This window comes from Dromiciops gliroides, chromosome 2 (assembly GCF_019393635.1).
Source record: "Dromiciops gliroides isolate mDroGli1 chromosome 2, mDroGli1.pri, whole genome shotgun sequence".
In the NCBI taxonomy this organism is placed as follows: Eukaryota; Metazoa; Chordata; class Mammalia; order Microbiotheria; family Microbiotheriidae; genus Dromiciops; species Dromiciops gliroides.
The window spans coordinates 354,683,731-354,926,183 of record NC_057862.1 but is presented as its reverse complement, the minus strand read 5'-3'; the positions used below and the strand labels follow the sequence as shown (position 1 = coordinate 354,926,183).

At 46.3% G+C, this 242,453-nt stretch overlaps 3 protein-coding genes across 4 annotated transcripts; 1 reads left to right on the top strand and 2 right to left on the bottom strand.

The window, feature by feature from the left end:
* Nucleotides 1-1,883: 1,883 nt before the first annotated feature.
* On the top strand, nucleotides 1,884-50,723 carry HK3 (hexokinase 3). The gene is made up of 19 exons (XM_043981648.1): nucleotides 1,884-1,973; nucleotides 9,422-9,487; nucleotides 18,301-18,463; nucleotides 18,819-18,973; nucleotides 19,342-19,461; nucleotides 19,622-19,717; nucleotides 25,087-25,186; nucleotides 25,290-25,473; nucleotides 25,748-25,903; nucleotides 26,154-26,387; nucleotides 29,581-29,876; nucleotides 30,146-30,294; nucleotides 30,473-30,592; nucleotides 31,770-31,865; nucleotides 32,228-32,327; nucleotides 49,443-49,626; nucleotides 49,780-49,935; nucleotides 50,079-50,312; nucleotides 50,399-50,723. Exons 2-19 carry the CDS (start codon nucleotides 9,464-9,466, stop codon nucleotides 50,541-50,543), a joined length of 2,712 nt encoding a protein of 903 aa, XP_043837583.1. The 5' UTR covers nucleotides 1,884-1,973; nucleotides 9,422-9,463; the 3' UTR covers nucleotides 50,544-50,723.
* Nucleotides 50,724-50,792: 69 nt separating this feature from the next.
* On the bottom strand, nucleotides 50,793-155,463 carry UNC5A (unc-5 netrin receptor A). 2 transcript variants are annotated; one of them, XM_043981646.1, is made up of 16 exons: nucleotides 155,174-155,463; nucleotides 83,366-83,587; nucleotides 75,679-75,822; nucleotides 74,973-75,076; nucleotides 73,617-73,797; nucleotides 72,727-72,894; nucleotides 67,597-67,761; nucleotides 65,719-65,907; nucleotides 63,759-64,061; nucleotides 58,416-58,503; nucleotides 57,914-58,082; nucleotides 57,511-57,744; nucleotides 57,093-57,242; nucleotides 53,001-53,168; nucleotides 52,493-52,671; nucleotides 50,793-52,209 (listed from the first exon to the last, which is right to left on the bottom strand). In XM_043981646.1, the coding sequence occupies exons 1-16, from the start codon at nucleotides 155,331-155,333 to the stop codon at nucleotides 52,044-52,046; spliced, it is 2,790 nt and encodes a 929-aa protein (XP_043837581.1). In that variant the 5' UTR covers nucleotides 155,334-155,463; the 3' UTR covers nucleotides 50,793-52,043. The 2 variants fall into 2 exon arrangements, with proteins under 2 accessions (XP_043837581.1, XP_043837582.1); XM_043981647.1 differs by lacking the exon at nucleotides 72,727-72,894 and having other exon boundaries at nucleotides 50,794-52,209.
* A 49,350-nt stretch (nucleotides 155,464-204,813) lies between these two features.
* Nucleotides 204,814-205,689, bottom strand: LOC122744193 (40S ribosomal protein S2-like). The gene has a single exon (XM_043989615.1). It carries the CDS (start codon nucleotides 205,687-205,689, stop codon nucleotides 204,814-204,816), a length of 876 nt encoding a protein of 291 aa, XP_043845550.1.
* Between the last annotated feature and the right edge of the window lie 36,764 nt (nucleotides 205,690-242,453).

Sequence of the window (242,453 nt, the reverse complement as noted above, 5' to 3'; positions counted from 1 at the left end):
ACTCCATAAATCTAGCTATTATAAGCTAGAAATAGACATCACATGTTTCTCATATACAGTAGTCAGTTTTTATTTTCTTATCTATTCTGTTACTCTCTGATTTTATTAGATGGTTTAATCCATCCAAATTTAAAGTTAGGATTATTGGATTTGTGTTTTTCTCCTTTTGTGTTTTTTTTAATTGATTTTGTCCCCTCCTTTTAAGTCAGTATTTCATCCCTATAATTATTATTATTATTTTTTCCTGGTAATGGGGGTTAAGTGACTTTCCCAGGGTCACACAGCTAGTAAGTGTCAAGTGTCTGAGGCTGGATTTGAACTCAGGTACTCCTGAATCCAGGGCCAGTGCTTTATCCATTGTGCCACCTAGCCGCCCCCCCCATGATTAATTTTAACTCTATTTACACTATTTTGATGCTTGTCTATTCCTACATTTTCTTCTCCATTCCTATATGCCAGCCCTTCCCCAAATTCCTCAAATTTATTAACTTTGTAAATTTTTCTTTCTTTTAAAAAATGAACTATTTCATTACCTGACTCTTTGACCTGACTCTCCAATCAAGCCTATGGGCTTATTTCAAAATCTTCCCTCCATACTCCCTTTCAATCTCATTCTATGTAACATTCATTTGCCACACCCCTTTCCCAAGAAGTTTTCCTTTGTTTTGTCCTCTTGATTATTTCTTTTCCATTCTAGTCTATTCTGAATCCTATTTGCCAATTTGAGGGCCATACCCTTTTTCTTCTGTTATTCTCTTTGTATCCCTCATTAAGGTCAAGAGCTTCTGAAATACTGAATTTGAACTCCTTCCTCTATTCCATTTATATGTTATTGTACTTTTAGATTTTATTTCGTGCACTCTTCATTCTGCTCTGCCTCATGCTTAGAAACATCAGTTCATGAAAACAGAGTCCAATGGAAGCAGTTATGTGGTGGATGTCTCTAGTTTAATTCCTCATCCTCCCACTTTCCCTTAGCTTGATCATCTAACTCTCCCAATTTACTTAAATCGTTCATTTCTCCTCCTCTAGTCATCCTCTCTCTGGTTCTCTATCCTCATAGGACTCTGGATTTTGGCTACCCTTGGGCAGGGGAGGGGAGGCCATGTGGTATAATGGAAAGGATCGAAGTGTCTGGATTCAAATCCTGATTTTGCCACTTCCTATGGGATCTTGAATAAGTCACAACTTCTGGGCCTCTGTTTCCTCACCTTTAACATGAGAAGGTTGCAGTGGGTGATCTTCAATGTCTCTTCCTGTTCTATATCATGTAAAATTTGAGCTCTTATGAAATTTCTAAGGCTGGTCACTAGGATGTTAACAGCAAAGCTAGTTTGGGGCCTGTAACTGCAGAAAGGACCTTCAGGGCCCATAAAGCAAACAAAACACACCCAGAGGGGTCTCCCCACCCTTAAGGACCTTGAAGCCTTCCATTCAAAAAATATTTATCATTTAAGGCTTCCTTGTACAGTAGAAAGAGTGCTGGTCTGGGAAGCTGGAGAGACCTTAGTTTGAATTCCACTTTACCAGGTATTGTGACCAGGGTTAAATCACGTAGCCTCTCTCCGCCTCAGTTTCCACATGTGTAAAATGGAGACCTGCAATATCTACTTCACAGTGTTACTGTGAGGATCCAATGATAAAAACGTATGTAAAGTCCTTTGAGAACCTATTAGTTACAGTTATCAGTACAACTTCTCTGTCCTCTTCCTGACCCTCCCAGAGTCCTAGCTCTGCATCTCCTTGAGCTCCTTTCCGGGCAGATCTGTGACCCAACCCAGAAGGTCATCAAACCATGGGCTATGGGGCAAGTGCTTTTGGAGGAAGAAGGCGGGGCTGGAGGCCTTATAACTCAGTGTCTCACAGCTTAGTTTCACTCTCTGGAGCAGAACGGGGTCAGAAGGATTCAGAAAGAATCCTTCTGAGAAGGCTCAAGGGAAGTATTCAAGGAGCATCACGGTCCTTATCCCAAGGTAAGAGGTAGAGCAGTGAGTGATTAACTCAGCCTCAGCCTCCTGTATACCCTTCCTCATCCTCCTGCTTCATCCCCAACCCCACCACATCCCAGCCGATGGCTTCTGCTTGGTCCTACCAGAGGGAAAGAGGTAGGAGGCAAGGGGGCTCCAACTTCCAGATCCTGAGCCTGACCCTGGCGAGTACATCTCTCGACAGCATTGGAGGAAGAGAGGTGCTGGAGCTGGATTTCTGTGACTCCTATCATAGAGCTTCCCCATTATCTGATTTAGAGAAGAGAATGAGGAACTATTAGGATTTGGCAATCTAGGGGTTAGGAGAGGGTGTGGTGGAAAGGGGTGAAGGTGTTGCAGTGTCTGACTCTAGGCCCTCCCAACTTGGACATCTCCTCAGCTGGGGTCTGCCTGGATGGACTCCTGAGGTGATGGGCATTGGCCTGAAAGCCAGAATGCAATCATACTAAGTACTTCTATGGAGGGGAGGAAGACGGTGTGAATACATAGGAGACTATATTAAGTGTGTGTGATAATCCTTCTGATCTGTTTCAGGGGCTATACTATGAAAAAGAATTCATGAAACAACTTTATTATTATTATTATTATTACAAATGCCATAAGAAAAATAGGCCTGTTTTGCATAAGAGGTAGGATTTTAGTAGGTGAAATAGTGAACCTGCCACCATGCAAAAAAAATCTAACATACCAACCCATGGAGAAGGTTCCAGAAGCCAAATGATCTTCTCCCAAACTTTCCCTATGCTGTTTTCTATGAATTGGTCAGTATTGTTGGGTTCAACTTACTGCTCCTTATGACTAGACTTCATACAAAATTGAAACAAAACATTAAATTAAAACTCTTCTTCTCACATACATACATGGTCTACTCTTCACCCCTTTCACAGACACTCAATGAAAGGCCAGTTTCCACTTTGAATAGGTAAAAAGGCAGCACAACTGTCATCTGAGAATTGGATTTTAACCACCCTTCCCAGCTTCCTAAGAGAGGGATTACATTTTACAAAGTGTTTTTAGATCCATTCTTTTATCTTTGATCATCAGAATAACCCTGTGAGATAGGCAAGGCAGAAGGGAAACCCTTTGTAAAGAGAAAGTAACTAAGTCTTCATCTCTGTGTGTCTCTAGGGAGGTAGGAAGCTCCCTTTGTATGTATATCTAGATCTACACATGTAAATGTATATATCGTGTAGTTTGTGTCGTATATGCTTTGTACATGAAGGGGTTTATACACACATATATAGTATAATGTATGTATATATAAATATAGGTATATGTGTACATATAGAAACATCCATATGTGGTAAAAGAGTGTGTGTGTGTGTGTGTGTGTGTATGGAAAGAGGACACCCACATCTTTCCTGTCTAGAGTCACATAGAGACAAAGACTTACAAACATACTTAATTTCTTTCTCTGAAAGACAGCTGCTGGCTCAGTGGATAGACTGCCAGGCCTGGAGTCAGGAAGACCTAAGTTTAAATCTGTCCAGAGACACTACCCATGTGATCCTAGGCAGTTTCCTCAGCTGTAAAATGGTGATGATAATAGTGTTCTTCTTGTTGTTGTCCATTTTCAGTTGTGTAGGACTCTTTGTGACCCCATTTAGGGGTTTTCTTGGCAAAGTATTGGTGTGGTTTTACCATTTGCTTCTCCAGCTCATTTTACAGATGAGGAAACTGAGGGAAACAGTTAAATGACTTGCCCAGGGCCACACAGCTAGTAAGTAACTGAGATCAGATTTGAACTCAGGTTTTCAGGCCCTGTGCGCTATTCACTGTGCCACCTAGCTACCCAATAATAATAGTATCCACTGACAATTGAATTGTCATGAGGATCACTTGTAAAAAGCACTTAGTATAGTGATTGACACATAGAAGGCACTCTACAAATGCCTATTCCACTCCTCTTACTTCCCCTACAATAGGGATAACCCTTGTCTGCTTACCTCACAGAGTTCTGATAATCAAATAAGAACACAGATTTGAAAATGCTTTATAAAGCATAGCCTTTTAAACAGGTCAGAAGGACTGACCTCTTACAGACTTTACCTTCCCTCTTCTTTCTATGTAGGTACTTTATATAATCATGTATGTGCACACACACACACACACACACACACAGAGTATCTCCAAAGTCAGTACAGTTTTAAGTTTTTAATAACTATTAAAAGTTATTAAAGTTATTAAAGCTGCACTAAGATGTTGGGGATGGGGGCAGCTAGATGGTGCAGTGGTAAAGCACTGGCCCTGGATTCAGGAGTACCTGAGTTCAAATCCGGCCTCAGACACTTGACACTCACTAGCTGTGTGACCCTGGGCAAGTCACTTAACCCTCATCGTCCTGCCCCCCCCCCAAAAAGATGTTGGGGACACCCTATGTATAGCTGTGTGTGATGTGTAAATTGGTCTTTTGTGTGTGTGTGTATTGTGAGAGGGAAGGGTGTGCATGTGTCTGTCTTAGTGGTGTATCCATGCCTCTGTCTCCCTCTATGTCTCTCCTACATGTAGCTGTTAGGAGAAGAGTGTTTACCTGGAGTGTGAGGAGGAAGGATGTGTGTGTTTCCATATTCATGTTGTTTCCTTTCAGGGCGGGTATCTGACTTTATGTGTATATTGTGTTATTACTCATAAATCTGTCTTTGGTTTGCAATGTCAGCTTCAGCACCCCCTATCCCTCCCTATCTTCCCAGGCCATCATTCCTGCTCTGGCCTCACTTCCCTTGAATCCCTTGCCCCCTTGCTACTAGCACTTGGCACAATCTGCCCAATACTTAACCCTTGGCTGTACTCACCATCCGCCTTCTCTCCGGCTTTCAAGCAGCTGAATGCTGTCAGAAGTCACATGACACTGCTGGCGAGGTGCTCTACACATTTATGTTCTCTAATCAATTGGGCTTTCCCTGTTGCATGGCAATCCTTTTATTCTCTTAATGACTCTCACTCCCTGTAATGGTTGCTTCAAAACTTTTCTTTTCTCGATGCTATTACCCTTCCTCTCTCCTACTTTTGTGAAAAGAATATATCATGAGGGTCCTCATCTCCCCTCCTGGCCTTTCTTGCCAAAGCCAATCCTCTACTTAGGTCTTTGATGGTTAAGTGGCATAATGGAGAGAGGCTGGACTTCGAGTCAGGAAGACTTGGTTCAAATCCTGCCTCAGACTGGTACTAACTATATTAGCCTCAGCAAGTCAGTTAACTTCTGCCTCAGTTTCCTCATCTGTAAAATGGAAATAATAGCACCTATTTCACAACTTCTTGTGAAGCTCAAATGAAATAATACATTTAATGCACTTTGCAAACAAAGAATTCTATAAATGTTAGCTGCTGTTATTATAATCATTGTTGTGGTTATTAAATCTTATCCCTTCCTATCTCCTCCTGGAGCTTTTCTCATCCTATTTTAATTTCATTCATCTTTAGTCTTTCCTCATATACTAATTCCTTACCAGGGGGCAGCTAGGTGGCGCAGTGGATAAAGCACTGGCCCTGGATTCAGGAGGACCTGAGTTCAAATGCGGCCTCAGACACTTGACACTTACTAGCTGTGTGACCCTGGGCAAAAAAGAAACAACCAAAAACAAAACAAAAAGATATAAACCAGGATACAAGATTAGGTAATCTGATTTCTAATTGGAGGAGAGATTAGGGGGTTTTTTGAGTTGGAGGAGCGAAGATGAGTGAGTTTTGAGAGTTGGAAGCAAGCAGGAAGAGGTGGATTTTTCCACATGTGAAACAGGATGTCACTCAATTCCCATAATTAGCAATCAGGTGAAATTTACTAGAAAATGAAACTTAGGTCTCAAAATGGAGTCAGTTTTACAAGATGAGTCAGTTTGATTCCCACCATTTTCTCAGTTTCCTGTCAACATCCCAAATTCAACATTCCTCAAACTCGTTATCTTTGTCCTTAAAACCCTTAAAGACACCCAGGTTCACAACTGCATGGTCAATATTGATGCTTTACTATGTCACACACACCCATATCCAGAATAGTTCCTAGTCTCCTTTTCTTATTGACTCTACCTTCATACTATTTTTTTTTTTGCATGGCAATGAGGGTTAAGTGACTTGCACAGGGCCACACAGCTAGTAAGTGTCAAGTGTCTGAGGCTGGACTTGAACTCAGGTCCTCCTGAATCCAAGGCCGGTGCTTTATCCACTGCATCACTTAGCTGCCGCTCTACCTCCATACTATTTCTCACCTCTGTCCCTTTTTCGATGTTCACATTACCACCACCCTACTTTAAACTTTCATTATCTCTCAACTCCTACAGTAGCTTCCTCAATGATCCCTGTTCCTTTAGTCTCTTCCTTCTCCATTTAATCCTCCTCATAGCCAGCAAAATAGAACAGGAGTCTGATGATATCATTCTACTACTCAAAAAACTTCAGTAACTTTTTCCTACCCCTAAGGTAAAGTGTACATTTCTCAACCTGGTCTTCAGGGCTTTTTGCAATCTGGCTCCAACCTGACTACAAATTTATTTCACGTGGTTCCCCTTCATGCACTGTATGTTCCTGCTAAATCAGTCGTCTGTTTGTTCTGGGAACTTGGCATTCCATCTTCTAATCAATAAGCAAGAATTTGTTGAGCACTTAGTATGTGCCAGGCATTGGAGACACATAGACAAAAATGAAGCACTCCTTGTCCTCAGGGAGCTTACATTCTATCAGAGGGAGAAATACATATAAATAGATATTTACACATAGTAAATTCATATGAAGTAAATGCAAGGTAATTGGTGGGGTAAAGGGGTTCCCCTAGTAGCTGGAGGGGATCTAGACAGTCTTTGCATAGGAGATGGCACTTACACTGAGCTTTGAAGGAAACTAGGGCTATTAAGAGGTAGAGATGAGAAAGTACATTTGAGGTATGAGACAGCCTGTGGTAAGGCATGGAGCTGGTCGATGAATGTTATAGATGGAGAACAGTAAGAAGGTCCCTTCGATTGGATCATTGAATGCACAAAGGGAATTAATAGGTAATAAGTTTAGAAAGGTAAGTTGGAGCCAGGTTGTATGTCATGAAGGGCTTTAAAAGTCAAATAAAAGTAGTTTATATTTGATTCTAGAGTCAATAGGGAGTCACTGGAGTTTATTGAGCAAGGGAATAACATGGGCAGAACTGGAACTTTAAGGAATACCCTTTAGGTAGCTTGTGTGACTCATGGATTAGGAAAGAGAGAGACTGGGGAGGAAGAACTCATTAGGAGGCTATCTCAATAGTCCAGGCTTGAATGAGGGCATGAACCCTAGGGTCATGGTTGGATGAGTGGAGAGAAGAGGATAGATTCAAGACGTATTGCATAGATAGAATCTACAAGATGGCAACTGACTGAATATGAGGGGTGAGGGAGGGTGAGGAGTCAGGAATATAGTGGTAATGGTGAAGTTAGTGAAGTTAGAAAGAAGTTAGAAAGCTAGAAAGAAAGTACTTTGCAGGCTTAGTAGGGGAGAAGAACAAGTCTGTTTAGGACATGCTGAGTTTGAGATGCCAATGAGAAGTGCAGCTGGAGGCTCAGAAGGGAGACTGAGGCACAGATATATGGGAGTCATCTTTCTAGAGACAATAATTAAACCCGGAGGAGCTTTTGAAGTCACTGAGAGAGAATGTAAAGACAGAAAAGGGCCCAGGACAGAGCCACACAAGTCCATATTTAGAGGACAGGGACATGGATGATGATCCAACAAAGGAGGCTGAGAAAGGAGCAGTCTGCTTGTAAGGAGTAAAAGCGAAATAGAGCAGTGTCACCAAAACCCAGAAGAGCAAATCCCCAGGAGGAGATGGTGGTCAGCAGTGCCAGATGTTTCAGAAAGATCCAGAAGGATGAGGATTTAGAAAAGGGCATCTGTTCCGACTAATAAGAAATCAATGGAAACTGTGGAGAGGGCAATTTGAGTTGGATGTTAGGTCAGAAACCAGATTAAAGGGTTTGAGAAGAGAATGATAGAAGAGGAAGTAGAGAGGGAGATTACAGGCAGCTTTTTTTAGGAATTTGGCTGTAAAAGAGAGGCGAGGTCTAAGAGAATGGCTTGGGGCAGTGGTATCAAATTGAAATAGAAATGAGAGCTACTAAAGTGTACATAAGGATATGTGTGTGTGTGTGTGTGTGTGTTATGCTATAATGTGAAGAATTATTCTTTGCTCAACAATTTGGTTGTTACCTGTAATCCAGTTCTCTAAAGAAAGGCATTTTGTTCTGCTTACTTTCCGAAAGGAAAACGTCTGGAAAGGTCTTTTAAGCTAGGGAAAGTATTATTTCTTAAAATATTAAGTTTTAAACCAAAGAGGAGGTTTTTAAATATGCTTTTGTTTTTTTTAAGATTGAATCTCTCTATCTTGTCCTGGTTAGACTATAGCAATCACTACTGAATAACATGGGGGTTTTGACCTACTCCTTTTCCAACTGGAGCCATTTTGCCCTCATCCCCCCCCCTTTTTTTTTTCAGGACAATCAGGGTTAAGTGACTTGCCCACGGTCACACAGCTAGTAAGTGTCAAGTGTCTGAGGCTGGATTTGAACTCAGGTCCTCCTGAATCCAGGGCCAGTGCTTTATCCACTGTGCCACCTAGCTACCCCTATTTTGCCCCTTCTTAGATACTTTCGTGATCTCTTCTCCCACCCCTGTCCCTGGAAGGGGGACGGGGCCTCACCATTTTGGTGCCTGACTTAGTGAGGTTACTTGATCAGCTTTAGACCTACTCCAGCTCTAGACTCACCAGCTTTTCCTCCAAGGTAGCAAGGGTCATGGCCACCACTGCCATCAGCTCTCTAGGCTATCTCTCACGCCCTAACGTACTCCCTCCTGGTCTCCACCTCTCAGAATCCTATTTTGAAGGTTCAGCCCAGGTGCTACCTCCCATACCTCCCATTCCCTTATCTGTGTGCCTGCTGTAGACTGTGAACTTCTTCTTTTTTTTTTTTTTCGGTGAGGTAATGAGGATTAAGTGACTTGCCCAGGGTCACACAGCTACTAAGTGTCAAGTGTCTGAGGTCGGATTTGAACTCAGGTCCTCCTGAATCCAGGGCTGGTGCTCTATCCACTGCGCCACCTAGCTGCCCCAGAATGTGAACTTCTTGAGGTTCGATACTATCTAGCTTCTGTTTTTATGCATCCAGTGTCCAGTGTTTTCCTATACAGTAGGGGCTTATTAAATGTTTATCGAATTGAAAATGTGCTTCTATGTCTGGGGAAGAATGCCTTTCAAGGTCACTGATGGACGTGTATGTTTAGGATGTACATATTCAGTCATTCAAGGACTGAATGACTCCTTGGGAAGGAGCAGAAGCGGGGAGGGGCTCCTAGGACAGGCTGGAGCCAGTTCTGCCCACAACTCCTTTCCTGGTTTTTTGGAAGAGGAGGAAGCCAGAGGCTGAGGGCCATGACATAACTTGGGCATCCCCTTATTATTTCTGGCCTTCCTCCCACAGGTGACTTCAGTGGACTCTGCTTTGCCTGAGAACTCAAGAACCATGAATGAGAAGAACCTGCAGTTGGTAAGCTTGGTGGACCAGCCCTGAACATGCCACACAGCTGCCTTCTCCTCCATCAAACCCAGGCAGTCCACCCCTGTGAAAAGCGGCATCACACAGGAGGGAGAGCACTAGCCCAAGCTGGGACAGCTGGGATCAAGGCCCTGGCTCCCGCCCCTCCTGGCTATGTTACCCTGGCCAAGTCTGAGTCATAGTGAAGAAAGTACTTTGCAAACAGCTTAAGCACTATGGAAATGATACTCCTTAGCCCTAAGATAGTTTGGTACTACGGGGCAACTCCCCTAGACAGCCAGCTGCCATAACTGAATGGTGGAAAGAGCCCTGGATTCTCTCCCACTTGTTAGCTGAGTGACCTTGGGCAAATCACTTAATGCCTGTTTTCTCATCTGTCAGTGAGGTGGGTGGAGGGATGGGGATTAGCTAAATGGCCTCTAAATCTTTGCTCCTGTGACCAGCTGGGCAATTGTTGCTCTTTCATCTATCCCAGAGGCCTTCAGGAGACTAGACAAAGAGGATGATTTCAGGGAGGTGTCTGTTTCAATCCCAGCCTTTGATAATTCTGAAGTTTTATTAAATATGTAAACTCATAAACTCAAACAACTTTTAGTCATCATTTAGTCCAACCCTCTTTACTTGAGGGAGAAAGAAACTAAGGCCCAGAAAAAGAAAAATAGCTTGAATAATGACATCCTGAGAGTCATTGGAAGAACCAGCACTAGATTCTGGGGTCTCCACAGAGCTTCTTTGTCTACACCCCTCTCCTTTGTCTACACCACCCTCCTTGTCCTCTTTGTGTCACTGAGTTGGGGCTATGTATTAGTTACATTTCAGTGACACATGAGGGTTTATAAAGTCTTTTCCTTATTACAACCTACTGTGGTAAGTAGTACAAGGGTTATAACTCCCATTTTAGAGGTGAGATGCCTGAGGCCCAGAGAGGTGAGCTTTTTTGGCCAAGACCACACAGCTTATTAAGTGGAGGAATGAGGATGTGGATCTGTGACTCCTGGCTCCCTTGCCTTTGTACCACACTGCCCTTTCCAAAGCTTCTCCAGCCGCAGACCTCCAACATCCATCCTGAGCTAAGACACACAGGATGAGATGAGTGTTAGGAACTGCAATTCAAGTAGCAGAGTGTTAGCATGGGCTTTGGTCTGGTGGGAAACCGAGCCTATGGCCTCTCAAAGATTTTTTTGTACCACTGTTTTCTTCCGCCCCAGTACCCGGCATAGGCAGGTAACTGCAATATTAGAGAACTTTAATCACATCAAATGAGATTAAATCCACATTAGTCCCCTTAGGTGGGTACAGTAGGTATTGTTATTTCCATTTTACAGATGAGGGAACAAAGTACCTATGGTCACACAGTGGTTAAACACCAGAGGTAGTTGAACCCAGCTCCCTCCTGACTTCAGGGCCAGCACTTTCCACTATATGACTTATACACTTATGGTGATTGCCAGCTTCGCTACACTCCAGTATCAAGGAGAGAGTCATTGTTGTCATTTAGGATGTGCAGGAGCTGAGGAATGGGGAAATTTATTGTGCCTGGGCCTTTATATGTGGCAACCCACACCATCCTCTCCTTGATCCAAATCTACCTTACCTACTCATTCATTTGATTTTCTTGGATCCCATTCTCTTCCACTTTTCAAGATGTCCCCACACCTATCAGAAGAGCTTTTTGCTATAGGCAAGATCCTCCTCCGTGAAAACATCTGGTTTTTATGTACCAGATGACTAGATTTGAGAATAGGTGGATATGGGAATGAGAGAAATCACAAGATTAGAAAGCCCTCTTGGTCCTGCTCAATGAGGTTGAGGGTGATGTGGTGTGAGATGCCCTGCCTGTGGCAGGATGCATTAATAAACTCATTATTCTGGAAGAGCTCTTAGTGGTCATTGAGTTCTACCTTCCTCATTTTATAGAGGAGGAGATAGTTCCAGAGAAGTGATGTGTCTTAGCCAAGATCATACCCTATCCATTGAGTGGCTGCCTCTGGTCTGGGAGGAGATATTTCTCCTATGCTCAGAGAGGAGGTAAGGATGCTCTAGCCTGGGTCATGCATGGGAAGAGGGGGAATTAGACAACATTCCTTGGGGTTCCAAGTGAGAAGAACTAGAACCAGAGCTCTGATGAAGGGATGGAGGCCTCTAAGCCCAATACATCTGTGTGAGTTGTGGACACATATAGACTTGGTTTCCCTCTGGCTTCAGACACCAGCCTAGACAGAGTGGTGCCTTTCTTGGGCCATAAAATAACAGAATCTTAAAGCTAAAAGAAATTTCATAAGCTAACCCAACTGGTACCTGAATGTTGATCTCATCTACAATGTCCCTAACAAAATGGTCATTGAGCACATTTAATGTGACAAATGTTTATTAAGCACCTACTGTGTATGAGAGAGGCAGCATCTTCCATTTCAGTTGGAAGGATATGACATGTACAAAGATAAAAAAAAGCAAAGTACATCAATGTAAATACACAATTTAAAAATATAAAATAATGCTAACAACTGAGTAGAGGGAGGGGAAAGATCAGGAGAAGTCACCTGTAGGAAGTGGCCTCTGAGTTAAGCTTTGAAGGAGGCTAAGGATTTGAATTCAACTGAACAAACATGCATTAAGCAGTAACTGTGTGCTGGGCACTGTGCTTAGAGCTGGAGATACAGAAACAAAAATGAAACATTTACTGCCTGAAAGGTGCTTGCATTCTTATATAGAGGGAGGGAGAAGGATCAACAGATACACAGATAAGTAAAGACAGAATACAATGCAAAAATCAATTTCCAGGAATGAAGGAAAGGAATAAGCATTTTTTTCTTTGCAGGACAATGAGGGTTGAGTGACTTGCCCAGGGTCACACAGCTAATAAGTGTTAAGTGTCTGAGGTTGGATTTGAACTCAGGTCCTCCCAAATCCAGGGCTGATGCTTTATCCACTGTGCCACCTAGCTGCCCCCAGGAATAAACATTTATATAGCACTTACTATGTGCCAGGTACTTGCTAAGCATTTTTACAAATAGTATCTCTTTTGATCCTTACAACAACCCTGGGACATAGATGCTATTAATATTACTATTTTACAATTGAGGAAAGTGAATCAAACAAGGTTAAGTGACTTGCCCAGGGTCACACAGCTAGTAAGTGTCTAAGACCAATTTTTTTTGGTGAGGCAATTGGAGTTAAGTGACTTGCCCAGGGTCACACAGCTAATAAGTGTTAAGTGTCTGAGGCTGGATTTGAACTCAGGTCCTCCTGAATACAGGGCCGGTGCTCTATCCACTGTGCCACCTAGCTGCTCCCGTCTAAGACCATATTTGAGCTCATGTCTTCCCAATTCCTAGCCCAGCGCTCTATCCACTGCACCGTCCATCACTTCTTTGCCAGAGGAGAGCAAAGACCTAGTACAAAGAGTAGTTTCTTTAACAATAAGACTGGTATTTGAGAGGGCACAATGGAAAGGTAGGGAAGAATGGGATAGGGGCAAGTACAAGGCTACCTGCCATGGAGAAGTTTGAGGGAGTAGGGAGCAGTGGTCTGGGAAGGGAGCTTGTAGCCTGGATTGTCATGACTTTTATAGCAACACAGTCATGTTGATTTGATCATCAGTATCTGAGAAAGAGGTAAGAAATGTGGATTTGGGGGGGGGGGACTTGAGAAATGACATAGCAGAGGGCTAGTCCCTGGTCTTGCCTATCAAGGCAGGAGTCCTGAGGTCAGACTGGTCATAGTGAGATGAGGAATGTACTCACCTTCATATATAGGATAAGTAGGAAATAATTAATGGAAGGAAGGCACTGGAATTAAGAGAGGCCAGGTCAGTTGGGCTTTAAAGGAGGCTAGGGAGATCAGTAGGTAGAGTTGAGGAGCTTAGCACAGTGCCTGGCAATAGGAGACACTTAATAAATGTGTATTGATTGATTGAAAAGGGAGAACATTCCAGGCATGGGGGCCAGTCAAAGAAAATATTGGAATGGAAAAGATGTGTCTTGTTTGTGAAACAGCCTGGAGACCGGTGTCACTGGATCAGAGTATGTAGGGGGGAGTATGGCATCAGAAGACTGGAAGGTAGAAAGGGGCCAGGTTATGAAGGGCTTTGAATGTCAAACAGAACATTTTGTATTTGATCCTGGAGGCAACAGGGAGCCGGTGGAGTTTATTGAGTAGGGGTGGGTGGGGGAGAGTGTGTGTAATATAGTAGGACCCACATTTTAGGAAAACCACTTTAGTGGCTGAATGGAGGACAGATTGGAGGGGTCACAAAGGTGAAATTGACAGGGCGTAGCAAGAGATCGGAAATGGGGGCGTGAGAGGTAGTGAAGAGTCAGGGAGGATTCCTACGTTGTGAGTCTGAGGGACTGGGAAGATGGTGATGTCCTTAACAAAAGAGAGAAGGTGCAGTGGGATGGGATTTAGGGGACAGATAATGAGTTCCATTTTGGATATGTTGAGTTGAAGGTGTCTACATCCAGTTTAAGATGTCTGGAAGGCAGTTGGATGTGAAAATGGAGGTCAGCAGAGAGATTGGGGCAGGAGAGGAGATTTAAGAATAGACGGTAATTAAATTCATGGAAGGTGATGAGGTCACCAAGTGTATTAACTTAGAGGGCAAAGACAAGACGGCTGAGGACAGAACCCTTTGAGATGCCTGTGGTCAGAGGATGGGATCAGATCAGTGGGAGGAGAGCCAGGAGAGAGTTGTGTCCTGAAAACCTAGAGAGAAGAGAATATCAAGGAGAGGGTGATCAACTGCAGAGAGGTTTGTGGAGAATGAGGATGGAGAAAAGGCCGTTGGATTTGACAGCTAAGTGATCGTTGGTAACTTTGGAGAGACCAGTTTTGGTGGAATGATGAAGTTGGAAGCCAGATTGTAAGGGTTAGAAAAAGAGAGGGAGAGGATAGGGATTGGAGGCACCAACTATAGAGGTATGGATTGGTCAATCATAAGCACTATTAAGCACCTGCTGTGTGCCAGGTATCGTACTAGGTGCTAGGGATACAAACACAAAGAATGAAACAATCCCTACTGGCCCAAAGCTTATGTTTTCCTAGGGGAGACAATGACTTCATAAGTACAAACAACATACATGTAATGATGATGATGATGAAACACATTACAGGTATGTAGGACAGACATAGGTGGGAGCCACATTCTGAAGGGCCTACATACCAAACAGAGGAATTTATGCTTGATCCTTGAGACAACAGGGAGCCACTGAAGATTCTTGAGCAGAGGAGTGATAAGGGCCTCTCGATGCTTTAGGAAGCCATAACTCCCTATTAATTCTAGGATCAAATATAAACTTCTTTGTTTGATATTTAAAGTTCTCCATAACCTGTCTCCCTGTGGAATAGGAGATGGGACACTGGACTTGGAGTTAGGTTTGTGGAATCAATCTTTCCTCACCTCCATCTCTTAGGATCCCTGGTTTCCTTCCAAGATTTCACTCAAGTGCCCCCTTCTGCACGAGGCCTTTACCATCCTTCCCCACCCCATCACCACTAGCCACTAGTACCTCGTGTATGTTTTGTATGTGTTTTATACATGTACCTTCGTCTGTGCATGTTGTCTCTCCCTTAGAAGGAAAGCCCCTTGAGGCTAAGGGCCATCTTGCTTTTTGTGCTTGCGTCTCCTGGTGTTTGGCACATTGTAGGCACTTAGTTGGCATAGTAGGGCTAGTTGGCAGTGGTGTGAAAGATGGGTTGGAAAGGGAAGAGACCAGAAGCCAGCAGAACAATTTAGAGGCTATTACAATTGTTCATGTGACACATAATGAGATCCTGAAATGGAGTAGTGTATATGTGCTTGGAGTGGAGGAGATGGATACAAGAGATGTTTTTGGAATAGAATATATAAGACACAAAAACTAATTGGATATGAAAAGAGGGGAGGCAAATGGTGAGGATGGTCTGAGTTTTAGAACCTGAAGGAATGGAAGGGTGGTGGGGCTCTCAACAGAAAAAAGAGAGGGAGAAAATGAATTCTTTTCTGGACACGTTGAGTTTGAGATGCTTCCAAGACCTCCATTAGCAATGCACGGCAGGCAGTTTGTGATGTAGGCCTGGAGTTCAGAGAGATTTAGGATAGATGTGTAGATCTGGTAGTAGTTTATATAACTGAACTCATTGATGAGATCACTAAAGGAGAGGATATAGAGAGATCAGAGGGCCCAGAGTTGCATCTTGGCTGTCCATATTTAAGGAGTGGAACACGGATGATGATCCAGCAAAGGAGATTGAGAGAGAATAGCTAGCTAAGTAGCAGGAGAATCAGGAGTGATTGATCAGCATGATGGAAGCTGGGGAGGAGACAGTATACAGAAGGGACATGGGTTTAGCTGGGTCAGAAGAAGGAAGGAGGGAAAGACTTACATGAACTGATGCTGAGTGAAATGAGCAGAACCAGGAGAATACTGTACACAGTATCAGTAACACTGTGTGATGATCAAGTGTGATTGACTTAACTCGTCTCAGCAATATAATGATCCAAGACAATGCCAAAAGACTTGGTGTGGAAAATGCTCTCCACATTCAGAAAAAGAACTATGGAGTCTGAATGCAGATTGAAGTAAACTATCTTCACTTTTGTTGTTGCTTTTTTATTATTGTTCTTCTTTATTCTTTCTCGTGTTTTTTTTTCCTTTTGTTCTGATTCTTCTCTTACAACATGACTAATGAGGAAATATGTTTCACATGATTGTAATGTGTAACTTATATCAGATTGCTTGATAGCCTCAGGAGGGTGGAGGGAAGGGAGAGTGGGAGAAAAATTTGGAACTAAAAAAAATCTTTACATGTAATTGTAAAAAATAAAAAATAAAATAAAATTTAATAAAATAAAAATTTAAAAAAGCAGGAAGGAGATGAAGAAGCATGAGGATTGAGAAAATGTCACTGGATTTATTAGTTGAGATCACTGACACAGCTATAACTAGGGCTAGGTGGCAAGGGTATTTTCCCTAGGTATTGATATTGTTGCAGGGGGAAGGTCAGAACCACAAAAACTTCTACCACATATGGTTCACAGACTGCTGTTGACCCAGCAGGAGATAGCAGGTCCTTAGAGAGGGTAAGAAGCAGGGATGCTCATCAGTGGAGCTGGGGGCAGAGCAAGAGGATATTTAACCATGGGTGGATTGTCTCTCCAGTTTCCAACCTCACATGAATTTGTTCCAGGTTCTAGAATCCCTAATTATGGCTCTGATTATTGATATTCATGGTGAGAGTGGTTTCAGTAAAGTGGAAGGACTGAAAGCCAGATAAAAAGAAGTGAGAAAGGAGGTGGGGAAATAGAAGTGTAGACAGCTTTTATAAGAGTTTGGTTGGGAAAGGGAGGAGAGGTTACAGGATGATAGCTTGAGGGGATGGCAGAGTTTAGTGAAGGACTTTTTTTAAGCATGGAGAAGACTTGAGCTTGTTTGAAGACAGGAGGGGAAGGAACCAGAAATTGAAAGAGTTTGAAAATGGCACAAAGAGAGGATGGTCAAAGGAGTCCATTTCTAGAGGAGATGGGAAAGTGTGGAGGTCAGGGGCACAAGCCAAAGCACTGGCCTTTGCAAGAAAAAAGGCCACTTCTTCCATAGAGACTGGAGCAAAGGAGAGGAGAATGGGGGGGTGATGTTGAAGGGTTTTAAGATAGAGAAGAGTGGAGAAGAAGCTCATGATGGAGGATTGCTGTTTTCTCATTAAAGTAGGAAGTCAGGAAATTTGCCAAGAGGGAGACTGAGGAAAGCAAAGGTTTCCAATAGCCACTGTGGGGAGGGAGAGAGAAAGTGAATCAGCGAAGACAGAAGAGGTTAATCTATGCTTGAAAGTTCTAGTTGGGTGAAGAGGAACAGGAGGAACCTGTCTTTCTTTCTAGACCCTGCCTCTGAGGGTTTGCGGCTATGTGGGGGTGTGTATGTGTGTGTGTCTGGTGTCACGTAAAGAGCACTGGACTTGGAGAGAGAAATCCATTCAAACCCTGGTTCTGCTAAAGCTGTTTTGCTTTGGGCTAACCAGTTCCTTCCTCTGTGTTTCAGTACTCTCATCTGTCAAATGAAAGGGTTAGATGATCTTTCCAGTCCTTTCCAGCTCTAAATCTCTGATACCAACTGTGTGCCCTTGGGCACACAGACTTTACCAAGACTCAGTTTTTCCTTCTATGAGAAGGAAACAGTAATAGCTGTTGTACCTACCTCACAGATTTCTTTCTTTTTTTTGAGGGGCAATGAGGGTTAAGTGACTTGTCCAGGATCACACAGCTAGTAAGTGTCAAGTGTCTGAGGCCGGATTTGAACTCAGGTCCTACTGAATCCTGGGCTGGTGATCTATCCACTGCACCACCTAGCTGTCCCCCTCACAGACTTCTTTGGAAGGAAAGAAGCATTTATTAAGTACCTACTGTGTACCAGACACTATGCTAAGCACTTTATAAATATGATCTCATTTGATCCTCTCAATAACCCTGGGAGGTAGGTGCCATTATTATCCCAATGTGAGGAAACTGAGGAAAACAGAGATTAAGTGACTTGTCCAGGGTCTCATAGCTAAGTAAGTGTCAGAGGCAGGATTTGAACGCAGATTGTCCTGAACCCAGTCTCAGAACTCTATCTACAATACCACCTCTTTTGAGGAAGTGCTTTGTAAACCTTTGCAGACCCTAGGCATGAGTTACAGTAGTTGTTACTTCAAAGTGAAAGGGGAGCAGGTATATTCTCTGAGGCTGGAAGCCACTCATCCTAAACCTTTGGGAGAGGTAGCTGACACGTGAATGGAAGATGCTGGCCTAAGGCCAGCATGCATGACCCCTCCTTGACCATCATATTCTCCAGGTGCAGCAGTGCCTAAAACAGTTCAATGTGACAGAGAAGCAGCTGCGACAGATCCAGGAAGGCATTCTGCAGGACATGGAGCAGGCTTTGAGCAGGCAGACGGACCCCTCCCCCACTGTCCGGATGCTGCCCACCTATGTTCGATCCACCCCACATGGCACTGGTGGGTTTCAGGGCAATGGTAGGGTCAGGCCCCAGAAACAGATGCATCCCGAGAGGGAAGTCACTCCTGACAAATCCCTGAGCCAGGCCCCAGGGCCAGAGTTCAGGGCCTCAGGTCCTGCTTACCTCAGAGAGGGGCAAGTGGGCGGCCTTTCTCTCTTCTTTCTTCTCTAGCAATTATGACTTCAGATTACTATGCTATACTCAGATTGGGGTAGGGGGGTCTTAGGAGGTTCAGTGGGCATGGCAGGGAGGTGAGGGGCTAAAGATAAGGAGGACTCACAGGGCAGGGTAGGAGCAGCGGACAACCTTCCTCTCCCTATTCCTTCCATTCATTCTTCCACCCCCAATCCCAGAGCAGGGTGATTTCCTGGTGTTGGAGCTAGGGGCCTCAGGAGCCACTTTGCGGGTGCTATGGGTGACGCTCACAGGCATCACTGGCCCAAGAAAAGAACCAATGAGCCGGGAGTTCACCATCCCCACAGAAATCACGCTTGGCCCTGGTCAACAGGTAAGCTGTTGGGTCTGCAGTGGTCATACACTCAATGACCAATGTGTTCAAGGGGTACACTAAAGGCCCTGGCAAGCCCTTGGAGGGAGGGGACAACTTGATGTCCAGTGTCCCCCAGAGGCGTGCTATATGTGGGGCATTTCCAGAGGTCTGCTCTCTGACTGTTAGCCCAGGTTTGGGCAGAATGGACCAGTGTGCAATATTCATGCTCCTAGAACCTGGACCTTGTCAAATGGCAGAGGGGTCTGAGGACTACCCCCCTGGAGGTCAGAGCCTCCCGCTGTGGCCTGGCCCCTCCTCTTCCCCACTTGTCCCCAGCTTTCCTGATCTCCCCCCTCCCCCAGCAGCCTCACTTTCTGTTCCTACAGCTCTTTGACTTTGCTGCTGGCTGCTTGGTGGAATTCCTGGACCAGCTGAAGGTGGGGTCCCAGCCCATCCAGCTGGGCTTCAACTTCTCCTTCCCCTGTCACCAGACGGGCCTCGACCAGGTGATTTGGGGGAGCACTGGGGGCTTTCAGTCTATAGTGAGTTTGGAACTGGTTGCCAGCTGCCTCGATGAGTATCTCCATGGGGAAGAGCTGGATCTGGGAGGGAAACAGAGGAAAAATGGCAGCAGAGAGGATTAATTGCCTTTTTCTCCCTCCCCAGAGCACCCTTATTTCCTGGACCAAGGGTTTCAGGTGCAGTGGCGTGGAAGGCCAGGATGTGGTACAGCTGCTGAGAGAGGCCATCCAGAGGCAGGGGGTGAGAAGGGGGCAAGGGAGGGGGAATTTGGGTAAAGAAGATCCCCTGGGCTGGGGGTGCCAGGGATTCTATGAGTAAGGATCCTCAGCAGGACCTCGGGGCTGCCTATGTGTACGTGCCCTGCTGATCTGCTAATCATGACTTGTGTGACCCTGGGTGAGTGAATTCTGTCTCTGGGTCATGGTTTCTTCTGAAAAATGAGGGAATTGGACTGATCATTTTGAAGGTTCCTTCTAGCTCTAAACCCTTTGAACTATGAGCTTGTGGTTAATTAGAAAGAAGAGGTATGGTGCAATGGAAAGAACTGTGGGTTTAGAATGATGAGATTTGTTTCTGAGTCACCTATGTAACCACTATGTGACTTAAGCTAACGATCCCTGTCTCTGAGCCTTAATTTCCTCTTCTGTAAAATAAGGAGATTAGAATAGATAATGTCTAAGATCTCTATAGAAGGTCGATATTTAAATAAATTAATTCAGGCTGTTTACTGGAAGGTCAAATATTGAAGCTTAAAGACTTTGGCCACATAAGGAGAAGACGGGACTCATTGGAAAAGGCAGAGGGAATGGCAGAGGGTGAGATGGAGAGATGTGGAAACAGCAAACGAGCTTGGACAGACTTTGAGAGATAGCAGAGGCCAGAAGGGCTGGAGTCAGGAAGATTCAGACATGACTGAACAACAACAGTAACAAGGTCTCTCAGCTCTGCTGTTGTATTGATTACCTAAGTACTTATCAGAAGCCTCCTATGAGCCTAGTCCTCTAAGGGGAGACAAAAATGATTAAATCCTGCCCTGCAGGAGCTCCCCTATAGGGGAGGTAATAGGCATACGACGTCTTTCTAACACCAAGCAGGCTTTGCCGCAGGCCCAGGGAGTAACAGTCAGTGCTCTAGGGGTTCAGAGAAGAAAGAGATGAGGTGGTCCTGGGCCAGCCAGAACCCTTCAACCCCCCAGCTCTAAAATTCTCCGGTTGTGTAGAACTGAGTCTCAGATGACAGGTAGGGTTTAGATGGGCTTGGCAGAGGGGATGACAGTAATGGAGGCACAGATGTGATGTGCAGGGGAATGGAGAAGAGAGGATGGAGTATCTTTGAGCATGGAGACCCCCTGACTGTAGCTTGGATAGGCAGTGGCATGAGATGAAGGCCTAAAAGTAAGGTGGGGTTGGACTTTGTGTTGCTTCAAATGTCAGCCTGAGTAGTCTGGATATTACTCTGAGGGAGGTAGGGAGCCATGGAAGGTGTATGACAAACATGGCATTTTAGAGAGGCTGGAGATAGGAAGAATGCCTAGGAGGCAATGATAGAAGTCTGGGCAAAAAGCTGTGAGGGCTTGGCCGAGGGCAGTGGCTGTAAATCTGAAGGGTTGGGCAGATGGAAAAGAAAAGACTGTCTAAGGCTTGGCAACTGCTGATCTGATTTTGTGAGTGGGTGGAAGAGAGAAAAGTCAGAAGTGACACTTGGAATTTTTAGCCTGCGTGACTAGGGGAGTGGTCGTGCCATTGATAGAAATAAGGAAGTTCAGGGCCAGGGCAAGTTCTGGGGAAAAGCTGAGCTCACTTTTGGACCTGTTGAATTTGAGGTGCCAATGGGACGGACATCCAGGTTGAGATTTCTGTGCTCAGATAAAGGACTGGAGAAAGAGATGAGGAAGTTGGCTGGAGATCAGAGAGAGACAAGAAAGAAACCATTGGAGTGGATGTCTTGGCATCAAGGGATGGGATCAGAAGGGAGAAGTACCATTGACTTTATAGTACCACAAGCTACTATATAATGGCTCTTTACAAGAGGAAATTAGTTTGATGATCCAAGAAGCTGGTGTGTTTGACAGATGACATTGTGTTTACTCTCTCTCTCTCTTTTTTTTTTTTGGTGAGGCAAATGGGGTTAAGTCACACAGCTAGTAAATGTTAAGTGTCTGAGGCCGGATTTGAACTCAGGTATTCCTGACTCCAGGGCCAATGCTCTATCCACTGTGCCACCTAGCTGCCCAACAGATGACATTGTGAAAGAAAGGATGGGAGAGGCCTTGGGGAGAGGCCACAGTAAGGGGACCAAGAAGAGTACATAGGGTGGGAGGAAATCCAGGAGAGATCATCATGGAAAGCAAGGCAGCAGAGGGTGGTTGGCGGTATCAACTGATGCAGGAATATCAAAGAGAATGCAGGCTGAGAAAAGATCATGAGATCTGATGATCAGGAGGGGTCCACAAGGGACCATAGAGACAGGGGTTTCAATGGGATGATGGGGACCAGAGCCAAGGAGCTATGGTTTGAGGCAGGAATGATGCCTCATGGGAACTCAGGCTCACAAGCTGGGAAAGATCTTAGAGTGTATTTAAGGAGGTAGAGAAAAGTGTGACAGTGAAAGAAAGTATAGAAATAGAGTGGTTGCTCAAGGGCGGGGAGGTACCATTTAGAGATTTTTTTCCCCCAGTATTAACAATATCTGAGTGTGTTAGAAAGCAAAGGAGATTTAAAAAAAGAAAGCAAAGGAGATGGTTCTGGTGCATCTTCACACTGGTTAGGGACAGTTGTTATGGCTTCTAGGATGTATATGAAAGAACATTAATCTGATAATTGGTAAAACTGATGTTTGTCTATTAAGACAGCTAGGTAGAGAGGGTCTCCTTAGCTTCCCTCACTGTCCTAAAGAAACAGTGTGACTTGGGTGACTCATAATCTCTCCTACTCTTACCCATCATATCCTTTCCATTCAAGAAACATTTAATAATGTGCAAGCACTGTTAGGCTCTGTGAATGCAAAGACCCAACTAATAGCAAAGACTCCTGCCCTTAAGGATTTTATAAGCTTCAGGGGGAATAGAATATGTGTACAGATAAATAAATGGAAAGTAATTTAAGGATCAAGAACAGCCTACCGTAGAAGGAAGCACCTGAACTGGGCTTTGAAGGAAGGTATGGATTTGAAGAGACTGACATGAGGAGGGAATATTTTCCAGACATGGGGAACATGCCTGTGCAAAAGCGCGGAGATGGGAAATGGATACTGTTGGCAGGCTAGCCAGCTGTTTAGTAGGCTGGAATGTAGAGTTTATAAAGAAGAGTGTTATGAAATAATTCTTGAAAGGTAGGTCCGAGCTGGATTCAAAGAACTTTAAATGCCAGACCGAGGTCTCTGTATTTTATCCTTAGAGGTCATAGGGTAATCAGAGGAAGAACATTTTTGAGCAGGTAGTAATGTGGACAGGCCTGCATTTTAGGAATATTAATTTGGCTGTTATGTGAAGGATGGATTATCCTTAGAGGTCATAGGGGAACCAGAGGAAGAACGCTTTTGCGCAGGTAGTAATGTGGGCAGACCTGCATCTTAGGAATAGTAATTTGGCTGTTATGTGAAGGATGGATGGGAGAAGTGAGAAACTGGAAGCAGGGAGACCAATTAGGAGCAACCCAGGTAATAAGCCCTGAACTACAGTGGTCTGTGTGAGTGGAGCGGAGTGGGGAGGGGACAGGGTATGAGAAATGTGGAGGGGAGGGAATAGAAATGACAACACCTGGCAACTGATTAGCTTTGGGTTTGAGGGAAAGTGAGTTTTATTCCGGAGTACAGAACTAGGACCCGTGGATGAAAATGGCAAAGAGACAAAATTTAGGCTTGACATCAGGAAAAGCATATGGCCAACAAAAGCCATCTCAAAGTGAATCAGGCTGCCTCAGATGTTGACTATGTTACTTCTCCACTGAGTGGACAGAAGGGGATGAATGTGAAAGATGCTATGGAGATATGACCCACAGGATTTGATTGGATATGGAAGGTGAGGGAGGGGGAGTGCCAGGCACTGCACTAAACACTTTACAAGTATTTAATTTGATCCTCACCACAACTCCAGAAGGTAGGTGCTGTTTTCATTCCTATTTCACAGTTAAGGAAACTGAGGCAAATAAAAGTTAAGTGACTTGCCTAGGATCAACACAGCTGGCAAGTGTCTGAGGGAGAGGGAAGAATAGAGGATGATGCTGAAATTGTGAAACTGAATGTCTGGAAGAAAGATGCTGCCCTAATCAGAATTAGGGGGAGTATGGAGAAAGGGATGGGTTTTGAACAAATATAATGAGTTCAGGAGCAGCTAGGTAGCACAGTGGATACAGCACCAGCCCTGGATTCAGGAGGACCTGAGTTCAAATCCAGGCTCAGACACTTGACACTTACTAGCGGTGTGACCCTGGGCAAGTCACTTAACCCCCATTGCCCCGCCCCCCCCCCCAAATTAGAAAATATAATGAGTTCAGTTTGGATAGGTTGAATTTGGATCCAGCAAGCAGTTGTCAATGGACTGGAGTTCAGGAAAGATTTTAGGGTCGGATCAATCTCTCTCTCTCTCTCTCTCTCTCTCTCATGATACACACACACACATAAACATATATATTTATATACATATATATTTTTGAGAGGCATCTGCATAGATATAATAAATGAATCCTTGGGAGTAGATGAGATCACCACAAGAGCATGAGAGCAGGACATGGATATTAATCCAGCCAAGGAGATTAGGTCAGGTAGGCATGACAAACACCAAGATAAGAGAGGTGTCATGGAAACCAAGGGGCTTATACCTGGCTCTTGTCAGAGCTGGTTTCATGCGGCCATCTCTGTTCTAGCACCTCATGGTTTTTTTTTTTGTTTTTTTTTTAGTGAGGCAATGGGGGTTAAGTGACTTGCCCAGGGTCACACAGCTAGTAAGTGTTAAGTGTCTGAGGCCAGATTTGAACTCAGGCACTCCTGACTCCAGGGCCGGTGCTCCATCCACTGCTCCATCTAGCTGCCCCCCTAGCACCTCATTTTTTAAGGAGCTCCAATGCTCCCAATCTCCTCCTCCAATCAGCTTTCTGCCAAAGGGCACTCAGTTCTTCACTTGTGAATTTGGATTCATACGCTGTAATGTGGGTTTATGTTTGTTCCAAAGACAGAACTAGTAGCGCTGGGTAGAAGTTGGAGAGACAAGCTTTGGTTTGGTTTCCCAATCTTGGAGCTTTTTGGGCCTCTGCTTGAGGACAGTTTTGTTGACAGTATTGACAGTATTGCCTATTCATGCATGAGTTGGACTAGGTGAATAACAGGGTCTCTTCCAATTCAGATTCTGAGATACCCCCCTACTAGACTTAGTCTTATCTAAACTTTGTTGCTCTCCTAGTACTTAACACAGTGCTCTGCAAACAATAGGTGCTAAATAAATGTTGAATGAATGGTGAATTAAATTTCATTGATTCCAAGAATGTGCAACAAAATTAGATTCCGTGATGTAGCATCAAGTGCCCAGAAACGTATCTGATGTGTGGTGGTGATGGCATCATGTCTCTCATTCCCCCCAGTGAGTGACCACCCTTTACTGACCTCTCCTTCTCCAGGCCTACAGCATTGATGTGGTTGCTGTAGTGAATGACACGGTGGGCACCATGATGAGCTGTGACCCCAGGTCTCAGGCATGTGAGATCGGGCTTGTTGTAGGTGAGGATGTTTCTACTTGGTGGGCACTGGGGCTCAGGCACCTTGGGGGTGGCTCACTGCCCACTCACTCGCAGAGCCTGTAACCAGTCCCCTCTGGCCACAGACACAGGTACCAATGCCTGTTACATGGAGGAGGTCCGGCATGTAGTGGAGCTGGGGGAAGACCAGGGACGCGTCTGTGTCAACGTCCAGTGGGGTTCCTTTGGAGATAGGGGGGCCCTGGAACCTGTGCAGACACCCTTTGACCTCCAATTGGACCAAGAATCCTTGAACCCTAGGACTCAGAGGTGATGCTGGAGTTTGGGGAGGGCTGAGATGCTTTGTTTTCTGTGTCCTGATCTATCTGCTCCTCCCTAATACCCATGCACCCTTTTGAAGAAGGTAAGCAAATGAATGTTAGTGCCATTAGGTCTCTTTGGGGGCAGAGCCCAGGTTTATTGGATCTGTTTTCCTCCCCTTGAATCCCTTCCCCAGGGCTTGAATCCCCTGTGCCCATTCTGCTTCCCTGCTCTGGGGATTATTTGGGGTGTCAGCGGTCCCCTTTCTGCTCTGGACCCCCAGGTTTGAGAAGATGGTTGGGGGTCTGTACCTGGGAGAACTTGTACGCTTGGTGATGATACATTTGGCTGGCCAGAGAGCCCTCTTTGGTGGTGTCACCTCCCCTGCTCTGCTAACCCGTGGGTCTGTGCACATAGAACATGTGATGGAAATAGAGGAGTGAGTAGGGGGAACGTTGGAGTCCTTGATTTGTGAAGGAGAAAGATTTGGATCAATTAGCCTGGGGTGGGAGGCCTATTGGGAATCCCTGGCCTGGAGGGAATGTGTATGTCATTGGGAGGGGGAAGGGTCCATGGGGCATCCCTTATATGTGCTACTGGCATGGCCCCTCAGCACACCCTAGCTGCAGACCCCTGCACATTCAGACCTGGATGCCCCCAGTCACAGCTCAGTCCCCTTCCTTCCTTAGCCCCTCCCATGGCAGAGTTAGGGCCCAAGCGGTGCTGCAGCGGCTGGGCCTGAACCCCAGCACCCAGGATTGTGAGCTGGTACAACAGATATGTGCAGCTGTGTCTGCCCGAGCTGCCCACCTCTGTGCTGCTGCCCTCGCTGCCATCCTTGCCCGAGTGAAGAGCAACCGGGAGAGAGTCCAGCCGGGCACAGCTGTGGCTACAGGGGGTCATGTTTATGAGCAGCATCCCAGGTACGGGAACTGGGGGGTGAGGAATGGGGGAGGCACGAATCCTAGAATCACACACCCTAGAGTTGGGAGTGCCCTTAGTGGAGATCCATTCCACCCTTTCATTTTACAGAGGAGAAATCTGAGACCTAAAGAGGGCAAGGGATTTGTTCAAGGTCATGTAGCTGATAAGCAGGGCCAGGAGTTGAACTCAGGTCTGCTACCTCTCTTCCTCAGTTTCCCCACCCCTGAAGTCTTGACTGAAGCTTTGCTTTGGTGGGTAAGGAAGAGGAGGATTGCTTCAGGACCCCTCACCCTAGTGGCACGTAGGGTGTGTAGTTTTAACTCTGAAGCAAGGATAGGGGTAGCTAGGTGGCACCTGAATTCAAACCCAGCCTCATATACTTCTTAGCTGTGTGACCCTGGGTAAGTCACTTAACTGTGTTTGCCTCAGTTTCCTCATCTGTAAAATGAGATGGTAAAGGAAATGGCAAATCTCTCTGGTATCTTTGCCCCAAAAACCCCAAATGGGGTCACAAGAGTTGGATGCTACTGAAAAATGACTCAGTGACAAGCAATGAGAGTAGAGGTTGTTATATGGTAGAGGAGACTCTGTTCCCAAACCCTCCATCTCCTACCATGATCCCTTTCCCCACTGCTTCCTACCCAGGCCAGCTCAGCCTTTCCACGGTCCCAACTAAACAGAGAAGGAATCAATTAACAATCGTTTATTAGGCACCGACTGTGTGTCGGGTGATGTGCCAGGCTCTGGGGATACCAAAAAAACAAACCAGTGCATGCTCTTCAGGAGCTTATATTTGATCAGAGGAAACCACATGTATACATATAATCAAATACAACAACTTTACAAAGTCACTGCACAGTAACTTGGGAGGGGGCAGGGGCAGGTTCAGGGGATGGCAGTTGAGCTGAGCTTGGAAAGGAGCTAGGGATTCTGGGAGGTTTAGGTGAGGACGGGGTTCACTGCAGCAAGGTGGAAAGAGGCAGAGACAGGAGAGAGCATGTCCTGTAGCAGCAGCGGCTAATGGGCCAGTTTGGCTGGGATGAAGAGTGCCTGGAGGGTAGTAATGCATAATAAGCCTGGAAAAGCAGGCCAGAGCCAAATTGTGCTGGGCTTTGAATGACAGAGGGGGCTGTCTTTTATTCTAGAGGCAGCTGGAAAACACTGGAGGTGTGAGTGTGAGTGTGTGTGTGTGTGTGGGGGGACAGGATTGTAGCCAGGCCTGTCCTTTACGAGGATCACTTGGGAAGCTGGGTGGTTTGGAGAAGGAAGAGATTGGAGGCAGAGAGACCCGTTAGGAGGCCATTGTCTGGAAGTGATAAGGGTCTGAATTAGTGACGGGGCTGGGTGAATGGAGAGCAGGGGCAAAGGTGACCCTTGTTGTGGAAATAGGATTAACAGCCACTGACTGGATCTTGCAGTGGGGAAGAGGGAAGAGTGGAGGATGACTCTGCTTGAGAACTTGGGACACTAGAACAATGATGGAAATAAAGCCGGTAGGAAGAGGTACAGGTTTAAGGGAAAGTAATGGGTTCTCTTTTTGCTATATTAAGTTGGGTGTTTCTCCTGGGACTCCCTGACAGGTGATGGTCTCAAGATGAACGGGACATCTATTCTTGTATACAGCCAGTGTGGGAATTTGTTTGCTTGATGTGTGTATGTATGTATATATCACATACATACATAGTGAAGCAAACAAATTCCTACATATATATATATATATATATATATATATATATGTGTGTGTGTGTGTGTGTGTGTGTGTGTGTGTGTATGTGTATGTATGTGGATATATATATATATACACACACAAATCTCCATATACATATATATGTATATACGTAACAAGGGTTTTGTTGTTGGTGTTGGTGTTGGTGTCGTTTCTCCTAGGGAAGAGGGGGGATGGAAGAAAATAAAATGGTTGTTAATTGAAAAAATGTTTTAGAAGGAGATTCCCTGTGAAAAAGGCCAGTAGGTAGTTGGTGACACTGGACCAACTCAGGAGACTACAGGGATGGATGTGTACATCTGGGACTCATTGGCATAGAGACGATCATTAAACCCATGGCAGCTGATGAAGTCAGCAAGGGAAAAGTAAAGAAGGCAGAGCCTTGTGGGGATATTCACCGTTGGGGGGCCTGACATGGATAATGCCATCAAAGGAAAACTGAGACGGATCAGGCACAGAGGTGGGAGGAGAAGCAGAGAGAAGTGTCACAAAGTGTCACAGCAGAGAGAGTATCCAGGAGGGGATGCCGGTCAGCAGTGCCCAATGACTAGAAAGGTCAAGAAGCTTAAGGAACAAGGAGGGACCTTGGGGGTGGGGTGGGGAGAGGGAAGTAGGAAGGAAGGATTTATCTACTAAGTACATCCTGTGTTAAGTGCTCTACAAATATGACCTCATTTAATACTCACAGTAACCCTAGGAGGTGGGTCCTAGTGTTATCCCCATCTGGTAGAAAGAACTGAGGCAGACAGAGATTAAGTGATTTATCTAGGGTCAAATAGCAGATAATTATCTGAGGTCAAATTTGAACCTCGGTCTTCCTGACTGCACCCCAGCACTCAGTCCATTGCACCTAAATATAGAAAGCAGGGTCATACTGGGCTGAGGGCACAGCAAATTTTGGGCACAACTGAGGCCCAGTTTTCTCCTCAGCTTTCCTATGGGCTGAGGAAAGGGCACCCCACCCCAAGAGACTACCTGATAGTTGACACGACACTGAATATAAAGACAGGGGACCTGGGTTCAAAGATAGGCAGTGGATAGAGCACTGAGACTAGTCAGGTAGACCTGGGTTCAAATTCAGCCTCAGATACTAGCTGTGTGAGCCTGGACAAGACACTTGACCTCTACCTCAGTTTTCTTATCTGTAAAATAGGAATAATAATAGCACTTGCCTCTGAGGGTATGAGGATTAAATGAGATAAAATGTGTTAAAAGTGCTCAGCATGGTGCCTGGTACATAGGCACTATATGATGCATTTTTCCCTTTCCTTCCCTACTGCTTCCTGTGTTTCCTTGGACAAGTCACTTAACTTGTCGGGTCCTGGTTTCCTTAGCTTTAAAATGGGCAGTTTGGATCTGCAAGGTCTCTAGGCTCCCTTTCATCTCTAGCTCCAGTGAGGAAGAAGTTCTAGGAGGTGTAGGGAGAGGCAATGCCAAGCTGAGAACTTCCTCCTCTCCCCTGCCAGGTTCAGCAGCATCCTGCAGCAGACAGTGAGGCTCCTGGCTCCAGATTCTGACATCACCTTTGTCCCCTCAGAAGATGGTGGGGGCCGGGGGGTGGCTGTGGTGACAGCTGTGGCCTCTCGCCTGGCATTACATCGACAGCAGCTGGAGGAGACCCTGGCACCCTTCCGACTCAACAGTGAGCAGCTAAAGGCTGTGCAGGCCCAAATGCGGGAGGCCATGGTACGGGGGCTCCGGGGGGAGCAGTCCTCCCTGCCTATGCTGCCCACCTATGTCTGTGCAACACCTGATGGCACTGGTGAGTGCACTTGATGGCAATGGGGAGACACAGGGCATAGGGGCTCAGAAAGGAGCAGTGGGGATTTCATGTCTGATCCCTCCTGCTGAGGCCCCTGAAATCCCATGGGGATGACAGGAGATTCTGATGTGGTTTTTTTTGGGGGGAGCATCTAGACTTCTGGTTGGGGGTCCAGAGTTTCTTTTAGACTCCATTGCCTGTGGCCTAAAGTTCCCCTCCCTGGGAACAGAGGACAGGCTCATGAGGATGTGGCTTCATTTGCTTTGCAGAAAGGGGAGACTTCCTGGCTCTGGACCTTGGGGGCACTAACTTCCGGGTGCTCTGGGTGAAAGTGGGCAGTAGGAGCGAGGGAGGTGTCAAGATCACCAACCAGGTCTTCTCCATTCCTGAGAGTGTGACCCAGGGGACTGGACAGCAGGTACCAGCCCCAGCCCCTAGCTGTCACCTTTACTGGTGGTTTAGGGCATTCCTTTCCTCAGGATGGAGGCTGGGGCTGCAGGGGTGGAGTGGGGGGAGAAAAGGCAGGGCTGGGAGGGGGAGAAAAAACCTCTGTGGCCCAGTCCTCTGAACCTTGCCTTCTACTCTTACCCTTGAAGCTCTTTGACCACATCGTAGCCTGCATAGTGGACTTCCAGAAGAGGCATGGTCTGAGTGGGCAGACTCTGCCCTTGGGTTTCACCTTCTCCTTCCCCTGCAGACAGCTTGGCCTGGATCAGGTGAAGGGACTTGGGAATGTGGAGGGAGGTGATTAGGGGGAGACAAAAACGGCAGGAACAGGAGCAAGGACAGACTGGGAAAGGGCAAGGTGAGTAGGACTGCATGGGGAGGGATTATGGGGCGGAGAAGATTAGGCTTCTGGGATTGTTTTGTAACACCGGGAAGCTGGGGTTATGGGCTGCCTTCTTACTACTTTGTCACTAATTGAATCATTTAAGCTTAGCTTCTCTAAATAGTCTCTTGGATTGTTATACTACCTATGTGACTTTTTTGTAAAATAATGAGATTGGACTTAATGGTCTCTGAGCTTCCTTCTAGTTATAAATCCTGTGAACTCACAGATTTTTCCTCCCCTCTTTCCCATTTCTCCCAAAAGCTTTTGAGGGGCAGGTTGGTGGTGCAGGGGATTCAGGAGGACCTGAGTTCAAATCTGGCCTCAGACACTTGACACTTACTAGTTGTGTGACCCTGGGCAAAGTCACTTAACCCTCACTGCCCTGCAAAAAACCAAAACCAACAACAAAAAAAACCCCACAAAAAAACCCCCAACCCAAAACAGGGCAGCTAGGTGGCTCAGTGGATAGAGCAACGGCCCTGGATTCAGGAGAACCTGGGTTCAAATCTGGCCTCAGACCCGTGACACTTTATAGCTGTGTGACCATGGACAAGTCACTTAACCCCAATTGCCTCACCAAAAAGGAAAAAAAAAGGAAAAAAAGAAATAGTGAAAGAAGCTTTTGAACTCTTTTGGGGGAAAATGCCTGCTAATAGGTGTTTACCTCACTTTGTTTTTAATTCACTCATTCTGGACCATATCATCTGGGCTTGGCTTCTAAAAGGGTCAAGTTGTTATCTTTTCTCAATATTTTGAAACCTTTCAGCTAATGAAATTTTGGGGGTTGGCCCTTAACTATATTGTGAAATAGGAGAAGGATATAAATGTAGTTTGGAGGAGAGAGGAGGTTTTAGAGGTGCTGACACTGACCTTTCTTGGACAGGCATGGAGGGTCTTGGGATTGTAGAAAGAAGTAGTCTTTGCTATATCTGTGGTCCATTCTGAGTCCTGCCCCACCCCGTCATATATATATATATATATATATATATATATATATATATATATATATATATATATATATATATATATATATATATATATATATGTGCACTGACTTGCAGGGTGTCCTCTTGAACTGGACCAAGGGCTTTAAGGCATCGGACTGTGAGGGCCAGGACGTTGTGTCCTTGCTTCGAGCTGCTATCAGACGCAGACAGGTAGGGCCTCTTTGGAACAGGGGGACTTGAGTAGGGGACCCAGGAGTCTTCATCTGGGAAAGATATGTTGGGGACTCTCATTTGGGGGATACAAGGGGACATTTCTTCTGGTTGGTTAGAGAACCTTTTCTGGGGAGTGATTCAGAGCTTCACATGAGATTGTTGAAGGGGTGGGTTTGGGGAGGAAATATAATCTACCATCCTGGGAGCCCTTAAGTCTCCTTAGCCAGGATACAGATTTCACTGAAGGCAAAGACATTGCTCCCTGCTTCTAGGGAGGGTCCTCTTTGCCAGAGGCTGTAGGCCCAGGAATGGTTGCCATGATGACTGTTGCCTGGCAACTGGTGGCCTTTTGTGCACAGGGAGTGGAGTTGAATGTGGTGGCCATTGTCAATGACACAGTGGGAACCATGATGTCCTGTGGGTATGAGGACCCCCAATGTGAGGTCGGTCTCATTGTAGGTAAGTGCAGCAGAGCCTCTGTGGTAAGCATCCTTTCCTTACCGCCACTGATATGTCCCTGATGTGCAGCCCACACTGGTCCTCAAGACTGGAAGACCACTTGTCAGTTATTCAGTCTGCAAGTCCTCTCTGAACCCCTTCTGGGTACCCCTCTAAGGAGTGTCAAACACTGTTCCTGCCCTCAGGGAAGCTCATGCTTGCTGGGGTGGGGAAAGGGAGACAAGATTCATACTTGTAAAAATGGCGGAAGAGCTGGCTGGGAAACGACTATCATGGTCCTGGCAATGAAAGTTCAGAGAAGAGAGGGATCTGTGTGGGTCAGACTGGTCAAGGAAGGCTTCATGGAGGAGGGCTCTTGTTGGATAAATCATAAAATCTTAGAGTGTGAGCATTGCAAGTGGGCCTAGGAGTTACCGAGTTCAGTCTCTCCTCCAGTGCAGAAATCTCTTGCATAGTGTGTGTGTGTGTGTGTGTGTGAGAGAGACAGAGACAGAGACAGAGACAGAGGGAGAGAGAGACAGAGACAGACAGAGAGACAGAGACAGAGACAGAGACAGAGAGAAAGGGAGGGAGGGAGGGAGAAAGACAGAGAGATTGATTCAGGCCCTGCTCAAGCACTTCTGGTGATAGAAAACTCACTCCTCCTTGGAGCAGCTGTTCCATTTTGGACAGTTCTCATGGATATAAAGTCCTTCATTATGTTGAGCTGGGTGAAGTCACATTTGCTTTGGTTGTCTCTGCTTGTGCCCCTTCCTCCTGGTTCTACCCGCTGTGGCCACACAGAAGCAGCTCACTCCAGCTTTCCCATGACAACCCTCGGGCTATGTGGGCCTAAATCTTCCCCTTGCTGGGCTGACCAGCACTGAACCTTCAACCACTTCTCCTGGGGCATGGTTCCTTCTTGCTCCCCACCCTTCCATCCTATGTATGCTTTAGCTTGTCAATCTCCCAAAATGTGATGTCCAGCATCAAATAAGACACTCCATCTCTCAGCTCTGGGCATTTTCTCTAGCTTTCCTCCGTGCCTGTAACACACTCCTTCCTCCTCTTCACTTATGGCTTCCTTCAAGTTCCAGCTAAAATCCTCCCTTGGACAAGGAAACCTTTCCCAATCCCTCTTTTTTTTTTTTTGCGGGGCAATGGGGGTTAAGTGACTTGCCCAGGGTCACACAGCTAGTAAGTGTCAAGTGTCTGAGGCCGGATTTGAACTCAGGTACTCCTGAATCCAGGGCCGGTGCTCTATCCACTGCGCCACCTAGCCGCCCCCTCCCAATCCCTCTTAATTCCAGTGCTGGCCGTTAATTATTTCCCATTTGTTCGGCATGTAGCTTGTTTGTACAAATTTGCTTGCTTTTTGTCTCCCCCATTAGATAGTAAGATCCTTGAGGGCAGGGACTGCCTTTTGTCCTTTGCCTCGTGTGTCACTAGCAGTTGGCCCAGCATACGGCAGGTGCTAGTGCTCAGCACTCCCTCCAGGTAGGGCAGAGGACAACATAACGGATACTTCTCTTTTTACCCATCAGGTCTTTCTTTCTTTCTTTTTTTTTTGGTGAGGCAATTGGGGTTAAGTGACTTGTCCAGGGTCACACAGCTAGTAAGTGTTAAGTGTCTGAGGCCGGACTTGAACTCAGGCCCTCCTGAATCCAGGGCCGGTGCTCTATCCACTGTGCCACCTAGCTGCCCCCCAGATCTTTCTTAATATATCCTGAAGTCAGCTGAGCTTCCCCCCCCCCCCCTTTCCATGTCTCACAGCTGATTCATCTTGCATTTGTAGTCCACTAAAACCCCGGGGTCTTTTTTCACACAAACTTTTATCAAGCTACATCCTATACTTTTTTTTTGGTGAGGCAATTGGGGTTAAGTGACTTGCCCAGGGTCACACAGCTAGTAAGTGTTAAGTGTCTGAGGCTGGATTTGAACTCAGGTCCTCCTGACTCCAGGGCCAGTGCTCTATACAGTGCGCCACCTAGCTGCCCCACATCCTATATTTTTGCAGTAGATTGTTTTTAACTTCAATGCAGGCCTTTACACGGTCCCTTATTAAATGTTATTTTTATTAGATTTGGTCCATCATTCTAGTTTAAGATGAAAAAAAATACTGATTCTGTCATTAAACATGGCGGCTATTCCTTCCATCTGCAATCTTCATAAACATGCTATCTTTACCTTCATCCAAGTGTTTTAATAAGATAGAAATGGTGATGAAGACAAGGCTAAGAACAGAGATCCCCATGGCACCCACACAAGAGACTTGCCCCATCAGAGGCTGACACCAATTTCCTCATTAACTCTTGGGTCCAGTTGTTCGGTCATCTCTGGCACCACCTAATCGTCCTATCATTTAGGGCTCTCTCTCTTTCTCTCTCTCTCTCTCTCTCTCTCTCTCTCTCTCTCTCTCTCTCTCTCTCTCTCTCTCTCTCTCTCCTCCTTCTCCTCCTCCTCCTCAGAGATGACTTGCCAGGCCCTCTCAGATACCTAGCTGAATTACAGACTCACCAGATTTGAGGAGACGTTCTCCTGATCGCTCAAAGTCTAGTAACTGTTCAAAAAAGGGAAACGAATTGAATCAGGCATTAATTGTTTTCAATGAGCCCAACCTGGCCCCTGGCGATGGCTGTTTGCCATTTCTGAGCGCTGACCCTTTATCCACTGACTGAATAATCTATTCTAGAATTCTGACAGGGGCTGACTTTCAAGGTCAATGGCCTGTAGTCTCTAGAACCCATCTTTTTGAGGGAAAAAAAGGTACATTATTTATCCATTTTCAGTCCAGTTTTTTCATTATTCCTGAAAGATAACTGACAACTGTTCAGCAATTACATTTTCAAGCTCTTTCAGGACTCTGGGGTGTCATTCATTGTCAATCCAGGAGACAAACCCATTTAGAGTAACTGGGTGTTCCCTTACGTTTATTTTACCTCTTAAGCATATTTGTTCTATATTTCTCAGTCTGAAGGTCATTCTTCTTGACAGACAAAACAGATACCAAATGGTAGTTAATTAGTTTTACTTTCTGGCTGTTATCTGTTATCACCTGCCCATCCACTGGCCCCCATCCTGGCCCTGTTCTTCTCGCCCCCAGCCTAGCTTTTTAAATCACCTTTGTTATCACCACCTTTCATCGCAGGCCTCAGCTTGCTCTAGTCCAGGACACGGCTTTCCGTGGACCCCTCTGGCAGTCTGGTGAAGCTTATGTATTTTTTCTCACAATGATGTTTTTAAATAATTGAAGGGAACTCTAAATTTCAGCTCGAGGTCCCCATTCAAAGACACAGACCTCCTGAAATCTATCTACCTGCCCCCCCCCTTCCCTGGCCTGGTTCATGATCCTGAGGTTAAGAATCCCTTTTGTAGTCTTTAGCCTTTCTGACTGTTTCTACAAGTCCTTGCTGCACTTCTGTATTTGTCCTCAGTTATATGCCCTTGCTTCCTCTTTTTTTCCCTTTAATATATTTGAGCTCATAAGATAGCTTCCCCATGTAGCCATAAAGAAGCCTCCAAAGCCTTTTTAGAAGCTTCCTTCTTTCTTTTCTCTTTGGGATAATAGAAAGTTGCGCTGTCAGAATTTCATCCTTGAACCTCCCATTCCTCTTCAACTAGCTTCCTTTTAGGATCTAAGTCCAAGGAGTCATGTTTTTCCTTTTTTCTGAACTCTTTTAAAATTCATTCCCCTAAAGTCTAAATAATAGGTTTAGAGCTAGAAAATATCTTGGAAATCACCTATACCAGAGGTGATGTCTTTTTTTTGAGGCAACTGGGGTTAAGTAACTTGCCCAGGGTTGCACAGCTAGTAAATGTCTGAGGCTGAATTTGAACTCTGGTCTTCCTGACTCCAGGGCCAGTGTTCTATCCACTTGCCCACCTAGCTGACCCATAGAGGTGGTGTCAAGCATGCATTGCAGGGAGCACCACTCCCCAGTGAGGCCCAAACCAGATGAAAATGCAATTGGGAAATATTTAATAAAATAAATAAAAATACAATAGAATGCAGACAATGTTAATATGTGGTTTTCTAAGTCATTATGTGGCCCACAGAGTTCCTTATATACAGTTTAGTGGCCCCCTTTTTTATTTGAGCTTGACACCACTGATCTAGTCCAACCCTCTCATTTTGCAGAAGAAGAAACTGAGTCCCATCAAGGACTTTGCCCAAAGTCACATAGCACACCAATAGCAGAGCAAGGAGTGAAGCGGACCTAGAGTTTAGAAGATATAGGTTCAAATCTCATCCCTGAGACTTATTAGCTGTGTGATCCTGTATGCCATTTAATAGATCTGATGTCCTATTGATTGCCTTGCATTAATATGTCAAATTAGCTTTACTGTCAGCAAACTACCACTCAGGTCTGAGGGCTAAATCTTACCGTCACCTGTTTTCACCAGGCCCAAGCCTAAGCTGGCAGGTTGGACTTGGCCCATGGGTGTGGTTTGCTAGAATCTGTTCTATGCATAAGCATATAGATGTCTTGCAGCCATAAATATTTTCCCTCACCCTTTGCCAAGGTATTTCATCTGTCTTGAATAGTTTTGCCAGAGTCATTCTTTTTTTTTTTTTTTTTTAGTGAGGCAATTGGGGTTAAGTGACTTGCCCAGGGTCACACAGCTAGTAAGTGTTAAGTGTCTGAGGCCGGATTTGAACTCAGGTACTCCTGATTCCAGGGCCGGTGCTCTATCCACTGCGCCACCTAGCTGCCCCTTGAATAGTTTTAATAAAGGTAGACTGAGGTACAGACTCTGAGCAAGGTCAGTTTATTAACAGTGCCATGTATAATTGGCAACGCAGGCAGATGGGCAACCTCAGGAAAGCCAACAACCCCGCAGAGAAGGAAGAGACACTCTTTACTAACACACAATGAATAAGGGGTCGAATGGGTCTTGGTAGGCATGGAGGAAAGGTCATTGGCTTGGGGTAGGAATGCTACCATTGGCTATACTGAGAAAGGTGGACTGGCATTTGGGTGAGGCTAATCATGCCACCCTCTAACAATTAAGGAATATTAATTATTTTATAGGACCCATTTGTGTCTGGTAGTCTTTGCTAGGGCATCAGAACTAACAGACTTGCTGTCTCCTTGGAATAGATAAAAAACTTCCTTAGCTACAGAAAGAGAGGAAAGGACAGATGACGTATCTTTTGGGATGGCAATTTTATAGGGCTAAATAAACATATCCATGAAGTTTCCTAGGGGAGACCAGCATGAGAGATAACAACCTTTCTTTTAAACTAACTTTAAGGTAGCTCAGAGAGAGAGCTGGATTCCTGAGCTCAGATCAAGGATATAGCAATGTGGCTTGCGCAGTCATACAAAATGGGGCATAATACAGAACAGGATCAATTACAGAGTAGTAGAATCAATTATCAAGTGAGATAGAATCAATTTAACTTTTGCACATCTAGGGAATTATTTGATGCCTCCTCCACTGTTGTGCATCTTCCTGAGTCATCCCTGATGTCCTTCAGTGTCCAACTCAATAGGGTAGGTGGTATGGTGGGTAGAATATTGGACTTAAAGTCAGGAAGACCTGAGTTCAAATCCTGCCTTAGACAGTTATTAGCTATTTCGTCTGGGCAAGTCATTTAGCTGCTGTCTGCCTCAGTTTCTTCATCTGTAAAATGGGGATAATAATAGTACCTCCTTCCCAGGATCATTATGAGGAAGTATGGAAGTAGTAGTAGTTGGAAGGAAGTGTAGTGTAGGGCAGGACTGACTTGTGGAGGGCCTTGAATGCCAGGCTAATGGGTTTGGATTTGATCATGTTGGAGTTTGGTGGCCATTGGAGGTTTCTGAGGAAGGGAGATGTTGGTTTGACATGGTCACACCTGTACATTAGGTCACACTTGTATATTAGGAAGATGATTTGGTCAATTTATGTAGGAGGAATTGGAGAGAGGCAGTATTTTAGACTGGTTCAGATGAGGACAGATGAGGACCTGAATTAAGCTGGGGCTATGAGGGTGTGGCAGAAGGAACAAATCAGGTAGACATTAAAAAAGGATGAGTCGGGGGCAGCTAGATGGCGCAGTGGTTAAAGCACCGGCCCTGGATTCAGGAGTACTTGAGTTCAAATCTGGCCTCAGACACTTGACACTAGCTGTGTGACCCTGGGCAAGTTGCCTGCAAAAACAAAACAAAACAAAACAAAAAAACCAAAAAGGATGAGTCTTCTAGTTCCTTGACCTTGAAGTTGTTTTCCTCCTCTTTCAATCTTAGCTCCCTCTCTTCTTCTATGTAGATCCCAGCCTCTAGAGCCAAACCAGAATCTCTTTGTTGTTCTCTGAGCATACTCTCTGGTCTCCCATTTCCATGCAATGAATTGGAAAAGCATTTAAGCCCTTATTACACATAAAGCACCACGTGACTCTGGGAGCACAAAACAGAAAAGTGAGATGATCCTTGCTTTCAGAGACCTTACATTATAATTAGGGAAGATAACACACATCAGAGAATTCGGCAGCAGACTTAGATGGAAAGCATTAGCTCTTCTTGGGGTCCAGCACTGGGGCAGATGGTAAGGCCTAGGAGTCTCCTATCTTACTGGGAGGAGTGTTATCAGAGCAGGGTTGATGAGTCAGCTCAAACTAGCTCGTGGAAACTGTTAAATTTTCAGTGTGAACAGTTTATATCTTGGAAATTGGTAAATGCCACAAATCAGGACTTTGTTTTGTTATTTGTCTAGACTTAAGAAACTAATGGAGAAAATGTGAATAATGTGGGTTAAATTTTAAACTGTGTCTGGTATCCCTCCCATTTCCCATCCATCTGCCCAGCTGGTTGTTAAACATTTACCAGCATACTCCTGTTTGTGAGTGACCACGTTTGCCCTTCAGTCAGTGGCTTGGTCTCACAACCATTGGGCAAGGGAGATCTTGGTGGGAGTGAGTGAAGGAAGGGATTCCTGCCTGTTTTGGTTGGCTCCATCCCTTAGTACCTTAGTTGGTAGGACTTCCATGTCTTTGATAGGCTGTTTTAATTTTTTCTTTCTTTTCAAAAATAGTATTTTTTTCCAATTACATGTAAAGATATTTTTCAACATTAATTTTTATAATTCTGAATAATTCTGAATTCCAAATTTTCTCCATCCCTTCCCTCCCCTCAACCCTTTCCAAGAGAGCAATCTGATATAGCTTATACATGTATAATCATGTTAAACATATTTCCACAATAGTCAAGTTGTGAAAGAAAAAAGAGAACAAAAGGGAAAAACTACCAAAAACCCCAAACAAAAAAAAGTGAACATAGTATGCTTCAATCTGTATTCAGACTCCATAGTTCTTTCTTTAGATATAGAGAGCATTTTCTATCATGAGTCCTTTGGAATTGTCTTGGATCATTGTATTGCTGAGAAGAGCTAAATCTTCCTGGGACTTTTCCTTTTGGGATCTCTTTCAGGGGGTGATCGGTGGATTTTACCTTTACAGCACAATAATATTCCATTACATTCATATACCACAACTTGTTCAGCCATTCCCCAATTGATGGGCATTCCCTCAATTTCCAATTCCTTGACATCACAAAGAGAGCAGCTATAAATATTTTTGTACATGCTTTTTTATGTACATGTTTCTTTTCCCTTTTTTATGAGCTCTTTGGGAAAAAGACCTAATAGTGGTATTGCTGGGTCAAAGGGTATGCACAGCTTTACAGCCCTTTGGGCATAGTTCCAAATTGCTCTCTAGAATGGTTGGATGGGTTCACAACTCCACCAACAATGCATTAGTGTCCCAGTTTTCCCACATCTTCTCCAACATTTATCATTTTCCTTTTCTGTCATATTAGCCAATCTGACAGGTATGAGGTGGTACATCAAAGTTATTTTAATTTGCCTTTCTGTAACCAATAGTGATTTAGAACATTTTTTTTATATGACTATAGATAGCTTTGATTTCTTTGTCTGAAAACTGCCTGTTCTGATATGCTGTTTTCTTTACCCGAATAACCCTGATCCTTCCATAGAATCACAAAATTATTGAATCTCCGAATTGAAAGGGACCTCCAAGTCTATCTAGTATGGTAACCTACATGTGTACCAGATTTTCTTTCTGCCATCCTGCCTTTCCTTAAAGACTTTTAAGTGACTACCTTCCAGGCAGTTCATTTACAATTATGAGCAGCTCTGATTACTGGGAAATTTCCCTTATATCTAGCCTCAGAAGCCCTCTCTGCAGCTTCTAAACCTTGTTCCTAGTTTGGTTTCTGAGGTCAAGCAGAGAAAGTCTGATCTCTCTTTCACATTGACAGTGCCTTAAATTCTGGAAGACAGACATGATGTCCCCCTAAGACTTCTCTTTTCCACTAAACATCCAAAATGACTCAAAATGATCCAGAAGGATGATCTCATGACACTTTACCATCCTGGCTGTCATCCTCTGGATATTTACCAGCTTGTCAATTTTCTTCCTAAAATGTGGTACTATGCTATATGTGGTCTAACCAAAGTGGAGTAACTGAAAATGACCTGAGGTTTTAATGGCTTATAAACTCAATAAAAGTCAACATGGCAGCCAAGAAAGCTAATACAGTCATGCCAGCTAGTTGGCACAGTGGATAGAGTGCTGGACCTGGAGTCAGACATGAGTTCCAATCCAGCCTCAGACATTTACTAGCGGTGGGATACTGGGCAAATCACTTAACTGCCATCTGCCTCAGTTTCCTCAACTGTAAAGTGGGGATAATAATTGCATCTACTTCCTAGAATTGCTGTGAGGATAAAATATTCAATACTCAAATGGATCTATAATAGTCATCAGTTTGGAAGTTCCTTCCAAAGATGCAGATTGAAATCCATCCATGCCTACGTATCCTATGTGACTCTTGTCTATGAACTTTTGTAAGTTCCTCATATGGGGGCCACTTTACATGTTGGAATTGTCCTTAATTTCTTTACTTAAATTTTTTTTATCCTAAATTTGACAGACTTCCAAACCTCACAGATGACAATCATTTCCATATACAAATCAGAACACAAAAAGAGGATTGTGGGGCAGCTAGGTGGTGCAGTGGATAGAGCACCGGCCCTGGATTCAGGAGGACCTGAGTTCAAATCCGACCTCAGGCACTTAACACTTAGTAGCTGTGTGACCCTGAGCAAGTCACTTAACCCCAATCGCCTCACCAAAAAAAAAAAAAAAAAAGATTGTACAGCTGCTTGCCTTTTCTCCCTTCCTCCCCTTCCTCCTCCTCCTTTTTCTTCTTCAATTCTGGCCTCAAGATCAGGAATTTTGTTTGTTTATTTTTTACTTGAGATTATTCCTTTTCTGGTATCATCCTCTCTTTTAACACTGCTACCAATCTCCACCTGTTTCCCAGTTAAATTTGATGGATTTCTATTTTTGTGTGCATAGGTGTATGTTCCAACCCTCCTTTGTTTATAATGAGAATGAGGTTCATCTGATGCCCACTCCCTCCAATCTCTTCCTCTATGTTTATATGCTCTTCTTATATACCATAATTGTGAGAACCAGTAAGTTCCACTTTCTTATTCTTCCTTCCTACATTAGTGTGTTCTTCCTTTAACCTTTCCTTTTCTTTCTCCTCTTCAAACCCTCAAAAAAGACCCAATACACCTCCAGGATTTTTGTTTTTCTTTTCTTTTCTTTTTTTAAACTCCATTACTACCTTTTAAAGACATTAAGTTTCTGAAGGGACCTTTGTTTTTCCTCCCCTTACTAAGATGTTAGCCTTTCATCATCATCTTATAGCACTTTCAGATTGCTCAAAGAAATTTACCTTTCTAGATTTCTCTTAAGTCTTGTGTTTGTATTTCAAAATTCCTAATCACCTTTGGTCCTTTCATCAGGAATACTTGAAGGTTCTCTAGGTCTATCCCTATCACTACCCCCCCTCCCCATTCCCTCAGATTAAACTCAACATTGTAGGATAAGGTATTCTTGGTTGTAAGCCTATATCTTTTGCCTTTTGGAATATTGTATCTTTTTTATCATAAAAGTATTTTATTATTTTCCAATTACATGTAAAGATAGTTTTCAACATCTGTCTTCATAAGATTTTTAGTTCCAAATCTTTCTCCCTCCCTCCCTTCCCTCCCCAAGACAGAAAGCAATATGATATAAGTTATATATGTATAATCAGATTAAACATATCTCTGCATTAGTCATGCTGTGAAAGAAGAATCAGAACACAAGGGAAAAACCTCAAAAAAGAAAAAAACAGTCAAAAAGTAGAAACAGTATGGTTCAATTTGCATCTAGATTCCACAGTTCTTTTTTTCTGGATTTGGAGAGCATTTTCCATCATGAGTTCTTTGGAATTATCTTGGACTACTGTATTGTATTGCTGAGAAGAGTTAAGTCTTTCACAGTTGATCATCACACAATGTTGTTGATAACTGTATACAATGTTCTCCTGGTTCTGCTCATCTCACTCAGCATCAGTTCATGTAAGTCCTTCCAGGTTTCTCTGAAATCTTGCCTGTTCATCATTTCTTACAGCGCAATAGTATTCCATTACATTCATATACCACAACTTGTTCAGCCATTCCCCAATTGATGGGCATTCCCTCAATTTCCAATTCTTTGTCACCACAAAGAAAGTGGAGTATTGTATCTTAAGGTCTCCTCTTGCTTATAAATAGAAGTTGCTATGGTGATCTTTACTGTGGTCCTTGGTATTTGAACTCTTTATTTCTGGATGATTATAATAATTTTTCTTTGATGTGGAAGCTTTGGGTTTGGGCTATGATATTTCTGGAACTTTTATATTTAGGGTGTCTTTCGGGAGGTGATTGGCAGATTTTAGATTCTTTCTATTTTCACTTTGCCCTTAGGATTTAATAGATCTGGGTAGTTTTCATTTATGATTTCTTAAAATATAGTATACAGGCTTTTCAAAATCATGGTTTTCAGGGAATATGTTTTCACCCCTGATGATTTTTAAATCATTTCTACTTGACTTGTTTTCCAGATCAGTTGTTTTTTTTATCACAGATAACTAACATTTTCTTCTATTTTTTCAATCTTTTTATTTTGTTCCATTTCTTGCTGTTTTATAGAGTCACTGATTTCTGTTTGAAATATTATAATTTTCAGGGATTCCATTACTCGGTAAAAGGTTTTCATTTTCTGTTCTAAGGTATTTATTCTCCTCCCAATTTTTTCCACCAGAACTTTTATTTTATTTTTTTATCTCTTGCTTTATTTCTTCTAGATTCATGTAATTCTTGGGGAATGTTTTTCCCCCCTTTTGAGTCTTTGCTTGCAGTTTTTATGTGATTCCTCTCTCCTTCTAGATTGGATTTTTGGGTATCTCTGCATCTATTATAATTCTTCATAGAGGTCTGTACCTTTATGTGTTTACTCATATCTCCAGCCTTAGTTCCTGAATTTGGACCTTGTGCCAGGATCAGTCTCTGCCTTCTGTGGCACTTTGAGGTAGGGTGGTTAGCCTTCTTGCTCTTTACTTGGATTTCTTCACTGACTTCTACCTCCCAAGGTTAGACCCTCCTGGATCTTTGAGATTCAGAGTGCTGGATCTTAAGGTCCTCTGGCCCCTTAGGTCACAATGCTGGGGACCTTGGAGCCTCTGGATTTTGGAAGTCCTGTTGTGAGCACTGATATGCCCAGGATACTGGATAATGCTCCCAATAACTTCCAAGCTCTCCACCGTGGGTTTCCATCCATTCTGGGGCTTTTCCCAGGGAGCCTTTGTTTCTGCTGCCTTGCAGGCTTCAGGGGTCTCGGATTATACTGGGTGGCTGGCTTGTTTGCCTAAGCAGAGGGTGCTTTCATGGCAAACACCCATTCCTGTTTCCCTGTGGACTCTGGTTGACTTTTTGTGCAGTTCAGGGATGGAAGAAATTACTTACTGTAGTTTCTCATTGGATTTCTTGATCATTATTCAGTCTGATGTGACTTTTAGGTTTTGCTAGAGTAGGTGCAGAGCAGCTGGGCTATCTCTGCTCAGGAAGCAGAGATAGCCTCCCCTTCCTTTCCTTGATTTCTCCTGATATCATGAGGATAGCTTAGTAGAGGACTCTGGTTGTCCACTTCTGTTATCCCATCACATCCATATGCCATAGTTTTTTCAGCCAGTTCCCAAATAATGAGCGTGCACTTTGTTTTCAGTTCTTTTAACCACAAAGAGGGCTGCTATGAGTATTTTGGTCTATTAGACCTTTGTTTCTGTCTTTTCGAACAGAAAACTTCTCAGTTTTCCTGGGGTAGATTTCTCTTCTAGGATTTTAGGTCATGGGATGCTACCAATTCTTTTTCTAGAACCCTTTAAATCTGCTTTCCCCAAGTCTAGAGTGCATGCTGGACTGTGCCCCGTCTTCCTCTCCTCTAACATGAATTCTGCAATGGGTCACTTTGCCCCAAGAGTCCTACCATTTTTACTTCAGTAACCAGTTCTTCCTTGTTGATCATCAGGTCCAGAGGAGCAGTTCTTTTTATCACTTCCTCCTCCTTTGGAAGGATGGGATTATCATTAGGACAAGTCAAAAAAATCTATTAGCTGCACAGCATTGGTGGGGGGTGGGGAAAGAGAGAGGAAGGGGAGGAAGGAGGGAGAAAGAGACAGAGAGAGATTGAGAGAGAGAGAGAGAGAGAGATTGAGAGAGAGAGAGAGAGAGAGAGAGAGAGAGAGAGAGAGGAAGACAGAGAGGTTGAGAGAGAGGGAGACAGATTGAGAGAGGGGAATACTGAGAGAGAGATTGAGAGAGGCGGGGGTGGGGGGGAGACAGAGAGACAGAGATAGAGATAAAGACAAAGAAAAAGAAATAGAGACAGAGAAAAGAGATCCAAAATACGTCTGTATCCTGTGTCTGACGTTTACTACCTGTGTAACTACTGGCACATCATCTCACCTCCCTTGCCTTACTTTCTTGTTACAGATTTAGGGGACTGGATTAGATGGTGTTTGAGCCCCTGTCCAGTTCTAGCCTCCTGTTCAGCAGATCTGCAGTATAATCCCTGACCCTATGGCTTCTGTTTCTTGTTCTTTTTCTTCTCTTCCTTTATCCTTACTCGAATGCTTTCACCCCTGTGTCCCTCTCATCATGTTCTGAGTTTCTCACAGAGCATCATCTTAATATAAAATGCTTCTGTCCTTCCTTTAGCTGTTCTGTTCATTTTGTTCCTAATAAAGTATATCCTTCCAGACCCGTGTTCTATGTGGATCTCACTCTGCTTCAAGTCTCAGTGACACCTATGAGATAAAAATGCTTTGGGGTGTTGGGATCTCTAATTTTTCTTGCATTGTTACCTGCGCTTTGCCTTTTTTTTTTACCTTTCTAGAAGACAGCAAGATGGTGCAGTGGATAGAGCACTGGGCCTGGTGCCAGGAAGATTTTTCAACTTCAGCCTCAGACACTAGCTGTATGACCCTGGGCAAGACACTGTCTGCCTCAGTTTCCTCAACTGCAAAATCGGGATAATATTAGCACTTGCCTTCCAGGGTTGTTGCAAGCACCAAAATGAGATAATGAGCTTAGCATAGGGCTTACTGGCACATACCAGGCACATCATATGTGTGTGTGTATATATATATATATATATATATATATATATATTTAAAATTTATTCATTTATTTATTTAGCTATTATTTATTTGATTTTTTTTTTTGGTGAGGCATTTGGGGTTAAGTGACTTGCCCAGGGTCACACAGCTAATAAGTGTCATGTCTGAGGCCGGGTTTGAACTCAGGTCCTCCTGAATCTAGGGTCGGTGGTTCATTTACTGCGCCACCTAGCTTCCCCCAGGCACTTCATATTTAATAAATTCTTCTTCCCTCCCTCTTTTCCTCTTTCTTGTCCTCTCTTCCTTCCTTTCTACATATAGGTATAGACGTGGATTTTATTTCTGGCCCCTTTTATGAATTTCTCTGCTGTGTCTGCTGTTTTTCTTCTTCCTTCACTGGCACTTCTCTACAGTATCTAGCCTGACAGACATATGTAGCCACTTTCTCCCCCTCTTTCCTCCCTTTTCAGTTTAAAGCTCTTTTAATTAAATTTGAAAGACTTTACAAATACATGTTTTTGCCAGCCTTTATTAACTGTACTGCATCCCTAGCCAAGAGCCCATCATTCCGGTATTTTAAGCTGTTGTTAAGAAACCCAAATTCTGTTCTTCAACGCTGACTAAAGTATTAGCAACCACTTTTCACCCCGCTTTCCCTCACTGCTTACTGGACAATCTATCTCCTAATGACATCTGTAGATGCATGTCATCATTCCTCGAAGTGCAAGTCGCTGCTTCCCTCTGCAAGGCTCAAGCTTCTGACTAGATGGGAAGGAGCTTGGATGATTATTTCCCTCTAAGTGTTCAGTGCTCTTTTTTCCTTTCCCTTGTGTGTCATGTTTTTCTATCTCCATCCTTCCCCTGCTCCCTAACCTCCTGACCCAGGTCAAGGTCAAGATTAACCCCTGACTTTCGATCCTCCTCCTTTGTTTTGTTTTTTGTCTTGAGCCCTTCTTTTGCCTTTTCTTTTTCGGAACATTTCTCCCAGAAACCCTGGAGAGTGGAGAGAAATTCTTGGGGGCCCTCTATCTTTTCTTACCTGAGGGAGACCAGCCTGCCCTTTGTACCAGCTATGACTCGGCTTGGCAGAAAAGCAAATGTTATGTATTCTGTGTAGGTCAATGTGATATTCTCTGTGCTCTCTATACTAGCTGGAAGTGAGATCCTTAGTCCTTGGGCTTTACTGGTACCTTTCTGAGTCAACTCCTGTTTTTCACTTATGGGAATCTTCCCCATCTTTTAAGGTCCCATTGGAGAGCCATATCTTATACTAGACGTCCTGTAGACATATCAAACAACACATCCCAAACTCGACTCATTATCTCACACCCCCCCACCCCCGCCACCCCCTTTGCAACTTATTTTGGTCTTGGGCATCACTTCCCAGTCCTTGTGGCTCAAAACCTAGGACTCATCATCAATTCCTTGCTCTCTCTCACTGTAACCCCCTCCCCACCCCCCCACCCAATATCCAACCTGTTGCCAAGGCCTGTCAATGTCACCTTTGTAGTAGCTGTCAAACAGGACTCTTTTGCTGACACTGCCCCACTCTGGAGCAGGCCCTCATCACCTCCCACTTGGACTATTGCAATAGCCTGCTGGGGCCTCCCTGCCTCTAGTCTCTCCCGATTCCAGTCCACCCTGCCTCAGATTCCAAAGTGATCTTCCTAAGATGCAAGCCTGACTACGTTCCCTCCCAGCCTGCTCAGCACCCGCAGGAGCTTCTTGTTACCACCAGGATCAAACGTAAAATCCTCTATTTTGCTTTTAAAACCCTTCACAACCTGGCCCCCTCCTATCTTTCCAGCCTTTGCTCCCCTCCCCATACTCTATGGTCCTGTGACACTGGTCTCCTGGCTATTCCCATGCTTAGACTGCTGTCCCTCTTCATCTCTGCCTCTTGGTTTCCCTCAAGACTCAGCTCACATCTTCCCTTCTGCAGGAGGTCTTTCCTGGTCCCCCTCCCCTTTTCCTCTGAGATTCTCTCTGATTTATCCTCTATATATCTTATATGTACATAGTACTTTGCATATTGCCTTCTTCACTAAAATGTGAGCTCCTAGGAAGACAAGGACTGTTTTCTTTGTATCCCCAGTACTTTTTTTGGGGGGGGCAGGGCAATGAGGTCTAAGTGACTTGCCCAGGGTCACACAGCTAGTGTCAAGTGTCTGAGGCCGGATTTGAACTCAGGTCCTCGTGAATCCAGGGCTGGTGCTTTATCCACTGCCACCTAGCTGCCCCTCCCCAGTACTTTCAATAGACATTTATTCAATCCCTACTACGAGCCAGGCACTGTGCTAAGTGCTGTGAATACAAAGAAAAGCTAAAGACCATTGCTGCCTCTGAGCTCAAAATCTAACGGGAGATACAACAGGGAAACAGCTATAAGCAAACAAACTATGGATAGGATCCATCAGAAATAATCAACAGAACAAGGATTGGGGGAGGCTTCCTGGAGAAGGTGGGATTTTAGCTGGGATGGGGCCTCTCCCATGAAATCTTCCATGCTCAGCTTTGCATTTCCATAGCTTAGCAGTGTCCCTTCCTCAGGCCCTCTGTGTCATCATCATGTGTTCATGTCTTATCCCCATTTTTTCACTCTAAACCATGACCTTCCTAAGGGTAGGGACTGTCGGTTAAGCAGCACTTACTGTTTCCTAAGTTGCAGGCACTGTGCTAAGCCCTGGGGATACAAATTAAGGCCAAAACCAGAACCTGTCCTCAAGGGTTTACATTCTAAAGGAGATAACATGCAGATCACTTGGTGTGGAGAAGATACATAGGGACCTGATGAGGTTAACTTGAGTGGGAAAGATATGAACAGCTGAAAGATGGGAAAAGCTCTTCTGAGTTTGGTTTTGATGGAAGCCAGGGAACTTAAGAGACAGTGATTTTGTGTGTGTGTATGTGTGCACATGCCTGCATGTGTGTGAGGCAGTGGGGTGTGTGTATGCATGTGTGTGCGTATGCGTGTGCATGTCCAGATATGGAGACAGAGGATGCAAAGGTGTAGACAAGGAAGGATTGTTGTGGTGAAGCACTTGCAAACAGGCCACTTTAGGGGGGTTACTGAATGCCTGGAGAAGGAGGTCTAAGGCTAGAAAGGCAGGAGGGGTCCAGGTTGTGAAAAGCTTTAAGTGCCAAACAGAGTTTACTATTTGATCCTGGAGGGAGGTGAGAGGGAGCCCCTGGGAGCTCACTACGGGGTGAGGGGGTGATGTGGTCAGATCCCTGCTTTAGAAGGATCCTGTTGGCAGCTGGGTTGAAGCTGGATTGGAGTGGGGAGAGACCTTTGAGATCATCCAGTGCAACCCTCTTATTTTACAGGTGAGGAAGCTAAGCCACCTGTAAAGGTCATACTAGAAGGGCCCATACATAGCTAGTAAATTGCAGAGTCTGGATTCAAACCTAAGACCTCTGACTCCAGATGTTGTGCTCTCTGAATTTCATGTGATGCCCTCAGAGCCTGGCCCGGGGCCTTGTGCACGGTAGTGATCCAGAAATGGTTTTTTAAGTGAATTTTTAAAACGGACAAAACAATTGGTGACTGCTTTCCAGCTTGGGAAAAGGAGACAGGGGGGTCTAGAGGGATGAGGATCTTGGCTGTGGATGTATGGTGGCCCACCCCCACCTCTCCTAGGGACTGGGACCAATGCTTGTTACATGGAGGAGCTGTGCAATGTGTCTGCTGTACCTGGGGACAGAGGCCGCATGTGCATCAACATGGAGTGGGGTGCCTTTGGGGATGAAGGCTTGCTCAAAGAACTCTGCACACCCTTTGACATCAGTGTGGACAAATCCTCCATCAACCCCTGCAAGCAGAGGTGCAGGGCCCAGGGAGGTGGGGAGGTGCCAGGAGGCCACGCTTGGGGGAGGCCGGGAGGCCGGGTTGGGGGTTGATGAGGAAAGGGGAGGGCCAAGGCTTTGTGGCTAACCTCTCTTTACTGACCCTCCAATTCCATGCCATCGTGGGCCAGGTTTGAAAAGTTGATAAGCGGCATGTATCTGGGGGAGATTGTCCGCCAGATCCTCTTGCACCTGACCCGCCTTGGGGTCCTGTTCCGTGGCCAGGTGTTCCAGTGTCTTCAGACTAAGGATATTTTCAAGACCAAGTTCCTGTCTGAGATCGAAAGGTATCTGAACTGCCTCCTCCGAGCCCCGTACTTCTGGGGGGCACACTGATGGCTCTGCAGATGATGTCTTTTCCCTGGGGTGGTCTGGGGGCGCTGGGGGAGGGAGGGAGGACATCCTGCTGAAACAAGGATCTTTCTCCTAGCAATGACCTAGAGAGGCGGCAGGTCCGGGCTATCCTAGAAGAGCTGGGCCTTCCAGTGAGCTACGATGATGCCCTGATGGTCCGGGAAGTGTGCCAGGCAGTGTCCCAGCGGGCAGCTAAGCTCTGTGGGGCGGGAGTGGCCGCCGTGGTGGAGAAGATCAGAGAGAACCGTGGACTGGAGGAGCTGAGTGTGGCCGTGGGTGTGGACGGCACCCTCTACAAGCTACACCCCCAGTAAGTGAAGGTCCAAGGGAAGGGGGAGAAGGGGGGAGATGCCTGGCCTCTACTCAAGACCACCTTCCCACCCCTTATCCCCCCAGCTTCTCAGATCAGGTGAAAGACACGGTGCGACACCTGGCCCCACGATGCTCCGTCAGATTCCTGCAGTCAGAGGATGGGTCCGGTAAAGGTGCTGCCCTGGTCACCGCAGTCGCCTGCCGTCTGGCCGAATCCCCTCAGGCTTGACAGAGCTGCCCTCTGAGGCTGTGTGGGGTGGGACTGGGGCCAAAACCTTCTACTCGGGCCCCAGTACTCCTGCTCTCCCTCTGTCCCAAGGGCCACCCGCGGGTGGCCTATGATGGATGGAGCTCACGGCAGCTTCCTTGTTGCTCCCCATCCTTCCCCACAGTCCCTGGGCCATGCCTGCTGGCCTCCTGCGCCCATAGAAGAGAGACCATTTAGCAATATATATATCATTTATTTACATTATTCACGTCCGCTAAAATCCCTACGTGCCCGGCCGGGCAAGGCTGTATGTACATAAGGCCAAGTGTAAGTACTTGAATGCACTTTGAATACAGAATTAGAAAAAGAAACGGTCTTTACACAACACGCCCTGTGTGTGGGACCCGGGGACAGGGGAGGGCTGGGCCTGCCCCGGCTCCAGGGACCAGGGACGGACACACTACAGCACAGACACTCGCCAATGTACAACGCACGACTCCCTTTGCATATACACCCGCCCCGCAGGGCCTGAGGAGGGGGATGGAGGGAAGGGGCCTAAAGCAGCCCTTAGCCAAGCTGGACCTGGCCCTCCCTGGAGCTCAGGGGGGGGACAGGAGGGAGGGATCAGCTAGGGAGGGTGGGGAGGGGAGGAGAGGAGCAAGTCTGTGTCCCTGTGGGGATGGGAGTAGCAGCACAGCTGCCTGTGTGTGAGAGGCACGTGTGTGGCACGTGTGTGACATGTGACACATGTATGTGAGACATGGGTGAGGTACATGTATACTGTGAGTGGGGTGAGTACGTGAGACGTGTGTCTATAATGTGTGACACGTGGGGGGAGTGATGAACGTGTGGGAGAGCACAGACATAAGTCAGCCATTAGCCGCCGTGCGTGGCTCAGTGCCCTGAGCTTCCACAACACCGGCCGGGGCCCCCTCTCCCTGGTCGGGGGAAGAGGGCCCCCCTCAGATCTGCTCTCCCACCCCCACAGGCACAGAAATGTTTGCATAAGGCCCAGCTCTGGGTGGGCGAGGTGACCCCATTCCCTGACCCCCGTGTTTGTGTCCATGTGTATGTGTAACCCCAAGGGAGGGGTGGAGGGAGAGGTAGCATGACACACACACACGCAGACACACGTGCCATCTGCCTCCGGACCTGCCGAGATCCCTCTCCTGGCCCTGTGGGCAAGATCTCTTCCCTCCCTTCCTTCCTGCTGGACGCAGCCCCCCAGCTCCGGGCAATGCTGTGTCAGACAAGTCCCCATCCCCAACACGCCCAAGGCCCAACCCGGGGCAGCAGGATGCCAGGGGAAGGAGCCCTTGGACAAGGGCTGGGGGGAGTGAACTTGGCCCAGGCATGGCTGTGAGAAGGGGCTCCCTGGGCACAAAGCAAGAAAGGAGAGACACCAGAGGTGGGCATCTTTCCAGGGGTGCTGCCCCCGGGCCCCACCTTGCCTCTGGCCTATGCCCAAGTCGTATCCACTGATGCTGGTGCACGTGCAGGGAGCCAGTCCTGGCCTCGGGCTCAGCACTCAGCCTCAGACACCATGAAGAGGGCAGTGTCCTGTTTGCCCAAGTCGGCCACAGCGGCGGCCAGCTGGCTGAGGTTGCCGTGGGGGAAGTGCCGGGCCTCCCACAGGTTGAGGATCATGGCGGTGGGGCTGGCCTTGGAGGCGAAGAAGCCGAGGTGGCTGCAGAGGGAGGAGGGGGTCACCCATCAGTAGGTCCTGTCCTCCCCAGGCTTAGGTCAGGAGAGGCCCAGCCCCATTCTGCAGGGCAGGGGGTCCTGCCCCATTGAATCCCCATGATCTGCCATCTCCCAGCTCCCCAGAGAAGGGAAGCCCTTTACCGCCTAAAGGGGGGGGGGAAGAAATGGGAAAGGGACCCAGGCAGATCTTATGGACCCCGGTCTAAGAAGGTACATAACGCTGTCCACTCACACTCCCGGCTCCTGGACCGCCCAGCTCCGCCTACCTGTCCAGGTGCAGCTTCTGGGCCAGAGTCCGCCAGTCAGCTCCCCGGCCGCAGGGCGGGTCGAGGCTGCTGATGATCTTCTGACGGATGAGGAAGGGTATCTTAAAGGCACTGGGGCCCACCAGGGCTGGGACCCCCCCTTCATTGTCTGGAGCCAACAGCTCAGCAAACCTTGTGTCCTGTGACAGGGAGGGAGCCAGTTAGCTGCAGGGCCTGGCACATGTGCCACACCAGACATTCACCAGCTAGATGAGGGACCATCTGACAGCCTGAGAGGCTGTAGGAGCTCAGAGGCGGCAGAGGTCACTGTGGGAAAGGGTGGTCAAAGCGGGCTTCCTGGAGGGAGGAGCCATCCGGGTGGGCCTTAGAGGATTATCCTGGACCCCTGACAAATGAGAGGGCTGGACCAGGAGGGTGTCCCTCCAGCGCTCAGCCTGGTACTAGGTAAGGGGGAGGGAGAGGTGGGGGGTTGACAATGAGTGGTCCTCGCCCGCCTTCCTGCTCCCACCTTGTTGATGTTGAAGTTGACATTGAAGCTCTGCCCGTCTCCCTCCACTTGCCAGACCCAGATCTTACAGGCCAGGTCGGTGGTGCTGGGGCTGAAGCGCTCCAGGGCAAAGGTGCAGTGAAGGAACTGCTGGGCACCGCCGTTCCAGATGTGGTAGAACGGGATCTCCTGGGGGGAGGGAGGGGTGAGAGAGCGGTCAGGACTGGGGAGACGCCGGGCTGGAGGACAGAAGGGACTCTCACTGGGCCAGGATGAGGCCTTCATCCACACTCAAGGGGTGGCAAGTCTGGAGCTGGTGCTTTTCAGAGGGATCTCTCAGCCTGGACAGGGCACAGGGCCTGAGGGCCCATCTCTGGACACTTTAAAGTCGACAAAGTGCTTTTCTAACAACCCTGTGAGGTGGGTAGTGAACGTACCAACGTCCTTTATTTCACAGAGGAGGAAAATGCAGAAATAGAGGGGCAAGATCACTCCAGCTTTGAATTTGGAAGTTGAGTTGGTGGTTTTGGTTTTTACAGCTACCTGTAAGCCTTGACATTTACCCCTATTAAATTTCACCAATTTAGTTTCAAACCTGTGTTCTAGCCTATCAGGATCTCTCTGAAAACCAGCTGTGTCAGCTCTAATGCTGGCTTTCCCAGACTGCTTTGTGTCGCCCGTAGATTTGATAAGCAGGGGATCTACGCCTTTATCCAAGTAATGAATAAAAGTGTTAAATGGCACAGGACCAACAATAGATCCCTGGGGCACTCTACTGGAGACCTCTTGCCAGGCTTACATCTCATCATTAACGATCACCCTGAGTCACAGAGACAGATGTAGCCGTGAACGGAGCTCATCGACTAGCTGAGATTGGTAAAAGGCATTTTTTTTTTTTTTTTTTTTTAGGCAACGGAGGTAAAGTGACTTGCCCAGGGTCACACAGCTAGTAAGTGTCAAGTGTCTGAGGCTGGATTTGAACTCAGGTCCTCCTGAATCCAGGGCCGGTGCTTAACCACTGCGCCATCTAGCTGCCCCTGGTAAAAGGCATTTTTTAAAGATTGAAGCAAGAGGAACATAACCAGTGAGTGCAAGGAACACTGAAGTTCAGAAGGAGCTGAAGCTGGGGATCAATACTAAGGAGAAAAGGGGTGCGGCTGTTCTCAAATATATGTTGGTGGCCAATTCTTCCCATGACAGATGATGGCGAGCTATGGAATACTGTAGCTTCTGCGGACGTAGAGTTGAGGATTACTCAATGGGCAATGGAAAGGAATATGCTGGGTGCTGGTGTGCTGCAACACATTACAAATGAGAGATTATAAAGGAAATGTAGGGTAAGTAAGGGATGTCACTGGAGAAGCTTGACGGGAAAAAAATGGTCAGGTAAAGGATAATGAATGGGCAGCTTATGTGCTCTACCACTTAATGTCAGCAGCACAAGAGAAATAAACAAATGAATGAAGAAGCATTTATTAAGTGCTCACTATGTACCAAGTATTGTACTAGGGATACAAATACAAAAGTGAGACAGTCCTTGCCTTCAAGGAACTTACATTCTAATAGGAAGGGATGGAGGCTCCCAACCCAATGGATGAACCACCTGTGTTGGATTTGTGGTAGGACACGGACAAGAGCTACAGTGGATGGAGAGGCAAAGATGGATTGCTATCTGAATCACTAGAGATCAGTGAGATCACGGATCCCCTGGAGCATGCATGTTGGGAGCAAGAGGAAGACCAAGGAAGGAGCAGAACCAGTGCTTGTGCTGAATAGAATACTGGTGATGGACTGTACAAGGCAGAACTGCTGAGTTCTTATGTTAGTTCTATAGTATCTCCTAAGGAATGTGATCTTTAGAAGGATTTCATAAAACTTGTTGAAGGCGAATTAAAACTGAAGATAAGGGGCAGCTAGATGGCACAGTGGTTAAAGCACCGGCCCTGGATTCAGGAGTACCTGAGTTCAAATGCGGCCTCAGACACTTGACACTTACTAGCTGTGTGACCGTGGGCAAGTCACTTAACCCCAATTGCCTCACTAAAAAAAAAAAAACAACCCCCCCCCCCAAAAAAAAAACTGAAGATAATCCAGGCAACAGAAAGAGTAACAAAAAAAGCTGTAGTTCAACTAACCAGTGCCTTGATCATCCAAAGAAGGGGATGTGATTGCTGGGGTTGTTAGTGATCTCTGAAAGACTGGGAGATTCGAAAGGATGCTAAAGGTCTGGAGAAGCACAACTGTTATGATTAAAAAAAAACAATAGAAGAACGAACGAAGGAAGGAGGGAAGGAAGGGAGGGAGGGAGGGAGGAAGGAAGGGGGTAGAGTTTAATTATGAGTTGGTAAAATGGACATCTATTCCTGGAAAACATCTTGAGCAGGCTATATTAAAAAATATGGGGGGCAGCTAGATGGCGCAGTGGATAGAGCACCGGCCCTGGAGTCAGGAGGACCTGAGTTCAAATCCGACCTCAGACACTTAACACTTACTAGCTGTGTGACCCTAGGCAAGTCACTTAACCCCAATTGCCTCACTAAAAAAAACAAAAACAAAAACAAATTAAAAAAAATATGGTCTGAGTTTTTAGAAAAGGAGATAGTGGGCACTTTGTGTAGTTATCAAAGAACCAGAAACAAAGCAGATGCCCATTGATTAGGGAGTGGTTAAAGAGCATGTGGTTATATAAATGTTATGGACCATCACTGGGCCATAAGAAATGAAGAATGTGAAGAATTCTGAAAAGCATGAGAAGCTTCATATAAACTGATCAAAAGTAAAGTAAGCAGAACCAAGAAAAGAATAGACTGCAACAAATAATGGGAGCAGCTGGGTGGCGCCATGGTGCACAGCAGCACCAGACCTGGAGTCAGGAAGACTCATCTTCCTGATTTCAAATCTGGCCTCAGATACTAATTGTGTGACCCTGGGCAAATCACTTAATGCTACTGGTCTCAGTTAAAGAGCTGGAGAAGGAAATGGCAAACCATTCCAATATCTCTGCCAAGAAAATTCCAAATAGGGTCACGAAGAGTTGGACATGACCGAACAACAAATAGTCACTAAAACTCAGCATGGTTTCATTAGAACAGGTCCATTAAGACAGAACAACTGGACTGATGGGCCAGGGTAACGCTGCAAGGAGACAATGCCTGGATTTTGGCGTAGCATTTGACAGTCTATCATTGCTGTCTTGGTGGATGAAATGGAGAGATGTAGGCTAGATAATAGTACAATTAAATAAGTTCCAAACTAGTAAAGGGCCAGGCCCAAAGGGTAGTCATTGAAAAACCAGTAACTAGAACAATTAATGAATAGTTCCACTGCCCCCCAGGCCCTGGTCAGGTCACATCTAGAATACAATGTTTAGTCCCACATCACACCTGACATTGACAAGTTAGGGCCTACACAGAATAGGGTAATTAGGATAAGAGGGAGAGTACTGAAGACCAAGTCAAATGAGGATCCGTGGAAGGACTAAGGGTGTTTAACGTGAAGAAGGGAGAAGTAAGGCTTTTCAGGGGGAGACACAGAGGACTCCAGTACAGAAATCATGAAAATTGGAAGAAAATCCCTAGTAGGATCTCAGTCAGAAAGCTGGATGGGGTGACAGAGCCCACCTAGTCCAATCTCTCTGCCCTTCCCAGCCCTACAAAGATCCCACCTGTGGCATGTGTCAGGGTCCATCTAACTTCTGTTTAAAGCCCTCCTGTGAGTGGGGGCTCATCTCTCAAGGCAGCCCGTTCCCCTTTAGAACTGCTCCATTTGTTAGGAAGCTTTGCCTTAGATCAAGTCTAAATCAGCCCCTCTACCTTCTCCTGCTTGGCTACACAGTCCAGGAGCCCAGTGAGGGGAAGAGCCCAGGATCTAGAACAGATGTTCTGTCCTGAAGGAAATACTAGCTGGGTAGTCTTGGGGCAGGATTTTTTGGAACCTGAATTAGAGGATGGGGGACCAGATAAAGAGCCCACTTCCTGCAGATGGCCCAAGAGATTTCCTTAGGGGGCAGTGTTGTGATTGGGCGTGGGATGCTCCCCGGAGGAGCAGACTAACAGACGCCCCAAGGAGGTGGGCCCCAGGGGTCCCCAGCGGGGTCGCATCCCCACCCCTTACCTGGTAGCTGACAAGCAGCTTGCTCTTCCACAGGGAGCTGGGCACGTCATGGATAGAGAGGCGCAGGTTGTGGTAACTGTCCTTGAAGTGGAGGACCCGGGGCTCCTCGATCAGCTGTCCCCCCATTTGCTTCTCCAGCTGGATCACCTCCTGCCCCACAGACAAGCCAGGCCAAATGTCAATTCCCAGGGCCCAAGCCCCCAAGAGCTAGAAGGTCCTCAGAGGTCTCAGACTCTCCTTCCCCCAGTCATGAATCTTCTCCCTCCATACCCCCAACTCCCACCTGCACAAGGATTCCCCCCAGGGCTCAGGTTGCCAGAAACAGGAGAGATGTCTGATTATCCCTAGGGATGGGAGATTTGGGGACCCCCTTGGGCAAGGAGAGCTCGGGAGGCATTGACGGGGCTGGGCCTGGCACCTTCAGCGCGTCATGGGTGTCATGGAGACAGTAGACGCGGATGGTGTATTCCAAGGAAGTGCAGGCCGTCGGGGCGAAGAGCAGAAGCTTGAGGCGCTTGGCAGCAGCCGAGCTGAGGGCCTCTCCAACTAGAGCAAAGCGGCCCAACTGCTCTGTGAAGACGTGGCAGGCTCGGGCCTCCAGCTGGCAGTAGTACAGGTGGGCAGGGGACTCCTCACCCAGGTGCAGCACGTCCTGGGAGGAGGGAGAGGTGAGGGATGCTGCCCTGGGGGATGAAGCTGCTACAGGGTCTCTGTGGGGCTCTTATATCAGGTTTACTAGGACCCAGGGTCCCCTCCCACCCTTGGACGGCCTCTGCTCCTGCTCCTCCTCCACAGGGGCCCGATACCTCAGAGCCACTCACCTCCCAGGTGCCCTCACAAGACTGCTTCTTGAGCCTCAGACTCCAGTTCTCGGGGCTGGGCTCCCCACAGTGGTCCATGGAAAGGATGACCGGCCGGGTGAGGAGGACTCCAGGAGGCCCGCAGCTAATGATGGGGCTCAGCAGGGTCTGGCAGCCAGCTAGGGGCAGCCTCAAGTAGGAAAATGTGGGACAGGGGAGGGGAAGAAAGGCATCAATGGGAGAAGGCGAGGTCCTGAGTAGCAATGATGTCATAACAGGGGGATGAGGAGTGCTGCCCCTCCCACAGCTCCCTGGGCAGGCTAAGAGCCCCTGGCAGATGGGCTGGGCCAGACCAGTGAGTCAGGCCAGGCTTGGAGTTGGGTGGGGGTTGAGGAGGACTCGGCTGCAAGTGAGGTGGGTTGGGGGACCAAGCTGAGCCTCCTCTCCTCCCTTGATGGCTGCAGGGCTGGGGACACACCTCCCGCCCTCCCCCTCCCCAGGAGGGCCCGGGGCATGTCCACACCTCACATCTTCCTGCTTGTGCAGTGTGAGGTAGATCTCGTAGATCTTTCCCCGGGGAATGGCATCCGGAGGGATAAGGAGGCTGATTCCTGGAAGGAATGAAGTAGCCTGTGGTTACCTTCTCAATACAGACACTCTTTACCCCAGCATCCTTGTCTCCCTTCCCCAACCTGTCCCCTTCAAACGTCCCTGTGCCATAATCCATAAGGAAATATTTTCTCTTCTCATGGGTGGAAATCATCTGTTTCTCTCATAGACCCAAAGTAAAAGTGCTAAATTATAGATTTAGAGGTGGCTGGGACCTTGGAGGTCAGAGTCCAACTCCCTTACTTTACAGAAGAGGAAACTGAGGCACAGAGAGGTTAAGTGACTTGAGGCAGGATTCTGATTCCAAGTCTGAGGTTCTGTCTACTATATCCATGCTGCCTCTCTGAGGACTTCTCTTCAAATATCAGCTCTGCTATTTCCTACCTATGTGGTTTTGGATGAGTCACTTCCCTTTTTCCAAACCTCAGTTATTTTCTCTGTAAAATAAAGGGGCTGGACTATCTGATCTCTTATGTTCCCTTCTCACTTTAAATCCCTTTAGCCTGTGATTCTGGGAGGTCACACTCTTGAGGGGGTGGGGTGAGGGGCAGGGAGGGAGAAGAGAACATGAATCGAGTGTTCAAATAAAACCTGGGCAAGTGGGTGGAATATCTGCTGGCCTCCACTCAAGCTCCTGTTCCATGCCTCTCCTCTCGTTCACTGCCAAACTCCTAGAAAGAGCTGTCTCCACTCCTAGCCTCCACTTCTTCACCACCCACTGGCTGCCTGACTCTGTGCAGTCTGGCTTCTGACCCCACCAAGCAGCTGAAGCTGCTCTCTGGGTCTCTTCACCGCTAACTCTTGACGGCCCCTTCTCGGCCCATGGGTTCTGGAGCCCAGGACTTTCTAACTTCTTAATTTCACTGTAGTTTTTGACCGTTGATCTTTCCCCCTCCTCCTGGATGTGCTCTGCACGCCCTAGGATTCTGTGACAATTGTTTTTTTTTTCCTTTTTGATAATTCACAGCAACCTGTTGGCCTTCCTTCTCAGTCTCCTTCACTGGGTCACATCCATCTCCTGATTCCTAAGGGTGGGTGCTGCCCAAGGCTTGACCCTGAGTCTCTCCTCTCTCTATACATTAAGGTTTCTTTCTCTGCTTGGTGATTTCATCAGCTGCTCCAGGGTTTTATATCATCTTGATGCTGACAGCTCCCCAGAACTAAATATTCAGCTTGTCTCATTCTTGAACTTTGGTTTCACATCACCAGACCCCTATAGGACATCTCCAGATAGATTTCCCATTGGCCTTTCAAACTCAACATGTCCCAGCTTATTACACACCCCCACCCCTACCAACCTACAGCTTTCCCAAGTTTTGCTGGTTCCATAGAGGGCACTACCAGCCTTCCAGTCACCCATGGCAGCAATCTCAGAGTTATCCATGATTTTTCCCTCTTTTCATCTTTCACTCGGACCATTATAATAGTCTCTCAACTGGACTCCCTGTCCCCAATCTCTCTTTTTCTCCAATCCATCCTTCAAATAGCCACCAATAATCTTCCTTAGGCACATGTCTGCCCACATCATCCTCCTTCTCAAAAACCTTCGGGGACTCCATACTGACTTTAAAATATACAATGGCTTTATGAACCCTCCATAATCTGACACCAATCTACCATTCAATGCTTATTTCACGTTACTTGTTCAGTTGTGTCCAACTCTTTGTGACACAACTCTTGGTTTTCTTGGCAAAAGATATTGGATGGGGTTTGCCATTTCCTTCTTCAGCTTGTTTTACAGATGAAGAAACCGAGGTAAGGAGAATTAAGTGACTTGCCCAGGGTTATACAGCCAGTAAGAGTCTGAGGATTCGAACTCAGGACTTACAGACTCCAGGGCTGGAGCTCTATCCACTGTGCCCCCTGGAGGCCCTAATGAATATGCTTCAGAAGACTGATGAGGCCAGAGGGAAAGACACAGAACAGCCAAGATGGAGCACTGGATCTGGAGTCAGGGGTTATGGATTCCAATCCTGCCCAGCCACTTCCTACCTGCACGGCTTAGGGACAGTCAACCTCCCAGTTTCCTCACTGGTAAAAATAAGAAGGGTGACCTATATGATTTTTAAGATTCCTCCCAACTCTAAAATTGTGTTATTTCCATGAGTTTGGAAAGACTCCCAGGAACCGTTCCATGGAGAATGCCCGGAAAGAGGAAAAGGGGGCAACTAGCCATTCAGGGAAGGCCAGCCTAAGGTGCTCCTGAGGCTCAGCTATGGAAGCACCTTCCTTATTCGGGGGGCCAGGAGCTACAGGCAAGAGCTGGCAATAGGATCCTGACGTGCCAAGGTTAGCAGAAGAGATAAAGTAATCTACGTAGAGCATTTTGTAAATCTTGCAGCATTGCATCGATGAACAGTGCATATTATTATCAGGGCAAGAAATATCATCTGGGACCAGAGATGAAGGCCCAAGGGGCTGCGTGTGTGGAGAGAAAATCAGTAGCCGTAGCTCTTGGGAGAGGAGGAGGACCCCATGAGATGTAGCAGTGGTGAAAGCCTGGTGTAGCAGGGAGTAGAACAGTAAGTAGCAGAGCTAGGCTTCTAAGCCAGGTTGGCTACATGCAAATCCAATGCTGCTTCCCACTGTCTTCCTGGATCCTTGGAAGCTATGGTTAGGAGGCTGGCCTGCTTTATGAATGGTGCCCACCCCTTCCAGCTCTTTTAAATCTGTGATCCCGTGTGAGCTGGGCCTACTACAGCTAGGTGGCATAGTGGATAGAGCCCCGAGTCTGGAGTCAGGAAGACCTAAGTTCAAATCCAGCTTCAGACTCTTACCTGCCGTGTGACCCTGGGCAAGTCACTTCAACCTGTCTGCCTCAGTTTCCTCACCTGTAAAATGGGGATAATAATAGCACCTACTTCATAGGGTTATTGCGAGGATCAGCTGAGGTAATAATTGTAAAGCACTCAGCAGTGCCCAGCACATTAGTAGTAGTATTGGTGGTGGAGGTGGTGGTAGTAGTAGTAGTAGTTGTTGTTGTTGAGCATGATCCCCAATATGGTATAGGTCATCACTGAATCCTGTCTAATAAGGTGCTGACTTTGCAGTACACATGTGCATGGGACAGTAACTCCCGATCCTATCTAGAATGCTTTTGAATTCACAAAATACCTTCCTCAGGACAGCCCTGTGAGTACAGAGTACAAGGATTATTATCTCCATCTTACAGATGAGGAACCTCAGAGAAGTTAAGAGATTTGGCCAAAGACACACAGCTGCTAAGTGTTTAAGGCAGGATTTAAATCCAGGACAATGGCCTCTTGTCACTATATTATGCCAAGAACAGAACAATGGGAAAGTCAAACAGTCCCGTGCAGCAGAACTGGAAATTTTTAAGATGTTTTATAATCTAGTGACCTGGAACTTGTTAATACCACAAATTCCTGTCTGACATACCTTAAGAAAACAGGAGAGGCTGTATGTCTCAGAGAAGGCACAGAGGCCTTTGCCCCAATCCACAGGGCAGAGGGAAACCTAGACGGAAGTGGCTCCAAGGGTGGGAAAGTCAAGCTTGGGGTTTTCCCCTGCTCTCATCTGTGAAAAAGGGAACATATCTGACCTCCCTGGGGTGGATATGAAGGTCAAAGGAAATGATGTCTCTAAAGGATTTTGAGAACACGACGGGGATATATGTCAGTTGCATGACAGAAAGGTGCCTGGTACAGCATCAGACCACACTGAGCTTGCAGTGCACTGAGACCTCCAGCTTCTTTTCACATGGACTACTGTTTAGCCACATTTCCACCACTGCTCTGTACTTGGGGAATGGATTATTCAAACTCAAGTGCAGGACTTTCTGTTGATCCCTGTTAAACCTGTCCCATATTTCATCTTTTGGGATCCAGATTCTGTCATCTGTGGGTTAGTTATTCCAGTTTCATGTCATCTGCATATTTGATAAGGATGTGATTTATGCCTTTAGAGGCCACTAGGTGGCGCATAGGATAGAGCGAAGGGCCTGGAGACCTCCCTTCAAATCTGTTTTTAGATACTAGTTCTGTGTCTCTGGGGAAGTCAATTAACCTCTGCCTCAGTTTCCTCAACTGTAAAATGGGGATAATCATAGCACCTAGCCCCTATAGTTGTGAGGATTAAATGTCCAATATTTAGCACACTACCTGGCACATGGTAGATGTTTAATAATTCCTTCCTCCCTTTCATCCTTCCCTCCCTCCTTTCCATCATCCCCTTCCTTCCCTCTTTCTTTCCCTCTCCCATCCTCTTCCTCCATCTTTCCCTCCCTCCTTCTTTTCTTCCTTCCTTCCCTCCCTCCCTTCCATTCTCTCCCCGTCCCTTGTAAAAATGTTGAACAGGAGAAAGCCCTGCTTCTTATAGACCTACCTCCCTCCAGACTGAAATCCATCAAGGGAACAAGTATGGCACGACATTCTTAGTGAACCCATGCTAGCTCTTAGTGATCACTGCTTTGCTTTCTAAATGCTCACAAGTGCTTCTGTGGCCCCCAGCACTGAGCACAGGCTCAGGCGCTGCCTCGGGAACTGACAGCCCAGTTTGGGTTCCCATCAAAGCCAGGAGAGGCAGCCGATCATGCAGGCACGCAGGTCGGTGGCTGTGAGTTCCCTCTCCCCTGAAGAGATCCCTTAGTGCTATTGCTCAGCCTGCTCCGAGAGGCCCCAGCATCCGACTCAGTCTCACAAAACCACAACCTTCTGCCCCATGTTGCTCTGTATAATTCCAACCTCATTCTGCTCCCCCATCCCTAGTCTCCCCAACCTTTCTGCTACACTTATGAAATTCCTTTACTAGAGATGAGAAAGGGATTGGGCTAGGATGGCTTTAAAGACCATTGGCAGTCACTTGCTGATCCACTTCAAATTTTAAATGCTGCTCATAACAGAGATGCAGGCCCTATTGGTCCCTCTGTCTCCCCTGAGGTCCCCATCACCCCCAAACCACTTAGACCCATTAATCTAATTAGCTATGGTGTTAATAACTCACTTATAGCACTTTAAGGTTTATGAAGCATGTTCCACACAACGGCCCTGGGAGGGCCCATTTTACAGATGACCAAGCTGAGGCCCCGAAGGGGAAGCGACTTGAACAGGGTTACACAGACAGTAAAGTCGAGGTCAGTATTTGAGCTCAGGTATTCTGACGCCAGGTCTAGGACTCCTTCCGTAACAGTACCTCTTACTTTCCCATATCTAGTCCCTTCTCTCTCGTTCCTCCCCTTGCTGGAGGATGCTGTCTGTGGCCTGCTGAGAGAGTCTCCCCGTCGCACAACAAGGCCTACCTGTATTGGGAATCATTAGCCGTCCCCCCAGGAAGTTAAAGGTCCCATAAGCCATGTTGCTGGCCCCCCGGGGCAGGGAACGGAAGTAGTTCTGGGTAGAGAGACGGGCGACGAAGTCCTCGGCCTCAGAGGCAGGTGAGCTGTGGTGCAAGGTGTGCCGGCCGCTGCCCAGGGGGCTAAGGAGATGCCCATTGGTGAGCTGGAACTTGGGGCCGGAACTTTCCTGCCGAGGGCACAGGGTGCCCTGATATGTAGTGGTTGTGGTGCTGAGGTCCGGCTGGATGGTCAGCAGGTGAGAGTTATCTATTAGGGAAGGAAAAGAGAAAAGGGAGTTAGAATTACAGAATGAGAGTGAAAAGTTACCTTACAGGTCTTCTAGTCCAGTGGGAATTCCCCTCCCATATCCCTAACATCAGCCTATCTCTTGAATACTTCCAGGGATGGGGAACTCACTATCTACCAAAGTGGCCCATGTCACTCTTGGACAGCTGGAACTGTTGGGAAGTTTTTTCTCATATTGAGCCACCATCTGCTTCTCTGCAAATCCCCTACTGTTCTTAGTGCTTCCTTCTGGGGATTGAACTGAACCTCCTGCCCTGTGACAGCTCTTTAAATGCCTGGAGGCAGTTATCACATTCCCCCTTCTCTAAAGAAGAACCTTCTCTCCTTCAGACAAATATCGCTGCTGCCTTCCATACCACAGGGTTTCCAGTGTCCTCCCCATTCTGGCCATCATTCTTGAGACAAACTCCAGCTTAATAGTCAATCATCAGTCAACTTACCAAGGCCCTGAGCCAAGTCCCGGTGATACCAAGAACCGACCCCTTCTTCCACCAAAAGACACCAGAGAACAATAAACACCCCTGAAACGACAGCCCCTGCCCTCAAGGAGCCCACACTCTACCCCAGGAGGCGACCTCCAACCCCCAAAGTGCATCCAACATAGAGAGAGAGAGGACTGAGAAGGCGGCATCAGTCAAATAGGATTCCACATGAAGCCTGCCAGGGTCTGAGGCAGGGGACGATCCCCTTCTCTTAATGCTTTCTAAGACACAATGAACTCTTCTGGTAGCCACGCCACATTACTTACTCAAACTAAGCTCCTGCATGTGGAAACCCAGCTGTCCTGCTGGCTCCAGCACCCCACTGACAATCCCCACTCTGCCCTTAAAGGCAGCCACCAGACTGAATATTGTTCCCTGTGCTCTGCTAACTGGCACAGAGAGAAATGAGTTCTGCTGCTGAACTCAATTTACTAGGTAACTAACTGAGGGTTGCAGGGGCAGCAAGATGGCACAGAGGATAGAGCGCCGGGCTTGGAGAAAGGAAGACTCATCTTCCCGAGTTCAAATTTGGTCTTAGACACTTACTATCTGTGTGACCCTGGGCAAGTCACTTAACCCACAGTTTCCTCATCTGTAAAATGAGATGGAGAAGGAAATGGCAAAGCACTCCAGCAACTCTGCCAAGAAAACCCCAGATGGGATCACGAGGAGTCGGACACAATTGAAACGACTCAATAACAACAACCACCTGAGGGCTAGGCCTCAAAGCCTTCTGGGAAGATGGAAGAGGCTATGGCAGGGTGTGGAAAGGCGGTAGAGGTGCCAGCATTAATTTATCAGGGGTAACTGTTATAGCACTTTAACATCTATAAAATGATTTCCTCACAACACCAGTGAGCCAGACACTAAATTAAGGCCCAGAGAAATGAAATGACTTTCCCAGGGTCACAAAGCTACCGTAGGAGCAGGTGACCTGATTCCAAATCCAAGTCTTTCCCAAAATCACCTGGGCTAGCAAAGCCAATGGGAGACTCCAAGGTCCAATTTCAGGCCCAGGTCATTGACACATTGACACAAGTGCTCCCGCCCACGGGGCCATCTTGTCTGAGCAGCCCCAAGGAGAAGCCTAGGCCAGGATACACCTGGCAGGTCTGGCCAGAGCTGGGTGACCTCACCTGCCTTGGTGGGTTTGATGCTGACGGGCTGGAAGCCTGAAGTCAGGATGGATGAGTCAGCCACATCTGAGTCCAGTCCCTCCTTTTTCCGGCAATAAACCAGGATGAGGACAAGCAGGAGAAGGACCAGGCACACAGCCACAGCAATGAGTCCCACATACAGGGCCACGTCTTCCGGGCCTGAGGCAGCTGTGAGAAGGAGCATGGTAAAAGGTGAAGAGGCTGCCCAGCCCCCACAGAGCAAACATTTGAAGACTTCACACTCTACGGGGCATCTATACAGATGTGTGTGTGTGTCTATGTTAGCTGCAGGGAGTCAGTCTGCACTCACCAGGGGGTGTTGACTCTGGCTGAGAATAGCAACACGGTTCTAGGGGAGTGTGGAGCCTTGGTCTCAGATAAGTTACTAACTTGCATGACCTTGGGTAAGTCACTTCCCTGCTCTAATTATCTAAGCTGGGTTAGAGAATTTCTATGATGATTCCTTCCAGTTCTATGTTCTAGGGTCCTTTGAGCTCTGATATTCTGTGCTCGTTGAAGATGATTTCCAGTTCTCACTGTGATTCTATGACTTGAAAGAGTCTCATTAGTCAAGGAGGGGATAGGAGGGGATAGAGGGAGGCAAACCCACATCTTCCCTGGGCCTGAGACCAGCCTCTGTTTACCTGTTTACTATTGCTTGTGGTAGAGTCCAATGGAAGCCCATAACCCTTATGAAGGGCTGGGCCTGACACCAGGGTGGGGGGACCCTCCGGGGGGCTCAGAGGAAAACAGCCTCTGTCCTTTCCTCCTGCTTCTTACATTTTCTTTCTCCCAGGTGCTGCATGACTAGCCCTCCCTCCTTGACCCTGGGGCTGCTGGGTATGAGTGTGGAAATAGCCCATGGAAGGGGTGTGTGTGTGTGTGTGTGTGTGTGTAGGGGGGGCTAAGATGGGATTTAGATTGGGGGTGGGGGGCAGAGCAGAATAGAAAGGACAAGGGCCCTGGTGGGGAGAGGGAGGATTAGCTGTCTGGAGGAATCAATATTGATTTTAGTGGGAATCTGCATAATGGAAGGAAGGTCCATCAGGAAGGAATTGACACAGATAATTAGGTTTTTAATTGAAAGCGAAGGTGGGGGTGGGGAGAGGAGGTTGTTTCAGGGAAACATCACATTGGAACCTTTGTGTTAGTGACATTGGCCCAGAGCTCCCCTCCTTTACTGCCCCTCCCCTCCCCAACTGCTCCGACAGGATGGGAGGTCGTGCTGGGGATCTAGAAAGGACACAAGGAGTCATCTAGTCCAAACCCATCAATCTCCAGGTGAGGAAACTGAGGCCCGTGAAGGTTATGTGAGTTTCCCAAGGTCACACTGCAGTAAAGCCAGGACTCAAGTCTAGCTTCTCTGACTCAGAATGCAGTTCCCTTTCTGTCACACCAGCTGGGCCAGGTGCTGGGGGTGCTGCAGGGGAGGAAGGGCCATTGTCTGGTTCGTGGGTGAGGGCTGAGAAACGAGGGACCCTCCTAAACCCAGGCACCTGCCATGGAGGAGGGGCTTTAAGCACATAGCCTAGGGGTGGGCTGGGAGTTGGGGAGCTGTCCCAGAGGAGCCGGGCCAGGTGACCGAAGACACATGGAGACCCTTCTCAGGTTGGGGGCAGGGTTGAGGGGGGTGGGAGCAAAGGCTGGGTGGCACTCAAGGCAAGGTTGGGGTGGAGGGAGAGATTAGTCACCGAGGGAAAGAAGTGATCCGCGTGTCTGGGATTTACAGTGGAGGAAGGGATGGAGGAGAAGTCTCTGTACTGTACAGGGAGGTGAAATGTCATAGTATGGGAGTTGCTCATCGTAAGGGAATAGGGTGAATGGGTGGGGTGAGGTGACATCACGGGGGAAACTCACTGTGGATGCAGAGGTCACTGGTACAGTTGCGAGTGTCCAGGTCGGCTCCTTGACACTCTTCCCCCCCATTACGGGGTGGGGGCTCAGAGCATTCCCGGCTCCTCCAGCGAGTACAGTCCAGTGCGCAGGCTGACCATTTGCTCCACTCGGTCCACCCTCCGTCTACTGCACACGTGAGACGGGGACACCAGACAGAGGCAAAGAAGAAACTGTCAATTCCCTACCCTCAGGGACAGGACAAACTCCCCTTCCCCTATTCCACCTCTCGCCTGAGGAGGCCTCAAAGGGGCTGGAAACATCAGACCTGGGCTCGTCCATCTGAACCATAGGGAGTGGAGCAGGGTGGGGGGAGAAGGGTGGTCGGCGGGTATGATGGTGGCGGCGGCTGCAGGCGAGGGTTAATGGAAGTGGGAGGTGGTATGATGCCAGGGCCGGTGGGCAGAGCCTGGGCCAGGTGTGATGCTAAGGACAAGAGGGAATGCCAAGGAACATCCACTGAATGAAGAGGCAGGGCCTAGCTGGACACCCTGCTGCCGGGGGCCAGCAGTTAGGACGAACGGCTGAGCCTGCATCCTGAACTTAGTCCTCATTCAGGTCTGGGACTTTCTCTGTATTCCAAGGCAGGAGCCAGACTTTGACCCCCCACTAATCCCTGATCCTGGAATCATGAATTAAGCCTTGAGCTCCAAGCCCTGCCCCAGGAGGACCCTGCCAAGATATGGTCTCCTACTGGCTGAAATCGCCTCATTTTCCAGTCCGAGACTGCAACAGCTGAGCCTTCAAGGAGCCGGAGCTTCCTTGTCTTAGCAACCCTTTATCTCCTAAATGATGCAACAGAGGCTATCTGCTTTTATAAGGTCGGCAATGAACATTTATTCCCCAAGGAGCAGTGCCGTCCTCGGCCTTCTCCTCTTTCCCTTAACCATCTCATCAGCTCCTTTGGCTTTAAATCCCAAACCCATGACTCCAACCTTAACCTTTTCCCCAGGGTCCAGTCTTGGATTTCTGAATGGATGGCAAACGTCTCCACCTGGTATATATAATATTATCATATAATAATATAATTATATCTAGGTGCTTCCAGTATCATTAGCCCCATTTTGTAGAAGAGGAAGTGGAGGCTGAGAGGTCTGCTGGGGTCCCAGAGCTAATAGATGTCAATCGTCGAATTCGAACCCAAGTCTTCCTGGCTGCGAGTCTAACACCATTCATCATACCATGCTACCCCTCAAATGACAACTGCACCTTAGACTGAACTCTTCTCCCCAGAAGCTCCGCCTTTCTCTGTAACATCTCATCCTGCAGATGGTACCATCATCCTTCTAGTCACTGAAGCTTGAAACCACCCAATCACTGATTCTCCCCTCTCCTTCACTAGCTGCCCCCTCCACTACCCCCCCCAACCCCCAATCCAGCATGTTGCTAAGTCAGGTCGATTCTCTCCCTGCACTCTCTCCTGCATTTGTCTTCTTTCAATTCTTACCACAACCACCCCCGGTTCTTCAGGCCCTTATCTCTCCTTCCTCAGCCAAGAGGATGAAATACAAACTTCTTGGTCTTGCATTCGAGGCCCTCCATAACCTAGCTCCAGCCTACCTGTCCAGCCTTATCTTATGTCTGCTTCTGGGGGAAACTCCAGCCTCCGTCCCCATTTCCCGACACCATGTGGAAGGTGGAGCCACTGGTGTCAATTCATAGGAGCCCAGATTTAGAGCTGGTGGCATCCTCAGAGGCACATACTGTTTCTGCCAAATACGATGGGTCTGGGGCCTCATTCTTGGCCAGCTCTCTGGTCTTGGGCTCACACCGTCCTTATGCTTGGAGCTGGCCTGCCGGCCTCTTCTCCAGCTCTAGGCCTGGCTCAGGTGCATCTGGGCTTTTCTCACCCAGAGGGGAAAGAGATTTTCCCTCCTGACCCTCTCCAAGGTTCATGGTGCTGAGCTCTGCATTGCCCTGATCCCGTGGGCTGTTGCGGCATCACTGCCCTAGTCCTTCCCCTCCTTGCCTCCCCCGTGAGACTGTAAGCACTGATTACCAAGGCCTGCTTCATTATCATCCTTAAACCTCCACTGCTCGGTACAGTGACTTAGACACTTAATAAATGTCTGCTCTGCTGAATTGTGACCCAGCCTGCCCAGGGCCCCAGGTGGCTGGGAGGGACCGGGAAAGAAGAAGCCGGAGGTACCTGCTCTGGTGGAAATAACAGCCCCCATCCTGCTGCACGCTACGGCCTACCGGGTCAGTGCTGCAAATGGTACTGTGTCAGTTTTCCTCATGAGGAAATTGAGGTTCCTGGGGAGGAGGTAGGCTTTTCCAGGTTCCCAGGGAGTTGGATCGTTTCTTCATTGCTATTTGTATTGTCCAGCACCTAGCTCAGCGTTGGGCACACAACAGATGTCTGAGAGATGCTTGTTGACTGAGAGACTGAGAGTAAATGGCACGGTCAGGATCTGAACCCAGGCCCTGTGCCCTGTGTTCTACCTTGTCCTGCACCGTTCCTATTTCTGGCAACACCAAGTGTCTCTGGCAGTGGTTTCTGGCCCTCCCAGACCAGCAAGATGCTGGGGGTCAGGGACAAAGTTCATACCTCCCCCCAGCCCCTGTGAGCTAAGGGTGGCCACTGTCCTCTCACTTTTGTCTTTCTCCAGTGCCCAGCAGGAGACCCCTCCCATGGGGGTCCCTTAACTGATGGGTGCTAAATTGGGGAAGTAGGTGTCGATCCACTCTCTACAGCTGCTCTAGGTCACACCTAGGGTCACTCATGTTCCCCCCTTATTCAATCAGCCCTCATGGTTCCCTATTGCCTCTGAATTAAATAGAACTTCCTCTGTTTGGCACATTAAGCCTCCTGTGGCTTGGCCCCAAACCCACCTTTCCACCCTCCTTACGCAGGATTCCCCTTCATGTATCTATGGCCCAGCCAAACCTGCCTTCCTACTCTTCCTCATCCTTTCCTTCCTCCGGACCTTCTTTGTTCTAGCTGTTCCCCATGCCAGGAATGCACCCCACCCCCAATCTTTTATTTCCATCAAAACTCTGCTCAAGCGTCACCTTCTGCAAAAAGGTGGTTCCCTCCCCCCCATCCCATGGCCTTGTACTGAGTGTGTATAGACTGTATGCTCCTTGAGGGCAGGGGCTGGCTCATTTCCTTCTTTGTGTTCCCAAGCCCAGGGCAGCAGTCCCTGCTGCCTAACTGAAGGCTGCTGAGAACTGAGGAAGAGACTGGCTGGCTGTGTGCACTCTCCCTATCATCAGATGATGGGCTGTACCCAAGAACTCTGCCTGGGGTAGACACGACATCCCTGCGCTGGCAGAGCCAGACGTCAGCCTGACTCTTGTGTGCAGGCCCATCCGACCATCAGCCTCCCCGCAGCCCAACTGTGCCAGCATAAGGGATGCTTCTCCTCCCCTTGCCCGTCGTGGGTACCTCTTCCTTCCCCTCATCCTTCTCCCCGACCTCCTGCTTCATTTCACAACCACAGCCTAACTCCCCAGCCTGTGGCAGCCCACCAAAGAGCTGGAGGAGTGGGCCGAGGCCCCGGGAACACAGAGGGAATGGGCCAGTGGGGCTCTGGGATCAATGTTCTATGCAGAGAAATCAATTCACAGAAGACAGGCCAGAGCCCAAGGGCACTGGGCCCAGAGCCCAGCCCTGGGGCGCAAACACTTGTCTCCTTATGGAATCAAAGAACATAGAATGTCACAGATGGAAGGAAACCAAGAACAGAGAATGTCAGGGATTGAAAGGGCCTTAGGATACAGAATTGTCAGAGCCAGGGGTGGGGAGGGGGGGTGGAGCTTAGAACACAAAAGATCAGAGTTGTACAGGATCTTAAAGAATGTCAGAGGCAGAGAGGAATCTTAGAACACAGGATGTTCAAGCTGGAAAGTACCATAGAGCTTAGAACACGCAGAACGCCAGAGAAGACTGACCCATCATTTGACAGGTGAGAAGAAGGAGGCCTACAGAAGACCGTCAAGCCAAGACTAGAACCCAAGTTTCTAGCACTTTTCTCCACTGACTTCCTATCATAACGCCTCACAGACTCGTCTTCTTCCTGCTGTTTCCTCCCCTTCCATCTCTTTGGTCTGAAGATACGACTCCTCTGGTCTCACTGCCCGGGAAACCTCCAAAGGGCCCCCTTCTCATGGAAGAGGTACAGAGCCCAGTCTTGGGAGAAACGGATGTGGCGCTGAGGGCCAGCCAAGTGTCTGTCTCAGAAGTCAATGCCCCCACCTCACCTCACACCTTCCTTCACGCCTGGTGCTATGGAGCAATGTCCTTCCTTCAGGGGAGGTGTGGAGAGAGGAACAAAGGGGAACCCGGGAGAGGGAAGAAATAACGGATTTTAGACATTGGATGTTTTTCGTGGAATCTAAGGATGCCAGAAGGGAAGGTAGCCAACGTCATCTAGTGCAGCAAATGTCACCTCCGCACTATCACCGATACTTAACCTCCGCTCAGAGGCTCCCAATGATGGGAAACTCACCACCTTCTCAGGCAGAGTCCATTCTGACGTCAGCAGACCACTAATGGCTAAGGAATTTTCCCACAGGTTCAGCCTAAGCCTATTTCTCAACAATTTCTCCCCACAGTTTCTAGTTGTGCCCTCTGCTGCCAGGCAGAACACACAAAGACCCCAGAAAGTAGGTGCTAGAATTATTCTCCTTTTACAAATGAGGAAACAGAGGCAAGCAGAAGTCAAGTGACTTGCCCAGGGTCACACAGCTAGTTTAGTGTATGAGGCGAGATTTGCACTGGAGTCTCTTTGACTCCAGTTGTGGTACTCTCTCTGCTGCCTTGAAGGCAATCATCATGTACCCCACATCCCCAAGTCTTCTCTTTTCTAAGCTAAACAAGCCTAGCTCCTTCAATCAGTCTTTGTGTGGCATGTTTTCCAGGCCCCTCACTACTGGATGTGCTCCAGTCTGTCAATGTCCTTTTAAATGTACTGTGCCCAGAACTGGACACGGTCCTCCTTGACCAGAGGGGAGGACAGCTGCCCCATCACCCCGAGCTAAGATGGCCTCTGGCCCACCTGGCTGGCCCTAATGGTGGGACTAGTGCAATGGAGGCGGCGGAGTGACCGATGCGGGGTGGCCATGGTGGTGGAGGCGAGGGGCCGGTACCTGGGCACAGGGTGGCACAGGCGGTTTTCTGGCCGCTCTGTCCCTCACAGAAGGAGCCCCCGTTGAGAGGTGCCGGGTTGGTACAGCTCCGGCTGCGTTTCTGCCAGCCTCGCCCACAGGTGGCACTGCAGGCTGACCACTCCGTCCAGGTCGACCACCCACCGTTCACTGGTGTGGGACAGAGAAGGGACCAAGGTCAGCGAGGCCCGAGGCTCGGCATGGAGCCCCTCCCCAGGGTGGGCCTGGGGGCGCGAGTGTCGGGGCCAAGAACTCTGCAGAGGCAATGTCCGTAACTGTGACCAGCCCCTGTGCACTGCTGGCCACGAGTGGAGGTGCCCGAGGCAGAGAGGGAGGAGGAGGCGAGGGCAGGGGGTGGGGGATCCAGACTCTGGCCAGCTCCCACATGGGACCCCATCTCCTAGGCTTTACTACTTGTAATGACACCCCAACGGAGGAAGTATTATGCTCCATCCCAGAGATCAGCACATATCTGGTGTCCTCTCACCCTAGCCCATTCTAGGAGAAACACCACCTCCCACCTCATGCTGTTTGCCAAGGAGTAAGGTCACAGGCTATCAGCACCCCCAGCCCTGGGCTCTCCCCTTCCTGTGCCCATGCTTCCTTGTAATAGCCTTCTGTAGACGTGTTTTCTCCCACATCCATGCCACCACCTGGCTGTTCCACAGCACCACCAGGCAATGTGCCACCCACTCCCATGGCGCACCAAGCCATACCCCACCCCCCTCCCCATTCTCCTGAGGCCACTGCATCTGTGGTCCCGTGTCTCTTGGAACAAAGCATGTATGGCCCTTCCCAGATCACACAGGTCCATGTCCTCACGGCCAAGGCTGCTGAGAGATGATGAAGGAAGGGGGAAGGTGGTGGCTCACCATAGACAGTGACAGACGCAGAGGAGCTGCGCCGACGGGCCACGATGTTCTTGGCCACACAGGTGTAGTTGGCTGTGTCCGCCAGGCGGGCCTGTCGTACCACCAGGCTGTGTTCCCGGGTCACGTAGACATTGGGATCCAGGGACGGGTCAACTAGGTCCTCGTTTCGGAGCCACTCCACCTGGGAGGACAGGTTGGTGCTTGCGGATGTGTCTGCCCCAGCTCTGCCCAGAAGGGCTTGGGCAGGGAGGTCTGTCTACCTTGTGACTCTAGGGCTTGTCTACTAGGGGATACTTCCCAGAGGGGCACTGCCCACCTGAAGAGAGGTAGAGGGGCATGAGCTCTGCCTCCATGGGCCTGCCCACGCTGACCCTGTAAAGGTCTTAGTCTGAACAGAAGGAGGGAGTAGGTAGAGCGGAAGGGACACTAAGAGAACCTCCCAGGCTCTGATGAGCAGCAAGCCTGTTCTGGGAGGGGAATGCCTGGCTACTGCCCGAGCCAGGCCCCGGGGCACAAGAGGGAAGGGGTGGATGGGGTAGAGGCTAGTATCAGGATACCCTGTGGGCTCAGGTCTAGGCTGACCTTGGCTCAGCCCAGGATGCCCAGAGCAGACTGCACTTTGTAGCATCACTGACGGGCAGGCTCATCTTAGTACACCTCCTTTATTGTACAGTGAGCAAACTGAGATCAAGAGAGGCTAACTCTCTTGTGACTTGTCCAGGGTCACAAAAATAGTAAATAGCATAGCCAGAATCCCAACCTTGGTCCTTTTATTACAAGCATCAGGCTCTTTCAGGCTCACTGCTGTGGACACTGCCAATGTGCTGTCCAGGGGACAGTGGCAGGGAACATTGGACACCCCCCCCAAACCAACCCAACCAAAAACCAAACCCCAAACTAGCACCATTCTGTTGAGGGGAAGAAACCCATGTTGGATGTTCCTGAGCTTAGCCCCTTCCCACATGGCCCCACAGGCTGAGGCTAGGGTGGGCTCCCCAGAGGCAGACGGGCTGGGCTATACTGACTTCACTATCATTCAAGGCCTTTACTTTGTTTGATTATAGGCTCAGAGGAGCTTGCAGGGGCCTCAGAGACTGTCTGATCCAACTGGGTCGTTTTTACAGGAAAGGAGGCCCAGGGACAACAAGGGCCTTGCTTGCCCAGAGTGATGCCCTGAGCTGACTAAACACCCTGCTGCTCCGAGGGATCCGGCTGGTGTCTGGGGGTGGGGGCCCAGAGGAATAGGAAGGAGGCTGCACACAGGGACGGCACAGGCTCCACAGGGCTAGAGACAGTGGGATGGGAGTGGGGCTTTGCTTCCCTGTGCCGCCCCCTAGACCCCAGCCTGCTTCTTACCTCGGCAGGAGGGATGCCCTCAGGCGGCCGGCAGGGCAGGATGATGCCCTGCTCCAGGGATACTTCCTTGGCCAGAGGCTCCTGTTCAAAGTTCTTGCGCAAATCTGGGAGGAGAAATGAGAGGGTTGAGGGCTTCCTGGCTCTGGCACACTGTGCTGGGCCCCAAGAAGGAGGAGGACTCTTTCCTGGGCACTGGTTTGGAACCCAGAATATGTGATCAGGGACAGCTGGGGACTCTGCAAGGTGGCTAGCCTTCCTGAGGTGGTGGTGGGGAACAGGGTCTGGGCTTCGAGGGGAGCAGGCAAGAGGGATTCCATAATCAAGGACAGGCTTGTTCCAGAGACTGGAAATGTGGTTAGCCAGTGGTCTTCTTTGGCTAGATTCAGGGCTGGAAAGGGTACTCTAACCTTGGCTGCCCCAGAGATGTTCTCTTTCCTGGGGCTGGGGGCGGGGGAGTCTGAACTGGACCTATCGTCCGCTCCCCTCCCCAAGTTCAGGCCAGAATGGGGGCTCAGCAAAGGGAGGCCCTGGGGGCGCCTCCCCAGCCCCTGAGCACAGGAGGCTCACGTGCATTCTGGCCCTAAGTTCTCCTCCAGGGGAGGGCTTTCCAATCCTGGCCCATCCCTCTGCAGAAGGTCCTCCACCCCTATATCCCCAGCTAGGACAGGCTCATGACCCCACTTCCCGGTTACCCCCTGGTGCTCACAGGCAATGCGGACATAGGCCTTCTGGCTCTTGGTGGTGCCAGAGGAGCTCCAGGCCACACACTGGCACCAGTACTCCTCCAGACCGAAGACTTTCTCCACCTGTTGCCTGGAGATATTGATGCGGACCTCCATCATCGGCAGCCCTGCAGGTGGGAACAAAGGACCGTGAGGGGTATGGGATGGGGTTAGCATGATCCAGGGGACTGCTGGGGTTACCACTGACTTGGGGGGGTGGCTGGGGCCCCAAGGAGTCACAAACACGTGGGAGGGCTGAGTGGGGAACCCAGGAATTCCCATCTGGCAAAGAGGTTTGTGGGGGAGGGGAGGGCCATCGCTGCAGGCCGGATTGGAGTGGGGGGGGGTCATGTTAAAGACCGAAGGACAAAGAACAACACTGCCCCACGAAACAGTAGAACACTGAAGTGAGATTTTCAGAGTGGCAAAGGCTCTTAAGGGATCAGGTAGTCCAGCATTCCTACCTCCACCCAGATCTATTTTACAGATCAGCAAACTGAGGCTCAGAAAGGTTAAATGGCAGGGCCTGAAATGCATGCACATCCTGAGGATGGGGTCAAATGAGTATACCCTGACATGACTGCCCAGTCATGAGCGGTTGGCAGACACCGTGGGGCCCTGCAGGGCCATATTGGAACCCTATATGCAGAAAGGGGAAAAGTGTGTGTGTGTGTGTGTGTGTGTGTGCGCGCGCACGCACACGTGCACACATCTACACATCTCTTCATCTGCCTGAGGGGTAGAGGCACTTCATTCACTGAGGTCAGAGGCAGCACCACCTGAGTCTCACGTTTAATTCTACTGCATGACAAGACACTGTATGAGGAACTAGTGATAGGTAGAAGTGAGCCCAGTGGCTCACGTGGATGCCAAGGCTTCATCTCTAATCTCCAGGCAACCATCTCCCCCCATATAGTGCTCTGAGGTTAGGGGAAGAGAGGCCCAGCTTTTCCAACTTCCTTTTCTGGCCATCCATCTATCCCTCTGGCCACCAGAGGGACAGGGAAAAACAGAATGATATGTGAGGTGGGTGGGGGAAGTCTTTCTGACAAGACATCAGGGAAGGCTTCCTGGAGGAAGGGGTATTTCGGCTGGACTTCAAAGGACAAGCAGGAATTCAGGCAGTGAATATCCCTGCCAGACACTGGACTGTCTCTTTGGCCATGTATCTGTCCTGCTCGATGGCTACCATCCTGTCCCTTTGGCCACCTTGATATCCCTCCAGGCACCAGTTTCTTCTCCCATCTGTCTGTCCCTCCTAACACCTGTGTGTCTGGCCACCAAAAGCACGGTGCCCAGGAGAGCAAAAACTGTTTGTTTCCAATTTCTCCTCCTCCTGACCCCAATTTCCCTCGGGTCACTGGCTTATCAGAAAGAGAGAGAGAAGCAGGGATGGGAATGTGTTTCTATTGTTAACAGAGAAATTCAATTAGGGCTGCAGTGCAGGGAGTCAGGTCTGAGACGGGCGGAAGGAGCCAAACTTAGCTCAGTTGGTTTGAATAGGGGTGGTTGGAGGTGTGTGGGGGCTGTCCCTTAATTTGCTAACCTGACCTTCCAATGTCACCTGTCTTTGCTTCCTGGCCCCCCAAACTACTAATGGTTAGCCCCTCTCTGCCTCTGCTCCTGGATCTTGTTTTTACAACTAGCAAGGCACAGTAAAAACAACCTCAGATGAGGAATTAGGAGGCCAAGTTTGAGTCCTGAGTGCAAGTCCCTGGTCCAGTTTGCTGCTCTGAGACTCCCTAGCTGTGTGACTTTGGACAAGTAAATCTCTGCTGTTCCATTATAAGATGGAGGGGTTGGATTAGGGCCTCTCGGCTCTGATGTTTCATGTTCTCAGGTCCCTGCTACCTCTGACATTTAGGCATCTAGCTCAGTGGTCCTCTCTGGGCCCTGGCTGTCTCATCAGTCAAATGGGGAGGCTGGCCCGGATCCCTTCTGAGGTCCCTTCTAGGGAGGAGACATGAATCCTGTGATTTTCACTAAACTGCTGTTTTTCACTGGTCCAGGGAAGAAACTCTTTTCTACCCAGGAAGATCTGTAATGTCCGTTCCTGTAGCGTTTCCCAGGGCCCTGAAAGGCTGCCCAAGGTCACTCCACTGTATGTGTCAAGAGACCTAAAGGCCACCTCTCTGCTGGCCTGGCCAAGTTAACTCTGCTAAGAAGCTGACTAATAATAAAGGCATGGACCTTCCCTGGGGCACTTATTATCCTGGCTGCCTAATTTACTCTTCCTTCTAACTTCATCTTTCTGCTTATGCAACATCTTTTGTATCCATTCCTCTTTGACACTTCTATCACCTCTCAAAAGGGCTTCACACCTTCACTCCCTACAATTCGTCCTTTATACCACCGATAGATCCAGATTTGGTTATGTCACTCCTTTGCTCAAAAGTCTTCAATGACTCCCTATTACTCACTGAGTCAGAGTAAAACCCCCAATTGGTATTCGAGGTCCACCGCAACTTGGCACTGCCCCACCTTTCCTGCCTTATCTCATTTTCCTCTTATCTATAAATTCTATATCAGCCAAATCTATCCTGTGTTCTCCTTGACTTTCAAAACTTTTTCTCACACTATTCCCAATGTCTGGAATGTCCACCCTCCTCCCCCTTCTCCCTGCTTTAATTCCTACTCGTTATTTAAAGTCCAGCTCAAATACCACTTCCCTGACTCCTCCACCCCCAAACCTCACTTGGCTTCTTTCTGACAACACAGTTCTCATGTAACATTGTGCACTGGGGTTACCTGTTCTGATGCCTTATCCTCTGACTAGACAGGGCCATGTACCGTCTAAGCTTTGAGTTGAACTAAACAGGCAGTAACCACATGGAAGACCTAGTGATCATCACCCTAAGAGCCCTAACACTGCTACCAGCTGTGGTCTGACTCCCTTAGTCCCCCCCTTTTTTTTGCAGGGCAATGAGGGTTAAATGACTTGCCCAGAGTCACACAGCTCGTGTCAAGTGTCTGAGGCTGGATTTGAACTCAGGTCTTTATCCACAGCACCACCTAGCTGCTCCTCCCTTAGTCTCCCTTAATCTCAACCTCTCTTGAGGTTGAGTCTGAAAAGGGAAACATAGACTGCTATCTGCACCATCTAGTGAGAAATAACTCCTCCTTTCCTACCCTCGGTTTACTTCCCCTCTCCCCTTCTCCCTTCTTCCTCCTCTCTTCTCTGACCCTGTATTCACTTTCCTTCTCTTCTCCTCTTGAGCTGTGGTCTCAGTGTGGCCTGTTCAGTTCTCCAGCCCAGACCGGTCCTTCACCTGGTACCACAGAATACAAATAGATGTCCTTACTACAAAGACTGGCTAAAGAGAGCAGTGTGGGTGATTGGGGTAGCTCAGATCTGGACTCACTGTGCAGGGCTGGGCTAAGCTGAGCTCTACCCACAGCACCAGGCCTCCCCCTCCTCTGCTTTCTTTTCCCCTTCAAAGCCTGGGTTCTGTCCCTCCAAGTTCCAAAGGCCTACTGCAGAAATCAGAGACAACTCGGGGCAGTGGCAGCTGCCGCAGAGGAGGACAGGTGTGCGTATGTGAGCAGATGTAACCTTGGCTGGCCCCAGCCTTTCTGGGGATGCAGCAATTAAGATGTTCTCTGTGTAGGGGAGGGGAAGAGGATGAGAGAAGGAAAGGGGGAGGGAGATGGATAGGGGGAGAAAGGGAGGGAGGGGGAGAGAGAGACAGAGATGGGGGGAGATGGATGGGGGAGAAAGGGAGGGAGGGAGAGATAGAGATGGGGAGAGAGAGAGAGAAGGAGAGGGAGGGAGATAGATGGGGAGAAAGGGGAGGAGAGGGAGGGAGGGAGGGAGAGAGAGAGGGAGGAGGGAGGGGAAAAGGAGACTATAGAGGGGGGAAGGAGAAAGAAAGGGGGAGAGTTGAGTGAAGAGGAGGAGAAAGAGAGAAGAGAGGGAGGAGAGCACAGGGCAGAGAGGGAGGGAGGGGCCTGACTCAGGCCTAGTGGAGATGAGTACGTGCAGGTTTGTGTTTGTTGACTAAAGCCCCAGGATGACCTTAGTGGCTCTATTTTCACCCTCTCATAAATCTGCTTCTAATAACCAATCAGTTTGTTTAACAAACAATAAATTACACTTTCCAAGACTGTGCTTAAATGCTTAGGTCAGCAAATTTGGGTCTTTTATGGAGTCAGAGTTTCTGCTCTAATGTTTATCCCATTTATCCTTTTTTCCCCCTCAGACCCAGTAAAAGCATTCCACCAGCCTCACCCTCTCCCAGTCCTGGGGTAGGAGGAGAAGGGTGAGAGCCAAAGGAGCCTCCTCCCACCTCCTAGTTGCCAAGGGGTGGCTGCTGGGGGGAGGGGGGGTCGGTGTGGGAAGGTGTTGCTCCCAAGCAAACATCCCTCCCATCTCCCCAACACAACTCTCTAATGGGCCCTGGACCCTTTAGTGTGTAGGCCTAAGGAGAAGCAGGAGACTGATGGTGTCATCCCGGTCCTGCGACCTTCCCGGAGGCAGCCATCTCCCCTTTCTGGCCTCCGGTTTGGCCATCTGTAAGATGGGGCTAAGCCCTGTGCTGGCTGCCTCACCAGACTGCTGAGGGAAAGTACTGTGCAAACCTCGTGCACCACAGCAAGAGTAATTCTGTTATTATAATTAAATACATAACAAGAACATAAATACATATTATTAGTAATAATAAGCAAGGGCTGCTCTGTCTCTCTAGCTTCCCCCACCCCAATTAAATTCTGGTTAGCTTTGAGGAGAAAGAACAATTTAAGAACTAGAGCTACAAGGAAGGACCCTTAGAGGTCACTGGGTCCAAGCCCAGCCCCTTTTTTGCTCCTGTATGCTCAGCAGCCAGCACAGTGCGGGGCACTTCAGCCAGGGCTCCTGAGAGGGTCCATTACAACAAATGCCACCAGAGACAAAGAGATAGAGAGAAATGGAGGGGGGGAGACAGAGAAGAGATAGAAAAGAAAAGCAGAGAGGGAGAGGCAGGGATGGAGAGACAAAAAGACGGAGAGAGAAAAGAGAGATGGGAGAGATGGAAGGGAGGGAGGGAGAGAAAGAGAGAGAACGAGAACAAATACATGCAGGCTGCCTCCAAGGCCAAGCTTGGATAATGCTGGGATATTAATTCCTAGGCCTTGCTGTGGTCCCAATGGTATGAAACGTGATGGAGGACAGGTTCCCTGCTGGGGACAGAGTCACAGCATCTTGGGAGTTGACAGAATGGACAGGACACTGAATACAAGAGCTGATCAGGAGCCAGCGAACACAACACTGACACAGATTATGTAAGTGGGATGGGAGTTTAGATCTTAGAACATGGAATGTCAAGCCTGGGAGAGACCTAAAAGATTAACGGGTCCAAGTCCCTCATTTCACAGTGCGGGTGGAGATGGGGAGTACATCACCTAAGGCCACTTGGCAAGTTAACTAAAACCATTTGGGATGGCAACCAGAGGAATTAGGGGCTGCACCAGAACATTCTCTCACACAAAGGGCTGGGGCCAGGAGTGTGGGGGAGGGGCAGAGAGGAGGGTTGGGGTCTGTGGTGACTGGGCCCATTTTCTACCCTTGAAGGTCATCCTTTCCATGAGTATGCTACTGACTGGAGCAGGCAAATGATATGTAGGATCCTAAATAAGGTGTATGTGGGGGGCTCTTCCCCAACTCCCTGAGGTAAAGTCTATGAGAGGCCCCCCTGGAACTCATAATAGCTTAGATTTAAACTTGGACTGGAACTCAGAGATCATTTAGGCCAACCCTCTCATTTTAAAGATGGGGAAACTGAGGCCCTGGCAGGTGTGTGTGTGTGTGTGTGTGTGTGTGTGTGTGTGTGAAGGATTTTGCCCAAGGTCACCTCGCTAATACATGTCAGAGGCAGGATTTGACCCCAGAGCTAATGCTGTTTCCGTCCCACTGTTTTCAATGGATTCTGGTCCCATTGTGTGCTCAGCTCCCCCTGCAGCTGTGAGGTTCCTTCCAGCTCTGGATTGGCAATCTAATGTTCCTCTCCCATCCAAGTTCCTGAGCTCTTCACCCCAGCACCCCAGTGGGCCAGCTGGCTCACTATGAGGAGATATAAGAGGCTACCTGCCCCTGAAAGGCCTGGGACTGAGGGAGTGGATCCCAAAGTGGATCTAGCCCCTGGATCCCAAATCTAACTGTGTCTCCACCCTAGCACACCTAGGCTTATTCTCCTTCCCCTCCACTTGGGACCCCTGCTTTTACCCTCCCCAAAGGCCTGAGCCCCTGCCTTCCCTCCCTCCTTTCCTCAATGTTGAATGTAAAGGGAGAAGGAGCAGGAATTAGCTTAATTTATGTAAACTCTGATAGAGGAGACCCTCAGGGTCAGAGGTTATACCATCCTCTCCACTTCTTTCCCTATAATACCAACCATAGTCTTCAAGGGGGGGAGGTCAGGAGCAGCTAGACTGAGATGGGTGAGGGTAGAGCTTTGGAACAGCTGCACGGGGAACTAAAATAACCTGTCTGAATAGAAGCCCTCGCTTATTTTTATTACTAATAGTAGATATTCTTTGTCTTTCTATCTCTAGCCCCTAGCACAACTCCAGGCACATTTGTTGCAAGGGAGTCCTTTTTCAGTCATGTTCAACTCTTCGTGACTCCATTTGGGGTTTTCTTGGCAGGGATGCTAGAATAGTTTGCCATTTCCTTCTCCAGCTCATTTTACAGATGAGGAAACTGAAGCAAACAGGGAGAAGTGACTTGCCCAGGGTCACACAGCTAGTAAGTGTCTGAGGTCAGATTTGAACTCAGGTCTCCCTGACTCCAGGCCTGGAGCTCTATCCACTCTCTGGCACATAGTTGGTGTTTAATAAATGCTCATTGATTGATGGATGGGTGGATGGATGGGAGTGGTAGGCAGCCTCCCGACTTTGGCTTGCCCTATAACACCCAGATCTGCCCACTCTCCCAGACACCTCACAAAGCCCTCTGTATGTCTGTTCTAACATACCTGGCAGAGATTGTGGTGTGTGGTAGTTATTTGTGTGGCTGTCTTATCCCCTGAGGAGACTGTGTAAGCTCCACAAGGTAGGGCGGGCCCCCCATCAGGAGCCATAAGCTCTGCAAGAAAGGGCCGAGTGGGAAAGGGCTGCTGAAATAAAGCTAAGTTGTCCAGACCTCTGAGTTGCCTCTGAGGGTCCTGGCCTGAGAGAGAAGGACTTGCAGTTGAATCCTGACTCTACTTTCCAAAGGGGTGTCATGGGGCCAAACTCTTCTTTTCTTTAGCCTCAGTTTCCTGATCTGTAAAATGAGGGGAGTAGACCAAGTGACCTGCGATGGTTCAGGTCAGAGGGGCAGAAAGAAAGAAGCACAGACTGGTAGCCAAGGAGGCCTCAATCCAATTCTGGGCTCTACAATGAATGTCCCATGTGGCCTGAGACAAGTTAAGTCTCCTCTCTGGGCCTGTTTTCTCATCAGTAAATAAAGGGAGTCAGACACCTTCTACTCATTGGCTACCAGTTCAGTTTTTAGGAAAAGCTGCTTGTACCAGAGCCCCATTCTGCTCAGACACTACCAGAGTCTAATATCCCTGCTTCCTCATCCCTTCCCATTCTTGTTCTCTGCCCATCTCTGCCTCCTGACTCCTCTTCCCCCTCCCCCTCCCTGCCCTATTCTCCTCTCCCATCTGTTCTCCCTTTCCCCCTCCCTGCTCCCCATCCCTGGCCCAGACTCACCACTGCCCTTCTCGGTGCTGTGCTCTGTTATGTGGTCCCCCTGGTGAACCCACTCCCCGTTGCACTTGAAGTAGATCTGGGTGGCAGGGCTGGCCTTGCACGTGAGTGTCACTGGCTTGTTCTTGACAATGTAGACATCCTCGGGCTCCACCAGGAAATGGGGCAAGAGGTCAGGGTTGGCGCCAGGCACTGGGTTGGCCACAGTGGCACTCTGCTGGGCACCTGGGATGGCAAAGGGAAGAGATGAAAGGCCTAGAAACAAGCAGAGAAACAACAAGACATCTTGGGCCTCTGGAGGGGGGACCCCAGACAGCCTGTCCCAGGGTCTGCTCCCTTAGACCGACCCCACTCCAGTCAGAGTCATGCTGATAGGATTCAGAGCTCTATGAGACCAAATGAGGAAACTGAGGAACAGAGAGAAATGACTCGCCCTGGGTTACAGGACAAGTAAGTCACAGAGATGGGAGACCAACCTAGGTCTTCTAACTCCAAGTACAGAGCTCTCTCCATTTTACCACATGGCCTTGGCCAAGAAGGAGCTTCCTCCTCTCTCAAAATTTCAGTCAAGAATGAAATGAGCAGAACCAAGAGAACATTGTACACAGTTAACAACAGCACTGTGTGATGATCAACTGTGATAGACTTAGCTCTTCTCAGCAATACAATGATCCAAGACAATGCCAAAAGACTCATGATAGAAAATGCTCTCTACATCCAGAAAAAGAGCTATGGAGTCTGAATGCAGATTGAAGCATACGATTTTCACTTCTTTGGTTGTTTCTTCTTTCTTGGGGTTTTTTCCTTCTGTTCTGATTCTTCTCTCACAACATGACTAATGTGAAAATGTGTTTAACATGAATGTAATGTATAACCTATATTAGATTGCTTGCTGGCTTTGGGAGGGAGAGGGGAGGGAGGGAGAACAATTCAGAACTCAAAATCTTACAAAAATGAATATTGAAAACTCTATATGTAATTGGGAAAAAATAAAATAAAATACTATTACAATTTTTTCAGTCAATCTCACAAAGGTTATTGTCTTGCTTAACCCTCTCTTACTCTGCTTGCTGGTGGGAGCAGACAGGGTGCTCCCCTCCCTATTTCCCTTTAACATCTACTAGTCTTCACAAGCCCCTCCCACACAAAAGGTAAGTCACAGTCAGGAAGTAGCATGAGACCCTCGAAGTCATTTGGTCTTCTCTGTGATATCCCTAAAAACAGTCACCCAGTTTCTGCTTGAATACCCAGGGATGGGGAACGGTGGTCCCCACCCCACTGCCTACAAAGACAGCACATTCTCTTTTCAGCCAGTTCTGATTCAGAGAGAACTCCTATTTCTATTTTTTTTAAAGTGAGGCAATTTGGATTAAGCAACTTGCCCGGGGTCACACAGCTAGTAAGTGTTAAGCGTCTGAGGCCGGATTTGAACTCAGGTCCTCCTGAATCCAGGGCCGGTGCTCTATCCACTGAACCATCTAGCTGCCCGAATTCCTATTTCTATTAGGGCAGTTTTTCTTCTATTGAGCTGCAATCCGCTTCTCCCCCCACCCCTCCCTGCTCCTCCGACACAGAAACTGCTGCCCCCAGTCCCGTCCTCTGAGGCTGAGCAGAACAGATTTAATCTCTCTTCCACTTGAGACATTTATCATGTCCCCCCCAAGTCTCCTCCTGTGCAGGGAATAGACTCTTTATTCCTCCAAATCATCCTCCTGTGTCACCATCCTAGTTACCCTTCTCTCACTGTGCTCGTTTGTCAGTATCCTCTAAAGGGTGTGGCCCACAACTGAACACTGTCCTCCAGGCTGACACAGCTTGGTCACAGCAGAGGCCCGCGGAGAGAAGCACAGAGGGATCCATTGGCTATCAGTGGTGACAAAGGACACAGTAGGGTCAGGCACCAGATATTACTGAGCCTGAAGGACAAAGTGAGGAAGAAAAGAAACACCAGAGAAAGCAGGGCCCTGACCCTTGGGGTTCTAGGCTGGCCCTTCTGCTTTCTCTAAAAACTCAAGCTGAAAATCCCTTCCAATACTGGGGAGCATGTATTGTAACTAGGTGGCAGTGTGGTGTAATGGGAAGAGCACTGAATCTGGAGTCAGAGGTGGTTGTTGCTTAGTCGATTAGTCATGTCTGACTCTCTGTGACCGTTTGGGGTTTTCTTGGCAAAGATACTGGAGTCATTTGCCATTTCCTTCTCTAGCTCATGTTACAGATGAGGAAACTGAGGTAGACAATGAATAAGTAACTTGCCCAGGGTCACACAGCTTCAGGGCCACCTAGCTGCCCCTTGGAGTCAGAGGACCCAGGTTCGAGTCTTGCCCTTGCCAATTACTGCTTGTATGAGATTGGGTGTCACTCAATCTCTACAGGTTCTATTTCCCTCATCTGTAAAATGAAAGGCTGGAACCCAATGGCTCTACAATCCCTTCTGGTTCACACATCTATGGTCCCAGGAGCTCTTGAAGCCTCAGTATGTTATCTGTAAAATTCTCTATTTACCTCTGAGGGCTGCCGCTGCTCTGAGCCAAGGTCAGAGGAACTTGAAGTCAAGGAGAGCTAAGGGTGAGCGGGAAGAGATGGTCCAGGACATCCCACCTATAAGGCTTACAAAGCCCCTTCTTCACCAGAGTACAAGTATTGTTAGCCCAAGACTCAGAGAACTCCCCTAGCATTACACAGCCAGAAAGTCTGGGCTGGGGCTCCAACCTAGGTTGGCTGACTCTGAAGACCAATCATTTCTCTCTCCATCATGGTGTGGAAGGGGCCTTAGAGTATTCTGTACAACCTATCTTTTTCCCATGGTCCCCATTACAGATCTCTCAAGAGGCAGACCACCAGATTTTTCTTAAATGCTGCCAATGGCTGGGAGGCTCACTCCTCTGCGAGGCCATGCCTGGCTGACAGGGATGGCGGCATACATTTGTGACATCATCACTTTCCCTACCCCCTTCTTTCCTTTCTGGTCTCCTTCCCCTTTTCTCTGAATCTTACAAAAACCACTAAATTTGAGGGAGGAAGAAAGCAGGGTTTGGCTACCAGGTATCTCTCCCAGAACTCTCTAGGAACAATCCCAGAAGCCTTTGCACATGACCCTCCCGGGAGTCCCTGTTCCATAGCATTTAGGGGAAGCTGGGATGGTTGTATATGGCAGGGCAGGACAGGGCTACAAGTGAGAATTGGGTGGGACCTCCTAAGGCATCTCATTCAAACTGTAGCTGAATGGGACTCTCTTCTAAAGTCATTCCTGACAAGGGGTCATCTGGCTTCTACTTGAACTCTTCTGATGAGAGGGAACCTAGAACCTCTGGGGCCAAGCATGGCAGATCTAATCTCTTTTCTGCACTTCAAATACTTGAAGACTGCTTCTGTGTCCCTCCCTCCAGTGTCCTTTCTTCTCCACGCCAAACAGCTTCTCTCTCATCTCATCCCCCTTTTCTCTTATCTCTCTCTTCTCTGGGTCTCTCTCCCCTTCATTTGACCTCCCTTTGGCAGTTGGGATCATTCATGCAAATTCCTGAGCATACGGACAGCCAGAGACTAGGGAAAAGGCAGCAACTCTGCCTCTTAACCAGGCTAGACACTAGGACAAATCTAGAGAGGGATTTTTAACCCTGACTCAACCCTGTCCTCTAATCTTGGTCCAATTTCAGCCTTGACCCATCCATTAAATTGAGCCTCCCAACCCATCTCACCCACTTCTAGTCCTGAAACTACTCTCCAAATTCAACATCAATCTAACCTTCCACCCCACCTGCTAATTCTAGTCTAACATCTTCCCCATCCTTCAAATTCCAACCTAACCTCCAATCCTTACCTGCCCACTAACCTGCCCAATCCACTCTCAACTTTTCAACCCTGGCCCAACTTCGTGTTCAATCTCAGCCCTGTCCCAATAGCATTTGTGCCCCAATCTTGCTCTCCCTGCCCCCGCTTCTCCTGACCATGTCCTTTTCTAGTCCACTGCTTCTGGGGAATGGGAGGTGAGGAGGGGAGAGAGAAGGAAAGCAAAAGAATTGGGAGGTAGCATCGGGTACCTCTAAGAGCCTTAGGGACTGGGACTTAGGCGGCTTGAATGCTAGCCTGACCCGACAGGAATTCACTGCCTGACTCTGGGCACATCTCTACATCTTGTAAAACCAGTGGGTGGGGCTTCATGATTTCTGCAGATTGCTACAGTCCCAGAAGCCTGTGATTCTAAGGCAGAGAGGAGAGGGACTTTGAAAAGGTCCTGAGGGCCTGGAAGTGGGGAACAAAACTCGACCTCAGGAGAATCAAGGGCATGCTTTTGGCCTGGGTCCATCCACTGTTCCCCCTCATTTCCTTTCTCTTCCTCGGCCAGGGAATGTGAGTGAAGGAAAATGCTTAGCGCTCATTTCCTCTTCCCTTTCTCCTCCCCAAACAGGTAGCTCTGCTTTGGCTGGTGGATGCTCCAGAGGTCAGCTTGGCTTAGCTCAGCTCCGTCCCTTTCCCCAACTTCTCGGTCTCCCTTGCGGGGACCCCCTGACTCTCCCCTGCATCTCCAATGCTCTGTACACCCCAGGATCCTCAAGAACCCAATTCCTGGGGACATACTGAGACCCAAACCTCCTACTCCTATGGTTGCTTTGGTGTGGGGGGACTTCTAGCCAGAAGTCCCAATACCCCAGCTAGTCATGAGATTCAGGGAGGGAGGAGAAAAGGCCCCATGGGACTCAGAGCAGATTTGCTTGCATAACTGGAGGTTTGTCATGGCCACTGGACATCCCTGTGCCTGCTCAGAGCCAGGAGGCTGGAGCTGTGTCCACCAGGCACCAGGGAGAGGGGGGTGGGGTAGGCACAAGGGTTTCCTAAGCTTTCCTCCCCGGCATCCCTGCCGGCCCATCCATTACCGCACCAAGCATTGCTAGCGTCAGGCGCCCGCTGAACCCGCCACAATCCCTCATGTCTGCATTTAACTGCTAATGAAAAATAAATGTTCCGTGACCAATGAGGGGCACAGCTCACTTCTCTGGGGGCTGCATCACGCCAAGCCACGCCATGCTCTCACCCGCCTCCTCCTCCTGCTCTCGCTGGGAGACCCAGGGGATGTCTATACTCTCCCTCCTGGGCAGCCCACACGGTCAAGGGCACCCAGAGAAGCCCCAAGACCAGGGGGAGGGGGACTGCCCCCATGACGGGCACCAGTGCCCCTTCTGGGTTCTCTCTGCTCTCATCTGTAAAATGGGGGCAATAGCACCTCCCCCCACCCCCAAGGTCTGGTTTGAGGAGCGATATCAGAATAATCCTCCTCACACACGGATCCGGTCAGGTCACTCGGCAGCTCAGAAATCTTTAGTGATTCCTCGTAGTCTGCTGAGTAAAGTCCAAACTCTCCGGTTTGGCATTCAAGGCCCTTCACAGTCGGATGCTCCTTGCCTCTCCAGCTCTATTTCATATGACTGCCATGCATTCTGTGCTCCAATTAAAATGGACAGTTCTCTGAGCTCGGAACACGCCCTGGGATTTCTTGCCTTTTCTCCTTCTGTCCCCTTCTACCTGGTGTGTCCTTCATCCTTCCCTCTGGCCCGTGAATTCATAACCATCTGTTAAAAGCCCTGCTCAGACCGACATCTAGGGAACCTTCTCCCCTCCGATCTTCTGGGTGTGTCCGCCGAGGGTGGGGGGCGGTCTCCAGATCAAAGGGGATGGACATTTTAGTTGCTTAGGATAATTCCAAACTATTTTCCAGAATGTTTGGACCGAGTCACAGTGCCTCCAACAGAGCTCCTGTCTTTCTACAACACCGACTACTATGATTTGGGGGGGGGTCGTCATCTTCACCAGTTTTCTGAGTGTGAAGTGAAACCTCTGAGTTATTTGGGTTTGAGTTTCTCTTTTTTTTTAAATAAATTTTTATTGAGGTCCTTTTAATTTTTTTAACATCACTAAAATTTCTACCAGTATTTCTCCTCACCCCTTTCTGAAGAGATATCTCACATAATAGAATTTCTCTTATGATTAGAGATTTGAACAAAAAAATTATTAAGTACTTACCACCTGCCAGGTATTATACTAAGTGCTAGGAATATGAATGCAAGCAAGTAAGATATCCCTGCTCTCAAGGGAGCTTAAATTCCAATGGAAGAGGAGAATAGGGGTAGATGTGAGAAACCCACTGTGGGACACGGTTTAGAAATGTCTGGGAAATAACACAGAGGCCTCCTAATCAGAGCCAGGATCCTAGGGATGCAGAGGCCAGGTTCTGGCAAGGAAGAAGGGGATAAAGAGGACCGCTAGAGAGTGGTCAGGATGGTCTGAGAAGTGAGGAGACCTGCTTTCAGGCCCGAGTCCCAGAGGACAGGCAGCAGGCCCTGGAAATGGGGACTGAACAAGGAGGACTGGCTCTGGGCCAGAAAACGCCGAAGATCATCTCTCAGGTACCAGGTTTGGGGTGTCTTTGCTGAAATTTTACATACTATTTCACGTGCATTTCTACAATGCACTAGTCAGGCAATGGTGTGTTTGGGCCTTATCTTCCTTGCCTGTGAGATCCAGGAGGTATAGGATCACTTCTTACCTAAACCCCTAATCTACAGCACAATTCTCTCTCAAGAGAGGCTTCTCTCCCAACTGCCAAAGAGGTCCTCACACACAAAAAAGTTAAGAACCCCGGGCCTGGGCCCCTCTCCTTATTTTACAGAGGAAAACCAATGCCCAGAGAAGACTAAGGTCATACAGCATTTACAGGTTAGGCCAGGAATTGAAACCAGGTGACAGGATTGTAGATTTAGAGTCCAGAGGGATCTTAGAAAGTATTGAGGGGCAGCTAGGTGGCATAGTGGATAAAGCACTGGCCCTGGATTCAGCAGGACCTGAGTTCAAATCCAGCCTCAGACACTTAACACTCACTAGCTGTGTGACCCTGGGCAAGTCACTTAACCTTCATTGTCCTGCCAAAAATTTAAAAAAGAAAAGAAAAGAAAGTACTGAATGCAAACCCATTTTAAAAATGAGAAAACTGAGGATCAGGGGGTTAAATGACTTGGCTGAGGTTATATAGGCAGTAAATGAAATGACAACGTAGGATATATGCCCATGTCCCCAACTCCAAATCCATCGCTTTTCCCATCACCAGTGATGTTGCCCAAACATAGGACTAGAGTTCAGAGAGAGATCAGGGCTGAATATATAATATGGACTTGGGAATTCTCTGCAGAAAGGTAAACTTAGAAGTCATGTAAAGTGGATGAGATCTCTATGAATGAGATAAAAGTGTAGAGAGGGAAGAGAGTTGAGGGGTAAGCTCAGAACTGAGATCTGCCTAGAGCAAGTCAAATCTACCAACAAGGGACAGTCAGTCTCCCTCTTCTGACTCCTGACCCATGCAGCAGACATGGGTACACACACTGGGTGTACCTGCAGGTAGTGAGTCCTCACCTACTCGTCCATCTCCTGGATGTACCTGCGGCACACTAATGGACCAGTGAGTGGCTGCAGCTCTAGGTGTGTGGAAACAAAAGCCAGAGGTGAGCCCTCAGCTTCATGCTGTCCCCCTGCCTCAGTTGTGTGCAAAGGAGGTAAGTCATGGAGGGTACTGGGGAGACATGGGGGATGAGAGTGAATGACTCCCCTCTCCCAACTGTTGGGGCCAGATGAGGAGCCCTGAAATAGCACCGTGTGATTTTTCTTATTGTTCTGGTCCTGTGATTTCATCAGCATAAAGAACCACTAGCAAGCAGACACTCTCTACGAATGCAGATCTACAACTGTTATGAAGTGGATCATTACAGAGTTGCCTGCGGGAGCTGATTTGCCCAGTATGTTTTAGAGGCAGAATTTGAATCTAGATCTTCCCGACTTCAAAGTCATCTCTGTGAGCATATAGACATTCTCATTCTGCAGTTTAAGAATTTTTTTTGTGTTATTCATTCATTGATTAGAGGCAATTGGGGTTAAGTGACTTGCTCAGGGTCACACAGCCAGTAATTATCTGAGGCTGCATTTGAACTCATGTCCTCCTGACTCCAAGGCAGGTGTTCTATCCAATGCACCACCTAGCTGCCCCTAAGAATCTTTTTCAAAAGCATGACTGGCTTCCTTATAAAGCAATTTCAGTTACACGAGACACAGGGGCTCAAAGGAGATGGATAATAGCTGGAGTGTTCAGGGAGACTTCTTGGAGGAGGCAGAGCATGAACTGGTCTCTGAAGGACGGGTAGGATTTGGATGCAGAAAGAGGTCAGGTTCCCTCTAGACTGTGATCTCTGTGAAGGCGGAGATTGTTTCTTATTTATTTGTTTCTCCCTCAGGAGTGAGTGAAGTTCTGTGCATGCAGTAGGTGTTTAATAACTCTGTTGAAATTGCAGAGAGCAGGGTTCCTGCCTTAAAAAGTCAAGCAGGGGCAAGGAGTATAAGGAAGGTCAGGTCAGAAGACCACTGTGGGAAAGAGACTTGACAGAGTGAATAGGGTAGAATCCTGGGGGTGGGGTGGGATCGCTGACCTGGGGGTTGGGGGGCTAGGGCCAGAGCAGTCTGCACTTGTGGCATTGGGGATAGATCTAGGGCCAAGTAAAGAGGGACTGAATGACTCAATGCTCAGAGGCTAAAGGACTAATCAGGGGAAGCCCAGGGAGGAACCTGGAGCTTCTGAGAGCCAGACTTACATCCCAAATTAAGTCAAATTTGAGTCAGTCACCTAACTGCCCGATTAGCTTTGAGATCATCATACGTAACAATTTGGAACTGTTGCACAAAAGTCCCTCAACTATACAGGTGGCCTCTGACTCAGCCAGAGAGCTACCAGTTATATACCCCAAGGAGGTCAGAGGCAAAAGGAAAGGCTTCAGAAATGCAAAGATATTTATAGCAGCACTTTCTTTAGCAGAAAAACAATGGAAGCAAAGTGGGTGACTATTGATTGGGGGATAGGGAAAAGGAGAGAGGGAGGGGAAGAGGGAGAGGGGGAGAGAAGGAGGGGGAGAGAGGGAGAGTGTGAGCGATAATGCACACTAGAATGTATATGGTGCCTAAGGTTTGCAAAGTGCTTTACATGTATTATCTCATTTGGTCCTCAAAACCATCTTGTGAGATAGGTACCTTTATTATCCCCATTTTACTGATGAATAAACTGAGGCTGAGAGAGGTTAGATTACTTGCTCAGGGTTTCACAGCTGCTAAGTATCTGAAGTAGGATTTAAACTTGGGTCTTCAAGTCCAGCACTCAATCCAATAATAGCTGATGCAGAGTAAAGAAAACAACCAGGAGAACCATTTAACCTGGGGATTCTTTTTTTGTTTGTTTTATGTTTTGTTGAGGCAATTGGGGTTAAGTGACTTGCTCAGGGTCACACAGCTAGTAAGTGTCAAGTGTCTGAGGCTGGATTTAAACTCAGGTCCTCCTGAATCCAGGGCTGGTGCTCTATCCACTGTACCACCTAGCTGCCCCATATCCTGGGGATTCTTAACCTTTTTCTGTATCTTAGACTCCTGTGGAAGTCTAGTGAAATCTATGCACCCCCTTCTCAGCATAATGCTTTCAAACAGGATTTAAATGCACAAATACATGGGATTTCAAAGGAAACCTATTCTATTGAAATACAGTTATCAAAATGTTGGGGAAAAAAACCAACCAGAACAAAACATGGACCCCACGAAGGCCTGATTTATACAATGGCCACAGTAATGTCAAAGAAAACTATTGAATATTACTTCAGAACTCTGATCAGAAGAGCCACCAATCATGACTTCAGGACCCTTGGTAAAGTGGGCCTCTAGTCTTGACAGAGAGGTGGTGTGCTACAGGCAAGGAGTGTGGCATACATTTTTAGGCACGGCCAATGTGTTGATATGTTTGGCTTGACTATACATATTTGTGATAAGGGATCATTATATGGGGAAGAGGGAAGCACTGGGCGATGTTTTTAAGAAGTGGCATAGGGGATAGGCCACTGGAGGTGGAATCGAGAAGATCTGGGTTCAAATCTTGTTTCAGATTCTTATTGGCTATGTGACTCTAGGCAGGTCACTTAGCTCTCCTCTATGGCTGTTTTCCTCATCTGTAAAATGAAGGGGTTGGATTCAGTGATCTCTCAGGCCTTTCACACCTCAGTGATTCTATGATCCCATAATCCATGCAATCTTTCTAGTGAACTAAGTGTGAATTATGTTCAGGACTGCATGGATGAGGGATGTAGGAAGAGAAAGGAAGGGAGAGGAAGCAGCAGGGGAAGGATTACCGTGAAGGTCCCTCCAGCACCTGAAGCTCTAGAGTTGCTTTTTGACTGTGGGGGTGTCTGAGAGGAGGAAAGAGGGGCTGGCTCTGGGCCTGCTTCATCCTGGCTCCCTCCCTCTCAGATGCCCTCCAGCCTGCGGCCCGTTTGCTTAGGCTCCTGGAGTTGTGTCCACCCCCTTCCCCAACTGCTCAGTTTCCATGGTTACTCGCCTGTGACAGTGTCACAGGCCCCAGTAACATCTCCAAGAGCAGGGGAAAGTCATTCTCTCTCCTGGAGTGTGACTGTCTTTGTACTCACCCTGACAAGACACCAGATCATGGTAATGAACACACACACACACACACACACACACACACACACACACACACACACACACACACACACACACACACTGACATCCACACCCACACCCACTTCATCTGACACATGCTAACTTACTCTGATGCCAACAGACCTTAACACACACACACAGTGATCCCGACCCACACCCTCACAGTTGCTCCTAATACACACATGCAGACAATACATATGTAGGGCCCCACAAGCCACCATACTCACAGAGTGACACTCGGACACACATCCGCCCCACATGCAGGCACCGACATATCCACGTATACAGATGCGCAGACAAGCACCCAGGAAATAACTGTAGTTCAAAAGGCAATGGGGTCAGAGACGGAGACACCAAGATCTAGAGGGGGCCTAACACAGAGACACATCAAGTGGTCCACACCCAGATCCGTGGACCGGCCCACAAAGAGGGGTGGTTCTCCTTGTCCCACAGCCCTTCCTCACCAGGGCCTGCCGGCTCTCCTTCAGCAAGGGGGAAAGTCATGGGGCTCAGGGCGGGGGAGACACTGGGCAGAGGGGACAAGTGGAGGAGGGAAGGGCCCCGGCCCACAGGGGGCTGGCCTCTCTTCAGGCCGGAGAAACAGTTAATAAAGCGAAGCCCTAAATAAGCATTTGATTAGCAAACGATAAAATAGCTATTGTGTCCCTGGATTAAGCTGTAATTGTTGCTGATAATTGGCTGGTTAGAATTTAATAAGCTGCAATTAAGTGGAATGGAATCCGGAGTAATTATGGTTCCTCACAACCCACAGTGAGCAGGGGAGAAGAGCCTCCTTCCTTCCTGCTCTGGCGTCTTGGTTTGCTAAACACCCTGTTTCCCGGCTCTTCAGACTGGATGGAGAGCCTGTTTGGGTTGGGGGGGAGGGATGGGAGGGCTCAGTCTGTGTGTAGCTCCTACTGGCAGCTGGGAGCCCACAGGGACCAAGGGACTCCCAGGCCCCAGGTCCCAGGCCAACTCTGGGAGGCGGAGGACCCTGGCTGGATTCCCCCTGGACCAATGCCAGGTCCCAGATCCGAAGGATGTGATGCCGTGCACCGGGATGGAGGAGACCCAGAAAGCTGACTCCACGTGGCTTCCCCTGGAGCACCCTGGAAGCGGGAGACAAAGTAGGGGGGGATATTCAGGAAGGCTGGGGGTGGGGTGTTGGTGGCCAAGGGCTGATACAATGAGAGGAGAGCAGTGCTAGCCATCATTGGGAGGGAAGCCTAGCTGAACCAGGAGGAGGAGGCAGCAGGGCCTGAGTCCAAGGGCCCATCCACATGCTTTACACACACACACAGACACACACACAGGCTCTGACACATGCAAACATATTCCTGTGCACAAATACCCTTACCCACTGACAGATTCAGGTCGGGGTGGGGGAGACACAGGGCAGTCTGAGGGGAATTCTCGAAGACCTCCATCATCCCTGTGCTAGGAGCACGGGCCCCCTGCATGGCTGGTGTCTGGCCCAGTCCTCACACTTCATACCTTGTCCCTGACTATTCTGCAGACCCCCATCCTCTGTACCCTGGTCACGTCCTAGCCCACCGGCCTCAGGTGCTGCCGCAGCCTCTGACTGGGGATAATAAACGGCCTCCAGGACGCTGCGTTTATAGTCCCATCAGCATTTTTACAACGTAGCTGGCAATTAATTTAATTAAAAGCCCTGTCCTGGACACAGAGACATTTCATATCCCACTGGCTCAACAACAAGCCCCTAGTCACAGCTGCCATAGGCCCATCCCTGCACTCTGGGCACAGCCTGGATCTTCCAGGGGGCCAGAGGCTTGGGAGCTGTCCCTGAGAGGGTCCCAGGGCCTCGTGGGAGGGGCCAGGGAAGCCACAAAAATAGACCCTGCCACCTTGCAGGCACTCCCCCGAATAAGAGACCTAGGATTTATAGCTGGAACAAGCAGCCCTCTGGGACATAAAGCCTTAAAGCACTTTCATACTCACGATCTCATTTGAGCTTCACAACATGGAGGGGGGAGAGCAAAGGGCAGGGCTATTCAGCCCCATTTTACAGAGGAGAACACTGAGTTGTGATATAATTGCCAAGTGAGTGTATAGAGAGAATAAATGACTTTACAGACATGAGTTGGGGATGTTCCTCAGTTCATGACTCAGCTGTCCAAAAGTGGACGGTACCTCAGGGCTGGGGTCTTCCAGCAGAGGCCGGATGACCACTTGTCAGGAGTTCTGTGGAAAGTCTCCTTGTTCAGCTTTGAGTTGGACTGTATGCCCTCTGAGAGCCTCTGATTTTACACAGGAAGAAACTAAGGCCTGGGGAGGGGAGGAATTTGTACAAGGTCACAGCAGCAAGTCAGTGTTGGAGCCAAGATGATAAACTAACACTGTCCACACTCTGAGTGTGGTACGTACACACACACACACACACACACACACACACACACCCCTACTCCTCACCATTCACATGGAAACAATCTTGTCTCTGTGGCTAACACCCAAGCTATCTGTGTGACCTTGTTCAGCGAATGTCATTGTTCCCTGTAGGAAACACAAGTCCCTGAAATGCCCAGGCTCAGGAAAACTGAGAAACACATACACACCCTTACATCACACGTGAGTATTAGGTCACACCCACAGACACTGACATAGCCACATTCATTCACAGATCATCACACCCCCACACGATCCTCACATAGTCACGGGCATATTGTCCCACACGTATAGGATATGTCCCACACGTACAGGAACCATGGGCACACAAAGCCACATGTACACACCACACTATAAACTGTTACACAGAGAGAAACAGACACACAGTGACTTATTAAGTCACACAGATGCAGGTTGCATACACACAATCAAAGACAAATACCTGTGCTCATGCGGTCACACCCAGCTATGAACAGACTCCTACACGTACATACTATTATAACAGACACAGAGAAGATAGAGCTCATGTGTATAAGTCATTCAACAAGCATTATCTAAGCCAGGCAGACACAGAACATTCTGAAACAGGGCCTGCCCTCAAAAAGCTTCTATCTTATTACGACAAAACAATACACAGAGAAATAAGTAACTACAACATATACACAAAGTCAATACAAAAGAATAAGAGGGAGAGAGGGAGAGAGGGAGAGAGGGAAGCCCCCCCCTCCCTTCCCCCCGCCCATGACTCCAGGGATCAGAAAGGCCTTGTCTAGGTGGTGGTACCTGAGCTGAGCCTCGGAGGAAGCCAGGAATTACTGCCATACAAAGACACAAAGGGTCACTGTCACGCACACTCACATACATAGACATTCCTATATAGGTAGAGTTATTGCCGGTCCATCAACGAACATTTATTATACATGGACTGCGTGTCAAGGGCTGGGCTAGGAGCTGGGGATACACAGACAAAAATGAAATTAATCCTGACCTCAAGAAGCTCTTATTCTACCCACTCCAATACGCATAACTGTAGATGGGCTCTCCCTGTTCTACTGGTTTGGGTGGAGGGCTCAAGAACAGAGTGCTCTGTGCGCAATAAACATCTAGACTCTACCTCTGGCCCCCAGGAGAAGAGGAAAATGCCCTCCTAGCCTATGCCTTTCGGGAGCTGAGAAAGCACTTAAGAACTTGGGCTTCCCTGGTTTGGTGCCAGGATCCTTCTTTTTCTCAGCTGATTCATTTGGGAGAGTCTCTTGTCCCCAGCTGGAAAGACCAGCCCAGTGTTGGAGTGCGCCCTAGGCCGGTTAGCTTGAAGCTCTGGGTTCTGTTACTACTGATGGGACGTCAGGCAAGTTGCTTCCTGCTGCTGGAATGATTTCCTCATTTGTAAAGCAAGAAGAATGAAGAAAAGGGAGGGAGAAAGAAGAAAGTGTTGCTGTGCTAACTAAGAATAAACAATTCACTCTGGGCTTGAGTTGGGGGATTGTGCAAGATGATCTCCTAGGGCTTCCCAACTTTTAAATCAGTTAACTCTACCTCAACAAGCAGCAATTAAGCAATGATCATGTTGAGGACACTGAGGCAATGCAGATACAGAGACAATTTCTGTGCTCAAGAGGCTTACCTTCTCATGGTGGGGGGGGGGAGCATATCACAGATACAAATAAACTCAGCACAAGAAAAATGGAGACGGTAAAAGTAGTAACTGGCGTCAATGATGAGGGAAGCTTTCATGGAGGAGATGGTACCTGGGCTGAGCTGTGAAGGCTTCATAAGGAGTCTGAGATGGAGAGATGAGAAAGTGGTGAACTTCAGGAATGAAGTATGGCTTGTTTCAATGGATGGAGATGAGAGAAAGAGTGCTAGGTTATTACTATTTATGGCTGGCACACAGAGTGTCTGAAAGGGGAGTGAAATAAGACTGGAAAGGTAGGTAGGAGCCAAACTGTGAAGGGCTTTAGAAGCCAGACTATGAAGCCTCTGTTTTACTCTACCGGCAATGGGAAGTGGAGGGTGGTCCTGGAGCAGGGGAGGAAGACTATTGTGGCAGTGGCACGGTGAAGAGACCGGAGAGGGGAGGGGATGGAAGCAGGGAGACTAATAAAGAGGTTTCTATAGGTAAGAGGTGATGAAGGCCTGAACTAGGTGGTTACCTAGTGCATAGAAAGAAGGAGATGGAGTTGAGAAATGGGAAGAGCAGTTGATGAGACTTGGCAACTGATTGGCTATGGGTTTGGGGGTGGTGAGGGAGAGGGAAGAGTCAAAGAAGGCTCCAAGATGCCTGGGTGTGGTAGTAGGGTACTGAACAGAAGGAGGGAAATCTGGAAGAAGGACAGGTTTAGGGGAGAATGATACTTTGCACTTTAAGGTTTGCAAAGCACTTTCCATGTTATCTCATTCAATCCTCACAAACAGCTCTGGGAGGCTGGTGCTATCACTATAACTATTCTACAGATAAGGAAACTGAAGCTGAGAAAGATTAAGAATCTTTCTTAAGAGAGCAAGACACTTGTCCAGGTGTCTAAGGCAGGATTCAAACTCAAGTCTTCCTCACTTCAAGTCCAACATTCTGTCCACTGACTCAGTAGCTGCCCTGTGTGAATATGGCGAGTTCCACTTTGGACCATTTTGGGGTTGTTGTTGGGTCTGAGAACATCTGGGGAAGAGATGCCCAGCAGGCAGTGGATGGTGCATTTGGTGTTGAGGAGAGAGATTGGGGCTGAATGTATAGTGGGGGAGAGAGCATGTCAGAAGACCTGGGTTTTTGTCTCAGTCCTTTGACACTGGACAAGTCAATTCCACTTCCTGGGGAGGTGAATTCTCATCTGTATAATTAGAAGGTTAAGCCTACGTGTTGGCTGGATCCTTAGACCTTCCAGATCCTCCCTCTGAAATCCTGTTCCTTAAGACCCAGTTCAGATGCTATCACCTTCAAGAACCACTCCTGATATTGTGATGCTGCCAGGGTTGGGGTTGATAGTGAATGTGAGAACTGCTCTTCTGCCGTCTTCCCTGGGGCCATTCTGAAGGGAGAGAAACTCTTTCCCCTACACCTGAGGAAGTGGAGAAGGGGGCTAGATGTGTGTCTGGGTCACTGGAGAGGCACTGTATAGACCATGGGCACTTTCTCTTCAGTAGCCAGACATGTAGAGTGCTCAGGGCTAAGGAGCCTAGATTTGGACTAGAAGACTTGGGTTGAAATTCTGGATAGGCCATTTGGTAGCTGTGAATATTCAAGAAAGTCACTCCTACCTCTCTAAGCCTCAGTTTTCTTATCTTTTACATAGTCACAAAAAAGTCATAAAAGACTTGAAAAAACAATCTCTAGTTGGTGCCTCTGCTTCCTCCCTTCTCATTCTCTTTGGCAATCTGGTTTCTGATCTCATTATTCAAAGGAAACTGCCCTCCCCAAAGTTATCAATGATCTCTTGTCAAATCTAATGGCTTTTCCCCCAGTCCACATCCTTCTCAACCTCTCTGTCGCAGGAGACACTGTTAATCACCTTCTGCTGGATAGCTTCTCCTCTCTGGGCTTTTATGATGCTCATGCTTCTTGGTTCTACTACCTGCCTGACCCACTCCTCAGTTTCATTTGCTAGACCCTTAGCCCTTGTCTCACCTTCTTTGGGTCTGCTCCAAGGTTTACTTACTACCTGTAAAATGCAGGACAAATCACTTAACCTCTCTCCACCTCAGGTTCTTACCTGTAAAATGGGGATACTTACAGAATCTATCTCACAGGTTGTTGTGAAGATCACATTTCTTTGTAAATCTTGAAGCAGTCATACTTCTTGCCTTCTCAGTGGGTGAGGAAAGGGAATTTGGAACTCAACATTTTAAAAAAAATGAATGTTAAAGGGGCAGCTAGGTGGCGCAGTGCATAGAGCACCGGCCCTGGAGTCAAGAGGACCTGAGTTCAAATCCAGTCTCAGACATTTGATGCTTACTAGCTGTGTGACCCTGGGCAAGTTACTTAACCCCAATTGCCTCACACATACAAAAAAGTTAAAAATAAATTTTTAAAAATTGAAAACACTATACAAATGCTAGCTATTATTATCTATATGAATGATTACCAGATACACATGTACATATATATACATATATATATATATATACACACACATACATACACACACACACACATATATATACATCCTGAGTCTCCCAGCATCTGCAACACCCACTAGTAGTGTTGAACTGGATGTCCCATAGGCGTCTCAAACTCAATATGTTCAAAGCTGAACTCATTATCCTGCCCAACCCCTCCCCCCAAGCAACCAAACTTTCTATTACTGTTGAAGGTACCATCATCCTCCTGATTTCCCAAATGTCTTCAACTCCTCACTCTTCATTTCACTTATTCAATCAGTTGTCAAATCTTGTCATTTCTACCTTCATAACATCTCTCACATCTGATCTCTCCTCTCCACCCACACAACCACCGCCCAAATTCAAGCCCTCATTCCCTTGCTCCTTTGAAGAGAGTGCTCTATAAATCGTAAAGCCTTTGAGCTATGACTATTATTCTTGGGCTCAAGACAGCCCAGTGGGAAAGGCAGGCAGGGATTATGATTCCCATTCTGCAGATGAGGAACTTGAGGCCCAAGAGCTGAAGTGGGCCAAAGTTCAAAAGCATAGGCAGAACGGTGTAATGAAATGGGCACTAGACTCAGGGTCAGAAGATCTAATTTTGAATACCAATTCTGATGCTTTCAGGTTGTGAGACCTTGGTAAGGTCACTTAACCCGAGACTTAGTTTCCTGAAACTGTTTCCTCATTTGTTAAATGAAGATAATATTTGCGTTCCCTTCACTGCTCCCTTCTTGTGAGTGAAATGTTCTGAAAATCTTAAAGCCTATGTGAATGTGAGTGATTAACATCATGACTTTAATCAAAGTCTCTTTGAGGGGCAGATAGGTGGTGCAGTGGATAGAGTACTAGCCCTGGATTCAGGAGGACCTGAGTTCAAATCCAGTCTCAGACACTTGACACTTACTAGCTGTGTGACCCTGGGCAAGTCACTTAACCCTCATTGCCCCATTCCCCCCCCCAAAAGTCTCTTTGAGCCTCAGTTTCCTCCTCAGTAAAAAAGGAGTCATAATGCTTAAGCCATACCCCTTGAAGGGTGGTTGTGAGAATCATAAAAGATAAAGGACAGAGAGGGCTTAGTCAACCTTAAAGAGGTGAAGAAAGCCCAGAGCTGGTGGCTAAGTCTCCTGATCTCAAGGCTTTCAGTGTACAGATTGCCCCCCTCCACAGGCCCTTCCCTCTTGCTGATGCACCCCTCCCCTCATCTCCAGAGCTCCCCAAACAAACTGGCTAGAGGCTCAAGGGGACCCTACATTATGTTAAGTGGCCATAATTAAATTGCCGGCCCACGGTCCTTGTCCCTGGGTAGCATTAATGCCTCTTCTAGTCATTACTCCCAACAAGTTGCTGCCTCTGAATTAAGGGGTAGATAGATCCCATGGGGAGATTGGAGGGCTGGGATGCATATATATACGTATATGTATACGTATATGTATATGTATGCGTGTATGGATACGTATAGAGGGGAGTCCTCTTTATCACACAGACAGGAGGATCTATGTCTATTTTCTCTGATAACCTGTCTGCACCTGCACCAGAAGAGAGCCCTTGTTAAGTGAAGTATCCATGGGATATTACTTCCAGGTATCAGCACTGGACAGCGCCAGGTCAGCTAGAAGGCAGGACAGAATGAGTGAGCTGGCTCTCCCCTCCATCCCCTGTGCTCTTCCATCAGGGCAGGGGATTGGGCCCCTCTAACATAGCTGCAGCTCTGAAGCCTCCCTCATGGCCCAGCCCCCGACGAGGCATTAATTAGCCCTCACCCCATTTTAATTACCCGCTGTCCAAATAATTACTAGTTTGTTTATTTCCCTCAATGGCAGGGGCACTTTTTCGCTTGTATTGATTTCATGTTTTCTTGGTTTGTTCATTATCTCTCCTGCCCCCATTTAATGGGCCCCAAAGTGGAGGGGGGGAGAAGGAGAGTAGGAAGGGAGAGGAGGACAGAAGAAAAGGAAGAAGAGGAAGAAGGGGAAAGAGGAAGGATGAAGAGTACAGAGAAAGGGCTCATCAAGTGTCTCACTCATTTACTACTGCGTGACCTTTGGCAAATAATTTCCCTTCTCTGAAACTCAGTTTCCTTTTCTGCACAATTAAGAATGGCTTGGATTAGAATCCAGCTTCTACGCTCTAAGGTCTAAAGCCCCTTTGACTATAATATTCTGTACTCTAAGGTCCCTTTCAGCTCCATTCTGTGATTCTAAGACAATTAATCTACTCTGTGCCTCAACTGTCCTCATCTATAAAATAGAGTCTCTAAGGTTCCCTCCTTCCAATTCTGATGTATTTATATAAGAAGAGAGGAGGCAAGAGGGTATTGTGTGACCTGAGGTTTCTGTAACCAGAAGTTCTAGAAGGGTGAGGCCTGCTTGGATTCCTCTCCCATGGTCATAGACTATGGGATGCCGTGGGCCTTTGGCTTGGGGGACAGGAAGACTCAGGAGGTGTGGTAGGAAGCACAATGTCCAGGGAAGAGGCTCCTGGATGATGCCGTCACAGGGCAGGCCTTCTCTGGGGCTCATCTCTGGTACTTTTAGCCATCATGACCCACCGGCCATGAGCACTCTTCCATACTGGGTTCAGGATAGGTGGTTCAGATGGTATATGTATGTATGTATGTATGTATGTATCTCTCTATCTATATGTGGGTAGAATGTGTGTCAATGTGTGTGTGTGTGTGTGTGTGTGTGTGTGTGTGTGTGTGTGTGTGTGTAGGGTATAAATGGAGTGATCTCCCACCTCCCAACCTGAGGGACTGACAGAATCCCTCAGCCTGACCTCCCATCTTGGTCCGTTCAGCCTCCTTCTCACCTGCCTCCAGGTCGTCATGGAGATGTCTCTGTTGCCAGCTATAGAAGGCTGGCAACAGAACTCAGCAACTCTCCCCTGCTGTGTGGGGGGAAGGGAAGACAAAAGTTGGGGACGGCTCTTGGTGGAAGGTAGATAGGCTGCAGAGGGAGAGGGCTGGGGCATCTTTGGGGGAAGATTTAGGGCCCCTGGAAGGGGTCATTAGTGTCTAATAAATCACTAATAATTGCATGAATATTTAAATCTTTTAAAAAAAACTTCACTGGGCATGGAGAGTTCCCCTGTATCGGTATTTATTGCTATCGAGCAGGAAGATATAAAAGTTGGTATCGGGCTGATTGAACTGGCTGTTATCTCGGCCGCTAAATGGGTAATTGGGAGCGAGAGACGCTATCAGCAGATATAAATTACCTACAGTAAACCCAGGGCATTAACCAAGGGTTTATTATCAATTATCCCCTAGTTCGTTCTCCTTAAAACGAACTTTAAGTATATTAATGAGAAAATTTACGGGTCTTAATGAATTGAGGAAGAAGGATGCTGGGGCCTCCCTCCCCCACACTTGCTGGTTGGTGGGCTAGGAGCACGGGTTCTAAAGCCAGGACCGTGGCTGTTTCTCACCTGGGGCCTATCTCACAAAGAAGACTCATCTCCTGGGGATCAGGCGGAAAGTCCCTGGGTGAGGCCAAGGAAGGATATAGAGATGTCTTTGTGTCAGCAATGGTGGCCCCTCACCCCCAAATCCTTACTATGTCACTAGGAAGCTCTATTCTGACAGCAACCTCACCTTCATCAGCACCAAGAGATCCCACATTCTCAAGGCAAACCCATCCTCATGAGCATCTGGAAATCCGAAATTGCTTGGCTAACCCAGAGGGAGGCCTGGGTCCAGTCCGGGTTATAGAGAGCTGTGGGGCAGTGGAAGGAGCTCTTCAATTGGATTCGGGAGACCCAAGTTTGAATTCTCACTGACGCCTTATAACACAAGTGAATCTGGGCAAGTCGTTCAAGTGCTCTGTGCCACAGTTTCCTCATCTGTTAATTAGGGATAACATACTTCTGGGCAGCTAGGTGGCGCAGTGGATAGAGTCAGGAGGACCTGAGTTCAAATCCAACCTCAGACACTTGACACTAGCTGTGTGATCTTGGGCAAGTAACTTAACCCTCACTGACCAACCAAAAAAAAAGTGTAATTGGGAAATGTTTAATAAAATAAATAAACATATAATACAACCCAGATGTTTGAATTGTTTGAGTTCTTGGATGGGAAGGGAGGGAGGACGAGAAGTTGGAACACAAAGTTTTTAAAAATTGATGTCAAAATTTGCTTTTACATGTAATTTGGGAGAACATACTTCCTACCTCAAGGAACTGTTATACAGATGAAATGAATGATGTACAGAAGATGCTGTAGAAATATAAACTGTCTCCATAAGCAAACCTACCCAGGCTCAGCCTAGCTCCACTGGCTGGGCCTGGAAACCCACAGGCACACAGGCCAACCTGGCCAGGCTCCAAGCAAAGATTAGTCTTGCCCTCTTCTTGGAACCAGGGCTCCTGTATCCAATTAACGCCCCCCCCCTCCCGCCCTGCAACCCCATACCCTCATCCTAGAGGGGCTTCAGGCCCTTCCCTTCTAATTCCCCCTGGATACTCAAATTAATTGTTTGAAGGAACCAGAGAGTTCATCTAGCTCAACTCTCTCATTGTACAGAGGAAAAAAAAAGATGCCCAAAGAGCAGAAAGGACTTGCCCACAGTCACACAGCAGAGCCAATAATTGAACCCAAGTTATAAGACAACTTCCCCATTTCACAGATAATGAAACTGAGGCCCAGAAAGGTTATCTCGAGGCAGCTGGGTGGTACAAATGTCTGACAGAGCTCTGCACCTGGAGTTTGGAAGTTTGTTTTTGTTGTTCAGTTGTGTCTGACTCTTCATGATCCCATGGACCATAGCACACCAGGCCCTTCCCTTCTCCACTATCTCCTGACATCTAAGCTCACGTTCATTGTTTCCATGACGCTATTCATCTCCTCCTCTGCCATCCCCTTTTCCTTTTGCCTTCAATCTTTCCCAAAGCTGGGGCCTTTCCAGTGAATCCCATCTTTTCATTACATGGCCAAAAGTACTTAAGCTTCTGCTTCAGTGACCCCAGTACAAATTCGGCCTTAGACACTAACTAGCCAGGTGACCCTGGGCAGGTCACTTCACTGCTGTCTGCCTCAGTTTCCTCAACTGTAAAATGGGGATAATAATAGCACCAACCTCCCTAGACTGCTGTGAGGAGCAAATGAGATAATATCTGTAAAATGCTAGGGCTCTTTCCTTTATGTCATGCTGTCTTCCATTCATCCAATACACATTTGGTTTGTTGTGGAGGCCCGAACATCAAAAGAGGGTCAAAAAGCCCCACGCTTTTTTGTCAAGGGCAAGAAGAAACAGGCCTGCTGTTCAGGGTGGAGGAGATGATGGCAAAATACGTTAGAAATGAATAAAAAAAAATGGCAGCTATTTATACGCCACTTTTATGTTTGCCAAGAGCTGGGTACACACGATCTCATTTCATTCTCATGATTCTGTGAGGAAAATGCTAACATGATCCCTTGTTTATAGGCAGGAACACTGAGGCTCAGAGAAGTTAGTGACTTGCTCAGGGAAAGAAAAAAGAACTACTCAACTCTCATTTTGCTTCTGTTTCCTCTGCCAAGGAAAAGGTTCTTCTGACTGGAAAGGACAGAACAAAAATGATTAATAGGGAATTAAAATCCCAGATAAGTCAGGAAAGGGTATAAGAGAGCACCCAGCTGCCTTTAATGAGTTCATGTCACCAGTCCTGGACAAACCGTATCTGAGAGTACTGGAAACAACTGGCAGATGAGATTGGCTGAGCCACTCACACTATCCGTGGTTCTCAAATAACGAAGGGCAGTGGGAGCAATAGGATCAGAGAGAAGGCTCAATACTTGTCCTAATTTTCAGAAAGAGTAGAGAGAGCATAAAGTCTCTTAACTAGACGCTAGAAAGCTTGGGATCTATTTTTGACAAAATTCTAGAGCGTATTAAAGGGATGGCTTGTGAACATTCAGAAAGGGAAGTGGTGGGCACTAAGGGTTTCCCTAAGAATGGGTTAGACCAGGCTAACCTCATTTTCTTTTTGGTGGTTTCAACACTGGTAGATCAGGGGAAAGCTGATGCCTCCCTAGATTTCAGCAATGCATTGGACAGAGCCTTTCAAGTTCTTCTTGCAGACAGCATGGTGGGTTATGTAGGAGTATAGTTAGGTGGAGGTGGTACAACATGAGTGAACAGACCCAGAGTGGTAGTTAGTGGAAGGAGTCAACTCTCTAATGACCAGCCAGTCATCTGTCCTCTTCTATGCTTTTTTTTTTGGTGAGGCAATTGGGGTTAAGTGACTTGTCCAGGGTCACACAGCTAGTAAGTGTTAATTGTCTGAGGCCGGATTTGAACTCAGGTCCTGCTGAATCCAGGGTCGGTGCTCTATCCACCGCACCACCTAGCTGCCCCCTCTTCTGTGTTTTTAAGAATTGTATCAATGACTTGAGTAAGGACACTGATGACATGCTAATTAAATCTGCAGATAACAGAAAATGGGGAGAGATGGCTAACATAATGGATGACAGATCCGGCCTCAGACACTTGACACTTACTAGCTGTGTGACCATGGGCAGGTCACTTAACCCTTATTGTCCCCCGGGAAAACAACAACAACAACATAATGGATGACAGATTCAGGGTCCAAGAACATCCTGAGATGCTAGAACAATCAGCCAAATCAAATAGGATGAAATGGAATAGGGCCTCCACTTGGATTTTTAAGAATCAACTTCCCAGGTACTGGGCTAGACAAGAGTTTGTATGAAAAAGAACTGGGGTCCATAAATGTTAACATAAAACAACAACATGATAAAATAGCCAGAAAACATTCATTTCATCTTGGGCTGCATTAAGATGATATTATTTAGTGCAGTGGATAAAGCACAGGCCCTGGATTCAGGAAGACTTGAGTTCAAATCCAGCCTCACACACTTGACACTTACTAGCTGTGTGACCCTGGGCAAGTCACTTAACCCTCATTGCCCCACCCCCACCCCCCCAAAAAAGAAAAAAAGAGATGAGATTATTCCTGGTGGTTCACAAAATGTCCAAAAGGAGGCATATTGGTTAGACCACATTTGGAATACTGGCCTTCTTGAGTGACACAATTTCACCACCTGTCACTCAAGAGTCGGATGAACAAACAGGAGATATTTGGCCTGAAGAAAAGAAGGCCAGGTGGGCAGAAAGAGAGCTGTGCTCAAGTACTCAAAGGTTTATCTTGCGGAAGAAGCACTGGCCATGTTTTGCTTGGCCCCCGAGGGAAGAAAGAGGAGGAAACAGAAGTTACTGAGGCAGGTCTGGGGGCATACAAGGAAAAGCTTCCCAACCATTTGTTTCTTTGATGTGGAATGTTGGGTCTCCCTATCGCTGGAGATCTTCAGGTAGAGGCTAGAAGACAACTTCTTGGGGATTTTGGAGATTCCTGTTTAGGAGTGTACTGGACAGAAGACTGGTCCCGTCCAGCTCTGAGACTCTGAGATTGATAAGTAATCTGCTCAAGGGGTTAATTCATAGATCATTAGAATAGGAACGAGCTCTTAAGAGATCACGTGGTTGAGCCCCCTTGTTTTACAGATGGGGAAACTGAGGCCCAGAGAAAGGAAGGGACTTAAAATCGTCCTAGAGCATGGCTGGGATGGACTGTTAAAAATACAGTACTTAGAGTGTCAAAACTAAAAGCAACCTTAGAGATCGTCTACTCTGCCTCCATCATATTTTGGATGGAGAAACCAAGGATCAGAAATGGGAAGTGAATGGTTCGAAATCACCCACTGAGTTAGCATGATGCCTCTCTCCTTCCTCTCACTGCCAAACTTCTTTCTTTCTTTTTTGTTTTTTTGAGGGGCAGTGAGGGTTAAGTGACTTGCCCAGGGTCACACAGCTAGTAAGTGTCAGGTGTCTGAGGTCGGATTTGAACTCAGGTCCTCCTGAATCCAGGGCCAGTACTTTATCCACTGTGCCACCTAGCTGCCCCCACATTGCCAAACTTCTCAAAAGAGCCACCCAGGTACATGGACTCGCTCCCTGCCTTGCCGTCCATTCCTCTGTAGTCTGGCCTCTGCCCTCACCATCCTCCTCAAAACTGCTCACTCCACAATCACCAACTCCCAGTTCTCAATCTCTTGCTACTGACTCCTCATCTCTCTACAGAGCTTGACATCATTGCTCATCCTCTCCTCCCCCCAAATCAATAACAGTAATGATTTATTTCTCTAATGCTTTAAGGATTACAAAGGGCTTTCCTCCTAGCATCTCTGTGTGGTGCTGTCCTTCACAAAGGAGAAAACTCTGTGTGGTTTAGATGCCACCTCCAACAAGGAGCTTTCTTGGCCCTCCTGGTGGCCAGTGCTCTCTCCCTCTTCAAACTAGCATCAATACGTGTTTGTCTGTTCCCATGTTGTGCCTCTCCAGTAGAATATAAGCTCTCTGAGGACAGGAACTCTTTCTTGTCTTACCCTCATAGCCCCAGAGCCTAGCAGGGTGACTTGCTCATAGTAGTCACTTTAATAAATTTATGTCACATTGGATTGGACGAGATCACTGGATCCTGGCCAATGCTATCCTCCCAGGATACCTAGACTAACTGCTTTCCCCTCCCTTGGCTTCCATGATCCATTTCCCATTGGGTTCTCCTCCTGTCTCTCTCCCCCTTTTCTACTTCACCATTTCTTCTTTCGTTCCCAAAGATTCAATCATCATGGCTCTGCAGATGGAGAGTTAGGGTATTATTCCATGATCTCACACAGGATCCATAGTCTCGACTCTGGCACATTAGTTGATTCTCAAATCTACATATTCAACCTTGATCTCTCTTCTTCTTTTTTTTTTTTTTTTAGTGAGGCAATGAGGGTTAAGTGACTTGCCCAGGGTCACACAGCTAGTAACTGTTAAGTGTCTGAGGCTGGATTTGAACTCAGGTACTCCTGACTCCAGGGCTGGTGCTCTATCCACTGCGCCACCTAGCTGCCCCTCCTGATCTCTCTTCTGATCTCTAGACCCACATCTCCAGGGAGCCTGCTGGGCATCTCTACCTGATGTCACACCAGAATCTCCAACGCAGTGTGTCCAAAACAGCACTCTTCACCCTTCTCCCCAAACCTGATTCATCCCCCAGTGGTGCTCTCTCTCCATGACGAGAAGGCACGTCTGCTACTGTGGGAAAAGCACTCACTCAAGACTTGAGACAATGACTCTCTGTGTGACAACAGGCAGGTCACTAACCCTCGCTGGGCCTCAGTTTCCTCATCTATAAACTAAAGGGAGTTGGGCCAGACAGCCTCTAAGGCTACTTCTAGCCCCAAATCTCACACTTCATGATATCACAAGCAGCCTCTTGGGCTGGAAAGCCAAGAACAGGCTTCCTTCTCCTTCATCCCTGATCAACATTCTGTGACCAAGCCCTGCCAGTTCTTCCTCTGAAATGGTACTTAGGCTTGCTCTTCTGTCTCTCTCCCACTGCTACCACCCCAGTCCTGGCCCTCATTACTTCACTGAACTATTTCAAAAGCCTCTTAATGGCCTTTTCTGCTTCCCTTTCCAAGCTAGTCTTCCATCCCACTGCTCCTAGTTCTAGTCCTGCCCTCTGAAGCCAAGGAGAAGAAGTCCAAACCCTTCTCAGTATTTTAAACTTCCAAATGTCTGAAGACAACTATCCCAGATTCCTCTTCCTCCTCCCCCACCCTATCCTGAGTCTTCTCTTCTCTGGGCCAAACGTTTCAGTTCCTCTGGTTTATCCTCATGACATCGTTTCTGAGCAAGGTCTAACTAAAAAATGTTGTACCTGGGCCAAGAGGCAGGAGAGCCATCTTCCATAGGGGATCAGGGAGGGGAGAAGGAAGGGAGGCATGGAAAAGGGTGAGATGGAGCTCCTGGGCCACTGGCTCAAAGGGTGAGCTCACTCCTGTGCTTCATCTGCTAGTTCCAACCCCAAAACCATTTGCCAAATGCCTTCTATATAAAAGGTACTGTGTTCTAGGTGCCAGGGATACAAAGACAGAAAGAAAAAACACAGTCTTGGTCCTCAAGGAGCTTACGTGCTGTTAAGGAGATGTCACCCAAAGAATGAGAAACTGGGAGGATGCCTGTCAATTGGGGGATGGCTAAACAAGTTGTGGTATATGACTGTGATGGAAAAATGTTGTGATATATGAGCTAGATGTTCTCAGAAAAACCTGGAAAAGCTTACATGAACTGATGCAAAGTGAAATGAGCAGAACCAGGTGAAAAGTATACATAGTAAGAGCAATAATGTATGATGATCAACTGTGAATGACTTAGCTACTCTCAGCAAAACAACGAGCCAAGACAACTCTGAAGGACTCATGATGAAAAATGCTATCCATCCCCAAAGTAAGAACTGATGGTGTCTGGATGCAGATTGAAGCATAATTTTTACTTTCCTGGTTTTTCTTGTTTTTTTTTTTTATCTTTCGTTTACAACACAACTAATATAGAAATATGTTTTGTGTGACTAAGCCTATACAACCTAGATCATCAAATTGCTTGCTTTCTTAATGGGGGGGGAGGTGGAAAGGGAGGGAAGGAAAGAATTTGGAAATCAATATTTTAAAAACAAATGTTAAAAATTATTTGAATATATGATTGGGGGAAAATAAAATGGTAATAAATTCTAAATTTAAAAAAGGAGATGCCACTGGGTAAAGAGTTAAGAACATGTATACATATATGTGTAGGCAGATACACATATGTAGGTATAAAATTTGCTGAGGAGAGAAAGTGCTCTAAGCAGATTTCTCAAAGTAAGTGGTACACGACCTGAGCACAGAAGGGAGTTAGGGAATCTAAGATAGAGAGGGAAAGAGCGAAAGTATTTCAGGCATGGAGAGAGCCTGTGCAAATTCATGGCAGCAGGAGATGGAATGCCAACTTGGCTAGAATGGAGAGCACATAAAGGGGAGTCATGTGAAATGATACTTAAAGGGGAGGCTCAAGATAGACTTTGACAGACTGTACATGCCAAACAAACTATGGAATTTTTGCTTTCTCCCAGAGGCAATAGGGAGCCACTGAAGGTTTTTGAAAAGTGATGTGATACGGTCAGAACTGTGCTTCAGGAAGATAATTGGTAACTGTGTGGACAGTAGAAGTGGATAGTGGACAGACAGAAAAAAGGGGAGAATAGAAGCCAGGAGTCGTCACAATAGTAATCTTGGGCATGAAGTCATGGTGGCCTCAACCGGGATGGTGGCTATGTGAAAAGAGAAGAGAATAGACACAATCATAGTGGAGGGGGGTGAGAGGAGGGAGGGCAGGGAAGCCAGGGGGTCAGGGGTAGAGGAAATAACCAGTTCTGTTTTGGACATGTTGAGTGACCACAGAACATCTAGTTGGAAATGTCTAACCAATCAGTGACAAGGGACTGAAATTCAGAAGAGAGACTAGGGCTGGATAGAGATCTTACTTACAGACTGTAATGTATTAAGAGGAAAGCTGATGGGGGGCAGCTAGGTAGTGCAGTGGATAAAGCACTAGCCCTAGATTCAGGAGTACCTGAGTTCAAATCCAGCCTCAGACACTTGACACTAGCTGTGTGACCGTGGGCAAGTCACTTAACCCCCATTGCCCCGCAAAAAAAAAAAAAAAAAAGAGGAAAGCTGATCTCATCAAGGAAGGAAAAAAGGAAGGAAAGATGGAAGGGAGGTAGGAAGGAAGAAAACAAGTATTAAGTACCTACTATGTGCCAGGCACTGTGCTAAGTACTTTACAAACATTATCTAATTTTATCCTCACAACACCCCTTAGATGGTAGATGCTATTACTGTCTCCATTTTACCATTGAAGAAACAGGAGCAGACAGAGGTTAAGTGACTTGCCCAGGGTCACACAACTGGCAAATGTCCAAAGCCGAATTTGAAGTCAGGTCATTCTGACTCCAGGTCCAAGACACTATCTATTGGGCTACCTAGCTGCTTCTAAACAAGAGAGTGCACAGAGAAGAGGGCCCAGGATGAAGTCTTAGGTGGCATCCATGATTAGAGGGCTGGACACGTATGCTGATCCAACAAAGGAGGTTGAGAAATCAGGAGGAGAACCAGGAGAGAGCATCGTCAGGAAAGCTTTGGGAGAATATCCAGGAGGAAGGAGCAGTCAATGGGGCCTAAAGCTGCAGAAGCCAAGGATAGGGACTGAGAAAAGGCCGAGATATGGTCATTAAGAAGTTCTCGGGGCAGCTAGTTGGTGCAGTGGATAGAGCACCGGCCCTGGAGTCAGGAGGACCTGAGTTCAAATCCGGCCTCAGACACTTAACACTTACTAGCTGTGTGACCCTGGGCAAGTCACTTAACCCCAATTGCCTCACTTAAAAAAAAAAAAAAGTTCTCGGCAGCCCTGAAGACGACTGTTTCAGTTGAGTGGTGAGGTCAGAAGCCAGAAAGAAAAGGGTTAAGAAGCAACTTAGAGGAGAGAAAGTAGAGGCAACAACCAGAGAAGGCTTTTGTCTAGGAGTCTGGGGGGTCAAAGGAAGGAGAGAGAAAACAGGGCCTCTTCATGTTTTAGTTATTCTCATTAACTAGGCGCTAGACAGGTCGGGCACTTCGGGGATGGTAGACCCTGGATGGGGGGGGGGTTCCTAATGCCCTTCTCCATCTGCCCACCCCTCTCCCCATTCATCATTCCTCTGATCATGCATCTTTTTTGTCTGGGGGCTACAGGGGGGTGGGGCCTGGATCTAGGCAGTGACAAGTTTTTCACTCAAAAGTGTGAGTGGAAGCTTACCCTTTGACCCTAGCGGGGCTGAGCAGATGCATGCCTGAGTGGTCTCAGCCTCTCTATCATGTGCATGTACAAGTGAACACACATCTACATATATGGCATATATATATATATATATGCATGCATACATGTGACAGAAAGAAATTCATCATCTAGAGCCGCCAACAGTCCTCCCAAGCATTGTTACTTGATTGTGGGCACCTATTTTCTCTTCCTGTTCTTGGGGAGGCCTGGCCAAAGCAGGAGGGAGCCTTTGCCATGTCTGACTGGCCGGGGATGGGGTTGGAAGGCAATGGCCCTAGGGTAAGAGGACACATTTCTCACACAATCACAGCTTCCCAGAAGGTTCTGGGGTAAGGGCCTGGACTGGTAAGGTGAGATATGGCTGAAACCCCATTCCTGAACTCATCCTGGCAGCCCTCTGCATCCACCCCCACCCCACTTTGCTGTACCTAGATGCTTAGTGCATCCCCAATCCCCGAGGTTTAAAACTCGAGGTCAGCCGCATCAACCCCACCATGCTTCCCTTCTGGCCTTTGTTCTCATGAGAAATAACCAATGTGTGGGAAGTCGGCCTGGTTCTCACTTCCCCAGATCCTAGGTGGATGAACACAGTTCAGCTGGAGGATCCCGGAGTGTTGGCAGCACTCATCCTTTCATGCTGGGACCCATCACTCCCCTGGTTCCTGGTGTGCCAATTTTCCATCCTGTAAATTCAGCCATTGCTGGGACAAAGCTCGCTTTGCCCTGCCCTGGTTGCTGATCTGGGCTTCACTCCATTCCCCATCTGGGTTGCCTTCCTCCTGACGTGTTCCAGTTTCTAAATTTCGTTTCTAAGACTAAGCCTCCAAAAATAAATTCCAAATTGCAGATGGGACTGACCAGGGCAAGGTACAGTAGCACTTATCCCTCCCTGGTTCTGGACGGTTCGCTTCTATTCATAACACCACCTTACCTTTCACAAAGGGTTAGAGCTGGAGGGGACCTCAGCCATCACTTGATTGGACACCCTAATTTTACAAATGAGGAAACATGCTCAGGAAAACACGATTTTTACAAAGTCACAAATGACAGAGCTGGGATTTGAACTCGGGTCTTTTGGTTTCATATCCAGTCTCTGTTCTGCCACATGACATTTCCTCTGTGATTTCGTGCTATTATTTTAATTGATCTTCTGTATGGGAGGCAGGTGAGGGGTGATGATCTTTCATTTTACATGAAGGAGGAGTAAACGTCAACGACTAGAGGGCAGGTCATCACTGGCGTGGTACCAGGCTCTGCAAGCCTGCCTCTTGAGCCACAGGGTAACCAGGCACAAACCTGGGGAAACTTTGTTCTGCATCTCTCAAAGCCCTGGCCTCGAAGACAGCTACAAATGGGAAAGATCCAGGTGGGAGATGGGGAGGGCAGGGATGCTGAAATCTGGCTGCCTTCCCAAACTTCCAAAGCAGCGAACGTCTGTACCACATGCTGCAATCCTACAGGAACTCAGATCCAGCCTCCCGCCCGGCCGCCTCATGGGCAAGCTTGTCTAAGACAGGCTGCAAGTTTTTCTAGGGCAGAGAACGAGACTTTCACAGGATCAGAGGCCACCGGTTTAGAGCTGGAAGGGACTCTTGGGGTTTCCTGGTCCAACCTTCTCATTCTGTAGATGAGAAAAAGGAGCCTCTGTTGCCAAGTGGCCTATCCAAGATCACACGGATGGCACAGTTGGTATTAATAGGATCACAGTGGCTCCTGAGGATAGAGAGTTGGGCCTGAAATCAGGAAGACCTGGGTTCAAATCTGGCCTCAGACACTTATTAGCTCTGTAACTCTGGGCCAGTCCCTTAATCTTATCTGCCTCAGTTTCCTCAACTGTAAAATGGAGATGATAATATTGAGGCAGCTGGTGACAAGGTGGATTGAATTGCTGGGCCTGGAATCAGAAAGATCTGGGTTCAAATCTGAACTCAGACACTTACTAGCTGAGTGACGTTGGGTAAGTCACTTAGTCCCTGTATGACTCAGATTCTTCAACTGTAAAATGGGGATAATAAGATCAAGGGATAATTCTGAGATGACTTATGATGGACTGAGTGCTAGACCTGGAATCAGGAAGACCCGAGTTCAAATCTAGAATCATAATTCAGAACGTCAGGAGAACTTAAAGGCCATCTAAGTCCAATGTGTCCTCATTTTTTTTAGTGAGGCAATTGGGGTTAAGTGACTTGCCCAGGGTCACACAGCTAGTAAGTGTTAAGTGTCTGAGGCCGGATTTGAACTCAGGTCCTCCTGACTCCAGGGCCGGTGCTCTATCTACTGCGCCACCTAGCCGCCCCAATATGTCCTCATTTTATAAATGAGGAAACCAAGGCTCAGAGAGGGCAATTGACTTGCCTAAAGTCACACAGCCATTAAGTGTCACAGGTAGGATTTGAACCCAGGTCTTCCTGCCCCCCAGTCCACTGCACCCCAGCACCTCTCTTGTGACTTCCAGCTAAGTGCTCTTTCCTTTATATCACGCTACCTTTTAATTTTTATTATAGGTGAGTGAATAGAAACTTGCTGGTCGTGACCCAGACGACATAGTTTTTCTCAGGTTATGATGAGGTTAAGTTTTCCAAGGCACTTCTCTCCCCACTACCAACATCAGAGAAGGATCATGGAGCATGAACAGGAGAGGAGAAAAGATGATGGGTCTGGGGTCAGCCATCCAGGACTTGGATCAGGGAGCTCTCTCCCACACAAGGCAGACCCTCCCCACTTCCCTTCCCTTCTGCTCCTGGTTTTCGCTCCATCTTGCTGCCTCTTCCTTGATGAATAATCCTTTCTTCGGTGGCTATAATTAGCCCCAAGTGGAATAATTCATAACCAACTTTATTTCTTGTGGCATCTTTCTCGCTAAAGTGTCACGGCTGCCTCACAGGGATGGGCAGGAGGGGAGCAGTTATGGGCTGCTCTTTCCCAGCCCCACCAAGACCACAGTCAGAGGCCAAGGCTAGTAAACAGAAGGGTGACTCTGGACCTAAAGGAGCCCCTGACCCATCCTGGTGAGCACCTACTACTGTGAGCCCAGTCCTGTACTCAGCATGGTAGTGGTGAGGTGCGGAACAGATGACAATTGTGGCACGGGTCCTGCTTTACTTCCTCTAATAGAAGGTAAGCCCCTTGAGAACAGTGGCTGTTTCATTTTATGTCTTTGTGACCCTGGCATCAGGCTCAGTGCTTGACATACTCAGTAAATGTTCAATGTTTATCGAATGATTGACTGAGGAAACTTGCAGTCTGAATGCTGCATCCTTCCAAAAAAATCAAAGAATCTCAGAGCTGGGTAGGACGTTAGTGAGTGTATAACTCAACCCTTTACTTTTATAGATAAGGAAATTGAAGCCTAGAGAGAAATTACTTGCCCAAGGTCATATAGCTAATAAGTCAAAGATTTGAGCCTCAAACTTAATTCTTCTGATTCCTAAGTTCAAAGCCCAACCTTTGCACAGAACCCAGTGGTTCCAAAAAGCTTTCCTCTCCAACTCCTCCTTTGAATCCCCTCCGGAAGAGACTGGTCAGGGATTTTTATCTTCATTTTACAAAAGGGGAAACTAAGGCTCAGAAAAGGGAAGTGAGTGATTACCTTCCTGCACAGTCAGGGACAAGGTGAAAGGGTAGAAGGCGTGCTACAGCCAATGACCACTAGAGGGAGTCAGAGAAAGGGGTGACTATGGTAGCATCCCTGACTTCTAGAAGACTAGAAAGACTCATCGTCCCCATGGCTCTCCCAGATCTCAGAGCAGGGAGAGAATCCCTTTCTCTTGCTCCCCACCCCAAATATATACCTTAGGTTCTACCAAAAAGAAGCCTCGTGGTTGGGTAGACAGAGCACCAGATTTAAAATCAGGAGACTCAGCTTCCGAATCTGACACTGGGCAGGTCACTAAGCTGAGTGGCACAGTATGTGACCCGGAGTCATGAAGACCTGAGTTTTAATCCCTCCTCAGATACTCACTGGCCGTGTGACCCTGGGCAAGTCACTTTACCTTGGCTTGCCTCAGTTTTCTCATCTGTAAAATGGGAAAAATGATAGCACTTATCTCGAAGGGTTGTGAGGTTCAAATGAGATAATTGTAAGGTGCTTAGCACAATGCCTGGCATGTAGTAAGTGCTATATAAATGTTGGTTTTATTACTATTATTTCATAGCACTTAGCACAGTGCCTACAGAGTAGGCACTATATAAAGATAGCACTATAGCGTTAATGTTATTTTTAACAGTTCCCTCACTAGTAAAATCAGGAAGTCAGATTAGACAATCTTGGAGATCTCTTCCAGGTGTAAATTAATGATCTCCTGATATCTTTCATATTAGGATAGGAAGTAGACCGGTAATTTTGTTTGCATAAAGAACTCCCGGATGAAGATATTCTCCCTAACAAGGTAGGGAGGCACCTCCCCTGTGATTTAGAGTCCCAGCGAGTTGTCTAGAGCACTTGGGCAGAGGCCACACACTTGAACCCTGAGACTGAGGCTAGCTACCTACATCATACTACCTCTCCAAAGTCCTTCCATGTGAAGTGGGTGAAGGTGAGACGGATACAAAGATAGACTGGCCTATCTGTCCAGCCAGGCTAGTCCTTTGTGAAGGACCTGGCCTGGGACAGTCTTTACCGACAAATCCTTTTTGTTGGTATGGCAAAGTAGTATGGAAAAAAGGCACTGTAATTGGATTCAAATCTTGGCTTCAATCAAGTCACTTATCCAATTTGGATTTAAATTTCCCCTTCTGAACCATGAGGGAAGTTGGATAAGGTGATAGTTCATGGTCTTTTTAGTTCCAACCCTATAATTCTATATATTGAGAAATCAAACCAGGCAGTGGTGGGGAGGTGTCATGGAGGGTCCTGTTGCCCCTGCCCCCCTGCTTGCTGGCTTCCCTTGGGGACTGACATCAGCCCTTTTCTGCCAAGATGGCCAGAGCATCAACTCCCTCCACCCTGCTGGCCTCAGCCTCCCTGCCCTGCCTGGCTCTGCCAATGGCAGCAGGATTATTCCTGGCTTCTGTGATGTGTGTCTCTGATGGAGAGAGATAAATAGATGTAGATATGTCCTTGCTGGTCCCCGAGCTGGTTATTAAAATGAGCATGTGGGGGAAAAAATGCTGATCAGTGGTTACTTCATTCAGGGAAACACAAAGGTGGCGATAGGAATGAGCAATGGCCTGGCCAGCCTCCTCTCTGACTGCCTGCCAGGCTCCATCCTTCCACTGCCCTCTGCAGGCCTAGCACCTCCCAACCCCTCTCCTAGACTTAGCACCATTGCCAATCTTGATCCCATACCCAGATTCCTACCCCTATCTCCCACCCCAAAGCTCAGTTCCTTTTTCTTCCCTGTCTCATGCCTCCAGCCTACTTCCCTATGGGACCGGGCACCTTTCCCTCCTTAACAGCTCCAACTGCACAGTGAGAAGCTTGACTTGTTTCTTGCTAGCCCCCACCAAGGCCTTGGAGGAAAATCCCAAATCTATTCATCCAACCTCCTAAGCTAGGGTCTGGCTCCTTGACCTTGGGTGCTCCCACCAGTGTTAACTGGACAGGGGGAATAATAATAATGATAATGATAATGATAATGATAACGATAGCTAACATTTATATAATGCCTACTATGTGCCAGGTGCTGTGCTAAGCACTTAACAATTATTATCTAATTTGATCCTCACGACTATTTTATACCCATTATACAATTGAGGAAACTGAGGCAAACAGAGGTTAAGTGACTTGCCTGAGGTTACACAGCAAGTGTCTGAGGAGGGATTTTCATTCAAGTCTTCCTGGCTCCAGGCCCAGTACTCTATTCACTTCACCACCTAAGCTGTGGAAGACAACATGCTTTCCCATTCCCAGGAAGGAAATGGGGGTGAAGAGCAAGGAATGGATGAAGCCAAGTCAGATCTCCTAAGTCAGAAGTGGTGCTAGGGAGAGCAAGTGCAGACAGAAACCGAAACCAGGTGCCCCCAGGCTTCTGGGGTCTACTTCCAGCTCCTTGGATATTTTAGGGTACATCACCTCCTTTGCTCTTGGCTCTCAGAGGACTGCGGGACTTTGAACTAGAAGGGATCTTATTACTTATCTATTTCAAGCCCCACATTTCACAAAAGGAGGACACTGAGGCCCAGAAAGAAGAAAGAATTTTTTTTTGGTGAGGCAAGTGGGGTTAAGTGACTTGCCTAAGGTCACACAGCTAGTAAGTATCAAGTGTCTGAGGCTGGATTTGAACTCAGGTCCTCCTGAATCCAGGGCTGGTGCTCTATCCACTGTGCCACCTAGCTGCTCTGAGAAAGAATTTTCTTCCTTCTTCATCATCATCATAGCTGGCAATTAGATAGTGCTTTAAAGTTTCCAAAGTACTTTACAATTATTAACTTATTTTATCTTCACAACAACCCTGGGAAGTAGGTGGCTATTATTACCCCCACTTTATAGATGAGAAAACTGAGGCAGATAGAAGTTATGTGATTTGTCCAGGGTCACAGTAGTAGATAGTCACAAAGTCACAGGTACTAAGTGTCTGGGGTAGGATTTGAATTCAGGTCTTCCTGACCTCCAGGTCCAGCACTCTATCCACTGTGTCACCCAGCTGTCCCAAGGTCATGGCAAGTAAATAGAGCTGGGATTTGAACCCAATGTCCTTTTTTTACTACACTGTGGAGAAATGTGAGTAGAAGGAGATATGAGGACATAGGAGCTGGGGGCTAACCAAGTGTCACGTCAAGATTAAGGGAGTGAGGTTCTGTTAGCCTGATGACCGAGATCAGGAGAGCCAACATAGGGAGCTCCATCTGGGGAACAGAAAAGGCTTCTGGTCTAGATAAACCTCGGCCCTCTCTTGCTGTAAGACCAAGACTGGCCCTGGTGACATGGTTATCCCACCCAGCTGAGCTGCTATGACAAAGGCCATCCATCATGACTGCTCCAGTGTCTGAGTTCCCCGTCACAGACTGCTCCCTCTTGCTGCCCACGGGGCTTGGCTGGATTTCTGCCAACTTCTCCATCCTGTTGCCTTTTGCTCCCCCCTACCAAGTCCTTATGTAGCTCAGATTAAGGCAAGCTTCCTCTCCTGTCTTGGGGATGCTTCCCGCCTCACTTCACCACCTAGTTTTCCTTTCCTATAACTGCAGATCCTGGGCGGTGGCACTTCCCCCCCAAAACCAAGCCCTGATGGGTTGAAGAAGCAGACATCAGGTAGGGAGCCAGATTCTATTTTTTTCTGGTCCTGGGGAAACAGGGCTAAGGGGAGCCCATTTCATCTGAGGATCATTCAAAGGATCTGAGCATGTTTAACCTAGTGAAGGGAAGTCTCAGGGTGTTCATGAGAGCTGTCTTTAAGCAACTGAAAGACTGTCAAGTGGAGAAGGGACTACATTTATTCTGTTTGGCCACAGAGGGCTGGACCAGGGGCCATGGGGGAAGTTTCAAAGAGGAAAATTTGGGCTGTTAGGAAAATTGTTGTTGTTTGTCCTTCCTTCTTGAAGAGGACCATGACATTGGGGTGATGTCATGACTTACAATGAACTGGATTTAAGCGAGGGAGGGCTATGCAAGGTGACCAACCTCACTCTCTCCTCTAGAGCCATCTGGGCCCAGTGGCAAAATATACATCAGGATGACTGGAGATGGTCCTAGATGTTTAAGGCAATTAGGGTTAAATGACTTGCCTAGGGTCACATAGCTAGTAAGTGTCTGAGGAAAGATTTGAACTCAGGTCATCTTGACTTCAGGGCCAGTGCTCTATCCACTGCACCACCTAGCTGCCCCGTTAGGAAAATTACCTAACAATTAGAGCTATCCCTAAGTGGAAGAGCTACCTCAAAAGGTAGTGGGTTCCCCCTCTTTTAAAGGTTTTCAAAGAAAGGATGGATGCCTATTGGTCAGTTTTGTTAAAGTAGAGATTCATTTTTTGTAGATGGCCACTAAAGTCTCTTAAAACGTTCATGTTCTGTGATTCTATAATGCGCAAAGCACACTAGACACCAGGGAAAGGGAAGGGAAGGGAAAGAGCATTTATATAATACCTATAATGTACCAAGCACTGGGCTAAAGGCTTTTTACAAATATTATGTCATTTGATTGGGGATTTGAATAAGAGGTTATCATAGTTTTCAGGAACTTTAGAGACTGAGTCCAACATGCCTATTTTGCAGATGGGTAAAATGAAGCCCAGAAAGGGAAAGAAACTTGCCTAAGATTACAGTTGAAGCTGAGATCCAGGACATGCCCATTACAGCAGACAGTCCGTTCTAAGCATCTGAGAATGGGTAGGACCCCACTCCCTCATGTCCCACTGACTAAGACCAGTAAAATGAGATTGGTTGCTAAGGGAAACACGGTGTGCCACAGTGGTCAAGGTGATGGAGGCACAGTGGGCAGTATCAGCATCATCTCATACTCAGGCATGTAGGTGAAGTGGTGATGGGAAATAGTGATGGAATATGGAGAGATGAATGGCTTTTGGGTTGGCAGAGAGAATTATCTATTTGACTGCTGGAGCAAAGGGTAGCTTGTGATTGCTGAAGAACTATCCGTGGTGCTAGAAACAGAGCTGGGCGCTGTCCATGGTATAAAGAATTACACACACTATCGGGGCATAGTTAGAATGGTGCTCCTGGGGAGCCGTCCAAATAATTTAGACTAGGCCTTGGGGAGAAAGAACAAGTTTTAGAACTGGAAGACATATCCAAGATCCTCTGTTTCATTGATCATATGGTTTAGAGCAGGAAGGGATCTTATAAATCACCTAGTCCAACTCCCTCATTTTACAGATGAAGACAGGAGGGGCTAAAGAACTGAAATGACTTGCCCAAGGTCACACAAGGGCAAAAGCAGCAAAACCAGGATTCAGACCAAGTCCTCTGACTCCAAATCCAGGGCTCTTGCCACTATAACCAGACTCTTCAGGGGCCCTAGGCCTAAACTCCTCTTTTTCTCCCCAATCCCACAAAGCACATAATCTAGTAAAGACCCAGGGCCTCTACAGTTTGTTAGCAAATACTTGTCCATCTCCTGCCAGCAAAACTCCTATCAATCAGATCCAGACAGCTTCTCCTGGGTCCCACTCAGGTCATGGTCTCCAAAGGCCTAAAACCTCAGCATTAGGCCCTTCCAGCAGCCTGGAATAGGGGCTTGGGGGAGCCATTGAGGTAGAGTTGGGCCTGGGCAGGCAGCCGCAAGGGCACAGTGCCAGCAGCATTAACTGGAGGGCTTGGCAAAAGATTCCATTCCTCCCTGGGCCCTGCCAGGCAGGCTGCCCATTGTTGGCAGACGGCACATGGTAGGGGGTGGCAGACACTTTGTGCTGATGGGCCTGGTGAGGTCATGGGGGCAGAGTAGGGATAGACTTTGTCTTCAGAACCAGAGGTGGCTACTGTGAAGAAGAAGAAGACAGGGCAGGGGAATCCGGTGAGATCAAGGCTTAGGAGAGAGGAATGGGCAATCTGCGTCACTAGGCCTGCACGGGTGGAGGGAGGGAAGACCCCTCTGGCCTGCAGGAATAATGCCACCCCTCAGTGCACATGCCCTCATCCAGTTACACATACTCCCTCACAAGGTCAGTCCACAATCCCTCTGTAGTCCAGTAGTAAAGCTCTGATGCATATTCCTCCTTGATACCCCCAAGTATCCCTCCCTCTGTTCACTGTCATCCATAAACTCCCCCAACCTTGTTTGAAGCCGTTTCTGCTTCCTGCCTGGACCTCCTCTCAAGGTGACAAGCTCCATAAATTTAACCCTCATGGGGTGATATAGAACTTCCTGTTGTTTGTTCTAAACCTGGATTTCAACCAACCTAGAGGTGAGAAGGATGTTTCTGTCATATTGTTAGAAGCAGTTAGCAAAGTGCAGGGGATAGAATGCTAGGCTGGGAGTCAGAAAGACCGGAGTTCAAATCCTGCCTCAGACACTTGGTAGCTAGGACCCCGGGCAAATCACTTAACCTCTCTGTGCCTCGGTGTGGCTTCATCAGTAAGATGGGGAATAATCACAGTACCTACTTCTCAGGGTTCCTGTGAAGATAAAAAGCCACCAGAGCACTTTGTGTATCTTGAAGCACTACATAAATCTGAGCTATCAGTACTATTAAAACTGGGATTTGGTGACTCCCTTTTTGGAGTTTGGCCTTCTCCACCTTTGTCTCTCCAGAACGAAAGGTCCATCTCACTGGGCAGCCCAATCTCTTCTCCATCCCAGTGGTCAAAACAACAATTACATACACACAGGGCTCGCTGGAAACAAAGCATTTTTGTATTCATTCTGTCCTCACATAAATCCTGTGGACTTCCGATCATCACCTACATTTTATGGAAGGAACAGCTGAGGTCCAGAGAGGGGCAATGACTTGCCCAACATGACATAGTCACAGACAAGGGCTGGCATTGAGCCTGGGCCTCCTGATTCCCAAATCTAGTGCAATTTGCATTTTGCTAAGCTGCCTCTTATTCTGGCTGCTGTTTCCTGGACCCTCTCCAGCTCTGCCTCTCTGGACTCTCTCCCCAAGACCAGCGGCCAGAGCCGCACATGGGGGTCCAGGTGAGACTGCACCGCATCCCTGGAGCATGCTCTGGCTTGTTTCCAGTGCCCTCCCAGAAGATGCCCAGAATCCTGGGGTCATCATCAGGGCAGGTCTGTAGTAGCTCCCGGCTTTCTCTTTTCATACCTTCCACCTAACTCACACTGAATTTCACCTGCTAATTTTCTGATGGATTTGTCTGTTGTCTCTCTGGAAGACTGTAAGCTCTTTGAGGGCAAAGAGTCTCTTGCTTTTTGCATCCCCAGCATTTAGCACAGTGCCTGGCATACAATAAACACTTATTGACTGACTGCTCATAGGCATACAAGATCTTCCTGAAGTCTACTTTATACCCCTGGCCTTTCACTTCCCAGAACAACTCAGTGTCATTTAATTTCGGTCTGTTTCCATTTCCAGATCGTGAACAGAAATGTTAGCTCAGACCAGCCCCTAACCCTACAAAGCCTCGCTTTCTGCCCTTCCCCAGTCAGAGAAGAGCATGTTGAGCCATTCCTGCTAGACTTTCTCTTCCCCCCTCGTTCAGTTCTCAGTTAACCATGATGACTCAATTTTTAAAAATACACATTCACATTCTGCCCAGGAAACACATGAAAACACAGGCCTCTCCCTCCCCCTCCCCAGCACAAACCCAGACCCCACCCCACTCTAGCTCGCTCGTGCTCTCTCTCTCTCTCTCTCTCTCTCTCTCTCTCTCTCTCTCTCATACACACACACACACACACACACACACACACACACACACACACACACACACACACGAGAGCCTCTCAATCCAACCTCTTCCTCTCACATCCCTTTTCTCACCACATTCATTTTTCCTTTACACACACCATCACATACAACCTCTCTCTCCCTCACTCTCTTCTCCCCTCTTTCCTTCTCTCTCTCATTCCCTCTTTTTCCCTCCTGACACACTCCCTCTCATATACAGCTCTATTCTCTCCTCCTCACACACAATCTCTCTCTCCTCCTCACACACAACTTCTCTCTCACACTCACACACCTTTTCACTCTCAAACACAACCTCTCTCCTACTCCCACTGTGACACAGACTCTCCCTCACAGACACACTTCTCACACTCACACAAGCCTCACCCCCATACAGTGTCACACACGGTCTTTCTCACATGCAGAAACACAAGTCTTTCTCTTTCTCACACACAGTTTTTCTCCCTAACACACTTAGCTCTCACTCTCTCACATGCAGGGTCCAAGCATCTCTCTCACGGTCATAATGTGCCCTCTCTCTTTCTGTCTCTGTCTCTCTCATGTAGCCCCTGACTCTCTATCTCAACACTGCCCCCTTTTCTCTACCTCACACCAAAGCCTGTCCCCTTTCCTTTTCTCTGCCTCTCTCCATCTCTGTTTCCCTATCTCTCTACTTGTATCTGTCTTTGCTTCTCTCTCGGCATAGTCTCTCTTGCACTGACATAACCTCTGCGTGCGCATGCGTGCACACACACACACACACACACACACACACACACACACACACTACCCCCCTTCCTCTCTCTCACGCTCAGGCACATGTGTCTGCACAGCCTCATAGTCATGATAATATCCATGCATGCATGTTCCTGACACTATTTATGTCCATAGGAGAACATTTTGCTCCTCCATGGAAATGCCCAACTCCCTCAGTTTTTGCCCAGCACAATCCTCGTTTCCCTTGGTCAAAGCAACTTGGGAGTTCACACGTGAAGCAGCAGTGCCAGGCAGGAATGGGGCTCTGGAACTTCAGAAAGCTCTGACTTGGAAGCAGCTGTCACTCCAGATCAGAAGGGGTCCCTGAGAAGGGGCCAGAGGAGTTGCTTTGAACCAGGCCCCTGGTGGCTCCTGCTCATGTGGACGTCATTTACATCTGATGGTCTGCCTCTCCCAAACTCACTCCTGGCTCTCGATGTCCATGTGATCCCTTGACCTCTCACCCTGGGCCAAGCCTCCTGTTCCTTCTCATTCTGCACAGCTCATTGGAGACTTGGCATGAAGCACAAAGGGAGGGCGGATGAGGTAAGAAAGGTGGACATAGGTATAGTCATAGGGTTTCAGAGCTGGGAAGACCCTTAGAACATAGAATATTATAACAGTTCATGAGATAGACAGTGAAAGTATTAGTTTTCCATTTCACATATGAGGAAACCGAGGCTTACTGAAAAGTAGAACAAGGCAGGTGTATTAGGACACAGCACATCAGAGCTGGAAGGACCTTATCTACCATCCAGTCCCAACATTATTATTTTATACAGAAAAGGAAACTGTTCCCCATCAAGGTGACATGACTTATTCAAGGTTATACAGCTGATAAGTGAGAGTCAGCATTTGAATTCAGGTCTTCTGACACCAAATCTTTCTATTGCACTCTTCCTATTATGTCTCACTGCCTTAAATTGAATTGCAGTTGGGGACATTGTCTCAGCAGCCACCAGGCTCCACTCTGGGAGAGCAGGGGAGGCCGCCAGAGCAAGCCTCAGCCTCCCACTGTGCTTGGGCAGAGAGATAGATAAACAGAACGAGACAGAGAGAGAAAGAGGAAGTGGGAGCACTTATGTGGCTGGATAAATATGTCTCTCAGCAAATAGGGCCCCATTTCCTTCTGCATCTGTCCTGCTGGTTGGGATTTCTGAAATCTGATCTCTCTTGCTCTCTTTTTCGCTCTCTCCCCACATTTTTCTTCCCGTTAGGGTCCTCAGAGGGGAAGGCTTCACGGAAACGATTTTTAAATGAATTGCCCCTCCTGGGCCCTGGGGAATATATTAGCGTTCTGAAGTGTCAGCCAAATGGGGAAAGGGATGCCGAGCAGACAGGGGGACGGATCGAGCAGGCTGGGCCCGTAATTCTAACCATATATCTCAACCCAGACAGGGAGCCCACAAGGAATCATCAGTGGGGATGGAGGGAGGAGAGGCTGGAGAGAGTCAGGGTAGGATCTGAGGACAGATAAAGATACCCACGGTAGACACATACCTCCCTAGGCCTAAACACTCTAGACTTGTACAATCCCAGGGAGAATCTAGGCTCCCAGAATTACCCCTAGTCTGGAGATATGGAAATGTAGTCAAGAGAATCTGACTGGAAGGGTCCTTACCCTTGTATGATGGGAAGAGCCCTTAACTTATAAATAGGGGTCACAGAGTCCTAGTCTTTTACTTTAATTACTTTTTCACTGGGGCAGCTAAGTGGCGCAATGGATAGAGCACTGACCCTGAAGTTGGGAGGACCTGAATTCAAATCTGGCCTCAGATACTTACTAGCTGTGTGACCCTGGGCAAGTCAGTTAATTCCAATTGCCTCAACAAAACAAAGCAGAAGTATGCTTTCCTTACAACAGTGTGAGGTGGGCTATGCAAGCATTAGTAGGCTCATTTTATGGATGAGGAAACAGAGGTCTGAAAAAATGGAATCTCCTGTGCATGGGCAGGGAGCCTAAGAAGTGTTAGGGCTAGGACTTGAACCTGGTTCTACTGATTCTGAGGCCAGCACTTTCCGCATCATGATGCCTGTCTTCTACCCCAGTACGGGATCTTGAGCAAGTGGCTTCCCCTCTCTAGGCCTCTCTTGGCTATAAAATTATGGGCCTGGATTAAGGCCCTTTGTGCTCTAATAGTCAATGGCCATGACTTGCAAGTCCACGGAGGGCCAGCTTCTTATCTCTCCCACTTGCTTTGTAAAGTAGTACCAAGCTCACTGATTGCTTCCTCACTTGTGCCAGGGTGAGTAAGAATAAATAATACATGCTTTTCGTCCTTAAGAAACTCATACTCTTGGGGGCAGCTAGGTGGTGCAGTGGATAAAGCACCAGCCCTGAATTCAGGAGGACCTGAGTTCAAATCCCACCTCAGACACTTGACACTTACTAGGTGTGTGACCTTGGGCAAATCACTTAACACTCATGGCCTGAAAAAAAAAGAAACTCATACTCTTATTGGGGAGACTAGACACATACACACAAAATGGCAGCCAATGATACAACAGTGAAAAGACTTGGATGACCTAATGTAAGTCACTGCACTTTTCTGGGCCTCCATTTCCTCGCTTGTAAAATGGGGTCAGGAGTTGGCCTAAATGATGCCTAAGGACCTTTACAGCCCCAACATCTGATGTCTTAAATTCAAAGAAAAGGAGAGATGTGTCAGAGAAGAATTAGGGAGGCAGCATGGGAGAGTACAAAGAACATAGGATCTGGAATCAGAGAAATGGAACTCAGATCCCAGTTCCGCCACTTACTACCTGTGTGATGTGGGGTTGACATTTGACTTCTCTGGAGCACGTCTGTAAAATGAAGAGGTTTGAATAGATGGACTCTATTTAGAACTTCCAGCTCTAAATCCGTGATCTTGAAACTGGCGATCCCACTGGAGGGAGCTCCTCGTGGAGTCTTGAAGGACGGGAAAGATCCAGATAAGGAGGTGGCTGGGAGCAGGAGGAAGGGAGGGCTACAATTCAGGTGAAGGCATGGACTGAGCAGAGGGCCTGATGTGTCTACAAGACCATAAGGACTGTCTGGCTGGAGGGAAGGGTGTGGGGAGGGCAGGGGAATGGAGATTAGGCTAGATGGGGGATCCCATGAAGGCTAGACCCAAGAGTCTGGGACTTTATCCTCTAGGAAATGGACAGTCATTGATGGTTGCTGAGCAAGGGAAGGATTTAATGAGAGCTATGCAATAGGAACACGAGGCTGGACTAAATGATTCTTCATGTGCCTTCCAACTCTAGATCCTGTGATGGTGGGCAAGAGGGATTGGAGGGGATGAGACCAGAGGAAGGGAAGCCAGTCCAAGGAAGAAGGAATGAAGAAGTGGTCTATGGTTAGGGATTATGGATATGGAGAAGAGGAGATAGATTCATCAATTTTGGTAACTGACTGGCTTTGGGAGGGGGGAGGCAGTGAGGGACAGGGAGGAGTTGGAGATAGCTTTGAGGTTTGCTGAGTGACTAAAGGAAGGGTGGGACTATGAACAGACACAGGGATGTCAAAAGGAAGGGGCAAGGGAGTGATGATGAATCCAGTTTGCTATCTGTTGAATAAAAAATTTGAAAAGAGGGGTAGATGGTAGACATGGATAATGAGGGAATGAATATCAGGGCACAAATGGTTGAGGCTAGACAATGTGGGGTTAGACAGAGAGGACTGGATGACAAGGATGGACAGATGGTGAGAATGGAGAGAAAGGGGACAAAGCCGGGGGGATGATGGGGAAGGGCAGAGAGACCTAGATGGTAGGGACCGAAGGAGGGGACTAGGTGGCAAAGGTGAACAGAGGGGAGTGGTGGGAGGGATCAGAGTTGTTTTGGTACTAGTTGAATGAAGTCACCAGCTGCAGTTCCATAAATTGCTGCCCGGCTGGGCTGGCAGTCCATTAACATGAAAGATTTTATCGCACTTTACAACCTCCCTGTCTTGTACGGCGACAGCAGGTAATTAAAACAATAATTGTTTTCTGATGTCGTTTTGCTGAACGATAAAAACTTTCAGTTATTTGCCTTTCAATAGGTGGGGGATGGGGCCTGGGGCAGGTCATCGTCCCAGGGGGACTCTACAAGAAGGCCAGAAGGATCTACCCATTCATACCCATGCAAGGGAAGAGAGCCCAGAAAGATCCAAGGATGCAGAGCTGAAAGAGATCCAAGACACCATTTAGTCCAACTGTATAATTATAGAGAGGGACAAACTGAGGTCTAGATCAGGGCAAAGACACCCAACCAAGGTCACACAAGCAATGTGTGGAAGAGTCAGGACTTGAACTCAGAATTTCGACCCCTGTATTCTTTGTATTGACTCCTTACTCTGACTTCCCTCCCTCATCATACAAAGGGACAACCACATGCATAAATATCTGCAGGTATGAGCAAACCACATGTGCGAGAAGGGAGGCCATCTGTATGTATATCCCGAGACCAGACCCACATTCTGTTCACTGAACTTAGCACAAAGCCCTAGGGATCCACCCAATGGGGGACGAAGAGTTTCGTTTCCCCAAAGGATGGACGGAGGCCGGAGGGGTTCTGGGCTGCTCAGCAGAAGGTAAGCTCTTTTGAAGGTAGGGACTGTTTCCCATTTTAATTTGTATTCCCAGCTCCTAGCACAATGTCTTGCCCAAAGTGAGAGCTTTAAAAAATGAATGAGTGGGGGCAGCTAGGTGGTGCAGTGGATAGAGCACCAGCCCTGGATTCAGGAGGACCTGAGTTCAAATCTGACCTCAGACACTTAACACTTACTGGCTGTGTGACCCTGGGCAAGTCACTTAACCCCAACTGCCTCACCAAAAAAAAAAAAAAAAAGAATGAGGGAATGAATGAGTGTTCATTATCTTCTCCTATACACTTATGTAAGTTCAAGCACTGTGGGTGGGAGCAGGGAACCAAGGGGTCACAACCAAGGAGATGGGTCTGCGTGCATTGCAAAGGGAGTTGGAAGGACAGGAAGCTGGGAATGAGGGTGATCCAATTACTCCAGGGGGGGACATTTCCATTTCAGCTTTCAAACTCACCAGCTGGGTGACCCTGGGCAAGTCAATTAACCTCTTCACACCTCAGTTTCCTCATCTGTAAAAATGGGGATGTTAACCCTTGTAGTGTTTAGCCAACAGGGCTGTTATAATGAAAGCATGGTCACTTCCTGGAGCCTTGGCTCTCCCTTTCGTAACAAGGGAAGATGAGGTTTGCACTCTCTGCCTTAGGTGGTTGCTGCGATGGTGCGGCTTTTTTGAGTGTTTTCTTATTCTCAGCCTGTGCCTCACTCCTAACTACTTCCATGATCCTGGGGTGAAGTCTGAGTGGCATCTGAGTACAGAGGCCTCCCTCTCAACTTTTGCAGGTCCCCCCCCCAGTCTCCGTTGTAAATTACCATCCTGCTCCCAACACTTTAAAACAAATACTTCTTAATCACTAAAAATTGAAATGATTTCATGTGAAAATGTTAATGCATTCAGAATCACAGCCGCCCCGGCTGCGTCTGACAAATTAGCGCCCAGCCCGGTGCATTGTTTGTAGCTACATTTATCCTGGTGACGAGACAAGAAAACCAGCCAGGATCAGCCACAGGCAGGCATGGGGGGAGGGCAAGGGCCCAGGCTCCAGGGAGAATGCACGGGATGGCAAGGTCAGAGATGGGGAGGAGAGGAGAGGGGCTGGAAGGGCTCCTGTGGAGAGGAGAGATCAAGGCCTGTCTACCCCATCCCCAGGTTTCACCCTCTCCCACCTCTTCACAGGGAGTCCATGGAGCTGGGTCTGAGTCACCAAGACTCTGGCCAAGTAATGTTCTCTCTGAGCTTTATTTTCCTTACTGGTAAAAGAAGGGGAATGAGGGGAGAACAAAGAGGAGGAAAAAAGGATGTGGACTGAAGGTTCTCAAACTGACTTGCTGTGTGACCCTGGATCATTGACCTTGGGCACGTCTCTTGCCCCTACGTAGGACTCAGTCTTCCATCTATAAAATGGTAGAGAAGGGTACCAGGCCTGGGATTTCACTGGAAGAGGAATTCTCAGATAAGGCAACTCTTTCTGTAATGCAGGTCAGCACCTTCTCTGTGATTTATAGAGTCTTCGAGAGTGCCTTAGAGCGCAGAGAGGTTGGGTCATTTGCCAAGAGTCACACAGCCCATAGGAATCAGGTGGGACTTGAACCTAGGTCCACCTGACAAGGTCAGCTCCCTATTCACCATGCCATTCTGCCTCAGTAGTAACAACAAATAGCTTCAGAATGTTTTAGATTCTTTAAAGTGCTTTACAAATGTTATTTCATATGCAGTAAGGCAGGGGTTCTTAATCTTTTAGTGTCACAGACCCCTTCAGCAGGCTGATGATGTCTATGGCCCCTTCTCAGACTCATGTTTTTAAATGCATGAAATAACATACATGGAATTAGGAAGGAAATAAATTACATTGAAACGAAGGTGAAACTATTTGTTTCTTCTTCAAGTTCCTGGGCCTCCTGAATGCCTGCCCTTAGGAATCTGAGAGTTCTTCCAGAACTAAAGTTTATAACTTTGCATCTCATAACACACCCCCTTCCTTCTCCCTGGCCCCAAGATCACCTTCGGTAAGAAGAAGCAGTGTGGTGGGGCAGAAAGACCCAAGGCCTGAGGCTGGAGGACATGGATTAGAATCCTAACTCTGGGCCTGTCTCAGTTTCTTCATCTGCAACATGAAGGGGTTGCCCTAGGGGCCCTCTAAAGCTCCTTCCAGCTCTAACCTTTTATGATCTCATGGCACTAACTCAGCAAAATGAAAACTCCTTGATGGCATCCCCCCCCTCCCCCAGCATTTTCTTGTTTGGTCAATTAGTCATGTTTGACTCTTTGTGACCCCATTTAGGGTTTTCTTGGTAAAGATACTGGAGTGGTTTGCCATTTCCTTCTCTAGCTTATTTTGCAGATAAGGAAACTGAGGCAAACAGAGTTAAGTGACTTGCTCAGGGTCACACTGCTAGTCAGTGTCTGAGGCTGAATTTGAACTCAGGTCCTCCTGACTCCAGGCCCTAGGCTCTATCCACTGTGCCACCTAGTTGCTCCTTGTACCTAACATAGCTGTCACTTAATAAATAGTATTCACTTAATAAATATTTATTGGATTGAAATGAACTTCAATATTCATGGTGAATACAGGCCTTATACAACCCCATTCTCCATGACTCTACAGCCTTCCAAGTCCAGAGCTTGCCCCTTAAGCACAGTGCTGTGGCATCCACACAGCTAGGCCGCTGGAGCTGGAATCAGGAAGACCCTAGTTCAAATCCAGCTTTATATGCTTACTAGCTATGACCATGGGACAAGTAACTTAGCCTCTTCCAGTCTCAGTTTCCTTAGCTGTAAAATGAAGAGAATAAGAACAGCCACCTCACAGGGTTGTTATGAAGAGATAACATCTGTAAAGTACTTTGCAAACCTTAAAACACTATATAAATGCTAGCTATTAGCTATTATTAGCTACATGCACAGTCTCCCTTCTGTTCCCATCAAACCCGATTTCCACTAAGAAGCCTTCCTCGCTGGGCCCGTCAGTCCTGCTGGCCATTTCCTAGGCCTGACTCCTTATAAAAACTGTTCCACGTCAATTAGAGCAAATAATGCTTTCTCTGACTCCCAGGGCTCATTCCTCTGACATCTCACAGGTCCTCCTCATCCACTCCCCAGCCCCTGAGCGGCTTCTACCCTGTACCACCCATTTTTTGCTCTCATACCTAATACAGAACAGGTTCCAGTCCACTTCAGGGGGCAATGGATGAAGAGGATGGATGGAAAGGATAGACAGAAAGTGATGTATGTAAGAATCGTTATCAAGGAAGGGATAGATGGTGGGGATAGACACAGAGGATGGATGGTGGGGATGGAAAAAGGGAGAGAGATGGTGGAAGGAATGGTGCCCTCCCTTCCAAACTACCTTTTGTTTATTCTGGATTTACATGTGTATGTAAGCATTTAATAAATGTTTGTTGACTGATTGCTGATTGATAGACAGGAGTAAATGATAGGGACGGACAGAAGAAGAAAAGCGGCAAGGGCAAAGAGAAAATAATTAATTTTGTTTCCTCCCCGCCACACTCTGAACATTCTCTTTCCAGAGAAAGCCCAATGCACGCCCCTTGCCCCTCGGCAGTTGAATCTCTGCCCAGGCTCCTTCCTGTTCACCTCTTCCTCTTCTGGCTCCTCCAAGGGAACAACCACGTTCCCTTGTTTCTATTGAAAAAAGAAACCTTCCTCTAACTCTTTAACCCTTTCTGGTTACCTCTCCTTCCTCATTCTTTGAAATGAATCAGCTATTCCCACTACCTTCAATGTAATTCAACAAGCACTTACTAAGTGCCTATTGGGTATTAGGCATCGTGACTAAGCTAATCCACTAGCGATGACAAAAACAGAAATGAAAAATTGTTCCTGCCCTCAAGAGGCCCACACTCTATTAGGGGATACAGATGGAAATATAAGATAATTCGGGGCGGCTAGGTGGCACAGCGGATAAAGCACCGGCCCTGGATTCAGGAGTTCCTGAGTTCAAATCCGGCCTCAGACACTTGACACTAGCTGCGTGACCCTGGGCAAGTCACTTAACCCCATTGCCCCGTAAAAAATAGAAAGAAAAATAAAAAGAAATAAAAAGAAATATAAGATAATTTGAGTAAAGGGAATGCACTAACAACTCAAGAGATTGAGAGAGGCTTACTTACTCATGGCTTGGGGGAGGCAGGGTCTTAAAGGAAACTGGAAAACCTCAGAAGGGAATACGCTCTAGGCCAATTCAAAAACATGGAGGTGGAAGATGGAATGCCAGATTTGGAAATGGCAAGTAGGCTAATTCAGTTAGAGTTCATGAAGGGAAATAATAATGTGAAACAAGTGTACAAGGGCAGGCTGGAGTCAGATTAGGAAGGGCTTTAAATGCCAAGTGGAGAAGTTTGTATTTTATCTTAGAAGCGATAGGGAGCTACTGAAAATTTTTGAGGAAAGGAGTAATATGCTTAGTCCTGTACTTAAGAAATTTCACCTTTATTTCAATATAACTGGTTTTCTTCACATTTTGGTGGTGCTATGAGAGATGGATTGGAAAGGTTCGGAGAGAGAAGAGACAACAAGGCAGGAGTGCAATTAAGAGGCTACTGCAATAGGCAATGAGGACTTGAACTAGGGTGGTGCTGTCTTAATGGGGAGGAGTCATATGCTATAAGTAGACAAATGTGACAATACTGGAACAAAATGAACAAAAAATTTGAAGAAAAATGAACAAAATTTGTTTTTTGTTGGATGTGGGTGGGGGTTGTGTGAGAGAAGGTAGAGTCAAAAATGACTTCTAGGGATAGCAGCTGGGTAACTTGGTCGATGCTGATGCTCTTAGCAGTCTGTCAGTAAGCATTTATTGAGCACTCACTATATTGCCAGGTACTATGCTAAGTTCTGGGGATGCAAAGAAAGGTAAAAACCAGTCCCTGCTCATCCTGAAAGGGGAAATAACATGAAAATAACTAGACCCAAGATATACACAGTGTAGGTGGTAGGCAAATATCAGAGATGAAGACACTAGCAGTGAAGGGGGCTGGAAAAACCTCCTGAAGAAGGTAGGATTTAAGTAAGCTAAGTCCTGAAGGAAGACAGAGTTTTTAATAGTGGGGGGTGAGGAAGGAAAGCATTCTAGGCATGGGAGTTTGCTCTTGCTCAGTTGTGTCTGACTCTTTGTGTCCCCATTTTGGGATTTTCTTGGCAAAGATCACTAGAGTGGTTTGCCATTTCCTTCTCTAGCTCATTTTACAGATGAGGAAACCAAAGCAAACAGGGCTAAATCACTTGTCCAGGGTCACACAACAAGGGGAAGCATTCCTGGCATGGGAGACTGCAGTGCAAAGCCATGGTTGGATCTTAGAGTTTGTTGGGAGAGAAAGTAAAGAACACTTGAAAGACAGGAAGCAGCCAGAGGGTGAAGAGCTTTAAACGACTTTATATTTCCTTCTACAGGTAACAGGAAGTCACTGGAGGGAAGTATGGAGGGAGAGGCTAGTTTACAAGGGAAGGAAATGAGCTCTTTTGGACATACTGAGCTTGAGATACCTATGGGATGTCCATTCATCCATCCATCCATCCATCCATCCATCCATCCATCAATTCAAAAGTGTTTATTAAGTGCTTACTGTGTGCAGATCACCATGTCCTGAGCTCTGGGTGAGCTACAAAGGTGTTGGGTAAGATTCAGTCCCTGCTCACATGTGACTCACAGACTAGAAAGATGCCAACATTGATAACTGTAATACACATCACCCAAGTGCCTTATAGAAGAAGTATGTATATGATATCTAAGGCAGAAGGCTACTGCTGATCCTGGAGAACAGGGAATTCTTCCTGAAGGAGGTAGAGCCTGAGCTCTGCTTTTAAAGGATGGGTAGGAATTAGGCAAGTGAAGAGGGACACAGAAGACCTTCTGGAGAGAGGGGATGCCTACAAAGGCAGAGTTTAGACAGTAAAATAAAATAATATTTGATAAGACTGAAAAGGTAAGGTAGCACCAGATGATGGAAGAGACCTTGAATAGGCAAAGAAGCATAAACATTACTCTGTAGGCAACAGGGAGTCACTGAGGATTTTTGAGCAGAGGAGCAATGTGATTCAATCATTCAAGCAACAAGCATTTATTAGGCACCAACTGTATCTTTGTATTCCCAATGCATAGCACAGTGTCTTGAACACAGTGCCTAATAAGTATTCTTATTTTATTTTCTCAATTATGTGAAATTTTAAAAATTCATTTTTAAAACTTTGAGTTCCAAATTCTCTCCCTTCCTCCCCACTCAAGAAGACAAACAATTTGACATAGATCATACATGTGAAGTCATGCAAAACAAATTTCTGTATTAGCTATGTTGCAAAACAGATTTTAAAAACCCAAGAAAAATAAAGCAAGTAAAAAAGTATGTCTTATTCTGCACTCAGACTCCATCAGTTCTTTCTCTGGAGGTGGACAGCATTATTCATAAGTCCTTCAGCATTGTCTTAGATCGTTGTACTGCTGAGAATAGCTAAGTCATTCATAGTCAATCATCACACAATATTGCTATTCCAGTGTACAGTTTTCCTGGTTCTGTTCATTTCACTTTGTATCAGTTCATCTAAGTCTTTCCAGGGTTTTCTGAGAGCACCCTGCTCATCATTTCTTACAGCACAACAGTATTTCATCACAATCTTATACCACAACTTATCTAGCCATTCCCCAATTGATGGGCATGCCCTCAATTTCCAATTATTTGCCACCACAAAAAGAGTTGCTATAAATGTTTTTGTACATATAGGTTCCTTTCCTTTGATCTCTTTGGAATACAGACCTAGTGGTAGACTTAATGAATTTTTATTGACTAGCTGTACCAAACACTGTGCTAGTTGGGAATACAAAGATAAAAATGATTAGTTCCTACCCTCAACAAGCTTACACGCTATAGAACACAAGTTGATATATAAATATATAAAAAATAAAAACAAGTTAATGGCAGCAGTGTGTGTGTGTGTGTGTGTGTGTGTGTGTGTGTGTGAGAGAGAGAGAGAGAGAGAGAGAAACAATAGGAGTTAGGTGTTCCAGGAGAGCTTTGAAGGAAATTAGAGATTCCAAGAAGCAGGTGTGAGGAGAGAAGGCATTCTAATTGTGGGGACAGCAGCTGGTACGAAGGTATGGAAAGAGGAAGGCATATCATGTGTGAGGAACGACAAGGCCATTTGGGCTGAACCATAGAGTGCATAAAAGATAGCTTGGGCCAGATTGTCATGAGTTTTAAATGCCAAACAAGTTTGTGTTTGATCCTAGAGGTTACAGAGCATCAGTAGAGTTTATTAAATATGGCTTAAGGGAAACTACCAGGTCTAAGCCCAGCTTCTGGTACACAGCTTCTGGTCCTTAACAAATGCTTGATTTGTTTCTAATTTAATTTTTTTTTTGGTGGGGCAATGAGGGTTAAGTGACTTGCCCAGGGTTACACAGCTAGTAAGTGTCTGAGGCTGAATTTGAACTCAGGTCCTCCTGACTCCAGGGCCAGTGCTCTGGCCACTGCACCACCTATCTGCCCCCTCTAATTTAATTTTTAATGAAAGCTCACCAACTCCGGAGTCCCAGAAAAGCCCTTTCCTCCCAGGCCAGTCAGTAGCTTCCTGATGAAAATGGTGGCACATTTGCCCCGATTTGAGAATTTGTCTAGCTGGGGTGGGGGATTATTTGCTGGGTCTACAATCCCTGGCTCAGTGCCAGCTGATCAGGAAGCTACTGGTGCCAAAGCAGGTTTGTTATTCTCCTTCCTAACACTGAAATCACTGAACATCTCTTTGCCCCACCAAGGGCCAGCCGGGAAAATACAAGCAGGTTTCCATCACCTTAAAAATCAGAATAATTTGTCCTGACACACAGATCATCTCTAGAGTTTATGACAACCCCTTTCCTCGTGCTGGCCTCCTGCCATTCTTCTCAGCATCCTGCTCTGGAATTAACCAAGATTTTGCCTCCAAGCACCCTCCCATCCCATTTCCAAAGGCTGACTCCAGTCTGAGCAGGACAGATCCGGGTGGGGAAGTACTGAAGGGAGCCAGGCCATTTTAGGAGACTGTTAGAATAGTCTAGGGGACAGGTGATAACCTGGGGGATGGATGAATGAGGTAGGGGTCACTTTGAGGTACTATCAATAGAAGACAACTAATTTAGGGTTAATTAAATCTAGGCTCAGGCCTAGCTTGGGGGATTCTCAACCCTTTTGATGTCATGAACACCTTTGTCAATTCAGTAAAGTCTATGGACCCCTTCTCAGAATAATATTTTTAAATAACTGGAGGAAATGCTAACATTCAGTTCGAGATTAGTGAAAATAAGGATATAAATCTCTTTTTCCTATCCGGATTCATGGATCCCCTGAAGTCTATCCATAGATCTTAGTTTCAGAACCCTTAAAACTCTGGAGAGGTTAGACCGGAAAACCTGTGTTTCTCCCAAAGAGGTAAGAGCTGAAGCTTTGGCTGGGGGGGGGGGGCACAGTGAGGGGTGGATGAGGTGGCTTTAGCACAGGAAAGAAGAGAAGAAGCCTGAGGATAGAACCTCTGAGGTCTGAGTGGCAGGAGAAAGAGAACCCACTGCAGTAGAGACACAGGAAAACTATGTGAGTCTGGTCTCTGAATCCAAGGAAGGAGAGTGTGTCCAGGAAAGGGGCTGCTTGCGGTAAGCAGTGGCAAACCCCACAGAGAGGTCCCTTTATCACTACTTCCAATGGTTTTATTGTAGAACTGAGGTTTTTAATCTGGGGTCTGAACTCAGGGTTTTTTTTTTAATATCTTGATACCTGTGTTGCAAGATAATTTGTTTCCTTTTTAATCCTAGGTATTTTATATTTTCTGCTTAAAAACATTATTCTGAGAAGGTGTCCACTGACTTCGCCAGGCTACCAAAGAGGGCCATGCCATCAAAAAGCTTAAGACTTTCCGTCCTGGTGGGTTACGTCGGAATTTGTCGATGCGATCTAATAAGCTTTTATTAAGTGTGTTTGCTATGTGCAAGGCACTGGGATAGGCCCTGGGGAGACAATGAAAAAAAAATTCCCGTTCCCTTTGTATGAAGACCCTGGAAACGGTCAACTTTGTTTGGCCATGTTGGGGAGCAAAGATGTTCTGCCACGTGTGGGCTAGAACTGAGCAGAAATATATGTCAGCAGAAGAGGGGCAGGGAATTGGAGATTAGCTCAGGTTTAGAAAAGAAACACAAAAGCCCTGGGGCCTAAATGCAAATGCTCTGTGGATTTGTTCCAAGCAGTGGCATCCCTAGAAACCTGTCCCTGGTCCCCTGGGCTCCTGCATCCTCCCTACCCAGGAGCCACTTCCAGAGAGGCTGGGGCTGCGCAAATTAGTGGGACCAGCTGACTACACCTGCATCTGACGACCCCCTCCCAATCTCCTCCAACCCCCACCTCTTCCGGCCATCTACCTTCCAAGAGAAAATATGAAATGATAGCTCGCTACTTCTCAAAAGTTCTGTCTTGTAGATAATCATTCACTCCTAAGCTGCCTCTTCTTTTCCAGGTAAAGGAGTTGGCAGTGCTTAAATGAATTTCTGGGTGACACAGTCTCCAGTTTGGGTTGCCCTGCACCCATCAATGCACTGTATCCCTCTGCCTCCTCCTATACTTCCCCTATCCAAGGCTTTGTAGCCCATGGCCAAGGGCCTTCCTGACAATGGCACAGGCTGTTCCTCCTCCTGCCATTTTCCTCTGGTCTAGAATTGCTGCATCATGATGGATGGAGTGTTGGACTTGGGAGTTGGAAGATCTGGGTTCAAATCCCTCTTCAGACACTACATCTGACCCCTGAGCAATCCTTCTTGGCCTCCGTTCCTCAGCTATGAAATGATGTGTCTGGCTTAGTTGGTCCCTTCTAGTAGCTCTAAATCTATGACTCCAATATCTTAGGTTAGCTCTAAAGAAAGACCGATGATGCCCAGGATCTACCCAATATACCAGGACAGCCCTATTCACTGCCCATCAAGCCCTTAGCTGAGCCCTTCCTTCTGCTCCCTCAGCCTTCAGGGGGAAGCACTGGGGCCTCACTCCCAAACAACCTAGGATGCACAAGGAGACTGCAGTTGCATCTTTTGGGAGGGAGGAGCTGGAGGGTGGCGGGGGATAGAATTCGGTGACCGAATCAGAATCCAATAAACAAGTGCCTATTATAATAATAGCTCCAAATTGCATGCAGAGGGGGTGTGTGCGGGTGGTAGTGTTTTCCAGTTTCAAAGCTTTTCCGCCCCTTCTCTCAGCCCGCACTCAGAACAACTCTGGAAGGGAGACTGGCTGAGCATCATTATCCCCCACTCTACTGAAGGGGGTCCTGGCTTGCCCATCATCACAGCTAGGTCAGCCACAGGCCCAGGACTCTGGATGACTAATGCTTATCCCACTGTGTGCTAGGCCCTGGGCTCTGAGCTGTAGGGGAGGCCGAGCAGAATGAAACCGGGTCTGTCCTGTCCTTGAGGGGCTCGTTGTCTAGCTGGGGAGACGTGAAATACAGCAATGAGCAGTTCAAGGCAAAGAGAGAAGAGAAAGTGAACATCCTGTCCCCGGGCCCTTTGCCCACCTACCTCCTGGAGCCCAGAGCTGGGGTTTCTGGTGATCTCCTTTATGGGGATCCAGGATCCCAGCTCCAGGGTTGGAAGGGACTTGAGCCAGCTCCTTATTAGTTTGCAAGCTCCTTGAGAGCAAGGACTCTTTTTTTATCTCCCCAGTGTTTAGCACAACGCTGCGCACACAGCATGCTGACTGACTGGTCTAGTCTAACCCTCTCATTTTACAGATAAGGAAACTGAGGACTAGGGAGGTTAAATCAATAATTTGCCCCAAGTCTTACAAAGAAGAACTGCCCGAGGTGGAAGGATCCCTACCTGAGTTCGGGGGGGGGGGCCGGGAGATGGGTAAGAGTCTTCCCTTCCTGGGAAGGAAGAACGCCAGAAGAAGGAAAAGTGGGGAGGGTGCTGCATGGTCACTGAATCACTCACCCAATTTTTGACAGAGGAGCTGATCCTGTTAATGGTGAGATGGGTTCTGGGCTTTCCGTCCTTAACTGGGAGCCCAGGCCTAGAGGGAAGGTTCCTGGGCTTGGAGCTCCCTCCTCTCCTGGTATTTTACCCTACCCCCAGCAGGTATGAATTTCTAGGGTCTAGGGGAGGGGAGCCAGGGGAGTTCCTCCCTTGGGATTAGCTCTCAGGCTAAGGGGGAAAAAGTCAGGGAGAAGCTGAAGCTGCTAATTGCTAATCCCTGTGGACTCTGGGCTGGGGCCTTGGCAAACCTGCTCACGTGCCTCCTGATTAAAACCAGATGGGTTAGATTTGCCAAGCGTCCCTAGGGTTCCCCGCCTGCCTCCCTTGTCCCTAAACCAAGACGTCCCACCCCAGTGCTTCTGGGCCTCCTTCTGGCTCGGGGATCATCCCAGTCCTGATGGTGGGAGCAGGGATAGGATGCTTGTGCTAGGGCTTAAACCCCAAGGAGATGGGAGTAGGAGGAGAGATGGGGAGTGGTCTCTGCCTCTCCTCCTTCAGAGAATGCTTGGGGCCCCTCATCAGGTTCTCTGAAACAATGAGCTGAGGCTAGGAGAAGGAAGGAAAATGTAGTTAGGATGGAGGGGAGAGAATGTGGACACCCCTGTCCCTAGGAAGAGTTTGATTCATAGAGAAAACAACAAGAAGCACACGGAAGCCCTCAGCAACAGAAGTGAGGGATTTCTATGGTTCAGGAAGGGGCAGAGATCTGGGTGGTCTGTACGAGTCAACTTCGGAGGCCCCTAGAGCTGGGCTTCAATGAGGAAGGCACCAGGTGGGTGGTGAGTCTGAGCCCCTTCCTCCCCTTGAGACAAAGGAAGTAAGGAAAGGGGACGAGGGCCCTGGACATCCCCCTCCCAGCCCCATCTGGGCTCCCCTCCCCAGCTGAAAAGTATTTCCAAGCAGGAGACTGACTCCCCATCCCCTTAATATCAGCTGGGAGCTTCAAGGTGACCCTGAGCAATGGGCCTTCCAGATGCTGGGCTGGGAAGAGGGCTGAGGAGAAGAAACAAAAGCTTGCAGCTGCAGGAGACATTGTACCAGAGGCTCGGGCCCCTTTCCTACCTGCCCGATGCTGCTGGTGACCACCCCTGCTCCTCCCACCTGCAGACCTTCCCATCACCCACCAGGAACCCAGACCCCTACCTGATCTGGACCCCAGATCTGCATTTGGGGGGGGCAGACAAGATTCCCAAAAGCAAGGAGCCTTACTGGGAAGGGTGGGCAGAGATTGGGAGAGAACCCTCTTTGTCCACCTGGCTCCTGGGCACTGAGACAGGGGGAGAAGGGAATGGGATGGGGATGGGGGTGGCCCTACCTGCTCCACACAAACACAGAATATCTCACCTACAGGAAAAGACAAAGGCAGCCAGGGCTCCTGCTCCCCCCCCATTCCTGAATCCTGTTCTCCTCTAATCCCAAGGGAGGAAATCCAAACAAAAACACTCTATACCTCTTTGCTTTCTTTCATACACACACACACACACACACACACACACACACACACACACACACACACACACACACACACACACACACACACCTCTACAAATGTAAAAACAGAACTAGATTTAGAGATGGTGGTCCTGGGTTTGAATTTTGGCTTTCATACTTCATACCTGTGTGACCCCTGTTCCAGCCTCAGTTTCCTCCTCTGGTAAATGAGGCAGTTGTCCTGGAAGAGCATTAAGCGTCCCCTGCACTCATGTACCAGTATCCCTTTCCCAGTCAGTCTCCCCTGGGGAGGGGTGGAAGCTTGGGGGGCCTCTATGTGACCCTAAACAGCCTCAGATCAGAGCCAGAGTAGCTCATACATGGAGTTTGGAAACAAAGGCAGCAGGGATAGCAGGTCCTCCCTTCGTCCACATGCCTAGCTCTTCCTCAGGGAAGGCTTGGGTTTTCTAGCTTGGTTTTGTAAAAGGCTGAAACAAAAGCATTCTGACCCCAGGCGCAGGCTTAGCTGGCCCATCCCTCAGCTCTCTGAGTGATCTCTGCTCCCACTCCAGTAACCACCTTGGACCAGCAGGTGCAGAGTGCCCCTGTGGGAGGAGCAGGTGGCAGGCAGATGTGAGCAGGACCGTTGGGAATACCTGCCACCCGCAGTAAAGGTGGTCTAGAAAGGTTGTCAGCATCTCAGGTACCTGCCCCCTCCCCCCACCAAAGGTCCACAGTGGGCCCAGCGAAGCAGCAGATCCTCACTGTTCCTGCTCCCATGGGCACACCTCAGCCCACAGATCTGTCCCCATGAACCCACCCTCCCTCCTAACTGCACTGTCCCGTTTTGCAAATCAGGAGTCGGTCTCAACTCTTCATTCCCCACTCCCCATATCCAATTAGGTGCCAAGTCTTGTGGATTCAACGCCTCATGTCATCTCTGGAAACTACTTCTCTCTACCCACACACTACAAGCACCCTTAGGACCCCGTCGCTTCTCCCCTGTACTATCATTGCAGAAGCCGCCTCACTGGGAGCCCTGTATCTCGTCTCTTCCCTCTCCAATCAATTCTGCACCCAGCTGCCAAATTGGATATTTTGGAAACTCAGGTCTGATCGTGTCATTCCCTTGTTTAAGAAACCTCAACAGTTCCTTATTGTCTTTAAGGACAAAATACAAACCCCTCTCTCTGGCACTGAAAGTCTTTCACAGAATCTCGTAAAACTGAAACCTCTCTCTTGGGCATTCACAAACTTTCTCCCACCTCTCTTTCCAGGCTGACTACCCATGACTCCCATATACTAGAGACCTCTTACTGCTTCCTCTCCATATTGCGTCTCCTATCTCTGGGCCTTTTTTCCCCATCAGCTGTCTGTCCCCGAGGCCTGGAATGTCCTCTCTCTTCATTTCTGCCTCTTGCATCTCCTCCCTCCCTTCAAAGCCCAGCTCAAGCACTACCTCCTTCAAGGGACCTTTCCTGATTCCCTGAAGTAATTAGTGTTACCCCTTCACTAATTATTTTGGCGTGATAAATACAATTGCTTTTGTATTTATTTTTTAGAGACCTATCTGTGCACAGGTTGTTTATCCCCAGCAGGATATCAAATCCTTGAGAGTAGAGACTTTCATTTTTGTCTTTGTATTTCTAGAATGTAGCGAAGTGCCTCCCTGGCACATAGAGAGCACTTAATAAATGCTTCTTAAAGTGAATTAAATTGGATTGAGGCAAGGTGATGTCCAACCCGAGATGAGGTCAGGATTTGGCCTAGTTTAGGGCAGCAGGATGAACGACCCCCCCCCCTTCCCAGGGCCATGTCATCTCGAATCAGTTGGACAAACATTCATTAAGCCCTTACTGTATGCAGTGCTCCTGGTTGGTTTGTGAACACACACAGGAACCTTCAATGTAAGGAGCTGTAGAAACACGTGCACAAATAACTGTGAAATGAGACAGAGGGAAATGAAGTCCAATAAAGAGGGCTTCGTGGAGGAGCCAGCTGGCACCAGGCTCTGTCCTGGAAGGAGAAGAATGCTTTTGTTGTTGTTGTTGTTGTTGTTTAGTGAGGCAATTGGGGTTAAGTGGGCCCAGGGTCACACAGCTAGTTAAGTATTAAGTGTCTGAGGCCAGATTTGAACTCAGGTACTCCTGACTCCAGGGCTGGTGCTCTATCCACTGCGCCATCTAGCTGTCCCGAGAAGAATGCTTTTAATAGATGGGGCATCCAGACCTGCGTGATGGTTATAGGAGAGGGCAAAGATACAGAACGTTCTACTGGACACAACATCAGATGTGGAGTCAAGAAAACGGGGCCTGCCACTCCCTAGCTGTGTGACCTTGAATGAACCCTTTCCGCTCTGTGGGCCTCAGTTTCCTCTTGTATAAAATGAGAAAGCTAGGACTGGGTGGCCTCTGAGAGTCATTCCAGCTCCATATCAGAAGAAAGCATGCGGGGCAGCTGGGTGGCGCAGTGGATAGAGCACCAGCCCTGGAGTCAGGAGGACCTGAGTTCAAATCCGGCCTCAGACACTTTACACTTACTAGCTGTGTGTCCGACACTTAACCCCAATTGGAAGAAGAAGGAGGAGGAGGAGGAGGAGGAGGAGGAGGAGAAGGAGAAGGAGAAAGCAGGCAGTTCAAGTGAGAAAGGGCTAGAAAGATGATGGGACCCTCTGCCCAGGGGCTCAGGGAAAAATCTCAAGGGACAATTTGAAACCTTTGCTCCCCTGCAGATAGTTCAGAAAGAGCAGGAGCCAGGAATGAAGAGATTCATGACTCTCTCTGCCCTGCTGGGGGTTTGTTCTTGGTTTTCTTTCCTCTACTGTAATTTTTTTTTAATTGCATTTTTATCTAAACTTAACAAACACCCCATTTCCATATGCGTTGTAGAACAGAAGGAGGGGGCTGTAGATAAAACTGCAAATCTCCATTACGTACAGCTTGCGTTTATTTTTAACTATATAATACATTTAACATGTAACTCTCAAAGCTGTCCTGCTTGTGTGTGATTCCTTCTCACCTTCGCTGCTACCTTTTTTTTGGGGGGGGGGAGAAGAGAGAGAGAGCCTACCCCTATCCCTTCCTCTCTTTCCCAAATTGAAAAAAAGAAGAAGAAAAACAAAACCCTTGTAACAAATATGCAGCCAAGACAAGTGGATTTCTCCCACTGACCATTTCCAAAAATGTATGCCTTATTCTGCATCTGTAATCCATTGCTTTTCAGTCAGGAGGTTTGTGACCTCAGAGGCCAGTCAGCCAACTGATATTTATCAAATGCCTGCTACGACATAGGCACTGTGCTAAGTGGTGGGGATACAAAGAAAGGCAAAAAATATAGTCCCTGTTCTCAAGGAGCTCACAGTGTCATGAGAGAGAGGCTAATGGTCAAAGAGGTTACACTGATGCCTTCCTGAAGGAGATGTCCAAGCTGGTTTGTCCTGCAGTCATCTGGGGGTTGTGTTTTAGGCTCTCCTGTCATCTGAATGGTGAGAGAAGGTCATTTTTCAGGCAGTGAGTGTCAGGGAGATGAGTTCTTTGTTATAAGCTAGTGGCCAAGTGGCAACAAGTGAATTTATTAAACAATCCAGATACAATGTACTGAACCTTGAGCTGATATTTACTTTAAGGTTCATTGTGGAACAGCTAGGTGGCACAGTGGATAGAGCACTGGCCCTGGATTCAGGAGGACCTGAGCTCAAATCAGACCTCAGACACTTGACACATACTAGCTGTGTGACCCTGGGCAGGTCACTTAACCCCAATTGCCTCACCGGAAAAAAGGTTCATTGTAGCATAGTAAAGGAAGACCTGACTTTCAGTCCTTCCTCTGCCAAGGCTGTGTGACCTTAGACAAGTTGCCTTAATGTCCCAGTGCCCCAGGCAACTCTCTAAAACTAGTAAGTTGGAGAAGTCTTGCTTTGGCATGGGGAGTTTCCTAACCATTCCCCACTATGAGCTCCATATATCAATTAATATATTATATTATGATATTATATAATGCTAGATATTATGGTATATTGTGATATATATGATAGCATGGTCCAGATTTTTTTAAAGGATTCCAAAGGGATCTACCTGCATCGTTTCATTAAGAGGCAGCTCTAAATTGCCGAAAAAGAGTTGCCTTTTGTTATAGGGAGTTTCCTTACCATTCTTTGATATCACAGGCCCAAATGGGGGGGGGGGGAGAAAGGGTTTCCAAAGGGATCTATACACATTGTCTCATTAAGAGGCAGCTAAGTGGGGGCAGCTAGATGGCACAGTGGTTAAAGCGCTGGCCCTGGATTCAGGAGTACCTGAGTTCAAATCCAGCCTCAGACACTTAACACTTACTAGCTGTGTGGCCCTGGGCAAGTCACTTAACCCCCATTGCCCCCCCCCCCAAAAAAAAGAGGCAGCTAAGACTATAAATCGCAGAGACGTGCTGATTTGCAATGGAAGAGGAATTTCCTCTCTGGTGACATCATATTGCAGGGTTTTTTTTTTAAGGCTAATTTGGTACCATAAATATTATTGTTGTTTGTTGTTATTTTCATCAGTCCCATTTTACAGATATGGAAACGATTCAGAGTAGTAAAGTGACACTGTGCCTGCAGTTACCTACTATTCTTAAACTTCTAGGGTGGGATTTAAACTGGGGTCCCTGCTGACTTCCAGTTAAACCCTGGCCTTCAGTCTATACTGTGCCATCTCATGAATCAAGCTGGTCTTTTTCTCAATTCAACTGGACAAACATTTGTTAAGTTCTTCTTTTGTATAAAGTTCTAGAAAAACCAGAACAACCAAGACAACTGATTGAAGAAGCCTGAGCAGAAACAAGCCCCTGAATTTTCTTCAACTATGGAATGGGAGTACAAAGTCTCTCCCTGAGCTGCCCCCAACTTCTTGTCATTGGTCTGCCTAAGTTGGGAGGGAGGCTGTATGACTGGCAGGGTCCACAGAAGGCAGTGCTAGGCATGTGATTGTGGGCAAGTGGTTTTAACCTCAGTGAGACTCAGTTTCTCTATCTGTAAAGAGGGAATGATTGTTGTTATTTGTCCTTCGTTCTTGCAGAGAACCATGACTGATGTCATGACTTGCATGCATTGAATTGGATTTAAGTGAGGGAGAGCTGTGCAAGGTCACCAACCTCACTTTCCTCCAAAGCCATCTGGGTCCAATGGCAAGATATATATATAGATATAGATATAGATATAGATATAGATATATATAAGCACAACTAGAGATGGCCCCAGATGTTTAAGGCAATTGGAGTTAAGTGACTTGCCCAGAGTCACACAGTGTCTGAGGTGAGAAAGAAAAGAATTTGTGGTTCTAAAATACAAGCTGACCCCTCCCTTGCCCACCCCAGTTTCCTCACTTCATTTCTGCCTCCTCACTGTAAAATGAAGGAGGAGGGGAGGAAGAAGACTAGACTAGACAATCTCTGAGGACTTTTCTGGCTCCAACGTTTTGTTGAGACTGAGTTACCAAGTCTTCCTGAAGGGCAGGATGAGAGTGTCTTAGGAAAAGGAAAGGGAATAAGCATTAATATAATACCTACTATGTGCTAGGCACTGTGCTAAGTGCTTTCCAAATATTATCTTATTTGATCCTTACAACCACCCTGAGAGGCAGGTGCTGTTATTAAACCCATTTTACAGTTGAGGAAACTGAAGCAGAGGTTACCTGGGGTCATACAGCTAGTAAGTGACTAAGGTTAGATTCAAACTCAGGTCTTCCTGACTCCAGGTTGGATGCTCTATCCTCTGGGCCACCTAGCCAGGGACTGTGCTGGTGGAATTCCAGCACCTCATGGAAAAGAAACAGCTGCATATCCATGAATACCTAGGGCAGACCACATGAACAACACACACATGCATATGTATGCAGGTATATACCCTTGGATAACAAATATGGTTCTACACAATGGCTCTTTTTAAACCTCAAAGAACTAGATAAATTAGAAAGGCCTGTGAGTCAGTCCCCTGCTGTGGCTCTTTATGACTTACTGCTAGAACCAAATGCAAATTCCTTTATTTGGCATTTAAAGTCCTTCAGCCTGGTACAACCCACCTTTCCAGCCTCATAACACATCATTCCCTTCATGCATGCTAAGGTCCGGCCGAGCCAGTCTTCCTGCTGTAGCCCTCACACACAAAGAAGGAGGGAAACAAGCACTTATCAAATGCCTACGATGTGCCAGGCACTGTGCTATATAGCATCTCATTTGATCCTCATGGTAACCCTGGAAAGTAGGTGCTATTATCTTACCTGCTTCACAGTTGAGATAACTAATGCAGACAGAAGTTAAGTGACTTGCTCAGGGTCACCCAGCTAGTAAGTGTCTGAGGCTGGAGTTGAACTCAGTACTCAATCCATTGAATCACTTAGTTGCCTCTATACTCCATCATCCATCTCCCATCCCCATGCCTTTGCACACATTGTATTTCATGCCTGGAATGAGGTGCCCATCGACTCTGGAATCCTTGCCTTGCTTCACAGCTGAGCTCAAGAGCCACCCTCTACATAAAGACTTTCCTGACTCCACCTCTCCCCTAGGCTATTGGTTCTTCCTCCTGAGTGTTGCCTTATATTGATTTTGTATCTACTTATCTATGCACATAGATGTTATTATTTATGTAAACCCATATATACATATTTGTACCTTTATGCACACATATGTATGTAACCTATATACATGTGTGTACGTGTATCCATTAGCATGTAAGCTCCCTGAGGGCAGGCACTGCTTCAGTTTTCTCTTGGTATTCCCAGTGCTGAGCAGCACCATGCTTAACAAATGTTGACTGATGGGAGCAGCTAGGTGGCGTAGTAGATAAAGTACTGGCCCTGAATTCAGGAGGATCTGAGTTCAAATCCAGCCTCAGACACTTGACACTTACTAGCTATGTGACCCTTGGCAAGTCACTTAACCCTCATTGCCCTGCAAAAAAAGGAAAGAAATGTTGAAAACAAATGTTGACTGATGATATAAACCACACCCTTGCACTTGTGTAGGGGAATGTGTGTAGCCAGCTTCCTTCCCCTCTCCAGGATGCACATGTAGTCTAAAGGCTCTTCCCCAATGACCCCAAGGGGAGAAGTGTCTGGTTTCCTCAGACCATTTCTTACATTCTAGGACACACCTGCTAGCTGATAATCCCTTCCTGTCCCATTCTCTGTCCAGAGCATCTGCCTACACAGCTGCATGTGTGTCTCCCTGCTAAAGAGAACCAACCTTCCATCCCATAAGACCAGCTTCCAAATGGGTGCCAACACATTTCCTGGGCTTTTATATGAATTCATATGAAACCATCAATGCTAGTTTGTATCACAAGAATCAGGAAAACTCATCTTCCTGAATTCAAATCTGGCCTCAGACACTTACTAGCTATGTAACCCTGAACAAGTTCCTTAACTCTGTTTGCCTCAGTTTCCTCATATGGAAAATAAGCTGGAGAAGAAATGGCAAACCACTCCAGCATCTCTGCCAAGAAGACGCCAAATGGGGTCACAAAGAGTTGGACACCATTGAAAAATGACTGAACAACAGGTGTACTAAGAGTTCAGAGGAGGGAGAGGGCAGGGGGGACTGCAGCAGTGCATCATGGTCCAGCGGAAAGAGAACTGACTATAGAGTCAGAGGACCTGGGTTCAAGTCTCATGTCATCTTGGACAAGAAAGAAACTTCATCCCTCTGGGCCTCAGTTTCCTCATTTGAAAATGAAGGGGGTTAGACTAAGTGACCTCTGAGGTCCTTTCCAGGCTAGATTAAAATATGCCTGAAGCCAATGATTTAGAAACCAGAATGTCAGAAGTAGAGGGGCCCTGAGGCACCATCTAATCCAGTTCTCTCATTCTGCTGTGACCCTAGGGTGGTGAAGTGCTTTGCTTGAGGCCATACAACTACCTAGTGACTGAGGTGTGCCTCATACCCAAGCTCTACCTACTTCTTGTCCAGAAAAATGGAAAAGGATATAGGTGGGCAGAGGAGAAGGGAAAGGTCATCCTAGAGGAAGGGGGCAAGGTGAGCAAAGGGAAAGCATCTGAGCCAGGAAGCAGGCATGATGGGGTCGCAGGGTTTGTATTAAGGAGTAGTGGGAAATGAGGTTGGAGAGTCAAACTGGGGCCAAACTGTGCAGAGCCTTGAATGACAAGCACACAAGTTGGGATTTGATCATGATGATCACAATAATAATAATAATAATAATTTTTAAAAACCCAGCCATGATTCATATCTATACTGCACTTGAAAATTCAAAGAGTATCTTTCTCATAACACTGAGAGTTAGGCAGGCTACATACTGTCCTCATTTAGCAGAGAAGAAAACAGGCCAGAGAGGTTAAGCAACCTGCTCACAGTCACACAGCCAATTAAGTGACAGAACTGGAATTCAAATCCAGGTCTTCTTATTCTAAGTCTAGTGCTCTTTTCACTTATCACATCAATTATAATCATTCAAAGAGCATTTCTAAGGTCTCTATGTGCCAAGCACGGTCCTAGGCACTTGGGATACAAAGACAGAAAGAAAGAAATCGAGAAAGAAAGGGAGAAAGAAAGAAAGAGAGAGAGAAGGAAGGAAGGAAGGAGGGAGGGAAAGAATAAAAGAAAGAAGGAAAGAAAGAAGAAAGAAAGGAAGAAGGAAGGAAGAAAGAAAGCCCTGCCTTTAAGAATCTTACATTCTGAATTTGGGGGAGGGGGAGGAGAAAGAATACAACATGCATACTGATATGCAAATACAAAATATATACATTCAAAGTAAATACAAAATAATTTGGGGGAAGCATTAATAAATGGGGGGGTAGGAAATGCTTCAAATAGGAGCTGAGCCTTTGGAGGTATGTGAGCATCAGAGTGACTTTCAGAAAATGTGTACAAAAGGGATTTGGAAGGGCAGGGGCTCCTGGCATAGGGTGGGGAAGATACAAGGTGCTGACGGGAGGCTGAGGCAGTGCTGATGGGGCTGGTGTCTGAGGGGCTGGAGAGGAAGGTATGACTCCAAGGTGTGTTTCGGAAGGAAAAAAATTACAGGACTTGGCAACCGATTGGATGTGAAGCGTGAAGGAGAGAGGAGAGGCAAAGAGGACACCGATCTGAGGCTGGGAGGATGGTGGTTCGTTTGTGAGACATGTCAGAGTCTGGGAAAGCACACAGGAAGCCTTGGAGCAGCAGGGCCGAGAGGCCCACCCTAGGTCCATAGGTAAAGTCACCGAGCTGTGCCCACAGACACAGCCCCTGAACAATCCATCTGTGCACTGGGCAGGCTGCATGCCTTAATGCCTGTCCTCCACCTGGGACAGCTCTTCAGCAGCAGACAGAGGAGTTGTTGGGGTACTAGTGGAAGAGACCCTCTTGTTCTCTGGGCCAGTATTCAGAGAGGGGCCCTCTTTCCCCTATATGGGAAGAGCAACTGGGGTGTGTGTGTGTCTGTGTGTGTGTGTGTGAGAGAGAGAGAGAGAGAGACAGACAGACAGACAGACAGACAGACAGACAGACAGACACAGAGAGAGACACAGAGAGAGAGAGAGAGAAAGGAGGGAAGGGGTAGGGGAGGGGACAAGGAGCTCGGGAGACTGGGGGCCTAACTTCTCCTTCAGGGCAGGCAGACATACTTTATGGCAAAGAATAGTAGATTTGGAAGTGAAAGACTAAGGAGGCAGAGCCAGGTTTTACCACTTATTAGCATTAGGATCCTGAGTAAGTCACTTACCAATGTGCCTCAATTTCTTCATTTATAAAATGGGGATGATAACACTCCCTACTTCGTGAAGCTGTTGTGAGGAAAGCCATTTGCAAACCAAAAAGCCCCACTGGAATGTGACCTACTCTGAGATCCATACTAGCTGAACCCCTGGTCTACCCCAGCTCCTGTCCTCAGGAGTCCCCCCACCATCTCCCTACATGTGGAGAAATGAGGATGGGGGAGGAAATGAGGGAAGGAATGGAGCCCATGAATGCCCTCCCTCAAGAAGTGACCATGTTTTCCAAAGATTGAATAGGTGTATGAGAGAATGAGATGCGGGAGGGAGAGGGGAAGGAGGAAGAGGGGGAGAGAGAGGGAGGGGGAGAGAAGTCTGTGTGTAAAAGATCTACATGGGAGAAGAAAACAAAAATGAAAGTGTGCTTGATAGCGAGAGATGGGTGTGTAGAAGAAAGAAAAACAGACAAGAACGGGGCATATGTGTAAGAGATGGGTGTGTGTGTGTGAGAGAGAAAACTAGACAAACAGGAGGGTGTGTGTGTGTAAGAATGCTAGGCAGAGAAAGAGAAACAGATATGAGGGTGTGTGAGAGAGGGATGGATGTGTCTAAGTGTGAGATGGGTGTGAGCATTTGTGAGATAAAGGTTAGAGGAGAGGGGTGTGGGTGATAGAAATTGGTATGTGAGAGAAGGAGGAGGGCTGGGGTCAGGGCTGGGTCAGGCCTGGGGGAGGTCGGGGGTGGAGCTATGGTCTCAAATGAAGTGGCATCAAACACTGAGCTGGGGCGCCCAGCTCCCCCTGCCGACACAGATACCCACGCAGACCTGCATCCTTCCCTGAGAACAGGGCTGAGATGCTGGGCTATGTACGGGTCACTTGTGGGCCACCCAGGCTCTTCCTACCTGTGCCACGCACACACAACAGACCCCCACCCTGAGTGTTTGGGGAAAGGCCTTGAGAGTCCCCACCTTGGCTCCTTTCTCCTCCTGTCCCCCTGCCCTCTTGGACTGAGAGGCAGACACGTTGTCTGACAGGGGTGGGGCCAGGGCTACCCCTAGACACACACATACACACGCTGGACACCATGCTCATCTGGAACACTGCAGGCAACCCCTGGCTACTGCCCAACAGGTGCCTGCTACCCTACTCTCCCCCAGTGACTCTTAGTTTATCCCCTTACAAAGCCCAGTTGTGCCCTCTCCACACCCCCCAGGAATCTGCCAATGACTGGTACCAACCCTCCCCCCAAACCTCTGCAAGACTGTGCAGTCCTGACTCACTGGCAGCCCCCCCACCCCACCCCCGCGCCATGTTCATCTATGCAACACACAAACACACAACCCTCACACACGTGGTACAAACTGCAAATACACGTAGCCATCTGTGCAACATGCAAACACCCCCACAGTTTATCCATATGACATATAAACACATGTGCAGCCTCACACAGATGTTCATCAACATCACAAGCAAACACAATCCATCTGTGCAACACACCAACACACAATCACCTGTCACACAAAACCCCCATGCAACATGCATTTATCACACACATGACCATCCATGCAACATTCACCATCACACACATGGCCATCCATGCAACACACAAACACATCCATCCATCACACACATGGCCATCCATGCAACAGGGAGACAGTCCATTCATTCCTCAGTTCATCCATGTAACATGTATGCATGTGTATCACCACAATGCCATCTGTGTAAGATGCAAACACCCCCAAAAATACATGTTCATTTGGGGAACATGTGACTACGCAACATAAGATGGGGGAGTGAGGGAAATCCTAGGACAGAAGGGCTAACTTAAGTGTAAAGAGAGGCTGGGAATGAAGCAGAAGGGTCTTGGGGATGCTGAGAGGCAGGCTGGAGTTGTGAGGAGGCAAGAAGAGGCTGGATGAAAAGGGGCAGTGAAATAGAGGTGGGGTAGGAGAGAGGCTGAAGGGAACATGAAAGGAGGGAGTGGTGGGGGGTGATGGAGCAGGAAACTGGGGTAGGGGACTAGAGCAGTACTTAGGGAAAGGAGGGGACAATTGGACTGGAGTGACTGAGAGGGAGAAAGGCCCAGCAGGAGGCACTGATCCCTAGAGAGACCATTTAAGGAAATGGGCATCAGCATCAATCAGGGAGCACTTCCCCCCAAGGAGCTCTAACCGGCAGACTCTCCCAATAAACCCTGCAGCACAAGGCCTCTGGCCCCTCGAGTTACCCCTGTGGCTGTGACTGACCCCTCTGGCCACGGCTTCCCTCAATCAAACAGTGACTAACTGCCCCTCCAGTGCCCCAAGCCAGGCTCTGCCCTGCCCTGTCCTCTACCTGGGACAAGGGTCTCTAGGGAAGAAGGGAATGAAACACGGGGGACTTTAAAGCAGCATCCCTGGACACTGCAGGTGCCCTGGGCAGGTAGCCGTCCCATCTCCTGTGGTTCAAACCAGCCACTTACTGCCCCTAAGGGCAGAGGAAGAAAGAACCAGGATGGGCAGGGCAGAGAAAAGGTAGAGGCTCTGATCGATCAAGAAGGACGAAAGATGGAGAAAGAGAGGGAGGGGAAGGATGGAGAGAAGAAAAGAGGGTGGCAGGGGCTCCACTCAACTCATAGCTAATGAAGGAAAAAAGAATGTTTTCCTGTGAGATCCCTGGGGGGCACTGCTACTGTGTCCATATGGAAGCCCATCTTAGGTATGCATGGGGCATGTCCGACCTGCACTGGAGGTGGGCAGGCAGGCAGGCTGGCCAGCCAGATGTGTGCAGATCCCCGTGTGCCTGCTAAGCCCATCACAGAGCAGACTGGTGAGTGGAGCATCCTTGTCGAGAGGGGACCGAGGGGTGGAACAGATGGGATTCGGGCAAGAGAGGGGATGCTATAGTTTCGGTAGGGGACACGCACTAGGGACACGTCTATTGACTTCACTGGGTTTTCTACTACTGGGCTCAGAACCAGGACACAGAGTCCTTTCTTCTGCCCTACTCCCAGGCCCCCACCCCCACAGTGGCCTTCAGAGTCCCAGCACACCAAGCTTGCAAAGTTCACTCGCCCAGGGCTCCACCAAGAACGGCCGCTCTAGGGCATCTATCTTACACGACCCCCCCTCCCTCCCCCAGGTGCTCAGGAAGGCTTCGCAGAACCCAGAATTAGGCGGCCGGGGGCGGCGGGCGGGCGAGAGCGGGGAGCGGAGAAGGTAGTGGTGGGGATGGGAGAGGGGCAGGAGGCAGTGGCGGGGGCGCAGTGGGGAGGAGGAAAGGACCCGGGGAGATGGGCGTAGGACAGCGGGGGAGCCGCATCCCGGCCCGCAAAGTTTGGCCTCGGGGGCCCAGGACCATGCGGGGCGGGCTCTCCCCGCGGGGCGCGCGCCCGGACCCCCGCACCCCCAGCCCCGGACCCACGGAGCCCGGGCCGCGCACGCGCCGCGTGACTCACCCGAGGCGCGGAGTCGGACAGCTAGGACGAGGGCCAGGAGCGCGGGCCACAGGCCCCGCGGGGAGCAGCCCATGGCAAGGCGCGCGGGAGGATGCGGGCAGGAGGGTGCGGGCAAGAGGGTGCGGGCGCCCCGAGCCCAGAGCCCCGCGCCGCTCAGCATCTCAGCCCCGTGCCCCGGCCCGGGCCGGCCCCGGTGTCCATGCCCCGGGGGCCGCTGCCCTCCCCGGGGCGGGCCGGCTGCATAGACGCCACTCCCCGGCCGCGCCGGCCCGCGCGTGGCTTCCCTGGGCGCCGGGTCCGCGGCAATGCAGGCGGAGCGCAGAGAGCGGAGCCGCGCGGAGCCGCAGCCAGGGAGCGGAGCTGGGGGGCGGGGGCGGGGGGGGGGGGCTCCGCAAAACCCGGACTGGAGCCCACGGACCGGAGCGGCGACGGCGCCGGAGCCCGAGCAGGCGGGGAGGAGGGGCCGCGCTGCCCGGCGCTGCGCTGCGCTGCTGAGAACCCTGGCCGCCCCCAGCACTGGGGATCCCTCCCGGGCGGGGAGGGGAGGCCCTCCTCCTCCTCCTTCTCCTCGTAGATGCCCCGGGGGAGGGGGCAGAAACCTGGGCTGGATCCTACACCCCTGGAATGATGATAGAATCATAGCACTGTAGTGCTGGCAAGCGACCTAGGCATCATCTGGTTCCCCCCCACCACCACCACCTCGTTTTACAGATGAGGAAACTGAGGCGCAGAATCACAGAACGTCCGAGTTGGGTGGGCCCTTAGAGGTTGTTTAGTCCATTCCATGACATAAATGGAGATTAGGGAAGGGAAGGGGGAAGGAAGGGGAAGAACAATTTGTCCAAGGTCGTACAACTAAAAAGTAGCAGGAGCCTTGTCTGAACCCGGCTTGGTCTACTGAGTCCAGGACACCGCACAGGTATTTTAGGGGTCAGGGACCAAGAAGTACACACACGGAGCCTCACAGGCTCCTATGTTCGAGGGACGCGTAGCCACACCCATTCATGCACATACAACAAAGGGGTCTCTCCCTAACCCCACGATGCCACTGGAATGTGACTTCTCTGAGAGACCCCTCTATGATTCCCCCCACTTTTCATTACAGATGAAGTCAGTTGATGTTCCTAGGGAAGCACACACGAAAAGGTAGAGTAAGGGGAAGATGTGGAAGATGGAGGGGCATCCTTCCCACCGAGTCTTGCTGAATGGGGGGGGGTCATTTGGAGGTGAGTCCCTTCCCAAGTGCCAGCATTGGGAGATTCCCCCTCCCATCTTACTCCCCAGTCTGGCCACTGTCCTTCCCGTGACCCACTTGTAGACAGATGGGGTCTTTGGAATAAAGAAATAAATCATAGGATTTTAGAGCCCAGAGAGACCTCAAATCCTCTAGTCTAACCCATTTATTTTACAGAGGATGAATCTGAGGACCAGAGAGGTCCAGTGATTTGCTCAAGCTCACAGAACTTGATATTGCAAAGCCAGGTTTTAAGCCCCGGTTTCCTGACCTCAAGTCCAGAGAAGATTGAGAAAGCCTTTCTACAACTGGCAGAACAAAGGAGAGGGAGGGGTTAGTATCTAGCATGCTCTGTCTTCAATTCAATTTTTAAAATCTGTATTGACCACCTTCTGTGTGCAAGGCACTGGGCCTGGGGCTTGGAGAGATGCAAAAGAGAAATAAGGCATAAATCCTACCCCGAAGGGACAAAAAAAATGATTAATGTAAAGGGGATAAAGGCATAAACCCAGATAATTGTAATGTGAGTTATGATAGGCACAGAAAAGTCCTAATAGAACATTATAAAAGATTAGAGGAAGGGAGGGAGGGGGAAAGAGAGAGAGAGAGAGAGAGAGAGAGAGAGAGAGAGAGAGAGAGAGAGAGAGAGAGAGAGAGAGAAATCCTTTAGGGAATCAAGGAAGGCTTCAAGGAGGAGTTGGCCACTTGAGCTTTGAAGGTAGAGAAGATGGAGATGTGTTGGATGCCATTTCAATCCTGAACAGGGAAGGTTCAAATCAGAGTTCATGAGGGGAAGTATGAATGTGAAGAGGGAGATTGGAATTAGTTGTGGGAGTGCCAGCATAAACAGAAGTGAGCCACTGCAGGTTTCTAACTGAGAGAATGACTGGTCAGAAGATGAATCTGATAGCCCAAGTGGGATAGATTGGAGAAATCATAGAACATAAGGTTGAAGGGGATCTTACATATCATCTATTCCAAATCCTTCATTTTATAGATGAGGAAACTGAGGCCCAGAGAGGTTTAATCATTTAATGCCTTCCCCACATCTTTAGATCCCAAATCTAGTGCTCTTTGCACTATAGGACAGAAAAAAATGGACGACAGGAGACCAAATAGGAGATTATGGTATGCTAGCCAAAAGATGCCAAAAGTGAAATGAACAGAACTAGGCAACTGGTTGGATCCTGAGCAGGGGGGATGACAATGAGAAGACTCAGAAGTCCTCTTTCCTTCCTCTGCTAGTCTAGGTTCTTCCATGCCTCCTCTCCTCTTGTCCAGCTCGTGGGTTTCTGGCAGGTCTTAGAGGAAAGAGGGCTGAGCATTTATTAAGAATCTTGCCAGTTTTAGGAGGAAGGGGCCTGGGGACAGGTTGAGGAAGAAAGGAGCAGAGAGATAATGTCTCATTTCACATCTGATCCCAATCCCAAGTACAGGATCCCTCAAGCATATGTCCTCATACTGGGAACCCAAGACAGGATGATGGATGAAGATGAGGATAATTGTAATAATAATCATGACAATGAACACTTTGTATTTCTATAATGCTTTAAAATTTACAAAGCACTTTCCTCAGAATAACCATGAAGTAAACAGTATGCACACTACCATGCTCATTTACAGATAAGGAAACTGAGGCTTAGGGAAGAAAAATGACTTGGTCAAGATCACACAGCTACTAAGTGGCAGAGCTCTAGGATTTTACTGACCAAGTCAGATGGTCTTAGCACACCTTTTAAGAGATTGAAGTGAGATCTTGGTGAGTGGGTCCTCCAGGGGGCACTGTCAGTCCCCTGCTGTACACATGAGGAAAGGCTAACTATATTCTCTATCTCTCATGCTCAGTCTCCCAGTGTCTAATCGGGGATGAAGACATCTTGGACCTCCATCCTTTATATTCTGCAGTCTTTATTGAGGACCTACTGTGGGCACACACTCCTATGCCAGGCAGAAAGGAACGAGAGCTGCCCCCTGCCCCCAAGAGCTCAGTCTAGTGAGCCAGAGTAGTTGTAGCCCATGATGGAGACAGGAAGTGGGCTTCAAGGAGCCATAAGAAAACAGTTCTGTGGAAGCTCACAGGAGGCAGGGATCACTTCTAGGTGGAGGAAGCAGGATAGTTTCCTGGAGAAAGGCATTTCAACTGGACCTTGAAGGATGGATCAAGTTTCTATATGGGGAAGTCAGGGGAGGGTGTTCTGGGCTGAGTGGATAGTGGGAGTAAAGAGTTTACTCCCAGAGTAGCTGATGGCCTCCCTCATCATCCTCCAACATTTGTTCCTAAATCAAAGAACTAGAGGAAACTCTAAGGATAGTTCCCTGTATCCCATCCCATGAGCACATGTATGTAAGCTCACCCACATCCATGACCCTAGCTCATGTACTACCCATGTACTAGCTGAGTGACCTTGGGCAAATTACTTAACCTCTCTGGACCTCAGTTGGAGTGGGTGACCTCTAGGGTCCTTTCTAGTTCTAAATATTGCGATTTTACGTTCCCTCCACATCCCTCCCCTCTGACATATTACCATATGCACGCTGGCTCATGCTCAGACATATGTCTTGTGCTTTATGTCCCACAGCAGACGGGCCCAGGCAGCCAGGGCCTCTCAAATTCTCCTGCCTGTGGTTTCCATAATCTTCAGAACTTTCAGATGATGATGACAACAACAACAACATTTTTATAGCACCTACTATGTGTCAGGCACTGTGCTAAGTACTTTGCAAATATTGCATTTGATCCTACAACATCTGAGAGGTAGATGTTATTTTGACACCCATTTTATAGTTGAGGAAACCGAGGCAGAGGTTAAATGACTTACCCAAGGTCACACAGCCAGTAAGTGTCTGAGGTGGGATTTGAACTCAGGTCTCCTGACTCCAGGGTTCAGTGCTCTATCCATTTCTTTTTTGGGGGGTGGGGTGGGGCAATGAGTGTTAAGTGATTTGCCCAGGGTCACACAGCTAGTAAGTGTCAAGTGTCTGAGGTCAGATTTGAACACCAGGGCTGGTGCTTTATCCACTGCACCACCTAGCTGCCCCTCCACTGCTCTATCCATTTCAAAGTTACAGGATTCAGAGTGGAAAAGCTACCTTAAAACATAGAATGTTCTTACACAATGGTAAAGCTAGAAAGGACTCCAGAGATAATCCAGTCTGCCCTTTATTTTACAGATACAGAAACTGAGGTCCAAAGTAGTTAAGAGATATGCCCAGAGCCACACAACTAGTTAAGTAGCAGAATGGAATATAAATTCAGGTCTCCACTTCAAATCTAGTGCTCTTTCAGCATAGCCAACTGTCTCAGTGAGGGCCTCTCTATCTGTCCCTCCCAGTGGACACCCCACGCCCCTGCTATTGAGAATCAGAAGGCTTGGAGGAGGTATGCAAATGAAGGATAGGCAGGGTCAGAAAAGGTAAAGGAGAAGGAGAAAGTAGATTGGATTCAACTAGAAGCCGGAGGGAGACCCTTGCAGCTGACCTGAAGAGCATTTTGCAGAGTTAATTTCATTAGTCGCTCTGGGAGATAAACAATTAACAAGATGCTCTGATGCCTTTAAGAGCTTAAGAGAGTGAGAAAGGAATATTCCCCATCTTCCTCCACACCCTCCCCTCCACCTTTCCTTACATTCCCTCCTCTTCCCTTCTACTCTCATCTCTCCTCACTCTCCAGCTCTGCCTTTACCCCTAGTACCCCCAGCCCCAGTTCCCCTCCTCCTAGCATCTCCTCTTTCTTTCCTCCTCTCTCTAGCTCCCCTCACAACCTAGATCTCTCTCCATTCCCGCATCTCCTTAACTCTATCCCCCCTCACCTCCTCCATCCATACTTCCCCTAACTCTTCCTCATCTCCTCTCACGCTCCCATTTCCCTGGACAACCCTATTTCTCCAACACTGTTCCCATGTCCCTCACCCCCATCTTCTCTAATGCCTCCTCTTCCTTAGCTCCCCTCATACCTTATATTTCCCCATCACTGTCTCCTGATTCCTATTTCTCCTTTTCTTTGCTTCTCCCCTCACACTCCCATTTCTTCCTAGTCCCCTTAACTTCCCTCCTACTCCCCATCTTCTCTCACACTCCTATATTCTTTCACACTTTCATTTTCCCATCTCCTCTAATCCTTCCATCTTCTCTCATTCTCCCCCATTCCTAGCTTCTCTCATACTTAAATTTCTACCTATCATCTCCTCGCCTCCATCTGCCTCACACTCTCCCATCTCCTCTCATGTCCCTCCCATCCCTAGTTCCCTGGACATCCTCCCTCTCTCCTCATAACCACCTCCTTTCACTCTCCCCTCTCCATTATCCTGTATCCCTCATCCCCACACTCCCTTACATTCCCTTCTTCCCCTCCCATTTCCCCACATCTTTGCATTTCCCTTCTCACACTAGGCTCTCCCATGCTCTCTCCTTCTCTTTTAGCCCCTCACACTCCCTTTCTCCCTTCACACTCTCCTATTTCATTTATCCTGCTACCTTCCCACTTCTCTCTTCCTCTCATGTTTGTCTCCCATCATGCTTCTCCAATCTCTCTTCTTCTCACTGGCCCCTTTCTTTTCTTTCCTCCCCCTTTGCCCCTGTTTCCATATGATTTCATTTCTTCTATAGAATCCTAGAATCACATAAATTAAATAAAATCCTAGGAACCCATAAATTGCAGTTCCAACACAGCCTCTGGCCAAAAGATTTTCTCAGTAATAGGGATAGGAGGGGGGTGGGGAATAAGCATTTATTATTAAACACCTACTATGTGCCAGAGATTTACAAATATCTTATTTGATCCTTGAGGTAGACAGAAGTTTATTGATTTGCATAAGGTTACACAGCTAGTAAGTGTTTGAGGCAGGATTTGAACTCAGGTTTTTTCTGACTCCAAGTTCAATCTATCCACTGCTCACCTGGTTGTCTCCTAAGACAGCTCATACCACTTGAGATGCCTTTAATTAAGTTTTCCCTTACACACAGCCCAGATCTTTTTCTCTGCAACTTCCTCCCATTGCTGTTAGTCTCCTCTCTTGGACCCAGAAAAACAAGTCTAGTCCCTCTTCTACAGGACTATCTTTCAAACACTTGCTGATAGCGCTTATAGATCTAGAAGAGAGTTCAGAGGCCAGAGAGTCCAACCCCTTCATTTTACAGTTGAGTAAACTGAGACCTGAAATGTTAAGGCTGTTCACCTAGTTGTCATTAGAGGCAAGACATGAAACAACCCCTCTTAACTCTGGAGCTGCTGCTCTTTCTATTGTTCAGCTTGACCCAGCAGGGCCTTATTGGACTGCTCTGGGATTTGAACTTTCCATTTTCTGACTTTGGGTTAGATTCCTTATGGTTTAGACCATGGAACCACCTGATTCTCTTTGCCAGACCAACCCTCCTCCCCCAGTTCTTTGATCTCTGGTTTCCAGTTCTCTAAAAACCCTGCTCACAGTCTCCAACCCTGACTCCCCCTCATTTCCCTCATCTCCCTTCTACTCCCCTACTTCCCCTCATCCTTCTACCTTTTTCCTCCCACCTTCCAATCTCTCCTCCCACTTTTACTCCCCTTTCCTCCATTTCCCCTCACCCCCATCTCTCTACATATGCCACCCATCTTCCTTTCTATTCCCATGTCTTCCTCTACTCCTATTCTCCTCATACTTCCTCACATTTTCCCATACTTCCCCATATCTCACCTCTCATCTAGTTCCATTCCCTCCCAAACCCTTCACCTCCTCTCACACCTTCATGTTCCCACCCTGATAACCTTACAACTGACTCAATAGTGCAGTCTGGAGGGCTAGGACCTGCCTTTCTCTGGTTCCAGCTCCATAGACCTCCTCTAGTCTGAATGAGAGAGCCCTTTCCCTGGTCTCCTACGTGCTACTATAAGGAGGAGACCCCAAGCTAGCCCAACCCTTTTCAGCACTGGGGAAGGGAGCCTGGCTATTTCTGGTCCCAGGGTCACAAGATCCCTTTTATGCTTTGTTATAAGAACATTCTCTCTCTCTCTCTCTCTCTCTCTCTCTCTCTCTCTCTCTCACACACACACACACACACACACACACACAGCATTCTCCCTTTTTCTCATACATCCACACACAAATACATACAACATGCTTCCTCACCCTCCTACACAGACATCCAATAATATTACATTAGCAAAGGGAAGACTAGGTTAGGGTTTTAATAAGCTTTTTTTCCTTTTAAAGAAACAACATATTTTACAATTCTTAGCCCAAAGAAAGGTGAGTCCAAACTCCCCATCAGAAGAATGTCTTCTGGGCTTGTGATATATGTGAACATACATATTATACACACCCTTTTGGATGTGTGTCCACATATCTGCCCAGAGACATATCGCTAAGATATATTGGTGAAATGTGTACTTCCATGTTGGAGTGGATGTATGTATGACTAATGTAAATATGTACAAGCATGTACAAGTGGGCATGATCTATGTGATATGTATATGGCTATGTGTGTGTTTAGTGATTATGAATCAATCAATCAAACATTTATAAATAACCTATGTACCAGGCACTGTGTTAAGCACCAGCCATATTGGGTATATATATATGGTATCTAGAATGGACAAATAGGTTGCTGGTGTGTATATGTTTGCATGAGTGTGTTATATTTATTGTGCAATGAGTATATGTGGATGTGTGCTATATATCTGTTGCATGTCTTGTATGTCCTGTGTATTGTGTGTCTTGTGTGTCATGTCATGGTGATGTGTATACAGGTGACTATTGTACATCTATGGGATATATGATATGAGAGGCAGTATTATTGTTGGTTGTCCTTCATTCTTGAAGAGGATCATGACTTTGGGGTGATGTCATGACTTGCACTGAACTGGATTTAAGTGAGGGAGAACTGTGCAAAATCACTAACCTCACTCTCTCCTCCAGAGCCATCTGGGTCCAGTGGCAAGATATAGATCAGGACAACTGAATATGGCCCTGGATTTTTAAGGCAACTGAGGTTAAGTGACTTGCCCAGGGTCACAGCTAGTAAGTGTCTGAGATGAGATTTGAACTCAGATCCTTCCAACTTCAAGGCCAGTGTTCTATCCCCTGCGCCACCTAGCTGCCCCTGAGAGGCAGTATAGTATAATGGAGAAGGCACAAAACTTAAGTCAGGATGACTTGGGTCCAAATTCTACTGATATCAACTCTGTGAATCTGGGCAAGTCATTTAACCTCTCTGTGCCTCAGTTTCCTCATCCAGCAAATGAGAGGGTTGTTTGGACTTAATGGGCTCAAGTTCCCTTCTAGCTTTCAATCTAATCTCAATCTCTTGAATCCTATGCATATACGGGTATGGGTGTATACATATCCCCATATAGACATACATATATACACACATACATGTACATACATACATTAATCATTAATGTGTGTATATGCATATATATGTATATGTGTGTGTGTGTATATATACATACAAAAGAGACGAATGAAGTTTCTTCCTTCTGGATTGGGGGTGGAGGGGAGTAGTAGATGGCAGGGTATGGAATCAGAGTTCATACTTTCTCTCCTTGACCATTCATGTCGGAGCCTGACAAATGCTATGCCCCCTCATCTGAGCTTTCTAGTAGTTCCTGCCCCATGTAGTTATGCAGAAACAGTTGTTTCTGATGGTATAGCACCAGTAGACCATAGTATGATAGGATCAGGGAGAGAACAGATACTTATGAAGGATCATCTAGTCCAAGACCCCTATATCTCCCCATTTTCCATATTCAGAAACAGAGGCTCTAAGAGATTAGATGACATCTCAAGGTCACACCAAGCTTGGTCGCCAAAATCTGTTCTAGAGATAGAAGGGACCTTGGAACACAGGATGCCAGAGCCAGAAAAGGAACTTGGAGAATAGAATGCTAGACCTAGAAAGGGCCTTTGGATCCCGAATCTAGTGTCACCCGCTAATTTCACAGCAGAGGAAACTGAGCCTCAGACTGGGAAAATGACTTGCCTGAGGTCACCCAACTATCTGGCACAGGGGAAGAGCCAGAACTCAAACCCATCTTTTGAATTCCAAATCCAATACTTTCCATGACACTAGCTGTCTCCTCCCTTCCGGGGAACTCTTCCAGATACTGTATTCAAGAGAGCTTCTGTCTGCATCCCCTTCCTGCTTTCTCCTTCAGCTCCTGTCCTCTTCGTGCCAGGTACCGGGCGCCACGATGCCCAGTGCTGCTGCCTCCCTTGAGGGTCTGGCGGAAACTGCTGCAGAGCAGATGGGAGATTTTCACCCAGTGCTGTCATCCTGACTCGTTCCCTCAGGGGCTGGTACATACTGTGTGCCAAGGTTAATTAAACTGGTAATTAGGAGAGATGCTTAATCTATCTGGTTAATAAAATAACCTCCTTACCATCAATGCATCAGTCCTTTCAGTCTGCTGGGGAAGCACCAGGGGGTACCTGGTATCCTGAGATTAGCCAGGAAGAACGATGAGCCCTGCTGGGTCTTGAGACCCCTTCTTTTCCTCCTGGCACTGCCCCAAATCCCTGAATGGCTAACCAACTGAAGGGGCCGGGAAAGGCGACAACAGCATACAGGGGACCGCAGGAAAGGAGGCCTCTTCTCTGTCCACCCAGGCATAAGGGAGCGAGTGGGCAGCGATCAGCAGAAGAGGCCTCAGAAGTTCAAACATGAAGGCAGCACTTCCTAACTCAAGAATGTGAAGTGCTGAGAGGGAGGGGGTGTCTGGGGAGGAGGGCCACCCAGGGTTCTCCTATGGGTAATAGTCAATTTCCTGCATCCCAGGACTTCTCTCCCTTCTCAAGCATGGAAGAAAAACTCACATTTCTATAGAAATTTAAGAGAATAAATAAACCTTTTTTGATATATCATCTTCATTTCCTAATATATCCCTCTCCATTCCCCCACCCAGAGAGCCGTTCCTTATAACAAAGCATAAAAAAGAAAAGGGGGGAGCAGTTCAGTAAAACTAACCCACACATCAATCAAGTCTGCCAGCCTATGCAGGCTCCTTCATCCATTGTCCCTCACTTCTGCAAAGAAGGGGGGGTGCATTCTCGCATATTGGGGCCACACTCAATCATTCTAATTACACACTATTTAGTTTCACTTTTTTTGTTGTCCTTGCTCTTTGTGTTTGCATGGTAGTGGTCAGTGTGTATATTGTTTTCCTGGTTCTGTTTACTTCACTTTGGGTCAGTTTTTTGTCTTCTTGACATTTTAAGGTTTACAGGATACTTCCCGATAACCTTGAGATAGGCAACTATCACTATTTCTATTTTCCAGAGAAGGGACTAAAACACAATTACCACCATCATGCAAGCCCCACCATTGGCCCCTTGTAATAGCAGTAATAACAACAATGCATCGATACTTCAAATAGCCAACTTGCATCATAGGTGTGACGACCCTCTTGGTGCAGGGCTCAGTCGTCACTTCCTCCCCCTCACTTCTCCACTCTCCCCACCCCCAACCCTGTCCATGCCTTCATAGATGCTGTCACAAGTTGCTGTGGTCAACAAACTCCATCTTCTGGGAGCCAGTCTCCGTTCCTTAGCTGGGCTGATCTTTGGATGTCAGGCCATCACTGGACTTGTATGGGAGACTCTTCCAACCTGGCTTGTGCTCTGCTGGCAGAAAGCCCAGGGTCATCTCTATGCTACAAGAAGGCATTGGAAGAGGACTTTTAATAGAGGATTATGAATTATGAATTATTATAAGTAAATAATAATAAATGAAAAGCTTTCAAAATATAGAAAGCAGTAGAGATGAAACTCATGTGGGAGCATGATGAAGCACGTACCATCCCCAACATCCTGTCTGCTATTGGAGTTGTCCCAAAGATGCTTGCAGTGAGCCCACAGAAGATGGATGAGCTAACATCCCAACACTTTTATTCAATTACAAAAAGCAGTTGTTTTATCCATCTGTGTGATGGTTCCCCAAACATTAAATGTAAAAAAATAATAGTAGCATAATGACTTGACCTTGACTCATTTCTAGCTGAGCTCCATGAACAGAATGATAAGAATCCTGGGTTTCAAGTCGGAGGACCTGGGTTCAAATCCTACATATATTACTTGTGTGACCTTAGGCAAGTCACTCAGTCTCTCCAGGTTTCAGTTTCCCCATCTGTAAGTGCTCAATTAGATGCCCTCTAAGGTTACTTTTACCTGTAAATCTGTGATCCTATGAATTATGAGATAAGAACAACAATGATAATCTTCACACCAGAGTATTGGCCATCAGACAATGGAAAAAAAACCTGCTTTTGTTTTGTTTTTTTTGTTTTGCTGGGCAATGAGGATTAAGTGACTTGCCCGCCCAGGGTCACACAGCTAGTAAGTGTCAAGTATCTGAGGTCGGATTTGAACTCAGGTCCTCCTGAATCCAGGGCGGGTGCTTTATCCACTGCGCCACCTAGCTGCCCCCCAAAATTGGTTGGCCACAGTAACTCATGGATACCTTCAACTCATGAGTGAAAGAGTTGTGATCTTCCTATGTGAGAGGACTACCTATAAGGGATCAATCACAGATCCTTAAAATATTAATAATAGCCAACCTTGGGGGGGGGGGAGACAGCTCAGTGGCACAGTGGATAAAGCACCCACCCTAGATTCAGGAGAACCTGAGTTCAAATCTGGCCTCAGACACTTGACACTTACTAGCTGTGTGACCCTGGGCAAATCACTTAATCCCCATTGCCCTGCAAAAAAATAAAAATAATAATAGCCAACCTTTCTATAAAGTTCTATGCCTTACAAAACCCTTTCTGCATGAGCTAGATAGTACTGGAATCATTATGTACTTTTTTTGTTGTTATTCAGTTGTTTTTCAGTCGTGTCTGAGTCTTCATGATCCCATTTAGGGTTTTCTTGGCAGAGACACTGGAGTTCTTTGCCATTTCCTTCTACAGTTCATTTTAAAGGTGAGGAAACTGAGGCAAACAGAATGAAATGACTTGGCCCTGGGCCACATAGCTAGAAAGTGTCTGAGGCCAGTTTTGAACTCAGGAAGATAAATCTTCCTGACTCCAGATCCAGCACTCTATCCACTCTACCACCTATGTCCATTTTACAGATAAGTTAAAGTATACATTTCACTCCAGAAGCTGTAATTCCTTCAAGAAGACCTGCGTTTAAATCTGGCCTCAGACACTAGCTATGTTACCAGGAGGAAGTTTAGCCTTTTTCAGCCTCAATTTCCTCATCTGTAAAATGGGACTAATAATAGTACACTTTGCAAACATTAAAGCACTATATAAATGATAACTATTTATGTTTCAGGCTCCCTTGTTCAAGGCTGTCCTTCCTGTTCACTTTAACCATATTTCACTTGGATAAAAATGTTGGATGGGAAGAAAAGTACCACACAGCGTGATTTGTCTGGGCTCCGTTCCCTTTTTCCTCCCTCCACCTCCCCTCCCTCCTGCTGGGATGGCCCTGGACCCACCGGCTGGCATCCTTTAGATTTATATGAGATGCAGCTTGGCAAGAACTGTTTCATTTTTGTCTTTGTATGCCCAGCATCCAGGATTGTGCCTGGAAAATAGTAGGCACTTAATAAATGCTTGTTAATTGATTGGCATCATAGAAAGAGCATGCGTGTTTGTTTCAGAAGACCTTGGTTCAAGTTCTGGGTCCACTATTTTTAGGATTTTAGGATTTAGAGGTAGACAGGACCTTAGGGGTCATCCAATTCAACCCCTCGTTTTAAAGATAAGAAAATGGAGGAACAGAGAAATGACTTGCTTACTAAGCTTTGGGACTCTGAGCAAGTTCCTTCAACTCTCTGGGGACAATAACACTTTAACCACCTATCTCACTAGTGGGACCCAATTTCAAGTGCCAGATTTGATACCTAATACCTATGGGACATTGAGCATGTCACTCAAGCTCCCTGAGCCTCAGTTTCCTCATTTGTAAAGGGGGGATGAGAATAAGATACTGCCTTCCTCACCTCTCCCTTGGGGGCTCCTGTAGTAGCCTAATAATCGTTCTCCCCCCTGCCAAGTTCCTCCCCCATCCAACCTGCCCTCCAGCCAGCTTGCCAAATTGATGTTCTTCAAGCTCAATTTTCACCATGTCCCTCTTCCAATTGCTTCTAGGACAAAGTATAAGCTCCTATGTTTGGCATTTAAAGCCTTCTCAAGCTGGCTCCAGCCTGCTTTTCAAGGCTTACCACATGTTATTCCATTTCACCCACTCTATTGTTCAGCCAACTGGCTTTCTTGATGTTTCCCATAAATGACATTCCATTTCCCATCTCCATGCCTTTGCATAAGCTGTTCTCCCACACACATACCTGTAATGCACTGCCTTCTCACCTCCTCCTCGTCTATTTTCCAGCTTCCTTCAAGACTCAGCTCATCACCTTCTGATCCCCATGGGTCCCCATAGTATCCCCCATTCCAATTATTTTGTGTTTACTATGCAAGGGGTGGGGAGTCAATTTGTGCATATATAAATATACACACACATATATACATACATATACACACATACACACACACACACACACAAATAAAATACATTATTGTATATTGAGGCAACTAGGTGCCACAGTAGCTAGAACGTGGAACTTGGAGTCAGTAAAGATCTGAGTTTGAATCCTGCCTCAGACCCTTATAGGCTTTGTGAGCCTCAGCAAGTCACTTCACCTCACTGTGTCTCAGTTTCCCCATATGTCAAAGGGGGATAACAGTGACACCTACCATGGGGTCACAAAGGGCCGTATATGGCTGAACAACTGAACAACAACAAACTTTACAGGGTTGTGATGATCAGATATGCAAACCTTAAAGTGCTCTATAAATCCTAGTTGTGATGATGATGGTGGTGGTGGTAATGATGTTCTGTATATCACCCCAAGAATCTAAGCCCTTTGAGAGCAGGGGTTGTTTCCTTTTTTATCTTTGCATTTCCAGTGCCAACCACAGTTCCTGCCACCTAGTAGGTAGTTAATACATACTTGTTGATTGAAAAAAAAAGAATGAATGATTCCTTGTAAGCTATGCGCCTAGTTGAGGTAGCCAAAAAGAACTTGTAGCTAGCCCATGCTCATAGGATATAATATCATAGAACACAGAGCCAAGATCTCATCTGTCATCCAGTCCAATCTCCTCATTTACAGGTGAGGAAACCGCAACCAGGGTGAAGTGATTTGCCCAAGGACACAGCTAATAAATGGCAGAGCCAGGATAGGCAGGTCCTCTGACTCCCTCCTCCCTCCTCCCCTCTCCTGCCCAGCCCCGCCCCCATTCCTAGCTCTATAGACATAATTCACAGCCACTCAAAGGAAGCCTCATCTCCTGTTGTCATGTCGCTCCATGAGCTGACTGAGCTGCAGGGAAAAGGTTTTTTTGGCAAGAAGTAGGAGCCCACTCCACCCTCCCAGCTTGAAGGGGTTGGCAGCTGATGCACAGAGCAGACAACTCCTGAGGGATAGGCCTGCATGGCCAAACCAGGCCTCCCCGGGGTTTTGTAGAGTGGGAGTGGGGCTGGCATGGCAACCATTTCTCCCAAAATCCACTCTGAGGGAAGGATAACAGGATCATGGCCTACTAGAGGGAGAGATGACTTCAGAGATCATTTAATCTAATCCCCTTATTTTTCAGAAGATCAAATTAAGGCCCAGAGCAGGAAAATGACTTGCCCACTGTCATACAGCTAATAAATGGAAAAGTCAGGGGTCAACTCTAAGTTTTGACTTCAAATCTAGTGGCATGAAGCTGACTTTAAGAAAAAATCAAACAAACAGAAAAATCCAGAAAAAAAAACCACTTAGAAACTATCCAAGAAAGACAATGAGAGTTCTGGATTCCAATCCCACCTCCAACTAGCTGCATGACAATGGGCAAGTCACTTATCCTCTCTGATGCTCAGTTTCTTTATTTGTAAAATGGGGATCAAATGAGCTAAGATCCACAAAATGCTTTATACATGTCAGCTGTTATTATTTAGTCCAACTAGATAATGTAAGTTTCTTGAGAGAAGGGAATGTTTAATCTCTGCCTTTGTTTCTGGCACACTGTAAGTGCTTAATATATGTTTGTTTGTTGAGTTGAGTCACTGAATTTCCACCAGAAGGAGTGGTTGCTTGGGTTACCCATGTGGTAGAGAGATAGAAACCAAGCATATCAGTAAGAGGAAGAACCCCCAAGTCCTCTCTGAAAGTCTTTTTACATCCACGGCAAGTGGAAATGGAAGATGTTGTCCATCCACTTAAAGGGTTTGTTTTTATCCCTAGAATAGAAGTGAGGTTAGTTTGTGGGACTATCAAAGAAATCTGATTAGGGACTAGGCCTGTGATTTCATTGGCATAGAGAAATCTCATGCTAAGAAACCCTTTTTCCCAATACAGGTTGGCTCTTCCCCTAGAATATATGACCTCAGAGCTATCTAGACCAGGGTTTCTTAAACTTTTCCCATTCGCGACCCCTTTTTGCCCAAGAAATTTTTACGTGACCCCAGGTATATGGGTATATAAAATAGGTATATATGACCTTTTACTGTTGCCAAATTTTTTGCAACCTCCACATTCAGTCACATGATCTGTGACCCACAGTTTAAGAAACTTTGGTCTAGAGAGCTGATTGGTAAAGCAACTTGTCTAGAGCCACACAGCCAGTTTATGGTAGAAGCAGGACTTGAACCCAGGTCCTCCTGGCTTCCTGGCTTGACATTACACCATACTGCCTCTCTTAGTTCTCAGGGTTGTGGTGAGGAAAATACCCTGTGAACCTAAAGTACATTGTGATGTGACTTCTTATTCGAGATAGCTGTTAGAATTGTCTAAAAATCGAATCGGATTTCCTTGTAAAGTTTTAAATTCTCTGTTACTGGAGGAATTCAAGGAGTAGGAACTGAATTCGGATTTTCGGAAATCCTTAGCCCAGCTGAAGTTTCTATGGTTGGATTAGGGGGCCTTGTCTAGGAGATAGACAAGCTTCCTGGGAGTTCTCTGGACCGTGCCACTAGAAATCATTTTATTCTACGTCAAAATTTGTGTCAGTAGCTCTACAAATGTTATATAGTTCTACCCAAACTCTACTTAACCCTATTTAGAACAAATTTCATGATAGCTATTTGGTGCAGCCTATTCTAGACCCTTTAAATTAATTTCATAGCTTGGGCTCTTAGAAACTTTGTAGAATTTTTTTTGGCTTAAAACCGTATTACTCATTTATTCTTCTCTTGACAATATACTATTGCCTATGTAAAACATTGTTTGCCATAATGTGTTTTATACGATTGCCAGCTATCCCCATTAAAAGCATAGAACCATTTTTTTTTTTAAGTCAGGGATGTAGAGGAAATTCCTCCCAGGTAAAAGTTAAATTAGATGTTCTCTGAGGTCCTTTCTAACTCTGAGATTTGGGACTTTGGGTTTTTATTTGGGCGTATGCCTCACCAGGTGTTTGTGTGTCTAATGTCTTCATGGGGGTGTATGTATTTGCATCTATGTGCAGGTGTGTATGTACAATGAAGTAGCTGAGAAACCAGTGGGAGTGGGGAGGGCAGGAAGACTCCCTTTGATCCATAGGGAGGGACTGGTGACTGTAGGGAGGGCGGAGGCTAGAACAGCCACCTCCCAGGTCAGTAGGATCAGGGCTGCTCCCACTGGCCTGTCGGTTCCCATCAGAAGCTTCATCTGTCTTTACAGCACTGTGAACTGTGTTTATCTGTCTGTCTGTCTCTGTCTCATTCCATCTTCAGTTATGCCTATCTCTTAACCTCCTGATCAATTCTTGTCTCTCTCACCCTAGGATTTTAGGATTACTGAGGAATGAAAGAAAAATGTTGGTCTGATTCTTCGTCCCTAGAGATGTGACCAAGCTCCTGGCATAAGATATCCTATATAAAGACCTCCTGGTGCCTGCCACCTCCTTTAGAGACCTGTTCCCAGGAAGGACCTCTGATGCCAACTAGAAATATCATCAATTATTACTCACATGTGAACATCACTGGTACAAAACACCCTCCCATCTGTTATCTCATTTGGTCCTCAAAACAGCCCAGTGAGAGAGGTAGGGTAAGAGATAATTAGCCCTATTTCATAGAGGTGAATTGACACATGGCTAATAGGTGGCAGGCACTAAGTGGTGCAGTGGATAGAGACCAGGGCCTGGAGTCAGGAAGATGAGTTCAAATTTGACTTGCAGACACTTACTAGCTATGTGACCCTGGACAAGTCACTTATTCGCTGTTTACCTCAGTTCCTTCAATTGTAAAATGAATTGGAAAAGGAAATGGCAAACCACTCCATCAGCTTTGCCAAGAAAATTCCAAATTCCAAAATTCCGAAGAGTCAGACATGACTGAAAAACAACAGTAGGTAGCAAAGATGGAAGCTGAACCCAGGTTTTGACTTATTGTCCATTGCTTTTCCTCCTACACAGTGCTGGAAATTGTCTTTCATGTTCCCACCTCCTCTCCCACCCCACAAGCTGGGGCTTGTGGTCTATTAGCCTCCTTCTCCTAAATTGCCAGAAGAAAAACCCTTCAATATAAAGTCCTATAGCTTGGTTCAAAAAATCAGTTGTATAAGAATGGGGTCCTGTGGCTAGATGACTGTTTATGTGAAAAGGAAATGTGGGAGAGTCTTAATTTAGACCCTTAGTGCAAACCAATATGAGTCAACAAGACGACATGGTGGCCCAAAGAGGTCATGTGATCTTAAGTAGCCTCAAGAGAGGTTTGATGCCCTGGATGAGGGGAGGGATGGATTTCCTTGTATGTCCCCCTGGTCTGGTCACATGTTTCATCCAGCTTTCCATGAAACATTCCTTCCTTTAAGAAGGACAGAGCAGGGGCAGCTAGGTGGCGTGGTGGATAAAGCACTGACCTTGGACTCAGGAGGACCTGAGTTCAAATCTGACCTCAGACACTTGACACTTGCTAGCTGTGTGACCCTGGGCAAGTCACTTAACCCCAATTGCCTCACTGAAAAAAAAGGACAGAGAAAAAGGGAGGCCATCCAGAGGACAAGTGGGATGGTGAGAGGACTGGAGAGCCTGCCCCGTGAGGACCCACTGAAGGAAATGAGAATGTTTGTCCTGGAGAAGAGAAGACTTGATGGGGAGGCAGATCATAATGAAGAGATTACATTTATGTTTCTTGGCCCCAGGGGGGCAGAACTAGAAGCCATAACAGAAGTTGCCTAGACGATTTTGGCTCAATAGAAAGAGAAAATTTCCAATAATCAGAGCTGTTCCAAAGAGAAATCATGTGTCTCAAGAAGTCATAGGAGAGGGGGTAGCTAGGTGGCACAGTGGCTAAAACATTGGCCCTGGGTTCAGGAGGACCTGAGTTCGAATCCGGCCTCAGACACTTGACACTTACTAGCTGTGTGAACTTGGGCAAGTCACTTAACCCTTGTTGCCCTGAAAAAAAAAAAAGAAGTCATAGGAGCAAGAAGTTTAGATTTGGGGCTGGAAGAAATGTTGGGAGTCATCTAGTCCAATTCACTGATTTTATAGCTTAGCAACCTTGGGCACAGAGAGGTTAAGCAACTTGCCCAACATCACGCAGCTAATAGACAAACTTGGGTTTCAAATCCAGGCTTCTGAGTCCAAATCCAGTGCTCTTTGTACTGCACCATACTGTCAGAATCAGGATTTGAACTCAGCTCTTTTGGCTCTGAATTGGTGCTTTCCCTAAAGTGCCCCATCAGGCAAAGTCTTCAAGCAGGGGTTGGAAAAACACCTGGGGAGGGGGGCGGTGTTATGAAAGGGAATTCCTGCTCAGGTATGGGCTGGACTACATGATTCCTGAGGTCCCTGCCAGCTCTGACATGGAGCCATTTTGTGGTTCAGGGGGAGAACTTGGCAACCAACTTTGACCTCTGAGAGCCACTTCCCAAGCAGGCAGGAGTTTCGGGTCTGGGTGATATGTAGGGAGCCTTGGGGTTGGGGTCAGGGAAGAGGGAGAAGAGCCTTCTGCTTGAGCCAGGTGAGGCAGGAGAGCTGGGTGGGCAATGTGGAGAGGGCCAAAGGTAGGTGCCCAAGTGAGTGTGAGGCCCTCCTTCCAAGATGCATGCTCAGAGGTACACGGATGCCAAGGCCAGGGGAAGCAGAACAGAGCCCGCAGAAGCCAGAGAGAAAGGAGGGAATGCCTGGGATGCTGAAAAGATGGCTGTGGACAGCAGCAGCCGCAGTGAGGAAGGGAGAGGACGGGGAGGGTTGGGGAGGGTGCGTGCGGGCGAGGCTTGGCAGCCGCTCTCCCAGCTGCTTTGGGTTTGAAGCTGAGCCACTTTTCTGGCTCCTGCACAGTGCGAACAGGTGGCAGCAAGATTGGCACAGCCAGGAAAATCCATCTTGTGGAGGCCAGTGTGCAGCCGAGTGAGTGAGGGATCGAGGGAGGGAGCCAGACATAGGGAGGGAGGAGAGGATGGACAGAGGGTGAGGGGCGCCAGCAACTCCCTGTCTCCTCACTCCCTCCCCCTCCCCCCGCCCCCAATGTGCTGGGCCTTGGGACTCCCAGGGCTTCCTCCCCAGGTGCACGGGCATCTCTAGACGCCCACTGCACCAAGGGCTTTGGAAACCCATGGAGACTAAAGGATGTTGGAGGAAAGCCAGGAATATCCCAGCCTCCACAGCGCCCCGCCTTTCTGTCCACGCTAGTCCTGTCTGCAAGGCCTGGAGGTGCTGCCATCCAGGCTTCTGAGAGCCAGGGCTGTGGACCCAGCCAGTTCAGGCAGAGAGCCTGTGCCCAGTGGGGCCTAGAGTGACACCTGGGTCTCCTGGGAGTGATTCCATGGCTTCTGCGAGGAATAGAGGGGGACTTGGCTTTCTGACGAGACTCTGCCCTACATCCTTTGGGGAAGCTCTCGCTTTTTAAGTCCCCTTCTCTCTGGGTCGCAGTTTCCTGATGTACAAAATGAAAGCGTGGACTAGACAGGCTCTCAGGTCCCTCCCAGCTCTAGAAGCTTTCATTTTATGTTGGCTCCATCTCCCTCAACCCTGTCTAGGGATGTGATCTGGGCCTGCTCACATATAATGAAGAAGCCCTGCCTGATGGTAGGGGTCCACCAGCATTTGACTCGAACAGAGGAGAGGCCATGGATGGATGGACGTGGATGCAAGCTCTGAGTGAGAGATGAGGATAAATCTCATTTACCACAAACCTAAGTGAGAGGCTCAGCAATGCCCAAGGAAATTAAATGTAAGCCCAGGAGAGGAGAGGAGGTGGGTAAAAAGACCCCCTAGTACGGTGGCAAGAGCTCAGGATTTGGAATTGGAGAATTTGGCCTCACACATCGGCTCTGCTATTTATCGTTTCAGCTCTCTGAGCCTCCATCTCCTCCTCTATAAAACACAGGGCTTGGGTTAAATGATCTCAAAGATCCCTTCCAGATCTGACAGGGGCTGTGTGGCATAAAGGGTAGAGGGCAGGACTTGGAGTCACTGTTTGAATCTTACCTCTGGTTCTTCCTAGCTGTGTCACCCTGTGCAAATCACATCTCTGAGTCTCAGTTTCCTCATCTGTAAAATGTGGATATCACTAGCACCATTCTTATTGGATTGTTGTTCAGAAGAAAGAGATGATGTATTAAAAAGCACTTTGCAGAACTTAAAGTGCTTTATAAATGTGAGTTATTATTCTCTAGGCTAGGGCTCTTTTAAATCTGGCATGTTATGTTCCCAGATCCTTTCTAGTTTTAAATCTTGCTATCCTATTCTCTTTTAAGGGGATTCACATACTCATGAATAATCCACGTCTCTTGGACACAAGCAAGTCAAAAAGCTCAGTCTTTGGCCACCTCCCAGTGGACAGCATATAGCTACCTTCATAAATGTCCACACATGTGAATGGACGTGGGCAAGGATCAGCAATGGACATGGATATTGACAGGCACATAAGCAACCAGACCCCAATTCTCCAAATCACATTGAATAAGTTGTGTTCCCTTCCTGAAGATGGACGGCCCTTTACAAACTCCATATGCTCAGTTTTCTTTTATTATTTTAATTTCTAAATACTTGGGAAGGTTTCCAGCCTTGGCTTCTGCTGCTATTCTGGTGCCAGCAAACACACAGCTCTCTTCCTTTCCTCCTCCCACCATCAGTCCTATCCAAACCATAAAGAGCCCTTCCAGCTATAAGAGGAGGCCAAGGCCAGGGAGAAAAGCCCAGGCAGAGAGGCCGTTTGCCCTGTGCCTGGCCCGGCAGGCTCAGGATTGACAGCCAAGCACACATCTGGAGGCAGTGTGGTATAATGGAAAGAAGAGTCACTTGGGTTCTGATCCCAGCTCTGCCCTGACTACTAATGGTATGACCTTCAAGTCACTTCCTGTCTCTGAACTTTGGTTTCCCTTTATGAGGGGACTGGACTAGATGATGTCCAAGGGTCCCTTTGGCTCTGATGGTCCATGTGGTGTTTGGCAAGAGTGTTAGACATGGAGGTGGGAGACTTGGGCTGGAACTCTGGTTGTGATGGTACCTGGTGACCTTGGACCTCTTCAACTCTCTGAGTCTCATTTCTTCATGCATACAATGGGGATAATAATACTAATACTATCAACCTTATAAGGTTGTTGGGAGGAGAATGATCTGTAAATATTAAAGTGACATAAAAATGAGAATTTGCTATTTTGTTGTGATTTTGTGCAGGAATTGTTCCAGTTTGTGTCCTTTTACCTTCAGCACCTAGGACAGTGTCTGTCACATAAGTGGATCACAGGGCTTTAGATTTAGAGCTTGGAAGGTACCCTAGAGGCCAACAATTGTAACCTTTTTATTTTACAGGCAAGGATATTGACTCTAGAGAGGGTATGTTAAGTTAAAGTCACATATGTGCTAAGTGCTATGTGTCTACTAGGATTTGAACCCAGGTCTTCCTGACTCCTAAACCATAGTTGTTTAAGAAATGCTTGTCGGGCAGTTAGGTGGCGCAGTGGATAAAGCACCAGCCCTGGATTCAGGAGGACCTGAGTTCAAATCCAGCCTCTGACACTTGACACTTACTAGCTGTGTGACCCTGGGAAAGTCACCTAACCCTCATTGCCCCACAAAAAAGAAAGAAAGGAAGGAAGAAAGGAAGAAAGGAAGGAAGAAAGAAAGAAAGAAAGAAAGGAAGGAAGGAAGGAAGAAAGGAAGAAAGAAAGAAAGAAAGAAAGAAAGAAAGAAAGAAAGAAAGAAAGAAAGAAAGGAAGGAAGGAAGGAAGGAAGGAAGGAAGGAAGAAAAGAAATGCTTGTCAATCAGTGGCTTGATATGTGGGGAAAGGGCAAATACAGAATGGGAGGGGGCAGCTAGTTGGCACAATGGATAGATAAAGCACTGGCCCTGGAGGACCTGGGTTCAAATTCAGCTTCAGACACTTGACACTTACTAGCTGTGTGACCCTGGGCAAGTAACTTAACCCTCATTGTTCCACAAAAACAAAACAAAACAAAAACAAAAACAAAAAAAACAACCAGAATGGGAAACACAGCATCACTTAAGCTACTCAGCCTTCCACAGTGGTCTACAGTCAACAGTTTCTATAGAATCACAGTATGTTGGAGCTAGAATGGGTCTGAGCAACCTGAATCCAGATCCCTCTTTATTTTTTTCTTCTTTTTTTTTGGGAGGGGGGCAATGAGGGTTAAGTGACTTGCCCAGGGTGACACAGCTAGTAAGTGTCAAGTGTCCGAGGTCAGATTTGAACTCAGGTCCTCCTGAATCCAGGGCCGGTGCTTTATCCACTGTGCCACCTACCTGCCCCCTCCATCTTTATTTTAAAAAAGAAGAAACTGAGGACCTGAGAAAGGAAGAGCCTAGCCCAAGGTCACACAGGGAGTGAGGACTTAAACCCAGCTCTTTTGACCCCAAATCCAGTGCTCATATGATTATGAGGAGTGGGATGGAGGACAGTTGGGTAGAGAAAAACAAGATGAGCTGGAGAAGGAAAAGGAATTGTCAAAGAGATCTGGAGGGTTTGGGGGAGACTTAGAGAATTGTTAGAATTATGAAAAAGGCCATAGGTAAACTAAGGAGGAGAAATCTGGGAGGACTTGGGAGGAGAAGGGGAAGGAAGTTGACTGTGCTTATCAAGGTTTTAAGAAGTAGAGAAGGTGTTAATGAGAGGAGGAGGAGGACAGCTCTGCATTTCAAGACACCCCCAGGCAAATTTCTCCCTCCGCTCTTTATGGGGGTCTATGGGGGCAGTTGGCCACAAGAGCTACTAGCAAGAATGAGCAAGGACTGAAGAACTTGCTTTCCAGAGCTATGGAAAACGGAGCTAATTTTGCCATGACCTGCATAAAGCAAATGATGTTCTTTCTGCTGCAGCCAAGTAGTTCTTATCTGTCCTTAATGGGCAGGCTGCTCTCCCTCCTAGAAGAGAAGGTAAAAGGGTATGAAGACTATCACTTCATGTTCCAGGTTACCAGGGAGAATTAATCCAATCTGATCCAATCGATCCAACAAATATTTATCAAATGTCTACTATGTACAAGGCACTCTGCTGGAAGGGGGCACAAAGACAAAACCAAAAAATGCTCCAACCGTTCCTGTCCTCGAGGAGTTTACATTTTACTCATATTGGTGGGGTGGGCAGGGCATGTCACCAAAGCATATGTGTGAGTATTTGAGAAGGGCTAGAGCATTGATGACCAGGAGGAATCAGTAAAGGTTTTTTGTATGAGTAGTACATAAAGGGGAAAGAGGAAGGGAATAAGCATTTATTAATCATCTGCTATGTGCCAGGCACTGTGTCAAGCACTCTACATTGGATTGTGAGATGGAGCCCTGAAGGAGGTTAGGTATTGTAAGAGGTGGCTCCGAGGAAAGGGTGCATTCGGGAAGACAGCCCATTTGAAGGTACAGAGGCAAGAATTCAGTGGAATGCTGAATTCAGGGACTAGTAAGTAAGCCATTTTGGCTAAAGCACAGAGTACATGGAAGGGAATAATTGGAAATGAGCCTGGAAAGGTTGGCTTGAGTTCGACTGTAAAGGGCTTTAAATGCCAAGCTGAGGCATTGGTATTTTCTCCTAGAGGCAATAGGGAGCCACTGGAAGTTCCTTAGCTGGGAATTGACACGGTCAGACTTTTGCCTTAGGAAGATTTTTTTGGCAGCTCTGTGGAGGATGGATTGGAGAGTGGAGAGACTGAATTCCAGGAGTTTAATTAGGAATCTGCTGAAATAGTCCAGGTGAGAAGTGATGAGGGCTGGAATCAGGGTTGTGGTACAGGTGGAGAGAAGGTGACAGATGTGAGAGAGGAGCATGGAGGGAGAAGACACAAGACTTGGTGACTGAAGTATTCTTTTAAAAATGGAAGAAGGGATTTAAAATAAAACCAAGGAAGAGAAAGGCTTTGATGAAGCGGTGGAGAATCCTGACCTATATAGTAAGAGATTGAAGGTTGGGAGAATAAGAGAGAAAGTGATCCTGGGAAAAGGAAGAATCTGTTTGCCCTCCAAGGAATAATAATGTGATTCCACAGGTGCCATGGGTGAAGAATAGAAGTAAGGATCAAAAAGAGACATGTAATGGTGGTTGGTGGCTCCCTCCCTAATGAGGCAGCTATTTTTGTCACTTACAGGAACCCATTGTGGCTCAGTGGAAAGAGTCAGAGGACAGATGTTCAAATCCGAGTCATCTTGGACAAGTCACTTCCCCTCACTGGGTCTCAGTTTTCTCATGTCCAAAAAGAGGGGGCTTGATTAGAGGACCTCCAAGAATCACTCTAGCTCCAAGCGTATGATCTTAAGTATACTTCAAACCACTTGGATTGAGGGAAATAAAGGAGGAGTTAAGAAAGTAGACCACAAAGGTGAGAAACTTCAGTTATCTGGATATCTTTTGGACATCTCTGCCAAAAAGTGGAGCAATGAATAATTTATTGACTTGCCTTAATAATCAATTCATCTATCAAAAGTTGGAGGAAACGATTAATTAATCAACAAACATTTATTAGGCACCTATTAGGTGTCAGACACAGTCCTAAGCATTGGGGATGTAGAGACAAAAAAGAAAAAAAATCCCTGCCCTCAAGTAACTTACATTCTATTTGGGGAGAAAACAAATGTACGTATAAGCATATGTAAAATAAGCATGGAGAAAACAAATTCAAGGTCATCTGGGAGGTACTAGCAGCTGGGGGTGGGGAGGTGGAAAAGACCTCATGCAGGAAGTGGTATTTGAGCTGAGTTTTGAAGGAAACCAGGGATCTTACAGGGCAGGGGTAAAGAGGGAGTGCTTGCCAGGCATGAGAGACAGCCAGGATGAAGTCACAGAGGTGGGAGACAGCCTATCCTAAGTGAAGAATAGCAAAGTTGCTTTGGCCAGACTGCAGGATGCCTAAAGTAGAGTGATGTATAATAAAATTAGAAAGACAGGTTAGAACCAGGTTGTTAAGGAAGTTTGTATTTTATCTTTTAAGACAACAGAGAGCCAGGGACAGCTAGGTGGCACAGTGGACAAAGCACCAGCCTTGGATTCAGGAGGACATGAGTTCAAATCCGGCCTCAGACACTTGACATTTACTAGCTGTGTGACCCTGGACAAGTCACTTCACCCTCATTGCCCCGCAAAAAAAAAAAAAGGAAGGAAGGAAGGAAGGAAGGAAGGAAAGAAGGAAGAAAGGAAGGAAGGAAGAAAGGAAGAAAGACAACAGGGAGCCATTGCAGTTTCTTCAGCAAGGGACTGACATGAACAGACCTGGACTTCAGGCATAGCAGTTAAGTGACTTTGTGAAGAATGAGCTGGGGAGGGAAGAGCCTGGATGTTGGGTTAAGAAGCTATTATTATGGGTGAGATATACCTCGAAGAGATCCAAAGAAGATAATGACTCATCTATACAAAAACATTTTTAGTAGCAGCTCTTTTTGTGGTGGCAAAGAATTTAAAAAAGGGAGTGCCCAAATGGGGGTGGCTGAATAGAAATGATGGACAAAACAGAACAGAAAAGAAATGATGAAAGGGGCAGTTTCAGAGAAACCTGGAAAGACTTATATGAGCTAATGTAGAGTAAAGTGAGCAGACTAGGAGAATGACATGAAGGATGGGCCAAAAGTCACAGATATTGAATAACTCCTTTATTTTTGTTTTTAATTTACAATACCATAGCATCACATATGGTATATATGGAAAATGAATTTACATTACATGTGAAAAAATAAAATCTTGTAAATGGTAAAAAATAAAGAAAAAATTATGTTCAAAAATTATTAAAACATCAGACCCCTTCATGACTTTTGGCCCTCCCTGTATTACATTGTGCAATAACAACAACATTGTAAAGACAAGCATGTTTGAAAGACTTAAGAATTCTAATTAATGCAATGATGAACTATGATTCCAGAGGACCAATGAGAAAGAATGGTACCTACCTCCTGACAGAAAGGTGATGGACTAAATGTGCAGAGTGAAACATATCTTTTTGGACATGGCCAGTATGGGAATTTGTGCTGCTTAAAAATGCATATTGGTTATAAGATGTTTCTTTTTTTAATAGTAGGGGGAGGCAGGAGGGGAGAAAATAAATGCTTGTTAATTGAAAAAAAATAAATTCAAACTATTGTGCTATAAGAAATGATGAACAAGGGGCAGCTAGGTGGTGCAGTAGATAGAGCACCTGCCCTGGAGTCAGGAGGACCTGAGTTCAAATCCAACCTCAGACACTTAACAGGTAACTAGCTGTGTGACCCTGGGCAAGTCACTTAACCCCAATTGCCTCACCAAAAAGAAGAAAAAATAAATGATGAGCAGGCAGATTTCAGAAAAACCTGGAAAGACTTAAGTGGACTGATGCTGAGTGAAGTGAGCAGAACCAGGAGAACATTGTACACAGTAGCAGCAACATTGTGCAATGATCAGCTGTGATAGACTTAACTCTTCTTAGCAATACAATGATCCAAGACAATTCCAAAAGACTCATTATGGAAAATGCTTTCCACATCAAGAAAAAAGAAGTGTGGAATCTGGATGCAGATTGAACCATACTGTTTCTACTTTTCTTTTCTTTTTTGAGTTTTTTCCCTTGTGTTCTGATTCTTCTTTCACAACATGACTAATGCAGAAATATATTTAATGTGATTGTACATATATAACCTATATCAGATCGCTTTCTGTCGGGTAGGGCGGGGTGGGAAGGGAGGGAGGGAGGAAAATTTGGAACTCAAAATCCTATAAAACAAGTGTTAAAAACTATCTTTACATGTAACTGGAAAATAATAAAATACTTTCATGATTTAAAAAAATTTAAATTAAATTAATACATTTTAAAATTTTATAGCTGGAAGTCTGAATAGGGGTCTGAAGAAAGTTGTAATGTGAGTAGGGACAAGGGGACAGAACTCTTGTAAGTATAGAATCAATAAGACTTGTCTACAGATTGGATATGGGGGTGGGGAGGAGTGAAGAATTGAGACTGGACTTCTAGATTTCAAAGCTTGGGAAGTTAGGAGGAAAGGTAAATTTATAGGGAAAGACAATTAACTCTACCAAGAGTGATCACAGGGACAGGGACAATGAGGATTTGCTTCCAGGTACTCAGTGCCCACCTCCAGGTGGGTGGGTGGAAACCTGAAACACTGATGACCCTCCTTGGCCACCTGTGCTCTGGGTGGCAGGTGTTCCCAACGGTTTTGCTCACATCTGCCTAACGATTACCTGCTCCACCTATTGTGGGATGTTACACCTGTTGGCAGTTGGAGGCTTGGGCCAGGGTGGTGTTGGAATAGGGGTGGGGACTAAAGTGAACCTTGGGCCCTAATCTGGCTATGCAGGCCTGTTCCCAGAAGACCCACAATCCAGAGTGTTGGAGGCAGGATTTTAAGTCATATATTTTTTTCTTATTTTGAGTACAGCGTTCTATCTGCAATGCCATACTATCTCTGTGTTATGAAAAGAAGGCTCCAGAGCAGGATGAATAGGATAGTGAAGGACCTCTACATGGTGTCACATAAGGATCATTTTAAGGAACAGGGGTTATGGGGAAGAGTAGGACTTTGATGTTTTAGTTTGGAGAAGGGAAGACTCAGAGAGGGACATGGGAACTGTCGTCAAGTATTTAAAGAGTTGTCCTGTGGAAGACATAGTAGACTTGTCCTGCTTGGCACCAGATGACTGAACAATGGGTAGAAGTTGCAAGAGGCAATATTAGACCTGGTGCAATAAAAAACTTCCAGAATATTAGGGATATTTAAAAGTTAAGTGAATCTCCTCTCAGGGGCATGGCTTCTTCCTCACCAATCATCTTCAAGCCAGGATTGGACTAGGAGTCCTCTGAGGGATCATCCAACTCTGAGATTCTGTGCTTTAAAAAAATTTTTTTGAGCTTAAGAAATGAAACAGGCATTTCTATAACAAAGTAGAATAAAAAAGATGATTGTACATGAAACTGCAAATCTATTATGCACAATTTGCTTTTCCATTTAAATATTTAATAAAGTTATGTAACTTTCCCCCCCAGCCCTAGAAATGGCTACCATATACCACAAATGTTTATATATGTATACACACATGTATATATGTATACACATACACATACATATATACACATAAATAGATTCTGTGACAATATTGCAGATTAGTGGAGTTGGAAGATTATTCAGGCAAATGTATGAAAGATGGACTGGAAATGGTTTATGTTAGAGACAATTACAATAGACATAATGTGTTGTTTTAGTGTATAGTTTGGGCTTGGAATCAGGAAATGCCTGAGTGCCAATCCCAGAACTGTTACTAAACTGTGTGAACCTGCTCAAGTCACTTTATTCATATGAGCCTTATCTGTAAAATGGGATAATAATTCTAGCATTATTCCCTACAGATGAAGATGTTCATTAGCTCATTGGCAATTTGAGATTGGAACTCAGGAGAGGGATAGGAGCTGGATTGATAATGATGCATCTAGGTGGCACAGTGGAGAGAGTGTTGGACTTGGAGTCAAGAAGGCCTGAATTAAAATCTAGTCTTAGATACTTAATAGTTATATGACCCTGGGAAAATCACCTAATATCTTCATCTGTAAAATAATAGAATCTACTTCCCAGGATTGTTGTGAGGATAAAATGAGATATTTGTAAAGTGCTTTGTAAACCTTCAAGCACTACATAAATGCTAGTTATTGTTATCTATAACCTTGGGAGTCATTTGCATAGAGATGATCATTGGATTTATAGGAACTTGTAAAATCAACAGGAGAGAGTGGAGAGAAACAAGGAAAGATGGCTCTGGGGAGAGAGCCCTGGGGGGATACCCATGGTTAGGGGGTGAAACATGAATGCTTATGCAGCAAAGGAGACTGAGGAAGAGAAGATAGCCAAGGTAGTAGAGCACCAGGAAAGAGCAATGCCTTAAAAGTCTCAGGAAGGGGGCAGCTAGGTGACATAGTGGATAGAGCACCGGCCCTGGATTCAGGAGGACCCGACTCAGACACTTAATACTTATTAGCTGTGTGACCCTGGGAAAGTCACTTAACCCTAATTGCCTTACCCAAAAAACCCCAAATGTCTCAGGAGGAAAGCATTCTGGAGGACAGTGTGGTCAACAGAGTCAAAGGCAGCAGAGCACTCAAGGATATGGACTTACAACTTGTAGGCCTTTGGAAAAGTCCCTTTACCTTTCTGTAAAAATTCCTCCTCTGTAAAAATTAAATGTTTGGATGAGATGATCTCTAAAGTTCCTTCCAGTGCTCAGTCTGTGATCATATGATACCCATTTTCTAGATGAAGAAACTGAGGTTCAAAGAGATGAAGGGACTTATCCAAGGCCACATGGTAAACTCCAGAGCCAGAATTCAAATGCAAGTCCTCTGACTCCAATTTTAACACTTTCCCCCATGCCATGCTTCATAAGAACGATTGTTTAACTAATGCAACAGAACTTTTCTACTCAAATGAGCGTGGTTTCCTCCACCCCCTTCCCCAAGATCATTACCCAAAAATAGCTCCCATAAGAGTAGAGTGCAGGAACAAAAATTACACTCATTTAAGCTTCCTAGTAGTTTGGATTCTGGATAAAAAGGAGTTTCCCCAACTCAACTCAAAAGTTCCCTTGGGTACTACTAGTAAAGAATGGGGTTGCCTTGGGAACTTTGGAGATGATCTGTGTGCTGGGCTGAATGACTGTAATTGTGAGATGATGGGGACTGTCATACCTACTTGTTAGCATCTCCTCTTTCCTCTTGGAGGGGCTTTGATGGGTTCCTTCCCTGCACTGTGCCTCAGTAAATGAAGAGCATGAATACTTCTCCCTTTCTCATCAGAGTTGGACAACTACTGGGGCAGAATAGGGTATACATTGTCAGAAGGCATTGCTAATTTTTTTTCTTTGCCTGTTTTTCTTTTCTTTTTTTTTTAGAATTTTATTTTCCATATTACATGTAAAAGCAAATTTTGACATCAATTTAAAAAAAAACTTTGTGTTACAACTTCTCTGCCTCCCTCCCTTCCCACCCCCACCCTTTCAATTCTCTCATAGGTGTATATCGGGGGATAGGTGTTATATCCAGAAATGATGCCAGAGAAGGAATCAATAAAACTTTTTTTGAAGTGATGGGGTGGGACTAAATGAACTCTAAGGTCCTTCCCACCCATAAATACTATGAAGTGTCCTTAGATAGGCTAGGAAGTTGAGGACTTACTGAGTAGTATGGGTGGGACTGCACAAGCCTGCCATCCTGTCAAGAAGATTCCTGATTGGTTCAGACAAGCCTGGGATTGGAATGAGAGGCATCATGGGACAGTGAAAAGGGCACTGGTTCTGGAGTCAGAGGACCTGGGTTTAAATTGTGTCTCTAACACATACTACCTGTGTGACCTTAGATAAGTCACTTATTCTACCCCTTCAGGTTTTCTCATTTGTGAAATGAGGGGATTGGATTAGATAGCTTCTGAGATTTGTTCCAGCTTTATACCTATGATCTTATGATTTTAGGACAGAAAGTTCAGGTGAGAGAATACCGAATTGATCTGATATGTTCTGAAGGGAAGCTATCATTCTCACCTGGGACTGTGGAGGAAGTAACAGCCGTTATTCCTGGTTCAGAGGGAACCAGGGTGAACTGCAGGTCCTGCAAAAGCTTGAATATAGAGTAACTAGCAGTTTAAGGTCAGCTAGGTGCTGAAGTGCATAGAACACTGGATCTGAAGACAGGAAGACCTGAGTTTAAATCTAGCCTCAGACACTTACCTGCTGTATGACCCTAAGCAAGTTGTTTGCTTCAGTTTCCTCATCTAGAAAAGGAAATAGCAAACCATGCCAAGCAAATCCCAAATGGGGTCACAAAGAGTCTGACCCAAATGAACAACAACATAGCAGTTTAGGACTTACAAAGTGCTTTCTTCACAATGACCTGAGAAGATAACTTACATTTTAAAGAGGAGGAAGCAAGGGCTTAGAGAGAAATGGAGTGTGTCACAGGACTATGAAGCAACTTCAGAATTCTATCCACTATAGCATAATAGCTAAGGAAGTTTAAGGCTCCCTAGTCTGGAACTAGATACAGTATGTTTATTTTATTTACACTTCTAATGATCTTCCCCTGGTGTATTATATCTGAATTTGTAGCCTCTTTCCCCTCTTTAATAAACCCAAGAAATTCACTCTTATGGTATAGAGTTTGTGGAGAGAGAGTAGGAGGGAAAGAAGGAGCAGGGGCATTCAAAGATGCAAAAGAAGGGACAAAAGGTTCCAGCCCTTGACCTAGGAAGGTAAGCCAGGTAAGATGTCAAGAAGTCCTAGAAGGTTCAGGCCTTAAACTGGAGTTAAGGGGAGTTAGGAGGACAAGGCAAAAAAAGTCCACCCTGGGAGGGGAGGCATGAATCTTTGAGGCAACTCTGAGTAGCTGGGAAGTGACTAGGGTCAGTGAAACCTAAGGCCAAGGCTGGATTTCTCCATCCATCTCACTGCCCATTGGTAGTACAGCACTATCTGTATTTGTCCTATGGATGGGGGTGCATCTGGAGTACTCAGTGCTCCATCTGGTGACTGATTATTGAATCCTAGAATTTCAGAGCTAGAAGGGATCTCAAAAGGCATCCAATCTATAGGAGTCACAGGGTCAAAGAGATAACAGCTGAAAGTAAATTTAGGGATCATACAGTCCAAACTTCCTCATTTTGCAGATGTGGAAACTGAGATCCAGAGAAGGGGGTGGTGGTTCTCTGTCCAAAGCTACACAGGTAATAAGTAGCAAAGGTAGCATTCAAACCCAGGTCTCCTCAATCCAAATCCAGTGTTCTCTCCACTATACCACCCTCACTTGAGCACTTGACATCTCCCTCAAAAACATTAATTCAGTGAGATGAACAGAACCAGAAGAACATTGTACACAGTATCATCAACATTATGTGTTGATTAACTGTGATAGACTAGATTCTTCTCACCAATACAATGGTACAAGAAAGTTCCAAAGGAATCATGATGGAAAAGGCTCTCCAAATCCAGAAAAAAAAAGAACTGTGGAATATGGATGCTGATTGAACCATACTATTTCTTTTGTTTTTGGTGCTGTTGTTTTTCTATTTTGAGGTTTTTCCTTTTTGCTCTTATTCTTCTCTTATAACATGACTAACACAGAAATATGTTTTTTTTTTGTTTGTTTTTTTTTAGGCAATGGGGGTTAAGTGACTTGCCCAGGGTCACACAGCTAGTAAGTGTCAAGTGCCTGAGGCCGGATTTGAACTCAGGTACTCCTGAATTCAGGGCTGGTGCTTTAACCACTGCACCATCTAGCTGCCCCCACAGAAATATGTTTAATGTTTTATATATATATATATATATATATATATATATATATATAAAACCTATATCAGATTACCTGCTGTCTAGGAGAGGGGGGGGGAGAAAAATTTGAAATTTGAAGTCTTATATAAACAAAGGTTGAAAACTATCTCTACATGTAACTGGAAAATAATAAAATACTTTTATTTTTAAAAAACATTAATTCAGTCTCCACTTGAAGACTTCCAGTGACAAAGATCAGAGGTATGCTGGAGCCAGCTCAGACCTGCTTGCAAGCATTTACACCTCAGAAATTGGCAAACCCTACAAATCATGGCTTGATTTGTTATTTTGTTGCTCCCTAGACTTAAGAAAGTGATGGAGAAAATGTTATTAATGCAGATTAAACTTAAAAGTGTGTTTTGTTTATTTTTTTTCCTTTATAATGAAGTGGTCAGGGGCAGCTAGGTGGTGCAGTGGATAGAGCACCGGCCCTGGAGTCAGGAGGACCTGGGTTCAGGTCTGGCCTCAGATACTTAACACGTACTGGCTGTGTGACCCTGGGCAAGTCACTTAACCCCAATTGCCTCACTAAAAAAACAAAATTTAAAAAAATATAATGAGGTGGTCATCCAACATTTAGCCTGCACACTCCCGGTACAGGATGAAAAGTCTTTGAATCAAAGAGGCATAGAACAGATCCAAGCAGGTCTGGTTGGCCATCATTTGGTTTAGACTCATTCATACAAAACCACAGAACTCTAGAACCAGAGAATGTCAGCATTAGAAGGGACTTTGGAACAAAGAATGTCCAAAATAGAAGGCACCTGAGAACATAGACTATCAGAACTGGAAGAGACCTGAGAACATAGAACAAAAAAGGTTAGAGATGAGAGGGACCTCAGAGGCAATTTAGTGTAGAGGATAGAGTGCTGATTTGGATTTGAAGTCAGGAATATGTAAGTTTAAGTCCCACTTCTGACACTTTAGTTGTATGATGCTGGACAAGTTACATAACCTCTCTCAGCTCCAGTTTTCTCATTTGTAAAGTGGGAATAATATTAGTTGCCACCCCATAGGATTGTTGTGAGGATTAAATGAAATAATAGATACTAAATACTTTGTAAATCTTAAAAATCTTTTATCAATATTAGCTGTTGTTACTATAACATATGATAACAGAGCTGGAAGGGATATTGGAAATTAGAATGTCAGAGCCAGAGAATACCTTAGAAATCACCTACACCAACCTCTTCATTTTACCAATAGGGAAACTGAGGCCCAGAGTCAATGTGACATCATGAAAAAAGCACTGTCTCTGGAGTCAGAGTACATAGGTTTGCATCTCATCTATGATACTGCCTATATGACCTTGGGCATATCGCCTAACCTCCCTGGACCTCAGTTTCTTCATCTATAAAATGAAGTGTTTGGACTAGATATGCTTTGAGGTTCCATTTAGCTTTAGGCCTGCAAAAGTGATTTTCCTCAGTTAGTGGAACAGCATTCAATCAATCAACAAACATTTATTAAGTGCCTACTAAATGTCAGGAACTGTGCTAAATGCCTGAGATTTACAAAAAGAGGCAAAAGTCAGTGCCTGTCCTCAAGGAGTTTACAATCTAAGGGGAAAGACAATATACAAATGTGTGTGTGTGTGTGTGTGTGTGTGTGTGCGCGCAAGCTTGAGTGGGCATAGAGACAGAGACACAGAGACAGACAGAGAGAAAGAGAAAAAACAGAGAGACAGAGATGGAGACAAAGAAACAGAGAGGGAGAAAGAGGGAGACAGACACAGAGAGAGAGAACCAGAGAAAGCATACTATTTACAAGATAAATAGGAAATAAAATAGGGAAAGCACTGGAATTAAGAGGGATTGAGGAGGGCTTCCTGTAGAAGATGGGATTTTAGTCAGAGCAGGGGAGGAAGAGCACGGGGGACAATCAAAGAGAATGTGCAGAGCTAAGAGATGGAGTGTTTTGTTCATGGGACAGCCAGGAGGCCAGTGTCACTAGAGTGAAGAGTAGGTGTTGAACAGCCAGGTATAAAATGAGAAGCAGGACCTAGAATACAGATCTTCCAGCTCTTTTTCTTACACCAAGAAAAAGTGAGATCTTGGAAGGACTTGGTGCATCTTGGTTTGGTGACCTCCTCCCTTTATCTTTCCTACCCAGTGTCCTTCTCTGACTCATATGACCAAGAAAAGAGATACCAGTTATCCATCCAGGTGGGGTCCCTCCCCCAGACCTCCTTCCAGTCTATTGTGCAGCCAACACCATTGAACGTTGTTCCAAAAGCCATAAAACAGCTGAGGAAAAATGACGGCAGGACAAGGAAATGAGCCACCAAGGAAATTAAGTCTCACCCAGGGAGCTGCGAGAGCTTTCTGCTGACAGAGAGGGCTGTCTGCCTCATAAAACTAAACACTTTAACTCTACCATTTACAATAATTACTGCTCCCTTTAATGCTGCCTCCCCCTGCTAGCACCCATGCAGCCTTCTTGACAACAGCTGCCCCCTTGGGGCAACCCCATCCCCAGGGGTGGGGAGAAATACAGGAAAATCCTTGTGAGGGGGTAGAAGGGGCATGGGGGATGAGGGCCTTGGCTTCCCAAGGGTGCATCCCAAAATAACTTGGCTTTGATTTTGCCTATACAAATATGGTTTCCTGTTGTTTTCTCTAATAGACTGTAAGTTCCTTGAGGGCAGTAGCTGTTTCATTTTTGTCTTTGAATAAAGACATCTTGTTGATCCCCACTGCCTAGCATGGCCTGTCCCAAAATTCATGCTTAGTCAATGTCATCTATGTCAGGGCTTCTTAAACTTTTTCCACTCGTGATTCCTTTTCACCCAAGAAATTTTTATTTGACCTTGGGTATATAGGTATATAAAATAGGTATACATAATCTTTTACTGTTGCCAAATTTTTCATGACCCCCACATTCAGTCGTGTGAACCTGTACGGGGTCATGACCCACAGTTTAAGAAGCTTTGATCAAGGCAGCTAGGTGGCTCAGTGGATAAAGTACTGGCCCTGGATTCAGGAGGGCCTGAGTTCAAATCTGACATCAGACACTTGACACTTACTAGCTGTGTGACCCTGGGCAAATCACTTAACCCTCATTGCCCGGCAAAAAATCCCCCAAAAACAACCCCCCAAAAAACCCCAAAACAACAAAAAAAGAAGCTTTGATCTATGGGCATAATGGATAGAGTATTGGATGTAGAAACAAGTCGAAATCCTGTCTCAGACAATTAATACCTGGGCAACTCATTTAAGCTCTCTCAATCAGTTTCCTAATTTGAAATTTGGAATAATAATAATAATAATAACACCTACTTCACAGCATTTTAGTGAGGATCAAATGAGACAATACATGTAAAGAACCTTGTAATCCTAGAAGCAAATATAAATGGTGGCTATCATTATTAAATGCTTTTTAACTCGTTAAGGAGAGAAGGTTATAGAGTCACAGAATGTCAGAACTAAAAGGAAACTTAGAACAAGCTGAGCAAGAAGGGACTTTCGAACATGGAATGTTTGTCTTGGAAAGATCCTTGGAACATAGAACATGGAATGTGAGAGGTTGAAGGGATCTTAGAATACACAATACAGAATATAAGAACTGAAAGGAGCCCAGAAGATCTTCTTATCTCCTATTTTTGCTTTCCTCCCCATCCCCACAATTTTATAGATGAATCACAGAGAGCTGGAGGACAATGACCAAGAGTCCATGCCACCAGGACAAGTTCCCCTTGGATCCCAAGGGTTTCTTCTCAAACATGACTAACCTCCTAGAAGGGGCAGACCATCCAGAAGGACAGTCCTACTGTAATGAGAGGTTACTGAGACACCAAAGAAAGAAGCAGTTCACACCAGCATGGTGATGTTATAGGTATAGATCTATTAGGGGAGTTTACTCACAAGACCAGCCTGGGGCAGTAAAAGGATGAAATGGTAGATCCCCATGCCACATTTAGGCCAGGCCAGATATTATGTAGAAACAGAACAAAGAAGGTTTAGGACCAAGAGATGAATGGGTGAGTACATATAAATTTTCCCCTGGGAGATGTTTTACTGTTTACAATAACCACATGGGGCAGCTAGGTGGCTCAGAGGATAAACTACCGGTCCCGGATTCAGGAGGACCTGAGTTCAAATCCAACCTCAGACACTTGACACTTACTAGCTGTGTGACCCTGGGCAAGTCACTTAACCCTCATTACCCCGCAAAAAACAAACATATAATAACCACGATGCCATACATCATGTTCCCAGGATTCTGTTCCCACCATCCACCTCCCTAATGCTGACTTTCCTAAATCAACCTTCAGTGTCAGACACCTGAAGCAGCATCAGCGAGGGCTGACTGATGGGAGCTGGATGAACTGAGTCTCTGAGTCTCAGCCACCCAACAACAATTCAACATCAATAACATGGTGCAGACTGCCAGGAATGGATGCTGAAAGAGAGAGACAGAGAAAGGCAGAGAAATCTTTGAAAAGGCATGGGCCCTGCCATTATGGAGCTCAAAGTCTAATCATAATTTTAAAAGTAACAGTATCTGGCATTTATATTGTACTTTAAGGTTTGCAAAGCTCCTTACAGTATGTTATCTCATTTGGAATAAAACACATACACAGACAGTGATGATATTCAATATTACATGAAAACTGTGTTAGAGAGACTAAAAGCAAAATGCTGAGCTTGTTCTTGAGAGGGTATCAGTAAAGGCTTCCTGGATGAGGTGGCGTTTGGCCCCAGTTTTAAGACAGTGCTGAGGGCCAAGGACAAAGAGGGGATTTTACTCGTTCCCTTGCTTCTTTCTTTGGAAATGGGGTATATGACAGCAATTTCTCCCATATCCAAGGACGTAGAGTAAAAAAGGAAGGGGACAACTCTAATCCTTTCTTCTACCAGGTCATCCCATCTCAAGAGGAACCAGTCTCACTCTGACAGCTGATTTTGAGGGTGAGGTGAATGACTCATTGGGCAGAAGGGAGGCGGAAGAGATGGGAATTGCTGTTTTCTAGGCCTCAGGCACTGGGGCTCAGGCTGGGCAGAGGAGATGCTCTGGGGTAGGGAGGTAAGCAGGCAGGTGCTGGTAAGTAGAGTGATACTGGCAGTACTTACTTTACAAGTTTTCTTCAATTCAATCCAACCAAATTTTATTGAGTTCTGCCAGGGCTGTTAACAGGAGCTGGGTGATGCAGGCTTTTCCCTGTAGAAGCCTCTTCTTCATTAAAAAAAAAAGGCCTTCACTGAGGTCGACACTCTCCTGCTTCTCTGTCTTCCTTCCACCCTACCTCCACTCCCCTATTTTTTCTTTCCTTCCTCCTCTCCTGTTCCCTCTCCCTTCTCTCCTCTCCTTTCTTCTTCCTCCTCCTCCTCTTTCTTCTTCTTCTTCTCTCTCCCTCTCCTTCCCTCCCTTCCTTCTCTCTCTTCCTCTCCCTCCCTCCTTCTCTCTGTCTCTGTCTCTGTCTCTGTCCCCTCTCATTTTTTTTACTTTCGTTTTTTTTTAAGGTAATTGGGGTTAAGTGACTTGCCCAGGGTCACACAGCTAGTAAGTGTCAAGTGCAGGAGTCCCCTCTCATTTTTACTTCGCTTGCATCTAATCAGAGTTTCTTGACTAGCTCCTGAAGCTGGTATCACCTGGATAACAAATATTTCTTCCTCCTCTTCAACCAGATAATTGACAACTTTCATCATAAGTCCAATCAGAAACACCTCGGGATTCATAGTTTTTAAATAAACCAAGGTCTTTTAATACTCCAGGTCCAAATAGCCCTGTTGAAAATAGATTTCAGGGGCAGCTAGGTGGCGCAGTGGATGGAGCACCGGCCCTGGAGTCAGGAGTACCTGAGTTCAGGTCCGGCCTCAGACACTTAACACTTATTGGCTGTGTGACCCTGGGCAAGTCACTTAACTCCAATTGCTTCACTAAAAAAAAAAAAAAAAAAGAAAAGAAAATAGATTTCAAAGTTACTGAGGAGGGAGGGTCCCAGTGGTGTTCAGGAAGCTGGAGTTGGTCAGCTTAACTAGAGTGTAGACGGGGAAGATGGTGATAATGAGACAAGACAAGAAAGATATTCTGGAGCCCCCTGAATGCCAGGCAAGGAGGTTTGACCTTTACTCAGTAGGCCATAGGAAGCTGCTGATGGTATTTGTTTAAACAATGGAATAATAATATGATGAGATCTTTGCACAAAGGCTAGAACGTAGTAAGTGCTTCATAAATGTTCTGTCTGTTAGAGGAACATTTTGGCAGTTGGATGGACTTCATTTGGGGGCTGGGGAGCAGGAGAAGCAGGGAGATCTGTAAGGAGGGTATTGCAGTGGTAATGAGGGCCTGTCCTATGGTAGCAGCCATTCGGGATAGGGGGAAGGGATGGGAAGAAGAGATCAGTAACCAATCAGATAGGAAAGACTATGTTTTTTTTTTTTTGTTTTTTTTTTTTAGTGAGGCAGTTGGGGTTAAGTGACTTGCCCAGGGTCACACAGCTAGTAAGTGTTAAGTGTCTGAGGCCGGATTTGAACTCAGGTACTCCTGACTCCAAGGCCAGTGCTCTATCCACTGCGCCATCTAGCTGCCCCCGGAAAGACTATGTTTTAGAGAAGGACAGAGCCAAAGCTTCTGGGTCCCTCTTTCTCGAACAAATAAACTTTCTCCCCTGGTTCTCTGACCACATCTCACCCACCACCTCAAAACCTTTCCTGTTGCAGGTCTCAGCCCTTGCTTCAAGGCTGGCCATCAGCCAACATTAGCTGAAGTCTCCCTCCCCTACTAGCCTTGTGTTTGCTCTGTTGGTGCAAATCCATCAAGCCTTCTCAGCCTCTTCATCCATTTCTTGCCATTCTCTGTCTGTCCCTCCTCCTGTTGGCTAGTGTTGGGACGGTTACCACAATTAGGAAGACAAGACAGCCGATCTGTGGGGCCAAAAGGTAGCAGCTGCTGCTGCCAATAGCCCAAATGAGGGCATCAGGCTTTCTCCCACTCAGAGGATGTCTGTAGGCAGCAGATAAAATTAGAGAGAACTCAACCCTCTGTGCTGGCGTTCCTTAAATAGGCCCTTATCCTATGGCTATGGAGCTGATTGTGTTTGAAGGAGACACAGCAGTGTGGCTCTGTGGGAATCTGATTACCTGGGTGCTTTTGCCTGTGTGTCTGTTTGTGTTCCTCTATGGTATGTGTGTATGTGGAGAAGTCTTACCTAGTCTTAGGGAAAGTCTTACATGTTGGGCTATACAGAGACTGGGCAAAGGTCTTGGACAGAGTACCCCGAAGGGTGGAGCATTGATGATCCTTTGTAACCAGGTTGGCCATAACTGAACCCCTGAAAATATCTTCTGAGCTTTACCAGTCAGAGGTTTAGAAGGCCCTGGTAGGAGTGACCTTCCTCCCACATCTTTTGAGCTAAAGATGTTCTGTTCTTGAGAGTTCCTCTGCCCAGGCCCCCAGGAGATCCTGCCATACCACAATACTCTTCAACTAAGAAGCAATGGCTGGGGGGCGGCTAGGTGGCACAGTGGATAAAGCACCGGCCCTGGATTCAGGAGTACCTGAGTTCCTCAAAAAAACAAAAACAAAAACAAAAAACAAAACAGGGGAAGCTAGATGGCGCAGTGGATAGAGCACCGGCCCTGGATTCAGGAGTACCTGAGTTCAAATCCGGCCTCAGACACTTAACACTTACTAGCTGTGTGACCCTGGGCAAGTCACTTAACCCCAATTGCCCCTCAAAAAAACAAAAACAAAAACAAAAAACAGGAGTACCTGAGTTCAAATCCGGCCTCAGACACTTACTAGCTGTGTGACCCTGGGCAAGTCACTTAACCCCCATTGCCCCGCAAAAAAAAAAAAGAAGAAGAAGAAGAAGAAGAAGCAATGGCTAAGCTCTCCTGACCCAACATGCACTGCTGACCATGCCTCAGTGCCCAAATACATAATATTCTTGACTCCATTATCAGATTAGCTTCATATGGGTAAGGATATGAAGCAAAGGACTATGAGTCATAAGAAAGACTTGGGATCCTGTCTCTAGCACCTGCTTTCTATGTGGTCTTAGACAAGTCGTGTAACAGTAACAGTGGTAGTAGTAGTAGTAGTAGTAGTAGTAGTTGTTGTTGTTGTTATTGTAGTAATGGTGGTGGTGGTGGTGGTAGTAGTAGTAGTAGTTGTTGTAATGGTAGTAGTAATGGTAGTGGTAGCAGCAGCAACAACAGGTGGTGTTTATAAAGTGCTTTAAGATCTGCAAACCACTATATACACACACATATATTTTCACACACACATAATGTGTGTGTGAAAATATGTGTCCAGAAAAAAGACTCTGAATGCAGATTGAACCATACTGTTTCTACTTTTTTTGTTTTTTGAGGTTTTTCCCTTTTGTTCTGACTCTTCTTTCACAACATGACTAATGCAGAAATATATTTAATGTGATTGTACATATATAACCTATATTAGATTGCTTTCTGTCTGGGGGGAGGTGAGAAGGGAGGGAGGGAGAAAAATTTGGAACTCAAAATCCTATAAAACAAGTGTTTAAAACTATCTTTACATGTAACTGAAAAATAATAAAATACTTTTAAGATTCAAAATAAATAAATAAACAACAACATATGTGTGTGTGTGAAAAACTCAAAGTGGACATAGCACTGGCACCATTATGCATAGAACCATGTGTCTGGAGTCAGGAAGACCTGAGTTCAAATCTGACCTCAGACACTTACTAGCTGTGTGACTCTGGGCAAGTTGAATGAATTCGTGATTTTCATGAGTTGCCATAACCTCTCTAAGCCTCAGTTTTCTCATCTCAGATGAGGATAAAAATGATAAAAGTGATAGGGCCATGGGTACTGGGAGGGCAAAGACTGAGATAATATTTCCCCCTTTAGACTGAGCTCCTTGAGAGCAGGGGCGGGCTTTTGCCTCTCTTAGTACTTAAAACAGTGCCTGGCACACAGTAAATGCTGATCTCAGGTCCTCAGTTTATATGTCTGTAAAATGAGGTTAGGCTGAATAGTCTTTAAGGGTCCTTTTCAGCTTTCAGATAACCAGGTTTTTACTCTGAAGAGGACAAAATGCCTTTGGATGCTTTAAAGAGCCTACGATTCAGAGTCAAAAGACCTGGGTTTGAGTGCAAGCTTTGTCACTAACTAATGAGCCTCGTGAGCTCAGGTGAGTCACTTTCCCCCTGGGAGCCTCACTTTCCTTGTTTATAAAATGATGATAACAACATTCGCCTTCTTTTCTGCACAGGTATTTTGCAAGTGCCCAATGAGATGATAGGATCACAGACTTGGAGAAGGGCTGAAAGGAACCTTAGAGTTCATCAAATCAAACTTCCTCCTTTTTAGATGACAAAACAAAGCCTAGAGAGATTCAATAACCTGTCCAAGGTCTCACAGATAGTCAATGGCGGAGCTGAGACATGGACTCTTTCAAGTGTGGTGTTTCAATCCTCTGTGACATCAGTGATCCAGGATCACCTTGATGTGTGTCCTCCCTCCACCAATGCAGATTGCAACCCTTCCATGAATTAGTGATTTTCATGAGTTGTTGTGATCAAAAGAATTCATTCCTTAGTTTCCAACCCTTTGTTGATAGCCAAACCCAACTAAGCTAGTTCTTGCAGGACAGACAGACACACACATGAGTCCATCATCACTGGACCCACACTTGGAGTCTTGTAGAAGAGATGGGTTGGATTAGATACCCTCCAGTCACATACAATCAAATCTAAGCATCTATGACCACTATGAATCAGAAAAACTAAGTATTATATATATATATATATATATATATATATATATATATATATATATATATAGAGAGAGAGAGAGAGAGAGAGAGAGAGAGAGAGAGAGAGAGAGAGAGAACCTACACTTTAAGCTCAGTGAAGATTAAAAAGAAAAAAAGGGAGGGGCAGCTAGGTGGTACAGTAGATAAAGCACTGGACCTGGATTCAGGAGGACCTGAGTCCAAATCTGGCCTCAGACACTTGACACTTACTAGCTGTGTGACCCTGGGCAAGTCACTTAACCCCCACTGCCCCACAAAAAAAAAAAAAGGAAGACAGAAAAGAAAAAAGGAAAGAAGGCAATAAGTGTTTATTAAGTGACCACCATGTGCCAGATACTGTGTTCAGTACTTTACAAATATTTTCTCATTTAATCCTCACAGCAACTCTGGGAGGCAGAAGCTTTTATTATTCCCATTTTACACAGTTGCAGAAACTTAGGCAGAGGTTAAGTGACTTGCCCACAGTCACATAGATAATAAGTACCCCAGGCTGGATTTGAACTCAGGTCTTCCTAACTCTAGGCTCAGCACTCTATCCACTGCACCACCCAACTGTCTCTATAAAGTATTTATTAAATAGAGAAAGCATTAATTAAGCATTTGCTTTGTGCCAGGCACTATGCTAAGCACTGGGAATACAAATACAAGCAAAATGAAGGATAGTCCTTGCCCTCGAGGAACTTACATTCTAATGAGGGGAAACACTTGGCAGGGTGCTGAAATGGCACAGGAGGCATGTCCTAGAAGTATTCTGGGGAGTCATAACTGAGCTGGATTGGAATGAGCATGGCTGGTGTGGGCGCTTCCTGAAATGGAGGTTTGGGGGAAGAAATCACCAGAGGATCAAGAGAAGGCTACTGGGGTAGAGTCCACATCTGCATTATCTCATTTGATCCTGAGTTTGAGTCCTGCTTTGAACTATCTGTGTGACCTTGGATAAGTCAATTGACATCACTGTCATTTCCCTTATTTATAAAATGGAAATAATTGCATTTTTCCTACCCTATCTTGAACAGTTATTGAAAGGATACCTTGGCATCTAAGAAGTATATTATTTGAACAAGCTTGGCTTCAAAGAAGAGATGAGAAAATTCACTTCCCTGACTTCTTTGCAGAGATGGGGACCTATGGGTGTGGAACATTACATATACAGCTTACTCAGCCGAGGTGTTAATTAGTTTTGCTGACTTTTCCACCTTTTTATTCTTTGCTGCCAGGGATGACACTCCAGGTAGAGGAGGGGGAGGGATATGTTTAGAGATGAAGGTAATATACAACCAAAGATATCCACAAATCTCTTTTTAAAATATAATATTGATAATAACTTTTTTTTGGACTGGATCTGTGACTTTATTGAAACAGGGAACTCCTGAGGAGGAAACTCCCTCTACCGATACAGATCAGCACCTACTCTGCTACTTACAATCTTCAAAAGTTGCCTGGGGCACTGAGAGGTTAAGAGACTTACTCCTGGTCCCACATTCTAGTGTGTCTGAGGACAAACTTGAACTCAGGGCCTGCTAACTGCAAAGGTAGCTACCTTTTTTTTTTTTTTCTATCTATCATGCCACTCTGCCTCCCCATTGATAATGATAAAAGTTCTGTTAAGCACTAGTATGAACTTTGGCTTCAGATCAGATTTTTGCCAAGGCTTAGAAAGAAACATAGATTCTCTACAACCTAACAAGGATGACATGGGATAGAGTATTACCAGATTTTCAATTGTAATTTTTATATAACCATATTTTCTTGTCTTGGAAGATGAGTTGGGTGAAATTCTCAAACAACCAAGGTTTACAATGAAAGATGCACCATCCAAAAGCATCCCCAAATTAGTGCTTTTAAAAAGCAAATAATGAAGGAAATAACATTGGTCCAAGCCCAATATTCTCATACAGATATGTTGATTATTATAGACAGGATGAATAACATGCTTTATTAAATCAAGATGAGAAGTGCCTCCAGTTGAGCACCAGAGCCAGTTAGTTTTAGGAAATCCCCTTTGGCAGATCCTACCCAGCCGGAATCACTCTGAGAGCTGGATTGGGGATGGACAGTGCGTTTGTCATTCTATGAGTAGTCAGACAACTAAATTGAAGAATTCAAGAGCTCATTACCATCAGGGAGGCTGATGAAAACTGTAGGGGATGTCATATGCAATGGTGGGGGACAATGCCCCCGAGACTAAAACCATGAGTACTTGAAGTATTTAAGTGGACGTAGTAGATTCTCTCTGAGGTTCTTTCCAATGCTGATGTTCTGTGACTGTCTTCTGAACCTCAGTTTCCCCACATGTAAATTGAGATGATTGGTCTAGATGACCTCTAGGGTCCCTCCTAACTCTGACATCCTGTTTTATGGTGCCTTCCAGATCTAATATTCTATGTTCTATATTCTAAGGTCCTTTCTAGGATTGACATTCTATGTTCTAAGGCCTTTCTCCCAGAACTAATATTCTATGTTCTAAGACCCCTTTTAGCACTGACATTTTATGTTCTAAGGCCTGTCCCAGTTCTGCCATTTTATATTCTAAGATTTCTTCCAGCTCTGATATGCTGTGTTCTAGGACCCCTCCCAGCTCTGACATTCTGTGTCCTAGGACCCCCTTCTAGCCCGGCCATTTTATGTTCTAAGGTCTGTCCCAGCTCTGACGTTCTGTGTTCTGAGGCCCTTTCTAGCCCTAATATTCTATGTCCTGTGTTCAGAGGTCCCTTCTGGCTCTACCATTATCTGTCCTAACAGCCCCTCCAGCTCTGCCTTTCTGTGGTCCTTGTACTAAAAGCACATTTCGCTCTAACTTGCTACAAGCCAAGGATCTACTTCGCTTTCTCCTGGCTGCTGGCACAGTTCAGTGGCAATGGGAGCTAAGGAGCCTGTGAGTTTGCTCTTCTGTGCTGAGCAGCTTCAAGTCTGGAAGTAAGAGCACACAAGAACCTCTTCTCCTTCCCTGGGGACACTGACTGAGACAAAGGGAAGTCAAGACTTTCCAGCTGAGGGAAAGGCACTGAAAGGAATTCAGCCATACTGACAGAGTACTGAGCAGGGAGGAAAGAAGAGAGATGGGCTTGGAGAAGTGAATTCTGTCCTGGGCCAATGAGACCTGGACCTCTGTCACTAACTGCCTTGTGCCCTTAGGTGGGGCACTTCCTCATTCTGAGCCTCAGTTTCCTAACTGTAAAAAAGATGGATCTCTAAGGTCCTTTTCTGCTTATAGATTTTATGATTCTCACAAATCCTAACAATTAGCACTGTATAAAAGTGGAATGCTCTCTCAGGGGTACTGAGTCTCCTATTTTTGGAGGTCTTCAAATGACTTTGGAGGTACAACTCTCAGAGATATTATAGGGGACATTACTGCTTGGTGGAAATAGGTTGGAATAAATGGCCTTTGACATCCCTTCCTACTAGAGATTCTTTGGTTCTGTGAAACTTTTATTCTTCTGCTCTTTATCCATTCATTCTTTCATTCAAAAAGCATTTACGATTTGTAAATTCAAAAACTTCTATATAAATGTAATCTGCTATTGCAATGGCATTATATGATGTTATTTACACAGCATATCATGTATCATATATCATTTCATATCATATTGGCATTGTGACCAGGGAAACCCAAGGTGATAGCTAAAGTCTATTAGCTAGAAGAGAAAAGAAGTAGCTAATTAGATTTAATTAGATAAAGCTTTGCTGATAATTGTATTTCTGCTTGAGACCTTAGCTCAGAGGACAGCTGAAGGCAGCTCCCATTTGCAATAGAACTTGGCAAGAATTTGCTAATTGCCAATCAAAGACAATTAAGTAAAGTAGTACAATATCGGGGCAGCTAAGATAGAGTACTGAGCTTGGAGTCAGGAAGACTTGAGTTCAAATCCAGCCTCAGACACTTACTAGCTGTGTGATCCTGGGCAAGTCACTTAATCCTATTTGCCTCAGTTTCTTCATCTCTAAAATGAGCTGGAGAAGGAAATGGCAAACCACTCCAACATCTTTGCCAGGAAAACCCCAAAAAGGGTCGCAAAAACTTGGATATGTTTGAAAACAACTAAACAAAGTGCAACATCCCAAGAAAAGGCAGGAAGTGCAGGAAAAATAAATGAAACCTCACTCAGAAGACACCAGTCACTGAGTCCTCCAACTACTCACTAGGCATGGAAAAGGCAATTTTCCATAAGAAGGTAGCCAACAAGAATGGCAGAGGACTGAAGATCTTACTTTCAGGAAGTATGGAGGTCAAGAGGAGCTTTATAACAAACTGCAGTATGTGTTTCTGTTTCTGCCAGTGCTGAGGAGCAGATGCATATGCACAGAGTTCAGGCTGGTCTCCCGCATTGGGAAAAAAGGGAAAATAACTGGATGAATGCCTCTGTACCTCTCCAGGTTATCGGAGAGAATGGAGAATTCCTTGAAGAAGAAAAAAAGAAAGAACTATATTGAGGAAAATAACCCAAGGGCAGTTAGGTAGTGCAGTGGATAAAGCACCAGCCCTGGATTCAGGAGAACCTGAGTTCAAATCTGGACTCAGACACTTGATGCTTACTAGCTGTGTGACCCTGGGCTAGTCCCTTAACCCTCATTGCCCTGCAAAATAGAAATAAACAAATGGATGAATGAATGAATGGGTGGATGGATAGATAAATGAATGGAGAAATAAATGGATAGATAGATAGATAGATAGATAGATAGATAGATAGATAGATAGATAGATAGATAGATAGATAGATAGATGAGTAACCTAAGAATAAAAAAAGTAAAGATACCATTAGGCAACAAGTCAGTAGCATTCTGACCTTGAACCTGAGTTTGAATTTGGCCTCAGGCACTTATTATCATTAACCTCTCACAGACTTAGTTTCTTCATAAGTAACATGGAGGTGACCGGACTCCAAAGTCCTTCCTGCTCCAAATCTATGACCTTATGACTTTATCCAGAGGGATACTAACCTGTATTAGGTTACAGGAAGACAGTGAACCCAGAAGGGAAGGAGAAGAACATTTGGAGGTATGAGACAACATGGAAAACTTCCTATAAAGGGAAGAGTTGTAGCCTTTTGGGAGGAAGCCGCTTTGTATGCTCCAATTAGTAACGATGTAGCTCCATCAGGAAAGAGGTGGAATTCAATAATGTTCAGCAGAAAAAGGAGAGAACTCCTGCCATTATAGTAGGATTATTGATGTAGAGGGGCAGCTAGGTGGTGCAGTTGATAGAGCACAGGGCCTGGAGTCAGAAAGACCTGAATTCAAATCTGGCCTCAGACACTCACTAGCTAGATGACCCTGGGCGAGTCACTTAACCCTGTTTGCCTCAGTTTCCTCATCTGTAAAATAAGCTGGAGAAGGAAATGACAAACTACTCCAGCATCTCTGCCAAGAAAACCCTAAATGGGGTCACGAGGAGAAGGGCATGACTGAAAAACAGCACAACAACATTGATGTAGAACTGGAAGAGACTTTAGCTACCATCTGGTCCAAACTTCCACCACCACCCGCATTTTATAGAGGAAGAAACAGAGGCCTAGAGACATTAGGTGATGTGGCCAAGATCACATAGGTAGGAAGTGACAGAGCTGGGATTCAAATATAGGTCCTGTGAATCTAACTCCAGTGTTCTTTCCACTGCACCACACTGTCTCTATGGTTGGTGGCTTCCTGCTGAGGGATACTGAAGCAATCATCTCTCTACTTAACCTAAACAAGACAAAGACCTACTATCTCCCCAGGGCATCTGTCCAGGCCATGACAGAGATCCTCCCAAGACTTGTGAAACTTGGTGGCCATTATCCATTCACTCATGGTGATTAATGCAAGGACAAGTGACACTAAAAAGAAAAGCACCCTCATGGATTGTGAAGTTTTGGACAAGAGACTGAAGATACTAAGGGTGTACAAATGGTCACCTTACAATCACATATTTGTAGCTAGATGGAACCTCAGAGGAAGCCATTTAGCACAACTCCTTCATTTTACAGATTGGCAAACTGAAATTTAGAGAAATTAAAAGATGTCCATGATTGTCCAAGTATAGTAAGCCAAAAAAGTAGAATTTGGACCTAGGGTCCTCTGACTCCAAATTTATTGCACCACGTACCCTCCATGCATTACTCAATGGTCTTCTCATTCTTGCAATTAATTGAAGGTAGGGACTTCAAAAAAAAAAGGTTTTGGGAAATTATGAAGGAGGTGAGGTTTTCAATGAATCTCTATGCCAATAAGGGATGTTTTAGCTATATAGAGGACAAGAGAAAGATCAAAGAAAGGATAGGACCATTGCTTGGAGTAGATGGGATAATGATAAAAGATGATAGAGAGAAAAATAACAACTCAACTATTCATTTGCTTTTGTTTAGTTTACCAAGGAGAATGATCTCCAGATTTGGAAGAAGTGAATCAAAATAGATAACATAAAGTTGAAGCCCACGATTAATGAGGAGATGGTAAGAAAACACTGAGTTGCTTTCGGTGAATTCAGGTCATCTGGCCCAACTACATCCAAAGGTACTTCTTTCAGGACTGGAAGATGTGATGCCCAAACATGGTCAGCACTCTTTGAAACTCTGGAGAATGGAAGAGGTGCCATAGGAGGGGAGAAGGGCAAAGGTCCTAATTTTCAAAAAAGAGAAGAGAGGAGAGTATGATGTGCTTGGCTTTTGGTAAAAAAATTCCAGAATGGCTCATTAGAACAATTGTTTGTTAACAACTATAAAGGGAAGCAGTGATCACTAAGAGTCAACATTGCTTTATCAAGAATAGGTCATTTAGGGGCAGCTAGGTGGCTCAGTGGATAAAGCACCAGCCCTGGATTCAGGAGTACCTGAGTTCAAATCCAGCCTCAGACACTTGACACTTACTAGCTATGTGACCCTGGGCAAGTCACTTAACCCCAATTGCCTCACCCCCCCCCCAAAAAAAGAATAGGTCATTTTATTAATGTTTTTTTAGCAGGCATAGTTCAGTATTCAATGTTTATTAAAAAAACATCTTATGTGCTTGCCACAGCAGCCGCCTGGATCCTCTGGACAGACACCCGAGTGTGAGTCTTCACAAGATGGTCAGTGAATTCCTGACAGGGAGACTTAGTAAACACAGTCTCCTTCCACAGGTCTGGGGTTAGGTAGTTGTATGTTTTGTAGATGGCATCAAAAGTAGCTTTAGCAAAGTTGCCCAGAGTGGCAGTACAGCCCTTTGCAGAAGTGTAGCAGTCATCAATTCCAGCCATCACCAGGATCTTCTTAGGCACAGGAGCTGAGACAATGCCAGTACCTCGAGGGGCAGGGATCAGGTGCACCAAAACAGATCCACAGAGCCCAGTGACTTTGCAGGGCACTGTGTGAGGCTTGCCAATCTTATTCCCCCAGTAGCCATGTCTCACAGGAATAATGGACAGCTTGGCTAGAATGATAGCACCATGAATAGCTGTGGCTACTTCCTTGGAGCATTTGACACCCAAGCCAACATGGCCATTGTAGTCGCCAATGGCCACAAAAGCCTTGAACCTGGTACGTTGTCCAGCTCTAGTTTGTTTCTGAACAGGCATGATCTTCAGAACCTCATCCTTCAATGAAGACCCCAGGAAGAAATCTTTGATCTCAGATTCCTTAATAGGAAGGGAGAAAAGATAGATCTCCTCCAAAGACTTGATCTTCATGTCCTTGACAAGGTGGCCCAGCTTGGTGACAGGAACCCACTCCTTATCCTCAGCCTTTCCTCCTCGGGCCCTGCGGCCTTGGCCCCAACCTCGACCTCGACCTCGACCTCGACTCCCACTGCCAAAGCCACCATGGAAGCCCCCTTGGCCTCCAACTCCAGGGCCCCTGGGGCCTCCAGCTCCTCCTGCAGCACCGGCGTCATCCCCCATTTGGTGTTCGTTAGAAGTAGAAGCGGAATAGGTCATTAAAAACAAAAAACAAAAAACAAAAAAGAAAAAAATTGGGGCAGCTAGGTGGTGTAGTGGATAAAGCACTAGCCCTGGATTCAGGAGAACCTGAATTCAAATCTGGCCTCAGACACGTGACACTTACTAGCTGTGTGACCCTGGGCAAGTCACTTAACCCTCATTGCCCTGCAAAACAAGCAAAAGAATAGGTCATTCTTTTCTCTCCTCCCCCGCCCCCATCCTAAAAAGAAATTATGCTACATTCATCTCATTTCTTTTTTTTGGGACAGGTTTATATTCTTCAAAGTATCTGACAAAATATCTCATGCTTATCTTGTAGACAAGATGGAGGAGCATAGGATGTGTGGATACTGAACTGGTCTAACAAAGAGGTGAAGAGCAAGCAGTCAGTTACTAATGGTTCTGTGTCAACTTGGAGAGGGGTGTCTAATGGAGGCATCTGTCCTTGGTCCTCGGCTATTTGATATTTTTGGTCAGTTGCTCAAATGAAGTGCCAGATGGCATGCTTAGCAAATTTGCAGATGACACAGAAGATGGCAGCTAGATGACACAGTGAATAGAGCACAAGGCTTGGAATCAGCAAGACTTGAATTCAAATCCTGCCTCAGATATTCCCTGCTTGTGGGATAACAGGCAAGTCACTTAACCCCTCTGTGCTTCAGTGTCTTCATTTGTAAAATGGGGATAATAATAGCACCTACTTCACAGGGTTGTGAGGATCAAATGAGTTAAGTGAGTTGCCCTTTGCAAACCTTAAAGAGCTGTATAAATGGTAGCTATCATTATGATGGAAGGATAGCTAACACATCAGATGATGATTCAGGGTCCCCAAAAGATGACAAGTTAGAATGATGGAACAAATCTAGTAAGCTGAAATTTCATAGTGACAGATGAAAAGCTCTACGCTTTGGTTCAAAAAAATCAACTTCACAAGTACAAACTGGGGGAGGTAGAGTTAGAAAGCAGTTTGTATGAAAATGATCTTGGGGTTTTAATGGATTACAAGCTCAGGATGAGTTAATGGTGTGACACAGCAGCCAAAAAAAGCAATATGATCTCAGGCTGCATAAAGAGAGAGAGAGAGAGAGAGAGAGAGAGAGAGAGAGAGAGAGAGAGAGAGAGAGAGAGAGAGAGAGAGAGAGAGAGAAATAGAATTCAGGACAAGGGAGGCGACAATTCCACTTTTCTCTGCACTGGCAGGAAAACATCTGGAATATCATGATCAGTTCTAGGTACCGCATTTAAAGAAAAACATAGGTTGTCCCAGAGGAGGGTAAACAAGATGGTGAGAGGACTAGAAACCTTATGAGGATTGATTGAAGGAATAATAAGAGCTGACATTCATAAAGAAATTAACTTTCCATCTGTCATTTCATTTGAACCCCACAACAATTCTATGAAGTAAGTGGTATTGTAATCTCCCTTTTACAAATGTAAAAATCTAGATTCAGGGATGTAAAGTAACTTGCCCATGATCATATGATGAGGAACGTTACAGCAGAGATTTGAACCCAGGTCTTTCCAAGTCCAACACTCTACCCCCTATAACACACCACTTCAATTACTTCATGGAACTAGGGTGGAAAGTTTACCTCGGAGAGAAGACTTAAAAGCAACAGAATAGCTGTCTTCAAGTATTTGAAGGACTTTCATGTGGAAAAGGAAGACGTGTACTACTTGGCCTCCTGGGGTCAAAGTAGGAGGGATAAGCTATATGTTATAGAAGCAGATCAGGGCTCAATGCAAGAAAAAATACCCCAAAACGTTCCTGACCATCAGAGCTTCTCTAAAGTGGATGGTCTTGCCTTTGGTGCTGGACTCTGCTATTGGAAGACTCACCATGGAGACTGGATAGCCAGTCTAGGGGATGGACGTGTTTTATCCAGATGTCCTTTGAGGTCCCTTCCAACTATGATTGTGATTCTTTGATTCCACAAATCCTTAAAGTTCCTGAATTCCATTCAGTAAGGGAAACCTGTGGGGCTGGAACTGGACCCTCCCCCAGACATTTGCTCCCATCCCCCCCAGTTATCTGAGTAGAAAATGCATCAGGTGATAGCAGTCGCAGCAGCAGAATGGGGGAAAGGGGGGGTTGGAGAGAGACATCCCAGGGCCAGGCTATGCCAATAGATTATTGCTCCAAGTAATTAAGATGGAATTAAAAATTAATTCTTTCCCTCAGCCTGATTGCATTTCAAGGGAGAAATGGAATGTTACAGCTCTCCTGTATTTCCCCCCTAAATTAAATTGGATCCTGTTTTCAGGAGGGGGGTGAGGAGAAGGAGAGAAATGGAATTAATAGGACAGCTAAACCCCCTCTAGGGAGGGAACTAAGGGAACCTTGTTCTCTTCTTGTTCCTGTTCTTACAAGTCCAGTTGCTCTAGCCTTCTCACTGGTTATTACAGGATTTATAGCCAGAAGAAACCTTAGAGTTCATCTAATTCAGCCCTCACATTTTACAAAAGAGGAACCTAAGGCCCAGAGATAATAACCATAATAATAATAATAGTGAGCATTTATATATCACTTGAAGATTTGCAAAGCACTTTATAAATATCGTATCATCTGATCCTTACAACCACCTTGGAAGGTAGGTGCTATTATTATCCCCATTTTACGGATGAAGAAATCAAGGCTAAGAGAGGTTATGTCACTTGCCAAGGGTCACACAGCTAGTAAATGTCTGAGGTGGGATTCACACTCAAGTCTTCCAGACTTGAAATCCAACACTGTCTGCCACGGTCCAGTGGTGTCGAACTCAGATAGAAATAGAACCCGGACACAGGAAGACGTAAGTTTAAATCGCTCCTTCAACACTTACTGCTGTATAATCCTGGGCAAGTCACTTAACATAATTGAGTCTCAGTGTCCTCATCTGCAAAATGGGGATAAAAATGCTACCCTCACAGTGTTGTCATGAGGACCAGACAAGATGATGTATATGAAGTGTTATGATGCAAACCATAAACTGATACTTGAATGGTAGCTATTAAACAAAACCAAATGTAGGATTTTAAGTTCTAGTCTAATTCTTCCTAGATCCTACTTCTGACATTAATTTTCCATGTAATCTTTGACAAGTTCCTTATTGCAGTTTCCTTAATGGGGCTAACTAGATTAGAGGTGTCAAAAGGGGCCCAGCCAAAGAGGGAAGAATATTAAAATGGTGGGAAATATTTAACAAAATTAATAAAAATGCAATAAAACATAGATAATGTTATGTGGTTTTCTAAGTTAATATGAGCCCAAAGGGATCCTTATTTCCTTAGTGGCTTGTTTCTATTTGAGTTTGACACCGTGGTTCTTGCTGCTCTAGCCTTGGAATGAGCTCGAGGTCTACTATTTACCATCTATCTGACTTTGGGTAGATGACTCAACACCTGAGCCTCAGTTTCTCATCTGTAAAATGAAGGTGGCCAACACAAGACTTCATTTTGCTTAACTATACATGATTGCAACAAGGGTTTCTTTCTTTCTTTCTTTCTTTTTTGTGGGGCAATGAGGTTTAAGTGACTTTCCCAGGGTCACACAGCTAGTAAGTGTCATGTGTCTGAGGCTGGATTTCAACTCAGGTCCTCCTGAATCTAGGGCTGGTCCTTTATCCACCATGCCACCTAGCTGCCCCCTTTCTTTCTTTTTAATGTGGGGAGGAGATGAGAGGGACAGAAGTTAGTTTTTCATTGTTGGGGAAAATTTAACTTAGGAGAAGAATTGATAGAGATAAAAAGCACAAGATGAAGGAGATCCGGTTGGTCTTGCTTCTGGCTTTGGCATGCTGTGAGGCAGCATGGGACAATGGCAAGAGTGGGGGATTTGGATACGGAAGACCTGGGTTCAAATCTAGTTCTGTGTGACTTTACCTTTTTTTGTCTTTGTGATGTGGAAGCGATCGTAGAGGTCACCCTGAGTTCACAAAGACCATGGCAATAGAAGATAAATATGTCAAAAAGAAAGAAAAAAAAATGTCAGCAGGTCCTCCCAAGCAGGGATGGTTTTAACTGTGAGCTGGTGGTGACTTGGACTGGGTCTCTTTTCCCAAGACAACCTAGATGTGTTGGAAAGGTTGGTCACAATAACTCATGAATATGATCTCCTTAAGTGATAGGAAGACTTTCTTCTTTTATGGTGGAGGAGAACTTGTAGTTCTAAAATCACAGGCGCTCAAAGGTTGGATAAAATGCCCAAGAATTCTTGCCCATATGTAGCTGATCTGAGCCTTAATGGACTCACAGGAATAGTTATGCTCGTATTCCCTACCTCACAGAGTTGGTATGAGGAAGTGCTTTGTGAATCTTAAAGTACTAAATAAAGATGATTTACTGCAATTAAAGGCCCTTTACTTGTTCTGAGGACCTTCCTTTTTCTAATACTCTATGACCCTTCTTCCCACCCACTTCCCAGTTTAACTTCCTTGGTTCTGAGACACAAAGTATCTTGTTTCCTCACCCTTCTTCCCATTATTAGTCTCTGGGTTAAACACAGACATTTCAAGGCTTTCCTGTACCTTTCTATATGATCTTCTGGCTGGCTCCTGCCCATGACAGAAAGTAAGAGTTCAGGCAGTTGAGAAATGTTTTGTTTGTTTGTTTTTGTTTGTTTTTTTGAGAAAGGTTTTGAACCCACTGCCTAGAAGATTCTGGAAGGGATTCTGGAAGGGATCCCAACGTATCCCAAAATCCCCAGAGTAAACAATCAGAGAATCTAAAGAGAGAAGATGTGCTGACCCACACTGCTTCTAGCTAGACCGGTACAGGTGAGGGAGGAGTGAGGGGACTTGTTCAGTTGGAAAGTTGAATGGAATCATGGAATCTGTGACCCAAAACTAGTTTTCCCCTGCTGTCCCTAGCCTGCATAGTTGTTGCAGCAATCTCCTTGTGGGGAGGGGTGAAGTGAGGGGTCGTGAGGGTAAGCCTGGCCTGGAGTCTCCAGAGGGGTTGGAGTAAGGGGTGGGAGGTGTGCAGCTCTGAATGGGAAGTCATGCTGCATGACACCGGGGTATCTGTGGAATGCCAAGAATTAAGGGCTGAGATGAGTGGGAAAACTGGTTGTCAAAGCAGAGATTTACACCAAGGGATCAGTACTGGATCAGAAGGCAAACTGTAGGGATTACCAGAGAGCTGACCACATCTCCCCCAAAGCCTCCTATACCTGCAGCCAGATAATAATATTGATAACAGCTCCTCTGCCACTCAAGTCCTTCCCTGATGCTTTGCTTTGGACCTGGGTTCTTGAAGGTTATGCCAACAGACCACAAGCTCTGGCAGACCCCCAAACTGGAGGCTGAGGTACTGAGACCCATGAAAGTTAAATGACTAGCTGAAGGCCACAGGGATAGGAAGCAGCTGAGCCAGGATGCAAACCTATGACTTCTGACTGCAACCCCAGGGCTCCCTCCACTTCACTACACTTCCTCTCACCTGTCCTGGTTCATTGGGCTGTTTCATCATGATCTCACTCATAGATCCTTTCAGAGGTTCAGACTGTTCATTTTCTACTTGCATCCCCAGGACTTAGCACAGATTAAAGCATATAATAGTAAACTTTTGATGAATGTTTCTTTCCTCCCTCCCTCCCTCCTTCCTTCCTTCTCTCCCTCTTTCCTTCCCTCCCTCCTTCCCTCTTTCCTTCCTTCCTTCCTTCCCTCCCTCCCTCCCTCCTTCCTTCCCTCCTTCCCTTCCTCCCTTCTCCCTTCCCTCCCTCCTTCCTTCCCTCCTTCCCTTCCTCCCTTCTCCCTTCCCTCCCTCCTTCCTTTCTTTCTTTCTTCCTTCCTTCCTTCCTCCTCCCCTCTTCTCCCTTCTTCTCTTGTTGTCTTTCCTTTCCTTCCTTCTTCCTTTATTTTATGAATCCTTTTCATGAATCTCCCAAGAATAAACATCTGGGGCTTCTAACCTCTTATCCTGGGTCATACACACATAACCCCAGTCCTTAAGATCACCTCCCCCTATACATTTATCCACACACCCCAAACACACAGCAGACACACAAGCACACCACAGGGAACCTTTTATCTGGCCCACATTTCTTGGTCATTGTCTCTTCTCAGATAAACATTAGCATATAACATTAGCACATGGATTCATAGATTCACAGAATGTTAGATCTATAACCCAATTACACTTTGATTGCATCCATTGCCCACAGCCAGATTGAGGCGTCCTAATCAGCATCTCCCACTGAGAAGCAGCTGTGGCACAGTGCAAAGAGCACTCCCTCAGCTCTGAGTCAGAGGACCCAGGTTCAAGTCCTACTTCCAGTGCTTCCCAATTGTATAATCAGGGCTAGTCACTCCTCTCTGTGCCTCAATGTCACCATCTGTCAAAAGGGGTAACACCTTGCTTCACCTCCCTCACTAGGTTGGTGTAAGGAAGATCTCAGAGATGCTACAGACTTGTGAGCTCTCAAGCAGAGGTCTCTCTCCTTCGAAGACTTTCTATTGTCTTCTTATCTTCTTGGCCCAGCACAGTGGAGACAACTTCAGACATGGAATCATGAAGACTTGTGTTCGAATCCCTACTAGCTATGCGACCCTTTGCAAGTCAGTTAACCTTCTTCAGCCTTGCTTTGTTCATCTATAAAATGGGGGTAATAAGAGTACCTACCTTACAGGGTTAGTGTGAGTGTCCAGTGAGATAATTTGTATAAAGCGCTTTGCCAACCTTAGAAAGGTATGACAATTGTGAGTTATTAGTACTCAGGATTCCTTAAGGTGTCACTCAGGTTTCTGTCCTTGGTCCTTTTTTCTGCTTTCTTGGCAATCTCATTCACCCCCATGCTATCAGATCTATACCATCAGCCCTCACCCCTCTTCAAATACATCGGTGTCAGTGTTAAAAAACAAACAAACTCTGGTTTGGAGGCCTGAGCCTCTTGTGTCCAGCTGCCTGTTTTATGCCCCACCCCTTCCCTGTCTGCTCAACATCTTGCTGTTTCCTGTGTAACTGCTGGAATTGTCCATACTGGAAACTTACATGTCTCGTGCCTTCACAGACAGGATCCTAAAGGCCAATCCCCAGGGAGCCTTTCCCTGTGATGTCAGAGATGAGAAACCAATCAGATGCACCTGAATGAGACTCTGCCCCTTCAAACCCCACATCCCTAGCCTGCTTGTGATGCCACGTTATTTTTGGTATTTTTTCCTCAGCTCCTAGACCACCTGACCATGCTTCTGTCTGTCCACCCAGGCAATATTCCTGTCCCTATATGACCCTCCTTATCCTCTTTGTGCCCCAACCCCAGCACTCACTTCCTGTTCTGGGAACTATAATTAAATTAACATTACCACTCCTTCTGGAAAGAGCATGTCAATAAACTGCCCTATAGAACCATTTACCATTCCTCTGACTTCCCAGACCAAAAAGTCCTTCCCTGGCTACCACTTCCATATATGTATTGACTCTCTCTATTAAAGTATAAGTTCCTTGGGGGCAGGCACACTCAGCATTTTTGTATTTGTATCTTAAGTGCTGATTACAGCCTTTGATAGTTAACAGTCATTACTTGATGAGTGCCTTTTAATTCACTCATTCACTCATCCACTCATTCACTCATCCATCTATCCATCCATTCATTCATTATCTGTTAGTGTCTTAGGTTATTACAAGTGGATCTAGCTGCCTGAGTGTGGCATTAGCCCACTGACCAAGTGGGGATGTGTCAGATTGTTTCCCTTGTGTAGGGAGCTATGAGCTACCCTGCTTTGAAGGTGTTGGCTTATTTGCTCCCCTAGTATGGGAATGTTGCAAGCTGGCCTGACTTGGAAGAGATGGGACTCTGGCTATTTCCCACATTACCTGGGGTAGGGTGGAGCTGGCAAAGTTGGGTGTGCCAAGGCCAAGGAGCCATCTGGAGCTCAGTGCTCCCAGGATCCAGCTATTGACCTGGCTCTCTTCTCTTTGTGTCTTACCTCCCTTGTTCCCACCCCTGGTACCTCTCATCAGACCTCATGGCTGTCCACAACTATGATACAATTAACAATTTCAATATGTTATTAACCAGGATATGCTAGGTAATCATTATATCTCACTGTGTTCTCTCTTCACTACTCAGTGGCACAATGGGCCCAGAACCCAGGAGGGCTTCTGGGGCCCTTTTGAAGCCTGTTTCAGCCCTGGCAGCCTCCACTAGGGAATCTTAAATGCAGCTTTGCAAGGAACAAGGAAGACTGCAGGAAAATGGATTCAACATATAGCCTTGAGCTACCACCTGCCGTATGCTTTAAGTAAATTGTGTGTTAAGCTAATCTTGGTGCCCAAATGATCATTTCAGCGATCTCTTAGCCTACCAGAGCCTGTAAAGCCTTCCCTCTGGGGGAGTTAAAATGCACCAAATAAAGGCCTACTGTTTTCCCCATTCACTGGTCAGCAGGACTCCTTCTTGAGCCCTGAGCTCACCAGCCAAGGCAGCTAGGTGAATCGGTGGATAAATGTTGGACCAAGAGTAAGAAACACCCAAGATCAAAGTCAGCTTGGACACTTGCTGGCTGTGTAACCCTGAGAAGGACACTTAAACCTTTTTCAGACTCAGTTTCCTTATCAGTAAAATGTTGTGTCTAATGGTAGCCACACGGGGGGGGGGGGAGGAAGGAGGGAAGGAAAAAAAAAAGAAATTTTCGGGGTAACTTTATTATATATTTAAAAGGAATAGCAAATCGTACATAATGGATTTGCAGTGCAATCATCTTTTTTATTATGCTATGTTATGGAAATGTTTGTTTTCTTCTGTAAATTAAAAAAAAATTTAATATATCTAATAAGATATTACCAAAAATATTGTCATAACATAACACCTATGTCACTGGGTTGTTGTGAGGATCGACTGAGATTAATAGATGTCAATCACTGCATGAATGTAAGCTATCACTTCCCTCAAGTCCCAGAGATCCTGGGACAGACTGGACACCCACCTGCAGATAAATGTCTGTCCTTTGAGTTGAATGTAGCGTGTCCCAAGTCAAACTTACTATCTTTCCCCTGCACCTGCTCTCCTTCCAGCTTCTTTACGTGTACCTTCTTTAATTCTGTCAAACACCCTTTAACAAGACTCCTCTGCAGTCAATTCTGCAAAACATCTTGCATCTGTCCCCTGTTCCCATGGTCACCACCTTATTGCAGGCTCTTATTATCACCTGGACTAGACCTCCTAATAACTCTTCCCATTTCCATTAACTTTTCCCTCAAATCCATCCTTCACATCAATGCCACTCTTATTTTTCCAAAGCATAAATCTGTTCTTTTTTTTTTCCCAGGGTAGTGAGGGTTAAGTGACTTGCCCAGGGTCACACAGCTAGTAAGTGTCAAGTGTCTAAGCTCAAATTTGAACTCAGATCCTCCTGATAAAGCTAGTGCTTTATCCTCTACACCAACTAGCTGCTCCAAGCTTATGGGTTTTCTTAACCATACATCTGCATATCCCTCTCTGGACCTACATCTCTACCTGCCTCCCTTCTCTCCCCAAATATGCATAAACATTCACAAAGCTACAATCAGATACCAGTTCCAATACCTAACCTATTTCTCCCCACACCCAAACCTACAAGGCTCCCTTCTTGTACACATATACACATATACTTCGTTCTCTACTCCACCTGTCCCTGTAGGCACACACCTATTCCTCTAACAAAAAGCCCCAGAATGCAGCTTTATAGCAACCCTAGAATCTCCAAGCTGGACCCCACCCCCTTCCCTGCCCCATGAACCCCTTCTCAGGCCTCCATCCCACTGCTCTCCAGGTCTCTTTCCCCTTTTAGGGGTTAATGGAATGGAGCCAGGCATTTGAAAACCAAAATTTACTCCCACACAGATGAGGGGGCAAAAAAAAAGATTATGAAAATGAAAAGTAAATAAATATGGATGTTGAGGACCTAATTCTGATAAGCGGATTTTCAAAATTAGCCATTTGCAAGAGTAGATTAAATACATTTAAGGCTGTGGGTGGAAGGAACTCTATTAAGATGCACAACCAACCCTGTTCGAGCAGATTCTCCAGGAGAGGCATGGCCGCCCGGCCCTCTCCAGCTCAGCCTTGTTTGTAGGGGATCAACGCTGAATGCCTTTTAAGAAGACTCATTTGCTGTTGGCGTGCTGGTAAACAGGCCTCCTGGAAGGCGGCCACTGGCTGCCTCCTGTGTATGAGGCAGCCTGGCAGGGAGGAGAGTGGATGGGCAGAGAGAGCTGTGATGGAGCTGGGGCTGGGAGGGAAGCGAGAGGGTGGTCCCTGGCTCTGGGTCAGGCACTGACTCCTGACCTTGGCAGGAGATGAGAGAAAGCACGGAGGGTCAGAGAGGAGCCACCTTCTCTCTCGGTAGCCAGTTTTTCCTTTGCCTGCCCCTGTTTTCCAGTCTGCTCTCAAAATACCTTGCAGTGCCTTCCATGGCAACCCTCTCCCTCCTGCTAGGCTCTCTCACTGGCTCTGCGTCTCTCTGCAGCCCATTCCCATCTCCTCAATAAGGGCCGAACCCTGGCCCAGCCCCTTCCTCTTCCTGGACCTGTCACCTCATCTGTAAAATGAGGGATTTGAACTAGACAACGTCCAAGGTCTCTGTGCTCTAAGTTCTATGATGCCTCCGGTCCTTTTCCTTCTCTCTTTCCTCAGGATCAGAAGGATGAACAACAACAACAATAACAACGGTCAGGAGATAAGAGGGCTAATTAGAATGAGAGGATGAAGAGCTAGAGGGTGCCTTTGAGAGCATCTAGTGCAGATTCTTCACTTTTTTGTTTTGTTTTGTTTTTTTGGTGAGGCAATTGGGGTTAAGTGACTTGTCCAGGGTCACACAGCTAGTAAGTGCCAAGTGTCTGAGGCCGGATTTGAACTCAGGTCTTCCTGAATCCAGGGCCAGTGCTTTATCCACTGTGCTACCTAGCTGTCCCAGATTCTTCACTTTTAAAAGGAGCAAACTGACATCCAGAGAGAAGGGACTTACCCAAGGTCACATAGACTGCAAGTGGTAGAGAGGCTTTTAAGCCACAGTCTCCTAACTCTAAATAGCCGACTCTTTCTATTATACTACCCTGCAACCAGTTAGAGGACACTTTAAAGGTCATACAAGATCATGGATTTAATGCTAGAAGGGATCTTGGAAATAATTAAGTCCAACCCCATTTTACAGATGAGGAAACTCAGGACCATAGAGGGAAAAGTGACTTGCCCAGATTCACACAGCTAAGTGTCTGATTCAGGATTTGAATCCAGGTCTTTCTGACTTCAAGTCTAGCACCCCACCCTACTAAAAGCTTAAGAAGTTTGCAAAGCACTTTCCTCACAACGACTCTACAAAGTAGGTAAATCAGTAGGGAGTGACCCCTCCATGTAAATACCATGAGTTGTTATTGTTATTTAGTTGTTTCAGTTGTGTCTGACTCTTTGTGACCCCCTCTGGGTTTTTCTTGGCAAAGATACTGATGTGGTTTGCTATTTCCTTCTCCAGCTCATTGGACAGATAAGGAAACTGAGGCAAACAGGGTTCAGTGACTTGCCCAGGGTCTCACAGCTAAGTGTCTGAGGCTGGCTTTGAACTCAGGTCTTACTGATTTCAGGCCCTTAGCTCTATTCATGGAGCCACCAAGGGTTCTAAGCACTTAAGAGATGGTAGGGAAAGTCACAGAACCTTTGAGTTAAAAGGGCATCGATTCAGACACCATTGATTACAGTCAGGACATGACAAAGAATTGCCCCTGCAGGAGGTTACCCGGTCTCTGTTTGAAGACTTCTAGTGATGGGGAACTCACTACTTTTTGAAGCCACTTCTTCCACTCCAGGACTGCTCTCATTCCCTTTGTCCTCTGTGTACCTGCCTGGTACACAGTAGGTGCTTAATAAGGGCTTGGGGTACAGAGTAGAATTATAGCTTTAGGAGATTTCCCCCTATATTGAGCATAAATCTGTGATTTGGCAGCTCCCATCATCTCTCCTAGTTTTTGCCCTCTGGGAAAGCAGAATGAACAGGGGAGTTGACTCTGAATCCCATGATCCTGTGAGATCTAATCCATCTTCCTCATGACGTCTCTTGGAAATTGAACACAGTGATTTCCCCCACACTCTCCTCCTCTTCAAAGCACAGACTCCAATCCCCTCTTCATCTTTGTCCTTCACCTCTGGTAGGGCTGCAGCTTGTTCATGGACTTCCTAAAACACAGCACCTGGAACTGCACATGATAACAAAGATTGGGCTCTGCAAATGCAGGGGACGTTAGGACTGCCAGGGCCCACTTTCTGAGGACTAGGAATCTTCTGATGCCCCCAAGATGTCAAAATGGAAGAGTAGTTATGTGGAGTATGGACAAGTGGGGAGGGGTGTGTGTGTGTGTGTGTGTGTGTGTGTGTGAATGTGCATACACACACACATGCTAACACAATATATATGGGAATGTGGATATTATCTTTAATTATTTTATATTATGTTATATATTATGTTATGGTATCATATTTTATGTCATATATTATGCTGTTATAACACATTATATTATATAATATTGTGCGAGGCTATGTTATACTATAGTATGTCGTATTATATTACATGATATATTACAATATATGATGGTTCTACTATAACATCATAATTTATTAGATAATATAACCTCTAATGTTTTACATATGTGTTAGATATGACATATATATTGATGAGAGAATGTGACTGTGATCTAGGGTCATGTGATGAAGACACAAACCCTTCCAGAAGCTTAGTTAAGTCCCCAGCTCTATAGTGTAGTGCTCTCCAAAGAGAACTGGACTCAGAATCAGAAGACCTGGATTCTGGTCGTGACTCAGACACTTCCTCCCCAGCATGACTGTGGGCAATCCCTTCACCTCCCAGGTCTCAGTTTCCTAAGGAAGCCAGACCTGCCTACTTGTCCTTCCTCAAGCACAACATCCCATCTCCCTCCTCCATGCCTTTACCCAGAGTGTCTCGGATGTCCAGGATGCTTTCTCTCCTCACCCCTGCCTCTTGAAACTCTTACCTATTGCAAGGCTCAGATTAAGTGCTACTTCCTTCAAAAGTCTTTTTCTTGCTCCTTTGCATTTGTTAATCACCCCCTCCCTGACTCCATCCATGCATCACTGTGTATCTACTCTGTACATCTGCTACATTTACTTATGAGTGAACAGGCTATATCCCCTGAATAGAACATAAGCTTCTTGAGAGCAGGGACAGCCCAACCTTTGTATTTATATTCCCATGCCCTAGTAAAGCAACCGACACATAATAGACACTTTTAAAATTTTATTTAAAATTTATTTTTATTTTTTGGGGCAGGGCAGTGAGGGTTAAGTGACTTGCCCAGGGTCACACAGCTAGCAAGTGTCAAGTGTCTGAGGTCAGATTTGAACTCAGGTCCTCCTGAACACGGGGCCGGTGCTTAATCCACTGTGCCACCTAGCTGTCCCCTATCAAAAGGATTATTAAGTATCTATTATGTGGGCAGCTCGGTGGTGGCGCAGTGGATAAAGCACCGGCCCTGGATTCAGGAGGACCTGAGTTCAAATCCTGCCTCAGACATTTGACACTAGCTGTGTGACCCTGGGCAAGTCACTTAACCCTCATTGCCCTGAAAAAAAAATTTAGGGGCAGCTAGGTGGCACAGTGGACAGAGCACTGGCCCTGGATTCAGGAGGACCTGAGTTCAAATCTGACCTCAGACACTTAACACTTACTAGCTGTATGACCCTGGGCAAGTCACTTAACCCCAATTGCCTCACCAAAAAAAAAAAAAAATGTATAGTTGTGCCACGGATGGTGTCAGGAGACAGTGTTTGATATAAGGGCTACCCAAGATTCTAAGATTTCTTCCTGCTCTGATGTTCTATGTTCTATAATCTATCAATCAATGAACATACTTTTATTAAGTACCTACTATGTACCAGACACTGTGCTGGGGGCTAGGGATGCAAAGACAAAAATGAAGCAGGCCCTGCCCTCGAGGGGCTTACATTCCAATGGGGGAAACACAATGGACACAGACAAGTATATATAAAGGAAGTCCCTTCCAGCTGTGACATTTTATGTCCTGTGTTCTAAGGTCCCTTTCATTGGCCCATACATAACATTCTAAGTTACCTTCTTGTTCCGAAGCTCCATGTTCCATGTTCCAAGGTCCCTTACAGATGTAGCGTTGTGTGTTTTATGATCTATGTTCTTTTCCAGCTCTGAAATTCTATTCTAAATGCCAAGCTGTACTAAGCCCTTTCTCCACCCCCATGGATACTCTGGCTCAGCCTCCTCTCTCACCAAAAACTCCTTTCCTGCTGACCAATATTTTAAAATTATTCTATAGCTCTGAACAAGAGCAAAAAATCATTAGAATTTCCATCAGGGACTTGTTTTCATCTGTATTTGCCGAACTCCAGCCTGGGGTCTCTCTAGTCCATTATTTGCGTTTTCTTTGTTACTGACAAGCATTTGCGGGATTAAATTGCCCATGTTTGCCGAGAGCTTGGGACCTCCCACACATTCCTCCAACTGGCCTTCTCTTGTTCACATGTGGTGAAGAGAGGGGGATTATGGGCCCAATTCCAGGTGGCTCTGGAAGCCTAGGAGGGATGTAGAAGACAGAGGGAGAGACTGGAGGGAGAGGGAGATGGTGAGTGCTGAGGTAAACAAATCCAGAGCCAATTATCCGTGGCAACCTCACTCCCCAAAGGAGGGGAGGTGGCTGAGAAAATACAAAAAGAATATCGAACAAACCCAATGGAGACAAAGAGCAGCTACCTGGCTCGATAGAGATGCAGCTATATGCTTCCCTCTTCTCCCTTCCATCTCTCTCCCCCATGGGATGCAGTAAGAGGCAAGAAAGGTCTCACCAGTTTTGAGCCTCCAATAATAAGAATTATTTTCCCTTACATTTATGTAGGGCTCTCCCATCCATTATCTCATTTAATCCTCACAACAGTACTGTGAAGGAAAAAGGACGGGTGCCATTGTCTGCAGTTTAGTACCTCTGTGACCTTGGGCAAGTCTCTTTCCCCTCTATCAGCCTCAGTTTTCTCAATGAGGGGGTTGGACAAGATAGTGTCTAAGGTCCCTTTCAGCTCTAAATCTTGGGATCTGCTTCTTATTACTTGTGTGTCCTTGGATAAGTCATTTGCTTTATAAACCTTAGTGTGGTAGAGAAATGGAAGTAATTGTGACTAATATTCAACAAAATATCTCCTTGAACTCCTCCATGTTACTCTCTTTCCGGTGCTTTAGGGAAACCCACTCTCCAGCCTCCTGTGTGTTCATTTAGCTCCTAACATTCATGTTGTAATGACATCTCTTACTTTCCCTGGAAGAAGATAAGCTTATAGGGAACCTGCAGTATCTATAAAAAGCTTATTGGTGGGGGGCTGGGGTGGGGATGGGGAAGGAGAGGGAGGATTAACTGTAGAAATAAAACACCAGAGGAAAACTGTCCCGGAAGAATTAGACCAGAGCAATTAACAAGAAAGCTAAGGTTCTAGGGTGGAATGTTAGCTCTACCCCTTACTAGCTGCGCCACTTAACCTTCTTTGTTCCATACTGCATGATCTTTTCCAGCTCTCATGTTCAAAGGTGTCTTCCAGCTCTGACATTTTATGTCCCAAGATCTCTCCCAGCCCTGATATCCTATATTCTGTGTTTTAGAGACCATCTTAGCTCTAAAGTGTGACATTCTCTTATGGAAAATTAGGTTCTTATAGTTACAGTAAAGCTGCTGACAGCGGCAGTAGTAGCCAAGTCTTGGTGATAGTGGTGTGATAGGAGTTAGAAAACTGAGTGCAGAGGGATGCAAGTATGGACTGTTGGTGAATTGGGAGGTTTACACAGCCAACTGAAGGGCCCTTATGTGGGAGGTGCCCTAACAAAAGAGCTTGAAAAGTGAACTAGTCAAGAAGTTCATTGGCTCTGTTGACCTCCTTATAAGAGTTATGAGATTTTCCTCAGGATGAGGAAGTTGATAGAATGGTGTGGTTGTAGTAAACAGGACAAGAGAGAAGAAGCCTTGGTGAGAGAGAGGATAAACTTTATGGATCTAGAGAGACAAAGGGGAGGGGGAGGGAGAGAGAGGGGAGAGGGGGAGAGAGAGAGAGAGAGAGAGAGAGAGAGAGAGAGAGAGAGAGAGAGGAGAGGATAAAAGGAGAGAAGAGAAGACGAGAAAGAGAAAGAATTGCAGAGAGAGGAATGGAGGGAGACAGAAGAGAAAGAGAGGGAGAGAGAACAAAGGAAAGAGAGCGGGAGGGAGGGTGAGGGAAAGAAAGTGAGAGAGAGAAAAAAGAGAACAAGAATGATAGTGAGATGGAGAGAGACAGAGAAGGGAAATGTAGAAAGAGAAAGAAGGAAGGAGGGGGAGAGAGGAGAGGGAGGGAGAGGGAGAAAAAGAGAGAGATAACAGGGAGTAAGAGAGAGGGAGGGAGGAATAATGTGTAGACCTATAGAACAGTGAAGGAATTGTTCATTTAAACAAGGAATACTGGGACTAGAACCTGAGGAGCATCAAGGCAAAAAGAGGAGCAAACCTGGAATGTGAATATTGGGGGGAGGGGTCAAGTAGCAAGTGACCTTGGGTTTTTCCCCCAATTGGAGGTTGACAACCCCAGAGTACCACTCTCAGTCTGGAGCTACAGGGCACAAAAATGAGTGGGACTCATCAGAGGGGATAGCTTGACATCCTAATCACCTTGAGTTCTTTCCTACCTGGGGGCATCCTCAGCATTACAGAGAGCATTACAGGTTGGGAGTTACCTGGAGGATGGTGGGGAAAGTTTTCTTGACTATCACTAGGCTTTTGTATGAATCCTTTCCAAAGTCTATGTTGAGCCTTTTTTGGTAAATTTGTTCTGTCTTTCATGCCTGGGGAGCATGTTTGAGAACATCTAGCCAAGTATAGATTTTCCCAGAGGTTATCCTGGGATGGGACACGAACCAAAGAATACTAATTGAGAAGACTCAGATTGAACTTGGGCTCAGATATATGTCCAAAGTTACATTCCTGGAGTTCTTGAGCAAGGATGATGGTTCTCTTTTCTGTAGTCTCTTGCTTTGATAGTATATGCCCCAGATTCCTCCTAAATCTGATATTCTATGTTCCAAGTCCTAAAGAACTTTTCCAGCTCTGGCATTCTTTGTTCTAGATTCTAAGGTGCTTTTCAACTCTATTCTCTATTCAAAGATTCCTTCTACCCCTGACATTCTATAATCCTATGAAGGTCCCACAAAAGCTCATAGGTACAGAGCAGAGACCTGGAAAAGGTAAATCATGAACTCAATTTAAATCCAGTAGTATTTCAGAGTCTGGAGGATTAACAAAAAAGGATTCCCTGCCCTCAAAGGTATGTAGTCTTCACTGGGAGATCAGACTTGCAAACAAGAAACAACCAGAGTCTGTACATTAGGCAATAAAGTATTAAAGTGAATAAATTCAAGCCTTCAGAAGGCCAATTATAAATTCAGACAATGAAGCATTATAATGAGAAGCACCTCTGAGCTCTGTAATTGAACCACTGTATGACCTTTGAGTCAGACATGACTGAAACGACTCAACAACAATAACAATAATGACCTTGGTCAAGTCTCTTTCCTTCTATGGACCTCATTTTCCCTGTCTCTGAAACAAGGAGGTTGGATTTGATCATTTTAAGGGCCCTTCTAGTTCTAACAGTCTCTGATGACATACTCAAAATGTCAGAGTTCATAGGGACCTTGGAACATAGCATATTAGAGTTAGGAAAGTCCTTAGAGACTTTGAGTCCAATCTCTTTATTTTACAAGAGAGAAAAGTGAGGCCCAGAGAAGGAGAGCAACATCTATGATTCTAAATGCTAAGGATGTTCTGGGCTGTTGGAGAGGAGGGTCATAAATGCTAAACTAAATGCTAAGGATATTCTGGGTGGGATGGGAAAGGGAGGGAGAGAGAGTAAGGGGGAATGGAGGGGGAGGGGGAGAGAGACAGAGAGACAGAGACAGAGAGAGACAGAGAGAGACAGAGAGAGACAGAGAGAGACAGAGAGAGAGAGAAAGAGAGAGAGAGAATGTAGGCTATGCTGGAGTTATGCTGGAGAGCTGTTCATAACCTTCTCCAGAAGAGATCATCAGACTAAATTCTAATGGGCCTTGGAGTCAGTGGATCTTGGTTCAGTTCCTCCTGTTGACAAATACTAGTTGTGTGGTCGTGGACAAGTCACTTAACCTCTCAGTGGACCCCAAACAACTCTTTAAGGTTGTTCATACAGAGGAGTTGTTGACCTGCATTGGTTAAAAAGACTTTCCCACAAGATGAAATCACAGATTTAAACAAAAAATGAACTTTAAAAAAATGGAATAACCAAATGGAACTTCAATCATCAAGAATCCAGTGCATTTGGGGCAGCTAGGTGGCACAGTGGACAGAGCACCGGCCCTAGAGTCAGGAGGACCTGAGTTCAAATCCAACATCAGACACTTAACACTTACTAGCTGTGTGACCCTAAGCAAGTCACTTAACCCCAATTGCCTCACAAAAAAAAAAGAGAGAGAGAGAAGAATCCACTTCATTTCCTTCCATAGTCACTACTTGTTAAAGCCCTCTCCCTCTCACTTACCCACTGTAGAACCTGGGTTTAAATCCCAGTTCTGTCCATTTGCTGTGAGATCCCTCTTCTTCTCTCCTCATTTCACAACTGCTTAACATCATACTCGTTATTTCTTATTTATTTCTAGCCTCTAGAGATGACCCTCCTCTTCAAAAAGGCCAATCTTTCTTCATAAACCCTTAATCCTCTCCTGTCTTCTTCAGTAGATTCCACCACTATCACCCCTCCTTCCTCTAATCTATGATCTTGGGGGCAACTAGATGGTGCAGTGGATAAAGCACTGGCCCTGGATTCAGGAGGACCTGAGTTCAAATCTTGCCTCAGATGCCTGGCACTTACTAGCTGTGTGACCCTGGGCAAGTCACTTAACCTTCATTGCCCTGCAAAAAAAAATTAAATTAAATGAAAATGAAATAAATAAAATAACCTCTGATGTTTCCATTTCTAGTGGTTCCTCTCCTACTACCTACAAACATGCCAATCCTTTAAAAAAAAATTCTCACTAGATCCCATTATACTTGATAGTTGTTTTACTATACTTCTTCCCTTCTCAAATCCCCTGAAAAAAATCAGTCTGCATTCAATGCCTCCATTTCCTCTCCTCTCACTCTCTTCTAAATTCCCTACAATGACTTGTAACTTCATCATTCAACTGAACTTCCCTCTCCAAATTTACCGACGATCGCTTTTTATTACGTTTTTTCAAATTGATGAAACTTTTTCTCTCCTCCCCCACTTCCTCTTCTCTCACTGAGAAAGAAAAACAAAACCTCTTTTACAAACAAGTATAGTCAAGCAAAACAAATTCCTCTATTGACCATATCAGACAAAATGTCTCAATCTGTTCTTTGAGTCCATCACCTCTCTGTCAGAAGGTGCTTAAATGTTTCATCATCAATCCTTTCTGGAATCATGGTTGGTCAATGCATCGATCAGAATTCTCAAGTCTTTCAAAGTTGTTTGTTTTTGCGATAATGCTGATGTAGTATGAATTGTTCTGGTTCTGCCCACTTCTCTCTGTGTCATCAATGAACTCTTAGTTGCTGAATCTAAAGACGTTTTCTCAGTCCTCATGCTTCTTGACATCTCTGTAGCATTTGACACTATTGGCCTCTCTCTTTTCCTGGATGCTCTCTCCTCTCTGGATTTTTGAGATTTTTCTCCTTTGGTTCTTCTCCTACCTGTCTGGCCTCTACTCACTTTTTTTTCTGGGTCATCCTCCATGTCACCACCACTAACTGTGAATATGCTACCAAGGTTCTATCCTGGGCCCTTTTCTCTTTTCCATTTTTACTTTCACACTGGTGATCTCAACAACTTCCATGGGTTTAATTATAATTTAATTATCATCTCTTTGCTGATGACTACCAGATCTCTTTCCATCCCTAGTCTTTCTCCTGAGCACTACTCCTACATCACCCCATTTATTTGATTGCTTTTTTCTAACTGAATGTCTCATAAGCTTCTCAAACTAGCATGTCCAAAGCAGATCCCATTACACCTCACCCCCAATGCACCCCTTTCCCCAGTTTCCTAATGACTGTCAATGGCACCACCATCCTTCAATTATCCAAGTATCCAGTCTGTGTCCTCCTCCATTCTTCCCTCTCACTCATCCCTCATATCTAATCAGCTTCCAAGTCTTGTCAGTTCTGCCTCTCTTACCCATCCACTCACATAGTCACCATCCTAGGTCAGACAATCCTCAGATCTTACCTTACATTAGCCTCCTATTTGGTGTCCCTCCTTCCTTCCAGTCCTTCCCCACTCTATTCTATTTTCCACATAGCCAACAAAGTTCTTTTTTCTTAAAGTTTCAGGTCTGACCATCATATTTCTCTAATCAATAAATTCCAGTGGTTCCTTATTGCCTCAAGGATCAAATAGAAATTCCTTTCTTTGGCATTTTAATCTCTTTATAACATGGCTCCTTTCCAGGCGTCTCACACATTATTTCCCTCCACGCACTCTTACAGTCCAGCTGTACTGGCTGGCCCACTTGCTGTTCCTCACATACAACCTGCTGTCTCCGGTCTTCTTGCTTTTGCTCTGGTGCTTTGTTGTTCTCCGGTGTCTGAAAGGCACTCCCTTCTCACCTCTCCTCTTGGAATCTTGGGTTTCTTGCAGGATTCAGCTGAAGGGTCACCTTCTCCATAGAGCCCTTTCTGACCACCCCTGCCCCCAACTGCCAGGACCCTCCCCCATATTATCTCCTATTCATTTTGGATATGTTCTGTATGGACTTCTGGGTGTATTTGTTGTCTCCCTGGATAGAATATAAGCTTGAAGCCAGGATCTTTTTTTTTCCTTTTTTGTCTTTGTATCTCCAGGGAGGAGCAGAGTGGGTAATAGAAGGGGGACTGTCCTTGAAGCAAGAATGCTGCCCTTGCCACGTGCTGGCTGTGTGACCCTGAGTAAGTCAGTATTCTAGGTGTTCTGGGTAACCAATGGTGTGAATTCCAAGCTTGTATTGGTCCAGTCAGCCATGGTTGAACACTCTTCACTTGACTCTAACGTAGTGATGTCATTTTGATCCTCTTCCAGAACCAACCAAGCAAGCAGTATAAATTGAAAAGAAGGTGTCAAGCTGATGGGAAGAGGTAGTTTCCCCAGCCAGAAGCTGCCCAGGCCAATGAAATCAGGTCAAATCCCTGCCATAGTGTCTGTAACATAGTAGGCGCTTTGTTGTTGTTGAGTCGTTTCAGTTTTTATCTGACTCTCTGTGACCTGATCTGGGGTTTTCTTGGCAAGGACACTGGAGGACTTTGTTACTTCCTTCTCCAGCTTATTTTACAGAGTGGGAAACTGAGTCAAACAGGGTGAGTCACACAGCTAGTGTCTAAGATCAGATTTGAACTCAGGTCCTCCTAACTCCAAGGCCGGTGCTCTGTCCACTGTACCACCTAGCTCCCCCAGGAAGCACTTAATAAATGCTTATTACTTGATTAGTTGTTCTTTGATTATCTGTGTGACTTTGGACAATTCATTTACCCTCTCTAGACTTCAGTTTCCTCATCTGGAACATTAGAGAATTGTACTATATAGCCTTTAAGGTCCCTTCCAGTCCTAGGATCCCGTGATTTTCCAAACCAATTAAGAATAAATGGGGGGACAGCTAGGTGGTGCAGTGGATAAAGCACTGGCCTTGGATTCAGGAGGACCTGAGTTCAAATCCAGCCTCAGACACTTGACACTTAACTAGCTATGTGACCCTGGGCAAGTCACTTAACCCTCATTGCCCCGAAAATAAAGAAACAAACAAACAAACAAACAAACAAATAAATAAATAAATAAATAAATAAATAAGCAAATAACTGAGTGGTGTCCCCTCCTTGATAAAGAGCTGCTATTCTTATGATAATAACAATGACAATAAAAGCAACAGCAACAACAGTCCAGCAAGCTAGCTGATGGCATGGTGTAAAGAGTGCTGACTTTGGGGGCAGCGAGGTGGCATAGTGAATAAAGCACTGGTCCTGGATTCAGGAAGACCTGAGTTCAAATCCAGTCTCAGATACTTGACACTTACTAGCTGTGTGACCCTGGGCAAGTCACTTAACCTCAATTGCCCAGCAAAACAACAACAACAACAACAAAAAACCACAACAAAAACAAAACAAAACCAAAAATGAGTGCTGACTTTGGAGTCAGAATGCCTGTGTTAAAAATCCTACCTGTATGACCTTGGACAAGCCATTTAACTTCTCCTGGCCTCAGTTTTCTAATCTCAAAATGATAGGATTAGACTAGATGACTTCTGAGGTCACTGGCAGCTCCAAATATATGATCTTCTACCATGATTCTCATTTTACAGGTGAGAAAAATGAAGGTCAGGGGAAAGGGACTCACTCAGGAGCAATACAACCAATTAGTACCAGAGTCAGGATTAGATCACAAGTTTTCTAACTCTAAATGTCATGCATGCACATTCAGCTCTCCTGACTCACCACAGCCTCTTCCAAAGTTAGGATTTCCACCCCCAAGTGCTTGATCAAATCCCCGATCCTCTCACCCCCTGATCCAGCCCACCCCAGCAGCTCAAGATCTGGTGCTACCTGTTTGCTCGCTGTCAGGAACTTGGAGCCACATTTAAACTCATAGCACTCCCCTCCAAAACTGTAGCACTGGAGCTGTTCAAATGGGCTACAAAAAAGTAAGGTCATGGCAGAAGCCTTTAAACACATTGTCACCAAGGGCTACAGCCAGGGACAATCAGATTTTCCATCAGTCCTCACCTCCCCTGCTGACATAGCCTTCCCTTCTCACAGTTCCCCCCTTTCTCCTTTCAGTCTCTCTCCCCATCCAAACACATACCTCCCCTTTCCATCCTTTTCCCCCATTCCCTCTTAGCCCTTCTACCCTCTTCATTTTCTCCCTTTATCAATGCCTCTTCCCATCCCATCCCATTTTCATTCTCTCTGTCTCTTCTCCCTCCCTCTCTCTCTCTCTCTCTCTCTCTCTCACTGTCTCCCTCTTACACACATTTTTCTCTCTGTCTCTGTCTCTCTCCTCCTCTCTTTCTCGACTTTTATTCATCTGCTTTTTACTCCTTCCATTTACCTGTCTCCCTTCCCTTTCATTCAGTCCAACACTTCTCCCTTTTCTTACTCCCTTCATGCTAGAAGGTCTCAAAGGCCCTTGTGAGCGCTAAATACTATGATCCTATAATTCTTCCCCTTTTTAGCACCCCCACCTTCTCCTCCTCCCGGTTCCTCCTCCTCTACTTTCATCTCCTTCACACGCCCCTCCCTTTCTGATCCTTTCTCCCTCCCGTATCAGAACTCTCTCCCTTCAGCTTCTTATATGCTTTCTCCTCCCCCCTACCTTCCTTTCAATCAACCCAACTTACACCTTTCTCTACACCCACCCTTTCCCCTTTTGTCACCTCTGCCCCCAGCTGCCAACTCCATAGACTAATTCACACTGAGGTGTTAATGACTCAATGTGTGACTGATCCCTGGAGTATTTGCATTTTAAAAAAAGAGGACCAGAGAGAAAGCTTTAGGCAAGCAGAGGAAGGATGAAATTTTAGCTGAGAGTCAGGCAGTGGGGGAGCTGTCCATTGTGCTTCACATCATAACAGGTAGGCAGGGGCTTATTCTGTCTATCCCTAAGGCCAGCCCTGGATGCAGCCAGGATCCATCTCAAAGACAAAGAAACCTATATCCATTTCTTTCCCCCAGAGGGTGTACCTAAGAGTCCATTCCGATGGCTTAGAATTCCAGTTCAGGTTTGCATTTTCCCTCATTCTTAGTGAATGAATTAGGGATGGAAGGAGGCAGCTGACTCTCATATCAGTTTCCCAACTGCCTTAAAAAATCCTAGTGTCCTAGAGTTATAAGGGACCTTGGAGGACATCTAGACCAATGCCCTTTCTAAACAGAGATCCCCTCTTTCTATATGCCTTCTTGACAGGATTCAGCCTCTGTTTATACTTTTCTCATGGCAGGGAACTCACTACCTCTCTGGGCAGCCCATTCCATTTTTGGATAGCACTGATTAGAAAGTTCTATATGTCAAATTGAAACCTACCTCTCTGCAACCTCCTCCTGACTGCCCCTAGCTCTGCCTTCTGGGGACAAGCAGAACCAGGTCAATCCCTCTTCAACATGACAAGTCTTCAAAAACTTGAAGGCAGCAATCATATCCTCATCTTCTCGTCTCCAGACGAAACACATCCAATTTCTTCAGGAGTTTCTCCTCTGGAATGGTTTCCTGTCCCCTCATTGTTCTGCATACCCCCCCCTCTAGAGGGACTCCAACTTGCCAATTTCTTTAAAATGTGATATTTGGGGGGCAGCTAGGTGGCGCAGTGTATAGAACACCAGTCCTGGAGTCAGGAGGACCTGAGTTCAAATCAGACCTCAGACACTTAACACATACTAGCTGTGTGACCCTGGGCAAGTCACTTAACCCCAATTGCCTCACTTAAAAAAAAAAGAGAAAAAGAAAATGTGATATTTGGAATCAGACATAAATGCCAGGTGTGGTTTGCAAAGGATAGCAGTACTATTTCATTCTTGACCCACCTTAATTTCTATTAATGCAGCCCAAGTTTGTATAACCCATTGCTTGGAGTCCCAAGCCCTGGGTTTACATATACCAGATTCAATCTTGGGGAGCTGCCCTCCTACCAGATCACATCTCTCTGGCTCATTTTGCCCCCACCCAGAATTAAGTTTTGAGAACCTCAGAATATACTCAGATGGGAAAAGGGGGTCTAGCTCCAGTATAAGCACTTATCATAACAATGTTTATCAGATATAGGACAGCCTCTTTTTCACCCCACAGAAAATATAAAACAATTAAAATAATAAAAGTCTACAACAATCAAAAGACTCACCTTCTCTTTTACAAATCCTCCTTTCCATTCCAGTAACTTATACAATTCTCCAGCTTTATATGGTACTACCCTAAGGATTTGTATTACCCAGAAGAGAAATGAGCCTAGATTTGTTAGAGAGAAGCTGCCATATTCAGGTATTCACCTTCTATCCCAGGAACAATGTTGTGTGGTACAGTAGAAAGGGTGCTGTTTTTAGATTCAGAGAACATGGGTTCAAAACCTGGCTCTGCCACTTGTTATCTCTATGACTTTAGGCACAGCATTTAACCTCTCAGAGTTCTGCTTCTTTATCTTTAAAATGATGGAGATGGGGGCAGCTAGGTGGCGCAGTGGATAAAGCACCAGCCCTGGATTCAGGAGGAACTCAGTTCAAATCTGGCCTCAGACACTTGACACTTACTAGCTGTGTGACCCTGGGCAAGTCACTTAACCCCCGTTGCCCCGCCAAAAAAAAATTAACAAAAAAAATGATGGAGATGGACTAGACAACCTCTAAGTTGTATTGAAATGTATGATGCTATGAGCCTATGCTTTCCCTTGAAGTAGAAATGGACTTGGAGTTGCTATAGGGTTGACCCCTTACGTTCTATCCTAAAGAGCTAGTTAGAGGCTTTAAGTCTGATAGTGCCACCCTAACAATCCGTACTCCTTCTGGGAAGGGGGCTGAACTTGGAATTTCTAGAGAGGCAACCCCCTTCCCACTGGACCTACATCATCTGAATAACTCATGCTAGGGGTAGAGGGCAAAAATCAAAGTTTTATTCCTCCTTATCTGAAGTGCCTGAATGATATAGTGGCCAGAGTGGTGGATTGGGGTAAAAAATGTGGGTTTGAATTGGCTAATATGACAAAAAAGGAAAATGATACATGTTGGAGAAGAGGTGGGGAAATTGGAAAACTAATGCACTATTGGTGGGGTTGTGAAATGATCCAACCATTCTGGAGAACAATTTGGAACCATGCCCAAAAGGCTATAAAACTGTGCATACCCTTTGACCCAGAAATACCACTATTAAGTCTATATCCCAAAGAGATCATAAAAAGGGAAAAGGATCCACATGTACAAAAATATTTATAGCAGCTCTTTTTGTGGTGGCAAAGAACTGGAAATTGAGGGGATGCCCATGAATTGGGGAATGGCTGAACAAGTTGTGGTATATGAATGTAATGGAATACTATTGTGCTGTAAGAAATAATGAACAGACAGATTTCAGAAAAACCTAGAAAGACTTACATGAATTGATGCTGAGTGAAGTGAGTAGAACCAGGAGAACATTGTACACAACATCAACAACATTATGCGATGATCAATTGTGATAGACTTAGCTATTCTCAACAATACAATGATCTAAGAAAATGCCAAATGATAGAAAATGTTCTCTACATCTTTCTTGTGTTTTTTTCATTTTATTCTTTTTCTTCTCTCACAACATGACTAATGTGGAAATATGTTTAACATGAATGTAATGTAGAACCTATATCAGATTGTTTGCTGGCTTCAAAAGAGGGGAGGGGAGGATGGGAGAACAATTCCGAACTCAAACTCTTACAAAAATGAATGTTGAGGGGGCAGCTAGGTGGCGCAGTGGATAAAGCACCGGCCCTGGACTCAGGAGGACCAGAGTTCAAATCCGACCTCAGACACTTGACACTTACTAGTTGTGTGACCCTGGGCAAGTCACTTAACCCTCATTGTCCCACCAAAAAAAATAAATAAATAAAAAACAAAAATGAATGTTGAAAACTATCTTCACATGTAATTGAAAATAAAATAAAATGCTAAGAAAAAACAGAAAACCTGAGTTTAAATCCTGCTTCAGACATTTACTAGTGGTATGACCTTGGATAAGTTATTGTATTTCTTTGGGCCTTGCTTTCCTGCATTAACAAAATAAAGGGTTGGAGCCTACAACTATGAAGGTGCCTTTCATTTCTTAACTGATGATCCTACATTCAAGACTTTAGGGCCACACACTCAATCCTCAATTCACAGAGTCCTCTAGTAGTCTGGGATTTGGGGGATCCGCACCATTGGGTAGGAGCACAGGGCAAAATCTAGATTTTGCCTCTTGTTTTTATGACTCCATCCCTTGCTTTAGCTCCAGGTGCTTGATCCTTGATCCAGGAACTCTAGTCATTCCTCCAGAAGATTTGGATTCAAGAACTCCCACCATTGACCCATGTGGTTCCTGTCTCCACGGCTTCCATTTCTCAGGCTGAGATATTTCTTTTCTTTTTTTTTTTGGCAGGGCAATGAGGGTTAAGTGACTTACCCAGGGCCACACAGCTAGTAAGTGTCAAATGTCTGGGGTGGGATTTGAACTCAGGTCCTCCTGAAACCAGGGCTGGTGCTTCATCCACTGTGCTACCTAGCTGCCCCACAGTCTGAGATATTTCAATATTGCCTTTCCACAACTGAGTCCAGAAATTTAGGGGGTTCGGAACTCTTGACATTCTGCTGTTGTCCTTCAGGCTGAGAGGCTTTACCACTGTCCCTCCACGGCCACAATATCTCTAGGCCTGGACAAAGGGCAGTGTGTATAGTCTGTGGGAAGGTGTGATGTACAAGTTTCACATCTGATTCTGGATCTCTTTGTCTGATTTATAGGCCTTATACAAAGGCTGCCTCAAAGCCATAGTAGTCTAAACCAAGCAAATTAACCCCCCAGTTCTTTGACTTGATCTCTCAATCTAGATAAGATGATAATTGGTTGGTCTAGGTTAGTCCCCAGGTCCCATCCATGAACATCTTCAATCATCTTAAAGAGTTGTCAATGAATATTTCCATACCTTCCAGAGGGAGATAATATCAAAGTCCTTTCACTTACTTACTCACTTGCTCCAAGGTAAAATGAGACTTTTAATCACTACATGGGAAATTATGAATCTAACTCAGAGGCATAATTGGGTCTTCTTCACATCAAAGTCCCAAACAACATCCTTATCACTTCAAGTCACAGAAGTTCTTAATCTTTTAGGTACCACAGACCACTGTCTGGTGAAGTCTGTGGATGCCTTCTCAGAATAATGTTTTAATGAATAAAATAAAACTCATAGTATTACAAAATAAATCAATTAGATTGAAATATAGTCATAAGGATATTTTAAAAAGAAGTCCACTCATTCCAGGCCATTGCTTTAAGACTTCATTAAAGTGACCAGGCTCCATATAGTATATAAATTCCTTGAAGGCAGAGTCTTCACTGGCAGGGGCGGGGGGTGGGGGTGGGGGTGGGAGGAAGGGGAAGGGAATAAGCATTTGTATAGTACTTACTATGTACAGGTTCTGTGCTAAGCACCTTTTAAAATATTACTCATTTGATACAACAACTCTTTGAGGTAGGTGATATTATTGTCTCCATTTTACAATTGAAGAAACTGAGGCTAAAAAGATGTTAAGTGACTTACCCAGGGTTACACAGCTATTAAGTATCTAAGGTTAGTTTTGAGCTCAGCTCTTCCTATCTCCAGACTCTATTCACTGTTCCACCAGCTACCTTAGCATACTTCCTGACAATGGAAAACATTTAATAAATGCTTGCAGATGGATTGATTGATTGATCATCCCTCTGCAACTCTGTTAATTTTTTTTGTAGCAATATCACAGTATTAACTTATGTTGGGCTTCTCAAGAACCCCTGGTATTTTTCACTATAACTATTGCTTCCTGCACCCTGGATTGTGCCATTGATTTTTTTTTACACAGGTTCAGGACTTAACATTTATCCCTGTGCAATTTCATCTCAAGTCTTTGTGTCACATGTTATGTATATGTCCAATATGTGGGCTCTGTCTCTTAGCAGGACTTTGAGGTGAAGAGCATTTAAGAAATGATTAATGATGCACTGGACCATAACAAATTGGTGAGTACACAGAAAAGCCACCATTAGACTAAGCTTTAGGTACCTGGGCTACAACAATGAAAAACATCTCACATTTCCTGCCCTCAAAGAGCTTACAAATCTAAGGGGGGAATAAGTATCATAAAGGTAGATTATGACAGGAGCAAAAGAGAGGTCCAGACAAAGCACCGTAGGAAGATACAAGGAGAGGAAACCTGTAGTGGGTAGGATCAGCAAATGTTTTACAAAAGAGGTGTCCAGCTGATCTGGGCCTTGAAGAAAGAGAAGGGTTTCAAAACTCATGAGTAGGGGGCAGCTGGGTGGCACAGTGGATAAAGCACCAGCCCTGGATTCAGGAGTACCTGAGTTCAAATCTGGCCTCAGACACTTGACATTTACTAGCTGTGTGACCCTGGGCAAGTCACTTAACCTCCATTGCCCTGCAAAAAAACACACAACATACACACATACACACACACACACACACCTCATGAATAAATGCATGAGGTAAGAGAACTCAGGAACCAGGTATGGGAACAGCTCCTAAACCAAATTGGTTGTAATATAGAGTTCTAGAGGGGAGCAATATGGAATAAATCCAGAGGGCTGCAGATTTGTATTTTATTCTCCAGGAAATAGGGAGTCATTGAGGATCTTTGAGTAAGAGAATGACATGTTTATACCTATGAAAGATGATTTTGGCAGCTGTGTGAAGGATGTGTTGAAAGTAGGAGATACTAAAGGTAGGGAGACCAGTGAGGAAGTTATTATAATATCTATCTCCAAGGGAGAAATGAAGATGGCCTAAATTGTGGGGGTAGGGGGAGCAGTTAGCATAGAAGAGATTCCATGATGCCTTCCCTGAGCCCTCTGTAATCTCTGCTTCCAAGTGATCTGTGCCTTTGTCACCTTCCCTGTATCACATTTGATTGGATACGTGTCTTTCTCTTCATTAAACTGTAAGTTTCTTGAGGGGAACAACTATGTCATATCTATCTTTGTATCCCCTGAGCCCAGCACATAACTTCATACGTACTTAATATTTAACTGACATTTGCTGAATGGAATTGACTTGAATTGAATGTATGCCCCAAAAGACTCACGCGTAAGGGAAGAGATGAACTCCTGCACCCTACTGCCTCAGGGGAAAACCCAAAGCATTACACATCATTTCATGGGTGCTCCCACAAGCCTATAGAGCCAGGCACATTCTTCAAGAGTGGCATGTAGAGAGTCACGTGGCGCTGGGAGAGCCAGGAAACCACAGACACACATGCAACATTCTAATGGACAGACGGAACAAGTGACACGGGAGAGAAGCCAGATGTGGCCAGATGTGTAAAATAAACAACTCCCTCCGAAGGGCAGAAGAGCAATGCCAGGCCCCAAACTCATCTGATGCCAGCCAGAGGAAGTAGGCGTGGGCCCAGCCCAGTGCAAAGACAGACAGACGGAGGGAGAGGGATGGAGGTAGAGATGGATGGGCCCCATCAGGCTTACTCAAGTGAAGAGAAGCAAACAGATGGTCTCGTTAAAGATGTCTAAAGAAACAAACTGGCAGGAGGAAAGCAGAGGCTCCAAGCCGGGTGGGAAGTGATCCAAGACAGGATTTATTCCCAGCTGGGGTGCCTTCTCTGGGCCTTGGTCTCTTCCCTCCTTCCATTTTAGGCATCAGTTGTAGGATACCCAGGGAGAAATTATAGGATCACAGAATCATATGATTTATTGCTAGAAGAATAGGAATATTTAGTTCAATCCTCTCATTTTACAAATGAGGAAACTGAGGCCCAAAGATTAGAATTGACTTCCCCGAGGCCGCGCAGGTGGTAAACAGGATCCCACGGGAGAAAATACAGAACTATAGGCTCATATGACTTAAGCTGGGCCTTTGTGATCATTTATTTATTTGTTTGTTTTAACAGATGAGGGTGTCTAAGATCAAGAGAGATTGATTAAGTGATTTTCTTAAGGTCGCACAGCTTGTAAATAGTAGAGCCGAGATTCAAACTTGGGGTTTTTTGTTCCGCAGATGTGACTTTTCTACTTTGCTGGTCTGTCTTGTGTGAAAAGAAAGCAAAAAGGTTGCTATGACTGTGGCCAGGATGAGCCCTGGAGCTCACTGGTAGTTTAGAAGAAATAATGTTCTGATCCCGTGGGATTTCCAGAGCATGATTGGCATATGAGCCCCTCCAATACCTTCATGTCTTAGGAAATCCAAACTCGACCTGAACACGGGCTCCTTCCTCATGCTTACCAGTGCTGGGCTCCTCCTCGTTGCCTGGGAACCTCATTTAAAGCTTTCAACTAACCCCAGTGAGACGTGTTTCTTTCTGTCGAAACAGGCAAAGCTTAACACTGTCTGGGTTCCATACAGCTGAAATCCCTGGGTCTGGAAAGGACTGTGGGTGGGAAAGAATACTATTCATTTGTAGCATTTCAAGACTGCAAGAGGCCTTGGAACATAGAGTTCTCTGTCAAATGAGGGGATTAGACTTGGGCCCAAAATAAAAAATACCAATGAAAATAAAGGGGAAAGGATGATTTCAATATTTTGGTGTCTCTCTGTGATCCCAACATGTGTACCTTCACAGGTAGAGTTCCCATCCATCCATGCCTTCACCTCCTATGAGATTCCTGCTCATGATCTCCCAAAGATCTTCCCCATCTATAGGGAGTCCCTAGAAATGATGAGGTTCTCCACATGTAGGAGTTTATGGATGATATTGTGCTGAGTTCATGAAGTCCTAAAACATTACAGGATTTCCTTAATGAGAGCCACAATTACCAAGAGATCAGCTCAACAATCCATACAAGAAAAACTCAAATAAATGAGAGACACCATTATCCAGATTGTGCCACGTAGTCCATTCAGTCAGTCCATCAGAATAATGCTTATTTGTGTGTGTGTGTGTGTGTGTGTGTATATATATATATATATATATATGTATATACACATATACATTTATAAATACCTATTTATTTGCTGATTGTGAGCTTCTTGAGGGCAGGGATAGAGAGAGAGATGTACACATGCATATGTATGTATGTGTGTGCATGTCTGTGTATGTAGATGTGTGTATGTATATTTCAGGTCAGACCATGGCACCCCCCCCCAATAAACTCCAGTGGCTCCCTGGTATTCCAGGTTTAAATATAAAATCCTCTGTGTAGCATTCATTCAAAGTCCTTCATAAACCAGCCATACTTTGCCCCACCCCCACCCCGACCCTTTCCTATTTTCTTCCACCTTACTCTCTGCCAGCGACACCGGCTTTTTGCCATTCCACAAACGAGATAGTCCATCACTCCGCTCTGGTCATATTCTCTAGCTATAATTCCCACCTGGAATGTTCTCCCTTCTCATTTCTGCCTTCTAACTTTCCTGACTTCCTTCAGGGCCCTACTAACATCCCATCTTTTACAGGAAGCCTTCCCCAACCCCTCCTAATTTTAGTGTCTTCTCTCTGTTCATTATTCCATTTTTATCCAGCAGAGAGCTTGTTTGTATGTATGTGTGCTTGTTGTCTCCCTCCATTAGACTATGAGCTCCTTGAGGGCAGGGACTGTCTATTGCCTTTTTTGTATCCCCAGTTCTTTGTATTTATTAACTTTATATTTATCCACAGTGCCTGGCATATGGTAGGAGTTTAATAAATGTTTGTTGACTGGGGCAGCTAGGTGATGCAGTGGATGGAGCACCATCCCTGGAGTCAGGAGGACCTGAGTTCAAATCCAGCCTCATACACTTGACATTTACTAGCTGTGTGACCCTGGGCAAGTCACTTAACCCCAATTGCCTCACCAAAAAAAAAATTTTTATTGACTGACTGATACACACCCACACCCTTATACTTTTTGTATCCCCTGTTAGAGTACAAGCTCCTCAGGAGCTGGAACTGATTCATTCTTTGAAACCCCAGTGCCTCACACAGTGGTTGGCATGTAGTGGTCAATTAATAATTGCTCTTTGGGGGCAGCTAGGTGGCATAATGGATAAAGCACTGGCCCTAGATTCAGGAGGACCTGAGTTCAAATCTGGCCTCTGACACTTGACACTTGACACTTACTAGCTGTGTGACCCTGGACAAGTCACTTAATCCTCAACTAAACTAAATAATTGCTTATTGATTGATTGGTAGATGGAGTTTCCTTACCAGGGAATCCCCTATGCCAGTGAAATCACAGGTCTATCTCCTATCCTTATCCTAAAACTAAAGGGGAGAAAGAAAGCTGATTGAATCACCTTTGGAAAATCTTATGGTGTTTTCAATGATCTTGAGCTGTTTCCTGGAATCCAAACTTATTTTTAACACAAATGTCCTCCCAGTGGTATGTGATTGTGAATCTTGGAACATCAAGTTCTCTGAAGAATCATGGTGACAGGCAGCCCAAAGGATGATGGAGAGAAGTATGGTGGGCATGAGTAGGTTACAGCTTATTTCCTGTAATGACCTCTACTCAAGGAGAGGCACAAAGAGATACCATTGAAGAAATGTGTGATTGGACTCAAAAGTGGGCTGGTCATGTGACAAGACCAAGAAATAACCAATGGGCAGCTTGGGTGCCATGCAGTATCCCAAGAGGGGCAGCTAGATGGCGCAGTGGATAGAGCACCGGCCCTGGAGTCAGGAGTACCTGAGTTCAAATCCGGCCTCAGACACTTAACACTTACTAGCTGTGTGACCCTGGGCAAGTCACTTAACCCCAATTGCCTCACTAAAAAAAAAAAAAAAGTGCTGTAGAAATGGTAGCTACTTCCATATTAATGATGATAATAATATCTACCCCAAAAACCCTGATTTTACTTTTGGAAGCATCCACACACTCTCCTCCATGTTCTATAGTATTTCATTATGTCCTGCTATGGTTGACTAGGTCCCAGGCCACCTTGTAAAAAAGTCCAAAGAATTCCTACTTCCTATGCTAAAAAATGAAGGCCCATCCAATTTCTGGTATGGGGTAGTAGAAAGAGCATTGGACCTCTAGAGTCTGAACATCATACAGAACTCAAAGCCAGCTTTGCCCCTGATTAGCCAAGTAGCTTTAGGGACATTTCTTCCCTTTGCTGTACCTCTGATTCCTCCTCGATATATGGAGGCAGTGGTGTCCATGACCCCAAAGGTCCCTAACAGCTCTAAGATGCGATGGTTCTATTTCCTATAGGCCTCCTGTTCCCCTTGGCATCCCATCTGAGAGGTCAGAAGACCCTGAAATCTCACTAAGTAGGGAGCACCCAATTAAATGCCATGGGGAGGGGGAGATTTAAAGGTGAGGAAAGGGGAGGAATAATTATGGTCACTAATGCTGGAGCCCAGCCCCCGTTCTACACTCACTCTCCCCTCCCTCTGTGGTTGGATCACAGTTGACAGGTTTTCAGCCTGTCTTGTCTTCACAAATTCAAATCAATGTTCAGCAAATGTTTATTGAGCACATACTATATCCAGGACTGTGTGTTCAACGCTAGGGATGCAAAGATGAAAACCCACACAGAGGCTGGGTGTGGTGGCTGTGCTTGTAATCCCTGCTGCTGGTTCTGAACAATGATAAGCTAATGGGGGGGGGGCACACTGTCTGGCATCAATATGGCAGTCTCTCCAGAGGAGGGGCCACCAGGCTACCTAAGGAGGGGTGAAGAGGCTCGGGTCACAAATGGAGCAGATCAAAGCTTCTGTGTTGTTTCACAGTAGGGACATGGGTGGTCCCTATACTTTCAGCTGGGGTGAGATGGGGGGCCAGAAAGGAAGGAAGGAAAGAAGAAGAAAGGAAAGAGGAAGGAAAAAAGAAGAGGAATAAGGAGGAGAAGGAAGAAGAGAAGGAGAGGGAGGAGGAGGAAGGAGGGAGGGAGGGAAGGGGGAGGAAAACGGGAAGGCAGGTAAGAAGGAAAGAAGGGAGGGAGGGAGGGAGAGAGAGAAAGGGAGGGAGAGGAAAGAAGGAAGGAAAGAAGGAAGGAAGGAAGGAAGGAAGGAAGGAAGGAAGGAAGGAAGGAAGGAAGGAAGGAAGGAAGGAAGGGAGGGAGGGAGGGAGGGAGGGAGGGAGGGAGGGAGGGAGGGAGGAAGGAAGGAAGGAAGGAAGGAAGGAAGGAAGGAAGGAAGGAAGGAAGGAAGGGAGGGAGGAAGGAAGGAAAGAAGGAAGGGAGGGAGGGAGAGAGAAAGGGAGGAAGGAAGGAAAGAAGGAAGGAAGGAAGGAAGGAAGGAAGGAAGGAAGGAAGGAAGGAAGGAAGGAAGGAAGGAAGGAAGGGAGGAAGGAAGGAAAGAAGGAAGGGAGGGAGGGAGAGAGAGAAAGGGAGGGAGAGGAAAGAAGGAAGGAAGGAAGGAAGGAAGGAAGGAAGGAAGGAAGGAAGGAAGGAAGGAAGGAAGGAAGGAAGGAAGGAAGGAAGGAAAAGTACTCACTTAGTGCCTGTCTTCAAGGAGCTTTCTGTCTACGAGGGGATCTGACACAAATGTGTAGAATACAAGGCAGAGTGCGGTGGGGGCTCAGGAGGAGCCCATACAAGATGCTTTGCTGCTCTTCTGTTTTGGGCACTAGCTATGCAGAGAAACTTCACCCATGCAGTCAAACCACCAGAACCATGGCTGAGGGGTCGCCTTTCTTAGGATATGGTCCCTCTCTGTCTAAACTATTCCCCTTGCTCTGATCCCCCCAATCTTAAGGGACACTTCCTTTAAGGTTAGTGTCCTACCAGAATTATCAGAAGAATCTGGGGGTGTTTAGCTTAAGGAAGAGAAGACTGAGGGGGTTGGGCTAGGGTGAAACAAAAGATTTATTGTTTATAAGGTTTTATTATTGCCTTTGGGTTTTTATATCCCAATCATTTTCAGATATGCCCTTCTCCCACTCCCCATCTTGTGTTTTCTTATAACAAATAAATAGTTAAGCCAAACTAACTTGCAAAGCCACTGTCTATGGTAGCATTCCACACCCATGGCCCCCCACCTTTTGAAGAAAAGGCTTATAGATCTACACCTGAAAGAGCCCATGGAGGCCAGAGCTAAAAAGGCCTGAGAAGCCTCCTGTACCCCCTGACTCCTTAAAGCCTGGTCTGGCTGGGGGGTGGCAGTCAAAGGTCATTTGAGCTGAGCACATCCAGAAATGAGCAAAGCCAGGGAAGTGGAAGAAGGCTCATTGGTACAAATACTGTCACTAAGGGACAGGGGGCAGGCTAGAGAGAAGGACTGTGAGTCCGAGGCTGGGGCCATGGACACTGCCCAAGCTGGACACACTGATTTAAAGAACTTTCCCAAGCAGCTTTTGTGCTCCTGGGTGGCATCAGTACACTTGTTAGCAAGTGTAGGCTGTGGCGAGTAAAACTATATGTGGTCGCCCTATAATTGTCCCAAGTGTTAGGGAATTTAGTTGGGATTTATAATATATTTATTACTTAGAAGTTAGAGGATAGCAGCTAGGTGGCATGGTGGATAAAGCACTGGCTCTGGATTCAGGAAGACCTGAGTTCAAATGAGGCCTCAGACACGTGACACTTACTAGCTGTGTGACCCTGGGCAAGTCACTTAACCCCCATTGCCCCGCCAAAAAAAAAATGAAATTAGAGGCTACTGCACCAATTTGGGGCATTAAGCATTTGTTAAAGCATATTAAATATTAGTAAAGAGAGAACGCATGGTTCTGAAAGATAGGAAAGCCTAGCTAGGAAAGAGAAGAGAGAGAAAATGGGCAACCAAGTGGGTTGTGTCTGCTTTCCCCAAGTTCCCTGGGCCAAAAAAAAGAGAGTCTCTGTGTAAGCTTGCTGCGGGCAGGAGGAGAGCCCACCCATACACATTACTCAAAGCTAATTGGCTAGCATCATTCAAATCTATTGGTTTACTGGATTTGAGGGTGGTTCCTGCAGTGGAGCTGATGTCAGAGCCCAGAGAACATCCTCTGGCAGGAACAAGGCTTTCAGGTGGGTGTGGTTTTGAGTGAGGTAACTTCCTGAGTCTGGGCTGGCCATAAGAAAGGTCAGGCCAGGCTCTCTCAGTGGGGGGCCTCTGGGGAGTCCCCAAACCCTTATCATTAA

What these genes read in the sequence shown, in the direction of transcription:
- LOC122744193 (XM_043989615.1), bottom strand. Translation starts at nt 205,689, where the DNA reads ATGGGGGATGACGCCGGTGCTGCAGGAGGAGCTGGAGGCCCCAGGGGC.
- UNC5A (XM_043981646.1), bottom strand. Translation starts at nt 155,333, where the DNA reads ATGCTGAGCGGCGCGGGGCTCTGGGCTCGGGGCGCCCGCACCCTCTTG. An exon ending in TGCGTCTGTCACTGTCTATG is followed by an intron (nt 72,895 to 73,616) that starts GTGAGCCACCAC and finishes GTCCCACACCAG; the next exon opens with TGAACGGTGGGTGGTCGACC. An exon ending in ACACCCATGACGCGCTGAAG is followed by an intron (nt 57,243 to 57,510) that starts GTGCCAGGCCCA and finishes TCTGTGGGGCAG; the next exon opens with GAGGTGATCCAGCTGGAGAA.
- HK3 (XM_043981648.1), top strand. Translation starts at nt 9,464, where the DNA reads ATGAATGAGAAGAACCTGCAGTTG. An exon ending in CATGTGATGGAAATAGAGGA is followed by an intron (nt 25,904 to 26,153) that starts GTGAGTAGGGGG and finishes TTCCTTCCTTAG; the next exon opens with CCCCTCCCATGGCAGAGTTA. An exon ending in GTTTATGAGCAGCATCCCAG is followed by an intron (nt 26,388 to 29,580) that starts GTACGGGAACTG and finishes CTCCCCTGCCAG; the next exon opens with GTTCAGCAGCATCCTGCAGC.